This window comes from Leucoraja erinacea, chromosome 10, assembly GCF_028641065.1.
Source record: "Leucoraja erinacea ecotype New England chromosome 10, Leri_hhj_1, whole genome shotgun sequence".
Taxonomy (NCBI): Eukaryota; Metazoa; Chordata; class Chondrichthyes; order Rajiformes; family Rajidae; genus Leucoraja; species Leucoraja erinaceus.
The window spans coordinates 16,119,816-16,403,769 of NC_073386.1; the positions used below are offsets into that span (position 1 = coordinate 16,119,816).

Sequence of the window (283,954 nt, forward strand, 5' to 3'; positions counted from 1 at the left end):
AGATAAACGAAGGAGACAATAGATAAAAGTATATTCTGATCAGGTTAAAAGAAGACACAAGGTTCGAGGTGTGTGACCCTCATGACTCAATGAGGTTGAATGGAACAATTTTTGTGCTGTAAGCATTATGTGGTTATTGAATTGATATTTAGCCATGGACTATTAATAGCCTGGTATTTAATATTCTTGTTCTCATTGTCAATTGGATGAATCCAATTTCAAAATTGGCAAAGTAATGGAAAATGTATTTGCACAAAGATAAAATGAAGTTGTTCCGAAAAAGGTCAACGCTGATCATTTAGTGTCATTGTCAGTTTCCAAGGATACTAATTCCAGCTAAACAACCAAAAACATTTGTAAGAGCTTGTTAAGACTATAGGGGCTTTGCTTTACTGCTTTTTTTCCATCGGATGGCGACACTGCAGTGGCTGCCTCGCCAGCAGCTCGTTAGTCCTTCCGCCTTTTTTTGTTGTTTTTAGTGCGTCTAAATGTATGTTTTAATGTTTCTCAGTATGTCTTATGTGGGAGGTGGTGGGGAATAGGGGGAAACCATTTTTCAGTCACTTACCTGGACAGAGATGCGTCTTTTCTCTGTGTCGCATCTTCGCGCCCCTCCCCCCCCGGCGGCCTACCAACTGGATTGGCGCGGCATTTCCGACCGGTGACCGGCCCAGAGCTTCAGCAGCAGGCGCAGCGCGGAATTACCATCGCAGAGCCTGGGATCCTTGTCGAGAATCGCCAATGTTGGAGCTCCGATTGCGGGGCCTGCTGACTTTAACATCGTGGAGCTGTGATCTGCGGAGCTTCTAGCCGTGGGCGCAGCACTAACATCGGGGAGCCTGGGATCTTTTGCCGAGGATCGCCTGTGTTCTGCCCAGCGGGGCCTGTGGACTACAGAAGTCACGCTCTCCAGTAAGAAGCAGCTGATACGGGAACTCCAAGCCGCAGAATGTGTTCCGATCTGTCCCGGTGGCACGGTGGCACAGCAGTTGAGTTACTGCCTTACAACACCTGAGGCCCAGGTTCAATCCTGACTGCAGGTGCCATCTGTACAGAGTTAATACATTCTCCCTGTGACCACATGGGTTTTCCCCGGGTGCTCCAGTTTCCTCCCACATTCCAAAAACATACAGGTTTGTAGGTTAATTGGCTTTGGTAAAGAATGTACATTGTCCCTAGTGTGTAGGATAGCGCTAGTGTACGATGATTGCTGGTCGGGGTTGACTTGGTGGGCCGAAGGGCCTGATTCCGCGCTGTATCTCTAAACTAAACGAAACCACAACTTAACAATTTGTTGTACTGGGAAATGGGCCTGCCCAAGTAATTGGGGTTTAGTGTGAGAGCATTTTGGGAACAGAGGTTACAACTCCTTATGTTTTCAGATAGTTGTGGATAAGGATAAGACTGCACTTCAGGGGAAAGTTTTAAGTTGGGGGTAGGCAAATTACAACATGTGGGCAGAAGTTGGAGAGAAAAGACTGGGTGCAGCTGTTATTGGGTAAATCCACATCTGACCTGTGAGAGTCAGTTAAAACCCAGCTGATCAGAATACAGAACCAGCAATTTACAGTGAGGAAGAAAGACAAGGATAGCAAGGTTCAGAAACATTAAATGATGAGAGATGTTGTAAATCTAATCGAGAGCCGTCCAGTGCTCGAAACAGGCATGGTAGTGATGCTTTTGCGATGAATACATTAACTGGCAACATTACCTACTGTGAACCTTGTTAAACATGTTCATGTCCTTTACAGTTGCTGATACCTAGGGGACATTGTCACTGGGTCTTGAATAGCATCATAGAAACATAGAAAATAGGTGCAGGAGGAGGCCATTCGCCCTTCGAGCCAGAACCACCATTCATTGTGATCATGGCTGATTGTCCCCTATCAATAACCCATGCCTGCCTTCTCCCCATATCCCTTGACTCCACTAGCACCTAGAGCTCTATCTAATTCTCTCTTAAATCCTGCATCTCGCTTGTCCAGTCCTTTTATAATTTTATATGTTTCTATAAGATTCCCTCATCCTTCTAAACTCCAGTGAATACAAGCCTAGTCTTTGCAATCTTTGCAACGCAGCAACACAGAGGATATCAGCTGTCTATCAGGTGTTAAGTTGAATACATCTTAGGTTGATACCCTGACTAATATCATTGTCAGGGTATCAAGAGGGGGAGGGGGTCTTGTGGGGTGGAGAGAGGGGGGTTGTGGGTGGGGAGAGGGGGGGTTGTGGGGGTGGGGAGATGGGGGGGATGGGGGGGTATGGGGGGGGGGTGGTTGTGGAAGAGAGGGGGTTGTGTGGGAAAGGGGGTGTTGTGGGGAGAGGGGGGGTTGTGGGGAGAGGGGGTGTGTGGCCGGGGGATTGTGGGGGGGCATTGTAGGGGGTGCGTTGTGGGGGTGTGTGGGCAGGGAGGGTTTGTGGGGGTGAGGGGTGAGTGGTTGTGGGGGGAGGGGTTGTGGGGGGAGGGGTTGTGGGAGGGAGGGGGGTGTGTGGGAGGGAGGGGGGTGTGTGGGAGGGAGAGGTGTGTAGGGGGTGTTGGGTTGGGAGGGGTTTGGGGGCAGAGGGGGAGGGAGGGAAGGGGTGTGGGGGCAGGGGGGGGAGACAGCTCAGAGAAATGACGGGGGAAGAGCCATGGGGGGAGAGTGCGGTATTATAGGGGAGGGGGGCAGGAGTCAGAGGGGAAAGGGGATGGGGGTGCGATGGGGACTCACAGCGGATGCTGGGCGCTTCATTGGCCGTTCTCCTCCGCACGGCTCCAGACTTAATCAGCACGGTTTGTGGACTCAGCCCCTCCTCCGGGGCTTTATTCTCCTCGCCCCACCCGGTGATTAACAGCGGGTGCCGGAAGGGGCGTTACCTTCATGGTGACTGACAGGCGAGAAGACCAATCTGCGGATCTCACGATTTTTCAAACCATTATAACTTTTGTAATCTTCCACTGATCGGAACAAAACTTGGTGCGCTTAGAGCAGAGGAGAACGGCAAGTAAAGTGGCGAAAAACTCCTAGCGATATAGGGTACTGTTTTTGCGCAAATTAAAAAAAAACGCAGACCAAAAGAGAACAAGATGAGAGTTTCAGTAATAGTATAGAAGATAGAAGATATAGATAGAAGATAGATATAGAAGATATCTCCCACACATCCCTCCCTCCCTCCCACACCCCCCCCCCCCCCCTCATCCAGTAAAGACGCAACACAAAAATAATTAAAACAATTTGTTATGCTTGGGATGCCTTTTCAAATCATCCAACTAATTGGCCCTAAACCCTTCTCCTTCCCACATAGACATGCAAATGTTCTGTCTATGAGTATCTTCAATTTTCTTTAAAATGTTTGAATCTGATGTCACCTCTGTTTCAGGCAGTGCATTCCAAACTGCTGACTCAAAGACTCACTCCAGTGTACCAACCGTTGAAATTATGCCGACGTTTCCTGGTCTAGACGTGCCTGACACGGTTAGGAATTCTGTCCTGCTTGTGTTGACCTTAAGAAACTATTGGAAGAATTTACCAATGGGTCTATTTGGCCTCTATCCATTTTCCAATGGGAAACCACTCAAAGTAGTCATAGCTGACCATGTATGCACACAGGGTCTGTTAAAGAGTGGATTCCACAAATAACTGTCTGTTTCACACCTTACTTTTTGAAAATAGCCATGATGATCAAGACCAAGAAAGAAGCTCGCATCTTTTTGCCAGCATTAAAACAATTAGCTGTTCTTCAACACCAGTGTCTGAGTAAGACTAACCGCATGAATTCACACTACAATCATTATACTTCATGGTTGACTCAGACAGCTCTTCTTTCCAAATCTCCAGTAGCTTTTCACATTTCAAAAGTACAAACGTTTTGGAACATTAGCGGCAGCGATTTGAAATATTTGGAAAGGTAACCATACTTCCAATATCGGAAGACAGGAACTAATTTTTAGCCGTGTGTGGCAGACAGAACTGGAAATGAACTTTTGGTTATTTACCATGTTATAAATGAATCATTTGAGTCAGAAGATTATGGATTCAAGCTTCACTGCAATGCATAATTTGAGTTGAGACTTTGGATAGTAGCTCAGTTGGAAATACTGTTTCTAGTAGAAATAGGAACAAACAATCCAACCTTTGAGCCATTTCTTACTTTCAACTGCAACAAAGGTGCTCTGTACCTCAACTCAATTTTGACACTTTGATTTAAGACATTTTTCTCCATAGCAAAGGGAGTAATTTAAAGGTAAGGAAAAAGCAGAGGGAATTTGGGAAGTAATTTCTTCACTCAGTGGGTGGTTGGAATCTGAAGGATTGGTGGCGGTAGGGACTCTCACAACCTTAAAGTATTTTGAGTGTCCCTTAAACATGATGGCACAGAAGGCTATGTAACAAGAATTAGAAAATGGCATTATTTTAATCGGTATTTGATGGGCAGCATGGACATGGCGGGCTCAAGGGTTAATTTCCATGTTGTTTAAGAACAACTGTTTAAGAGAACACTGAACCTGTGAAGAAAGAAAAACGGGTGACATTATACCAGCCGGGTTTTGTCACAAACAAGGAAAACTGAAGTTGTTCAACTTAATATTCAGCCCCAAAGGCTACATGTCCAGATGTTGTTCTTCTTACTTTGGACTTCATTGGAACAGTTTAGCAGGTGAAGGACAAAGAGGCTGGAGGGGAAGTGGGCTGGAGAATTAGAGACTGATGACTGGAAGCTCATGGTTATGCTTACAGACTGAGTAAAGATGTACTGCAAAGCTGTCACCCAATCGGTGTTTGGTTTCTTTGACAGAGAGGAAACCACATCGTGAGCAATACACTAGACGGGAACAAATGCCAGTCGATCGTGTGTTTCATTTGGAAGGACTGTTTTTGAGTCCCTGGATAGTGGGAAGGGATGAATCCAAAAAGAATGGTATTACACCTCCTGTTATTAGAAACATAGAAACATAGAAAATAGGTGCAGGAGGAGGCCATTCGGCCCTTCGAGCCAGTACCGCTATTCATTGTGATCATGGCTGATCGTCCCCAATTCCAATTACACGTGCCTGCCTTCTCACCATATCCCTTGATTCCACTAGCCTCTAGAGCTCTATCTAACTCTCTCTTAAGTCCATCCAGTGATTTGCCTTCCACTGCCCTCTGTGGCAGGGAATTCCATAAATTCACAACTCTTTGGGTGAAAAGGTTTTGTCTCACCTCAGTCTTAAATGGCCTCCCCCTTTATTTAGCAATGTTACAAAATTTTGAGATTTAAAAAATCAAGTCTGCAATTTATCCCATCAGATAAAGCATAACAATAAGTTTAATTTGACCTAATTCACTTTCATATCTCAAGTAATAAAAAATGTTATGGCCATTTTCATACTTGGAAATTAGCATCTTGTTCCCTATTGATTTTCTATGGACATAACAAAAAAGCCGTGATCGAGGACAGTCAAAAGCCCATAACCTTCTTAAAAATTAAGAGAACTGAATGAAATTTTCAGTTATCATAGATTGAAGCATTCTGAAACAAATATAAAATAATCTTACTTGGATGACCTGAAAATAAAGCATATAATTAGTTAGTTACCCAATTGTAGCTAATTTCAAACCTCATTTACTAGATCTAAACATCTATCCATTTCTTAATAAATGATTAACATTTTTAAATAGCCCAAGTGTCCAAATAATATTCACAAATAATTCACAATAAAACCTGATTTTTAAATCTCATTTACATCAATTTATAGGCCAAATGGAAGGAATTTAGTGTTCATTTGCTGTAAATTAAAGTCAATTTAAATCGGCTTTCTAGTGAACGCGCTGGTTTAGAACGTTCACATTACGCTGGATTTGTGCCCTCAAGTGCCCAGAAAAGTACTGCGGGATATAAAGAGCCCAAAATGAACTACTCGCTATAGAAAACTTTCTATACATGGTTATAAACAAGCCCCATTTAATGTAAAAATAAGGTACATACCTTTAATTGTTTGCTTTATAAAACCCTGGGGCTGCGAGAGGTTGCGGAGTGAGAGAGTGATTTTTAAACTACTATAAATATTATACAAGGCCATAAAAACTAATAATACCTTTTGCGACGGGGTCTTTCAGCGATTTTCCGTTAATGATTTACTAGGCTGAACATTTTCGATTGGAACAGCCTAGTAAAAATCGCGTTTTAAACCCGCCCCCTCTAAACAGCGCCAAAATCACACACACGTGGTAGGGCAGATGCTCAGCCACGATTCAGGTAGGTTTTGTAACATACCTACTTTATTCTAAGACTTGGTTCTGGACTCGCCCAACATTGGGAACATTTTTCCTGCATCTAGCTTGTCCAGTCCTTTTATAATTTTATATGTTTCTATAAGATGTCCTCTCATCCTTCTAAACTCCAGTGAATACAAGCCTAGTCTTTCCTCATATGACAGTCCCGCCATCCCAGGGACCAATCTCGTGAACCTACACTGCATGCCTCAATCGCAAGGATGTCCGTCCTCAATTTAGGAGACCAAAACTGTACACAATATTCCAGATGTGGTCTTAGCGGAGCTCTATACAACTGCAGAAGAACCTCTTTACTCCTATACTGAAATCCTCTTGTTATGAAGGCCAACATTCCATTAGCTTTCTTCACTGCCTGCTGTACCTGCACACCAACTTTCAGTGACTGGTGTACAAGGACACCCAGGTCTCGCTGCACCTCCCCCTTACCTAACCTAACCCCATTGAGATAAAAATCTGCCCCCTTGTTTTTGCCGCCAAAGTGGATAACCTCACATTTATCTATATTATACTGCATCTGCCATGCATCTGCCCACACACTCAACCTGTCCAGGTCACTCTGCAACCTCCTAACATCCTCTTCACAGTTCACACTGCCACCCAGCTTTGTGTTATCCGCAAACTTGCTAGTGTTGCTCCTAATTCCCTCTTCCAAATCATTAATATATTGTTTGCTAAGGTGCTGTGACGAGTGGTTGATGAGATGGAAGAGTAAACCATGTCATTTCAAAGAGCAAAGTATGTTTGGATATGTTGACAGAGGAGTGGAGGGGAATTGTTTCAGGTTGTGGAATCTCTTTGATGGTGGTGGAAATTATAGAGGATGATCCACTGACCAAGAAGCTGCTGAAGATGAAGATGAAGACGACAAGAGGTCTGTAAAAAATAAATTGCAAAGCTTCAAGAAGACAGCAATGGACAGGGATAGGTAGAGTGCCTAGAAATGCTTAAAGTCCCCTTCATGTGTTTCATTAATTTGGTGCTTTAAAGAAGGTTGAATCTGAGCATGTGTAACTGACACTGCAGTAAGTCAGATTCTATTCTCTGTTGTCAAAGGACAAATGGCAATCGTAAAACAATAATCTAAGGTCGAAAGGACATTTGCATATCTGTAATAGACAATAGACAATAAACAATAGGTGCAGGAGTAGGCCATTCGGTCCTTCGAGCCAGCACCGCCATTCAATTTGATCATGGCTGATCATCCCTAATCAGTACCCCGTTCCTGCCTTTTCCCCATATCCCCTGACTCCGCCATCTTTAAGAGCCCTATTTGGCTCTCTCTTGAAAGTATCCATAGAACTGGTCTCCACCGCCCTCTGAGGCAGAGAATTCCATAGACTCATAACTCTCTGTGTAAAATTGGACTGTGTTTACTCTTCTGTCTTTCAGAGGTGCATGATTTATAAATGTTTTAAGATCATTTGGAAGAAGGAAAAGTGCTTAAGTGCCCACTACAGTAAACAACACATCAAAGGAAAATTCTGTATATAAGATGAATCTTTGTTCGTTGAGCAATCTCCTAGATCGCTCCCAGTGATCACTGTATTTGGCGCTCTTAAATAAAGTCTTGATTGACTCACCCGATCTTTGTGTTGTGCTTTTAAAGTTTTTCTTTAACAGGCCCCCTAGTTTTGTTCAGGCTAGGAGGAAAGGACATGAGAATAGAAATGCAGGAATTAGAGGATTTCTGCATATGATTCTCTTGCATTCTCACATACAGATCAGGCCCTTTCAGCATTCCAAAGGGACTGGTTGCTATTTCCTCTTTTGGCATTAATGTAGCCAGAGAAGAACTCCCATGTGCTATTGTGTAGGCCTACTGGATAAACAGCCTCAGCTCATCCTTTGAATGGTATGCCCTGAGGTCCAGACAGTCCATAACAACTAAGGAATGGTTTAATATGTTTCCTTAGCTAACTTTGTTTCTATATTCTGGTTCTGCTACCCCTCCCCCTCTCATTTGGCCTCCACCATCTCCGTGCCTTCCATCTCAAATTCCTACTCCTTCTTTAAGTCTGAAAACCTACCTCCCTGATGAGACAGGTCCAAGTAAATATCACTTTATTTAGTCCCCATTTTAATTTTGTCAGATTTCACATGTAAAATAATTTGTCGCTTTGCGTTATGCTTTACGACTTTATTACCCCTAATTTTATTAGTTAACTGTTTTTCAAGATTTGGCTTAGTTCTTATTGCTTTACCTATTTATTCTTCCATATTACCTGTTTTAACATTGTGGGATTTTTTTTTCTACGTTTCAAAGTTTGAAGATGGACTCTTTCTGCACAATTGCTGTAGCCAGTTCTTTTCCAAAATCATTTTTTTATTTTCAGTTCAGCAGCCTAATTTTTGTCCTGTCCATGTAATCAACTCATGTTATTGCTTTCTCCCATCTGTTCTACGTCCACATCAGTTATCTGCTCCAATACATATCCCAACAACAAATCACTTTGGACAGGAAACAAACTCATATAGTTAACAGACCTGGATGGAATCTGATAACACACACTTCCTCAGTTCCAGTCTGTCAGAAAAAAATCAAACACTATTTTGGCCAATTCAGAATTCTATACTGTACAAGCCTGTGTCCCATCTGCATTATTTCAAGTCAAGTTTATTGTCTTATGCACAAGTTTGCTTGCCTTTAATGCATTTCAAAAGGAAATTCTATTAGCCTTCCCATTTCCTAACTCCAAACTTCCAGGTTCTGTTTTAACAAAATCCCTGCTATTTTTTTAGTATTGTGCTAGAATTAGCTCCTCAGCCACTGATGATATTTCTCTTTTCTCTCTCTTTCTCTCCTGAAAATGTTAAAGCCAACACTACCACATTTTGGTGTCCAAATTAAAACTGAATTTTCTTGAAAGTTACTGCACTACACCCCCCCACATTTATTAATGTAAAAATTCTCCAAATTTCTTTTGATTGCTTTGTGAAAAAACTTATAAACAAACTTGATTCCTGATATTTTTAAATATGGTCAACAATTTTATTGCCAAGTTCCTTGCTTTTTTGTTTCCACTTGACTACTCAGTACTAATGAATAAATGGGGCACTAGGGGCAATTTACAGAAGCCAATTAACCTATAAACCTATACGTCTTTGGGATGTGAGAGGAATCCAGAGCCTCAGAAAGAAACCCACGTAGTCATATGGAGAACATGCAAACTCCACATAAGCATGGTATGATTAAAATTGGCCATGTACCTGTGCATTATTGTGGTAATAGTTCATGTATGTCCCTCAGAGTTGAACACTTGCATTGCTTATTCACCCTGACCTTGAAAGCATGCATCATCAGACTTAGGAGCAGCTTCTTCCCCTCGGTTATCAGTCTTCTGAACTATGTTTCTGTAAGCTAAGGTACTGTCCAATTAACCTCTACCCTATAGCAGCCATTGGACTTTGGCGTTGGAACAATTGTGCTACAATGCCGAGAACTATATTCTGCATTCTGTATCTTCCCTTTTGATCTACCTATTGTATTTGAGTATGACTTGATTCTATCTAGAGATTGTATTATCACGTGCATGCAATGCATAATAGAATAGAATAGAATACGTTTATTGTCATTGCAGAATACTGTGCAACGAAATTCCATTGCATCTCCTTTGGTTTAAAAAGAACAAACACAACAGCCATTGACTCACATATACACATATCAGTAAAAAAAATAATAAATAGGCATTAAAAATATTTTAAAAGAATATTGCGCATTATCTTGCAGCCCAAATTATATTGTGCTTCCCCAGTGTTCTCTGTTAGTTCTTTTATCGCACATGGGTAGAAACTATTTTTTAGCCTTCAGAGACCTGAATCACCTCCCAGAGGGTAGCAGAGTGAAAAGGTGGTTGGCAGGGTGGGATGTCTCCTGCTTGATGTTTGTGGCCTGGCGCATGCATCGGGCCCTGTACTGTATATGTCATCCAGGGAGGGCAGTTGAGCGTTTGTGATGCTCTGTGCAATATTTATAACCTCTGCAGTGCCCTCCTCTCAGCCACAGTGCAGCTAGCAAACCACACCAGGATGCCATAGGAGAGGATACTTTCCACGGCGCACCGGTAGAAGGACAGCAGCAGTGGCTGTGAAACGTTTGCTCTCCACAGAGACCTCAGGAAATACAGCCGCTGCTGTGACTTCTTCACGAGAGTGATGGTGTTCATTTGCCATTTGAGGTCCTGGGAGATGTATATTCCCAGGAACTTAAAGTCAGTGACTCTCTCCACCATGTCTCCTTTGATGTAGAGAGGAGCAGGTTCCTCTCTCCTCTCTGAAGTCAACAACCAGTTCTTTTGTTTTAGTTGGGTGCAGGTTATTTTTAGCAAACAGTCAGTTTTTGGACTTCATCTCTGTAAGCAGACTCGTTGTTGTTATTTATCAGCCCCACCACAGTCGTGTCATCCGCAAACTTGATGATCCGGTTTGTGCTGTGTGTTGGTGTGCAGTCATCGGTGTATATTGTATATAAGATGGGACTCAGCACACAAACTTGTGGCGCTCCTGTGCTGAGCGTCAGGACTGGGGAGTGATTGGACCCCATCCTGACAGTCTGTGGGCGGTCTGTTAAGAAGTCCTTGATTCATCTGCATATGTTGGCATTAACACCCAGATCCGACAGTTTGTCCACCATTCTGCTGGGGATGATGGTATTAAATGCAGAACTAAAATCTACAAACAACATCCTCATATATGAGCCAGGGCGCTCCAGCTAAGATAGTGCAGAGTGTAGAGCTATGTTGATGGCGTCCTCTGTTGACCTGTTAGCTCTATATGCAAACTGATGCTGATCCAGGGTGGGTGGGAGTGAGGATTTAATGTTGGCCAGGACCAGCCTCTCAAAGCACTTCATCACAGTTGAAGTAAGAGCTACAGGTCTGTAGTCGTTCAAGCTGGTGATTGATGGTTTTTTGGGAACAGGCACGATGGTAGCAGTCTTGAAGCATTTAGGGACAGTGCATGTTGACAGAGAGAGGTTAAAGATGTCGCTAAAAACCTCCGCTAACTGGTCTGCACAGTCCCGCAATACTCTCCCTGGGATGCCATCTGGACCAGCAGCCAAAACAAACAAAACTAGCATGCAAAACAAAACTTTTCACTTCATCATGTGACAAGAATAAACGTACATATATCCTGATCTGTATGTGATTTTTAGTCCAGCAAGCAATTCGATATCACAAACCACCATCTTCCCTTCCCTGTCAGTCACATTATGATGCAGGGAATCAGTTTAAAAAGGACAGTGTTAAAATTCTTCACTGCAGCCGAGTATTCTTCTGCAGCTGTATAGGGCTCTGGTGAGACCACATCTAGAGTATTGTATACAGTTTTGATCTCCTAATTTGAGGAAGGACATCCTTATGATTGAGGCAGTGCAGCGTAGGTTCATGAGATTGATCCCTGGGATGGCGGGACTGTCACATATGAGGAAAAAGATTGGAAACGACTAGGCTTGTATTCTCCTGGATGTTTAGGATGACTGAGGGGGGGGGGGGGTCATTTGAAAAAAGGCTTGTATTCACTGGAGTTTAGGAAGGGGGAGTCTTGGACAATATAAAAGATGCAGGACAAGCTAAGTTTCCCAATGTTGGGTGCGAGTCCAGAACCAGGGGCACAATCTTAGAATAAAGGGGAGGTCACTTAAGACTGAGGTGAGAAAAAACTTTTTTACCCAGAGAGTTGTGAATTTTATGGAATTCCCTGCCACAGAGGGCAGTGGAGGCCAAGTCACTGGATGGATTTAAGAGAGAGAGTTAGATAGAGCTCTAGGGGCTAGTGGAGTCAAGGGATATGGGGAGAAGGCAGGCACGAGTTATTGATAGGGGACGATCAGCCATGATCACAATGAATGGTGGTGCTGGCTCGAAGGGCCGAATGGCCTCCTCCTGCACCTATTTTCTATAATGGAATGTGTATTAGTGTCTCAAGGTTAAACTACTAGAATGCACACGACACTGCTTTATCATACTTCAGTGGTCTGTAACAAAGAATTGAACACAATGCCTAGCTACTGATGTTTCCTTTAAATATTTAGTGGGATTAGCAAGATATAAAAGAGGAAAAGACAATTGTTGGATTGAATAATGTGGTATTACTACTTTCAATAAGCTACTGAGAGAAAAGGCTATTGTAAATGTTCCATCAGCATTACCTCAATCCATCTATCTTGACACATCTTTTTTTAAATATTCAGTCATACAATGCCTAAACAGTACACATTTACTGAAAGAGGCAGATGAATCCATTGTCTCAAACCAATTAATTTTTAGAAATGGGGAATAGACTTTGAGATTGTCGTAGGTTTTATGCTGCAACAGCCCACCGATCATAATTTAACAATACATTCAGGACCGGAATCATATATAAAGGAAATAAGGGCTATAAATGGAGCTCCAAAAAACAACTTCAAATATTACCCTTTATGGTCTCCTTCTTCCAGCTTTTGTGATTTAAGACAAACTTTCTTTTACTCTCCCTTCAACTAATACTCTCCTCCGCCTTGTGGACTTGACAAATACTCTTTGGACTCCGCTCACTTTCTTCATCAAAGGCACAGCCATAGGCACTTGTATGTGGGGTCTCATTTATATCAGCAAGAGCAAGCATAGACCAGGTGACTGTTTCACCAAACACAATAATGTGCTGCTCTATAAGGTGCTGGTCAGGCCACATTTGGGGTATTGTGAGCAATTTTGGGGACCATTTCTGAGGAAGGATGTGCTGGCCCTGGAGAGGTCCAGAGGAGGTTTACAAGAATGAACCCAGGAATGAGTAAGTTAACATATGATGAGCGTTTGACAGCACTGGGCCTCTACTCGCTGGGAATTAGAACAATGAGGGGGGACCTCAATGAAACTTACCGAATAGTGAAAGGCTTGGATAGAGTGGTTGTGGAGTGGATGTTTCCGCTAGTGGGAGAGTCCAGGACTAGAGGTCATAGCCTCAGAATTAAAGGACGTCCTTTAGGAAGGAGATGAGAAGGAATTTTAGTCAGAGGGTGTTGAATCTGAGGAATTCTTTGCCACATAAGGATGTGGAGGCCAAGTCAATGGGTATTTATAAAGCAGAGATAAATAGATTATTGATTAGTACAGGTGTCAGGGGTTATGGGGAGGAGAATGGGGTTAGGAGGGAGAGACGGATCAGTCGTGATTGAATGGTGGAGTAGACTTAATGGGCCAAAGGGCCTAATTCTGCTCCTATCGCTTATGAACTTATGACAAGAGGTAGTGTGCAAGGGGCCGTGACAGATGGAAGAAATAAAAAATTATAAAGATTTGAAATTAGAGCAGTGCTGTCTGATCTACAGTATGTAGCAAGCCCATGAATAACTGCTACTTCTCTCTCTTTACTTGTTTTTACCCTATAATAAATCCGGAAGCACATTACTTTTTCGGTCCGTCCCCGGAAAATGAAATTTCGGTATTGAAATATGAAAGAATAAGCAGATAATGCATCTGACAAAATATATAAACCGCAAGTCTTAAGAGCTGAAGATAAGTGTAAGGTGTGAAAAGAGCCTCCTTGCAACAGTGACAATGTCTATTTCCAGCTCCGTGTCTATTTCACCCAACGTTGCAGCAGAAGCCGCGGCGGAAACGTCACAATGGAAAGCCGGCAGATACAAGTGCGATTGGTCAGAAATTTAAAGCGCCCTGCTTTGATTGGTGTAAATAACGCCGGCAAGTTTGAAATTGCAGCGGACGGGGTGAGCGACTGAAAGATGCATTGGCACCAAAGATACTAAAGCAAGAGCCTTCTGTGATTTTTAATTGTCACGCTGGAAGCTCACAGTCTATGGTCGGGAGGGAGTGAAAATACATTTTTCTTAATTTTCAATGTGCGAATACTTCATTGGCAAGAAAATATCTGCTGCTTGGGATCTGCTGGTTGCCGAGTAAAGTCATTCCGGGACAATCTACATGAGAACGTGAGAGGCAAGAATCTCGACTGAGTACATACAGCCGTGTAAACCCACGGGCTGCAGGTAAACTGGAAATGAGAGTAAGATCTAGGATCTACCAAATTCAGGAAGTACATTTCTGACGGTAAAACGCAGCCCTGAGATTCGTATCTGTCCATAAAGCTTGGAAACTTTGTCATGCTGTCTTTCACGTTAATTACTCCATTCCCTTGCTCGCTTTGTCAAACATTTCATGTGTTAACTTTACTCTAACACACTTTTTAAAATCTTGTCTCTCTTTCTCCGTCACGGTGGCTCAGTGGTAGAGTTGCTGCCTAACCCGGTACGGCGCTGGCTGTACGGAGCAAAGATCCTAGAGTACTTTCTCCCCGTGACCTGCGTGGGTTTTCTCCGAGATCTTTGGTTTCCTCTCATATTCCTAAGACGCACAGGTTTGTAGGTTAATTGGCTTGATTAATGTAAACCATATCCAGTATAAAATTGTCCAACTTCTAGTATTGTCCTCAGTGCTGGAAGTTACAACCGCACCGCCCCGCCTCCCTTATTGTAATAACATTATTGTAATAGTTTCTACTCGTACTAGGTTTAAACTACTACAATACTCCGGGTGCAGTCCTGACATCTGGTGCTCTCTGTGGATTTTTGCATGTTCTTCCTGTGACCAAAGATCCTATAGCGGATCCTATAGGACCTTTGCCTGTGACTGCCCGGGTTTCCTCCCACATTTCAAAGAGGTGTGAATTGGTAGCGTGATCTTAATTTGTTGTATTGCATTTATTTTATTGTATAGTATGATTAGAAATCTTACAAAAATAAATGCATTACAATAAATTAAGATTGCATTAGGTTAAATGGCCTCTGTAAATGTTTTTGTAAGTGCATTGAAGAAAGATGGCTGGGGCAGGGAGTTGATGGGAATATGGGGAGAATAAACCAGGATTGGTGTAGGATTAGAGTAATGAGTGGTTAATGGTGTTGACTCAGTGGGCCAAAGAGCCTGATTCCATGCTATAACTTTCTATGACTGAGGACATCTGGTAACAGTCTGAACTTCAGAGATACAGTGTTGAAACGGGCCCTTCTGCCCACTGAGTCTGTGCTCACCGGAACACTAACACTATCTTACACACCAGGGACTAATTACAATGCTTACCAAAACCAGTCAACCTACAAACCAATACATTTTCGGAATGTGTAAGGAAAGTGGAGCACCCAGAGAAAACCCATGCGGTCACAGGGAGAATATTCAAACTCCGTACAGACAGCACCTGTGGTCAGGATTGAACACAGATCTCTGGTGTTGCAGGGCAGCAAACTACTGTGCTGCCCCTGAAGAAAGGGGTTGACTAGAAATGTCACCTATCGATGTTCTCCAGAGATGTTGCTGGACCTGCTAAGTTACTCCAGCACTTAATGTTCATCTGGTAACTACATTTTATTTCGAATCTCTGCAGCATCTTCAGCTTCTACTGGGAGTAGAATGTTCCCTGCTTCTGGTGTGGAGGTGCAGTGCAGTGTTGCAGTGGAATACCTCAACCAGGCTGGTCAAGCCACCAAACGCAAAAATAGCCGCAATGCCACGGTCACACTTGGGCGCAACGAATTTCGAGAGATTCTGCTCCTTGTACACGATGGGAAGCTGTCACAAAATTTTGTCTTGCGTGAAATCCAGCTTTTTACTCGCTTCACTCGGGATGGGAAAAGTACCATCAAATTGATTCCTGAAAATATTCAGATCCTTATTTCAAACTGCCCACCTGACAAACTGCAAATACTTTTGAAAACACTATCCATTAAGTATGCTGCAGATAAAAAGATCAGCAAACCAGTCAGTGACCGAACACGCCTGGTCTCCACACTTCCACGGATCTTTGATACAATTAGTCCTGTGCAGGCCCAGGATGTGGAAAGAGCGAAACTTCAGATGCAGAGGAATCTGCAGTCACCAACTTCTACTAAAGGATCAAGGAATCAAATGGGTAACAGTCGTCCAAACAAGCAGATCAAGCGATCTCGGACCACCTCATCAGAAAACTGCCTGGTATGTCATCTTTTTGCTTTAATTTTCGCTTCTGGACAAGGTTAGCATCAAAATGCCATTAGGAACATGTAAATAAGTAGTTACTGGCCTCCATCCTTTTGGAGTCTTTCAAACTATCTAGGAGCACCCTCAGTCCATCCTCTCATTATGGCAGCATTTATTCATCAGGCACGAATACACCTTAGTAGCCCTTTAACAGTAGGCTGCTAAGGTTGAAGCTGCTGGTTTAAATTCTGACAGCTGTGAGATTTTACAATGGGTCTGGGGGTAGCACTGCACTGAATCTGACAGTGGCTTCCTGGAAGAAATCAAACGGTGATAGTGGAAGTATGGAGGAAGAAACTGCAGATATTGGTTTAAACTGAAGTTAGACACAAAATGCTGGAGTAATTTTGCGGGACAGGAGAGACGAAATGGGTGACGTTTCAGGTTGAGACCCATCTTCAGATAGTGGAAGGTTGTTTTTACAGACTGGAGGCCTGCGACTAATGTGCCTCAGGGATTAGTGCTTGGCCCATTGGTGTTTGTGGTGTATATTGACGATTTGGATGAGAATGTACAAGGCATTATTAGTAAGACACTAAAGTGGGTAGTATTGTTGATAACGATGATAATTATCAGAAATTACAGCAAGATCGACCACCTGAGCAAGTGGGCTGAGAAATGGTAAAGACACAGCTTTACCACTTTGAGTCTGAAGAAGGGTCTCGACCCGAAATATCACCCAATCCTTCTCTCCAGAGATGCTGCTACTCCAGCATTTTGTCTATCTGAGAAATGGTAAATGTGGTTTAATGCAGATAAGTGTGATGTGTGCATTTTGGCAGTTCAGACCAGGACAGGACATACACAGTGAGTGGCTCAGGCCTGTAGAGCAAAGAGATCTAGGAGTGCAAGCACATCGTTTCTTGAAGGTGGTGTCACAGGTAGATGGGTGGACAAGAAGGCTTGTGGTACATTGTCTTTCATCAGTCAGGGTATTGAGTATAGAATATTGAGTATAGTAAAGTCTGAAGAAGGGTCCCATCCTGCAAAGTTGCCTATCTAGTTTCTCCAGAGATGCTGCCTGACCCACTGAGTCACTCCAGCATTTAGTCCATCTTTGGTATGAACCAGTATTTACAGTTCCTTTTGTGTTATATATTGAGCATAGAGGTTGGGATGTTATGTTTCAATTGTACAAGATGTTCACGAGGCTGTATTTTGGAGTATTGTGTTCAGTTTTGATCGCCTTGCTATAGGAAAGATGTTGTTAGGCTGGAATGATTGCAGAGTCATTTTACGAGAATATTGCCAGGACATGAGCAGCCACGTTATAGTGAGAAGTTGGCTAGGCAAAGACTATATTCCTTGGCACGCAGAAGGATGAGGGGTAATCTATAGAGGTGTATTAGATCGTGAAGGGAATAGACAGGGCGAATGCACAGTCTTTCACCCTGAGTAGGGGACTCAAGAACCAGAGGACATAGGTTTAAGGTGAGGGGAAAAATGTAATTGGAACCTGAGGGACAACTTTTTCCACACAGAGTGGTGGGTATATGGAATGAGCTGCCCGAGAAGGGGAGACTAGTGTAGAAGCTGTTCAGCATGGGCATGTTGGGTTGAAGGGCCTGTTGGGACTCTGTCACACTGAGGAAACTACAGTGTAATCCTGTGAACTGCATGATTTATTTTCACTTAAGGGGGACTTTGGGGGACTGACAATAATACTTTAACATCATTTTAAGGAATTCTTGGCCTAACTTTTTTTTTTATTTTTTTTTTTAATATGGGCAAAACATTGCACCTATCACTTACTTGCTTTTCCCATGGCATATGCACACGTGCAAAATTGCTCCAGGAATAGAAGTTGGTTATTAAGGCTAAATGTTTTGCCATTTTGAAAAGCAGAATTCTGTTTCTGTCATTAGCTAGTAGATAAATATTGTACTTGATGTAAATTTTAAAATAAAACTGACCTCTTTCCTTGTCTAGTGTGGAAGAGCTCAACATTGCTGTTGTAAGGAAAATATTTCATAATTTACCTCTTACAATGGTCCATTCTTTGTCAGTATAGCATCTCTCTTATCAATGCAAACAAAATTATGTATCAATGCCTGTATCTTGAGCTTATTGATATTTTCTGTGAGTATAGAGAAGGTGGAGCTAGAAAGGAATGAAAAGATTTAATCATTTTTGTACACCTATCTGTTGCAGAGTGCAGAGCTGAAACCCTCCAAAAAGCCCACGTTGTCACTGCCAATGGGAAGGAAACTCTCCAAAGAACAGTCACATGTTCTCGCCATGATCCTTAAAGGAAAGAATGTCTTCTTCACTGGAAGTGCTGGTAAGTAGAGGCAGATTGTGGAGCCTTTACCTTTATAAAAAAAAAAAACACTTGACTTGGGGATTAGCTCCAGAGACCCGGGTTCAATCCCGACTACGGGTGCTGGCTGTATGGAGTTTGAACTTTCTTCCCGTGACCGCGTGGGTTTTCTCCGAGATCTTCAGTTTCCTCCCACACGCCTGATGTACAGATTTGTAGGTTGATTGGCTTGGTACAAATGTAAATTTTCCCCAGTGTGTGTAGCATTGTGTTGGCGTGCGGGGATCGTTAGTCAGTGTGGAATCGGTGGGCTGAAGGGCCCAAACCAAGGGTTCCCAAACCGGGGTAACTTTATCCCCAGGGGGTAAATGTTGCCTACCCAGGGGGTAAAATTGTTGATTCTGGATTGGTACATATTTTTTCTCATTGACTGACTGTGTTTGGTTCTGTTATACTGGTATCTGTTCATCATTTGTTGTTCATAAATAAGTGAAAAAACATTGTCACGTGCTATTAAAGTTGCCTGGGGTAAATGGGATGAAAAAGGTTGGGAACCCCTGTTCTAAACCAAGCTAAGCTAAATATTGTCCAATGCATTCATAGGGAAATGTTAGATAATTTTATTCCCCTTTTATTCTCAACTCTTAATTTTTGCTCTAGTTGAATTAGCATTATTCTGAACGAATTTTGTCTCTTGAAGAATTGTGGGGGCTTGGCAGAGAGGCATTTGACTACTTCTATGTGATTGGAAATTCAGATCAGACGTGTTCTTTCAACTTTGGTTCTGAGGAACGTATACAAGAGAAGTTGTAGATTAATCTTGTGGTATATTGTCTCACATTAGTAGTGACCTTGTTTTATCGTGACCGCATGGATTTCCCTCTTGTGCTGCCATTTTCTCCCTTCACGCAAAGATGTATGCATTGAGAGATGCATTGGCTATATTTAAGAGGGAATTAGATGTGGCCCTTGTGGCTAAGGGGATCAGAGGGTATGGAGAGAAGTCAGGTACGGGATACTGAGTTGGATGATCAGCCATGATCATATTGAATGGCGGTGCAGGCTCGAAGGGCCGAATGGCTTACTCCTGCACCTAATTTCTATGTTTCTATGAGAGGTTAATCAGTTAGTATAAATTGTCCCTTATAAGATACATGCTTGGCTAATAAATTATTTGTATCTTGTAAGAACATACAAGGAATTTGATTTGCCATACAGTCATACCAAAAAAGCAGCAAAATGCACAACTACTTAAAAATCACCATAAACATCCACCACAGCGCACTGTGATTGAAGGTATTAATGTATTACCTTCTCCCCTCTTTCCTCCCAAGGTTGGGGCAGTCAAACCATCCGCAGTCGGGGCGATTGAAGTTCCCTCATCGGGGCGGTCGACGCTCCCGGGATCAGGGTGCTCGAAGCTCCTGCATTTGGAGCTCCCGAAGTCGATCCCTAACCAAGGGACTGCAAGCTCCCCAATGTTAAGGCCGCATGCTCCCATGATTGGAGCTCCCGAAGTCAATCCCCAGCAAAGGGACCGCCAGATCCACGATGTTAGGCCGCAGTACGGACGGAGATACGATATGGAAAAGTCACATCTCCTTCGAGGAAAGAGAAAACAGTTTCCCCCACCCACCTTCCCCACATAATAGAAAACTAAAGATGCACTAAAACATACCTTTAACAGACTAAAAACAACAAAAGAAGAAAAGGACGAGACAGACTGTTAGCGAGGCTGCCATTGAGCGGCACCACCTGGTGGTGCACAATACAATTTTGGGGGAATTGCCAGAAATGTGGGGAGAAAAGGTTACTGGAACATTGAAAGGTGTAATGGGATTGTTCTGTGAACTACCACAGACTTGATGGGCCGAATGATGTCCTATCTCATAGAAAGATGAAAGATCAATTAATATGAAATGGTGTGATTACAAATCTATCATCCAAGTCTCTCCAGATATTTGGACATCTGTACTTAATTCAGTATATCACTGTAAACAGAAGGCTGGCATGGAAGGTGGTAATGAAATGGATGATTATAGTGAGATTGGACCTTGGGCAGAATATCGGAACAGAGAAAAGGTGTGCCTGCATCCTGTTTCATGGAACATTTGTTCATGAAGGGACTGCAGATGCTGGAAAATCGAAGGTAGACAAAATTGCTGGAGAAACTCAGCGGGTACGGCAGCATCTATGAAGTGAAGGAAATGGGCAATGTTTCGGGCCAAAACCCTTCTTCAGACTGTCTGAAGAAGGGTTTCGGCCGGAAACGTTGCCTATTTCCTTCGCTCCATAGATGCTGCCGTACCCGCTGAGTTTCTCCAGCAATTTTGTCTACCTTCATGGAACATTTGTTCACTGATGCTTTCCACAGAATGTGTATTCATTTGCACTTTCCCAACCACAAATCGTTATTTTGCTTCAAGGAACTGGTAAGTCTTTCTTACTGAAGAGGATTGTTGGAGCATTGCCACCAAAGAATACATACACCACCGCCAGTACTGGAGTGGCTGCCTGTCATATTGGTGGAACAACCCTGCATGCATTTGCAGGTCAGTTGTGTGCAACGATAAGTGGCAGAAGATCAGGACTGGGGGAAATATTATTTGTTGAAGATTTAGCCCCTTGGACTGCAAATCGTGGGGTGGGGGAGGATGCATTAGGATAAATTATTTAAAACTGAAGAGGTCTGGAAACACATCTCATCAATGTGACTTTTTTGTGAATATTTAACATTTAATGATGACTCTTCCCATCATCCCAGATCTTCCTATGTTTCGAACTTTTCCCTTAAAAATTGGTCCGTTTAATCTCTTCCCTAATGCACGATAACTCAAGTTTTTTTTTCAAAAGTTAACAATTGTGTTCTTCTCCTATTGTACTTCAAAAGTGATAAATGACAGGACTCTCATTGCATGTCAGAGAAATAATTAAGATGGAAAGAGTGCAGAGAAGATTTACTAGGATATTGCCAGGACTTGAGGGCCTGAGCTATAGGGAGAGGTTGGGCAGGCTAGAACTTTATTCCTTGGAATGTTGAGGGGTGAACTTGGAAAGATGTATAAAATCATGAGGGGAAAAGTAAGTTGAATCCACAGAACATTTAACATTCTTTTACTTAGAATCGGGATTCAAAAATTATACTTTAGCTTTAAGGTGAGAGTGACAAAGATTTAAGACCTACAGGGCAACTTTTTTCACATAGAGGGTAGGGTGGTGGGTGTATGGGACAAACTGTCAGAGGAGATAGTTGAGACGGGTACTATAACTGCATTTAAAAGATACTTAGACAGGTACATGGATAGGAAATGTGTCGAGGGATAGGGCAACACGGCAGTGCAGCAGTAGAGTTGCTGCCTTACAGCAGCAGAGACCCAGGTTCAATCCTGACCACAGGTGCTGTCTGTACAGAGTTTGTACCTTCTTCCCCGTGACCTGTGTGGGTTTTCTCTGGGAGCTCCGGTTTCCTCCCAAACTCCCAAGATGTACAGGTTTGTAGGTTAATTGGTTTGGTAAATGTAAATTGACCCTAGTGTATGTAGTGCGTGTAGTGCTAATGTGCGGGGATCGCTGGTCGGCGTGGGCTTAAGGGCCTGCTTCCGCATTGTATCTCTAAACTAAACTAAACGGATAATGCAGGCAGATGGGAATGAGAAGATGAGAAGGGGTGTCTTTGTTGACATGGATGAGTTGGGTTGAAGGACCTGTTTCTGTGTTGTGTGAGTGTGACTATGATAGCTGGCATGTGATTAATGAAATTTAAGAGTTAGATATAGCTCGTAAGCCTGACAGATTCAAGGGATATCGGGAGAAAGCGGGAACGGGGTACTGAATTTGGTTGATCAGCCATATTAAATGGCGGAGCTGGCTTGAAGGGCTGAATGGCCTACTGCTGCACCTATTTTCTATGGTAATGAAAGTATGAAGTGATTTTGCTTCAACAAAGAATAAAGAGTCATCATGAAGAATCTAGTACAATGCTAAAGGAAGGAGAAGGATGTTAATCTTTGAACATGACTGGACAAGATGAGAATCCTGCTTGAAAACACAAGGCTCCTTAACATTATTGAAGATAAAAAGATAGTGTGCTAGTCATAAATAAAACAGAAGTTAAGCTAATCCTTAGGCCATAGCCTGCCCAACCTCTCCCTATCGCTCAGGCCCTCAAGTCCTGGCAATATCCCAGTAAATCCCTGCACTCTTTCCATCTTAATTACTTCTCTGACATGCAATAAGAGTCCTGTCATGTATTACTTTAGTTCTGGGTAACAAATGTTCTGAAAGATGTCCAGGTCTTGGGTTGAATCCTGAAGAGATTTATCATTATTGTACCAGGGATCAGTGACTGCAGTTCTCTGGAGAAGCTTGACACCTCTTCCTTGGGATCGAAGATCAAAGTAAATTATTTAAAGTAGTCTCTGCAGAGAACTGAAAGCCCTCACCCGAGGTGTTCCATCTCCTATTCAAATCATGAATGATTTTGGTAGACTAATTAAAATGAACTATTTTCACTGAAAAAAAGTCAAAACAAAATGACCCCAATTTAAGCTAATTGGCAAAAAAACCAAAGCCAGCACAAACAGAATGTTTCTTCCGTTCTGAATCCTTCATCAGTGTCTAGTGAAGGTAATGAAACAAATCACACTGTAGTCTGCACTTGTGCACATCTTGCCCATCACAAAATGATATATGCTCCTGTATTATTTTTATTGTAAAGCAGAGGCTATTGTTAAGAGCTAGGGTTGTCTAACTCCTGCAGCCCAATTAGCTATGTATGCTTTTCCTTTATTGGCCTTCATTACATTTTTTAAGCTTCCCACTTTATGATAAATTGTGCTTTATAGAACAAGTTTTGATCTTTTTTTTTCTCTTTTAATTAGTTACATATGGCTAATGAAAGACCTATTATGCTCACATTTTACTGATCACCATATTTCATGATAAAGTTTTTTTGAAGCAATGGGAAATGTTATAAATGCTTCAACGAACTTGCACAAAAAGAATCCTGATGAATCAAAATGGTAACAAAAAGATGAAGGTTTGTCATTGATCTGAAACATTAACACTCTCAATGGATTCTAACGCCAACGATTTTAAATATTTCTTGTTTAGATTTCAAAATGGTGCTGCCTTGCCAAAGTGAGAATGGTTTTTGCCATTTTGAGATTGGGGTATTGAAAAGACAGCTGTCAATACTTTGCCTAAGGTTTTTTTAAAACTTTGGATTTATTTTTTCTTTAGGAATTGGATCGGGAAAAGCTCCTCTGCAGCAATGTGTAGAGCTGGCTCAAAGGCCTGGGATCCTCAGCCACTGGCTAAATTGCAGGCACCTTATCATCGATGAAATCTCCATGATAGAAGGAGAATTCTTTGACAAGCTTGAAACTGTGGCCAGGTACGTCGTACTGGTAAAAGGGAGCTACAGTTTCCATATTTGTGATATCTCGACAGACTAGTAAATAGATAGTGCTCTGTAATGGTTGAGGGAACATGTTCTTTGCAGCTGCTCGTTAGGTTTGCAAAAGTTAATTGGAGCATAAGGCTGATAAATTTAATTCCAGCCACTTTTCTAGTGAGAAGGTATCCAGCCTATCTTTGTACTTTCACAATAGCGCAGGATATCAATTTTGTATATCCATTGCGTGTAGGCACCTAATGTTCCCAATTGGACTTGTTTGTATGTCTCACTGGCCACTCATCCCTGCATGCTACTTGTTAAATGTGTAATTTGCTTGCTTTCTGAGTACCATTATGTATTTGCAATGACGTCTGTGCTCTTAAACTTGTAAATGTTGCAGGAGTGTCTACAAGTAAAACTACTGTTGCCAAGTTTAAAATATTAGTTTTTCATCTTGTTTTCTGTGCAGTATGTGATGGTGATGCAAATTACCTACAAACATGATTTAAACTAATTTGGCATTATCAACCAAAATATGGTCGTTTTCCAAATGTACACTGGCAGTTTTGAGCTCTAACTCGACAAGATCTACTAAAGGTCATAAATGGTGGTGAATCTGTGGAATTCTTTGCCACACAAGGCTGTGGAGGCCGTCAATTGATATTTTTAAGGCAGAAATGGATAGATTCATGATTAGTATTGGTGTCAAGGGTTATGGGGGAGAAGGCAGGAGAATGAATTTAGTTAGGAGGGAGAGAGAGATCAGGCATGATTGAATGGCGGGGTAGACTTGATGGGCTGAATGGCCTAATTCTGTTCCTATCACTTAAGACCTAAATACCCATGCTACTGATTTAATTCCAGTCCTTTGCTGTCTGAGATTGAAGAAGATTGTCAATATTTTAGCATTCTGTTTTCCCTGGAAATGAACATTAGATCCCAAGTCCTCGGCATAAGTGTTCATCTCCCCCCAGCTTATCTGCTGTTAAATCTCCAGCACATGCAATTTACCTCTTCAAGAGTTGATTTCTTGCATTGCCCCCCTCCTTGATGTACCACACATTCAAGCTCTGTTTATTCAAAAGTCCCCTCCCTATAGCCTCCCTTGTACAAAGTCTACTTCATCAATCGTTTTTGTGTTTGATAACGTGCATTGATTTCCAATTCTCTAACATTTCCAATCCAAAATGTTCCATCTTGCATGACTTTACCCAGCCCAATCCCACCTTGCTCTGTAACCTATAATTCCATTCTACCCTTCAAGCCCTCCGACTCTCGCTTCTGCTCTTTGGTCTTGTGTTGGTAGCTTCAGCTTCCTGGACTGTGTCCTCCGAAAATCATTCCTTCTATTTCCTATATTCTTTTTTCTCCTTTGCCACTCATTCTGCCTTAATCAACCTAGTTTTGTATACCTACATAATTACAATTTATCCAAGTCTCAACATCCCATGTTAATCTAATCTAATGTTTGTAGATTGCAGTAATGAAGGTTCATCTCTCCGTAAAATATTCTCATGCAGTCGCCCAATAACTTAAACTGTATCAGTGTTCCCCTTTGCTATTGCAGGATTGTTCGAAAATGCAATGAGCCTTTTGGTGGAATCCAGTTGATAGTTTGTGGAGATTTTCTACAGCTTCCTCCTGTGAGCAGGGCCAAAGAAAAGTATAAGTTTTGCTTCCAGGTAAGGGGATGAAAGAGTTAAATTTTTATTTTGGGGAGGCCAACATTTCTTTGGGAGGAATTTACCTTTCATGTTTTCTCTGCAGCTCTCAAAATTAAATGTTTAATGTTGGGCATTAGTCACAGTATGTGTCCCTGATGCAAAACGGATAACATTTCCTGAGGAGATTAATTTCCTTGAATAGCTTGGGCCTAAAGTTATCAATGTGCATTGCAAAATGATCCTTGCTCCTTTACAGTTCAATTAAAAATGCGTCATTGATATTGACATGCTCTAGTCAACCTTTAACGAGACACTATTTTTAAATTTGTCAAAGCTGTCAATAATTCGCCATCAATTTTCAACTAGGCATCAGTTATTCCAGTTTGGGAGAGAGAGTTTGAGAGGATGGGGGATGGGGGTTTCTTGTTTCTTAAGATCTTGAACGAGGTTGGATTGCAGAGTATGGCTACTCACAAACTGGGCCACTCGCATAAAATTCAAAAATATTTTGAATATATGCTTTCTATGGGAAGAAAACAGATGAAGACAAATAGGAGAAATTGATGGATCACACAGAGTACTCTGAAATAAAGGAGAATGTAACAAAATGCAAGATAAATGTGGTAACTGCAACCATAGCAGATTATTTATTTAATACTTGGGGAAGAATTTGGATGAGAGAGTATTCCTAACTCATTCTTTAGGTGCTTGCACTTCAATGTTCAGTAAATGAAATGTTCCTTATGTTTGTTTAAGGCAAAAAGTTGGAGCAAGTGTATGCAGGTGAACATGGAACTAAAAGAGGTGCGAAGACAAACTGATAAAACATTCATTGCAATGCTGCAGGCAGTACGGCTTGGGAGGCGAGTATTATTTTAACATATTACGATAACTTTGCCCAAAAAAAACATCCTTTCATTTTCAGTGAAAAGCTGGTTTTAATGCATATGCATGCATGTCAATTTAATTGTCATATGTACTGACAGCTGGATAATCAAATTATTGTTTGCAGCACTTAACTGGCCTGTTTTCTACTCTGAACTGGGAGAAGGGGATATATTTCTTAGTGATTTGATAACTTTTTAATTGCATTCTTTGGCTTGTGTGGGTGCTGCTATGGCAGCAAAAGGTAAATCTGTCACCAAATCAATGGGTATGGATAATGAATGAGATTGTGCTCATAAATTTGAGAAGCAACTGAGTATCTTTCTGGAGAGGAAGAAGGGTAATGGGTGTAATTGATCTTGACAGTCATTTTTTGCAAATGTACTTTACCTATTCCCAAAATTTTCTATTCCAGTAGTTCTTGCTAAAGAATCCAATAAAAGTTAACGAAGCACTGTAAGAAATAATGCCACTGAGTTTGGCAAATAAAGGATCTGTTTCTTCCAGTCCAAGTAGCAAACAGCAGGCCATGATTTATTTCTGTACTTGTCATTGAAAGAGCAATACCATGGTCACATTTAAAGTGAATGAATAAATAAGAGCAGGTGGAAGCAAGCAGTCCTTGAACTTATTCTGACATTCTCAAATACAATAGCTGACATTCTACCCATGTACTTTCCTATTCAATCACCACATTCTTTTATTTCCTAAAAAATACCAATTTTCAAGCAAACCAAATCCACAGCCCTCTTCTGAGATCCTTCATGGATGCCAAAGACTGCATCATAGTTCTAAATTCTCTGGCCAGAGACGATGATTTCTTGTTGTTTTTTAAACCTGCAAATTATCGACTTTGTACAATTGGAAGCAGCCGTAATGGCTTTTGATATGTAGAGAACAACCTTGCCTCGTTGTTAAAAGGTGTGGGATTAAGAATCACTTTCATTTGTTGATAAATATGGTGATACGAATATCACTGTACCTTAATTGATACACGTGACAATAAAATACATTTGAAATACTCAAATTGGAATGTATTTGCGAGGCACAAATGGTTGTGATTTAATTTTGGAAGAAATAATTATTTTGAAGAGAATTATTTTTTGAAGAAAAATCTAGTATAATGTATTGAGGATTCATTAATAATCTGGTAGTTAAGAGGCCTCCAATAAAGAGTGCATAATATGATAGAATTTCTATAAAAAATAAAGGGCCTGTCCCACTTGCGAGACCTCCACCTCAACCTTTGGCGACCTTAAGTGACTAAAAAAAATCAAGGTCGCGGTGACCTACGATCTTCCTCGACTAGGTTTACGATCTCCTACCTCCTATGACCGGCTTCGACTAGACCTACGATTAAAAAAATATCGTTTTTTCCCACGGCGACCTATTTTTAGTTGCGGTCAATTTTTAACATCATGAAAAATACGCAGCGACCTAGCTGAAGCCTCGACTACGCGGAGACCACTCTCGAACATGAAGGAGAATGACGAAGACCTCCTACGACCTCATGGAGACCTTGCTGCGACTATGGGTCGGGGGCAAACTCGCCAGAGGTCGCTGTGGAGGTCGCCCAAGTGGGACAGGGGCTTAAGCGATTTAATTTGATCTGAAACCAAAATCTTAAATCTAAACAAACCAAACTACAAGGCAAAAGGTGCAAATTGTTTGTAGTTTGGGCGTATGAGCAAAGGCTAACATTTAGACAATAGCTGCATAGTTTACAACAAATATATATCACTTTAAGACACAACATAACAAGAAGTTAAAGATGACATTAAATTAAAGAAAAAAATCCTACAATATGGTTAAAAAGAGTATTGGCTTGACCTAACTTTTTTCGCAAAGAAGGACCAAGAAGTCATGGTTGCTGTGTTTGGGGAGGACCAGATTAAAAATGAGAGGATTAACGTGGCTATTGACAATTTCCCAATTGACTGCTTTCAATGTCAGTGGTGAAAACCTTTCCAATTTGGAGAGATTTTTTTTTCCAGAATGCCCTTAATTTTCATCAGGTGTCCAGAAGAGGTGGCAAACCAATTGATCAACACTGCATCGCGGAAGATAGATCGAGATGGAATTCTAGCTACTCGGCTTTGCACGCATAAAGATGATGTGGAATTCACTAATGAAAAAAGGCTCCAACGATTACCAGGTAACAAGTTAAGATCCAGCGTTGATTTCTATGATTAGTCAAGCTTGCGTCTCTCGTGAATGTCCAAACCCCTTTTCTGTAAACCAACTATTCCACCTAGATTATCCTTCATTTTAAACTATTCAACACTATTTGTAGAAACAAGGAACTGTTTACAAAAAAAGACTGGAGTAGCTAAGCATCTCTGGAGAACATTGAAATGCGATGTTTTGGGTTTGGACCCTTCTTCAGACTGATTGTGTGGAAGGGGAGAAGAAAACTAAGAGATGGGGGGTAGGACAATGCGTGGCAGGTAATAGATGAACACAGGCAAGAGGGGAGGGTTTGACAGGCAGATGGTTGGACAAAGGGGCTAGAGATGAAAAAACAGGTTTGACACAAAAGGATTGATGTTGAAAATTGTGAAGTCCGAGGAGGAACGGAGGTGCAGGGAAGAAATGGGTGCAAGACTCCATGTACCCCACCTGGACTCCCACCTCCAAAGAGGGGGGGGGTGTAGAAGGGAGGGTGTGGGGAAGATAACGGAGGATTTGTTGGAGGTTACCTAAAATTGGAGAATTTAATGTTCATACTGTTGGGTTGGATGCTAGCCAAGCGGAATATGAGAACCTGGCCCTCCAATAGGGTTTGTAGGACCAGAGGGCACAGCCTCGGAATAAAAGGACGTTTTAAAGGCATTTAAAAATGCGATGAGGAAGGATTTCTTCGGAGGGTGATGAATTTGTTGCTACAGACAGGTGTGGAGGCCAAGATATTGAGTATTTTTAAAGCTGAGACCGATTCTTGTGTAATAAGCTGTCAAAGGTTACGGGGGGGGGGGGGGGTGGGAGGGAAAATCGAATGGCAGAGCAGACACGATGGGCCAAATGGCCTGATTCTTCTGCATCATATGATCTTATGAAGACATCTTGGATGTTCTAGAATGGAAAGCCTCATCTTGGGAGCAGGTGTGGCGAAGACAAAGGAATAGAGAGTAGGGATAGTGTCTTTGCAAGAGACAGATTGGAAGGAAACATAATCCAGATAACTGTGGGATCTGGTGGGTTTGTAGTGGACATCAATCGATAGTCTATCCCCTGTGATGGGGACCAAGAGATCAAGGGAGGTGGTGGGAAGGGAGAGAGGGAGAGGGGGTTTGAGGACAGGGTGAAAGATAGTGAAGTTAATGAAATCAACAAGTTCTGCATGGGTGTAGTGGAGAAAGTGGTGTGGGATGGTGCCAGTATATGCCTAGTACAAGGACTGTTTGTTGTAACCAACAAAAAGGCAGGCATAACTGGGGCCTATGCGAGTGCCCATGGCTACACCTTTAACTTGGAGAAAGAGAAGTTGTTGAGTGGAGGACAAGTTCCTCCAGGTGGAGCAGAGTGTTTGTAGAGGGAATTATTTGTACTCTGTAGCATTTTCCTTTTCATAAAACAAGTATACTTTTGGGCACCTCACCGGACCAATAATTTTTCACATAATGGACCATTATGTTTGTATTTGACAAGGGTTAAATTATTCAGTGTATCTCCAATGTGGGTCCTGACGTGTTTTCTCTTACAGCTAGGTTTGTAAATTTGAAGAGGTTTTTTATGCTCTGGAAACCATTAGCAGTAAAGCTCATAACATCTCATTCCTGGATGATTTAACTGTGCGTTGTTCTGTGAACTGAGTTGTGCTCAATATGACGCAAGACTGTTCGGTTTTGAGAGATGTTTTATTTCATTCCTCTGGTCCGATTAAGAGACATTGTAAAATTCTGAACCTGCGGGTAATGCATGACTCGAAGTTCCAGTTCTTATTCTGAGGTTCCGGTAAATTCTTAATGAAATTCAATTGCTTTCAAAATCCAGCCTCCATTTTGTCATCTTTCTCCTTCGAAGGCAGGAATTTCATTTTTAAATAAGTAGAGCATGAATTGTTGTCACCAAGTAGTCCCAGTGTGTAAAGCTCCCATTCATTCTTAACCCAAACCCTTGAGGTAGGCCCCACTACAGTGGCATGATCTATGATTCTCCACTAAATTGGACATATTCAGGCACTCCACGACTTGTGTAATGGTTATGTTCTGTGAACCCTTGTAAATCAGATTTTATGTAAATTAGAATTGCCACCCGCTCCCTGAAATAATGCACTGAGAGTGTTAATGGTCTCAGCGGCATCTGACTGATGCAAGGAGGCTTAAGGAGCTGTCCCACTAGGACAACCTAATTCACGAGTTTAGAAGACCCTAGACGAGTTGAAAAAAATGTCATGTGGACTCACCAAAGTAAAAGACCTCCTACGACGCCCCTCGACCCCATTCGACCCAAGTCTTTCACACCTAAGACCAACTACGACTAGCTACAAGTGGAAATGATCACATGATAAAATGATGTCATGCCAGCTTTTTTTTTTCATCGGGCCAGTTACCGACCTACGACTATCTATGACTACCATCACGGCCTACTACGACCTACCTATGAGTAAAAAAGTATCAATTTTTTCCATGCCGACTTTTTTTATTTTTTACTCGTGGACATTTTTTATCAGGCTGGAAAAAAACAGCGTGACCCACTTGAGGCCACGAGTACGCAGAGACCATTCACGAGCATGAGGAAGAGCGACCTACGACCTCGTGGCGACCATGGTGCGAGTATGAGTCGAGGGCAAACTCGGCAGACGTCGCCAATTAGGTCGTGAAAGTGAGACTGGCTTTAAACAGGATGAACATAGAAGGTTGCACAAAATGTGAGGTTATCGGTGACATGAAAATTGAGGTTTTTTTTTTAAATGTCATAAAATGTAAGAAAGAGGAGCAGGAGTTGGCCATCCAATCCTTTGAGGTAGCTCAGACATTCATCAAGATTATAGCTGGTCTTCCATCACAGCATTGTATCCCTTCACTATCCCCCATCCATTGATTTACTTCTCCACCCCCCCCCAAATACCCATAAAATCTATTGCGCTCTTTTGAATGAATTCAACAATTAAACCACCACAACCCACTGGCAGAGAATTCCATAGATTTGTCAGCGTTAGAATCAGGAGACAGATTCTAAATTATTTGGGTAGAGAAAACATATTTCTTGCATTCAGCTTGTCAAGCTCTGTCAGATCACCTCTCATTCTTCTAAACTCCAGAGCTCCCCTGATAACTGTACCTAATTGTTCTCGTAAAGTATGCCTGTCATCCCTGAAAGCAGTCTGGTGAATCTTTGATGCACTCTCAATATGGCAAGATTCTTGGATTGGGAGAGCAAAACTGTACACAATACTCCAGATGTAGCAGGAAGCAACTGCAGATGTTAGTTTACACAGAAGACGGACACTAAATGTTGGAGTAACTCAGCAGGTCGAGCAGAATCTCTGGTGAAAAGGAATAAGTGACATTTCAGGTCGATGCCTGAAGGCTGAAGAAGGGTTTTGACTCAAATGTCACATGTTACTTTTCTCCAGACCCGCTGAGTTACTCCAGCAATCTTGTAAGATCTTTCTCCCCCTGCTTTCATTTTATTTATTTCCCATTATCCTTTGTTTTTAGCAGAACTGCTCTCCTAACATTTGCCATAAACATTTCTATGTTTTTAATTAATCATTCGGGGTGCATTTACTTTTTAGATGTTCTTTCAAAATGCCTGTATTTTTTACCGGAACAATCTCTTCCCTTTATGTTATCTTGCTTTGCCATTTAGCCTGTAATTGACTTTTATTCTATTTGTGCAAGTTCCCTTCTTAAATCATTGACATTATCTTTATTTATCAAGATAAGCACTTGTAACTTTTTCTATTTTGTGTATTTTTTTCATGATTACTTTTAAATGGAGTTATGTACCAGATAGGGGATTGGTCCCTCCACTCCATTTTTCCTACTTCATTCCTCCGATCCAGACCTATTTTGTTCCTTATCACATTGAAAACTTATTTCTCAAAGACATTCTTGTGCAAACGTGTCGGTATGATGATTTTTCTCATTTAAATCAGAGTAATTGTTCTCCTAATTGTCTTTTTGCATTTTTATGTCTTTGCAATAAGCTGCTCTAACTTCTGCTTGCTCCATATAAGACTCTCAAAGGTGTAACAACTCCTTCTTTGTTCCTCAACAAGAAAATTCAATGTTAGAACCATTAGTATGTCCTCCATATAGTTTAGATAAACAGCGCGGAAAACGGCCTTCGGCCCACCAAGTCCATGCTGGCCAGCGATCCCCGCACACCAACACCACCCTACACGCACTAGGGACAATTTGCATTTATACCAAGCAATTAACCTACAAACCTGTTTGTCTTTGGAGTGTGGGGGGAAACCAAAGATCTCGGGGAAAACCCATGCAGTCACGGAGGAAACGTACAGACAGCATCCGTTGTTGGGATCAAACCTGGGTCTCTGATGCTGAAAGAGCTGTGAGGCAGCAACTCTACCACCCTGCTGCCCATTCACTTGAAAGAAAACACAATTAGGAGGAGAAATAGACCAGACAGTCCCTCGAGTCATAATAAATGGTGCACCGGATCTTGACATTAATTCCAATTTTGTATCTCGCCCTAAAACTCCCCAAATCTGCCTATTCTGTGCAGTTGAACAAGACATCTGTAATTTGTAATTATATTCTTACTCACTGTCACATCTTGCCCTTTTCACAATGACCTGAACTTTCAGCTTTCTGACTGGTGAGAGTGCATCTTTTTCTTTTTTTTTTTTCTTTGTTCCCGTATTCGAAGTTAATTCTTGGTTTTGTTTCAGAAATATTTCCATTTTAGTTCAAGGAATGTCTAATCACACACAACAGTCTGTGCCCTGGAATCAGCAAACTTATTGTTGCCACAACAGACATTGACCTACTCTTGTTTAAGGTTTCCTTTTTTATTTTTGCTACCGATTTGATCCCTGCAATTTGGGGGATCTTGGTAAAAACCAATGTTAACTAACATGTTATTATTTCCCTCTGATCTCATTGTTCCTTTCTGCAGTTTTTAACTACTGAAATAGCTTAAATGCTCCCCCGCCAATTAACTCTAAGGTAGAATGTGGCTTCAATTCTGTTTGGGTGTAACTGTGATTGCTACTTTAGGAGAGTCCTACTTTTATTTAGCTCTTGGATCTCTGCCTGGAAGTTTTCAATTACCTTTTCTATCCATGCCATGGGATTAAGCATTGACCACAACTTCTAGTTATTTTCCTTGCTCTCACTGACAGCATTTGCCTGACATGAAAGCCAAGTACCTGTTGGGAATCATTTAAAAGTGCTAAAATTATATCTCTACCCCCAACTATTGGAAGCCCTTTGACTACTAAATCTCCTGTAACTATGTAATTTGTACTTTGCTTTTCCTGTGTGCCTTATCAATCGATTCTCACATTTCGAGATGCAGTAATGGGCTCTGTCGAATTTGTTAGAGGGGAAGCAATACTTCGTAAACTGTCTTTGTTTTTGGATTACACAATCTGGTGAAAAATCCTGTGAGATGTAGCAAAAATCATTTCCTCTTGTGTTGAAAATGTATCCTAAATTCCAGAGATTCTACCCTAATTTTATGCAATTTCTCCTAGTACCATCACCACTAAGAGTTCAAGTATTCTACTTGTAAATCTGTGGTATATTTTCTCCTTAGCTAACATTACTTTTTGAACAAGTGTTGTTTGGAACTGTTTAATGTGGTCAAACCAGGGTTTTGTATATTTGTAATTACATGTGCTGGAGATTTATTGTTCTATTGCCCTTTTTCCTGCTGCTTGGCATTTGGGCATTTCAAATTGAGCTAGTCTTTGACTCTGAAAGATCTACTGCCTCGAGCAATTAAGTGTTTTCTTGCTGATGGATATATCTGTCTTTACAGGGGAGATGCTCACGTTTGAAGCTGTTGACAGCGATCCTATGTTGGGAGAAATGTTAAACGCACAATGTCCGGCAGGTCAAAAGCTGCAACTGAAGAAAGGGGCACAGGTCAGGAGTGTTTCTGAATTGGATCTCGTTAATCCAATATTTGTAATCTAATATTTTATCCTTTTTTATATTTCTCTCCTTTTTTCAGTATCATGCTGATTCCTTCCTTTGACACCGTGGTCTTGAGACTGCTTAATCAAGCATGTGATTGCAAGGTCCAGAATATCAAATGGATGTTGCTTTCTGCACTCGCTATCACAAATTTCCAGTGAGCGGGGCCCCACATCCATTGACCCATTGACCAAACACTGAGCATGCAAAGTATTTGTCTTTTACTGCGTGCTATAGAGTACCCAAAGGAAAATGGGTATGTGTAGATCTAGGTCACAGGTTGAGATGGGTGGGGGAAGAGGAGGAGGACCAGGATATAAGTTTAGTAGCAGGAGAGCGTGACACCTTGAAGCCTAGGGTCGGAGGTTGGTGATGTTAGTATCAGCTGCTAGCAGCTGTACTGGGGAATAACACAAAGTGCTGGAGTAACTCAGCGGGTCGGGTAGCATCTTGGGAGAACACGGCCAGGTGATGTTTTGGGTCAGAACATCTCTTTAGTTTCCTACTCGAAACATCACCTATCCACATTCTCCAGAAATGCTGCCTGGCCCACTGAGTTACTCCAGCATTTTGTGTTTGTTTTTTTGGTAAACCAGCATCTGCAGTTCCTTGGTGAGCACCAGTGTGAGGGATTGAATACTTTGCATAAACATAGAAACATAGAAAATAGGTGCAGGAGTAGGCCATTCGGCCCTTCGAGCCTGCACCGCCATTCAATATGATCATGGCTGATCATCCAACTCGGTATCCTGTACCTGCCTTCTCTCCATACCCCCTGGTCCCTTTAGCCACAAGAACTACATCTAACTCCCTCTTAAATATAGCCAATGAACTGGCCTCAACTACCCTCTGTGGCAGAGAATTCCAGAGATTCACCACTCTCTGTGTGAAAAAAGTTTTCCTCATCTCGGTCCTAAAAGATTTCCCCCTTATCCTTAAACTGTGACCCCTTGTTCTGGACTTCCCCAACATCGGGAACAATCTTCCTGCATCTAGCCTGTCCAACCCCTTAAGAATTTTGTAAGTTTCTATAAGATCCCCCCTCAATCTTCTAAACTCTAGCGAGTACAAAACGAGTCTATCCAGTCTTTCTTCATATGAAAGTCCTGACATCCCAGGAATCAGTCTGGTGAACCTTCTCTGTACTCCCTCTATGGCAAGAATGTCCTTCCTCAGATTAGGAGACCAAAACTGTACACAATACTCCAGGTGTGGTCTCACCAAGACCCTGTACAACTGCAGTAGAACCCCCCTGCTCCTATACTCAAATCCTTTTGCTATGAATGCTAACATACCATTCGCCTTCTTCACTGCACTAAAGATTACTACCTGAAATGAGTACCTCATGCCGGACCTGACATCCTGGGACCACCACAGACATGTCTCGTGATGAAGCAAGTTTAGCGTGTTGTGAATGTCAGTCTTTGTCTGGGCTACCTGCAGATCTCGCTGAAATATATGTCCAGGGACACTGCACTGTGCATTCTTGGGTCCTTTCACCATTAAAGTATTGCGTGCAAAGAGAGCTAGAAAATAAAATGGTGTATTTTACAACTCAGAGTTTATTTTTCTTTGCTGAAAACACAGATTTTCTCAGACAAAGATTTTGTTTAATTCGATGTCCTCGTTCAGATAGCCAGATGCATCCAGTGGACTATTTTAGATGTCAGTGTCCAAACAGGGAGACCTTAACAGGGGGGAGATGTTGTATGCAGGAATCCCCTGACCCCACACTTGTTTTGCAGGTGATGCTGACCAAAAACCTGGATGTACAACGAGGGATGGTAAATGGTGCTCGAGGTGTCGTCATTGGCTTTGAACCTGGAAACAAACGTAGGTGTTCATTTACATGCAATGAAACATGGATGTAAGGTGGCCAAATATGGGGAATTATTTCAGGAGTAGAGGAATGGGAATGTGTTTCTACCTAGCAGAATGGAGCAATAAGAATTTCATAATCGTTTGAGGGAAAAGGGGGCAAGTAGAAAAGGTGAATATTACTAAATGTTGAAAATAGGAAAGATCTGAGGATGAACATATGGTACACATTCTTGAGAATTATGAGAGATTTACTTTTGAGTAAGTTTATGATCATTTTGGATGGCTGTGGGAAAGAAGCTGTTCCTGAACCTGGATGTTGCAGATTTCAGGCTCCTGTACCTTCTACCTGATGGCAGCGGAGAGATGAGTGAGTGGCCAGGATGGTGTGGGTCCTTGATGATGCTGCCAGTCTTTTTGAGGCAGCGACTGCGATCGATCCTCTCGATGGTAGGGAGGTCGGAGCTGATGATGGACTGGGCAGTGCTTACAACTTTTTGCAGACTTTTCCGCTCCTGGACACTCAAGTTGCTGAACCAAGGCAACCGGTCAGCATGCTCGCTACTATGCACCTGTAGAAGTTCGAGAGAGTCCTCCTTGACATACTGACTCTCCGTAAGCTTCTCAGGAAGTAGAGGCGCTGATGTGTTTTCTTTATAATTGCATCAGTGTGCTGGGACCAGGAAAGATCTTCAGAAATATGCACGCCCAGGAATTTGAAGTTCTTGACCCTTTCCACCATGATATAAAAAGGGACTATGGGTCCCTATCCCACCCCTTCCAAAGTCCACAATCAGTTCCTTGGTTTTGCTGGTGTTGATAGCCAGGTTATTGTGTTGGCAGCATTTGGTCAATCGGTCGATCTCACTTCTATAGTCTGACTCGTCACCATCAGTGATACGTCCCACAACAGTGGTGTCGTCAGCGATCTTGATGATGGAGTTTGCACTATGTCCAGCTACGCAGTCATGAGTATAGAGTGAGTACAGCAGAGGGCTGAGCATTTGAAGAAATTTTATTTTAGTTCTATTGTCCTACACTTTCCTGTTCATGTTACAACAAGTGCATCATGTGCATCCTTAGACATTTTTGTTCTCCATAGTGCTGGGTGTGTTATTGTCTATTGTTGCATATAACGATCCCGTCTTGATAATTAAAATATAATTAATTGAGATTTTTTTTCATTCATTCACAGCAATGCCCCAAGTCCGTTTTATGTGTGGTGTAACAGAGACAATAAAGCCAGAACGGTGGTTGGTGAAAGCCTTGGGCGGAAACTATTTGACCAGACAGCAGCTGCCTCTGAAGCTGGCCTGGGCCATCTCCATTCACAAGAGCCAGGTATGCAATCTCATTTGATTGAGGCCATTGGCCTGAATTGTGTGTTTTTTTTTTTAAATTACTCCATTGTCTTTAAATTGATATTGAGAGGTGAAATCTTGTAATCAATCATACTTGGTAAATCTTCAGTCAATATGTGGGCACCGATCAGGCAGTTTAATTTCTATTTTACTAATTTCTGTAATGTGTTTGTATATTAATTTATTCATTTAAAATCTATTTCAACTGTCTGATTATTGTGGAGGAATCTCTTCCACAGCCTGAACCACTTCGAAGGCAAGGGTGTTGCAAATTGAGGTACTTACAGGAGTTGAGAAGAGACAGTGGAATGGGTCAGTAGAACATGGATAGGTGACATTTTGAATCAGGACCCTTCTTCAACACTTATTTGTGAATGCACCGAGAGCTAATTTGGAATTACGGAGTTTACCAAGGTCCAATGATTCAAATTTTCTCAAATCCCTTCATTTTGGTGCTGTGATAAGTTGTCATTTCAAAGGTTATAGCACGAGGCACCAACCCCTCTCCACACACAATCCCCAAAACTGAATGCAGAAGAATAGAGCAGGCATTATAGAAAATTGTAACTGCTGCTATTTGCATTCTATGGCTTTTAAAGCTCTCTGCCAAAACATTTTGACACAGACTCTGGCTCTTTTTGATAGTGTTTTCCAGCTTTGTCAGTAAAACTGGCATCTAGTGAATGGAGATATTAATAAAGAGAAAGCATTGGCTCCCTGAGATGGTACTGCTGAGAGATACAGTTACTGATAGCTACTGAATTTTGGACACTTTAGGTAAAATGGTTTGTTGTCATACCTTTTGGATTTAACATTCTGTGCCAGTATTTGAAAAATTGAGACAGGAAATGCATTTCTATTGTTGGTTTTCTGCAAGAGTAAATAAACAGATCCCAGTCTCGGTTTAGATTTTTTTTAAAGAGAAACATTTACAAATGCTTCCAAATTGCAATGACTTTGTGCAATGGTTGATATGGAAGTGTTGGCCTATTTGACATTTTCATTTTTAATATATATCTCTATTTTATGGGAATTTGCTTTACTGTGTGTGTGTGTGTGTGTCCAAAAGCTGCTATAACTGTGTCACTAACATTCTATTCTCTCCTTCCCCCTCCTATCTCAGGGTATGACATTGGACTGTGTGGAAATTTCACTAGCACGAGTCTTTGAAAGTGGTCAGGCATATGTGGCTCTTTCTCGTGCACGCAGCTTGGAAGGACTCCGAGTGATGGACTTTGACAGAAAAGTCGTCCATGCCAATCATGACGTGTTGTGCTTTTACAGCAGATTAAAAAAAGAACAGATGCTGATGCAGGTGATTGGAATGCTTTTGTTTTACTTTGGGCCTTGACTACAATCATCTGAATTAGATATTCTACTGCAGAAACCAGCAACATAGGAGAGGATACAAGGAACTGCAGATGCTATTTTTACGAAGAAAGACACAAAAAAACACCGGAGTAATCCAGGTTGTCGGGCAGTATCTCTGGAGAACATGATTAGGTGACATTTTAGGTAGGGATCATTCTTCAGAATGAATTGGTGAGGGAAGGAAGGGGGGGGGGGGGGGGTGGGGGGAGGGAGGATACTGGAAGAGAGATGGGGCAGGATAAAGCCTGGCAAGTGATAGGTTGATACAGGTGTGGGAATTTTTAATTTGCAGATGATTGGATAAAGGCCAGCGATGAAAAGACAAAAGGTGTGAGAAGGAGAAAAGGATTGAAGTGCAAATTGTGAAGCCAAATGCAGGGGGAAGGGAGAAATGGGTGCAAATCCAGGTGGGGTGCAGGGAAGAGAGGAGGGCAAGGGGCGGATTGTTTGTGGGCTAGTTACCTAAAGTTGAAGAATTCAATATTTGTATCATTACACTGTAAGCTACCCAAGTGGAATACGAGGTGCTATTCCTCACGTTTGTTTGCCGTCTCACACTGGTAAATGGAAGATGCCCAGCAGAGGTCAGAATGGGAGTTAAAATGGTTAGTAATTACGAGATCCAGTAGGCCTTGGCAGACCGGATGCAATTATTTGGCAAAATGGTCACCTAGTCTATACTTGGTCTTGTATACTAGGAGGTATATGGCCATAATATCACTATGATAATGCCCAATTTTGGCATTTTATTTGTTATAATTGTTAAATTATCACTGAAACTATATTTTTGTGAAATCCTGGCATATTTTTCCCACGCAACTAATTATTTTTAATGTCCCGGAACCACAGTTCATGATTTACACTTTAAAAAAAAAAAAAAAAAAAAAAGAGTTAATCACGACGATGAAGGCCGAACAAATTTCCACCATTGGAATCTTTAAACAACAATATCCATGCAAAGGGAGTGGGAAATGGAGCGGTTCTGTTTTAAATGGATGTTTGGTCCTTTTCCAACAAACAAGGAGATTATAATTTCCACATTTTATTATCTGTTACTAGGGTTAGTCATTATTGTTTGGCACTTGATCAAATAGATCCGCCTGAAGAATTAGATCCAAACTTTACTTTAATAATGTGCTGCCTTTGCACAATCGTCTTTCCATTTATACATTATATTTTAATAAACTACCGATGTGGATGGTTCTTTCACTTCTGTGGCTTCAATTCAAATCTACGCTGTTATGCTGTAGGATAATGAATTGTACTGTAGGATAAAGAAAATTACAATCATCCTATCCTGTCTAAAGATTACTGTGTTCAATGTGCTACAAAGGGTTGGCAAGGAATCCAGAGGGAGCCTGTTCACAGGGTCAAATTGCCTAAAGTTTAAATTGCCACAAAGCTGGCTACCATAAGAAATGTAAGAAAGTTTCCAGATGGGGATTTTGGTTCTGGGGATTAAATTGGAGGCAGCAGAGAGCAGAATTGTGATTAATGTAACTTGATTTTTCTCTTTGTGGATATTGATTACTCCTACCAGGATTGCTGTGGACTATTGTGTAATTATTCTTGGCTTAATGATTGTATTTTTGAGTTTATCAAAAGGATTTTTAGCTGATGTGTAGATCAACACACCAGTGCAGCATTATTGGAGGCTGCTAATTTTGAGGGAAAGATTAACAAAAACTTTGATCCTACTTGTTCAGGTGGTCATTAATGATCTAGTACTACCATTCAAATGGAGGAGCAGACTTTAAGACATCCAGGCTTGCATTCTGTCTCAGCAGCTAGACCCGATGATACTAACAGCAATACACACATTGCTGAATGCAAATAGCTTAAGAGTCAAGAGTTTTTTATTGTCATGTCCCAGATAGAACAATGAAATTCTTACTTGCTGCAGCACAACCGAATATGTTTGCATGGCTGGTGTTCATTGTACACAAAGCACTAAAGACCTCCTGATAACTTGGTAGTATATTAGGTCCTCTCCAATTCAGAAGCTCTTTGTCATTAGTAGAAAGAATCACGAGTTCTAGAATGAACTGTATCAACTGCAGTATTAATTCTTGCACATTTCTCAATTATTCTGCAACACAGCTACTTTTAATAAAGTCTTAATGGACATAACATTAATATGAGATTTTGCAGCAAAAAAAAAAGTAAAATATTTAACAGCAAGGCATCCTGCTTACCTAAGTAATCAGCTATGAATGCGTTTCTAGTAATTTCGTGATGTATTGAAACTGTGGCTAGTTACGTATTGTCTTCAACTGAGATGTGATGCTTTCTAGAGGATCTGCAATAACGGGAAAATAGGTTGGCCAGAACATGCCAGCCGCTTCATCATTAACTTAATGCTAATATGTATTTTATTAAATGTTCTTCATTTGTAAATTGTGTTCCAAGGACATTTAAACTCATATATTCCCCTTTGCTTTTGTTTCAGTCCTCATTGGATGGCTATTTTGAAATGGAAGATCAAGAAAACTAAAACTACAGCAGAATTTCCTGTGAAGATCTCTCCTTCATCGTTGTCGATTTTAATACTGAATTACTGTAAATTGTGTTAACTATTTAAAATAGATATTTAAAGTTATCTTGACATTTTTATATTTGTGAATTGATAATGGGATGAAACTATGGTATAACAAGAAATCAATTGTCTTGGAATTAGAAAATTTAAAACTTTTAAAATTCCAAACAATATCCTTCTTTGGGCTCTCAAATTAACTTTTAATAAATAATTTAATTAAAGTCTGTATAGTAATTAGAAATATCTTTTCACATGAAATGATAATCCTTTTACTGTCAATTTTTTTGCTCTCCCTGTTGATGGTTTGCCAGGTTATTGTTTTATAGTTTTAGAGTTAACTTTATTTGCTGCTCTGTATATTTGACCCATCACTTGATTACACTGGTTTATCCCATTGAATGGCAGTTCTGCTCCTTTGGATACAAACAGCCTTTATTACTTCCCTGCAGATAATGTCATGGAGCTTGCATTGGGATTGGACATCCTTTTTCATGGCTTAAGTTATTTAATGGTTTCAGCAGCACTGTCATTGAATACTCCGACTACTTTAAAAAAAAAAATAGTTTTCTGCAAAAAGGAATTTCATTCGATTCAAGAACTCAACTACAATAAATGAAATCAAATTAAATTAGAAAAAGACTGAAAGTGCTAAATTATGGTATCAAATGCATGTTGTAATTATATGGTATCATATGCATGTTGTATGTTTTAGTCCACCTCCAATAGAACCACATTTCATAATGGAAACACATACAAGATGTCATTGCTTGGCACTTGTTGGGCACAGATGTTGTCATCAACAATACAGAGTGCACCCACCTCCATTTGACATTATCAATTATCGCGTTTGCTCACTGCATTTCATCAAAACATCAATAATGCCTTAGTTTTGATGAAATGCAGTGAGCAAACGCAATAATTCCCGATATTTTCTATCTTTATATCTGCACGACCAACAACTTCCGCTGTTGTTTTCCCTTCAGCTCTCTCTTCTCTTTACCTTCATTTATCTTAATCTTTGGAACTCTAAAGTAGGATAACTGTGTCTCACGGTCATCCCGACTTGCACAGTTATTTACAGCGCAAAAACAATCCGTTTTCAAGGTTTTTAACAGGTTTGAAACTACGCGTTTCTAGCATTAATAACATGTACTGGAAGTGACGTTTGTACCCCAGTTGGATTTTGTGGCTCCGTGCGTGAAAACCTATGACCCAGTGACGTTTCGTGAAATCACCCTACAGCATTCTTGCAACCTGGAAGGTTGAGCAGATGTGACAAATTCTTAATACAACTTGTATGAATGTCACCAGGTCTATTTTTGCAGTTTCAGGGCATTAATTAAACTATATCACTTAATAGCAGATACTGTCTGCCATCTGCTGGTCCGAAAAAAAATTGGCACCTGACTAAACATAAGATACAAAGGGCGCAAAATACTTCAGCTAAAGAGTTAGAATTTGTGAGCTTGTCCAGCATAAAGTTTGTGTGCAGAACATGACTGCATGAGTGCACCTGTTCCGCCAGCAGCGGCCTCTGCAGTCTGTCCGCGTTTTTATTATTTTCTGTCTGTGTTTTAATGTAGTTTTTGTTATTTTTTTGTTGGGTGTGTGTGTGGGGGGGGGGGGGGTGGGGGTGGGGTGGGAGGGGGGGGGAAACTTTTTAAAATCTCTCCCTGCACTGGAGACCCGACCTTTTTCTCGTCGGGTTTCCGTTGTCGTTGAGGCCGCAACGAGGAGCGGCCTCCAACAGGAAGAAGCCGGGGACTCAGGTGCTACTCACCGTCGCCGTCGCGGGGCTGGCCGAGTCCGGAGCGGTTGGAGCGGTGGAGGAGCGCTGCTGCTGCTGCTGAAGAGAAGTTTTTTTTGGCCTTCCATCACAGCTATGTGATGGATGTTTATGTAAAATGTAATTATGTTGTGTCTGGGTCTATTTGTGTGTAATGTATGGCTGCAGAAACGGCATTTCGTTTGGACCTCTAGGGGTCCAAATGACAATTAAATTGACTCTTGACTCTTGACCTGAGGATGAGGAAAACTGTGCCTCTGGAGGTCACTTTGAGTGCCCAGTGAAGATCATGCCTATCCCCCACTGCCCCATTGCATTCCATGTTGTACTTGTGTACGGCTTGATTGTACTCGTATAGAATGGTCCGTATTGATTGGATGGAATGTAAACAAAAGCTTTCAACTGTACGTAGTGACAATAATGAAGCAATAATAACCAATTTGATTTTTTTTTAAACACTACTTCCATTTAAATGCTGGAATTGGTTGTCTAGCCCCAGCTGTTCACAATCTAAATCAATTATTCAGATTAGGAGATCAGGTATAAATAACGTATCCTGGATGATACAAAGCTAAGTGGCAGAAGATGGATGCAGCAAGGTTCGGAGTGCATAATAAAGCGAAGTTAATGGACAAAGACAAGACTGATGAATGTAATTGGAAAAGAAAGGTATAATAGTCTTTCAAAAATGTAAGATCAAAACTTGCTGGTGTTCGCAGGGACTTTGTCCTTGTACACAATTTACTGAAAGTTAATATGCCAGGTAAGCTGGCGATTGGAACTAAGATATCGTAAGAATTCCAGAACCAGGGGCCACAGTCTTAGAATAAAGGGGAGGTCATTTAAGACTGAGGTGAGAAAAACCTTTTCATCCAGAGAGTTGTGAATTTATGGAATTCCCTGCCACAGAGGGCATTGCAGGCCAAGTCACTGGATGGATTTAAGAGAGAGTTAGATAGAGCTCTAGGGGCTAGTGGAGTCGAGGGATATGGGGAGAAGGCGTAGGTTATTAATAGGGGATGATCAGCCATGATCACAATGAATGGCGTGGCTGGCTCGAAGGGCCGAATGGCCTCCTCCTGCACCTATTTTCTACGTTTCTAAGAGGTAAGGATGCCTTCCTCCAATTATTTAGACTCCTGGTGAAGCCATATCTGGAATAAGGTGTAGAGTTATTCTACGTTAATAAGGAAGAACATGTGATGCAGGAAATGCAGCAGAGTTTTACCATTTTGATTTCTGGCATGGCTAGTTTGTCATGTCAGGAGAGCACACTACTTTCTGAATGAGAGGTGAATTTATGAAAATATCCAAAGTTCTCAGGGACTAGGCTGGGTAAATACAGTATTTATGTTTCCTTGGGCTAGGGTATCCAGAAATGTGTCCGAATAAAGGTCTGACCATTTAGTGAAGCGAAGAGAAAAATAAAATTACTGAAAAGGCTTGAAAATGTCCAGGTTGAAATGGAGGCTCTGTATATTCAAGACTAAGTTATAGATTTTAAAGGTGTATGCAATTAGTGCATGTAAGTGGAGATGATTAGTGGTACTCAGCACACGGTCACATAGAAACATAGAAATTAGGTGCAGGAGTAGGCCATTCGGCCCTTCGAGCCTGCACCGCCATTCAATATGATCATGGCTGATCATCCAACTCAGTATCCTGTACCTGCCTTCTCTCCATACCCCCTGATCCCCTTAGCCACAAGGGCCACATCTAACTCCCTCTTAAATATAGCCAATGAACTGGCCTCAACTACCCTCTGTGGCAGAGAGTTCCAGAGATTCACCACTCTCTGCGTGAAAAATGTTCTTCTCATCTCGGTTTTAAAGGATTTCCCCCTTATCCTTAAGCTGTGACCCCTTGTCCTGGACTTCCCTAACATCGGGAACAATCTTCCTGCATCTAGCCTGTCCAACCCCTTAAGAATTTTGTAAGTTTCTATAAGATCCCCTCTCAATCTTCTAAATTCTAGAAAGTATAAACCAAGTCTATCCAGTCTTTCTTCATAAGACAGTCCTGACATCCCAGGAATCAGTCCTGGTGAACCGTCTCTGCACTCCCTCTATGGCAATAATGTCCTTCCTCAGATTTGGAGACCAAAACTGTACGCAATACTCCAGGTGTGGTCTCACCAAGACCCTGTACAACTGCAGTAGAACCTCTCTGCTCCTATACTCAAATCCTTTTGCAATGAAAGCTAACATACCATTCGTCACCTGGGCGAATTCGGCACAGAGACTCTCACGGCAGAGGTGCAACGCTTCCGACGGCCCGGGACTCTTGCACTGTGGCTGCTCCATGGCCGGGGCTGCAGCGAGTGACTCGCCAGCCTGGCAAACACTTGCCAGCCCCGGCTCCCCGTCTGCATCTGTCCCTGCCACTGCTTCTGCTTCCATCCCTCCCTCAACCCCGGCTCTCCAACACCCGCGACCCATGCAGTTGAAATTAGTTTTGAAATTTTCGTTGATCGCAGAATTTCTCACGACAAGAGCGTGAGAAATTTGTGATCAGTGTGAGAGTGTGAGAATTTGGGGAAATGTGTGATTCTCAATGCATGAGAGTTGGCAGCCCCGTTTTCACAACCTTTACAAAGTTCCTTGATGCCTTCTATCTGGCTTCAGCTTTATTACTGTTTGTCTGAAGAAGGGTCCAGACCCGAAGTGTGGTCCCCTTGGAGATGCTGCCTGACCCACTGAGTTACTCTCGCCAGCACTCTGTGTGTCTCTCTTATTGTTTATTTAGTTCATCAACATTTAAAGAAGTCGATTTTAGCTTGAATGAAAATATCGTACGAATCTCTATTTTTTCTCTAATCATTCTCTAATGTTCTCATTTAGATTCAATTTCACCTCTTCGATTGGATCCACTGAGGGCCTGGATCTGAGTACAGACATAAGATGTGTAGGAAGGAACTGCAGATGCTGGTTTAAACCGAAGATAGACACAAAAAGCTGGAGTAACTCAGTGGGACAGGCAGCATCACTGGATAGAAACAAAGGGTAACGTTTCCAGTCGAGACCCTTCAGAGTTTGATGGTGAGAAGGTTCTCGACCCGAAATATCATCCATTAGTTATCTCCAGAGATGCTGCTTGTCCCACTGAGTTACTCCAGCATTGTGTGTCTCAAGACAGACAACTTGGAGTAACTGGTGTAAAGACACGATCAAAGATCCTAGAGGAGCTCCTCTATAATCTTTGGACACGATGCTGGAGTAACTGGTCTGTCGAAACCAAAGATCATAGATTTCTGTCTTTGGTCTTTGGTCGAAACAACCGACAAACGCGATGCGCCGAGCCTCAGCGGCCCCCGTAGACGCCATGGCGCAGGCGCGCTGCGGGGATCCGGCGACTGGGCGGCAAGTTTAAGCAGAGAAGGAGAGGTGGTGGCGGTGGTGGTGGAGGTGCCCGGGGAGAGGGGAAGGGAGAGATATATAGAGGGAAGAGGCTGGCCGGTGGGGAAAGGTGACAGCGATCGGGAGAGTGACGGTGAGAGAGAGAAAAGGCGAAGAGGGTGACAGTAAACGGGTAAGAGGAGTGAGAGAGACTGAGAGTGAGTGGGAGAGTGGACGGTGAGAGAGAAATATCTGCATTAGAGAGATAACATTAGGCCAGTTGTGAGAGGGGAGGCTGATCAATCATCTAGAGTTGCAGAGGGACGGGACCGGACAGAAATAAGTTGGACAGGGGAGGTGCACACATTCTGTTTCACGCATTCGACAGGTGAAACCTCAAACGGTTGAGTAGGACAGGCTGGTAAATCAATTGGTCCTTATTTGACACACTATCATTTAAGAAATGGGACAAGAACAGGAATAGGTCAGGGAATTGATCAAATTGTGGGTTTTAATCTAATGATACGGTTAGAAGTAATGTAGAAGAATGGTTTATTGAAAAGTGAGGAGTTAGACTTGTATGTAGTGGTGAGGAGTTAGGAAAATATGTAGCAGATTTAATACATTAAAGAAAAACAACGAGAGAGAAAATAAACTAGCACTAGATCACTTTGAAGAATTAAATTATTCAAAGATTTCGAAGGGCATGGTAATTGTTTGGCAAGGTTTTAAGAAATCAGCCAAGCTTATCAGAAAATGTTAACATTATAATAAAAGAAGTCGGCCCAAAAGGAGAAGCTGCACATGGAAACTGAAAAATAATTGTTGGTTGATCATTACCATACAGTAAATTGAACAGTTGTAGGAATGGTCTATAAGGAAATAGAGAATGGAAGCTAAAGTGCCCCATCATTCGACAATTATGGACTGGGATTTGGAAGCGGTAAAGGCATTCATTCTGTTCAAGAATATCATGGAACTTTGATGCAGGAAGAAGACAAAGTTTAAAATTGGTTGAATTCTAGTGAAATTCCAATTTCAAAAAATGGTGAGTAATGTGGAAGGGATATTGAATTAGTAAATTGTATTTATGTATAGTCTTTTCCTTGACTGGATAGCACACAATCAAAAGCATTTCACTGTACTTCAATGCATATGACAATAATAAACTAAACTAAAGAATATGTATTTGGGGTATGTAATTCAACTGTTGGTTTAATTGGTATTCTAACAGCAACAGCTGAGGTGTTTTAGTGAAATATTTGGGAGTTCACTTTTTGAGCTTGAGTGTTGTGGCTTTGTAAAACAGGAGAATGACACATTGCATTTCTGTAGCACTTAACAAGTAAAACCTCCCAAGATACTACACGGTAAAATTATCAAACAAAATTTGACATAGCTCGAAAGGAGACATTAGGACAGAACTAGAAACGAGGAATTGCAGTTGCTGGTTTATTAAAAAAAAAAGACACAAAGTGTTTGGAGTAACTTGGAAGGTCAGGCAGCATTTCTGGGGAACATTGATAGGTGACATTTTGGGTCCGGACCCTTCTTCAGTCTCTCACTTTGAGACATTGGGTCAGGTCAGTAACAGTTGGGTAAATTAAAAATCTGCCACTAAATATTCAGAGTTTTAACTATTTCTCTCTCTGCAGATGCTGTCTAATCTGTTAAGAATTTTCAACACTTTTTTTTACTTCAGATTTCTAGCATACATAATTTTGCTTTACAAACTTGGGAAAAGTTGTAGGTTTAGAGGACAGTGAGTGATGACACATTTATCTCCTCCCGCCTAGATTACTGCAACTCTCTTTACACTGGCATCAGCCAATCTTCCCTGTCCCGCCTGCAACTGGTCCAAAACGCCACAGCGAGACTCCTGATGGGCACCCGAAAAAGGGACCACATCACCCCGATCCTGGCCTCCCCACTGACTCCCTGTGCGGTTCCGTATACATTTCAAGACCCTCCTCTATGTTTACAAAGCCCTCAATGGGCTTGCCCCCCCCTACATTAAAAGTCTTCTTACCCACCACTCCACCTCCAGGTCCCTCAGATCGGCCGACTTGGGGCTGCTGAATATCCCGCAGTCTAGGCATAATCTTAGGGACGACCGCACCTTTGCGGTTGCAGCTCCTAGACTGTGGAACAGCATCCCCCTTCCCATCAGAACTGCCCCCTCCATCGACTCCTTTAAGTCAAGACTAAAAACTTATCTATACTGCCAAGTCTTTCCTGACGTCCACTGAGCAAGGGCTATATGTATGTAGTTTGTTTGTTTATACTATTCTTATAACAAATGTAAAGCACTTTGGCCAACGAGAGTTGTTTTTTAAATGTGCTATATAAATAAATGTGACTTGAAATGTGACATGAGGCAGATAGGTTTAATTTGGTCTTGGTGGCTGAAGTCATGGCGTTCATGAAGTTCATAGAGAAATTAAAATTATCGTGTTCGTGCTTTGAGAATGGAAAGAAACCACATGACTTTGAGAACTGACAAATTTGCAGCAATATAGCAATATTCTATCCATTTCCCCAAATTTGTTATTTTTTTCCATAGAGACGAAGTCTTGCACCAAGTCAGCTTGCAAAGCGAAAGCCAGGAGATTCATCTGACGAAGAGGATGTGGTAATGTAATCCAATTCAAAATTGAAATTACTGATCTATTAATGACTTTTGTTTGTACTTGTATGTATGTTGAATCTATATTCTTTGGATGTCTTTGTAAGAGATTTTATTTTACTTGATTGTTGCTGCACCTCAAGTCAAAAACACTGTGATTTAACAGTTCAATGTGAGTTTTATAATTCATCAGGTTAATTCAAAAGGTTAATCGCAGCAAATGTAAAAATATAACTATCAGTCTTTCAACATCAATGAAATGGCTTGCCAATTGAAATTATCAGTTTTCAAATGAACCAAATTCATGGCCAAATTCTTCAGTTAACTCAACTTCGGAAGGAAGATCTGGCCTGCCTAGACTATGTCGTGTCATTGTCTGTACTAAAGATGCAATATAATGGATTCTACATTTAATAACTTCCTGTATATTAACAGAACTGACCATAGGCCAATGATGGACACAAAAAGCTGGAGTAACTCAGCGAGACAGGCTGAGAGAAGGAATGGGTGACATTTCGGGTCGAGACCCTTCATCAGACTGGTTAGGGATAAGGGAAACGAGAGATATAGACGGTGATGTGGAGAGATAAAGAACAATGATTGAAAGATATGTAAAAAAAGTGACGATGATAAAGGAAACAGGCCATTGCTAGCTGTTTGTAGGGTGAAAATGAGAAGCTAGTACGACTTGGGTTGGGGACGGATACAGAGAGAGGGAATGCCGGGGCTACTTGAAGTGAGTAAAATCAATATTCATACCACTGGGCTGTAAGCTGCCCAAGCGAAATATGAGATGATGTTCCTCCAATTTGTATTTAGCCTCACTCTGACAATGGAGGAGACCTTGGACAGAAATGTCTGTGTAGGAATGGGAAGGAGCCAATGCCTTTTTCTCATCTTCAAATTTATTTTGTTTTTAGGAATATCATAGATAAAAACCTGAGAATGAATGTCTAGCGTTTTTAGAATTACTTCCTGAGCTTTCAAAATAATCTTAAACATTGAAATGTATATAATAAATTAAGGGGTATAAGATTAAATACAATAGATCATACAGAGTTAAGATGTGAACTAAAATTCTTGTCACATTTTGCCATCTGATATTTGGGTGACTGTGAACTGAAATTCATTTAATATTAATTCGGTAAATGTTGTGCTGTTGCCTTCTATAATCTCTTATAGCTTACTTATAGGAGTGGCTGGGAATTGATTTTGGAGATGGGAAGACACTAAATTAAAGAATCTGCATAAAATCTAAGAATAAGTTAACATTCAAAAAAATAGAATTTACTTTTTTTACAGAAGCCAAAGAGACGAAAGCTTGGATCTGAGCGCAATAATACTGAAAGTTTTATTTCTCCATTCCGGAAACCACTAGCACAGCTAACCAATAGGCCGGTCTGCCTTGACAGCAATCAGCATGTGAGTAACCGATCTTTTAAAAATAATTGAGCATGTGGAAAGGACTTGGGAGCTCTGTGTCCTGTAATTTCAGTGAGTAGAACAAAACGTGATTGAATTCTGTATTAAAATTGTAGGTGGCATGAACCCATTCATTTGAAAGGAATCACCAAGTTTGATTGAAAATAATAACTACATGTGCAATTTTTATTCTACTTTACTCTCATTTTCTTTATTAGATTTCTGGTACTTAAATTAAAAGCAAATTATTTACACAATTATAATTTAAATATAACCATTATTTAAATCATATGAACAGTTCAAAACCCAATGATAGCAGCAAGGCTTTCAAAGTGGTGTGGGGTGGGTACTAGGGGTTCACCACCTGACATCTGATGCCCACTTAATGATTTGCATTTGGATTGTTTGTCTCGGGGATACTCCTTTAGAGCTTAATATGCAATTCATTATTTACATGCACACTCGGAAGGGGTGGGTGACGTTTCGGGTGGAGACCCTCCTCCCCAGAGATGCTGCCTGTCCCGCTGAGTTACTCCAGCATTTTGTGCCTACCTTCGATTTAAACCAGCATCTACAGTTCTTTCCTAGACATTTCTCAATGTTCTTTAAGCACAGCTCTGTCAAGCTATTAAGTTGCCACGTGCAATTTAACATCTCATTAGATGATGACCTTATCCCTTGGTACTGCAGTAAAATGTTAGCTTCAATTATGTGCTCAAATGCTGGGATGAGCGCACAAAATAATAATTTCAGTAAGAGAATGACCTTTTGATTTTTTTTAAATCTTATTAAGCTGAGTACTGAATGTATTACTTGCAGCATCACATTGTTAGTCAAGAAGACCTAATGCCAAAATAGTATTGCCTTAACTATGTTGAAAGATGGTTAACTTGCAATCTCCTCATCAGCCCTACTTGGAAATGTGATGCGGCCTAATGCCCCTGTCCCTCTTGGGAAACCTGAACCGAAACCTCTGGAGACTTTGCGCCCCACCCAAGGTTTCCGTGCGGTTCCCGGAGGTTGCAGGAGGTTGCAGGTAGTGGAAGCAGGTAGGGAGACTGACAAAAACCTCTGGGAACCTCCGGGAACCGCACGGGAACCTTAGGTGGGGCACAAAGTCTCCAGAGGTTTCCGTTCAGGTTTCCTAAGTGGGACAGGGGCATTAAGCTATTTATTGTAAAACTCGTGTATCATTAGGTTCTTGTGATTTATTTGTATGTTAAATGTTGATTTGAAGTTAGACAATATCTCCAATCAATTTGTTTTCAAGTTTTGTATTTGTATTCTAATGGGAAAACCTCAAAATCTATGTCAGACCATATGTCTTAATTTCAGAACTTGCCAACGAACATAATTTTTTTGGTTACTATGGGGGGTACATCTCAAAAATCAGCCTTCATTTCAACATGATTCCACCTTAATTTATCTACCTTCATTTCAAGTGTTCATCATCATGTGTCTACCTTCATTTCAACATGATTCATTTGAATGGTAGGAAATGCACTGAAGAAGGGTTCCGACACGAAACGTTACCTATTCCTTTTCTCCCGAGATGCTGCCTGATCCGCTGAGTTACTCCAGATTTTTGTGCCTATCTTCGGTATAAACGAGCATCTGCAGTTCTTTCCTGCACAGTAGAAATGTATGGAACTGTAATGGGCGACTATCCATTTCACTCTTCTCAGTTACTGTGAGAAACTAGTTTCAGAATAAGTAGAAACAAGGAACTACTGTGAGAAACTAGTTTCAGAATAAGTAGAAACAAGGAACTACATAGGCTGGTTTAACAAAGAAAGACACAACATGCTGGAGTAACTAAGTGAGTCAGGCAGCATCCCTGAAGAACATGGATAGGTGACGTTTCTGGTCAGGACCCTTCTTCAGCCCAACCCAAAACGTTACCTATCCATGTTCTCCAGGATGCTGCCTGACCCGCTGAGTTACTTCAACATTTTGTGTGTCTCAAAATAATTGGTTTTGATTGTTTTAGTAAGATCAATGCGTTGCATAATAACTTTTTTCCTGTCCCCCACAGGAGGCTTTCATTAAAAGTATCCTGGCCAAACCTTTCCGAGTGCCTATTCCAAACTACACGGGTGTGTACCAGTTTGTCTGCCAAATACTGCTCTTTAGAATATTATTAATAACTTCTGGTAGAATAGCTATATGATAGTGCGATTAACTTAAAACTGAAATATAGCAACTGCTTTGATAGTTAGAACGTTTAGTTTATCTGGCTTTGAATACCTTAACTGAATTGTTTATAATAATAATAATTGAATTTTGTGGAATTAGCATGTAGCTTTGATAATTATTGCAGTAATTCAAGTCAACAAAATTTAAAGAAAAGGCAAGATTATCCAATTCTCTCAACTTTTAATAAATTATAATTTTGCAATAATTGTCTTGTCTAATATTGTTTACAATATTATAGTTATAGAGTCATATAGCATAGAAACAGGCGCAACAGCCCAACTTGCCCATGCCGAGGAAGATGCCCCACCTACACGAGTCCCACTTGCCTGTGTTGGCCCATATTCCTCTAAACTATTCCTATCCACGAATCTGTCCAAATGTATTTTAAATGTTGTTATGGTACCTGCCTTGGCTATCTCTTCTGGCAGCTCATTTCATATACCCACCACCCTCTGTATGAGTTTTCTTTTACTCAATACCCTGACAGATGAAGGCCAACATCCCAAAAGTCTTCTTGACCACCCTATCTACCTGTGACACCACTTTCAAAGAGCAATTGACATGTAACATTATTTATATATAAATAATTGAATAATATTAAAATATAAAAGGGAGCAATTAATCCTCTCCACACTTTGCTCTCCATTTCAATGTGTACAGTGACTTTTCATTTGGTTTTGGCTTTATAATTAATTTTATTATTTTAAGCAGAATAATACTTTTTGGCCTTAACTAACAGTGTGATTTACATATTCTTAAACTGTGTTAATTGTGATTAAGTTTTAGAGTTTTATAAACACCCTTGTATGGTCGCGGATAAGTATGAGAGAAAGAAGTGTGAGCATTGAAGTTCACATGGATGCATGTAACTAAGTGAAAGAAGGGCGAGGAGCTCACGATGTGAAATTGTACCAAATTATGGCATTAGCAGGAGTTGGGAATTGAAGATGTGAGTGTGTTTGCCCAATGGTTTCTGGAAAGTTTTTGTAGTCAGTGGAAGACTGACTTTTTGAGTTGGGGATTTGAACTGAATCTGAATTGGGAACATAAGGCAGCTAAGATGAGGGTCAGAAGGAAATGGTGTTACTGTGGCTTGAACTCTTGCAGGTTTGATGGGAACCAAAAATTTGAATTTGGGCATTAGCTCTGGAAAATGGTGTAGTTTGTTCACACACACTCGCAATGGATTTGTTGTTTCTCTTGGGCTATATTGTGATGGAAGTTGAGCCTTTCACGCTTGGGAAAGATTCAGAGGGATATGCGCCAAACATGTTAAATGGGTCTAGTTTAAATGGGGCATCTTGGTCAGAATGGACGGGGTGAAGGTTCTGTGTCCTTGCAGTATGACTATACCTGGAAACTTGGACCTGAGTTGTACAATATACTGGATACTGGAGTCTATCAATATGTTGAAATTACAAAAAGATGAGAAGAAACATAAAACCTGTAAATGTCTGAAAGGGAAGCCAATCACAATCGCACTAACCGATTTTTTTGAAGAAACACTACAAATGTTATGTAAATAAGACGTGTTTGATAAACATTTGGCAAGGAAACATGACTATGTTGAAATAATCAATAGATCTGATGTTCTATGTTGATCAGCTTTTGTTTATAATGTATTTCAATGATTTGGACGTTGATTGCAACATATTCTGGGTAATACTCAATCGAGTAAAATACTATGGGATCGAGGGAGAAGCGAGCTGAAGCCCTGTTCAAAGATTTTGCAAGGAGACTATTTATTACCCATTCCAACCGCGATGGATAGCCTGTGTATGACTTAATTGCAGCCTTTCTGGTGAATTGATTCCAACAATGCTGTTGAGTATGGAATTCCTGGGTTTATCAAGATTTAGCAAGAATTAAGGAATGGAGGAGCATGCAGTTGATAATGTTTCATTTTGTTTGCTATTGGTTTCCTGTTGGTAAAGATTGCATATTTTTCAGATGCTATCAGAGTAGCTTGGGCAAGTAACTGCAATACTTTGATATGTAGTAGGCATTGTGCAAATTAATGTTTCACAAATTAAATAATGCAGATACTCAAACAAATGCATGGAATACTTAGTAGGTTAGGCAGAGCCAGTGGAAAGAGAAATAGTTCAGTCAACCAACTTACTAGAATTTGATGCGTGATCTCTTAATATGAACATTTACGCAGGTGGTGTTTTGTATTAAGTCTATTCTTAAGAAGCAGATGTCAGGATATTTCTATTAATCCCTGCACTTCACTACCTTCAGAATAGTTCACACTTGAAACTTGATCCAAGATTAATGTTCTGTTGTGTCCAATTAACGCCGCAGTCCTCTTTATCACACTGGAAGGTGAATCTGCTCTGGGTACCATTTGTCATTGTCAGGGGATAAAAGAGCAAAATCCTGGATGTTCTGTTTGTCAGCAATGATATGTGAACTCTATAAATAACTAACACTTGAACACATTTAAGGGCCTCTTGGATTAAAGTCACTGGGGATTAAACGTGCAGGTGCCAGAAGATCACTTCATGATCCATATGAAGAAGGTGCTTTGGTTCTCTTTGAACCTCCATCTCTTAGTGCACATGACCAACTAAAGGCTGATAAGTGAGTAAAAATATCAACTTTAAGGCATCACTTTTATTTTGCATTTAAATGCTTGCACCAAATTATATGAAGGAAACAAGGAACATAAAATGCTAATATTTTGTTAGATAGGTTTTTAAGTAGATTATACGTATTTATTCAAAATATCTGAACTCTGTTTACTGTCAGTTAATTTGTGAGTTTAGCAATTAAAACATTAGATTGGGGCACATATACAATGAGAAGATTGTTGGTTAATAAAGGCATTGTTTTGGCAATTCAGCACAATAGGATTCCATCAATTGTCTGATTTAAAAAATATGACATTGATTTTTTAAATGAGAATATGAAAAGAGGAATTTAAATAAAGGAAGGCAAAACATGATCAGATAACAGGCAAAGCATATCAATAGCGATTCATGCATTGAACATATTTATGATATTGGGCAGGCGTTAAGGTTGCCTTGGAGACTTTTGGAAAATATAAACATCAATAAGCAGGTCATTGGGAAAAATATTAAGAATAATCCCAAAAAAACAAAATCAGTAATGAGATGATGTTGGGATAAATTTGTAATAAATCCAGGGAGTAAACAGCATTTTCACGCTAAGGCATAATTTGTATTCTTCTGATTTTCAACGTTTGTTTTTCTTTAGAGATAAACTTCCAGTACATGTAGTGGTGGATCCTATCTTGACTTCTGTTCTAAGACCACATCAAAGAGAGGTGGGTTTATTTTTGTGGCTGAGAAAATTATGACAGTTCACTGTGACACCCAGTATAATGGTTGCATTGCCTAAAGAAATATGGATAAATTCTCAAATCAGGCAAACCCAACCGAATTGTAAGGTTGAACTGACCTGCGGCTCCTCCTGCTTTTCACCTCCTTCCCAATCTCTGATATTTTTGTGCAATGGTGGTGATGGGTATGGGAGATAAAAGGTAAATGTTCTTATTTTGAATTGGCAACTGGCTTAAATCTGGTGTAATGTGTAGCTTCTTCAAATTGAGTCCTTTATCCTAGATGCGCCACGATAGGCAGATGTAGAATGGTACTTGCTTCAGTGTGGAGAGAATAATAATTTAAGGACCTGGTGAAGGATAATCTTGGTTGTCTTAGAATCTGGTTATAAAATAAAGAACAGTACAGCACAGAAAAGGTCCCTTCAGATGAATATATCTGTGCTGGTCATGATGCTAAATTAAAATAATAGCTTTTAATTACATGCAATCCATTCCCTGCATATCTACATATCTAAAAGTCGCTTTAACACCACTATCATATCTACTTCCTCCACCACCCCAGGCATCGCATTACAGGCACCAACCACTCTGTGTTTATTTTTTTTTTTTTAAAACACAAAAAATTTGAACATCGCCTTTAAAATTTGCCCTCCAGCATTTGACAATTTCACCTTGGGGAATAAGTTTGACTGTCTACCCTGTCTATGTGCCTCAAATCATTATGTAACATGGTACAAAAAACTAGTACATGTGCCAAATCTTTCCACTTTAGATTTAGGTTTATTATTGTCACATGTACTGAGGCACAGTGAAAAGCTTTTGTTTGTATGCTATTCAATCAAAACAGATAATACGATGTCGGAGCAGAATTGGTCCATCGAGCCTACTCTGCCATTTAATCATGGCTAAACTATCTTATCGTCCCAGCTCAATTCTCTTGTCTGTCCCCGTAACCTTTGACCCCCCCCATACTAATCAAGAACCTATCAATCGCCACTTTAAAATTAGCCAAGGACTTGGCCTCTACAGCCATCTGTGGTAATGAATTCTACTGATTCACCATCCTCTGGAAATAGAAACCTTTCCTCATCTCCTTTCTAAAGGTACATATTTTTATTCAGGTCCTAGATCCTCGGGTCCAATCCTCCCTCATTAGTGAAAACATACTGTCCACGTTCATTTAATGCAGGCCTTTCATTATTTGTGTATCATAATACCATTCTTGAATGCAGTCAAGCCAAACACATGGGGCAAAAGGTAGAGCGAAGAGAAAAATACCAGAGTGCGTAAGTTTCTCAGCAATGTGCATAACAGTTCCAGAAGCAAAGTCCAATTTCTGCAAAGAGGTAGGTTGGAAAATTGGGTCAGTACCCAAGCTAATGGATGGACTATTCAGAAGACTAATAACAGAAGGAAAAAAAATGTTTCTGAGTCTGGTGGTATGCACGATCAAGCTTCTGTATTTTCTGCCCGACGAGAGGGGAGAGAGAAGGAATGATTGAGATGGGATAGGTTCTCGATTATGTTAGCTACTTTCCTGAAGTGTGGATGGCTTCAGAAGATTGGTGAGACAACAACTGGCAAAAAGTTAAAGGGAACGTACCCAGTAAAAAAAACCTCAACCATTTAAATCTGCATTCTCTTCTCTTACTTCATAATGTAAAACACACGCTGGGGTAAGCTTCTCCTAAATTCATGTCAATATAATTTGTGACCTATATAACCATATAACAATTACAGCGCGGAAACAGGCCATCTTGGCCCTACACGTCCGTGCCGAACACTTGTTTTCCCCTAGTCCCATCTACCTGCACTCAGACCATAACCCTCCATTCCTTTCCCATCCATATACCTATCCAATTTATTTTTAAATGATAAAATTGAACCTGCCTCCACCACTTCCATTGGAAGCTCATTCCACACAGCTACCACTCTCTGAGTAAAGAAGTTCCTCCTCATGTTACCCCTAAACTTCTGTCCCTTAATTCCCTTAGACCTGGTATCATTTGGGTCCAGAAAGTATACTGGGAAAAATGCCATATATTTTCACTCCATATGGTGGAAGGACATTGCATCTATTAGTAGACACAAAAAGCTGGAGTAACTCAGCGGGACAGTTAGCATATCTGGAGCTTTGGTTCGCGACCCTTCTTCTGACCGAAAAAGGGTCTCGACCCGTAACGTCACCCATTCCTTCTCTCCAGAGATGCTACCTGTCCCGCTGAGTTACTCTAGCTTTTTATGTCTATCTTTGGTTTAAACCAGCATCTGCAGTTCCTTCCTACACATGGCTTCTATAAGTGTTTCTAATTAAACAATTAAGCTATATTTAAAATCATGAATAAATTATTGTGCCTTTCCATTTGATCTGCATACTTTTTGTCTACAGTAATCTGGAGGATAACTTTTATTTGTCTTTCAGGGTGTGAAGTTTATGTGGGACTGTGTAACAGGCCGGTGTATCACTGAAGGCTATGGCTGTATAATGGCAGATGAGATGGGATTGGGCAAGACTTTGCAGTGTATTTCCTTAGTATGGACCCTCTTGCGACAAAGCCCAGAAGCTAAACCAGAGATTGAGAAAGTGATTGTTGTGACTCCGTCCAGTTTGGTGAAAAACTGGTATAACGAGGTGGAAAAGTGGCTGGCAGGAAGGGTACAATCGCTGGCCATTGATGGAGGAACCAAGGCAGAGATTGACAAGAAACTGGGTAGGTAAATTAAAATTGGTTTGTAAGATTTTCTTTCATTTGCATGGCTTGGGGCATGCTCATCTGTGAGTCAGAATGCTGATTATTTTAAACACTTTCACATTGTTCAAACAGATAATCAGAGTTGACATTCATTCGGTACCGAGAGTTTGCTCTCTTAGATATGAAATATGATGTTTCTGCCAAAATGTTGATGTGTGTATTTTTGCAATGGGGGAATAGTTTTGAAAATTGAGGTCAAAATGGCTATAATTGAAAATGTTATCTTAAATATCAACTTAATTGCAGGCTTGGCATGATTTCAAGATAAAAATAACAGAACTAAATGTGAAGTTCGTCATTGAATTCACTCCTTTATTACAAGTGTCAATATGTTCAGTTTGTTTACAGACAGAGCTTGGGCACTTAAAAAAAAAAATATAGATATCAATTTACACTTGGAGAAGTAGGCAAATAATCTAAGACATGCTTCAGTGCTGGTCGGCAGCAACTGAGAAAGGAATGCTATTGGTCTGGCCGTTTTTCCCATTAAATGTGATATTGGGCCCCCAATCTGTATTCTTGCGTGGAAGTTAATGATCCAATGAATCTTTCTGAAGAGAGCAGGAGAATCTTCCAAATTGTCCGACTGTTATATAATGGTCAAAGGAAAAGAGTGCTCAGAACGACAGTTACCAACCGGAGAACCTGCAGGGATGGTAAGGAGAGAAGCCACTGAGTTAACCAGTGCAAATGTTCAATTTGTGGTGCATGGAGAATCGAGAGCGAGCTGCAGGTATTCAGACCTGACAGGGGTTGGAATGCAGATATGTACCTACTGAAGTTTATGACTGACAACAATGATCAAATATTTGAAGGACATAATATGTTGAAGACAATTTAGTAATAAATCACTTTTGATAATACAAATGAGTTCACAACCTTCTGTTGTAAATTGTTGCTTTAAATAGAAACATCTGATACTGAGATTTGTTTCATTTTTTCTCATTGTCCTCCACAGCCACATTTATGAGCCAACGTGGGTTACGGATTCCAACTCCAATCCTAATAATTTCTTATGAGACGTTTCGATTACATGCTGAGGTGCTTTGCAGAGGTCCAGTTGGTTTAGTCATCTGTGATGAGGTAGACAGCCTTGTATCTTGTTGTAATGTTCATGCACTTGAACCACATTGCTATTCTGTGTGACCAGCTTGCACCTGCTTCATACTTTGCTTTAATTAACTCTCGGCACATTAGCCAGACATAAAAAAAAAGCTTTTTTTTTCACGAGCAGTAGCTCTACTCAACAACCAAAAGTCTGCAGCCTCTTTTTACTCTGGTACTTTATTTTCACATGTTTAAATTATAATGTTTTATTTTGAATTGACTGCTGTATATTGTGTTTTGCGAGCAAAGCACCAAGGCAAATTCCTTGTATGTATACATACTTGGCCAATAACATTTTTATTAATTCATTCATTCAAATCTCCTCTTGAAACAAGATGACAAGATAATTAATGAGTGGGGCTATTTATTTCTTTAAAATTAATCCATCTACAAAGCAGTTTGTTAACATCTCTTCTCCCTCCCTTAGCATTGTTTCATGAATGTTATAATCTACATTGTTATAATCTACATTGCTTGATCCAAATATAATTCCACATATTCTGGCCACTGACAGTTATACATGGCATATGCTATTTTACATTGTGTGTAGCTAAAACTAATGTTCCAATTGGATCTTATATATGTGGATCTCTTGTACTACTGGTTGTGAATAATGTTTTGAATGAAAGATGTGTAGAATGTGTACTTAACATACCAGGAGGGCAGGTGTTTAAAGGAAAAAAAAAACCTAATGGTATTAAAGGTCTTCTAGGGATATGATATAATTAAAAATTAACTAATGTACAGATTATCTGGGTACTTTGCAAAATTAATTTAGCAGCTTCTTTGCTGCAAAGTGTACTGTATCGGTTCGAAATAAATATTTCACCTTTAATCTGAATTAAATTATAATTGGATGTCTTGCATTTTGAAGTGAAAGCTTTCATAAGGTACTCTGCCGCTCTTCTTTTATATCATAGGGTCATAGGCTAAAGAATTCAGACAATCAGACATATCAGGCACTGAACAAACTGAATGCCAAGCGTCGCATATTGATCTCTGGGACTCCAATCCAAAATGACCTACTTGAATATTTCAGCCTTGTTCATTTTGTTAATGCTGGAATACTTGGTACGTTTTTTTAATATTTGTCTTTCGATTTTCACTGGCCTCTCTGCTTAAATTTCAACCCTTGCAGGCATTCAGCAAATCTGCCGACTTCTTCCTATAACTAGTAGTTGGGAATGCATGATTGTTCTCTTTGTAATATTAATTTCCTTATCGTTAACATGGTTAGAGTTAAAAGTTGCAAAGACAATCTAGTATTAAATACTCAGCATTTCCCAGCTTGCACAAAGGTTAATAATTGTTCAATCTTCACCAGGGACTGTACAAGAATTTAAAAAGAGGTTTGAGTTACCCATCTTGAAGGGCCGTGATGCAGATGCAAATGAAAATGAAAGACTGCGTGGAGAGGAGAAACTGAAAGAATTGATCAGCGTTGTGAATAGGTAAAGCAACATTGATCCCTTGGCAAGGGGGTTCATGCTGGAAGATCACCTGCATCTTTTTTGCATTAGGCCTTAGAGTGCAAGGCATGGGCAAATTCCATTTTTTATCCATTCTACCACTTTCAGCGAAGGTGATGGGCAGCACTCGTGATGAAAACGAATTCCAAATGTTTGTCTAATGGTGACGAGGTGACTGAATGTATCCAGATTTGAATTTTGTGTGTTTGAATGTTGTGAGGTCTTTGACATTTTGCCTGCCATAATAACACTCTTTGATATATGGTGCAGAGTATTGCAGCAGTTAGTCCTGCTGTTCCAGCGACCCGGGTTTGAACCTAACGTTGGTCACGGTCTGTGTTGAGTGACACCTTAGGTTTCCTCTGTTTCAGTTTTCTCTCATATGCCCAAAGCATGCTGGTTTGCTATTGTAAATTATCCTTGTGTATGTAGAGTCATAGAGTGATACAGTGTGGAAACCGGCCCTTCGGCCCAACTTGCCCACACCGGCCAACATGTCCCAGCTACACTAGTCCCACCTGCCTACGTTTGGTCCATATTGCTCAAAACATGTCCTATCCATGCGTCTGTCTACCTGTTTCTTAAATATTGGGATAGTCCCAGCCTCAACCACCTCCTCTGGCAACTTGTTCAATACACCCATCACCCTTTGTGTGAAAATAATTCCCTTTAGATTCCTATTTAAATCTTTTCACCTTCACCTTGAACCTATGTTTTCTGGTCCTCGATTCCCCTACTCTGGGCAAGAGATTCTGTGCATCTACCCAATCAACATATGAGTGGAAGGTGGTAGGAGGTTGCAGGTCACCTCGACCTTGATTTTTTTTTTTGGGTGGCGGGCAAGGTCACCGGAGGTTGCTGTTTAGGTCTCCTAAGTGGGACAGGAGCTTAAGATCACCCATCCTCCTGCGATCCAACGAATAGAGACTCGGCCTACTCAACCTCCTGATAGCTCAGACCATCTAGTCCTGGCAACATCCTCGTAAAGCTTCTCTGAACCCTTTTAAGCTTGACGATATCTTTCCTACAACATGGTAATGGCAAGAACCAAAAAGGTGTTGATGGGTAGATACAACAGAAAATAAGTTGCACAGGTATAAGGAAATAAGAAGAGGGGAGGTGAGACCATTGGGATTGTTCCACGGAACTGGCTGACCCAGTGGCGAACTGTTTTACTCCTATATCATTAATGGGTTGCAGTTGAATTTCAATTTATGTATAAAATATATGCTGAACCAGAGAACATATGTACTTAATCTTGTTGTATTTACTTGTCATGGTAGAATCCTTTTTGTCGATTAAAAAGAATGGCTTATTGGCTGCTGTATGCATAACCTGCCCAGAGCTAGCAGAAATAAGATCTCAACGAAATGCTGATTTCGAGAATGGTATTTAATTTGATTTTATTAACTAAATCTTCATTGCAGGTGTTTGATTCGAAGAACATCAAATATCCTCTCGAAATACTTGCCAGTGAAGATTGAACAGATTGTCTGCTGCAGGTACTTTGTGTTTCAGTTTGTCTGACATAAATCTATTAATGGAATGGCTGCCAATGTATGCTGCGTAAGATTATCTCCTCGTTGATTCAGTAGGTCCTTAAATTATGGGAAATCAACCAGATAGCAAGTTAACAAATAGCATGTGGAGGGTAATATGCTTAAACTATAGGGATACAAATATAATAGATATTAAATCTCTGCCTTCAGTTCTTGCCGCTCGATCTCAGTAAAGATATGTTGGTTTTGAAATGATGCAATCATGGAATTGTGGAACGTTACAACAGGGAAGGAGGCCATTTGGCCCAATGTGTCAATTCTCTGGTCCCTCCGTCCCCCTTTGTTTAATCATTCTGTATTTCCTGATTATTCTGTATCTTCTCTCTTTCTATTTTTTTTCTTGTTTTTTCTCTTTATGTACAACTACTACGGACTGACGCAAAACTGCATTTCGTTGTACTGATACTTGTATTTGTGCGATGACATTAAAGTTGAATTGAATTGAATTGAACACTAGTAGGAAAAGTTATCTGATCTTCCATTGTGATCCAAAACCCAGTAAGGTCGACGCTAAATAAATGTCTCACTTTGATGATGGATTTCTGCATGCACCATTCACTTATGTTATTCAATCAAATAATATCAGACCTGTTTCTTTTATGCAGACTCACTCCCCTGCAGTTAGAGTTGTACAAACTGTTCTTAAAGCAAGCCAAACCAGTATTGGAAGTGGAGCAAGCTCACAATGGGAAGATGAGCTTTTCCTCCCTATCTTCCATCACCTCACTAAAAAAGCTTTGTAACCGTAAGTAATAAGATAATTGGAGTTGGAGTCAATACTTTTCTGTTATTACTATCTCACAAAATAGCAATGTTCATACTCTGGTGCTGTACTAATAGGCAAAGCCTCAGTATACTTTACATTGAAGAACAGCATAGGAAAAGTCTGCATTAAAAGTTGGTGGAATTCAATGAGAGGGATGATAAATATAATGTAAAATTGTACAGAAATCCAGATACAATTTGTTTTAAACAATTAATGATCTAAATCAAAAATAATTAGTTAATTGAGAAAGTCTACCATATCTTTTCTCCTTCTTTTCTTTTCTGTCTAGACCCAGCATTGATCTATGAGAAGTGTGTGGAAGGTGAAGGAGGATTTCGCGGAGCACTTGATCTTTTTCCACCACGATATAGTACAAAATCAGTGGAGCCTCAATTATCAGGTAAAGCTTTACATCCATAAGGTTTTACTTGAAAATTCCTTATTCAAAATTAGTTTTCTTACTTCTAATGGTTTCTATTGAGCTTGGTGTAAATTACACATGTTCAACTGGGCTCTACTGTCATTCACTTGTGAGTGGCTGTTTATCACTTATTGTCCAGAAATATCACCAGGTTCAGCTGCAAAACTACATTTGTAGAAGCTATCCATGTATTGTATATTTGGTGTTTACATTGGACAGCAGCATGCAAACCAATACTTACCAGTTGCATTTCACGTTATTTTAGCCCCCCCAAGTTATTGATATATTGTTTATTATTAATTCCACCAAGGTATATTTTGCTATACTATTCATATGAACAAATTTATTAAAAGTCCTTTAATTCCCTCAATTTAGTTTGCTCTAGTGTCTCAACTCAGACCCACTGTTATAAGATGGTCTGCTTAGAGCATATTTGTCAGGTTAAAACTGGATTGACTTTAGGAAGCATGGCTTCACTCATTAAAAGGTTTCAATCTTGGTGCACTGTTTTGAGTCGGATCTGTACTAAACTCCTATACTAAACTGGTTGCAATAATATGCAAACAATTCATTCTTATTACACACAGGTGGCCATTCGGCCCATTTCACCCAGGCTGCATTCAAGCAAAACTGTAAATTATTTAATGTTTGGCAAATTTTGCCAGTATATATTTGAATATCTGGTTTAAAGGGGCTGTCATAATTACTAGCATCATGTGCCTTTGAAGAAAATGTCCTCAACTGTCTTTAGCATGGACCTACATTGTGCATTACACCTTGTTTGTTCTTTGCACTCACCTTAGTCTACCACTAGCCACAAGGAAAGTTAGTTTAAACTTTTACCAGCAAGCATAAGGAATGATGATATCTTTGTATCCAAATGAGAGGTTGTAAAATAGGATTTAATTAAAAAAAAAAAATGATAATCCATCTCTATTTTACTCCAGGCAAAATGCTTATCCTTGACTATATCTTGGCTATGACTCGAAGTACCAGCTCTGATAAGGTGGTTTTAGTATCAAACTACACGCAAACTCTGGATTTATTTGAGAGGCTCTGCAGAGATAGGAGGTGAGTCAAGGCATTACAAGTAAACACGCAATGTTTGAAACAGCTACAGCAGCTAGATATTATGTAAAATATCTTCAATTACAGTTTTGTGACAATTCTACAAATTATTTTGGAAACAAGTAGAACTGTGGATTTGATTATCGGGTATCCTAAAATTGATTTGCAGCTGTAAACGACGATTCATTATTTATTGTGCAATCATGGCATTCATAAGGGGAATTTAAAAAGAGTTTGTGCTTGTTGTGTGATCTTCACTGTCAGTATCACTAATGCAGATTCTGTGCTCAACGTCTCATCTGAACAATGGTAATGCTGAAGAGTTGACCTAGACTGAAAATCTTGATTTGAGATAAATTCTCAGCTGGTCATTTGTGCATCCTCTCTGTGTAAAAACAACTTAATCTTGTTATGTCAACCAGTGGATTTCTGAATGCTAATGCAAATCTTTGTCTGTATCTCAATTCTCGGCAAGTACTAAGCACCTTCTAATGCTTGCTGACCAGTATTGACTCCTGGCTCATCAATGTCCAACTTTAAAAATGTCATCCTTGTTTTCAAAGCCAATTGTGTGCCTCTGTCACCATATGTCTTTAAACTCTCTCCAGTCCTACGTACCTGGTTCCTGAGTTGCTTGCAGCATTCACCCTTGTACTGGTGACCTCCACGTTGTGACCAAAGATCTTCTAGCAGAGCTATAGGATCTTTGGTTGTGACCATTAGGATAACAGATATTCACCCTTACAGAATTTGGAAATTGCGACCCAAAAAATTTGAAATATGGAATCAACTTTGCTGTCATTAAAGTTATGGGAAAAAACACAAATCACAAGTTACGAACGTCAGACGTCTGGACACGCCCACATAAGAATGTGCTCCCGTAGTTTATTATATTCAAAGGTCCAATGTGCATACACATAATTTCTGATGAACAGCAGAACTAGTTTCCTCTCTACTTTTGCTTTTATCAGTCCTATCAGTTATGTGCCTTTAACAGCATTCATTACAACATTGCAGAGATGTGATTACCATATTCAATGATTTATTTGTTTTCTGTAAAAACGCAGACCCTGTTCATTACTGGGGGGGATGCGTGCAAATACATTTTTTTTTTAAATCGATGTTATGGGATTTGCCCTGAAGCTGAACGAGTGACTGATAGCTGCTGAAGTTGCCAGCAATGTAAAAATACCATTTGAATAATTTGTTTTGAGGGTTGCAATAAGCATTGTACAAGTGGTGTGATGTAGAGAGAGCCCAAAGATGTATGGATAATGTGAATCAATGCATCCTTTACTTCTAAATCATTTGTTTTATTGCTGTATTTCTTGTGGGGTATCAAATGTTTGCTCATCCTTGAAAGGACAATATATTTTAACTTTGTTCCCATCTACCAGATACCTATATGTTAGACTGGATGGCACAATGACAGTAAAAAAGAGGGCCAAGATTGTGGAACGTTTCAATAATATATCAGTAAGTGACAAATTTATTGATATACATATGTAGTGATTAGAAATAAATTCTAGAGATATTTGAACTGAGAGTTATTTAGCTGTGGGTCTAACACATTTCACAAAACCAGAACATCTTAAGTCCTGCAGCATAACTCATGATAGGCTATAGTTACATATAATTTCCAGCTACCATTTGGAGGGTCCAGCATGAACCAAGAGATAAGAAGTGTTGTCACAAAAGCCCAACCTCTTAACATGCAGTCCAGATTGTCTGGGCCTTGGTTTGATTCATTGCTGGCTGTCTGGATTTCCTTTGGGTGTATTCTATTGGACCCGTAGCTGTGCACTGAAAAGGATCTTGTCTGGGGACTTGCCTCCTTCCAGTTGCCCCCTAAAACTGGCTGTGGTAATTCTCAGTCCAACTCAGTCACCCGCAACTAGAGAATATGGTGAAAGAGGGCCAGTCAGACCTGAACCTACCTGCTCAGACTTCTCATCCTGATTTCCCTCCCAATGTAATCCAAAATTCTATATGAGCTGAGCAGTAAGCACAATGAGCTCTTTGATAATTGCCCAAATGGTGTCTCATATTGCAATTAAAAAAAATCAGGAATTTGAAAGACAGACGAAGAGGAATTAGTGATTTGTGAGTGGAGGAGGTAGAAGTAAGATGGGGTAATTCTAATGGAGATAAATTTTAAATTGCATCATTATGATGATAAAGTTGCAGCATTTACCATTGGCCCTTTCAAAACTATTAGTACTTCATTATTGTATTTTAACACCAAGATTAAAGTGATTAATCAGATTTTTTTTTTAGTGTGATGAATTACAATTATTTTTAACTTCCTAACATTACCACAGGGTTTCCTCTTGATTCCTTTAATCTGTTTAAAATGGTGCAGATAAGAAATATTTAAAGGAATATGGGTCTAAAACATGTAGGTGGGGTCGATGGGCATCTTGTTCAGCATGGGCAAGTTGGGTCGAAGGGCGGGCTTGTTTCTATGCTGTATGACTTATTTTTTGTAAATATATATTTGTATATCCATCTCATCAGTCATCTCAGACACAATGGAAGTTAGACTACTCCATTTTCATAGTGTTTTCCTTGGTAATTGTTATAGTTCTTAATTAAATATAGCAATTTAAACTATACCAAACAATAAATAACGATCTAACAATGACTATGTTAAATTATATATTAGGCAATTAATTTTGTTTCATGTGGTTACATCTTTAATTTTGCTTATTTAAGTTTTTACCTGAACTTTTAATACACCCTGAACAGATTTGATCAGAGCAACTAACCCTAACCCTAGTGCAAGTACAGTAGAAGTCTTCAGACCCAGAAGGCAATTGTCTTCACTAATCCCACAAATAGGGTAATTGGCTGAAGCCCCGTGCTGTTGAGAAGGTCTTCCAGCCTGGACGGCCTTTCCATAAACTAGGGTACAGTCCTGATTCTCCAACCTACCTCATTGCGGACATTGGACTTATTTTCTGGAACCTGTACACTACAATGCTGAGAACTATATTCATTAGATTGCATCTTTCTCTTCATTCTACCTATTGTATTTGAGTTTGGCTTGATTGTATTCATGTGCAATATCTGATTTGATCGGATGCAATGCAAAATAATGCTTCTCACTGTACTTTGGTAGAGGTGGCAATAATAAACCTAACACAGCCTTAGTTTATTTTCTTGATTATTTTGGAAATCTCTTGATATTTATATAATTATAATTTTGTAAATCTTCAAGATGGAGTGGGGTTTTGCCTGGGTCTCATTATTTATTTATTTCCTCAGAATCCTGAATTTGTCTTCATGTTGAGCAGTAAAGCTGGCGGATGTGGCTTGAATTTAATTGGTGCAAACCGGTTGGTTATGTTTGATCCAGACTGGAATCCAGCTAATGATGAGCAGGCGATGGCTCGTATATGGCGAGATGGACAGAAGAAGACGTGCTACATTTACAGGCTTTTGTCGGTAAGGAGCTGATGATTTGTTATAGTTGTAGTTCTGATATTCTTAAAGTTTTAAATTGCTGTATCTAGATAATTAAGTTGTTAGATCAAATTGAAAACAGTAATCGGACCAAGTCTCAGCAAAGATCAGTTGAGGGAAGTCTGAACAGCTTATGATGTATTTGAATATAGTTCTGTATAATCTTTGTTGCTTTATAAATGACATTTCCAAGACCATGTGTGGCAGATGAGATTAGAATAATTTGACAGCATGATTAGTCATGGGCCAAAGGTATTATTCCAGTTCTATGGAACTGAAAAATCCCAATCCATGTAAACATAATCAGAAAACAATAAATGCCAAATCTGGAGCTGCAAAGACTTTATATACAAAACCATGGATTTTCAGGAGTAATTCAAAGGGTTTTTGTGAAATTATTATTGTTTGGCAATAGGAGCAAAGTGGGATATGAAACGTGTAGCCTATGTTTACATGCTCCGCCTATGAAAATGTCTTAATAATGAACAGTGTTGCATGTTACCATGTAGAATATCCTGGGGTTGCAGTGACATTTACCAAGGCTCAGTTCTCTCTCATTAGTATGCTGATCTCTTCAGGCTTCCATTCATCATTGGTCCCATGTTTGATGATTTAGATTGACTCATCTGAGTTTGAATCATTATATGTTCTTGCATTTTAATGTTTAAGGGCTTGGCCCTGCTGTCTTACACCTCCTTGGTGTTACATCTAAAAACGGCTTTAATTCATTATTATGGCATTAATATCTTGGAGAGATTTTGTACTTGGCTAAATATTTGGGTGGGATGTTATAGTACCCATAGGTAACTATGTTGTATAATGTTTCAGACAGGAACAATCGAGGAGAAGATTTTCCAGCGCCAAACTCACAAGAAGGCACTAAGTAGCTGTGTAGTTGATGAGGAACAAGATGTTGAACGGCACTTCTCTCTTGGAGAGCTCAAGGAGCTCTTTACCCTAAATGAGAGTACAGCAAGTGATACACATGATAGGTAATTATAGCTGGATCAATTTTGCAGCCATTTCTAAGTCTGTAACCTCACAGAAGCATGGTGTCTGGAGCTCACTGTGTTGTTGCCATCTCTTCCTTCTGCAGGTTGAAATGTCATCGATGTGTGAATGGTCACCAGGTGCGCCCTCCTCCTGAAGACTCAGATTGTACATCGGATCTTTCTCGGTGGAATCACTGTGCAAATAAACGTGGACTGCGAGATGCGGTCATTCAATCTGCCTGGGATGCTGCAGTCTCCTTTGTGTTTCATCACCATTCCCATGAGGAACAACGTGGAGTTCTCTGAGATACTACAATGCTTATGCAAAATTTTGCAAAGACACAAGTTAACAGTATCTGAAGCAGATTATTTGCCTTTATGAAAAGTGACTGGATTCTTAGAGGAATCTAAATAAGGATCAGCTCACTGCCTAGTCCACCGTGACTTCATTTATTTGAATATAACATTCTGCTGCCTTGTACACATGGTTAAAAATATTCAACACTTTAGATGTGCTCGAATGGTGTATAAATTATGACTTTCCTATCTATTGTCATGTGAGTGACAGCATATTATGTAAAGATATTTTTTACAATCTATTCAGTGAATAGGTAAGGGCTTGTTCTAAACTAGATTTTGCAAAAGGTATTGGAGAGTTGTGCAGATGAATCAGTACTGCTGAAATGCTAATATAATTTCATGTTCAAACTGAGGAATAACTGATTTAAAATTCATAGCTTAGTGTATTAATACCATCTTCTCTGTTATTATCTTTGGTGTACTAAAAGTTTACAATTTCAAGGATTGGAGACATATTGTCAGCAAACATTTAAGTACTGCTTGACAATTATAGTTAGCTCACTGATCATTTGGCACATCGGTATTAACTATTTCCCACTCGATATTCCCTGAAGATGTAATATGGTATGTTTGACTCCATTCAAACAACCATGTATCTGCTCTCAGTTAAAATACCTCTGCTTGCTTAATAAATTATAGCTATAATAAATGGCTAATTTATGGAAGTCAGTGCTACAACACCTAATGACTTCTGATCTCATCAACTGTCTGCACTTTTAAGTTACCAGAAGAATCCCCTGGATGGAAATTCTCCCTAACTCAGATTTCTGTCCTCCATTAAATCCACAATGTGATCTGTGGTAGCAGATGTACTGTACCGAGACAACAAAAAATAGATTTTTTTTTTGTTTGAATGGAAATCATGGCTGAAAACAGTTTTGTTTAAATTTGTTTTAAAGTTAGAAGGAACAGTGAATTTCAGAGGTGGAATGTATGTGGAATGAACATTGGCTTTTTAGCAAAATGGAAATTCTTTGCCACTGAACTTTATTATGAAACTTTATTACAATAATTCATTGCTTCAAATTACATTATCTTTATAAAACCTGGTAATGTTAAGGCATGAAAAATTAAGTGACAAGATCAGATTTGGTACATTAAGGCTTACTGTACCATCCTTTAACAAAAAAAATCATACTTATAAAACCATATTGCCATTAGTACAAAGTACTCTGAAAACTTGGAGGAAGAAACAACCCCATAATTGTCTGTTGGCCAAATTACATTGGAGTAACTTGGATTTCATGTCTTTTTTTAACTGTTTTCCAATAAAGTAGACAAATAGCTTTGGTCATAAAACAACACGGGTACAGAAAAAATACAATATTGGAAATATTTACATTACACTGGAATAATCAGCAAGTGCTTGTAATGGGTCAGTAAGAGACTGTACTGTGATTACATGACATTTGTTTTTGAAGAGTTCAATTGCCTCTTTGGTAAGTGCAGGATCTCTGAAGAATAGGTTCTCACTTACGTTCAGTTCTTTCAGCTTTAGCCGGCCAGGCCGTTCCAAGTCAGCTTTCGTAAGGACCATTGCAAACTCAAGTAGTCCATCCCCACGAATACAATTAGCACTAAAACAAAATTATATGCTATAAAATCTGATTTAAATTAAGCTTGTACAATAAGTTGTTTATTACAACTGCAACGTATAAAACTGATGCATTGGTAATATTAAACTTATCGTAGCGTCAAACAAATTTGCATTTTTTCCCCCCCAACATAATCTCTTAGTTGCATCACAACCATCTTATGATTTCTGCTGATTTTGCAACTCTACTGCTCCAGTGATGTATTGGATGTCTTCGTATGCCTAAAGGAGGATTTAACCCCCTTGGTCTAGTGAGGTTCTTGGTTCCCCGGCTAATATGGGAGGCAGAGAGGAGATTGCTGGATCCCTGGCAGATTTTTAAATCTTTGCTGTCCACAGGTTAGGTGCTGAACAACAGGAGGACAGTAAATAAGGTACCTTTATTTAAGAAGGGCAGCAAGGAGAAGCCAGGTAATTACAGGCTAGTTAATCTAACAATAATGGTAGATAAGTCAGTGGATAAAATGAGGGACAGGATTAATATACTCTTGGCAAGTCATGGATTGACCAGGGACATTCAGTATTGGTGAAAATGCCTATCTGACTGAGCAGTTTTAGAAGTAGCAACAATATGTTCAGTTAATGTAGTCCACAAGGACTTCAATAAAGGTTTCAATGAAGGTTCATCCAAAAGGTTGAAGATCAAGGGCAAATTGGATAAACATTTTAGTCAGTGGAAAGAGGGAAGTGTGGAGAGACACTTTTGTGGTTAGAAGCCTGGTAGACCACAAGGATCTGTACAGGAATCCTTTCCCTTGTACATTAATTAATTATGTGTGAATGAACATTGCCCTCCATAATGTTTGGGACAAAGACCCATCATATTTATTTGCCTCTGTACCCCACAATTTGAGATGTGTAATAGAAAAAAAAATATCACATGTGGTTAAAGTGCACATTGTCAGATTTTATTAAAGGCCATTTTTATATATTTTGGTTTCATCGTGTAGAAATTACAGCTGTGTTTATACATAGTCCCTCCATTTCAGGGCACCATAGTGTTTGGGACACATGGCTTCACAGGTGTTTGTAATTGCTCAGGTGTGTTTAATTGCCTCCTTAATGCAGCTACAAGAGCACATAGTCTTTCCTGCACTCTTTCCATCACATTTGGAAACTTTTATTGCTGTTTATCAACATGAGGACTAAAGTTGTGCCAATGAAAGTCAAAGACGCCATTATGAGAAAGAGAAACAAGAATAAAACTGTTAGAAACATCAGCCAAACACTAGGCTTCCCAAAATCAACTATTTGGAACATCATTAAGAAGAAACAGCACTGGTGAGCTTACTAATCGCAAAGGGACAGGCAGGCCAAGGAAGACCTCCACAGCTGATGACAGAAGAATTCTCTATCATAAAGAAAAATCCCCAAACACCTGTCCGACAGATTAGAAACTCTTCAGGAGTCAGATGCGGATTTGTCAATGATCACGGTCCGCAGAAGATTTCATGAACAGAAATACAGAGGCAACACTGCAAGATGCAAACCACTGGTTAGCTGCAAAAATAGATGGCCAGGTTAGTTTGCCAAGAAGTAATTAAAAGAGTAACCACAGTTATGGAAAAAGGTCTTGTGGACAGATGAGACAAAGATTAACTTATATCAGAATGATGGCAAGAGCAAACTATGGAGGAGAGAAGGAACTGCCCAAGATCCAAAGCATTCCATCTCATCTGTGAATGGTGGGGGTGTTATGGCCTGGGCATGTATGGCTGCTGAAGGTACTGGCTCATTTATCTTCATTGATGATACAACTGCTGATGGTAGTAGCTTAATGAATTCTGAAGTGTATAGACACATCCTATCTGCTCAAGTTCAAACAAATGCATCAAAACTCATTGACCGGCAGTTCATTCTACAGAAAGACAATGATCCCAAGCATACTGCTAAAGCAACAAAAGAGTTCTTCAACGCTAAAAAATTCTTGTGTGGCCAAGTAAATCACCCGATCTGAACCCAATTGAGCATGCCTTTTATAAGCTGAAGAGAAAACTGATGTGGACTAGCCCCCAAAACAAGCATAAGCCAAAGATGGCTGCAATACTGGCCTGGCAGAGCATCACCAGAGAAGACACTCAGCAACTGGCGATGTCCATGAATCGCAGACTTCAAGCAGTCATTGCATGCAAAGGATATGCAACAAAATACTAAACATGACTATTTTCATTTACACTACATTGATGTGTCCCAAACAATATGGTGCCCTGAAATGTGGGGGGACTATGTATAAACACTGCTGTAATTTCTACAAGGTGGAACCAAAGTGTATAAAAATGGCCTTTATTAAAATCTGACAATGTGCACTATAGCTACATGTGATTTTGTCTGTTATAAATCTCAAATTGTGGAATACAGAGGCAAATAAATAAATGGGTTTCTGTCCCAAACATTATGGAGGGCACTAAGTGGTACGATTAAGTATGCAGATTACATTAAAATTGGTGCAATATTGATGAGAAGCAGTCTGGGCTACGGGAAAAATATTGATCAGCTGGAAAATTAAACGAAGCAATGGCAGATGGAATATAATCCTAATTAAGAACAGGATCAGAGGTACCTTAGTGTATAAGTCTAGAGATCCCGAAAGATGGCAGCAGAGCTAGAGAGCTAGAGATGCTGCAGAATGACAATTAAAATTGAATCTGAATCTGAATGTGATGCCTAATGCAGGCTTTCATTAGTCAAGGCATAGAATACATGAAAATCAAAAATATAAACTGCAGATGATGAAAATCTGAAATTATGACAAATGTTAAAAGAGAAATGGGTCTGGCCGCATCAATGAGAAGAGAAACCTAACATTTCAAGTCCAGAATATTTCATTATCTAGGAAAGAGGACAAGCAAGATCTAATAATCACCCAATCAGGGATATTCCTTTCTTGCACCCATCCACTTATCTTACCTTTGCTACCTGAACAAACACATTTTCTCACTTGTGGAAGCAAGGGACTACAGATGGAAGTTTTAACAAAAGGACACAAAATGCTGGAGTAACTCAGCGGGTCAGTCAGCATATCTGGAGAACATGGATGGATGACGTTGCAGGTTGTGAACCTTCTTCAGACTGAAGAAGAGTCCCAACCCGAAATGTCACATATCCATGTCATCCAGAGATGCTGCCTGACCCATTGAGTTACTCCAAGCATTTTGTGATGTTTTGTTTCTTTTCTAGTTCTGATGAAGGATCACGGACCCAAAATGTTGTTTCTTTTATCAGATGTTGCCTCGCCTGTTGAGTGTTTCCAACATTTTCTGTTTTTATCATAGAGTGCAAGGGGGTAGGCGTAATGATACAACCCTATAAAACTTCAGTATGGTGCACAACTGGAATATTTCATGCAGTTCTGATTGGCACACTACAAAAAGGACGTAATTGCTTTGGAGAGCGTCCAAAGGAGATCTGACAAGACATAGCTTGGATTTAAATGTTTTATTTGTGGGGCGTGTGCATAGGGCATATTTGTTTTCCTCTGACCAGAGAGAAAATAGATATACTACAGAGGGCATAGATAGCATGAATAGTAGGAATATTTTCCTCATTACAGAAGCAACTATAACCAGAGGGCGCAGCCTTGGTGTAAGGTGCAAAAGGTTTATGGGAATCTAAAGGTAGAATTTCTTTCCGAGAGGGAGGTTGCTAGCTTGAACACGCTACTTGAGGCTGGTCATACACCAAAATGGAACAATGACATTCTCACTTCCAGCAGCACAATAGGTTTGTAAACACAATATTCAATAGATAATATAAATAAACAAACATTTTAAAAAGTTCAATAAGTTAACAAAATGAACAATATATAACCCCAAAAAGTAAAATAAAGCGCAAGTCCCTAGTGCAACCAAGGCAGTTCACAGTGTTCAATAGCCCAATGGTCATTGGGATAGCACAGCATTAAAAAAAAATCCAGTCAAGCACTTGAATTTCACAGGACCTGCTCCAGTACATCGAGCAAGCAGGCTAACCAGACTTTGGATTTTGAATAATGGTGGCGCCTGCATGGGTAACATATGGAAAAAGAATTTCACTGTGCAATTGTACATGACAAATAAAGCACTACTGAACTAGTAATTGTGTCAATCTGAGGAAGCTGGATCTGGAATGAAGAAATTTAAAAATATTACCTCACATTCAGGCAGGAGATACAAGACAAAGAATCCTCAGTAAAGAGCTTTGACAGTGACAGCAGACCTTTGTTTCCTAATTACAAAAAGAATCATAATGTGTTATACATTTATGAATTGTTTCAACTTTTGCCCTTTAAACGATACATTTCCACATTGACACAAGATATATCAACAGACTCGGAGAATTGGGACAATATTGATAAAACAAGATTATCCCACCAAAAAATAAACAAAGCTCAATTGCATTTATTGATAGTTGAACATCTCAGTCATTGTTTTGGGAAGGTCCAAGCACTCCACTTCTGGAATGTAAAAATATTTTCCCCCAATAGCCGTAAGAGTAATAGAATGTACCAACCCAATCGATTTGCAGGCAGAGACAAGGATTTGAGGGATTGATTTTGTTTTAGAGCAGTGACAATTTCAGACACTGTTTCTATGTGGTTTTCAAACAGATGGCAGTTATCCATAGTTAAACCTGTGAATAAGAAAATGAAAGATGTTTAGCTTTAGGCTTATCTTGAGGAATCATACTGCTTTGCAATTCTTGAAATAATTAATATGTAAATTACTTGCACTAATATGCACCTATCATAATCTCAAGGTATTCCAAGGTTTTTAAAAGAGAGTGTGCAGATAAATAGATAGGATGGGTTTGGGGAGGTATGGTCAAATTGAGGAAAGTGGAACGAGCCCAATATGCCAACTTGCTCGGCATCGACAAGGATTTGAAATGCTTTAAAGACGGATAATTTTTTTGAAATATGGGTCAAAGGAGAACATACAAACTACACAGACGGCACCTGAGGTCAGGAACAAACTCAGGACTCTGGTGCTGTGATGCAGCAGCTTTACCAACTGCACCGTGCCACCCTTATTCAGTATTCATCATTCAGATTAGTATGACACTATTAGTGATCACTCGTTACTGACATATTCGTTACACTATAAAAATGATACACCATCATTGCTTTTTCTCACCTTTGAGAGGTGCATTGCGCAGAAGATCTAAAACTTCCTTAAAGCAAACAGCAAGGTTAACATCTTGTATGGTGATCCATTCTAATGAAGGGAGAGAGACTAGGACCAAAATTATACATTATTAGGTTATATATTGCTTTACAAATGAAGACAACATTTGACATGGGGTTTTACACTCACAGATCAGCAGACCTGCTCTTTTTGAATGCTTCCGGCAATAAAACAAGAACACACAGTGAGAACCTGGAAACCTGTTTGAGTTTCAAACAATTGATCATACCAGGTAATAGGAGTGTGAGATTAGCAAACTGCACGTTCACACGTTTCATTGTCAATGTATAAACATGGGGTTACATGCTGTAAAAGGGACCAATTGCTCGATATAATGTTCTTTTATTTTCTTGGAGGCAAATCGCAAATTTGTGATTCAGATACAAGAGTCTTGACCCAAAGCATCACCTCTGCTGCCTAACCTGATGAGTTACTCCAGCACTGTGTGTTCTGAGCGAATGAGTAATGTTCATTTCAAAGAGAGATATACACATTCAATACATGCCAACAATAAAATACTTTTGACAAACTTCAAGGTACATTACCACGCACATGTAGCTGCATGCAGCAATTTGCCAAGTGCATCAGGTGGACTAAATGATGCCTTGTGCAGATTTAGGTATTTAAGGACTTTCAATTCCTTTAAAACTGTCAGTAGCATGTCAACCTGTAGCGGCATGTTTGTACAACTCAGACTCAAATTCTCCAGGCAACTACCTGCAGTAACAGAAATGAACAATTAGAAAACATGTCAAAGGAAACATCCGAATCATTGTCTTGCTGATTAGAAGTTAAAGAATGGTTTTATAATGCTCGTGTCCGCAGTTAACTGACGTTCTATCACCATTAAACTATACGATTATTTAAAAAAAATTAAGAGCTGGAATTGTTCAGTGCATAAGCGTACTAACATTATACAATGACTGATCTAACCATAACCTAAACTCTGCATTTCCACCTCCCTGAAGTATCATTTGCTTATCATGAATCTTCCTACCATTCTTAAAAAATATTCAAAACCCCGTTTCATTCACCCTTCGATAAAAAGAGTTTCAAAGACTCATCACCCTGAAAGATAAAACATAGTCTAATTCTAGATTATCTCATAAGAGGAAACTCCTCTCTACATCCACTATATATAGCATCAATTTAGGATTTGAGTGTTTCAATCAAGTCGTCATTAACTCTTCAAAACTTCAGAGGGTATAAGCCAAGTCTTATCAGTCTTTCTTCAAAACGCAACCTGTCCATTCCAGGTCTGTTAATCTCTTCTGCCTTCATCCAATTGAGAGCTTTTTTCTCCTTTTCTCCTCTGTAATTGACTATGACTGTTGTCTAAATTAATCGAGAGATTGATGTGTTCCTCTTTACCTTCCCAGTTAACACTGCTGCTACTGTAGGCAATCTTCTGAACCCCAAATACTATTTCACATGGAGCTTTTGGAACAAATGGAAAGACCATAGTTTTCTCCCAACCATCCTGATAATAATACAAAGCAAATTAATACAATGGAAATGTATTACCAACCTCTTATTTCTGGAGTACCCGTCAACAACTTGTTTTCTAATGATTCACTTTGGATTTCCAGCAGGAATCCCAAATGGAATGTTTGAAGGTGGGGGAAGATGCCAATTATGATTTCAATAAGTTTTACTAGGGGAAGGTGTAAGATATCATCTTTTAATACTAGAGTGGAAAGACAACTGCTGCGACAAGAAAGTACGTAGAGCCCCTTAAGGACCAGAAAAATGGCAGGACCCAGGCCTAGAAGAAAAGGAAACAACAAAATGTAGCTACGGGATCCTTTTAAGAGCTTGTAGTATGTAAATAAGCATAAATGTTACAATTACATTTTTGTGTGAACCTGTGACTGAATCAACCCCAATCTGTCATAGTTACAAGGTTGATTGAGTCCTCCTTGCAGACGAATTACTTGACTCATTAGAGGAATGGTGAAGAACTAAAATTATGTCGATGTCTATTCCTCAAATACAATAGGTTTACTAAAACAGCAACATTGCTTAATGAGATTACATGAAAATTAATATTGCTCTAAATTAAAGTGAAAAATAGACAGTGATATTCAAACACTAATTTGATAACGTTTCTAACAAGATAAAAAGTACATGGCAAAACAAATGCTTTTTGTTAATCTGTTGGTGAAACTTTCAGTGGTGTTCAAAACTTTAAATACCTGATTTTTTGGAGGTAAGGGTTAGGGAGAGAAGGTGTTAAAAAGTCTTTGGTGTAGTGAATATTGCACTTACAAACCAAAAATTAAAACTTTTATCGGTTTTCTCAGATGCATCATGCACCCAAATAAAGATACTTAATCAGGTTCAAGTTTTCTGCTTCTCCCATCTGAAACTTCGGATTAACTGCAGTTCCAAATCATGTAATGCTTTTATTTCTTAATAAAATCTTGCAAACTAACCATTGTACTCCAAGACCAGTTTCTGGAGGGAAACCCATGAACTGAGCAACTTGGATAGCATCACAGCAGATTTGTAGGACAATGCGACTGACGTAATTTCCAGCACCGACACACTCCTCGCAAACAGTTCTGGAGAAGATGAAAATGTTGTGTCAGCTTGCTCTTCCCCAGTAAGAGCATCATCACTCAGGTCTTCTAATAGGCTGTCATTGGTTTCATCACTGTCTGATGTGTTTTGAACAGATTTTGTTTTACTTTTACCAATCATAAATATATAGTCATAGATGTCCCCTTGTTTCTCAATCTCTTCAGATAACCTTTGATTTGTCTTTGATTTTTCTTCTGACTTGAAGTTACACACATCAGTGAGTCGTGGCTTCTTACACATTCTATTGTAAGCATAGCATGGAGTCAAATCTTCTGATGAACAAGTGCTTGGATGGCAAACATAAGATTCATCTAAAGTTCTGCTGTGTGCATTTGTTCCAAATTCACCAAACACCATCCTTGGACATCCTAGCTCTTCTGAAAAGGCAACTTCTTCCACAATAGCAGAGTTGTGCTTCTGAAAACCATTTGCACATTTATGAGACACCAGCCTTTCGGAAGTCCTTGCGGCAGCATGGGGAGAGCGTGGCTCCGTAAAAGTCCTGCTGCTAGCTTCATGGGAATAGCTTGTTATTTCTTCAGAAGTACTGTGTTGTTGTTCAGAATACTCCATTTCTTTCATAACTCTGCCAGGTGCAGAATACAACTGCCCTTTAATAATCTGCTGCTCACTACAACAATTGCTTTCACAAGTCTTGTTGGAAAGATAAGTTGGTTCAAACAGATCATGGCTTGAATAAGTATGTGGTTCTGCTGAAGCTCTGCCATTGCCTTCCGAAAAAAGCTTCACATCTAAAACGACACTGCGTGCATCACGACTTCTCGATGGATTCTGCATCCCGAGACAGGATTTGCACTTTTTTGGATGAATCTTACGTGTACTACAATTACTAGCCTCAGATATTATTCCAAGTTCTCCACATGATATTTCTTCACAGGTTGCATGATATGTACTGGGAGATATCAGATCATCAGAAGTCATGCCGGCAGTTGCAGACATAACTGTCTTAGTTGCATTGTCTTCAGCAGTGGTGAATCTCCTAACAGCCTCCTGCTGGCAACAATCCAATATATTTTTCTGAACTGTTGAATCCCTTGCTTTAATGTTCATCTTCAATCTATCCTCATCACAACATTCATTACACTGAGATTCCTTCTTTCTTGCATGCCACAGTCCTGCACTTGTCCTCAGTAGGAGGGCCAATAATTCAGGGTGGGGCTCATTCCAATGTGACAGTGCCACCTCTTTCACAACTCCATGGTGAATGAGACCATGAAGCAACGTTAACAGTGAATCTTGCAATGTGTGATCCACAGAACGTAAATGTTGAAACACCAGCTTGTGCACGGTGCTCGCTAAACGGCTACAAATGGTTGGATTATCAGCCAGTTCCTTCACTCCTTGAAGCTTGTTGCGAATTACAAGTTTGCTAACATGTCGAGAAGCGAGAATTAACGCAGAAGAACGAGAATTATTTAGTTGCCTGACGCTCAAAATATCCAATGTTCCCCAAAGAACACCATGAAAGAATGTTTGCAAAAACTTTTGCCTCCAGTTAATATGTTCCTGTAGAAATAAAGGAAAGGCAGGTTAAAACACAGAAGCAATATCACACTGTGACATTTACAAAATTATCTTATACATTTGTGAGAACCACCTTTAATATTACTTTATGTATTCTTCACCAGCAACAAGTGTAAATGTCCACAACTATCATATTGCGAAGGTACACCAAACCATCCTTTCATCATCTGTGGGAGAACTAGACTTTTTGTCCACCATGTGGATCTCGAACAAGGTTTTTACACTCCAAGGAAACAGCTCCAGTCAGCTAACTTTAAAAGCACCAGCACCATGAGCACAAACTATAAGATACAAGAAATCTATATGGACTCAGGTTAATGTTTGCCAATATTAACAACTTCAGGCTAAGATATACTTTACCCAAAAACAGCTCAGTTTGCATCCAGGAACACCCACTGGGACCTTCAAACGGGCCCATCAGCGACTGCACTTCCTGAGGAAACTAAAACAGGCCTCACTCCCCACCAACATCCTCAGGACTTTCTACAGGGGCACGGTGGAGTACTCACTAGACTTTTTGTCCACCCACTGTTGGAGGCTCTGCGAAGCAAGGATCATTGGGCCTCCCTACCCTTACAAGAACTCCAGAGCCGCTGTCTGAAGAAAACAGAGCTGCCAAGGACAAAGTCAGCTAACTCCTTCAAAGCGAACATCAAAGCCCGGACCGAGGCTGAGCACCACAGGCTGTGAGGCTGCTAAACAGTCACTCTGCACCCACAGTCACTTGACTTGACTCTGCGGCTGGCACGGACACTTTAATATGGCATGGACTCTCAGGTTAATGTGTTTTTTTACCTGCTTTTTAACTATTTATATTTCCATCAGGGACTGGATTGTTTTTAGTGTTATTATGTGTGAAGTGTTTAAATTTCATGTGCGATGCTCCGCTATTCACTGGGAAACGTCTTTTCATTTTGCACTGTAACAACTGTTGCTTGCAAGATGACAATAAAGGTTGATTGATTGATTGATTGATCAAATGATTAATAGGCCCATAAGCACACTTTCAAATAAGATAAACTAGCAACAAATATGGATCATATTTTTAATGTTTCTTTTGGCATAAAAAATTACCATTACACAGCTAGGTGAGGCCCTAGTAAGAAACTAAATTATTATTTTTTTTAATATTTAATTCTGCAACTTCAGGTAACTTGCTTTTGGTCTGTAGCATTTGGCCACTTGTGACATCGGTTCAACTGGTCTGTCTTTTTCCCCCTTTTTTTCTTCCTCTGCAAGTGGAGGACATGCCCAACCTAACTCCCTGGGTATATACAATACAATACAATACCATTTATTTGTCATTTGAACCTCACATGAAGTTCAAACGAAATTTAGTTTCTGCAGTCATACAAGAAAAGAACTAAGACACACACCAACACAATTTACACAAACATCCATCACATTGAATCTCCTCCTCACTGTGATGGAAGGCAAAGTCTTGTCTCTCCCCTGCTCTCCATTCCTCACCCGAAGTCAAAGTCAAAGCCCCCGGCGAGCGCTAGCAAGTCCCACGGCCACTCAAAGCCGCGCCGGGCGATGTAAGGCCCTGCTCCGGGTCCCGATGTCGGAGCCCCCGGCAGGCACTAGCAAGTCCGCGGCCATTTAAAGCCGCGCCGGGCGATGTAAGGCCCCACTCCAGGTCACGTTCAACCCCGCAATTCGAGCGGGAGAAGTCGCCGTTGCCGGTGCCCCGCAAAGCAGTCTCCCACCGGGGACCCGCGAGCTCCCGGTGTCGCCATCCACCGGAGTCGGGTCGCAACAGCGCGCCACCGCAGCTCTCCACGCTCCGAAGCCGGCCAGCTCCACGATGGTAGGTCCGCAGCTCCGTGACTTGAGCCCCCAGGTCGTTCCGGTTGGAGACCGCTCCACGGTGCTAGGCCCCAACGGCAACGGAGACCCGACAGGGAAAAGGTCGGGTCCCCGTACAGGGAAGAGATCTAAAAGTTTCCCCCACCCACCCGCCGCCTCCCACACATACACAGTCAAAAACCCACCACAAACTGTACCCTCAACAGGACAATAAAATTTAAAAAAGACAGACGGTCTGCAGAGGCCGCTGCGACGTCGGTCGCGCCGCCAACCCTGCTCCCCCCTGCTCTGCATTTTGTCTATGTTTTCACTCTAACTGCTCCTATTCACTCACTAACCAGAAAACCTTATTTACAAGGTATCCCTATAGTCACCCTAGTACTACCCTACGAGAGACATTCCAACCACCCCACCCCCCACACACACTTCCTCCAGCCTAATAAATTCTACTTGCGTCCTTTCCAGTTCCAACAAAATGTCTTCAACCAGAAATGTTAATTCTGAATTTCTACCTACAGATGTGGTGTGATCTGCTGAGTGGGGTATTTCAAGTATTTTTTGTCTTTATTTCCTTTTTGTTTTAAACAATGTTTTGTTTCTTTATATTCTGGTGAATGCAAAATAATACCCTGCTAGGGGTTTACATCAATAAAACAATTTGTGCAGTAGCCTTTTTTTTTTGGGCATTTACAAAATTTGCAACAATAGCAACAATATTAGCCGTGTTAAATTTCTTATTTTTGCTTCAAAAATATTAACAAATGTAAAGAATTACCATAAAAATTACAAAAGGGATCCAGGGTGGATAAACTTACTGTCTTAGCTTTAGGATTTGTTCCTATCACATCTTTCCAAATCTGATGCCAAAAAGCTTGAGTAGAAATACCTGGAACACACCAAAAATAAATGCAGTACAAAATATTAATATGGAAAGTTGGAGTATAACCACTAGTCCACAATGGTTGATTGCAGGGCTAGATTGCAGCAAAGACCTAGACTCCCAAAACGGGGGAAAGAGTAGAAAACAGACATGCATGTGTGTTGACAATATATAATAGGAAGAATATTAGTATTCAATATTTTGTTTTACTTTTAGCAGCATCAGAGTTGTAGAACATGGAACCACCTACCCCTTACCCCGACTGCCTCGTCGTTACATTTTCTCCCCTTCCCACTCTCCTGTCCCCACCCACCTATATTTCTTCCTCTAGCTTCACGATTCATACCTCTTATATCCTTATCTTACACTTTCCATCCCTTCATCCTTCTTCAACCTTCTACCTATCAAATATGTCCCTCACCCATGCACACACACACCACCACAATCAGTCTGAAGAAGGGTCACCTATCAATGTTCTCCAAAGATGCTACCTGACCCGCTGAGTTAGACCAGCCCTTTGCGTCCTTTAAAAAAAAATGGAAACAGGCTCTTTGGAACTAAGATACTTATTTATATCCCATATACCTACATTTGACTTGTATCCCTCTAAAATTTTCCTATCCATGTACCCATCCAAATGCATTTTAAATATTCTAATTGTACCTACCTGAATGATCCTATCAACAACCAGAGAGCAGTCTTTAATCAGTCTTCACCTTGCACTAAACATTATTCCATTTATGATGTATCTGTACACTATGGATGGCTTGATTGTCATCATGTATAGTCTTTCCGCTAACATGTTAGCATGCAACTAAACGGTTTACACTGTACCTCAGTACACGTCACATTAAATTAAACTAAATCTCTACTACCTCTTGTTGCAGGTAGCTTCATATACACTCCACCCTCTGTGAAAAAATTGTCATTCAGATCCCCTTTAAATCCACGCTTCTAGTTTTAGGCTCCCTTGAAAGAGCTAATAATCAAATCTAAAATGGAGTCGTTCTTCTACAAAAGCATAGACTAGTAAAACAAAAGAATAGCTTGGTGCCAAGTCTGAATGACTTTGCAAATTATATGGAACACAATATTGAGGACAGATTGTCTTTTCAATAAAGACATTAAGATGGCAGCCTGCAGTAATAACATGTGCTTCTTTTCAAGGCCATAAAGAAGACAAGATTGAAAAAAAAAGCTGACGCTCCAGAGATAAGTAATAACTTGTTATTGGATGAGCTTGATTTGGACCCAGCTTTCCTATATTGCAAAAGGCTATAGAATATTTCAGTCATGCCATATTCAGACTTGGTAGGTGTACTGATAAGAAAAATGTATAATTGTGCTAACTCGCTTTTGTTCTGAGAGTGGGAGCCCGAGAAGCACTGAGCGACGTTTGCGCCACTCCCGTCTGATGAATCAATTAAAGATTGCCATGGTTTTTGACCTTTAACAGTTTTTGTTGCTATCTACATTTAAGAAACAAACTTTGACACCCTCACCCTGAGAAGAAGATTGTGAATATCTATCCCTAAGTATACTCCAATTTTGAGAATAATTCAATTATCAAAATTCTACAATTTCTCCAAAGGACAGTTTACAAAACGTAGAACTTTAACCTTACCTTTCCTTACCGCGACCTCTTCGATCTTCTCCAGGTCATAAATGTTAAGAAATTGCAGCAGCTCTTGAAAGACCACTGCTGGCAAATCTACGTGAGAAATACAACATTGAAAATGATTATGAATCTATCAAGGAATCACCTACAAATACTTCCCTTTTCTATGTCTTCAGTTTCTTTTCCAGTCTCCCATGGATCTATACTTGATTCTCTACTGTTGCTAATTCTCATGTTTCTCCTCAGCATCATCCAAAAATCACAAGTACACTGGCATCATCCACCGTTCTTTCCTGCCACTTTCTGTATAGACTGCCAGAAATGTTCAAAAGTGCAGAAACTGCTTCCAATTAAAGAATTCCCATACAAGTTGTAGCTTTCTGTTCTCCCCGATCTGAAGAAGGGTCCCAACCCAAAACATCACATACACATGGCTCTGGAGATGCTGCCTGATCCAGCACTTTTTTTGTAAACCAGCATCTGCAATTTTTTGTGTCAACTTTGATCTTATCTTCATTATTAAATACTTTGACGCTCTCACTCATCATTGTCTCTGTCACACCCTCTACACATAATGAGCTTTCCTCAATTTTGGCCTCAAATAGCATGTGCCAATCTATGACTCAATGGCTCATTTGATCTGTCCTGGACCCAACACATTGATGCAATCACAAAGAGAGCCTCTACTTTCTAAGAAGATTGAGGACATTCCATATGTTATCAAATATTAACAGGTCAAAGGTAGAAAGTTGATTGGTTGTATCATAAAAGCATATTGACCTGGTTCAGCAACATTGAACACCTAGGAACAATGGAGACTACAGAGTTGTAGACATTGCCCAGTCAATCACATACATTGATCTCTCCATCATTGAAGAGATCTATATAAAGGTTCACCTCAAGAAGGCAACCAATATCAGACCCACATCACCCTGGCTATGCTCTCATTTCACTATCACCTCAACAAATATGATCTTCTATGGACCATGTCTTTGCTTGCACTACAAACTTCAGTTTTATGCTATTATGGTTACCTAGTATTAGCTATTCATTTATTGCATGATGATTATTACACAGTTATCTGTGTTAGTGAGTTTACGGGTCTGTTAAGCTGCAGCAAGTAAGAATTTCACAGTTCCGTTGCTGACAATAACATATAACAATTAAATTATCTTGACTCTTGCTTAAACCACCGTGACAATAGAAGAGGAAGTGCTCGTCAATGGCGGCAGTGTTTGTAAACCAATCGCATCACAAGTTTGTTTTTAATATTGTGATTTAGATTTGAATGTTTCTCGGACCAAAGAAAAAAAAGAACGAAGTCCACCTGCACGTTGCACCAAAGAAGTTGCACGGGCTTCGGACACGGTGCTGCAGTAATTATTATAGTTTCGTGTCTCTTACCACATATCCCCTGCTCCAGCCGGGACACGTTCTCACTGATGGTCCGAGCACAGAAGGTGAATAAAGAGAGCACCTCGCTACTCGTCTCCTCACAGCCACTCGACCCCATCATCTGCCTATAACTGGGGCTGTCGTTACCGCGCCGCCATCTTGGTGAGGTCGAGGTCAACGTCACGCCGACCTTCTTCTTTGACTGGGCGCAGGGTCCAGCATCTCAATTGGTTCCGTCAATTGACATGGTATCAATTTATAAAAGCGTCGGCAACTAAATACAGTGATCGGTGCAAATAAAAGTTATATTTATAAGGTCATTTAATCTAGCAAAATGATTTCAAAGAGACATTAATTCTCTATTGTTTTTACTATGCTCTAAATTAGTGTTTGGGGCGGAACTGTTTCCCTGAGACGCTGCCTCTGTGGTGCAGCGTTATGTGCGCGGAGCCGGACAAGATGGCAGCGGCCAGGGAGCTCTGGTCCTTCTCCAACCGGGTTCTGGCTGTCAGAACTCGCTGTCAACTCCCTCTGGGGCTCGGTGTGGTTTCCAACCACCTACGCACTTTCTCCCTATCCGGTCATTTAAACCGGGCCGAGAAGGAGCAAGATTTGCAGGCGAATCCCTTTTATGACAAGTACCAGAGTCAGATCCAGCAGCTGCGGAGGTGAGAGAAGCGACGCCCAGACGGAGTTTAAAATTAATCTCAGTCTGTATCCAGGCTTGATTCCACTAATTATGATAGTACAATGAATAATGGTCATTATCGTGGTCAAACTGGACCCCCTCTCTGAGCAGAGGCAAAGGAAAGCAGAAGAATGCGACGGTGCCAGAAGTGAATCGTGACTCTCTTAAAACTATGGTAAATTAGCGAAATCTTTAAGAGAGTGTCGAAAGTGTTTATTTGGGCAACAACTGGAGTAATGACATCCTTGCTTGCTGCAGCTTTGCAGCCACATCAGCTGCAAGAACAATAAGTTATTCTATTTAACCTAGTCCATGATAGTCCAAAAAACAAAATATAGAATAATCACAGTGGTGCAGAGTAGTAGTGGTTTGGTGTTGAGGTTGGGTTGTGACTAGCGTTATGCAGGGTGGTTCAAGAGTCATGAATACACTTCCATGCTGACCAAGATACCACATATAAGCTTGTGCTCCATTTGCTTATGTTTGGTCCATATCCCTCCCAAGAGCTTGATACTTGATAGGGAGAAGCTGTTCTTGTACCTGGAAGTAAGTGTTCTCAGACTCCTATAACTCCTTTCTGATGGGAGCAGTAAGAAGAGAGTGTGGTCAGGGTCGTTCTTTGATGATATCTGCTGCCTCCTTGACGCAGTGGTTCATGTAGATCCTTTCGATGCTGGGGAGATCAATACCTGTGGAGCACACCACTTTTTTCAGCTTTCTTCCTTTTTGAGTGTTTGAATTTCTGAACTAGGCCTGGATGCCACCAGTCTGTAGGATGTCCACCATACATCTATAAACGTTAGATAGGGTATTCCGCGACATGCCAGATCTCCTCAAATTTTGAACTTGCAGCATGGAAGAAACCCATTCATTCCATCGTCCTTGCTGAGTCTGTCCAAAGATCCTTATCTCAGGGATCAGTACCAAATCTTTTCTGTATGCTCTCTTAAAATGTTATTAAATTTGCTAAAATATGGTGCCCAGTCTAAAATTGGTATTCCCAGTTCTATTTAAATCAGTGTCTGATCAAGATTCTATTGATCAGACACTGATTTAAATAGAACTGGGAATACCAATCTCTTATACATTTTGTCTCTATTGATAAATACCATCCTGTATGCTTTTAACTGCTTTCTTAACGTTCTGTGCCACATTAAATGATGTATGTGTATATATATATACTTCTAACTCTCTTTATTCCCATACTCATTTGAGAATTGTGCACTGTGGTTTGTTTTCCCTTTCCTTCTTTCTACTGAAATGTAATACTTGTTTTTTTTAAATCAAATTTTCTCCTGGAATGTGACTACAAACTCCAGCACAAGAATGTTGAGACATAAGAAAAAGCAGTTAGAGTAGATCAATCAGCCCCTTGAGTTTGTTCTGCCATTCAATAAAATCATGATGCATATTATACCGATAGCAGCAATATGCATTTATATCGTTTATTGCCTCTTTAGAATACTTCATAATAACATTAGGTTGTTTTCCCCCTAATCCAGTTTTGATAGATTATTACATGGGTACACTGAGTTTATGATAGATAGAAGGTGCTTGACCAACCTTTGTTCAAACACCTTCAAGGTATTTTAGTTTATCTTTCATTTACAGAGTCTTAGAGTGATACAGTGTGGAAACAGACCTTCGATCATTCAATATGATCATGGCTGATCATCCAACTCAGTATCCCGTACCTGCCTTCTCTCCATACCCTCTGATCCCCTTAGCCACAAGGGCCACATCTAACTCCCTCTTAAATATAGCCAATGAACTGGCCTCGACTACCCTCTGCGGCAGAGAGTTCCAGAGATTCACCACTCTCTGTGTGAAAAAAGTTCTTCTCATCTCGGTTTTAAAGGATTTCCCCCTTATCCTTAAGCTGTGACCCCTTGTCCTGGACTTCCCCAACATCGGGAGCAATCTTCCTGCATCTAGCCTGTCCAACCCCTTAAGAATTTTGTAAGTTTCTATAAGATCCCCTCTCAATCTCCTAAATTCTAGAGAGTATAAACCAAGTCTATCCAGTCTTTCTTCATAAGACAGTCCTGACATCCCAGGAATCAGTCTGGTGAACCTTCTCTGCACTCCCTCTATGGCAATAATGTCCTTCCTCAGATTTGGAGACCAAAACTGTACGCAATACTCCAGGTGTGGTCTCACCAAGACCCTGTACAACTGCAGTAGAACCTCCCTGCTCCTATACTCAAATCCTTTTGCTATGAAAGCTAACATACCATTCGCTTTCTTCACTGCCTGCTGCACCTGCATGCCTACTTTCAATGACTGGTGTACCATGACACCCAGGTCTCGCTGCATCTCCCCTTTTCCTAGTCGGCCACCATTTAGATAATAGTCTGCTTTCCTGTTTTTGCCACCAAAATGGATAACCTCACATTTATCCACATTATACTCCATCTGCCAAACATTTGCCCACTCACCCAGCCTATCCAAGTCACCTTGCAGTCTCCTAGCATCCTCCTCACAGCTAACACTGCCCCACAGCTTGGTGTCATCCGCAAACTTGGAGATATTGCCTTCAATTCCCTCATCCAGATCATTAATATATATTGTAAATAGCTGGGGTCCCAGCACTGAGCCTTGCGGTACCCCACTAGTCACTGCCTGCCATTGTGAAAAGGACCCGTTTACTCCTACTTTTTGCTTCCTGTTTGCCAGCCAGTTCTCTATCCACATCAATACTGAACCCCCAATGCCGTGTACTTTAAGTTTGTATACTAATCTCTTATGTGGGACCTTGTCGAAAGCCTTCTGGAAGTCCAGATACACCACATCCACTGGTTCTCCCCTATCCATACTACTAGTTACATCCTCGAAAAATTCTATTAGATTCGTCACACATGATTTACCTTTCGTAAATCCATGCTGACTTTGTCCAATGACAAACCTGTTTTATCTATGTACCTGTCCACTGTTTCTTAAACGTTGGGATAGTCCCAGCCTCAACTACCTCCTCTGGCAGCTTGTTCAATACACCCACCGCACTTCGTGTGAAAAAGTTACCCCTCAGATTCCTAATAAATATTTTCTCCGTCACCTTAAACCTATGTCCTCTGGTCTTTACCGCCGGCCTGCGGCCTATAACATACTGAAGCCGTGGTCTGCGGAGCTTCTAGCCGCGGGCGTGGCGTGGACTTTAAGAGCTCCAACCACCGGCCTGCAGCCTATAACATTGTGAAGCCCCGGCCTCTGGTAGGAAGTGGCTGATTCGGGACCTCCAAGCCGCGGAGTGTCCATCCGTCCAGTCGTTGGAGTTTCGAGCATCACAGCGAGAGGGCCTGTACATTGTGCCATCCGGAGCGGCGATTGCGGAGGGTTCACGGCCCGGACCGGATGAGCAAAGGAGGAGGACTGACAAAGTTATTGCCTTCCACCACAGTGAAGAAGTTGATTCCACTGTGGTGAATGTTCATGTTATATTCTATTGTGTATTGTGCTCTTTTGTTTGTATGGCTGCATGTTCCACCATACCTTTATTGATGCATGTGGCAATAAATGTGAACTTGAACTTGAACTTTAATTTATCTTTATAGATACTTTAGTTTATCTTTCGTAGGTGCCTTCTTCCAATCTTTAGACTTATTACTTCCCATTTTCTTTGTGCAATTAGTTAATTTTTTTTTTTTAAATTGTAGCACAAAACCAGATGAATATGAGGCCCGTATGACAAAGAAAGAACAAGTTAAGAGGCAGCCGCTGGGATGTTCAAATCAGGGTGAATTTGTCAAACATATGGAAGAGAAGGTGAGCATCTGTATGGCAGTATTAACATGTGCAGGTTTATTATTTATGCCAAGGTATTTTGCTGACATTCTATATGGCTTTGAAGAGGCAATATCTATAGTATCGAGTTGCAAGAATGATTATCAATATTTAGTGAATGGTGAGATGCTCTATGAGAAGTCCTGTAGAATATACTTCTCACAGGAGTTCAGAAGAATGAGGTGCTTGGCTTCATTGTAGAATCCAATATCTTCCAATGCCAATCTGTCTTGAGAATCTGGATCACAACAGGCATTATTCCAGGATAGGTGGTTGGGCTGTTAGGACTGGAGGGAATAGTTCCTAACTGCAAATCTTCCTCTGAAATGCTCAGTTGTTGCGTACATTCAAAAATCTGAACTTTTGGATACTAATAGAATGAGGTTATATGCTGATTGTTATTTAAACCCTAACTTTATTAAATGGCAAATGATACAGTCTGCAAAGGTAATTTTAATATATATGAGCTAGCCGTGATCTTGTGGAATGGCATGACAGACTTAACCATATAACCATATAACAATTACAGCACGGAAACAGGCCATCTCAGTTTCTGTTTCTTATGTTCTATAATGCTGTTGTTTTATTGGCACTAACCTATAGAAAGAAAGATACTTCTCTGCATTTTCTAAGAATTCTCAAGAACTGATGAAATCATCTACAAAATCGGTTGGAAACATTGGTTTGGATTTACCAGTTATAATGTTGTTGATACGCTGACTGTCCATTGACGTTAAGCTGCAAAACTTTCAACAATTTCTGGAAAGTACAAATGCATGGTCCAAGACATAAATCCAAAAATTACTGTCAGTAATTTCCTTCCCTCCACAGCTTTCCCTGTTTGAGAATGTGTAAGCTGAAAAGAAAGGATTTTTCCAAACTGTAGATACAAGGATGCATTGAAGCTGGTTCCCACCAAAGATAGACACAAAGTGCTGGAGTAACTTCTTGAAGAAGGGTCATGACCCAAAATGTTACCCATCCTATTTCTCCAGAGATGCTGCCTGACCTGCTGAGTTACTCCAGCATTTGTGTTGGAAGGAACTGCAGATGCTGGTTTAAACCAAAGATAGACACAAAATGCTGGAATAACTCAGTGGGACTGGCAGCATCTCTGGAAAATAGGAATGGGTGACTTTTCAGGTCGAGACTCCAGCACTGTGTCTATCTTTGGTATTTCCATACTATTCTCACCACTTAAGAAATAAATCCTGAACATTCTGTTACAGGAGTTGAGAATCAACTTTTGATTTGTTTATACTTTTATGATCTCAAAATGTCTTCAATTTTTTTTATGATTGATGCTTTTAAAATGTTCATTAGTTTTTAAAATGCATTTATTATTTGAGTTTCTAACTTAATTTCATGTGTTTTTATTTTACACATTCCAATATATATATATATATACAGGTGCACAACCTTTTATCCGAAGATCCAAATAACGAAAACCTCCGAATAGCGACATTTTTTCAGTCCTTGAAAAAAGGTCCTTGAAAACGTTCACGGAGGGCGGCCTGCAGAGGTGACAGAGGAACCTCCGGTCAGTCCTCGAAGAAAGGGGAACTAAATCCCCATCCATAAAAGAGAACGTGAGGGTATATTGCGCGGGAGGGTTAATAATTGACAATATGCTGCAGTCTGCCCGCTGAGTTAAAAAAGTTCCCACGGTAGACTCACGATACACAGTGTATCATGAGTCTTGCGTGGGAACTTTTTTAACTCAGCGGGCAGGGAGCTGCAGATTGTCGCTCCCTTCAGTTTCACCCCACCTACACCCCTCTGCTTCCCGGCCATGTGTGTGACCCCTTCCCTCCCCTCTCCAGCTCCCCGCCCATTGCACCGGCGCGGGGGCTTTGCACTGTCTTCACGTCGGCAATGCCAGTCACCGGAGACGTCAGGACCAACGGGACACCGACCCCCAGGCCCACTGTAAGCACGGAGATCCCAGAGACCCACAGCCAGCAGCAGCCCAGCCCCGTTCCAACTCCAGAGGAAAACTGCAAACTAGCGGGAGACATCGGGACCACCAGGAGCCGCTCCCCGATGGGCCGCTACGGCGACAAGTGGCAGTTCGCCCACAGCCCGAGCTGTGCCCCCTCATCGGGACACCGACCCCCAGGCCCACTGCAAGCACGGAGATCCCAGATCAGCAACTCCAGCCCAGCCCCGCTCCAACTCCAGAGGGGCAGAAACTGATGGTGCGCAAGGTGCGTCTTGTTCTTGAGGTCGCGCAGCTCGGGCTGTGGGCGAACTGCCACTTGTCGCCGTAGCGGCCCATCGGGGAGCGGATTCCTCTGGAGTTGGGGGTGGGGAGGGGGAGGGGGGTATTGTGCTGTTTGATCGCCCCCTGCTATCCCAGGGACAGGGAGACAGGACGTTCACCGAGGGCGGCCCGCAGAGGTGACAGCGGAACCTCCGGTCGGTCCTCGACGAAAGGGGAACTAAATCCCCATTCATAAAAGAGAAGGTGAGGGTACATTGACCGGGAGAGTAGGAATCCCAAGACAAAGTTGAGTGAGCGTTCACCGAGGGTGGCCCGCAGAGGTGACAGCGGAACCTCGGGTCGGTCCTGGAAGAAAGGGGAACTAAAAAGAGAAGTGGAGGGTATATTGCACGGGAGGGTATATCGCCTACCTGGAAGAAACCAGACATTTTTTCCAGGATGTCGTCTGCACACCAAAGCTCACGTTTGGCGCCTCTGCTGCACACGGATATAAGAGTGTGAAAATGTCACCTTAGGCCGCCTTAGGGCATGTAGCCCCGCTAGGGTGACATGAGTGCGGGAGGTGATTCAATGCTGCGGTCACATTTACAAATTCAGGAACTCATTCAACACACTGCATTTCATACAGACATTTATTCTGCAAGAAAAAAACTACACTGAAGACTCAAACTCGCGACCGAGGAACTGCCGGGATCAAGGCGCAAACTCGCGACATTGCGGATATGAGCCGGGCACTCTACCACTGAGCCAGCCATTAAAATCTACGCTAAAAAATTTCCATTCCGAAGACCGACAAATTCCAAATTACGAAAAGTGTCTGGTCCCAAGGCTGTCGGATAAAAGGTTGTGCACCTGTATATATATATTTTATTTTGCTCACAATGCGGGTATCCATTGCAATTGATTGCTAAGCCAAACTGATGACATAATTGCCACCCGAGACCAGGGATCCCCAGAGCTGATGTCACGAATGGTGAACTCCACGTCCAGAGATTGCAAGGGTCATTGTACGCAGCTACCTTCAAGGTCAGGGTTAATGCCACACCTGCAATCCTGCCCACTAAATCCAGACCATAGTTTATACCTCTCAGTCTGAAGAAGGGTTTCGGCCCGAAACGTCACCTATTTTCTTCGCTCCATAGATGAGTTTCTCCAGCAATTTTGTGTACCATAGTTTATACCTCTCTCCTTATTTGTCTGTCAATTGGAGCCCTCTGCTGGCAGCAACTGAACTTACAAACTAAGTTTTAGCAAGGTTACTTATTTTTGGATTCTACATGTTCGTTTTTTAGAATCCTTTTTACTAATAACAATTTGTTGTTGGGTTTTACGCCGATTAAAATTGTGTAGCAAGGAACTGCAGATACTGGTTTAAACTGAAGATAGACTCAAAAAGCTGGAGTAACTCAGCGGGTGAGACTGCATCTCTGGAAAAAAGGGATAGTTGTCGTTCTGGTGAGAGTCACGGGAAAGGGAAACAAGATAAATAGACGGTGATATGGAAAGATAAAGAACAAATGAATAAAAGATATGCAAAAAAGTAGAGGAAGAATCACAGATGGGGTGCAGTGAGAGAGGATGTTGCAGAACTCATCGGAGCTAGAACTTCTTCAAAGTAAGTATACCTTGAAGAGATTTTGCAGTGGAGCAAACAGAATATGTAGGGAAAATATGCAGATCCTGTTTATAACCCGAGATAGACATAAAAAGCTGGATTATCTCAGTGGGTCAGGCAATATCTGTGTAGAAAAAGGATAGGTGACATTTCGGGTCGAGACCCTTCTTCAACCTGAGAGAGAGTAAGGGAAACCATAGATATAGACAGCAATACAGCGATATATAGAACAAACGAATGAAAGATGCAAAAAAGTAGCAGGAAGAATCACAGAGGGGGGTGCAGCGAGAGAGGATGTTGCAGAACTCTCATCAGAGAAAGGAGGAGAACTTTTTCAACGTAGGCATACCTTGAGGAGATTTTGCAGTGATTGGGCTGAGCCAACCACTCACTGCAGCCTTTTGTGTTCCAGTGCTCTGGAATTGCCATACTTGACCATGATGCAACTAGTCAGGATAATGTTACCATCATCTCACAGTGGCATCCGTTCAGGGCTTTAATAATGCAATATGGGGTTTCATTTATGAAATACATTTTTCGGAATAATGTTGTGTTCCTAGACTTTAAATCCCTTTTGTAGAATTAAAATTGCAAACAATAGGTATATGTATCAGAGGTATATCGAAAATCCAATTAATTAGAATACAATTTACTTGACTATTTATGGGATCTTTGTAAATGTCTTCAAGACTTGAATGTTTAGTGGGTAAGTGATTCTGGATCAGTTGGTTAGGAATTGTTGTTGCATTTTATTTTTATTCAGTCAAAACAACTCGGTGAAAGAGCATCTGGGAAGAGAAATGGTTTCGCTGAAGATAAGGTAGAAAATGTTTGACACACTGTTCCATGTAGAATTGCAGATCATTGGCAATTGTAAATAAAGCTAGAGATGGTAATAGCTCAGTCTTGTTGCTTCAACCATGAGATTTAGTCGCAACATTTCAATCTGTTTGCAATTTAAACCATGATTGTTGCAATTTGCCCTTTAAGTACCCTGCAACTGTTTTGATTTTGTTGTGAAATTATGCAAGATTTCATTAGTTGGTACGTTGGTGTTCATCTTGGAGTTGTAAAATTGAACTGGATTGCTGCTATATTGATATTTATAATTCAATTGTAAGTTTAAACCTCTCAAGCATTTGTATATGCTTGGTAACAATAATAATAATAATAATAATAATAATAACTTTATTTGTTAAGCACCTTAAAAACAACCAAAGCTGACCAAAGTGCTGTACAGAAAAAAGAAAACAAGCAAGACATCATAAAACAGGCAGAACAACAGAACATACAACTAACACGAGGCGCATAAATTACATACAAAAATCCAAACAATAAATTAAAAAACATAAAACACAAGTACAAACAACGCAGCAAAACCAAGCAAATAAAGTTAATAAACAATTCGACACCTCACTGGTCTACAAAGGCCATGGAGAATAGATATGTCTTCAGGAGTGATTTAAAAACAGCTAGAGAAGGGGCCTGTTTAACGTGCAGAGGCAATTCATTCCACAATCTCGGAGCCGACACAGCAAAGGCACGGTCCCCTCTGAGCTTCCGCTTAGTCTTTGGCTCAATCAGGAGCAGCTGATCATCTGACCTGAGAGAGCGGGAGGGTGAATAAGGGTGAAGAAGCTCAGATAGGTAGGACGGGGCAAGACCACTTAGGGATTTAAAAGTAAATAAAATAATTTTAAAACGAATCCTATACTGAATAGGCAGCCAGTGGAGAGAGGCCAAAAGGTGAGAAACATGATCATGCTTTCGTGTGCCTGTCAAGAGACGAACAGCTGCATTCTGTACCATCTGGAGACGGGCGATGGAGGACCGACTAACCCCCAGATACAGTGCATTGCAGTAATCCAGCCGGGTGGTAACAAAGGCATGGATTACCGTCTCAAAGTGCTTCCTTGACAAAATCGGCTTTATTTTTGCCAGCTGCCTCAGATGGAAAAAAACAGATTTAACAACAGCCCTTACCTGACAGTCAAATCTAAGCTCAGGGTCCACTTTAATCCCCAGGTTCGTGATGTTAGGTTTGAGATATGCAGACAAAGAGCCTAGATCAACAGGGGGGGGCCCAGAGGTGCCACCAAAGATCATTACCTCTGTCTTGTCATCATTAAATTTTAAAAAGTTCAGTGACATCCAGGCCTTTATGTCACTGAGACACTCAAGCAAGAGCCCGACAGAGTGTACACCCCCCTTTCCCAGAGGCACGTAAAGCTGACTGTCATCAGCATAAAAGTGGAATGAAATCCCGTGCTTCCTAAGGATGGAACCGAGTGGGAGCAAATAGAGTGAAAAGAGGAGAGGGCCAAGAACTGAGCCCTGTGGGACCCCACACGACAGAGGAGCAGAGGAGGATACAGAGTCCCCAAGGCTGACACAAAAAGTTCGATCAGCCAAGTACGACCTGAACCACTCCAGTGCTATGCCCCTGATACCCACCCACTGCTCCAAACGGGAGATCAAAATTTCATGATCCACTGTGTCAAAGGCAGCTGACAAATCTAAAAGCACGAGGACAACACAGTCACCTTGATCAGTAGCCAAAAAAATATCATTAAAAATGTGGGGATTTGAATTTTCCTCATTCCATAATGAGTAGAAATGCATTGTTTTCCAAAGCAACACTGAAAAATTCTCTAGGCTCTTTCATAGATTAGTAGATATTTATGTTTAAGTCACGGATACTACGTAGAAAATTGCAATTAAAAAAATGCCTTGTTGTTAAATTTGAAAATAGATTTTTTGTTGCAGTTAGATTGTTTTTATATCGATGCTTCGTACAAGATCTCCTTTACTAAATTATTCCAAAACCTGTTAGCACGAAGTGTGAAGTAATTGCTCTTGATTACTATGTGCAAATATTGCTCAACATTTCCAGCTTCAGTAGTATCCTTTATTTTGCCTTTGAGCTGATTTGACCAAGGTTTATTGAGTTATTTTCCTTTGTGCTACAGACGCTACAATCAATAATCAATCTGAGTATGGTGAAAGATAAAAATCCAGATGAAATAGCGCAGGTGAGTATTTAAGAAGGAAATCATTTGTTAAAATTAAAGCTACAATCACTTTCTTGTCTGCCAATCACTAATGAGCATTATTTATTATATCATTGAAACAATAACAATAAACAAACATTGTGCTTATATTTTAACTACACTCCCGGTACACAATTCTGATCCTGGTGTAGAATCCTGATGCAAAAGGGGATGCATTTTCTGTAAATTCTGTAAATTCAACGTAAATAGAATCTAATGTACCTAATGGAATCACCATTTGTGAATTGGTGGGGATAAGAATACAATAAATAGGAGGAAGGGTTTTTCTGAACTGTGCTTGTATCTCTCAATTTGTTTAATATCTAGAAATCAATAACTCTTGATTTGAGTGAGCCACAACTGAGCCTTTGAAAAAGTCAAGAAACGTCTCTTCATTTCCGTCCTAATCAAGGAGTAAGGGGTCACAATCAGGGGGATTGTTTTCTCTGTAACCAGTCTGCCAAGCTGAGTAAGAAATTAATGAATGAATACGTTTATTGGCCAAGTATGTACACATACAAGGAATTTGCCTTGATGCTCCGCTCGCAAGTAACAACACGACATACAATAAACAATTAAGAATAAAACATAAAACATTAAGAATAAAACATTATAGTTTAAACATGTGAATGAAATGAAATACCAGAGCAAAATGAGGCTACAGACTTTTAGTTATTGAGTACAGCTATTACTTGAGGGGAAAAAAACATTTCATGTCTGGCTGTGGAGGCTTTGACAGTCCGCAGTCGCCTACCAGAGGGAAGTGCTTCAAAGAGTTTGTGGCCACGGTGAGTGGGGTCAGAGATTATCTTACCCGCTTGCTTCCTGGCTCTTGCAGTGTACAGTTCGTCAATGGGGGAAGGTTGCAGCCAACAACCTTCTCAGCTGATCAAATGATTCGCTGAGCCAAACCAGACCATGATGGAGAAGATGACGACAGACTCTACGATGGCCGTATAGAATTGGACCAATCTTGCCTGTGGCAAATTGTACTTCCTCAGCTACCGCAGGAAGTACATCCTCTGTTGGGCCTTTTTGACTGTGGAGTCGATGGTGGCCCCCCATTTAAGGTCCTTGGAGAAGATGATTCCAAGGAACTTAAAATACTCCACAGATGTGGCCATCGCGTTGTTGATGGTGAGTGGGGTGAGGGGAGGGGGATCTCTCCTAAAGTCTACTATCAATTCCACTGTCTTAAGACCATTGAGCTTCAGGTTGTTACGAAGGCACCAGGATGCCAGCTGTGTCACTTCCTGTCTGTAGGCAGATTCCTCCCCATCCTGGATCAGTCCAATCAGGGTTGTGTCATCCGCAAACTTGAGAAGCTTGACAGATGAGTCTGTGGAGGTGCAGTCGTTGGTGCAGAGAGAGTAAAGGAGAGGGGAGAGTACGCAGCCTTGCGGTGCTCCTATGCTGAGGGTCTGCGGGTCCGAGATGTGCTTTCCCAGCCTGACATGCTGCTTCCTGTCTGTCAGGAAGTTGGTGATAGGAATTAGACCTGTTTGGTTAGCTTGAGGTGCTGAAAGATCTACAGCTCTGCCTATTTCTCCCATTCCTCTTATAGAGGGAGAGGATTTGCTAGTCAAGAAAATAACAAGGTCAATCCAACTTACCTTTTGATGTTATAATAGTCCTGTGGTTATGAATTTGTTAACCAGTTATACACCCTAACATAGTTTGAGGGAAAATACTGATGGGGGATAGCTTTGAGATTCAAGTTTAATGATCATAATAAAAAACACAAAGTGCTGGAGTAACTCAGCACATCATGCAACATCACTGGAGAACATGGATCAGTGACGTTTTGGGTCGGAGTTTCCATACTGTTGGTAGAAACTAATGTGACTCTGAAGTAAGTATTTCCTTGGCCCCCACTAGTCTCTTTTTACTTAATGGAATAATTTCTTGATGGCATAATTATTAGGCACTAATCTCATTCTGTGTTCATGTCTCATGGCTTATTCTCACATGCAAATTTAGCTAGTGTGTGTTTTGAGTTGTTCCATTAACAGCTAATTAATTCCTTTGCCTAAATCTAAATTCACTATTTTCATTGAGGATTAGTAGATAGCAATTGTATGCTTTCTCACATTTCAGACATTTTACAGGCAAAAAAACTTTCTTTGCCTGTAAAATGTAATGTTTCAAGGCCATAGCACGTTCTATCTGCCCAGAGAGTTCACCTCCACTGTTGTGACTGCAGCCTATATCCCTCCTGATGTTAATGCCAAGCTTGCAATGAAAGAGCTGCATACTGCCACTAGCAAACAACAGACGCACAACCCCGAGGCAGCCTTCATTGTTGTGGGTGACTTCAATCACTCCAACCTGAAGACTGTACTCCCCAAATTCCACCAACATGTATCCTCCCCCACTAGAGCAGACAAGACACTAACGTCGCAGCGGCCTCTGCAGTCTGTTTGGCTTTTTGTTATTTTTTTTGTCCCTTTTTAATGTAGTTTTTATTTTTTTTTTGATGGGGTATGTGTGTGTGGGGGCGGGGGGGGAAACTTTTAAAATCTTTTCCCTGCACGGAGAACCCGACCTTTTCCCTGTTGGGTCTCCGTTGTCGTTGGGGCTGCAACGTGGAGCAGCCTCCAGCAGGAACGTCCTGGGGCTCCAGTCACGGAGCTGCGGAGCTACTCACCATCATGGAGCTGGCCGAGTCCGGAGCGGGAGGAGCGGTGGTGGCGCGCTGCTGTGACCCGACCCCCGGAGATTGGGAGGCTTACCGCAGGTCTGGCAGACAGTAATATCGGGAGCCTGCGGGTCCCTGGTGGGAGACTGCTTTTCGAGGCTTCTGCAACGGCGACTTTACCCGCCCGAGTCGCGGGGTCGAGGAGTACCTGGAGCGGGGCCTTACATCATCGCCCGGCATGGCTTCAACGGCTGCGGGGCTTTGCTAGCGCCCGCCGGGGGCTCCAACACCAAGACCAGCGAGGAGGAGATGCGCTGTGATGGATGTCTGTGTAAATTGTGTTGTGTCTTGGGTCTTTTTTTATTTGTGTATGACTGCAGAAACAACATTTCATTTGAGCCTCTATGAGGTTCAAGTGACAAATAAATTGTATTGTGTATTGTGTGACACTGGACAAAGTCTACACCAACATGGCTGAAGCTTACAAAGCCGTCCCCCTCCCCCACCGTGGTCAGTCTGATCACCTCTCGTTGTTCCTGCTCCCTAAGTACTCCCCACTCATCAGACAGGTTAAACCCACTGTTAAAGTCTGGTCAGAGGAAGCAGACTCTACACTTCAGCAGTGTTTTGGAAACACTGACTGGAAGGCGTTTGCAGCCCAGGCCACCCTTGACTCCCACACGGACATTGATTCCTACATATCCTCTGTTCTGGACTTTATAAACTCCACTATCAATAGTGTCACCTCCCTCAAACGGGTGACCATATTCCCGAATCAGAAGCCATGGATGAACAGCGAGGTCAGGCTACTGCTGAAAGCACGGGAGACCGCTTTCAGGTCAGGCGATGCTCGAGCCTACAGTTCATCCAGGGCTAACCTGAAGAGGGGCATCAAGAAGGCCAAGCACTGCCATAAGCTCACGATTGAGGAGCACTTCAACAACAACTCCGACGTGTACGTGGCACTGAGTAGGACTAGTGCACGTATGGCTGCTGGCCCTGACGGCATCCCCGGGTGCGTCCTCAGGGCCTGTGCTGCGCAGCTGACAGACGTCTGGACTGACATCTTCAACCTGTCACTTGCCCAAGCAGTTGTCCCCATGTGCCTTAAAACCACCTCTATCATGCCGGTGCCAAAACACTCCACTGCGGCAAGCCTCAACGACTTCCGCCCAGTTGCACTTACCCCCATCATCACCAAGTGCTTCGAGAGGCTGGCCCTGGCACACCTCAAAGGCTGCCTACCCCCCACATTGGATCCCTATCAGTTTGCCTACCGCAAGAATAGGAGTACGGAGGATGCTATCTCAACGGCACTTCACTCCGCCCTCTCCCACCTCGACAACAAAGACACTTATGTAAGAATGCTGTTCATCGATTACAGCTCAGCATTCAACACCATTATACCCTCTAAACTGAACACCAAACTCGGTAACCTGGGCATCGGCCCCTCCCTCTGCAACTGGATACTGGACTTTTTAACCAACAGACCCCCCCAGTCTGTGAGGTTAGACAAGCACACCTCTTCAACCCTCACCCTGAACACTGGCGTTCTACAGGGCTGTGTGCTGAGACCCCTCCTCTACTCCCTCTTCACCTACGACTGCACACCTGTACATGGTACTAACACCATTGTCAAGTATGCAGATGATACAACGGTGATTGGCCTCATCAGTAACAACGATGAGTCGGCCTATAGGGAGGAGGTCCAGCTCCTAGTAGCATGGTGCGCTGACAACAACCTGGCCCTTAACTCCAAGAAGACCAAGGAGCTCATTGTAGACTTCAGGAAGTCTAGGGGCGGCACGCACACCCCCATCCACACCCCTTCAGGTTCCTGGGGGTCAACATCTCCGATGACCTCTCTTGGACCCACAATACCTCAACTCTGGTCAAGAAGGCTCACCAGCGTCTCTTCTTCCTGAGGAGACTGAAGAAGGTCCATCTGTCTCCTCAGATCCTGGTGAACTTCTACTGCTGCACCATCGAGAGCATCCTTACCAACTGCATCACAGTATGGTATGGCAACTGCTCTGTCTCCGACCGAAAAGCACTGCAGAGGGTGGTGAAAATTGCCCAATGCATCACCGTTTCCTCGCTCCCCTCCATTGAGTCTGTCCAAAGCAAGCGTTGCCTGCGGTGGGCGCTCAGCATCGCCAAGGACTGCTCTCACCCCAACCATGGACTGTTTACCCTCCTACCATCCGGGAGGCGCTACAGGTCTCTCCGTTGCCGAACCAGCAGGTCCAGGAACAGCTTCTTCCCTGCGGTGTCACACTACTCAACACTGTACCTCGGTGACTGCCAATCACCCCCCCCCGGACACTCCTCCCACAGGAAAAAAAAAGTCTATGACTATGCATGTGAATAGATTTATTTATTGAAATCATATTCTATGTCGCTCTTCCAGGGAGATGCTAACTGCATTTTGTTGTCTCTGTACTGTACACTGACAATGACAATTAAAGTTGAATCTGAATCTGAATCTGAGAAAGCATTGATAATCTGCAATATCTTGACCAGAGCGTGTATCTGGTTCCCTCTCTGCCATTTTCTTTCACTTTGAAAATGTAATCAATTGTGCAGGTAGAGAGTATGCACATTGGGCCAATTTATTACAAAGCATGTGAATGTGTGTTGACTGAAAAAAGGGTTGGAAAGTTGTGTGTATGTTGGTTTGAATGTTGAAGCAAGATTTTCTGCTCCTTTCAAATGTTATATAAACCTTGAGTTGTCCTTGATTTGCACCGTTCACATTTATGTTTTCAGATCTGGAATATGTATTTTGCTTCAAAGAATACAATCTCAGCAGTGGTTCCTGTGAGTATGACCTTGATATAAGGATTAAGGGATAAATAATTAATGTTATCTTTTAAAATTACCATATTTTGTAATAGACGTTTTTTTCTTGAAAGGGTGCAACGTTTGAGCTGATGCGCAGCAGGTCCCAGAAATGTCCCACGGTGAGTAAACACTGCAGTTCAATGTCAGCATAATAGGATCTCTGAATATTGCTGTAAAATATAACCAAGTATTTGAATTGTAGAAAGATTATTTAACTCACATATTCAGTTATGGTTTCGATAGAAGTCTTAGGTTTTTGTTTCTTGTGGTCAATTTGTAAAATGATTCCAAAAATTGAAGAAATCGATGCCCAACACAAAGACCTGACAATTATGTTTAAAGACCTGGATTTGGCAAGAGAGAAGGACAAACATACATTTGCACCTGAGTAAGAACAGATAAACAATATTTTAAACCAAACTCCATTTTAACTCGGTTCAGGAGAGTGATATCAGCTGGAATGATACAAGAGGGAGAAAGGGGAGTTGGGGGGGGAGGGCTGTATTTTAAATATGTGTCTGAGACCATATATCAAAGATTCATTTTGTATCCCCACTAGTTGTGCAGATTCTCATCTAATATGGCAATGTATTTAAGCCTAAGCAATATTGTGCTTTTTATATCAACTAATGGAGCAGTTGGTGAGCCTAATTCATATTCAGAAGCAATCCTTTAATCAGGATGCACTTTTCCATTGGTCTCATTATCTAGTGTTCTGTGATGCAACCCATTTTCAAAGGTTTGTTCAGTCTGGGTCTACAGATTAGTCTTGAACCCCAGACTCCTCAGCACTTTAGAGCAAAACATGACAAAAAATATGTAGCAAGGAATTACAGATTTACAGTTTACACTAAAGATGGACACAAAATACTGGAGTAACTCAGCGGGTCAGGTAGCATCTCTGGAGAAAAGAGATGGGTGTCGTGGGTCTCAAACTGAAATGTCACCTATTCCCTTTTCTCCAGAGATGCTGCTTGACCCACTGAATTACTCCAGTTTATGACAAATATCCTTCCAGCTAACTTGCAGAAGCAGCCTTGATGGCACGATTTGCCCTCTCAAATTATTCAGGCTAATTTGTTTGTGTTCAAATATGTTCCATGCCACAAAATAGATATATCTGCAGAATATTTCTAATTTAGTTGCTATTTATAATCAAACTGTTCTCGTTGCAGTTCCTTTATGCTTTGCCGAGAGAAACGGGCTATGAGTTCTTTGTGGGTCAGTGGTCTGCAACTGAGCTTCATTTTTCCTCATTAATAAATGTTCAGGTATGTGACTGAATGTTTAAGACACACTTCAGAGTATTAAACTGAAGTTAGAGAAAGCACGTTATTGTGCACTGTTCGTGTGTTAACAATCTGTTAATGATAAAGCTTGTTTCCATGTAACATGGTCTATTACAGTTACTCGCAACAACCTGCCCTTTTAGAACATTAATAGAATGGGAATCTGGTACCATTAAGATATTTTCCTGAACCTTGGCTCTCTCTTCCATTGTAGACAACATCAAGGCTCTCACCCCTTTTCCTCCCTCCAGGACAGAGTAAGAATAGACTTCACATGGTCCTCACCTTCAACCCCACCAGCCTGTGCTCTTGCTCTTTCCACCCGCTCCAACAAGATTCCACCACAATCACCTCTATTCCCCTCCTCATTAAGCTTTTGGAAGTGATCAATCCTTTAGCCATTCATAGAAACATAGAAAATAGGTGCAGGAGTAGGCCATTCGGCCCTTCGAGCCTGCACCGCCATTCAATATGATCATGGCTGATCATCCAACTCAGTATCCTGTACCTGCTTTCTCTCCATACCCCCTGATCCCTTTAGCCACAAGGGCCACATCTAACTCCCTCTTAAATATAGCCAATGAACTGGCCTCAACTACATTCTGTGGCAGAGAATTCCAGAGATTCACAACTCTCTGTGTAAAAATGTTTTTCTCATCTCAGTCCTAAAAGATTTCCCCTTTATCCTTAAACTGTGACCCCCTTGTTCTGGACTTCCCCAACATCGGGAACAATCTTCCTGGTGTACTCTTCCAACTTCTATTATTCTTCTTTGAAAGGCATTTTCCCACGAAAATGCAGGAGCTGCAGTATCCGCCCTTTCACGCTTTCCCTTCCTATCATCCAAGGACCCAAGCTGTCCTTCAGATAAGGAAACGATCCACTTGAACTTCTTCCAATCCAATAGTACTGCATACGTGCAGTAAATTAATTAATTTAGTCAGAGGGTGGTGAATCTGTGAAATTGTTTGCCACAGAAGGCTGTGCAGGCCGAGTCAGTGGATATATTTAAGGCAGAGATAGATAGATTCTTGATTGGTACGGGTGTCAGAGATTATGAGGAGAAGGCGGGAGAATGGGGTTAGATTGATCAGAATCTACTCCTAGATTGATCAGCCATGATTGAATGGCAGAGTAGACTTGATGGGGTGAATGGCCTAATTCTGCTCCTATCACATGATCTTATGATCTAGTGTTCACAAATGTTCTGCGCTACAGCACAGAGACCAAACAATAATTGGCAGAGTGCTTTGTAGAGCATCTATGCCCTGTGCTCAAGAGCAATGCTGAGCTTCCGGTTGCCTGTATTCTAATTCCCCATCCCGTTCCCACTCTGACTTTGGGGCCAATGGCCTCCTACATTACTACAATGAGGGCAATATAGGCAGGAGGAGCAGCATCTCATTTTTCATCTGGGAATATGCTGGAGCCTGCAGGATACTGTTGATTTCTCCAACATCAAATAACGTGTTTCTCACGACCAGCCATTTAAGATTACCCTCTTCTCCCTCCCTCCCACTTCTTCCCCAGCCCCCATTTTGTTTTGTTTTTCATTTGCATATTTCATCCTGCTGAATGCATGTCAACCGGCCAACCTATACAGCGTCACCCACTCATCACAACTTTAGCATCACAGCATACAGATGTAGTTCACTCAATGGCTATGCCATTTCATACTTTTACAGTTTTTTTTTAAACCAGATACAGGAAATCTAAAATAAAAACAGAAAGTGCTGGAAATACTCGGGCTAAATCTGTGGGATGAGAAACAGAAACAAAGTTTTACATATAAAACTTCCCTACAGAACAGGCTAACCTGCTAGGTATTTCCAGCATTTTCTGTTCTTATTAATGCACTACCCCTTATTGCACGACCCCCATCTTCACTGCCACTTGGACTAACTTGTATTGAAAGGGATATATACTCACTGTTATACTGGGAATCTGATGTAATGCCCTGTCCTGCACTGGTGTTCCCGCAGTAATGAAATGGTGATCTCAACACTGCATGTCTGTGTGGAATGATCTCGGAAGATCATTTGCAGAAGTGCCGCGGCCATTGGTCCTGGATTATCCCTGACGGATTGTGTTGAGATGTGAAATTTGAGGCTGCTCCGTGGTCGACACCCTGAAAGAAACATTACTGGGGTTTGGCAGCAGCAGGCAATGCTTGCCCAGAAGGACTGGTGTTCGTGGCAGTCTGGGACATCACTCGGCTTCCCATTGCTGAAATGTGGACTCTGGGCTACACCCGGGCCATGACATAGAAGCCAGATTGGATCAGGACCAAAAGTGACTTCCTGTGGTCTTACATCTCATCATTTGGCTGTGTAGCTCTCCACAGCCCAGTGATTACACAAGCACAATGGTGGTCACAGGCCCCAGCAGCTTCCAAGAGGTGATAAGAGAGACTGTAGGATCCAACAATTTGTTTGCCCAATGATGCAGCTGCTGCCAGTCTCAGCAATAGTGCGCAATCTCCGTGCTTGTCTGGGTAGAACTCCGTGACCCCAACTCAGTATTGAGCAGCTATCCCGCCCAATTTTAGCCCTCGCAGGCAGCCATAGCATGTTGCCTTGGTAGCTCGCTCCACACATGAGCCATGAAGTGATGAGATCTCTTTAATCGTTCCACTGTTGTGGTAGCAACATTGGGGGGCTGAGTCCTCGACTAGGTTTCTGGCACAGCAGCAAAACACTTCTCTCCCTTTTATAATGACCCCTTCTAGTGCCGATTCCATTAGTGCTGCTGGCAATGTATTATGAGGGCTACAAGAGGCACTGCTGTATTTTCTATTCATCTGTGACCTGTCTGTGTATAGATTGTGCATCTATTGTTCAAGGTGTGAAAAGAACCTCTTGGTTCTCTGCCCCATGTTTGCCTTTTTGCATTGCAGTCTTTGGGCGAGAATTCACCAAGCCAGCTTGTAATATATCATTACCCTGATCTTCAGAAGGAAAAGGGCATTGTGCTTCTTACTGCAGAAATTGACAGAACCTTTCTGGTAAGATTTATGTTTTTTTTTCCCTATGTGTTATTAAATATTTAGCATGTCATTCTCCAACATTGTGGTTGCTAAGGCAATTATTTTATGAATTTCTGGTTGTGAGTGGAATTGATAGTTATCTGGTTAAGACTAGATAGGGATAAAATTGTATAGAACTAATAATCCCTGGGGTTTTCATTTGAGTATTAGGGGAATTATCACATTTGCGGTTTTACTATATAATGTGGAGCCTGCCACATGGAGATATGTGTCTAAAAATGTGAGAATCAGATAGTGAACAGAATTCATTTTGCAGAGAATTTTGAAACTAGGGCTATGGGGCATAGAGAGATAAAAACAAAATGCTGGAGTAAGTCAGCGGACCAGGCAGCATCTCAGGAGAGGAATGGGTGACGTTTATGTTCCAGACCCTTCTTTCCTCGACTTGAAACGTCACCCATACCTTCTCCAGAGATGCTGCCTGTCCCGCTGAGTTACTCCAGCATTTTGTGTCTATCTTCGGTGTAAACCAGCATCTGCAGTTCCTTCCTACACATAGAGAGATGCAGCATGGAAACAAGCCTTTCAGTCCTTCAAGGCCATGACAACTAAATCCTAGATTAATCCCTTTTTTAAAATGTTCATTAGATTCTCATCAAACACTTCAATTCACCCACACGCAGAGGGCAACTTACAGTGATCAGTTAACCCACTAACCCGCACACCTATGGGACGTGGGGGGAGATCTGAGCACCTGAGGGAAACCCGGGTGGTCACGAAAAGAATGTGCAAAACATTCAGCAACTGAGGTCAGGATTGAACCTGGACCTCTGGCACTGTGAGGCAGTGACTCTGAGCTGTGCCATTGCAGGTGTGAATTAATTACGGTAATAATCTGAAAGGGAATAGAGATGGATTGAGGAAACATTATTTTAAAACTATTGAATTGCAGGTGTGTGGCACTCAAAATGAATAGCAGTGGTAGAAAGTCTCATTGCATTGAAATGTACATTGATGAACTCCTGAGGTGCTGCAACTTGCAGGGATATAATGACAGCTAGGTGGTGATATTTGCCTGGCTTCCTCTTACTGGCCAGCATGGGTATGGTGGAATGAATTATATCCCTCTTGACTGTAAACTTCTGTTTTCTGTGATAGTGCATGTGATGTGTTGGTGGAAAAAAGGCCTATTCTTGACCCATATGCATTAGTAATGACCAGAGTTTTATTTTTTTTTAATTGTTCCTACTTCCACTGTAGTCAGTACATCTTCACGGTGCTAGTAAACAGATCCTGAGGAATGAGTAAATGTTGCAGTAATCTCCCACAGATGGCGCTGCTGGATACTTTTCAGTCCCATTTAGTATCCAACCTAGTTTTATTTTTTACCCCCCCCCCAAAAAAAAAGCTGCAAAGGACTGTCTTTCCAAAATGGGGATCAAATTAAAAAAGCCACAAGGGCAACACTTTTGTTTGCGGTTTACTACAGCTGAGATTGGGTAGACTTTGTACAAGTTGTGTGGAACAGACAGTATGCAAACTGCGCTGTTATACAGCAAATCAAAGAGAAATTGGACTTATAAAAGGGATAATGTTGTATTGACATCAAAATTATATCTTCAGAAGTTACAAAGATTGCTATTTTTGAATGTTATACATTTTTTTACCAATCTAAACAATGGTGTGGTTTGGTTAGTGTCCTAAGATTTTTATTTTATTTCTTTTTAAGTATGGTGGCATCATTGGCAAAGCAGTATTTATTGCCTATGGCTAATTTCCCCTGGGAAGTGGGTGGTGAGCTGTCTTCTTAAATTGTTTTTAATATTGTTCCTCCACTGTGGTGAAGAGATTTGAAATCTACCATCACGTCATGAGAAAATGAGCATTAATTATAAATTTTATAAATATTACTCCATGCCAAAATGTCATTGAGGTCTCGTTGCATGCCGCCATGCAGTTTAATTTTGTAAGAAAATCACAGCCACTAATGTTACAAATTAAGAAAGATCATTAAAGCAGCTGAAGGTGGATGGGCCCAGGCGACTGTCCTGAGAAACTTGTGCAATTATAGCCTGGGTAATATTCAAAGAATGGGAACTACATTATGATGCTTAAATAACACAATTTGCTCAACCTTGTATTTCTGACTTAGAGTGCACAAGACGCACAGTGTCTGGCCAATGAAGCACAGCTATTCTACGCCACAGACTGCCAAAGGATCATCAATCTGGTGGAGGCATTCAACCATAAACCCAGCGATTTCAAACACATGTCGGTCATTGCCGAGATTGAGCAGCATGGCATTGGAGGCCAGTTGATGAGAGATGGGAGCAAACAGACCTAGACGTGTATGAATGGCAAGACGTTTATTAAATAAACCCAAACGGACATTCTAATGGAGCTAAACCATTGACATTTTTCAAAGAAACATATTGCATGTGAAATTTTCTGATGGACATTTTCTGAGAATCACAGACTAGAACTAGGTTGGAATTTGTTCAAATTTGCTCAAAACTGGCACCCTTTCAGTGGAATATATGCGGAGTTAATCTTTGATAAATGAGATATTACTTGAACAAGATAAAGGATCACTTCACGAGGCAGAGTTCCAGCTGAAGCTGGAGAACTGTTACCACGAGCAGGCCACAGGTTTTTGAGGATTTTTTTTCCAAAGAGCCAGTGAAATCTTAAATGAATAAACAATTGTCTACAGCTGATGTTCAGTGGAAATGTAACTTTCTAAAACCAAGCCCAAACCATACAGTCCATTTACTGCACAGATGACCTATATCACTCTGTCCGAGGCAACCATTCTGTATTTTGATGCAAAAAAGTCTCAGAAAGTAACGGGCCTGTCCCACTTAGGCGCTTTTTTTAGGCGACTAGGCTGTCACCACATGGTCGCCGGGGTGTCGCCTGTATGGTCGTGAATAGTCTCCTCAGTCACCTAAAGTGTTGTGGAGTGTTTCTGGACGCCGCTGGATTTTCAACATGTTGAAAATTTTTTGGAGACAGTCGGCAACAGTGGTTTGGCGCCAATGAGCGTAGCTTGACTTCTCCTGACATCGGTGCTGGCATAGTTGTCACCAGGTTAAAGTAGGTTGTCACCAGGTGATGTACGTTGTCGCCAGGTGATGTAGGTTGTCCCTGGTGCTGTCTTCATTTTTGTTGTTGTTGTTAAAGTAATGATTCTATTTCAAATGTTATGTCGAAGGGGGGTTCAGTCGCCGGTTTTTCAGCGACCTGCTACGACTATGAGAGTCGCCGGCAATCGCCTTAAAATAGCCTAAGTAGGACAGGCCCATAAAGTGTTGGTGTGATATTTTTTATCCCATTATCTTCCAGAAGCAAAGCACCTCAATGAGGCAATGCAAGAATGATCTTCCATTCAGCCATTCCATAACATCTTAATGTGCTGAGTTATACATCCCTCTGTTTTCAGATAAACACAATATATATATTCTATTCTCATGTGATGTTTATAATGTGCATTTAACAATATTTAAACATGCACAAATCAGCCTTACACTTGCAATTATATTTTGAATTAAAAGTGGTCATTAGTGGAACACCATTTGACATATTTTATTAAAGAAGTCTTGGTTGATGCACATTTGTGGTAATACAGGGAGGGCTAAATATATCATGCCTCGAAACTGAAAGGCAAATGTTGTCACTAGCTACATTTTTTCTTTGGCTTCAAAGAATGAGGTCCTGGCCCATGCAATAATGATATTTCTTGTCTGTAATACAGCAAAACCTAACAAGCTGCGCAGAAGTATTATCAAACAAATTCCGAACCAATTCACTGGAGGAGGTATGGAGGCATCTACTTGATCAAAGGGAGAGGTTTTAATGAGGAATTCTTAGAGCTTTTGAAAGATAAACGTGTGGCTCTTGGTGGTGGATTGATTAAAATCAATAATGCTAAAAAGTCAGTATTGCAGCATAACCAAGATGACTTATTTCCACCTCTAACATTGGTGACTTGGTGATGCTACAATGTGTGTTTCCAACCCTCTGTGATACTGAGTTCGCAAACAGTCTTGTACAGTCACATTATGGTTACCTAGGAGAAGGATAGAGCTAGTGACTGCCGAGCTGTCTTTGTGTGTCTGTATTTAGTGGTTTTGTGTTTCCTTTAAAAAAAAAAATTTTTATTAGAAGCCGTGTACAAAAGTGGTTTCGTGTTTCCAAAGAGAAAAAAGCTACAGGTATTGGAAATCCAGAAATGCTAGAAACGTTCAGCTGGTTGGGCAATTTTGCTTTCCAAGATGTTGTCTGACCTGTAGTTTCCAGTATTATCATTTTTTATTCCAATTTTCCTAATTGCAAATTGAATGCAGATTGGACAGAGGTTCAGGTGACACTGCTTAATTTCTTAATGGAGACAAACTAAAATGAACATATCTCTTGTAAAGATATAATACAAACATTTTGTTAAAGATAAATGCATGCAATCTTCCATTTAGTATTTATATTTGACAACAGGTTTAAAATATGCACAATTCATGGTTAGATATGTGCAGACTATGATGGCTAACTAAGAGTGATAGCATCTGACCTCTAGCTTGTTTCTGACTTCTTTGAAATGCACTGGTGTGGAAATGAGAAATGAGCTGACCTGCGTCAGTATCTGACCTCCAACTCAACTTACTTTGCACTGCACCGATACTGATGCCAATCTACAGACAATAGATAACCATTGATCTTCACTGTCAGCACTTTCTTATCCCTCGTACCTAGGTTCTTATTACTCGTACCTAGTGAGATTCTTTAATTTTGCATATATAGTACACAAAAGAGTTGCCACAAAGGCACTGACAAAGTTACAAAATGTACTCATCCTTTCTTCATCCCTTCTTCATCCTCCAACCCAACCGTCCACCACGGCCCCGATCATGGCCCAACTCTGACCTCGCGACTCCGACAGCCCGACATGCTCTGACATCGCTAAATAGTGATCCGATTCAATGAATATGTGTAAACTCAACAACACTTTGACCCAATGCTTTTGCCCCGTTGCATTTATTTTAATATTCACTTTCAGTGTCTCATGAAACCATCATGGAATTTTAGTGCAAATATGTTTTTTCTAAATCAAGTGTGTGTTATCTTTGGGCTGGAAGTGAGACCCACTACGAACTGGCCATAAATGAATGGTGATATCTGGGTATTTTCGAAAGCTGTGCTTTTTCACATATCTGTGAGATGCTTTCAGAAATTAACATGGAACTTTTAGGGAAAATAAATCAACCTGAATATTACTAGGGGACTAGGGGCGCTGCACTGGCAGCAGCCTCTACCTACAGCCTGTCTGTTACTTCTATTTTTTTTTTATTTTTAGTTAGTCTAAAGTCGTGTGTTGGGGGAAACTTTTACATTTCTATGTGGGGGAGGGGGGCAGGGTAAGGGGGAAACCGTTTTCCCAGTCTCTTCCTGGCGGGGACGCGACTATTTCTCCGAGTCGCGTCCTTGCCCCCCACCTCGCGGCCTACCAGCTGGATTGGAGCGGCCTTTCCTGCCGGGGACCAGGATTGCTATAGCGGCGGTGCAGCGCTGGAGTCACCGCGGAGCGGGCGATGCCTACCTGGGTCGCCGTTTGGAGCACCGAAGCGTTGAGCCGTTGCTCCAACATCGTGGAGCTCTGGTGCGGAGAGCTTCCAACGCGGGCGGCGCTGACTGTCATCGTGGAGTCCTGGGGCGCCTTGCAGAGGGTCTCCAGCAGCAGTCTCCACCCGGCGCGGCCTGCGGACTTTGGAAGCCGCCGACTCCGGTAGGAGGGGGCCGACTCTGGTGTCCACGCCGCTGAGGACGTCCTGCAGCCCCGACGTCGGACTTACAACGCCCTGGCGAGTGGTCCTGAACATCGGGCCGCCCGTAGCGGCAACTGCGGAGGGCATGGGGAGGCCCTGACCACGGGGAACAGTGGAGGAAGAGACTGACTTTGGTGCCTTCCCACACAGTGGGAAACTTTGATTCTGCTGTGTGGGGATGTTTTATGTCAAACCCTATAGTGTGTTGTGTCCCTTTTTTTATTGTATGGCTGTATGGGAATTTCATTTCACTGTGCCATCTGGCACATGTGATGAATAAATCTATCTTGTATCTTGTATTTTGCAAAGTTTTGAATGATTTTATATTTAAATTATGGAGGAATTAAAAATCATACCATAAACAAATGAGAAAACCGTTTTATCTTTCAATGTCATTTGCAATAAGTTAAATATTGGCATGAAAGAATGCTAACAGACAGCAGTGGGAAAGACTATAATACATCCAAACTATAGTGTATACCTGAAGACCTATGAATTATTTTTCTAGGTTGACTTCACAGAAGACTTTGTGCAATACTTGATGATGTTAGAATGGTACATGGCCTTCAGCTTTCACAGTGTTGACATCCTTCTATGTCAATCTCCTTCATAAATGGTCAATGAAGAATGTGGTCATGCGATTTGTTCGACCACTAGTTGACAACCACTGTCACCATATGCACACGAGAATAGCAAAGCAAAAATATAAAAACCTACGAAAGTACTGCCAAAAGGGCGACAGGATAAACTACATGCTGGAATTTTGAACAAAACACAAAGTGCTGGAGGAACAGCGGGTGTGGCAGCATCTAGGGAGGAAATGGACAGACAACCAGTTGGGTTGGGACCCTCCTCCAGTCTGAAGAAGAAAGCTGGAAGGATAATATGGGTAAGTGGGGTTTGATGGGCAGAAAGGTGTGTATGTGACAAAGAGGTGAAATTGCGGAGTAGACTTGATGGGCCGAATGGCCTAATTCTACTATTCCTTATGGAAAGGTGATTTAAGGGTGGAGAGGAGGAGGGAAATGTAAAGCCACAGTGAGGGAAGTAGGTGGAAGGGGACAGAGGAGAGTAATGGGGGGATGGAGGGGGGATTGGAGTATCCAGGGATGGAATATGCGTGAGCAAAGGAAGGGAAAGAAGCAGGGTGATAGGAAGGGGGGGGGGGGGGTGTTGACGATGGCAGTGCAACATGGTGGGAGTGGGAAGCAAAAATGTGGTGTTTATTGATATTGAGGAAACTATAGGCAAATGTTATAACATTTACTTGCTTTTCAAAGCTCATTAATATAAGTAAAACAACTTAACATTGTTTTATTCAAATGTATAATGACAAATATTCAGTAAGTTTATTTCTGTGATAACTTATTTTCAATGGTATAATCAAACTAGCAAGTGCTATGTCAAGATGTAACGAAAATTGGTCAAAATATGGAGATTTTTGCTTTTTACAACCGATAAGCAACAGTTTGATTCATATGATGGCCCCCAAAAAGTCCATCCCTCTCATTCCCTACCAAAACTTCTTGAAATATTACACTGTTTTTCCAGCTTTTAATAAATAACCTTTTCCTCCTGATTAAAACGGATATTGCCTGAGGTTCTTTTGTTCTTAAGGAGTGGATTTTTAAATTACACTTGCTAATGATTGCAAAGCCTCCTCAAGAAATTTTGAGTGCTAGTATCTATTACAGCTATGGCAGTTTGGGTTTACACTTATTTTCAATTAATTATAAATTTGTAAGGAGTATTGCAGTTTCGGTAGAATACCCTGGTGAATATTTAATCAGATGCTACCTCTATGTTTCTCCTTCCAGTAAGGCAATAAATTACCTAAAAGAATATCCTCCCTTTAGCAATATTACTGCTGTATTAGCTGATAAAAGGAGTACAGTAATGGATTTGGAGTGACATGCCTGTCAGTTATCCTTTCTCTGTCAGAGAAACATCTGTCATGGAGCCGGGAGAAATATATAGAAATGCATGAAATCTCATGCAAATTAAACTCATCAGTTCATTTTTAGCAATCAGCAAGTGGACATTTGCCAATAGAAAAGTCATGTGTTTTATTATTATTAAAAAAAAACTATTATGAAAGTTATTTAATTCAGTAAAAGACTATTAATGTCATTTTGCTCTATATTCATTTTGGCTAACTGCTAGCACTGAAGCCAGGGATGAAAGTGGCTGGTCAAATTGAAAGTCAAAATAATTTGAACACATTATCCTCACATCGGGTTTAAAAGAGTGGCAGGCCCATAAAACATTCAGATATGTTTCATTCGGAAACTCATATCTTGCAAATATCATTTTAGGTAACATAGAACTATACAGCACAGAAATAGGCCCTTTGGTCCACTGAATCCTTGCAGGCCATTCTATACTAATTCAATTTCTCAGCACTCAATGTGTAGCCTTTTTTGTTACAGCATGTCAAGAGTTCATCTAAGTACTTGAATCTCACAATTCTCATCTGCTTTCATCAATCCCTCAGTGTGTTCCAGATTTCAAACACACTGGGTGAAAATAAATTCCTCTCAAAACCTCAACAAATCTTCTACCCTTTATCTTATTAAAGCTATGCCTCTGGATTATATGAATCTCTTTCATTGTCTACCCAATCCATATGGCTCTAAAGAGGTTGCCTCCTTGGCCCCCATCATTTGAAGGAAAACAAACCAAGTCTTTCCAGTCTCTCTCTTCTGCTGAAATGTTCCATCCCAGGGAATATCCTGGTGGACCTTAACTACTTAAGTTGCTGTCTTCAAGGATGCTTGGACATGAATACCACCTGGTACTTCCTCGGGTGTTCTATCATGCATAATGTATATCCTCCCAAACATACATCATCCCAACATCTCTGAATTAAATTGCATGTGCCATTTCACTGCCAATTTATCAATATAATTTTCTAGTTGGTGACTGCTCTCCCCTATTTAGATGAGGTATCATTTATATTATTTTGAAGTGTAGATGTTTCTAGGTATTTGTGCAGTCATCTCATTTTATTTTCAAAAACAGAAACTACACTACGGTCTGATGAAAACAATGTTCATGTTTTTAAACCGGGGGGGGTGCAATTTCTCTGCTAGAGATTTTTTAACAATGCACCGTATTTCCTGAAAGTAACATCAAACTCGCACCTTGTATTTAGGGTGCAACAGATACAGTTCTAACTGATCTCTGTGATATGGGCAAGTAAATTTGCACTGGATACCACTAGGTGGGGGCGCAGTCGACCTCCACTGCATGTGTACAGGTTGTGACAATAATCAAGTCAAGAATGTTTTATTGTCATATGTCCCAGATAGAGCAATGAAATTCTTACTTGCTGCAGCACAGCAGAATATGTAAACACAGTACACATACGAGAGAAAAAAAAAGTTCAGTATGGTCTATATATACATACACACGTATACTCAAAAAATTTTTATAGTGCAATAATAATAGTCTGTTGTAGTTCAGAGCTTATTTGTTGTCATGTTTAATAGCCTGATGGCTGAAGGGAAGAAGCTGTTTCTGAACCTGGACGTTACAGTTTTCAGGCTCCTGTACCTTCTTCGCTATGGCAATGGTGAAATGAATGTGTGGCCAGGATGGTGTGGGTCTGTAATGCTGGCTGCTTTTTTGAGGCAGCGACTCCGATAAATCCCTTCGATGGTGGGGAGGTCAGAGCCGGTGATGGACTGGGCATTGCATCTCTTATCCAAGAACAATGAATGGAGAATGCATGGGGCTTTGCCTGTACATAATTATTTACATGGTGCATTTGGATCTGTAGAAATTTGCCGTGCATCAAGATTTGAGCCACTATGACAAAAACATGGCTGATATTCTAGTGGGTCAAGATATGTGGGACGAATGCATACAATGAACCTATGGATGGTGCCACGAAATATTAATGAGCAAACCATTGCCAGGAATGGCCTGATTGACCACCACAGTAGCTGGGTAGGTGGCCATATTTGTGGTGGGCTTAATATTAAACAACCTTGGCAGCTGCTACATGGCACGCGAGTGGCCAGCTGGAGGAAAGGAGAAAGCAACCTGAACATACCACTACTGTTCATGTTTTTCATGAATAGCTCCTCCAACAGCAATACCAGTAAACCCAACCCCACTTCCCCATTCCCACATCAGACTCTCAGGCTGAGCGTGTAGTTACCCACTTCCTTAGTTGCCAGGGTCATCGATGCCCTTCAAGCTTTGTACGAGGTTAATGCTTTACTCTTTTACACCACTTGATATTGCATGAAGCCTGACTGGTAGGCCCATTGATACACCAAGAATTATCTGGAACTTACACATGCATAGCCTGACATATCTAGGTTCTCATTGTGTCCTTGTCTGTAACCCTTTATACCCTCTACACCCTCCCTTGGCTGCAAACCACTCATGGCCACCGGTGGGGAAGCTAAATGCTGCAGCTCACTGCCTAAAGGTTAGAGCTAAGCTTCTCCAGAAAGCAGATAGTGTGGTCAAACACTGGTAAAAGTTTGAAGTTCTGCAATTGTTTTGCAAGTTTGAAACAGCAACTGTGCTTAGGTTAATGGTTAATTTAAAACCTGCGACTGAGAGAGTTATTTGACAACCACTTATTAAGACCTAGGGGAGAAATGCCACAAGATAAGTTACAATCCTGATTTAATTGAATCACTGATCAGCCTCGAGAGGCATAATAACCCACTCCAGTTCCTAGTGCTCATGTGCCTGAGCGTGAGCTGATCTCTTTTGTAAGATCTAGAGAGGATCCACAGTCTCGGATGATTGCAGTGAAATTTAGTGATGATATTTCTTCATTTTCAGTCTTGCTCTTGTAATCACTTGACTAGATGGCAACTCTTGGCCAATTGAAAAGAGAAATGCATATGCTTGGACTTATAATGACTGGTGGCTCGATGGAGAATGAAGAAATGCATCAACGATTTCTAGAGCCACCTCCTTGAGTACCCTGGGATGCAGACCATCAGGCCCTGGGGATTTATCAGCCTTCAGTCCCATCAGTCTACCCAATACTACTTCTCGCGTGCTTACATCAGGTTTGCTAAATTTTAGGGATAGAAAGATTCCAAGGGAAGTTAGGGATGGAATAAAACTAAAAGAAAAGGTGTATAACATAGCAAAGAGTAGCGGGAAGCCAGAGGATTGGGGAACATTCAAAGGACATTCAAAGAAGGCAACAAAAAGGGCAATATGGGCTGAAAAGATGAAGTACGAAGATAAGCTGGCCAAGAATATATAGAGGGAAAGTAAAAGCTTCCTTAGGTATGTTAAGAGAACAATATTAGTAAAGACAAATGTGGGTCCTCAAAGGCAGAAACAGGTGAAACTATTATGGGGAACAAGGAAAGGGCAGAAGAATTGAACAGGTACTTTGGTTCTGTCTTCACAAAGGATGACACAAACAATCTCCCAGATGTACTAGAGGACAGAGGATCTAGGGAGACAGGAACTGAAGTAAATTTGCTTTAGACAAGAAATAGTATTGAGTAGACTTATGGGACTGAAGGCTGATAAATCCCCAGGGCCTGATGGTCTGCATCTCAGGGTACTCGAGGAGGTGGCTCTAGAAATTGTTGACGCATTGGTGATCATTTTCCAACGTTCTATAGATTCAGGATCAGTTCCTGTGGATTGGAAGATAGCTAATGTTATCCCACTTTTCAAGAAAGGAGCGAGAGAGAAAACGTGAAATTATAGACCAGTTAGCCTGACATCGGTGGTGGGGAAGATGCTGGAGTCAATTATTAAAGAAGTAATAACACGCATTTGGATAGCAGTAAAAGGTTGGTCCAAGTCAGCATGGATTTATGAAGGGGAAATCCTGCTTGACTAACCTTCTGGAATTTTTTGAGGATGTGACAAGTAAAATGGATGAAAGCCAGTGGATGTAGTGTATCTGGACTTTCAGAACGCCTTTGATAAGGTCCACACAGGAGATTAGTTGGCAAAATTAGAGCACAGGCTATTGGTGGTAGGGTATTGACATGGATAGGGAATTGGTTGGCAGACAGGAAATAAAGAGTAGGAATAAACGGGTCCCTATCAGAATGGCAGGCAAAGGAGTGCAGTGCCGCAAGGCTCGGCGCTGGAGCCGCAACAATTTACAATGTACATTAATGATTTAGATGATGGAATTAAAAGTAACAGACTTAGACAGGTTGAGTGAGTGGGCAGATGCATGGCAGATGCAGTATAATGTAGATAAATGTGAGGTTATCGACTTTGGTGGCAAGAACAAGGAGGCAGATTATTATCTCAATGGTGTCCGATTAGGAAAAAGGGAAGTGCAACGAGACCTGGGCGTCCTTGTAGACCGGTCGCTGAAAGTAAACATGCAGGTACAGCAGGCAGTGAAGAAAGCTAATGGCATGTTGGCCTTCATAACGAGAGGATTTGAGTATAGGAGTATAGAGGTCCTTCTGTAGTTGTACAGGGCCCTGGTGAGACCTCATATGGAATATTGTGTCCAGTTTTGGTCTCCTAATTTGAGGAAGGACATCCTTGCTATTGAAAAAATGCAGCGTGGGTTCACGAGGTTAATCCCCGGGACGGCTGGACTGTCATATGAGGAAAGATTGGAAAGACTGGGCTTGTATTCACTGGAATTTAGAAGGATAAGAGGGAGTCTTATAGACATGTATAAAATTATAAAAGGACTGGACAAGCTAGATGCAGGAAAAATGTTCCCAACGTTGGGGGAAGTCCAGAACCAGGGGCCACAGTCTAAGAATAAAGAAAAGGCCATTTAAAACTGAGATGAGAAAAAACTTTTTCACCCAGAGAGTTGTGAATTTGTGGAATTCTCTGCCACAGAAGGCAGTGGAGGCCAATTCACTGGATGAATTTAAAAGAGAGTTAGATAGAGCTCTAAGGGCTAGCGGAATCAAGGGGGTATGGGGAGAAGGCAAGCATGGGTTACTGATTGTGGATGATCAGCCATGATCACAATGAATGGCGGTGCTGGCTCGAAGGGCCAAATGGTCTCCTCCTGTACCTATTTTCTATGTTTCTATCATTTGCTTGTGGGAGGCGGGGGAAATTATGGGAGGTCCGGGTTCTGAGCACCAGGAATGCATTTGAATAGTTTCTGTCATAAATCAATTGTTTCACTATCAGCATTGTGTATGAGGTTATGCAGCTGTGCCTTGAGCCCATGAGCTGCTGCTGTCTCAGCTGTTCTGTGGTGATGAGAGAAGTGTGTACTGTGCAATGATTTTGAGCGATCTGCCTGTCGTAGTTAAATCATTGGCAGTTTTTACAAGCTGTGAAATGCGTGTGTGAAGTTTGCGGAAATGCCAAGTGTGAAGATGAGATAAAGTATATGAATTGGGTATGAGTACTGTTTTTGTGACTGAGGAAGACTAGTAGGCTGTGGTGAAGCGATTGAGAAGTGGGTGAGGAATCAGTGGTGCAGCTGCAACATTGGGATTTGAAGATAGATTCAGAATTGGCCATAGCATATTCTCCACACTGACTCTCTGCACTGGTGCCCCTCAGGGTTGTGTGCCTCATCCCTTGCTCTACTCTCTGTAGACGTGTGACTATGGCCAAGACTATGGCCAGCTTGATCTTTAACTTTGCCAATGATGTCACTGTTGTTGGCCATATCTACGACAACGATGAAACAGAGTAAAGGCAAGAGATCAAGACCTAGTGTTGTGATGTCAGGCCAATAACCTAGCCCTGAACGTCAGCAAGACGAAAGAGGTGATTGACCTAAGGAAGCGAGAGGGTGAACACATCTTTGAGGTTAGGAGGCAAGGGAGGAGGTGTAGGGACAGGTGCTACATTTCCTGCCCAGAGTTAAATACCCAGGGAGAGGTGGTTTGGGTGGGAAGGGATGAGTGAACCAAGGAGTTGTGAAAAAAGCGGTCTCTGTTGAAGGCGGAAAAGGGTGGAGATGGGAAGGTGTGACTGGTGGTGGGATCATGTGTCCTTTGTCCTGCTCCTCCTATCTTCCAGCTTTCTTCCCGCACTTCCCGTGACTTGTGTAGTTCTCCCTTTTCTCCTGTCTCCAGGATCAAGGCTTCCAATGGAAAGGAAAAACACACACAGAAATGGTCCAAACCCACAGACATTGCCCGAATTGCGGAGTTCCTCCAGCACTTTGTATTTTGCACAGAATGTATTCTTCAATGTTTACAGGTCACAATGGTTTGTTTAATGTACCCCTATTTAAGAACTCCTGGCTCCTGTTAAGTTGTGTAGTATGCTAAACACTCACTGGTGAGGCATACAATAACTGAATGGGTATAGTTAACACTGAATGCAAGGTGCAATCACATAAATTAGAATAAAGCCATCTGCCCCAGGTTGTGATCTTTGTGTATGTCTTCATGAGCTGTCCAGTTTATCACCCTTCTACTTAATTTATTTGCCTGAAGATTTCTTGCGTGCTTGTTCCAGATAAAAGGAAATGACCAGAGAGATTTAATGATGTTTTGAATAGTGTTTGCCACGCTGATTGCCCTACTTTATATTCCCAGAATGTTCTGTTTTTTGTCTATAGCCGTGTGGGCAATAGACAAAAAACTGAAAATTCTAGGAATATAAATTAGGGCAATCAGCATGGCAAACACTAATCAAAACATCATGAAATATATCTGGTATCTTAACAAGAGGATACAGATACCAGCTCGATGGAGAGAAGGTGAACAGATCCTTTAATGGTAAATATTGATACAAATTGCCTGTGGAAACAGTGGGAAATGATAAAATCAGCAATATCTGCAGAGAAATGTACATCCATAAGACAGACAAAGTGATTGAGGGAAATGAGAAATAAAACAGTCAACAGCAAAGGGCTATATTTCAACTTCCATTGGCTGAATATTACCCTGGTTTGGCATAGAATACTTCAATCTCCTTTTACGATGAAGAGTTCTCAAAGTGTTCATATGAATCAATCTAGTGATTCACTTTTAGAATTTACCTCCTAAATAAAGCAATGGTTTTAAAAAACAACCTTTTAAAAACTTCCAAATCCAAGGATGAAAATTAAGTAGTTAAGTAGAAACACAATATGATGTGTTGAAAGCATTGAAATAATCCATTTGGCGTAATGGAAACTTGCCAAATTTCATGCTGTGCAATAGCCTGCTCCCACATCTTCGCATGAGCCCAGAAACACATTCTTCCATTATTTATGCCTCATGTACTTATCCTGAATGAATCAATGCTAATTGCCTGTTTATCAAATAAAATATTTGTTCTTGGAATATGGATGCCACTGATGAGGCCAGTGTTTGTTGCCCATCCATAACCACTCACTGAACTGATTGGCTTGCTGGCTCATTTCCCATAGCAATTATACCTAAACCATTGCCCTGTATCTCCAGCACTTTTGTCGCACCCGCTGAGTTTTTCCAGCACTTTTGTCACCATAGATGCTGCTGCACCCGCTGAGTTTCTCCAGCACGTTGATTGCCCTGTATCTGGATCTGCTTGTGGAAAAGATGATGATTTATGATGCCAGATTTCCTTCCCTGGCGGATAGTAGTGAATCCGAGCAACCATCCAGCAATTTCTTGGTCACTGACTTCCTCCAGCAGTTGTTTTACGATTATTAAAGGTTTTTTTAGAATCCAAATATATTAGGTCTATTCCACCATTCTAGTCTATCTCTCCTGTTACGATTTCAGAAGATTCAATTCGGGGCCAAGCATGGTCTCATTCTTTTTTTATATTTTTTTTTTATCCCTCCCTTTATGAATTTGTTTTTGCTATATATACTGTTTCTGGATGTTTAAGGGCCTGTCCCCCCATACGAGTTTACCAAAGAGCTCTCCCGAGTTTAAAACAAAAATCAAACTCGTGGTAAGTACGTAGAATGAACGTTGCGGGTACGACGGAGCACGGAATGTCTCTTAGCGGCTTGTAATGCTAACGGCAGGTACTCAGGAAACGCAGTAAGCACATGAAGTTTTTTCAACATGTTGAAAAATGTCTACGAGAGCCCCGAGTACCTACGAGCGGCTATTACCGTAAAGGGCCTGCCCCACTGTAGGAGCTAATTCAAGTGTTCTCCCGAGTTTCCCCTCATTCGAACTCGGAGAATTACGGTAATAGCCGCTCGTAGATACTTGGGGCTCTCGTGGACAAATTTCAACATGTTGAAAAATCTTCACTAGTCTTCACGAGCTTACCGCGTTTCCCCAGTACCTGCCGTTAGCGTTACAAGCCGCTAAGAGATGTCCCGAGCTCCGATGTACCTGCTACGTACATTCTACGTGCTTACCACGAGTTTGATTTTTTTTTACACTCGGGAGAGCCCTTGAATTACCTCGTAGAGTGGGACAGGCACTTTATCTATTAAATATTTGATTTAGAATTACATTATCTTTCCCTTGCCTATCATTAAGCTAATTGGTTTCTAATTCTCTGAACTAGTTCTTTCCTCATTTTGTATATGAATTGTATTTTATGTCTACAAAAACCCAAATGTTGTTTATTTCTCCAATTAGTTTTTTGGAATTTTATTATGTCCTTGTTATATTTTTAACTTTTTTACTATGTATGGGTCCATCCATTTCGACCATGAGTTTTACCGTTCCTAATTTGAAGTGCTTTATGAGTTATTTCACCCTACCCATTTTCAGTATATTTATATGTTTTCTTTGATTGCTGCTTCTATTATCATATTCACCATGTTATTCACTGGTATAACATCGAGATTATCTCTGTATATCATAAGCAACTAAGGTCGCAGTGCTGACCCTTACAGAACAACACTGGCCACAGACCTCCATTCAAAGAAGCAGTCTCCACACTATCCTCTGTCTTCTGTGGTCAATCAAATTTTAAATATCCAATTGCTGTTTTAGTTCTTTGTTCATCAGGAAATATTTTCAATTTATTTTCCCTTGTGCCAGCCTTAACATCAACTATTTCTTTACTTTATCATTTTGTTTTTTATTGGGCTGATCTTGTTTTCATCTTACCTAAAATTAATTGTGTTGTGCTTGCTATTACAAAGTTGTTTTCGTGCAACTGGGCAATTCAAAGGCATTTCAATGTCCTTTAGATTGGGTAGACCATTTGTTGGATGATAAAAGAGATATCTTAAATTATAACTAAATAACTGATCATTCCAAAACTCCTCTTGTCTTTGCATTTTCCATTTTCTGTCAACCTTCAACACTCTGTCCCACATGACCTGACATCCCATGTACTCTGTAATTTATAATCACAGAAATGCCACTGCATTAACTACTGAAAAAGGGTCCTGACCCAAAACGTCACCTGTCCATTTTCTCCAAAAATGCTGCTGCCTGACCTGCCGAGTTACTCCAGCATTTTGTGTCTATCTTTGGTATAAACCAGCATCTGCAGTTCCTTGTTTGAAGTACGTATAAGTTTGTCATATATATGTTAAAATATTTTCATGGTCTTATCCCCACTTCCGCTAACATTCTCCAGGCCTCCAGTCTTCTGTAAATTTTACATTATTCCACACATGGCCTCTTGTCTATTGCCTATTACTACAGCCATATCTTCAGTGACAATGTCTTCGAGTAGCTAACCCTTAAGCATCTGAAATTAGTTTAGAGAGTTTACTTCAGAAATACAGCATGGAAACCGGCCCTTTGGCCCACCGAGTGCATGCCAATCATCGACCACCGTTTCAAACTAGTTCCATGTTACCCGACTTTCGCGTCCACTCCCCTCACACGGGGCAATTTGCAGAGGCGTATAACCCTGCACACCTTTGGGATATGGGAGAAAACCGGAGCACCCGGAGGAAACTGTGCAAACGCCACACAGACAACATCTGAGGTCAGGATCGAACCCGGGTCTCTGCTGCTGTGAGGCAGTACCTCTACCAGCTGTGCTGTTGTGCTGCCCCATTCTTCTCAGTATCATCTTATAACCTTTTTCTTTGACATATTTAATCACATGTGCTTTCTGTGGCTTTGGGGGAAAACTTGTCTAATTAAGCTGTGGAGCATGTGGGTCACTTCACAACGTTACAGGTGCTATATGAAAACAGCTATTTGCTGTACTGCTGTAAGACTTACATCAGCATTTTTTCCCATTTTTATCCATGTTGATATAGTTAGTTTCACATTTACCACATTAGCATGCAATGAGTTAGCAAAAATATTGGCAAAAATACATTTGTAATTTCAATGATTATTTGAATTTAACAAGTCTGCGGTTAATAGTTTAGCTTAGATGCCAGGGTCACTGCATAATTCATATATCCTCAGGAAAGATTTTCCAATTTGATTGTGAATTCATTCAAAGGTTCAAAAGAGCTGTGAATTGGTAAATGTGCAATTCTCAAACCAGACCCAACACAGGAAGGAAACACGTTGCAGCGGGAAGCATTCATGATAAGCAATTTTAAATCAATGAAACAATCCATCTGAACATCCGGTCACAGCGTAATGCAAGCTATAATTAGCCTCAAATTAGCCCAGAACTGTGCTCAAGCTACTGCGGAAACAAGTATTTCATTATATTTGTATTAATTCCGGCCCTTGACGCCTCGTCATTGTTGAGGGTTTGACAGAAGCAGGTGCACCGCGAAGAAGAATAAAAAATGAAGAATTTGCAGTGAGGCTTTTATTGAGGAGGATGGCTGCATTGTTAAAGCAACAAATGATTATTAGGGCAGCACAGTGGTGTTACGGTACGGTTGCTGTCTTACAGCGCCAGCCACCCGGGTCTGAATCTGACCATGATGCTGTCTGTACGGATTTTTTACGTTCGCCCTGTGGCCGCATGAGTTACCTCCGGGAGCTCTGGTTTCCTCCCACACAACAAGGACGTGCAGGTTTATAGGTTTATTGGCTTCAGCAAGTTGTAAAATTGTCCTCAGTGTGTGTAGGTTAGTGTTAGTGCACAGGGGAATCGCTGGTCAGTGCAGATTCAGTGGGCCGAAGGACCTGTTTCCACACTGTATCTCTAAAGTAAAGTCTAAAGTATTATTCATGACAATTCCACCAAGAAAAGCAAAGGATGTGGTCTAAACATTTTAACATTGAACAGCACTGGAACTGGATCTTCAGACCACGATGTCCATGCCAAATATGATGTCAGGTTAAACTAATCTCCTTCCCCACAGACGATCTATATCCCTTTAATTCCTGCTAATCTATGTGCCTCTGAAACGCCACCATTGTATCTGCCTCTAGCGCTAGCCCTGGCAGAGCATTCTAGCCACTCACCATCCTCTGTGTAAAAAAACTTTCCCTACACAAATTCAGAAGTGTATAAAATCATGAGATAAATAGATTGGGTAGATACACAGAGTCTCTTACCCAGAGTAGGGGAATTAAGGACCTGAGGACATAAGTTTAAGATGAAGGAGAAAAAAATGTAATAGGAATCTGAGGGGTAGCTTTTTCACACAAAGGGTGGTGGGTGTGTGGAACAAGCTGCCAGAGGAGGTAGTTGAGGCTGGGACTATCCCAATGTTTAAGAAACAGTTAGACAGGTACATGGATAGGACGGTGTGAACCAAACGCAGGCAGGTGGGACTAGCGTAGCTGGGCTGAAGGGTCTGTTTCCACATGATATCACTCTATGACTATGACAAATCCTTCAAATATTGCCTCCATAACCTTAAAGATATGATCTCTAGTCTTTAGCATTTTCACCCTGGAAAAAGGTTCTGAATGTATACCCTATCTATACCTCTCATAATTTTATATACTGCTATCAGGCCTCCCCTCAGCCTCCGATGCTCCAGAGAAAACAATCCAAGTTTGTTCAGCCTTTCCTCATACCTAATGCCTTCTAAACTAGGTAGCATGCTGATAAAAGTAGAACCAAGGAACTTAAGATTCCGGTTTTAAAAATAGGCACAAAGTGGAGTAACTCAGTGAGTTGGGCAGCATCGCTGGAGAACATGGTGTTGTTACAGGTTGGGACCTCTGAAATGCCACCATCATATCTGCCTCTACCACCACTCGTGGCAGAGCATTCCAGGCACCCACCATCCTCTGGGCCCCGCGTGTAATATCACCTATCCATGTTCTCTGGAGGTGCTGCCTGACCCACTGAGTTATGTCAACACTTTGTTTCATTATTTAGCATTCTGATAAAACGCTTCTGCTCCCTCTCAAAGCCCCCACATCCTTCCTAACTCTTATAATCCCCGACCAATGAAGGCTGGAGCACCAAACACCACATTTGCCATTCTTTCTGCTTGCTATGCCGCAATCAGAGCATTTTTAAGCCATCTATTCTAAAAATAATATCAGGAATGTCAACTGAGATCTTAGATCTGCATGGTACGCATTTTGGAATAGGAATTAGGTTGTAAGTGTTTGATGAGCTGTGGGTGAAGAGTTACTCAGAGACTGGAGCAGCCTTTATTAGAAGCCTTTAGACACAACATGTTGGAGCAACTCGGGTCGGGCAGCATCTCTGAAGAAAAGGATTAAGTGATGGAACCCTTCTCAGATAGAAAGATGGATAAGGGCACAACAAAACAAGGCCGACAACAGATGACCTCTGGAAGGGCGGAATCCATAATGGCCCAAATGCTGGCTGGGGAAGATGTGCTAACGATAGCGATACAAGGATGCGAACAGTGGAACTAGTAGGTTGACTACAGTGAGGGTGTGGGGTGTGAGGGGTTGGGGTATGTGGGGGGGGGGGGGGGGGGGGAGTTGGGAGAGAGATGGGGGGAGGGAAAGGAATGCAGGAGTAACTTGAAATTAGAGAAATAAATATTCATATTGATGTTGTAAGTTGCCGAAGCAAAATATGAGGTGCTGCTCCTCCAATTTGTGTGTGACCTCACTCTGACAGTGGATGAGGCCCAGGACAGAAAGGTCAGTATGGGAATGGGAAGCCTTGGTTAGATTTCAATGTTAGCATATACGCAGGGAAGATCATGCGGAAGGATCTCAAGAATCAGAATATGTTTCAAACATATTGAATTCATTAATAAGGTGTGACAGCACATCAGATGTGGCAATGGCAATTTTGGTGCAAAAAAGGGAACATGAAGCTGCCTGCAACCTTCTGAAGCCTTAAGCATAACTTTGAAACAGGAGGCCCTTCTTGTTGCTTCCATATCACATTTATGCTGGGTATCTTGATTCATAAACATTGTTTGGCCATAGTGAAATTATTGTTCTTACATACAGTCCAGTGCAGTATTACCATACCCAAACACATCCTCAACTAGCATGTGTACAGAAACAGTCTTTGCTTTCCATTGATTTTGATACATTGTCACCCGTTACATTGCACAGTCACATGCAGTGCATTCATCTATTGTTCCCCATATCCTTATCTCCTCAGTGTTTCCTGGCTTAGAGTTTTGAAGTGTTTTTAAAAGGTATTGATGTGGTTTCCTGTTACCTCAACCTTTCATTTCATACACAGTTCCTTGTTTCTACATCACATTGGTCTCAATGTGACCTTCAATGTTCCCTGTACATTTGGACAAGCATCCCAGAACAAATCATTGTCATGTCACAGCTGATGTCTGAATATACTGAATGTACTGAATAAATAGATATCTACAGTATATTCACGTTGAACACTGTGACTGTTCTTGCTATAATTTCATTGTAATCTGTTTGTATGGATTCGGCAATTAGTTCAGGGACTAATTATGTCCAGTGAGTGTAAACATCACAATTTCCATGTAATCAATAGCAGCCTCTTTTGAAACAGATGTGTTCAATTACTAAATATTGCTTTTAGTATCAATGAAATATTAGTGCCTCTGTGATATCAATACAGGATATAATACAAATACATCAAAAATAGTGTTTGCTTGGAACAAGGAGCTGCAGGTGCTGGTTTACAAAAAAAAGACACAAAGTGCCGGAGTACTTCAGTGGGTCAGGCAGCTTCTTTGGAAAACAAGGTTAGGTGATGTTTCGGGTTGGGATCCTTCCTCAGTGTTTGCTTGTTGCCATTAATTTCTGTTAACTATATCCCCTGACAAACGGTCTGTCTGCCTCTATCTGTCTCTTTCTATCTCTGTTACTCAGCAGGTGAATATTAAAATTTATAAATGGAAAAGGAATAAAGCCATAGTACAGCATGGAAACGAATCCCTTGGCCCAACTCGCCTATGCTAGACATTATGCATAGGCGAGTTGGGCCTATGCATAATATAATATGCTAATCCCACTTGCCTACATTAATTTCATATCCTCTATGCCTTTCTCATTTATGTACCTAGCCAGGTGCCTCTGAAATGTTGTTCTTGTTCCAGCCTTGTACAGCATTCAGGTAAACCATGTTTGACTACCCAGATTGGGTTCTTTGACAAAGTAATGAAGAAAATTAATGAGACTAGTAACTCAACAATGCTGACCCTCCAGGGCTTGTGTCAGGACAGTAACCTAACCCTTAATGTCAGCAAGAAGAGTAAATTAATTGCTGATCTAAGGAAGTCAGTGGGTGAACACAACACTGTCCTCATCAGCAGAGGTGCTGCAGAGATGGTTGGTGGCTTCAACTTCTTAGGCATCCATGTCACCAGCGACCCAACTTGGTCCCTTCACACTGATGTGGTGATCAAGGATGCCTTTCATTTTATTTATTTCCTTAGGCGTCTGAGAGGATTCGGAACGCACCCTCAGACTTCTACAGATCCTCTATAGGAAGTATTCTGATGGGAGCTGTCTCAGCTTGGTATGGCAATTGCTCTGGTCTAGACTGTCTGACCCTGTGAAAAGTGGTGAACACAGCCCAGTCCATCAGAGGCTTGTCACATCCTTCTATCCAGTCCACTTTCATGGTATATAGTCTCAGGAAGGCCGGCAGAATCATTAAGAGTACCTTTCATCCTGGCTATTCTATTTTCTCCCATTTACTTGTTGTATTTATTGTTGTGATTATCATTACTGTTTGCATACTTTTGGTTTGTGAGCTTTATGAGAACAAGGAATTGCATTGCACCCTGGTGTGTGTGACAACAAACTAATCTAACAAGGAAGGATGCCTTAGCAAATGTTCCAAGTGGATTTATGGCCATATCCCACCATACATGGACACTCTTTAATTTGTTCGAAAATCTCCCGGAATTTGTGAAAACGATCAAAGCAAACTTTGGATCGGGGGGGGCTGAATGGCAACATCATCGTGTTCATTCCCCCCTTTCCAGTCCAGAGATCATGCTCTAATTAACGCAAATACACTTGGTTTTAAGATGCTGCCTGCATGCCATTTAAAGTTTATGAACTAAAGGTTGCAGCCTGAAATGGCTTAGTGTTGGCTCACTTTATGAGTTTGCAGATATGGTACAGGAAGGCAGAATTCTAAGATGATAACAAAAGAAATGAGGTCAACAAAAGGGAAAGATATTTATGTAATGAATTGCCTGAAAGTTTGCAGAAACAGATTCAATATTAACTTTCAAATTGTAATTGGATAAATAATGAATGGGGAAAGGTTACCAGGCTCGGACTCAGACTGATTAAATAGCTCTTTCAAACACCTGGCAGAACACGGTGGGCTAATTGTATCATTCCTTGATTAAACTTTCATCGCATTTTGGAAATGGAGTTGGAGATTATTTCCTGCCCCCATTATTCTGGACTGACAATGTATGGGTTTTGATCCTGACTGTACGGAGTCTGTACGTTCTCTTTGTGACGCCGTTGGTTTTCTCCGGGTGCTCCAATTTTCTCCCACATCCCAGAAGACGTGCAGGTTTGTGGGTTAATTGGCTTCTGCAAATTGCCCCATGTGTAGGATAGAATGAGTGGTCGATGCTCAAAACATACTCAGTGGGCCAAAAGGCATTGTCATCCACACAATTTTTCTTAAACTAAAACTAAAGCTGAAGAAGAGATTCTCTCTATTTGCCCTAGCAATTTAGTAAGCAATAAATTTGGCACTTTACACCATTACGAAATCATCCAGACCTTGCCAAACAAAGTATATATTTTGGAGTGTTTTACAATGAGATTAGTTTATAAGTGCCTGACATTTATTTTTAATCATCAAGAAATTTCCCTTGAGAAGGACAATACTCCAGAACAGTGCAGCTAGTGGAGAAGAGCTAAATGACACGCAAAGTTTTATAAGTTCCTCATTACGCTTTTCATTGGCAGAGATCCCAAAGTGACTGTCAGTTCCACAAGCAATCTTCAATGGTTTCTGGGCCAGTTATTATTGCAAAATAGATATTTTTAGACGTTTTACATGTTATTTAAATCTATCATTTGAATAGCAAAGTAGACACAATTGTCTTAGAAAAAAATTTGCGTGATTGCATTAGAAACAGTATTCAGTCAATATGATCTCATTGATGAGCGTACAAGGGCAAAATCTGCTATGGACATTTGGAGGGAAAGAAACAGTCACTTAGGGATCGCTCAGTGGCGCAACTGGTAAGAGTAAAGCCGCTAGTAGAGGCTGCACATTGGCGCTACTGGTAAAGCCGCTGCCACACAGTGCCAGAGATCTGGGTTCAATCCTGACTTTGGGTGCTGTCCGTGAGAAGTTTGCACATTCTCACTGTGACCTCTGTTTCCTGTGGGTGCTCCGGTTTCCTCCCACATTCTAAAGAAGTGTAAGTTTGTTAGTTAATTGGTCTCTGTAAAGAAAGTTCCCTTAAAGTATGATTACATAGAACTAGCCTGAATGCATGATTGAAGGTCGATGCGGAAGGATCTGTTTCTTTACTTCTGTAAATAAATCCCCCTTAATGTGTCCCATTAATTTAGTAAAATTCCTCTAAAATCCCCCTTAGTGTAATAACATAGAACTAGTCTGAATGCGTTATCGAAGGTCGGCGTGGTGTCAGTGGACTGAAGGGTCTGTTTCCATGCTGTATCTCTAAACTAAACTAAAGCGTTCCATTTGCCACTATAGTTTCTGACAGATTGATCTGTTTAGTGTCTGATTATGTATGAGGTTCCAAGTGCTGACTATTCTGTACAACAAATGAGAAAACTAGACTTGCAATGGGTGTGGTTCCTAACCCACCATTGCTCTGACATGCCTGTTCTGACACATTGCATTTAAAGTGGATGGAAATGACTTTAATTTTAAGAACAGTTGTTATTTCAAATATAAAATACTTAGACTGACATACTTAATGAAACAACACCATTCCTCCTAATTCTTTGACATTCATTTCCTATCGACGGAAATGTGCAAAACCAGGAAACAACCCTTTTAAAGAAATTTTTATTTCAAAGAAAAGAAAGTTCACGCAAAGAAGATCAACAGATGTGAAGAGGGGGCTGTCTCAGGATGTGACATCATAGACAGGAAAGCAGGAGAGTAACCAAGCCAGTTCATATGTAATCCTCTCTTGTCCCGGCACCGTGTAAAATAGTAGAGGCTGCAGAGGGGGAAAGCACCAAACTGTGTGGCTGTGTTAAATCGACTTCTTAACAATGTAAATCCCTCACATCTGCAGATTCCTACAGCAACCGAAGATCCGTGTGCAGCAGAGAAACCAATACTCCTTTGAGGGTGAGTTTAAAAAGTTACAATTCTTTTCAGAAACATCTCATGGTGAGCTTTCATTCTCACTTTCATTTCAAAAATAAACTTTAACAAATAACTTGTGTTCTTTTCCCAACAATTGCTCTGCAGATTGCTGTTCGCTGAATGTCAGCTGCTGGGAATCAACTGTCCAGTGACTTGTGGAATGTAAAGACTGAATGCAAAGGCAGCTGTTTCAGTAAGTTCCTGACTGCAGTGGAATTTTAACGACATTTGTTTTTCACGCAAAGAGAATAGGGGAAAAATTATAATCGGATTTAAACAATGCCAAGCAGAATACTGTTTAATTCGGGTTTATTTTTAAATTGTGGAACATTTTTCCAGGATAACACAAACTATTAAAATTGGCTTGCCTCCCAAGGGCAATTCATAGACAAAACACACAGGGGAAATTGAATAGATAGGACGTAGTTTCACATAAAACAATCCCTGACCTTCCATTACAGCTAGGTACTGTGATTATATTGCAAATGTTTTTAAAATATTTAACAAGTTTCTTGCCAAGGAATTTCACTGCACCCTAAAGGATTGTCTGGAATGACATGGGAACAGTGGGACAATAGACAATAGGTGCAGGAGTAGGCCATTTGGCCCTTCGGGCCAGCACCGCCATTCAATGTGATCATGGCTGATCATCCCCAATTAGTACCCCGTTCCTGCCTTCTCCCCATATCCCCTGATTCCGCTATCTTGTAGAGCCCTATCTAGCTCTCTCTTGAAAGTATCCAGAGAACTGGCCTTCACTGCCCTCTGAGGCAGAGAATTCCAAAGACTCACAACTCTCTGTGTGATAGTGTTTCCTCGTCTCTGTTCTAAATGGCTTACCCCTTATTCTTAAACAGTGACCCCAGGTTCTGGACTCCCCCAACATCGGGAACATGTTTCCTGCCTCTAGCATGTCCAAACCCTTAATAATCTTATATGTTTCAATAAGATCCCCTCTCATCCTTCTAAACTCCAGAGTAAACAAGCCCAGCTGCTCCATTCTCTCAGCATATGACAGTCCTGCCATCTCGGGAATTAACCTTGTAAACATACGCTGCACTACCTCAATAGCAAGAATGTCCTTCCATAAATGAGGGGACCAAAACTGCACACAATACTCCAGGTGTGGTCTCACTGGGGCCCTATACAACTGCAACTGCTATTTGCTCCTATACTCAACTCCTTTTGTTATGAAGGCCAACATGCCATTTGCTTATTTCACTGCCTGCTGTACCTGCATGCTTACTTTCATTGACTGATGAACAAGGACCGCCAGATCCCATTGTACTTCCCCTTTTCCCAACTTGACACAATTTTCCTGTTTTTGCTATCAAAGTGGATAACCTCACATTTATCCACATTGAACTGCATCTGCCATGCATCTTCCCACTCACGCAACCTGTCCAAGTCACCCTGCATTCTCATAGCATCCTCCTCACAGTTCACGCTGCCACTCAGCTTTGTGTCATCTGCAAATTTGCTAATGTTACTTTGAATCCATTCATCTAAATCATTGATGTATATTGTAATGATTACTATGTTGGGTTATTGACTGACTGCATCAAATTGAGCTGCATAGGTTGCAAGGGACCCAGTATTGCGGGTTTTCACACTTGAAAACGTACTGCCTGATCCTTCTCTTCCAAGATAGACACAAAATGCTACATCTGCTTCTCCTTCCAATACTAGCATCTGCTTCTCCTTCCAATCCTGTGCCTTCTCTTGCAAGGCCGGGTTCAGGAGATCAGGCCTGTATGTATGAAAGTCGGGGGGTGGGTATGGCCTTGGTTTAGGGCAAGCTCAGGCACAGGCTGGCATGCACAATGTGGTGCTTGGTAGTAGCTGCAAAGCTGGTGAGCTCAGTGGCTCACGCAGGTGAGGGTCAGGAGTACCTGGGGTTAGGAAGTTTTGCAGGGGAATTGGTCTGGTGTGAGGGTGGAAAGGAATACTAAAGATGTACTAATAATTTACTTAGTAAGTCTTGAAGATTGGCACTGAATTTTGTAAGATCACGATATCTCACGAGTACCTAATGTTAGTCCAAATTTCCCTCCAATGCTCGGAAAAGCAGGCTATGGGATACTCGAAGGGCCGAATGGCCTACTCCTGCACCTATTTTCTATATTTCTATCACGTGTGCCTCTGATATGAAAATACCATTGTGCTCACTAAAGGCCCTGTCCCACTTGGGCCGTCATTTACGTGACAGGCTGGTAGTGACTGACGTGCGACGGTGTGTCATCATGCCTCTGCACAGCCGTCTGGAGTGCGTGATGTCATTTGAAGATAGACACAAAATGCAGGAGTAACTCAGCGTCTCTGGAGAGAAGGAATGGATGATGTTTCGGGTCGAGACTCTTCTTCAGTCCTTGTTGATTTTGATTAATGTTTGAGGGAAGATCAAATCACTCAATTTAACATTGTTAATGAAATGGAGCAGTTAAAACAAATAGTTCTGCTATTCAACCAATCTGTTAGGTCATAGTCTATTTACAGTTAATGTACCAGAAAGACTATATGTAAATATATAATTCACACAATAGTCCTCCTAAGAATGCTCAAACATCAAACACAGACCACAAAAACAAGTTGGTTTATTTTAGAAACAAGGAACTGCAATTGCTGATTTACAAAAAAGAACACTACGTGCTGGAGTAATTCAGCAGTCAGGCAGCAACTCTGGAGCACATGGATTGGTGACTTTTTAGGTCCGGATTCTTTATTCTGTTAGGTTTAAATCTATTAGGTGTTGTACAGAGAGCTTTCCAAACTCTGTGTTCATTTAAAGCAGATGTGTAGGTTTATATTTTACATTTCATTGATTTATAACTCAAAATCATGATGGCCCTGAGGGTTAAAAATACTTTTTTTAAGTTGATTTTGATGCCTTGAGAAGAGCCTTCTGAGACTCCATCCCAGCCAGTAAGTAAGCTCTATGTGGATCAGAGCAGACCAAACTGATAATAATGAGAATGGAGTCATGCTATGAACACTGGAACTCGGAGAAACCAAGGAACAAAGTGCCAAGAAACTAATGTAGAGCAGGCTGAATTGATAGCCTTTCTGCTGGCACAGAGTTGTGCTGAATATATTGTACTGGGAATAACCAAGGAATTAATTCAACCTGTCGCTGAATGAAGTAATCATACTGTTGAATGAGAGTCATTGCCGCAATTCTGGATGGGCACCATTCAACCCAGAAGTGGTCGTAATTGTTTTCTATTCTGGAAGTAAACTATTTTAAGACACCTTAAACTATTTTAAGGACAGCAAGGGACGCATCAGTAAAGTTTCTGCCTCACAGCACCAGAGAACCAGGTTCAATCCTGACTACGGGTACTGTCTTTATAAAGTTTGTACGTTCTCTCCTTGGCCACGTGGGTTTTCTCCTGGTGCTCTGGTTTCCTCCCATCCTCCCACAACGTACTGGTTTAAAGGTCAATTTGGCTTAGGTAAGAATTGTAAATTGCCCCATATGTGTTGGATAGTGCTAGTTTCTGCAAATTGTTGGTCGGTGCGGACTCGTCGGGTCGTTTCCGCGCTGTATCTCTAAACTAAACTAAATTAAATTAAACACTCAATGCTGAGGATCATTCTTGGGTAGCTATTTCCTTTTTTGGGATATGTCTTTTTGACAGTCTTGTGATCAGTTCCTTTGTGTTTGCAATATAAACCTCAATCCCCTCATTCCTGTGTAACTCCAGTTCATGCAAAGGGAGTGTTCTCATCTGAGGCACAACTGGATTCTCTTGTTAGAGTTATTTGATTATTATCTTTGTGTCAGTTCCTGGCCAATATTCTGGCTTTGTAAATATTCAATGGAATGGAAAATTAAGCTACCTCCCCCTCCCTGCGTAAAAACCAAAGGGTGGTTGGCTCTGATTCAGCTAGGTTGTTTACAGGCTATGCAGGTGATGTATTGATTGTAAAGTAACTAGCTCATCTTTTGCGGTAATTATGACTGATTTGCAGGATGAAAAGTAGGGTGGGGTGTTGACGGGTAAGTTCAGTGTAAAAGCAAACTAAAGGATACACATTTTTCATTTTCATGAAGGAAAGGGGATTGGATTTTGCATGCTCTCATGGGACTCGTTCCAAAAAGTTGTAATGCCTAATTGAATTGAAAATCCTACAACTGCTGATGTTGGAGATCTGAAATAAAAACAAAATTGCTGGGAACTCTCAGCAGGTTAAGCAATGATTGCGGAAAGAGAAACCAAGTTAATGTTTCAGGTTGAAACCCCTTCAACAGCGTTTCCATGTCCTTGGTTAATTTGAAGTCCAATGGGCCGTGGTACATTCAGTGTGTTTACTTGCTTTTCTCATGGCTTAAATGCTGAAGAATTTGGGGTTTTATTTTTATTTCCCTCAATTATTTGGCTTCCTTAACCATTTATCATATACACATTACCCTCCTTCAACTGCTGATCTTGTATCTGTGTGATTTTTTTCCCCCTTTAGTTTTCAGTCTATATGAATTATTTTAACAAAGAATTGCACTATTAGCAACAATCATTATATAAGAGGAACTTTAATGTAAGGTGGATTGACATTTAGTTGGTTACTTAAATTTAAAAAAACCCAATTAACAAATATAACTTTCACTTTCTTACAGAAAATTCAGTTTGCCACATCAAGCTGTGGAGAATGAACTGAGTGGGCTATCTATGCATCTACCTGTCAACATTATCAGGACAAGTAAATTGCTTCTATGTTGAATTGTTTTTAAGAGAGAAACGTTCCTTTCTACACCTCGTTGAAGATGGCTCTTTGCCTGAAACAAGTCTTCAATAAAGATAGGACATTTCGACCCCGGAAGAGGTTCGAACCAGGAACCCAACGGTTTGAGTTGTATAAGAAAGCTCAGGCTTCACTTAAATCTGGGGTTGATCTCAAGACGGTAGTCCAACTTCCTGCAGGGGAAAACCTCAACGATTGGATTGCAGTGAACACTGTAGACTTCTTCAATCGAATCAATCTCATCTATGGTACTATTTGTGACTTTTGCACAGCAAGGACCTGTCCCATCATGTCAGGAGGGCTGAAATACGAATACAGGTGGCAGGACGAACACAAGTATAAGCGGCCAACCAAAGTGACTGCTCCACAGTATATGCATTTGCTCATGGACTGGATTGAGACACTGATCAATGATGAGATGAACTTCCCCACCAGAGTTGGTAAGATTTTTGACAGTAAAAACTAAAAGTTTGAATACGTTGAAGGTAGTGATGAGCTTTAAATTAATATTGGCAGAATCAGATAAGTTCTGAATTTAAATATTTTAAGGCAATTGAAACAGTCGTCGGAATTTGCAACATCAAAGGATGTACATTGACCTAAGATTTGGTTGTTGGTTGCCTATAGTTCAATCAAAAATCAATCTATAGGCACAGATAAAGTATTGCAAATTCTGGCAACAGTTGGTGAGTTTTATTTTGCTTATTAACTTTTTTGAGGCTCAAGCAGCGGAGCATAATGTCAGAAAGTTGTTTCTGGTCTTCTATTAAGCAGCCCAGGTTAAATCAATCTGAATATTGTATTACTGATGTGGTTTAAAATGCATGAAAACATCTAAAGCTGTGGAATTCCACATTGGGGGATTTGTGCTTTAACTTTCTGGTGTGCCTATACTTTTAGTCCTTGAGTATTAATTACTTGTTTATAATAATTCTTACTGAAGCAGTGGCACATATTTCAACCATTTATAAATTAAAAAATAATTATTATAACTTTTAAGAATTCACACATGAGGGTACTTTGGAATATTGCACACCAATTTTGGATATCAATCCACTTTCAGGCAGTCTTGAAGTAAATCTGGGATTAAATTGGGGCAGCACATTTACCAGGCAACCCTTCTTTCAAGGAGAAATGGTGAAGCATGTGGAGAGCATGAAAAAACTCACCAGAAATCCTTAAGGGATGACTGGTAGCCTCTTCCCAATATGTACATTTTTAAAAGGCTGCATTGTTATCCAGAAAAAAGGGTGTACAAAATCATGAGAGGAATAGATAGGGTAAATGCACAGAGCAGAGGAATCGAGAACCAGAGGACATAGGTTTAAGGTGAGGAGGGAAAGATTAAATAGGAACCTGAGTGGTAACTTTTTTACTCAAAGGGTGGTGGGTGCATGGAACGAGCTGCCAGAGGAGGTAGTTGAGGCAGGTACTATTGCGACGTTTAAGAAACATTAAAACAGGTACATGGATAGGATAGGTTTAGAGGGATATGGACCAAATGAGGGCAGGTGGGACAAGTGTAGATGGGGCATGACATGGGCAAGTTTGGCCAAAGGGCCTGTTTCCACATTGTATGATTCTCTGACTAAAAACAAAATTGTGGCCAAAAGAAACATATTCCCCCCAAAAAGTTTTAGTCTGATACCAAACTATACATGTTCTCTGGCATTTCCTTGACCTTAGGTCACTATAAACTCTTGCAGAACCCAGATGATTGTCCTCAGCAGACCAGCAAGCTGTTACGGACATCTGTTTGATATCTCCATCTTGAAGAGAAGATATTAATGAGCTTATACCTGGAAGCAGTTTGGCTGTCCAATTGCCATGTTGGGCATGTTTTTTAGAGATACAACGTGAAAACAGGCCCTTCGGCCCATTGAACTCACGTTGACCAACGATCACTCGCTCTATGTTATCCCAGTTTTGCATCCTACACACTAGTGGCAATTTATAGAAGCTAATCAACCTACAAACCTGCACGCGTTTGGAATGTGGGAGGAAACCAGAGCACATGAAGAAAACCCACGCGGTCACAGGGTGAATGTGCAATCTCCATACAGACAGCACCCGTAGTCAGGATCGAACCCCGGTCTCTGGCGTTGTAAGGTAGTAGCTCTACCAGTGTACCATTGTGATGCCCGTCATTCTTTGGACAGAATGGAAGCTTTACTTATGGTTGTTCAGATGCTTATAGTAAATCATTCTATGCATTTGTTCCTTCGGTGAAAGAACGTGTTACCCGAATTGCCTTTGCTTGTTCTTTACTTAATGTCTAGATCTAAACTGAGCAACTACAAACCAGATCAGATGAAATAATGCAAAACCTCCACCACTGCTAGACTTGCCTCTTATATTCCAGTAGAACATCTTAACTCTTTTTGTGTATGAAACTGTGGGTGTAACTTTGCGACTAGAGCACTCGTTATAAAGGATACTGCAGATGCTGCAATCTGGAGGCAAAAATCAAACAGCCAGACAAACTCAGTGAGTCAAGCAGCATTTGTGGAGGCAACATGTCGATATTTCATGTGGAGACCTGATGTACGGTCTTGCCCTGAAGCCTTGACCATCCCTTTGCCTTTGTAGATGCTGCTCAACCCACAAAGTTCTCCCAGCAGTTTTCTTTTCACTCGTTAGAAAGAATTGCTGCAAAGTAGGCTAGATGCAGGGAGGATAATCGGTGATCTGACTTTATTCTGCTGTGTAAGTATTCCTAGATTTATTTTAATACTGACCTTTGACAAGCTGATGTCGCACAGCCAGGAGCAGCCCTAAAGCAAATTTCTGGATTGGCTAACAGCCAAGGCTAGAGAAAATAACATAGAAATGTCAGTACAGCAGAATTAAGCAGCTGGTTTCCGTAGAATCGTAGAAAAAGGTTGCATGTGAGAAAACTGTTATCTGGAAAATGGCATCGTTAATACATGGGAATTTGATCAATTTCCATCATTATCGCATTATCAGTAGATGCAGAAGTCAAACAATGCAATTTACTTGGTGATGGATTTAGAAAAACAATCTAGAGTTTGATGATAGGAAATAGCTGTGCTCATTGTTTTAGGGACCACAAATATGCTTGCTGGAACAGAATTATTTGAGGAAAATGTTAGCCGATCTGTTTTTTGAGAGGAAGAACGGAGTCCCAGATGTTGAGTATGTAGAACTGAGCTATATCAGATTTTTTTTCTATAGACAGATTTTTAATAGCTAAAAATCTTATCCCCTAGCAACCATTTCCAACTGTTGATTAAATTCATGGCAGTTTAACAGAGAAACAATCGAAAAATCATCTACGTTTAATCCTGGGTGATCACCAAACAAATCAGCCAACTAAGAAGGTTTGAGACCATAATTAAGAAAATAATAAATCTTCTGTTTAAAAGAAATGGTCGAAGCAATGGTCTGGCATCATTGGTGGACAAGTTATTGGAAAGACTTGGAGAGACAGTAGATAACCAAAGAAAGTCAATGTGGATAGGAAGTTCAAAATTCAAAAGTTATAGGAGCAGAATTAGGCCATTGTGGACATTAGGCCATTAGGTGGTAGTGGAGGCAGATACGATAGTGGTGCCTAATGAGATAAGATCAGCTCAGCTGGCATCATGCTACACATCATAGGTCTGAAGAAGGGTCTCGACCCGAAACGTCACCCATTCCTTCTTTCCAGAGGTGCTGCCTGTCCCACTGAGTTACTCCAGCACTTTGTATCTATCTTTAATTAAAACCAGCATCTGCAGTTCTTTCCTACACAGCTAAGCATCATGTTTGGCACAAACCTGTACCACTCCTGTACCATTCAGTGCTGCACTATTATACATTCTCTGAATTGTGCACAATCCAGTTTCCGTAGGGACAGGTCTGCCAACTAAAACAGTGGCTGTTAAACCAAAATATGATGATAAAATGCTCAGTAATGTTCTGCATTGTGAATGGTGTTATGTAGATGCACATCTTTCTTATTTATCTAGCTTGCAAACAAAATGGCATTCCTCTGAGAGAGAATTTAGTTTCAACAGCACGTGCTTTCCAGTGTGATACTGTAAGTGATAGAATTCCAGGAGCTTGGCAGAATTCATTTTCAGTGCCTCATTCCATTATTGCATGACAACCATGAACATTTCCTCTCATAAGTAGATTAATAAAGCCATGCCAATCAACATTAATGACTGTCACAGAGATTTGAAGCATTTTTTTGTGTGATTGAAAATGGCATCTGTAATTTTGTTCCAGATGTTCCAGAATTCAGCAAGGAATTAAATACAATCCAACTCTTGAACCCAAATGGATTTTTTAATTCTAATTTTCTCCGTGCAATTTTAATAAATTAGGAGAATTCTGTGATGATACAAACTGAACATTTTTCCTTCGGAGGTCATCTAGATATCCCGAATGGCCCTTGTTTTGCTTGGCATATTTGGATTTTAATTCCTTGCTATGTGAGAATTACTCAAGGGTGCACATTTCAGGATGTTCAAAGCTAACACCCAACACAAGTTGCTCTCTTCGCTTTTATACCTGGTCTTCCTCTGCAAAAGATCACGAACTTCTCACTCTGCTTCTGCAACTTTATTCTTATCCCTTATGAAGGATTTATTAACTGGTAAACTACACTTAACTATTTGCTCTTTAGTGTTACTGGCTCACAGCTGCTGTTATGTGAACATATCTGATTCCTTTCATTTTCCAAAACAAATTAATATACCTGGTATTAATCTAATCATACAACTTCAATTTTAAAAAGTCCTAAAGGGTAGGAAAGTAACCAAAGCATGATTTGAGGGATGATCCAAGCCTATCTTGTTTTCTCAGATATTAATTATTAGTGTCCACAGAAGCTACAATTTTATTGAATCGATTCGATTCCTTTATTTGTCATTCAGACCTTTCGGTCTGAACGAAATTTCGTTGCCTGCAGTCATACATACAATAATAAATAACAAAACACACAATAAACACAAATTAACATCCACCACAGTGAGTTCACCAGGCACCTCCTCACTGTGATGGAGGCAAAAGTCTTAAAGTCACTGTCTCTTCCCTCCTTATTCTCCCACTGCGCTGAGGCGATCCAGGCTTCCGATGTTGTTACCCCACCAGGCGATGGTAAGTCAATCCCGCGGCTCAACCGAGCTCCGCGAACGGGCCGGGTTCAAACTCCGCGGCCCGAGGTGGTCGAATTTTAATTAATAAACAGGTCGCCAACCTGTGACCTGCGAGCTCCCGATGATGTCCTCCACTGCATGCGAGCCGCAGCTGTTCAACAGCGCCGCCACTTCCGGTATTGCTGATGGGACATACCAAAGACATGTGGGTTTGTAGGTTCATTGGCATCTGTAAATTGTCCCTGCTGCGTAGGGAGTGAATCGATGATTGGCATGGACTCGATAGGCTGTAGAAATCCAGTTTCTATGCTGTATCTTTAAAACAAAAGTTCAGCGGAAGGAGGTCTGATCCACAACCTAATCTTGCTGACAAAATACTATCCCATTGGACCCTTTGGATCTGATTTTGAACAATACACATTCTGGTGAATGATTAGGTCATATGGGAATAAGAGTAGAATTAGGCCATAAAGTCTACTCCGCCATTCAATCATGGCTGATCTATCTCTCCCTCCTAACCCCATTCTCCTGCCTTCTCCCCATAAACTCACCTGTACTAATCAAGAATCTGTCTATCTCAGCCATAAAAATATCGACTGCCTTGGCCTCTACAGCCTTCTGTGGCAAAAAAATACACAGAATCACCACCGAGTAAAGGCATTTCTACTCATCTCCTTCCTAAAAGAAAGTCCTTTACTTCTGAGGCTATGACCTCTAGTTCTAGACTCTCTCACTAATGGAAACATCCTCTCCACATCCACTCTATCTAAGCCTTTCACTATTCTGTATGTTTCAATGAGGTCCCCCTCATTCTTCTAAGTACAGGCCCAGTGCCGACAAACGCTCATCATAGGTTAATCTACTTATTCCTGGGATCATTCTTGTAAATTTCCTCTGGCCCATCTCCAGATCCAGCACATCCTTCCTCAGATATGGTGCCCATGGTTCCTCAGATATGATTTAAAGCCTCCCCTCTCACTGCAAGGTCACCGTTCATTCAAGTTCCCACCTGATACAGAGCTGAAGGCAGGCTTCCAGTAATGTGATTGTCTTTATTACAAAATGGATTTGCAATTGAAGATTTATTCTGATTCGGTTTCAGTGTTTAAAAATGTTGGCCTGATGAGCATCTTTCCACATACAGGACAAGCTAAGATCCTCTTTGTTGTTATGAATCCTGTGTAGTCTGTGATTGAAGAGTAAAGTTAAACTTTCCTCATGATGAAATGGGGATATTCCAGGGTAAAATTAGCACAGAAACCTTCCAAGGACTGAATGATTACACAACACTTATTTGTTCACATTGAGATCATGCTATACACATCACTGCAGAAGCAGAACTGATGAACATGATGCTGACATACATACAATTCTGACCACTCCACAATATGAATGAGCAGTAAATATGTGAATTTCCTTCATTTTATAGAATGCTTCAACCCATAAATTTTAATCTACTGTATGTTCCCAGTTAATGACCTTGAATTACTCCTAATAGGTATCACTGTTTAGGCCTCTCAGCATTTTATATGCATCAACTCTCTCTCCCTTCAGTCTTGTGCACTGATGAATGTTGTTGGGGTACACAGATGATGTTGAGCACAAGGCGTGAGCAGTCAACAGGACATGTTCTTTGTACCTCCATCTAGCCTCTCATACCGATTGCGAACTCCTTTCCCGCACCACCACCAATCTCCTGCCCACACTTCACTTGATTGTTGTTGTTGTTGTTGCCATTCTTTAATCCCATGACTTCTCTACCCCATCTCCAACCTCTTCTAATCTGATAGCCTGTCATCTCCTTCCTCCAATCTTTTCCACTTCAAACTCCTTACTTCCTCCAATACCCTGGTCTCTTCTCTCTCCTATCTCCCACCCTCTTCCTCCATTATCCATATGAATTCCATTTTGGATCTCCAAGCTCCTGCCACCACTTCCCTTCCTATAAAATCTGCAAGCTGGTATGAAATGGCTGAGAGGGGGGTTGGTGGATGCGCAGCCATAAACAAGAGAGATTCAGGGCTGTGGGGGTGATGCAAGCCCTCCACAAGGAGATTTGCATTAAGGAAAGTGCTTCCTATTTATGACATGGAGTTGAACTGCTGAATGGCCAGGGATGTAAACCATGTCTCTTCTGAGTCTCTTCCTGGATAATTACAACATATTAACTTCCCTTATCTATACTAATCAGTGCAATTATGGGAAGTCCAATCAGTCAGCAGCGAGAAAAATAAAGCACAATCCAGAAATAATCTATGTGCTGTTAACAGGACAGATAATGTCTTGCAACTGGATGGGTGGAGTTCTTGGAACAGTCAATAGAGTTGATAGCAAGAGATAGAAGTTTCTTTAAGCAGTGCACATTTCACTGGTTCTTTATCCATTCCCGCTGTCGCTGGGACACAACAACTGTGCTATGTATCTGATGGATGATGGATGCAGTGCAGCCACTCACTTTCTTCAATAACTCTTCATCCTTGTTTCATAAGGGATCCAAAAAAATAAAACGTTGTGAGAGCAAGTAACCTATATGAGAAAATGATCTGTAAAAGTCTCCAGCTTGAAAATGATATTCTTCTTTTTTTTTCCAACGGCAGTGTGTAATGAATTGCTAGCTATGAAAGAAAATAAATCTTGTTGACAACTTAGAATTCACTGCAGGCAGTAATATTGAATGGATGCAGAATACATTGTTTCATATTGCATTCTATGAGTTGGTGATAGACCGTTAATTGGTTTTAACTTATTGAAATACATAACACATCTTATTCTGGTTTAAATGCCTGTAACCCATCCAGGAGACATTAAATATTTGACTTTCAAGATGGTATTTCAGCAGAATCCAAACTGGTAGAAAATAGACAGAGTAAAGAACTTGAAATTGAAAACCTGCTCAGTCTGTCCTCAGATCACTGTTCTTGCCAATCCTCTGTATTTCACATTGGGTGTGGTCGAGGGGAGGGGTGCGTGGGTAGGGGGGAGAGAGCTCGGAGAAAAGATGGGGGAAGTGTGCGGTATTACAGGGGAGGGGGCAGGAGCCAACGAGGGGGACTAGAGGGGAAGAGGCTGCGATGGGGACTCACAGTGGGCGCTGTTCTTTCTCCTCCGCACGGCTTATGGACTCAGCCCCGCTTTAGGGGATTTATTCTCCAGTGGGGCCAGAAGGGGCATGATGACAGACAGGCGAGAAGACCAATCTGCTGATCTCACGATTTTTTCAAACCTTCATAACTTTTTCACCGATCGGAACAAAACCTGGTGCTCTTGGAGCAGTGGAGAACGGTGAGTAAAGTGGCGAGTAATCTTAGCGATATAGGGTAGCGTTTTTGCGCAATTTTAAAATAACCCCAATATAGACCAGAAGTGGTTAAGTTGAGAATTTTAGTAACAGTAGAGATAGATAGATAGATAGATAGATAGATAGATAGATAGATAGATAGATAGATAGATAGATAGAGATAGAGATAGATAGATACAAGATAGATAGTCCAAACGAAATGCCGTTTCTAGATACATTACAAACACATAGACCCAAGATAAACAGATAGAGGCCTAATAAACTTAGATCCCCCCCCCCCCGATAGATAGTCATAGCTGGCGATATTGTCCCGCGGCCATAAAGCCACGCCGGGTGGTGCGAGGTCGCACACCGGTCTTTGGTGTTAGAGCCCCCGGCGTGCGCTCGCAGAGTCCCCGCGGCCATTCCAATACTCGACCCCGCAACTCGGGCGGGGGAAGCAGATAGATAGAACCACTGAAACCACCCAATCTGCCTTTTCACCACCCATAATTCCCAGGCCCTTAGTTGATCTTTGCACACTGAAGGTGGAAATGAGTGTTGACTGGACTACTTGCAGAGAAGAAATACCAACCTGCCCAATATATTAGCAACTGAGCTCAGTTGTAGGAAAATGTGCGTGTAAATATGACATCTACACAACACGTAACTTAAGATCATCTTTAATCCACATACAGACTTAACAGCATGTTAGTAGTCACTGCCTCCTGTCTGCTACTGAACTGCGTAGCATAGGAAATAGGTGTTAATATAAATGATACAGTAAGGTGGGGTTAGTGATGTTAACCTATATATGATTGGTTGCATGCATAAACCAATCTACATCCTTCCCCCTTAAAGAGTGAGTATAGTGAGCATCCATGCCATTAAAGTTAAACAAATTCTCCATATCTATCAGGCAGTCTACTGATGCGGCCCGAACGCGTACGGACCAAGTCCTCCCCTCCTTCACCGGAAAGATTAGAGGGAGGCGGTGAACCCGGAAGCGAGAAAGCCGCGGGAGAGGCTTGTGGTGACTGAAAGGGGAAGTGTGCAGGAGGGGTAACCCCGCGGTTAGCCACAGCCGCGCCTCGTGGAGGAGTATGGAACATGCAAGGGGTGTGGGGCATGCGGGGATCGGTAGAAGGTTCGGCAGCGAATGGCTGGAACTGAAGCGGTGGAGCATAGGGTCCTGCCGGCGGTGGGCGGGGTTCTCGCACAGCAAGCAGATGTTGATGACTTCTGTGGTAGACTGTTCCCTCATAGTCCACAAGGTAAGATCGAGGTGTGTCAGCTGTGCCGACAACAATAGCCAGACGGGAATGTCCACTGGTAGTTTGTAAACAAACAACCTGTCCCGGCAGTAGAGGCAGGAGGGGTTTGCATGATTTGTCGTGCAACCGTTTCTGAATATCGTGTTTCTCCTGAATACGCTTTTGGATTGAAGCAGGCTTCAGCTCTTGAGGTATCAGCTTCTGCTGAGCAATCGGAATCAGAGGTCTTGTTGTCCTGGACTTCAGGTGCTGGGCTGGTGATCCCAGGGTCCCATATCTGGTAATATTTCTGAGGTTCAGGAGATCAAGGTAAAAATCTGAATTGGCCAGGCGCGATTGCTCCAGTTGTTAAGCGCTTCTGACAGCCCGTTCGGCAAGACCGTTACTCTGTGGGTACTCAGGGCTGCTTGCGACGTGGTGGAAATTCCACCGGTCGGCAAAGAGCTTGAACTCATGGCTGGTAAACTGTCTTCCGTTGTCGGTCTGCAAACGGACTGGTGAGCCGAATGTGGAGAAGTGTTTCTTTAATTTTCGGATGACCATCTCAGATGTGATGGAGGTCAGGAGGTCGAGTTCAAACCAGTTTGAAAACAAGTCGACGAGGACGAGGTAGTGCTCACCGCGCCATTCGAAGATGTCTGCCACCACCGATGTCCAGGCCAGGGCTGGTGCAGGTCGTTGCAGTAGGGGCTGCCTCTGCTGGTGCGGTGCAAGACTGTTGCAGGTGGGGCAAGAGGATATACGGTCCCGTATGTATTTGGCCATCCCAGGCCAGTAGAACAGGTGCTGTGCATGGGTCAGTGTAGCATCGACTCCCGGGTGATCGATGTGTGCCTCATTGTAGTATTTATCATGCAATGATGAGGGGATCACGACTTTGTGGCCCTTGACTATGACACCGTCCTGTAGGACCAGGAAATAATGAGCTCCTGATTGCGGACAGCTCCACTTTGCATGCTTATGGGGGTGAAGTGCTGGTACCACTGGGAAGAGCCACTTTTGAAAAAAACCACAAAGGATTTGACCTTCTACATCTTGAACTCTAACTCTGTGACTCTGTTGGGCAACCATGCATGCCAAGATTTAGGACTGATTTTGTTCGACTAAACGGTCCACAAGCTGCTGATATCAATGGACCCGATAAAATAATACCCTGATCTGTTTGATGACAAACTAGGCAAGCTGCCTGTGACCTACAAGATATCCACCGACCCCAAGGTGGTACCTGTTGTTCGTGCACCACACCGTGTGTCACACGCCATGAGGGACAGGGTTGAGTCCATGTTAAATAATATGGTCTCCATGGGCGTGCTAGAAGCAGTCAGCAAGCCCACCGATTGGGTGTCCACCATGGTTGCTACTCTCAAAAAGGATAAAAATGAAATCCGTGTGTGCATCAATCCAAAATACTCGAACCATGCCATCAGGCGTCCCCACTATCCCACTTCTGACACCATGTAAATATGACATCTACACAACAAGTAACTTAAGATAATCTTTAATCCACATACAGACTTAACAGCATGTTAGTAGTCACTGCCTCCTGTCTTCTACCGAACTGCGTAGCAAAGGATGTAGGTGTTAATATAAATGATACAGTAAGGCGGGGTTAGTGATGCTAACCTATATATGATTGGTTGCATGCATAAACCAATCTACAGTGCTGATTCTAAAACTCGTACAATGAAGGACAGGGTAAAGTTTCAACCTTCACTGGTGAGAGTGTTCTTTTGATTGATACTTGCGATTGATGCTGTTAAATCAAAAGTCTGTGTTTGGATGGGGTTCAATTTCTCTGACCCAGTGGTAGGAGAGTACCTTCGCAAATTGGTGGGAAAGCTTTACTTTAGACTCGGAGGTACAGCATGTAAACAGGCTCTTCAGCCCATTGAGTCCGTGCTGACCAGCAATCATCCCAAACACTAGCATTATTCTTCACACGAGAAACAATTTTGAATTTGTACAAGCCAATTAACCTATAAACCTCTACGTCATTGGAGTGTGGGAGGAAACTGGAGCATGTGGAGAAAACCCATGTGGTCACAGGGAGAACGTACAAACTCTGTACATACAGTACCCGTGGCCAGAATCGAACCCGGGTCTCTTGCGCTGTGAGGCAGCAACTCTACCCCTGTACTACTTTGATTATTGACCGCAACTCAACTTGCCTGCCTAATTGCCATAAACTTCGATTGTATAACCAAAGAAATGGATGTTAGAGAATGGTCTATTTAAAAAAAATCCAAATGTTACTCTAATTTTCCTCTTATATTAGATTTACTAATGTAAAGAACAAAAAGCACTTATATTTAAGCAGAAGCCATTCATTTGAAAGTATGCACTAAAATTACCACTTGACAATTAAGGTGTTAATGGATTATCTCTGTCATGCTTTGATTGAGAATTAATTAAAACACACACATGCTGTTTTCCATGTGAATAACAGTTGCATAATAAATAACCTGAATCCACATTCATAATATAGAGCATATTTAATTTGAGAGTAAAAGCAGTTGTAAAAGTACAGCTCTCCATCAGCTCTGCATAAGTGCTTATTTTACAAAGCAGATGATTGAAGATTTTATAATATTTTGACTGAGTGAGGGTTTGGTTTCATTGACTTTGCAAAGTGATTTAAAGTGACCAATGGATATTGTTCATCATCATCTTCTGCTTTTGCCTTCTTGTCACAAACTTATAGCTTGCATTTTGTCCTGAGTATTTCAGATTAATCTTCCAGTTTCTATCCCTCTTTAAACCTGCCAATTTTCATCTTGTGATGAGAATTTCGCTCTGTCAGTAATATGCTCTCTCCCAGTCTCTTTCAACTCGCACATCAAATTCTTGTGGACTCTCAAGATATTACCTTCTCCTTCAATCTCTACAGAACATGTCCATTCATTTGATAAACAAGTTGATTGGTTCTTGAGCTCAGTCATTCACCATGTACCTCCAGCCAAAGCACCAACAATGTTCAGTTTAGTTTAGTTTATTGTCATGTGTACCGAGGTACAGTGAAAAGCTTTTGTTGTGCGATAAGCAGTCAGCAAAAAGACAATACATGATTTTAATCGAGCCATCCACAGTGTACAGATTCATGATAAAGGGAATAATGTTTAGTGCAAGATAAAGTCCAGTAAAGTCCGATTAAAGATGATCCGATGATCTCCAGTGAGATAGATGGTAGTTCAGGACCCTTCTCTAGTTATTGATAGGGTGGTTCAGTTGCCTAATAACAACTGGGAAGAAGTTGGCCCTGAATCTGGAAGAGTGTTTTCACACTTCTGTACCTCTTGACTGATGGGAGAGGGGAGAAAAGGGGGTGACTGGGGTGAGACACATCCTTGATTATGCTAGTGGCCTTGCTAAGTCATTGTGAAGTGTAAAATGAGCCAATGGAAGGTAGGTTGGTTTGTGTGCTGGTCTGGACTGCGTCCACAATTCTCTTCAAATTATTGTGGTCTTGGATGGAGCTGTTCCCAAACCATGTTGTGATTCATCCCGATAAAATGCTTTCTGTGGTGGTGGGAGAAGTTGGTGAGAGTTGTTAAGGTCATGTCGAACTTCCTGAGCCTTCATTATCTCACTTCTATTCAGTGCTTGTGTGAACTGGAGTACTTGCCAGTAGCATACAGGAAGGAAATGTCAGCATAGATCATTACTGCTATTCCCTGCCTATGTGACATGTTCTACTGTGCTTGGTAGAAGTGAAGCTTTGAGCCAAAGAGTTCAATATGTGTGGGTATAAGAAGCAGGCTGCCTTGCACATTATAACCAGCTATCTGTATAGGAAGAAACTGCAGATGCTGGTTTACACCGAAGATAGACACAAAAAGCTTGGGAAACTCAGCGAATTAGGCAACATGTCTGGAGAAAAATAATAGGTGGCATTTTGGCTCTGAAGAAGGGTCTCGACCCGTAACGTCACCTATTCCTTTTCTACAGAGATGTTGCCTGACCTGCTGAGTTACTCCAGCTTTTTGTGTCTACAACCTGTTCCTCACAGAAGTGCCAGCTCACAATTGACACAATCTCCCACATATGTCTTAATATTCCTCAGAAAACTTAGAAATCTAGATTTTGTTTAGAAAACATGAATTAACTGCTCATTTACAATTATTACATTTATTGGCATTTAGGGTTTTGTTATTACCCAAGATTTCACCTTCCAAAAATATAACCAAATTTCCTGTTTCTTTTTTGTGTGTGGGGGGGGGGGAGGAACAACAAAATAAGTTCACCTTATCCGGCAGTTAGAAGGCATGGGCTCAGATTTTAAAATCACATGATGTCTCCCAATAAAATGGAGAAAAACACAGAACTACAGATGCTGGTTTAAAAAAAAGCCAAAGTGCTGGAGTAACTCAGCGGGTCAGGCAGCATCACTGGAGAAAATGGATAGATGATCTTTTGGGTTGGGATCCTTCTTCAGACTGCATTTCAGGTCAGGACCCTTATTCAGACTGGTGGAGTCAGAAGAAGGGTCCTGACCCAAAATCTCACCCATGTTCTCCAGAGATGCTGAGTTACTCCAGCACACCAACGGTATCAAGGGTTATGGGGAGAAGGCCGGAAAATGGGATTAGGATGCAGAGATCAGCCATGATTGGATGGCAGAGGAGACTTGATGGGCCGAATGGCCCAATTCTACTCCTATAACTTGTAAACTTTGTGTCTTTTAAAATATTTTCCAGTGTGGTTTTGGGTACCTGGCTCATTAGATCTTCTGGTAGACACAAAATGCTGGAGTAACTCAGCGGGACAGGCAGCGGATCAGGGACTCCTTCTCTGGAGAGAAGGAATGGGTGACGTTTCGGGTCGAGACCCTTCATCAGACTGATGTCAGGGGAGTATGTGGTGCAGAGATAAAATTGAGTCAGAGACAGTAAGACTGGTGGGAGAACTGGGAAGGGGAGGGGGGGAATGGAGAGAGTGGGAAAGCAAGGGCTACTTGAAGTTAGAGAAGTCAATGTTCATACCGATGGGGTGTAAGCTACCCAAGCGAAATATGAGGTGCTGTTTCTCTAATTTGTGCTGGGCCTCATTGACAATGGAGGAGGCCCAGAGATTAATAACCATATAACAATTACAGCACGGAAACAGGCCATCTCGGCCCTACAAGTCCGTGCCGAACAACTTTTTTCCCTTAGTCCCACCTGCCTGCACTCATACCATAACCCTCCATTCCCTTCTCATCCATATGCCTATCCAATTTATTTTTAAATTATACCAAAGAACCTGCCTCCACCACTTCCACTGGAAGCTCATTCCACACCGCTACCACTCTCTGAGTAAAGAAGTTCCCCCTCATGTTACCCCTAAACTTCTGTCCCTTAATTCTGAAGTAATGTCCTCTTGTTTGAATCTTCCCTATTCTCAAAGGGAAAAGCTTGTCCACATCAACTCTGTCTATCCCTCTCATCATTTTAAAGACCTCTATCAAGTGCCCCCTTAACCTTCTGCGCTCCAGAGAATAAAGACCTAACTTATTCAACCTTTCTCTGGAACTTAGTTGTTGAAACCCAGGCAACATTCTAGTAAATCTCCTCTGTACTCTCTCTATTTTGTTGACATCCTTCCTATAATTGGGCGACCAAAATTGTACACCATATTCCAGATTTGGTCTCACCAATGCCTTGTACAATTTTAACATTACATCCCAGCTTCTATACTCAATGCTCTGATTTATAAAGGCTAGCTTACCAAAAGCTTTCTTTACCACCCTGGCTTCTTGGCTATCCTATTGGAGGATGCCTCTCCTGCCACATGCATTTGTACAACTCATGATTCAGTGATAACAAGTGGGTTAAAGGACCACTCCAGAGTACATAATCTGGCAACCTCGAGCAATGGTGAGATTCGAGTCCTGGAGGTGGTTGCATTTAATTGAAATGTTGAACCAAGGTTCTGTCTACTTTCTCGGGTGGACTTAAAATATACCATGTGCTGGTTTGAAAAAAAAACCAGGGTGTTACCTTGATGAGCTAGACAATAGTTATTCTTCAACCAATCTTACTAGAACAGATTATCTGTTGTGTGGAAACATTTTGAAATAGATTAACACAAAATAAAGAACATGGAAACCTTCCAACAAATAGTTTGACAAAGCTAAACACAAAATACTGGAGTAACTCAGTGGGCCAGGCAGCAACCCTGAAGAACATGGATGAGCAACATTTCAGTTCACCTAAGGTAGACATAAATGCTGGAGAAATTCAGCGGGTGAGGCAACATCTATGGAGCAAAGGAAAAAGGCAATGTTTCGGGTCGAGACCCTTCTTCAGACTTTCAGTTCACCTATTGATGTTCTCCAGGGTTGCTGCCTAACTCACTGAGTTACTCCAACAATTTGATCTATCTTTGGTATAAATCCCTGCAACTGCAATTCCGTAGTATTACAAAAGTTTGACCGATCAGTTTGATTTGTGTCCATGGGCTGAAAGGCTTCCTTTTCAGGAACATAAAATCTACCATTCTACTGTTTTAAATAATTCTGCAAAATTTAGCATTAGGGCAGCTGTCCAGCTATTATTGAAGAATTGATAGTGGGAGAACTGTGTTTATTATTTTGGTTTGTTCAATACACATTTTATTTCTTAAATGTTAACTTTGAGGAACCATTGGGAATAGACTGTATGATTTTTCTGTTCTATAATTGTAGCAAATAATACTGCATTTCCTTTTGCAATTTTGAAGACCATGAAAGGTCCTTGTAACTAGAAAATATGGATCCGGTTGAGGAGCCAAGCAGATTAGTTGGGTCATAAATATGTCAAAGAATAAAACAGGATTTTTGTTCAAGAGGGAATTGAAATATAAGGAAATCATGCTAAATCTGCATCAAACCTTGGATAGATCACTTGATGCATGTTATTTGCGATGCCTTATTATAAAAACAATGTGGAGGCACTGAGATGGTGAACAGAATTGTACCGGAAATGCATGAGTCTACATATCAGCAAAAGATAACCAATCTGAGCTTTTATCTCTTTAAAAAAGAAGGCAAACAGGTGACTTAAAGGAGTCCTTCAAAATGATGAAGGACTTTGATAGAGTGGATTCAGAGAGAATGTTTTCACTTACGAGAAAGAACAAAACGAGAGGCTTCAATATAAGATAGTCTCTGCGAAATCCAAAAGGAAATTCTGAAAAAAAAAATTCTACTGCCTTAGAGGAGGAATAAAAGAACTCTTAAAATATTGGAGGATATCTTGTATGTACAAGGGTTTCTTTTTCTTACTATTTTTAATTTTCCTGTGTCCTTTTTGTTAGGTGTTCCTTTTCCAAGAAACTTCATGCAACTCTGTAAGAAAATACTCACTCGGCTTTTCCGAGTCTTTGTTCATGTTTACATCCACCACTTTGATCGGATTACCACGATGGGAGCCGAAGCACACGTCAATACGTGCTACAAACATTTCTACTACTTTGTGACTGAGTTTGACCTGATTGATGAGCGGGAGCTGGAGCCTCTGGTATGTTTATTTATATTTATTGTTGGGAGAAGGTAAAAACTCTATACAGACAACCCCCGTAGTCAGGATCAAACCTGTGTCTCCGGCATTGTAAGGCAGCAACTCTACCGCTCCCGCTACGGATGTTCGAATATGGGAGATGGGAGAATGAAATACTGTGATAAAATATTCCTCCATTCACGTGGCTATTTAAAAGCCTCCTAAATGCCACTGTTGCTTTTTCCCCCCAGCAACTCCTTTGGCAATGCGTTCCAGGCACCCACCCCTCTGTGTGTAAAAATAAAATGTCCTGTACATCCCCTTTAAATTTTGTTCCTCACCTTAAACCTATGGCCTCTAGCCTTTGAAATTTCCACCCTGGATAAAAGGTTCTGATTGTCTACCCCATCTATGCATCTCATATTAACATTATCATTCATTGGGATCCTGTCTGTTGCATAATGTTAAACGGTGTCTTGGATTAATTTTTGTTTTGTGCTAATGCACAGCCAACCCTTTGCAGTGTTGCATCTTTTCTGTTGCGTATGACCTATTATTGATCATCGATCCCCCATTATTGCAGAATAATTACATTATTAGGCCATTTTCTTTGTCGTCTTCTGGATTGGTTGATGCCAGCTTCCATTCATCTGATGGCCTTGTGTCTTCTAACCTTTAATGGCTCCTGGTTAAGAAAACCAATATCTCCTAATTTAACAAATATAACAACTGCTCTTGTGTGGCACTTTGGATGTTTTGTTGCATTGCAGGTTCTTCATGATGAAAATTATTTTTACTTTCTTCATTTGTTGGGCATTTTCTTGGTGGAAATAAACATTCTTAAATTTGCATCATTGGAGCCAATGGAAATATTTTATTTTGGGTTGGAGAATATGTACCATTGTGAAAATGAGAAGGGGCCATCGCAAAAGCACATGTCTTAATTAACACGAAGATAAATTGCAAGATGATTGCTCTATCATTGTCGTTGTCATCTTTGAAAGGTCAGATTTGCAAACATATTATATACTGGGAGCAGAAAGTTATAATGTATTTAGGAGAATTTTTAATCAATAAAAGAATGATACTGCAAATTAACATGGGGGCTACTTCAGGATATATATTTCTGCAAGTGAGTAGTTTTTACCATGAAATTCTACATTGCGTATGTGGCTTTCTCTTTGCTAAAATAATGGATAAGCTGAACATGGCTCCCCTTTGAGGTTGATTTCAAAGCTATTGAAGTCATTGAAGGTAGGCATGCAGGTGCAGCAGGCAGTAAAGAAAGCGAATGGTATGTTAGCTTTCATTGCAAAAGGATTTGAGTATAGGAGCAGGGAGGTTCTACTGCAGTTGTACAGGGTCTTGGTGAGACCACACCTGGAGTATTGCGTACAGTTTTGGTCTCCAAATCTGAGGAAGGACATTATTGCCATAGAGGGAGTGCAGAGACGGTTCACCAGACTGATTCCTGGGATGTCAGGACTGTCTTATGAAGAAAGACTGGATAGACTTGGTTTATACTCTCTAGAATTTAGGAGATTGAGAGGGGATCTTATAGAAACTTACAAAATTCTTAAGGGGTTGGACAGGCTAGATGCAGGAAGATTGTTCCCGATGTTAGGGAAGTCCAGGACAAGGGGTCACAGCTTAAGGATAAGGGGGAAATCCTTTAAAACCGAGATGAGAAGAACTTTTTTCACACAGAGAGTGGTGAATCTCTGGAACTCTCTGCCACAGAGGGTATTTGACGCCAGTTCATTGGCTATATTTAAGAGGGAGTTAGATGTGGCCTTTGTGGCTAAGGGGATCAGGGGGTATGGAGAGAAGGCAGGTACGGGATACTGAGTTGGATGATCAGCCATGATCATATTGAATGGCGGTGCAGGCTCGAAGGGCCGAATGGCCTACTCCTGCACATAATTTCTATGTTTCTATGTTTCTATGGTGAAATCCAAAACAAAAAGAAAATGATTAGTGCTGTAGTTTTTACATTGTTCAAATATTTATTTTCCCTTTAATTCCTTTATAGACCTGAATTTCACAACAACTAACAACGGGCTTTATTTTTGGAATGGAAATAGCCCTTGATAATAAAATACTTTTTGCTTCAATATCTCTCCAACACTAGGCTTATTAATTTTCAGATGTTGTCAATGCTTTCTAGATTTTACCAGTTTTAAATTACCCCCAAGGAATGGCTTGGGTAAAGTCCTCTCGTGAGGCATAGACTGCATGAACACATGAAAAACTAAAATAATCAGCTTGATTCATTGATGACTCGCACATTAAAACCGCAGGAGGTAACTATGACTTTGGATGATAGTATAATACAACGTTATTTCCCTGTGTGGGTGTTGTTTAACCACTGGGGAAAAAATTAGAACTGTAGTAACCATTCTGGCAGGCACTAGTGTAATTTGGAGTACAACAGTAGAAACTGCACAGTCATTAAAATCAGCGGTGCTCCAAGTTGTAAAGTTACAGCAGGCGATTAACAGTGGGAAATTCAGAGTTGGCATATCAAGGTCACATCTTTAAATTTTTAATATTCCATCTCTTTCACCCTGTGGCTCTAATTGTCAGCAGCTTGGGAATAACTCAGTTCTGCAGGGTTCCAAGACACTGGATATTTCCTCTGTTGTCAATGAAGTGTTCTGTAATACAGAACTAAAGCAGTGCAGACATTATTAAATCCTCTTAATGCATATGTGAACTCAATGTGCACTGAAGCAGTCCCTCACATAATATTCTGTTTTTTTGTGTGCTTTATTCATCATTTGAAGAAGAGGCAAAAATGCAGCTGTTGGAAGCTTGGGCAAAAAGCAATGGGTCAGGCAGCATCTGTGGAAGGAATGGACAGATCTATTGCTTTCACAGATCCTGTCTGTTACTGAGTTCCTCAAGCAGTTTGCTCTTTTTTAAGGAGGCCAGTCTCTCTTGGTAGGTAGTGGAAAGGATGCTTTGTTGTTATATCTGTTTGTTCCATTCTAATCAGAAAAAAGATTTTAACCTGGCCCGGAGCATCGCAAGTGGGTTACTGGCATGATCCCCAACCACCTCCTTCTCAACACTCCTGTCCTCCCCTCAACTTTACCCCGGGCCACACCCCACATGCTGCAAAAGGAACTCTTCCCATCCCGGGAAATACGGTATTTAAAAACATATAGCACCAAGAAATGTACTTACCACATCATTTGTACACAAACTCAATTTCTCTCTATTTGTTTCCAAAGATACATTTAAGATAATGGCAATCCATATTTGAAAAACCCGCCAAGAAACTTGTGCTGTGCATGCGCAGGAGGCTGCTGCACATGTGCAGTACTGCAAAGGCAGAATTTCAGCAGCCTTCAGCTCCCCTTGGCATAGACAGCTTGAAGCAGGGCCGATGGCACCTGGGCTGCACAGACCTTTGCGTGTTACAAGTACTTCGGATGAGAGGCAGCTTCGGTAGCTTCGACCACCCCGGGCCGCGGAGTTGAACCAGCCCGTTCGCGGAGCTCAGATTCAGCCGCGGGACTGACATTACTTACCATCGCCCAGCGGGATCACAACATCGGGAGCCTGGATCACTTCGGCGCAGAGGGAGAATAAGAAGGGAAGAGACTAAGACTTAAGACTTTTGCCTTCCATCACAGTGAGGAGGTGCCTGGTGAACTCACTGTGGTGGATGTTAATTTGTGTTTATTGTGTGTTTTTTTCATTTTTACTATATATAGGACTGCAAGGCAACAAAATTTCGTTCAGACCGCAAGGTCTGAATGACAGTAAAGGCTACTTTGACTTTTGACTTTGAATTATGCCTACGTGAGAGATCGATCGATTTTATAATTTTAGTCAGGGTAGGCAGAGCCTACCTTGCCTACCGTGACGGCACATGCCGGCTTGTCAAATCCCATTTGCAATAGGAGAGAATATAAACCAGAACACTAAATCATAATTGACTAAGTGAAATCCTCATCTCTAATCCTGTTATAATGATTTGAGACTGGGACAATCATGGCAATTACGTTGGTAGTGGTTGCCAGAGGAACAGAATAGGACAGGCTTGGGAATACAGAAAATGTAAGGGAAAACATTTATCAAAGGAAAGCAAATTTAAATATATTACTCTTGAGAATTATTATCACTGAAGCTGTATTTTTAAATGTTAAATTAATTCAATATTCCTTGATTTTTAACATTAATGTAATAATCTATTTTCTTCAATAGCAAATTAATTGCTCAAATCTTTACTTTTTCAACATGCTTCAAAGACAGGAATTCCCAGTTTAATTAGTTGGTTGTTGATTGCAGAGAAAACAGTCATTCCATTTTTAATGAGCAATTCCATACCCTGCAATATGCTGGTAAGTTATCTTGCGGAGAAAGAAGACTTGTAGCTTATAGCTGAAACATAAATGAACTGTATCACTTTAAAAAAGTAATTTGTGCCAACGACACTGACTTGAAATATAAAAATAATTTACAATAAAATATGCAATATTACACTAGATTGGTGTAGACTCAAATAAGCTTCATAGTTGATTATTTTTCTTCAAATAGCAATAAAAGCAAATTACTGCCTGATTCAATTACTGCAAAAAAACAAATGGAGGAACATTTGTGTCTCCATCGTTTAGTTGCTATCTGGTGAGATAAAATGGAGCGCAAATCAAGTCATTAATGTTTAAAAGATTTTATTGATGAGGTGATTGATAAAGTGAAGAGTGCATTAATCCATGGTTAGTTCTTAAGTAAGGTAAGATATATATCAAACATAGATTACCTTTTTAAGAGACCTAATTAACAAGGAAAAATGTATAAAGAAGGGAACCATCTGCAGGACTGCTCTCACCCCAACCATGGACTGTTTACTTTCCTACCATCCGGGAGGCGCTACAGGTCTCTCCGTTGCCGGACCAGCTGGTCCAGGAACAGCTTCTTCCCTGCGGCTGTCACACTACTCAACAATGTACCTCGGTGACTGCCAATCACTCCTCCCACAGGAAAAACACTATGACTGTATGCATGTAAATAGATTTATTTATTGAAATCATATTCTATGTCGCTCTTCCAGGGAGATGCTAACTGCATTTCATTGTCTCTGTACTGTACACTGACAATGACAATTAAAGTTGAATCTGAATCCGAATCAAATCAAACAGATCTAATATCTCTTGGTATCAACCATTGCCTTAAATGCAAATCTGCTGCAAAAGATCTCAAAGGTACCAATTCCTTCTCCAGGATCAATAAATGTGGTCATGAAGAATTGAACTAAATATTTATTTTTACTACATAATTGAATTGCTTCCATTGATGCAGTTTAGAAAAGCTTGTTTGGACTAAATTGTTTTTTTTTTAAATATCTAGTGCTTTATAATTTTCTCCTTTATATTGTGAAATGGTAATGGACCACCAAACTTATCCACTCTTTCTTATTTATGGATTGATAAAGTTTTCACTGATTTTTAACATTGTTCAATCTAAAATCCAAAGGGATGGAATAATCAGCTTGTGATCATTAATCACATTGGGAAATATAACTACATTAATGACGTTATTTAAATGAAAGATGTTGCTGTGAATGTTGCCTGTGTCATGATAACCTTCGTTTTAGAATCTCCTGTTACTCAATTCTACATTCTGGATGGCCAAGAAAATTACTGTGATGTGAAAAATTACTGAAATCTAATAACATTCCTTTCCATTTGAGGAAACGTAACACTTTGTTCTTTTTCTTTCTAACAGAAAATCATGACAGAGAAAATTTGCCACTAATTCCAGCCACACTCACTCTCTCGTGACATCTAACCCAGAATTTGAACTCATACGTTATCCATGACAAAAGAGATTATCGGAAAATGACCATCTACAATTTGGATCCCTGTAAATCTTGAGCAAGCAGATCCTTTTAATGTCATGTCAAGAATCAGACCAATGTTTATTCAATCTTCAAGTTTTCTCTTGGCAACAGAGTGGCAGTGATAGATAATGTATGCTGATCAATTGGCACTGACTTCAGATTAAGCACCATTGTAAACCCTACTTCGCGTTCTCTAAACTGATTTAATTCAGTCATCTGACATCAATTCAGAATTCCTGTGATTCTTAATTAGTTTCATGAAAGAAAATACAATCAAATTAAACGTCGCCGAAAAGCTTCCACCCTGATTACCTGGTCAGTAAACTGAAAAATTTGGTTCAAGTAATGCTATTTGTTCACTTAAGAAGAACTGCAGCAAATGTTGAACGCCAATGAGACCATGATCTACTGCCCAAAGATTGTGTGGCTGAAACACTGGCAGTGGATGCAGTACATTCATTATAACACCTTCCATTCCACAGTTATAATAATGCAACTCAGCAGCAGATTCAGACAGAAACTACACCAACATCAGCCCCAGGGTTGTCAGATACGTATTATGCCAAAAAGGATCAGGTTTTGCCAATATTATGTGAAACAAAGCAAGCTAGAAATTGTGGCGGAATGCCAGCAATTCTCTACCAATATGCCAGAAATATATTTTTTATATGTCACCACGTTCGTGATTCCTGCAAGATCAAGAAGTCCTGGACAGAAGTCATCAGCTGCTCTTCCCTTGAGGTCTGATGTTGGCTTTCCCATGGTCAGTGACAGAATGTGAATCAACACAACACTGGCACTGGCAAATCTACTCATTGAACCTGAACCAGGTTAAATACCGGCTCAGGAATACCATGTCATTTATTTTAATACAGATGGATAAATATGAGGGAACTAAGTAAGAATTTGGTAATTTGCATTATTTTAAATTTGCAATTATAATTGCAATTGTAGATATTTGAATGTTTTGTTTAAAATTGTTCTTGATTATTTTGAAATGTGCTTATGTTTTTTTAGTTGCTTTGAATATTTTTGAAGATGCATGCATAGTCCTTGACAGGTTTGGCTTCTGGCTAACATTAGGGATGTCAGGCTTAGCTGACGATCACAATCCCTTTAAGTATTGGGTAGATAGAGTTTATTCTGATCTGCCCTGTGATTACATTACGTTCATCTGCCACCTACCTAAAGCTTAGGTATTTCTCCCATCCTTATACCATGACATTGGTCAGTGCCAAAGGCAGGTACTTTGCCACTTGGTGATAGTTCTACTTCAATATCAATTTCCACATGTAGATTGACAACATCCAGGTCTACCTCAGCACCACCTCTCTTGATTCATCTAGTATCTCTAAATGATGAAACAGACTGACATCGAAGACTGGAGGATCAGAAATTTATCCAGCTAAACATTAGACAAATTATCGCCATTGTACTCGATGTCTGCCACAGATCTATTTCCTAGCAACTATTTGAGATTAAACCCCAGATAGTTAGCAATCCTCATGTTATATTTCATCATGAGATGAGCTTCGGATAACATATTCACAGTAAAAGTTTAATCATCCATTTCTATCTTTGTAAAATTGCCCAACCACACCCACTCTGTTGAGGTTTGATCCAATGTCTGTGCTGAACATGATGCCAAGATAATGAATCTCATCTGCCTGCACATGAACCACATTCCTCCGTTTCCTGCATATTCATGTGCCCGTCTAAAAGCCACTTACACCCCACTTTTGTATCTGCCTCTACCACCATTACTCCTGCCAACACGCTCTCGGTGCCCACCACTCTTCTGTAAAAAAGAAACTTGGCCCAAACATCTCCTTTAAAATGCGTCCCTCTCACCTTAAATCTATGCTCTCTAGTCTTTGAATTTCATTAACTCTAGATCTATTTTCCAACATTCCCAGCTGGACTCCCTCATCTCACTCTATGTAAACACCAAGTCACACAAAACTTGGCTGTCTGTGTTATAACTCTCACCATTTTTTTCTATCACTGTAAGTGGCTGCTAACCATCATTCACCCCTGGTTAAGCAATGCCTCAGTTTTTTAAATTCCTATCCTTGTTTTCAAATCCCCCAATAATCTTAGCTATCCTTCTAAGATTTACCCACTTTTCTAATTATCATTATTATCAAACCTGAAGTTTCAACTAACAGTCATGCCTTCAGTTCCTAAAGACCTTAGTTCATGAATTATTTCCCTAAGCCTCTCCATCTTCCTACTTCACTTTTCCCCCATTAAGGAGTTCCTTAAAACTTAGCACTTTGATGAAGGTTGAAACTAGCTGCTCTAAGATAGCAGCTTATCTTTATGGCTCAATAACAAAGTTTATTTGAGACTCATTCGGTGAAATTCCTTGGCATTTTGCCACATTTTAAATATTATATAAGTTGTGGATGTTGATTAAACATGTAGCATCATTCCATTTGGATTAGATCTCATACCACCACTTGACCAGCAAGTGTGAGATCTAGACAACCCCAACCATGAGACCTTCAAGGTATTTCATCCCAACCACGCATGAAAAGAGATCAACCTCAGCCATTTACAGGCACATATATCCATCTACCCCAATGATAGAACACCAGTGATCACATATGACATGAGAGGGCTATGATATCGGTGCTTCGTTTTTTCCCCTCTGTTTAATGTGATAATTCCAAAAAAAAATTTGAATTTGTTCATATTATTAATTAATTCTGCTAATCTCGCATGCAATGAACAGGCTAATGCAATAACATCACAAATGGCATGCTGACCGTTCAACGACCTTGTTTTAAAAAAAGAACTGGCACATAGGAAAGGGACAGATCAGCTTTGCAATGTTCAATCAAGGAGAAAAAACACTCATCTCTGATACATTAAGAACAGACAGCATGATGTATGCAAAAGCAATAAGACTGTACAGAAATAAATTGTTTGTCTTTATTCAGAATGTACTGTTCTTTTACAGGATCTTAAATTTGAACTAATTTGGATGACAATCTAGATGCGAGTCAGGTTTTGCCATTTCTAAATCTAGCAATCACTCAGCCCAAAACTAAAAATACTGATGTAATCATTTATCAATGACGGATTTAGATGGAATTGTGCTTTTAAAAACCCTTATTTTAAATTAATGCATCTTATTGGGCTGTATAGCGCCTCAAATCCTTCACTTAATTTAACTACAGGACCTGTATTGTCTCAGAATCATACCGTTAGGTACCTGGTAGCCAACACAACCCCACATTTTAAAGAACTAAATAATGTTATTTTGGAATTGTACACAAGTAGGAAATAAAACAATTTGAGAATTTCAGTCATCGTAGAATATTTAATCAAATTGTTAAATCTATTGGATAGATTTACAATGCAGTTCAATTAATTCTCAATTCATATCAAATGGACAAGCAACTGTTTAGAATGAAGTTTGTACACAAAATGTAACGCAAAATGATATTGAAATTAAGCTCCATTCATTCAAAGTAGTATAAATACTACACTATCGGTCAGTTGGCTTGTTCACCTTCAATTCCATATGATTTAACCTTTTGGTCCAGTATATTATGTGGGACTTTGTCAAAAGCTGTGCTAAAGTTAATGCTGACAATGTTCACCACCCTGCCCTTATCAATCTGCTTGTTGACCTTCTCAAAAAATTATAAATCTGTGGACCATGATTTCCAATGCACAAAACCACGTTGACCATCCCTATCAGTCCTTACCTGTCCAAATGCTGGTAGATCCTGTCCTTCAGAATCCCCTCCAATAACCTAACCATCACTGATGTCAGGCTCATTAGCTTGTAGTTCCCTGTCTTGTCTTTGCAACTTGTCTTAAAGAAGGTAAAACATTAGCCATGCTCCAGATCTCTGGTATAATTCCCTTGGTAAAAATAATAGTTTTACTAGGGCCCTGACAATTTCTTCCCTAATGCCCGAGGGAACACTTGGTCAGGCCCTGGCGATTTATCCACCTTAAGATAATCTACTGCCAGTTCCTCTTTTGTAATGAGTCCAATGCAATTCCATCAATTCCTTTATTCCATGACCTTCTCAGTAAATATGGATGAGAAGTATTCATAGTCCATCTTCTGTGGCTTGACAAATAGATGACCACATTGATCCTTAAGGGAGCCTTTTTTCTCCATTGCTGCACTTTTGTTTTTAATATATCTGTAGAATCTCTTATTATTATCCTTTATCTTTGATGGCCAGACTTATCTCATGCCCTCTTTCTACTCTCCAGATAGCAAGCACATAATAGCAACAGAATGCCTTCAAATTACCTTTTGCAAACAGTTTGGTGGAGAATCCATCCAATAATTGCTTTCATTTTAAAAGGTAACTGAGTAAAATCCTAACGGCCTAACATCAACCGTCCCGCAATAAATACAATGCTTCACAATGGTGGGAGTTCACATGTAGTTGAAGTGTCAGTTGCTCAGTTAGTTCATAAAGTTTAACTTTAATAGCCACTTACAGTTTAAGAACTGTATAAACTGAATACCACTTTCCATCTTAGATATATTGACTCCAAGAAAGAGTCTGATTCATGGTCATAGTACCATCATTCAGTTCATATCTAATCTAATGACTGAGCCATAGTGATTGAGTAAATATTATTATAAAGAAAAATAATTTATCTTGCAACTTTGTGTAGCATTAAAAAATATTTTTCACGTTTTAGACATTTATATGAATAAATACTTTGTAATAATTTCTTACATCTCAACTATTAATAGTTGCTTGATTTAATGTATTACTCTGTCAGTTGTTGCTTTTATATACTATTGTTATAATAAACCATGTATCGTTCATTTTTGACATTTTTGAATACCTCTCAGAAATTTGTCGACTGTTTGATGGATGACAGGTGTCTTCTGAAAACTTACAGACGTGCAAGGACTGACATTGAATATCAGCAGGTTATTCAACAATATCCAGGTACTCAGAGCAGAAATCAGGGTCTGCTTGCAGAATAGGGAACCTGTCAGAAATCAACATCAGTTGACATAACAGACTGGGAACTTCACTGGTGTGAATAGCTTAAATATCTATGGGATGAACTTACTGAAATATTGGGATGATCCCTCTACCTCAATATTAAATTACCAATTGAAGACAAGTCAGATGGATTATTTTAATTAACTAAAAGATTATTACTTAGTTCAAGCGTATACAGTGGAAGAACATGAAGTATACAGCATCATGTGAAGTCTGAAGAAGGGTCTCGACCTGACCCGAAACGTCACCCATTCCTTCGCTCCAATGATGCTGCCTGGCCCGCTGAGTTACTCCAGCATTTTGTGTCTACCTTCGATTTAAACCAGCGTCTGCAGTTTTTTCCTACACATCATGTGAAGTGTTGTCTTTTTATTTGATTGAATGGAATATGCAGGGAATTTTCAGTTCGTTAAAAGGCTGCATGTTAAGGGATGATATTACAAGAGGAATCGAATATAGGAGCAAAGAGGTCCTTCTGCAGTATAACAAGAGGAATCCAATACAGGAGCAAAGAGGTCCTTCTGGAGTTGTACAGAGCTCTAGTGAGACCACACCTGGAATATTGTGTGCAGTTTTGGTCCCCTAATTTGAGGAAGGATATTCTTGCTATTGAGGGAGTGCAGCATAGGTTTACAAGGTTAATTCCCGGGATGGCGGGACTGTCGTATGCTGAGAGAATGGAGCAGCTGGGCTTGTACACTCTGGAGTTTAGAAGGATGAGAGGGTATCTCATTGAAACATATAAGATTGTTAAGGGCTTGGACACGCTAGAGGCAGGAAACATGTTCCCGATGTTGGGGGAGTCCAGAACCAGGGGCCACAGTTTAAGAATAAGGAGTAAGCCATTTAGAACGGAGACGAGGAAACACTTTTTCTCACAGAGAGAGTGGTGAGTCTGGAATTCTCTGCGTCAGAGGGTAGTGGAGACAGGTTCTCTGGATGCTTTCAAGAGAGAGCTAGATAGGGCTCTTAAAAATAGCGGAGTCAGGGGATATGGGGAGAACGCAGGAACGGGGCACTGATTGGGGATGATCAGCCATGATCACATTGAAATTGTTGCTGGCTCGAGGGGCCAAATGGCCTACTCCTGCACCTATTGTCTATTGTCTATTGAGAGCTAATTATAACATTGTTTTTGCACAGCAGCTGAAATTGGGAACCTTGACTCGGTCAAAAAAGTATTTTTGAATGAACAATGATCTTGAGAGCTTCAGAGTTAATTTTCTACAAGAACTTGTGCTGGAGTGAAAACGAATGGACTTTGTGATAAATAATTGCAAGGAACTGAAATGCGCAAAGGCACAAATCAAATAAAACACCTCCAGCTAGAGTATTGAAGTTGATTACATTCTTTCTGTTAGATTTACTATGAACCTTTCCTGCTTTTGGTCTGTTTTATGCTATTTGCCAGGAAATACAATGATTAGTTACTTTTGCTTGCAAATCATTTTAAAGTGTGAATTTCATTTTAATGAGAATTGCTGAGTTCAGTATAATAGTTATAAATGTTCTGAGGAGTAATGTATTATGTTCTTTATAGGTTAACGTTTTCAAATACTAGGAATCATGTATGCTTTCAATAATTATATTTAAATTGTCATTAGTGCAGATAGGATTAGAAATTATGGAACTGAAACACTTACATTGAATTGTCCAACCACTGCAAAATGACCATCAGCCAACCCAAAGTTTCTCCAGCATTTTTGTCTACCTTTGATTTTCCAGCATCTACAGTTCCTTCTTAAACATCATCCAACCCAAAGATGGTTGAATTGCAATGGCAGAAAACAAAAATCCAATGAAGAAATTATCAAACTGCATCTGTTTCTGATTGTACCACACGTCTAAACAATGAAAACATAAAAGGACATAAGGGATTTCAGAAAAAAATGATACATCTAAATCAACTTTGATCGATCTTAACCAAAGATTATGATCTTTGGTCCTAACTATGAGGAAGGTCTGCTAGTCTGTAGCAATAAAAAACATGGCATTTGACACTGGGTTTGGGCCATCAATACTGACCAGGATCAACTGTGGCTCTTTTGTCTGATTCAGAATGCTTTTGGATTCACATTCCAGCACAGGTTTGATGGTTCTCTGAGCAATATCAGAGAGTGCTACAATGCCGGTGGTGCGGTTTCTTGGCTGAAATGTTAAATCTAGGTCCTGTTCACTCTTATAGGTTATTGTAAAATATCCTGCAGCTCTTTCTCAGCAGACAGCTATCCATAGATTCCTGGGACCAAAATGTATCTCCCAGTAAATATCTGTAATAGATTATCTAATGGTTATGATGTTGCCTTTTATGGAAGCATGCCCTGCACACCTGGCTATAAAGTATTTTTAAATATAACTAATTGGCTCTAAAGCACTTGGTACATTCAGAAAGAAGAATGTAAGATGATACTGAAATGCATCCCCTTTTCTTCCGATGGGGACGACAATAGAATGCATTATAGGCACAGTGAGTCATAATATGTTTCCCTTGGTTCCATGTATCACTTGGATTCTATTATTTTATATATATATATATATTTTAATGGGACAACTTTATAATTTGATTTCTGATTGCTGATATCTGGATCATATAAATTAGCAAATCAGAATTGTACAAAACAAAAGGCAAAGCATGGAATGATTCACATAATTCATCACATCACGCCACAGCTAGTTAAGGAGAGATATTGATCTTTTGGACATGATATTGGTACCAAAGAGCCGATGAAGTTCACAGTGTGCACCCACAATTTATGAGAGCAATCCAAAAACAAATTGTGTTGGCCACATAGTTTTGGTGTATGAAAGTGGCTACGGTTTATTGGATCAGTAACTCACAGTGGTCACGGCCATACACTCAAACACATGTGCCAAAACAAAAAAAATAATGTTTAGTCCTCTAAAAAAGCAAGTAGGTTGGGGGAGGGGAGATGAGGAAGAATTGGAAAATTGTAAAAATCACAAACACACCTGTGTTCAACAAGGCTGGCAACTAAATGTCTCCTCCTTTAACTCCAATGTTTAAATCTTTCAGTGAGGCAGAATAAACCTCTCTTTCGGGTTTAACTAGGCTGGCTGGGTTTTGCTCAGAAAATCTGGCTACTCAGATGATGTGAAGACTGTTTTGCGTGTGTTGCAACACAGATAAGGTGTAAGGCGTCCTTCATCACCATGCCCTTACATCAATCTCATATGTCCCTGTCTCCAAAGTTGACCTCATTACAAGATATTGGAAAGCACAGATCACACACTTATCCCACCACTGGATCTCATTCTCTCCTAAAATAATGGTCCTTCCACCAACTGGTCGGTGGGGGCGCTGCACTGGCGGCAGCCCTGTCAGCAGCGCGTTAGTTTTTTCAACTTTTTTTATTTTTTTGGTATGTTTTGAAGTATGTTTTTAATGTTCCTTCGTGTGTTTTGTGTGGGGGGTGGTGTGGGGGGGTGAGGGGGAAACCGTTTCGGTCGTCTCCTCCAAGGAGAGGCGACTTTTTCCAGGTCGCCTCCCCCGTGGCCTAACAGCGAGGATCGGCGCGGCCTTTCCCGGAGACGCGCCCGGGGCTCGGGGCTCCGGCGGCGGGTGCAGCGTGGACTGTCAGCACGGAGCTGGGGCTCGCTGGAGGGGAGCGCTCCGTTCCGTTGGCCCGCAGCAGACGGCAGCCTGAAGCCGCGGTCTGCACAGCTCCAGCTGGCGCGGCGTCTACAGCCCGGGATCCCTCGTGGGGGACCCGGGGGGAAGAAGAAGCTTCCACCGCCGGCCCGCGGCCAACTTCTACCGCGGGTCCGGTATGGACTTAACATCACCCCTGGAGGGGAGCTTCGACCGCCGGCCCTGCTGACTGCGGTGCTTATGGCTGCGACGTGGAGGGAACTTTAAATCTTCGGCCGCCGGCCTATACCAACTAAAAGCTGCAGTCTCCGGTGGGGAGGAGCCGACTCTGGACTTACCTGGACTTGTACCTTGTCCTTACCTTCTGGACGCCCGCAGCGACTGCTGCGGAGGGTTGAGGTCCCGACCACGGGGGAAAATGGAGGAGGACTGGCCAAATTGTGTGCCTTCCACCACAGTGATGAATGCTGTGGTGGATGTTTATATTAAAATTTTATTGTGTTTTTGTGTGTGCCCTTTATCATTGTATCGCTGCTGACATATCATTTCACTTGCACTTTTTGTGCAATGTGACAAATAAACCGTTGTATTGTTGAAAAAAAAAAAAAACTGGCCCCTCTCAGATGAGACTTCCACCGTACCTCCATTTGGGGATGAAGAAACCTTACTTGATACCTGTACAACTGAATGCTCGCAGTAGGCTGGCAGACTAGGTTATTATGCTTAAAGACCTTGCTTAAAAAAAACTGGAATTAAAACATGAATGAAAGGAAATCCAAAGGTTGTTGGAAACCAGAATCTGTCCCTCACTGGGCCCATGTTCTTCGTGACGTCTCCTTTGTTAGCAATGAATTAATGAACTCTTTTCACAATTCTTCCAGCAAGAAAACAACCAGTCTTTCTCGTTCTCCATACGTCCAGATTCAGGGACAGTTTCTTCCCAGCTGTTATCAGGCAACTGACCTTTCCTCTCATCAGCTAGATTACGATCCTGACCTCCCATCATCCACATTGAAGACCTTTGAACTATCTTTAATCATACTTTATTGGGACTTTATATTGCACTAAATGTTGTACCCTTTATCCTTTATCTGTACACTGTGGATGGCTTGATTGTAATAATGTATAGTATTTTCTTTGACTGGATAGTACGCATCAAAAGCTTTTCATGTACCTAATGCGCGTGATAATAATAAACAAAACTAAAATTTTACTGATTATTCTAACCTTCTAACATTAAAGTAATCTGTTTTACTCCATGGAGGAGTTATTTTCGTTCAGACAGATGATATAAGCAGGTAATTCAAAATAATGTGCCTTGATTACCACTTGTTTTTTGGTCATTTGAAAGAAGAATTTTCAAATAGTATATACATGATTCAGTTGAATATCTATTTCACTAATACCTGTATATGCAAAGATCGCAACACAATTTACTTTCTTGATTACTGTTGCAAACGTTGTTGTTACTTTGATCTGCAGTTGTAAGAGTTAATCAAAGAATAAACTATAATGTCAACTTTCTAAACCAGACACATTTCAATTTAAAATAATTTTTGGAACAAAATTCCTAATGGGCAAATCCGATTACACTAGTCCAAGTACGTTTTTTTATTTGTTGCAGATGACAAAAACATAGCAGAGCGATCAATAGTGGAGAAATTATTTTGACATTGCTGATCTAAAGCTATTTTTTCAGATTATCACTTTTTCATCATCAGCCATGAAGATTGATTTTAGCTTCACAAAAAAGTGGAAAGGGTGCAGAAAATGTTCACATGGATGCTGCCAGGATTGCAGGGCTGCCAACTCTCACGCATTGAACGTGAGACTCATGCATTTGACGAATGCTGCTAACATAAGCTGCACAAAAAAACATTTGTACAGGTTTATGGACAGACTTTCTAAATTGAAGAAATGTGTATTAGGTGAAGACAACCAATTGGCATTTAAGTGAAGGCACATCCAATTTACAACAATGCTTCAGGGTTTAGTTTAATTTCTTTAGAACATAATAGGGTGATTTCACTAAAGGTCACTGGAGCGTAGATCCGCACCCACGTGACCAAAATTCTCAAGTGGAGGACACTCGAGGGTTCGGTACATGTTAGTGGATGGGAAAAAACGAATTTTCCCACCCGTTAAATACATACAAAACGGCGAGGTTGTGAGCTGCAATTTACTGTGCCAGTCGGTGTGACCGTGAGGCACAGCTACCTAGATTTACAGGGAAAAAAAAAGATAGCAAGTAAGGTAAATTCAAGAGGGAACTAAAGGTGCCAAACCGGCGGAAATGAACAGCCGACATTTGCCATGGATATTTAAAGGTCCAAAATATCGGGAATTATCGCGTTTGCTCGCTGAATTTTATCAAAAGTAAGGCATTATTAACTTACTTTTGATAAATTCAGCAAGCAAACGCGATAATTCCACTAACATGTACCGAACCCTCGAGTGTCCTCCACTTGAGAATTTTGGTCACGTGGGTGCGGATCTACGCTCCAGTGACCTTTAGTGAAATCACCCTATACAGATTTAATTCCTGAGCTATCTGTCTATCTTAGGTGTAAACAAGTATGTGCAGCTCCTTCCCACACATAACTATAGTTTCATTTGTTTGGACTGCCGACTTGGATAAGTGCAACTGAGGATTTCTTAGAACTTTTTCCCACAGATGCCAAGATCCAGTGGACCTTCACATCATGGCTGCTTCACGCAGTCTATTGCCCGCTTGACCTCTCCGTTATGGCGGCGCTGTGGAGGCTTGTGGGTGATGCCTCTGCTCCTGAGCCCAGGGGTGGGAAGTGGAAGATGGCGGAAGCTGTGAAAGCGGAATTTGCCCCTTGCAGTCGGAGTTCACAGGTATTTGAAAAAGTGGCGCCACTAGTTTTCTGCCCATGTCTTTGGACTGCTGAGCGGGTCAGGTCTGTGTTGAGTTTTGGGCGGGGCAGGGAAGAGTTCATGTGCCCCCGGAGACCGGCACCATGACAACCGCCTGCCGGCTCGTCTCAGCTCCGCACTGGAGAATGGGTTTGTTGTAAATGTGTGAAACTTCGTGCTTTCTCCGCGAGCCCGAGTTGTTGGACAGATGTACATTTTGCAGACACTTTTTTATTTTATTTTGCTGGATTGTGCCGAGTCAATCTCCAACTCAAAAAGCCGTGGCCACAAACAGACCGAGGCACAGCCACTGGGGCCTTCACAGCAAACCAAAGATCTTCCAAAGGATCTTTGCTGCAAATCATGATACCTAACCCATTGATCTGCATTTATTGCTTCAGTTTGTAGGTGGGAGGGAGGAACCAAATATCCTATAGCGATATAGGATCTTTGGGCGGAATTATACTCCTCCCATCACTGACTGACGTGGCAAGAACATCTGTGTTCTTTTACCCTTTTTTATTTTAAAGAAATACGCCAGCTGTAATACCGAGTGACGCCAACAGTCCGATCTATTATATGGAATAGTTAATTCATATCAGTGTTGGCAGTGGGAAAAGGTTAAAGTTCTTTAGCCTCTTGACTTTAGCCTCTTGCATCAGTCTGACAAGTTGCATTATTTAGGTCTTGACATCTGGGAAAAAAATGTGCATTTGATCACGGCCGGTGGATCTAGTATTCAAAAAAATACTATCAAAGTTTCAATCACTGCTTTTGAAACTTTAACCAAAGTTTCTTGGTAGTAAAGCTGCCACATTCTAATCTGCAGCTCTAAATTTATATTTTTCATGCCCTTCATATAAGTTTTATTACTGCTTTTGCTGCTGTGAGTTCCAAGGTGCCTAGACTGATGGAAAAAGGCAAGGTAGTTGAAGATGATTTCAAGGTATGATTCTACTATTGGTATGATAAAAACTAAAGTAAAATCTATTTAGGGTCTGCTGTTTGTCTTGAATTTGTGTTACTGGGCTGTATTGAAATAAAAGATCAGCAGATCCATCAAAAACACCACTGAAAGAATATTAAAAAAAAATCAAAAATAATTAGTACAAACAGTGTTAAAGGGAGGAAAACGTGTTAATGCATAGTACCGAACATGGGGAGATTCAAAATACAGTTCGGCTGGGCTTTATCGAACTGCAAAATTGTTTATTACATGCGCCTAGGCAATATTGCAACTATTCAAAGTTTTTTGATGAGGTGAGAAAGGTGTAGGACAGTGGATTTGGCTGCAGGGATTTTAGTAAGACATTTGATGATGTCCCCCATAGTAGGCTGACCCAGAAGATTTAGATGCCTGAGACATAGTTGTATGGAGTCAGAACTGGCTTACTGATAGAAGACGAATGGTTGTGATGGAAGGACAATATGCAGGCTGTGACAAGTAGATTTCCTCAGGTATCTGTTCTGGAATCTATGCTGTTCATGATTATATATTAATGACTTGGACGTGATTGTGGATGGGTTGGTTAGTGAGTTCGTAGATTACACCAAGTTTGCTGGGGTCGTGTACTGTGAGGAAGCTTTACCGCAGGATATAGATCAGCTGCAGAAATTGGGGCTGTTATTCCAAGCAATATGGATATGTAGGGATTGGAAGGATTATGTTTTGGCAGATAAGAGACGATCTTGGCATTATGTTCGGCACAGACATTGTGGGCCGGAGCGCTTGTTCTTGTGCTGTACAGTTCTATGACTAAGTGTATTTGACTCCACTTAATAAACGAGTTCGGTATTCTGAAAAACGCAAAGAATCATGGGATTTGTCAAAGGTCATTCACCATAAAGAAAAAGCGAAAGAAGCGCTGACTGTATAAACAGTGTATAAATTATTATCTTTATTCATGATTTACTTGTAAAAATATATTTAATCTGAGGAATGGGGATGCCAGGTAGTGGGACAGCAGGGTGTAACGTGAGATAGAGGGGGCAGATGCGAGTGGGAGACGGGGGATACTGGACCGGCGGAGAGACATTCTCGGCAGTTGCACGCACACAGACCCGCGCCTCATTTGCAGCCAGGATCGAACCCGGGTCCCTGGCGTCACAAGCGCTGCAGAACAGCCACTGGACTGTTCCCCCCCCCCCCCCCCCCGACTTCCCTCCCAGACCCCCCCCCCCCCCCCCCCCCCCCCCCCCCCCCCCCCATGAGTGTCCCATCCCCACCCAAAGGACGGCCGGAGAAGAAGTGCCAACCCTAGCCGGACTGTCGAGTGCAGAGGAAATTAAAATATCTGAAATTTTACAACCACCTTCTGTAATCAAGCATCTGAAATATATTAGGTTTCTGAAATGTTGGCAGATAATTAGATGGTAGGATTCCACAACTGACTTGCTTGATCCAGCAGGGGTTTATTGGAGTCTTACCATCATTGAGAATCCTGATTGTTTTTCTCGCCCCCCTCCTCCAAATTACATTTTAACTAACGGCACGCTTGCATTAAATAAATACTTTCATGAAATGTTGTTTAATCCTTGTGTTATTGTTGAGTGGAGCTGAGAAGACAATTTTGTAACTGAATGCAAATACAAGGTAAAAGAAAGGTTTTGATATGGTGATCAATTGTAGATTTGTTCTATTTCTTTAATAGTATTTGTTAATAGGAAAATGTTTCCACGTTTGATGATTCCACTTTGATGCAGAGCCATTAATTCCTCTTATGACTCTCTAATCTAATCAATAGGAGAAGGCAGGCACGGCTGATTGATTTTGGATGATCAGCCATGATCACAATGAATGGCGGTGCAGGCTCGAAGGGCCAAATGACCTCCTCCTGCACCTATTTTCTATATTTCTATTATAAATATTATATCTAAAAATGTGTTGTCGAAACAGATGTAAGATGAAGTTGACTTGTTATTCAAAATTCTAATCGCTGTCGGAGAAATTCCCAATGTAAGGTTATGAATACCTTGGGATGAATGATTATGGAATCTAAGGTTGTTCAACCTCTCCCTCAATGACAGCACTACAAAAGAGATTGTGATTAACTTCAGGAAACAAAGCAGTACACATCCCAGTCTATATTGATGGTGCCGAAGAAGAGATGGTCAAAAGCTTCAATTTCCGAGGAATAAATCTCCAGCAATTTATCTTGGACCAGCCACACTGAAGCTATGGCCAAGAGAGCACACCAACGCTTCTACTTCTTTAGAAGGCTTAGGAAACCTGACAAACTTCTACAGATGCAGAAATCGGGGGGGGGGGGGGGGGGCAGGGGCAGGGTCCTCCTCTGTTTTGAGACGTGGGGGACGATCACCCCCCATTTTTTGTAATCCGGATTTTAAAACCCGGTGAAATCTCCGCTTTCCGTGAGACAGTGGAGGTGGGACTGCTGATCGAGGGCGTGATTGGATGAGAAAGACGTCGGTCAGCAGGCAATGGGGGCGGGACATGATGATTCAGCGGGATGATTGGAGGAGTGAGGTGTCAGTCAGAGGCAGAAGTAGGGGGGGAGGGTGGGACTGAGGATAGAGTGCAGTGATTGGAGGAGGGAGACGTGCCCAGGTCATAGGGTCACAACCGCAGCCCTGGGCACAGATCTGCGCCTCATCCTCATCGAGGATCGATCCCGGCCGGCCCGCCGGCGCTGCAATCACTGCTGAACCGCCACTGGACCGTTCCCGTCTCCACCCGATGATCCACGCCCGGGGGTGGCCAGAGACATAGAAACATAGAAATTAGGTGCAGGAGTAGGCCATTCGGCCCTTCGAGCCTGCACCGCCATTCAATATGATCATGGCTGATCATCCAACTCAGTATCCCATACCTGCCTTCTCTCCATACCCTCTGATCCCCTTAGCCACAAGGGCCACATCTAACTCCCTCTTAAATATAGCCAATGTACTGGCCTCGACCACCCTCTGTGGCAGAGAGTTCCAGAGATTCACCACTCTCTGTGTGAAAAAAGTTCTTCTCATCTCGGTTTTAAACGATTTCCCCCTTATCCTTAAGCTGTGACCCCTTGTCCTGGACTTCCCTAACATCGGGAACAATCTTCCTGCATCTAGCCTGTCCAACCCCTTAAGAATTTTGTAAGTTTCTATAAGATCCCCTCTCAATCTTCTAAATTCTAGAGAGTATAAACCAAGTCTATCCAGTCTTTCTTCATAAGACATAGGAGCCTCATGAAGACGTCAGGAGTCAGACGGGCGCGGTGCCCCCAGGCCCACAGCCAGCACAGAGAAGCAGGGCTAAACCCAGCTCAACTCTGCTTCTCCCGCCGGGTTAACCTATAGCCCTGCCTGGACTTAAGGGAAATATGGCCCAGGCTTCCAGCCAGTGCAGAGAAGCAGCGCTAGCTCCACGGCTCCGGACCGGTATTCCGTCAGTCCATGCAGGGCTGTAGGCTAACCCGGCGAGACTGGCAGAGTTGATCTGCATTTAGCGCTGGATTGAGCTGTAATTACCGCTCACAGGGCCCACGGCAGAAGCCTTCGATGCCTCGCGTGTGTGTGTGCGTGAATGCGTATGCACGAGCGGCCGCCAAGAAATTGTGTCCCCTCGTCTGCCGGTCCCCTCCATATTTTGATAGCGATTTCCGTCACTGGATGCGCCGTAGAAAGCATCCTATCGGGATGGATCACAGCGTGGTTTATAGCTCCTTTGAAGATTGCAAGAAATTGCACAAACGAGCCTTTGTGAAGCCACTGCTGAATTTACTGTTTTAGTGATTTTGTTTGTTCCATCGCAGGTAAAGGGGCTGTCCCACTACGATGACCTAATTCGCGAGTTTAGAAGAGTTTAGGAGAGTTTGAAAAAAATGTCATGCAGAAGACCTCCTTCGACTATGTTGAAGACTAGCTTCGGCTAGCTTCGGGAAAATTGGACTCCGAATAGTGGAGTATGAAGATGACCTCCTTCGACCTACCTTCGACTACCTTTGATTACCTTCGACTACCCTCGATTACCTACGAATAACATGCCAACCTACTACGACCTACTTCGACTAAACCTATGAGTAAAAAAAGTATTGTTTTATTCCATGGCGACCTTTTTTTACTCGCGGTCCTTTTTCAACATGCTAAAAAATACGCCGCGACCTAGCTGAGGCCTCGAATACATGGGAGCTATCCTCGAGCATGAAGGAGTTACAAAGACCTTCTAGGGCCTCGTGTCGACCATGCTGCGAGTATGAGTCGAGGGCAAACTCGCCAGAACTTGCGGATTAGGTCACCGCTGTGGGACAGCCCCTTTAAGAATTTGACGTTCAGTTTGAACTGTTCCTCACCAAAACAAAACAAAGGTAATGGGAACTGATGCTTGGGAAGCTGTTTGGAAGCAAAAGCTGAAATTTCAAACTGCAAAAAGGAAGAAAAACATTTTTTTGAAGTGATGAATTATGAATTTTGGTTATGAAATAAGCAATGCACATTGCAACAAGTTTCAAGGACAAGAAGACCATTGTGTTGCAATCTCATTTTGTGTGGACAATTCCTGTGTCCCTGTAAAATAAAACAGTTTGAGGATATATATTTTGACACTTTCTGTTTGTGTGCCTGAACTGATGTGCTGACAATTCAATTCAATTCAATTCAATTCAAACTAATGGTACATTATATGCACCAGGATAATATAACACCAGGGTTTAAATGAATATGCTACAGGAACACTTCTGGGTGTTGCGATAATTTTATCAGATTAGTTTGTTTGTATCCTTTGACGTAATTGATATGCAGCTTCAAATAAAGTGAGGCAGTTTCATTTGGTTGATGCATAGATAATATGATACTGCAAAGACAGACTGCCCCAATTGCTGCACTTGAATGTGTCATTAGTTGATGTAGAGTGAACTATGGTTCTGTGGAGTTGCTTATGATTCAGGTATTTGTCAAGGAGGCTTGAAACCATTAGTTGTCATGGTGGCGCACACCGATCCAGAGCCAATGTCAATCGGATTGAATACTTCATGTGAGCATGGTATTTTTGAAAATGATTGGTACACAATACTTCTTATTTATATTTGGGGGTGGGGGGGGGAGATTAATCTTTTAGCTGCTGAAGTTCATTTTCTCACTAACAAATAAGGCAATAATCTTTTTGTTGCCTTTTGTGTAATTGGTTCTTGGAGTCTTTTCTGCTTCAAAACTTCATTTTTGAAAAGGAAGTTAGTGTAAATTCAGATAAACATGATGGATTTCTTATGCAGAATTAGTGATTTTAAATATAAATAAATATGCGACTGATTTTGTCCATTGTTTCCTGTTATTTGTGTACTCCAATTGATTACATAGTTATGTCATATAGGTATACCTGTACCATGTTTACTTTACAGCATGTTAAACACTGCCATAAGTGAAGAACTGGTTAGAATATAGGAATTATAGATGCTGATTGGTACCAGATGACATTGTCTCGTTGGTCCCGGAAATTATATATTCTATGTCTAGAGCAAATTAGATCATGACAAAAATAAAAAAAAATACCAGAAATGCTCGTAATACTCAGCATCTGTGGATAGAGATACCGTTAATAATGAGAAGGGTCCTGGACTTGAAATTTTACCTATTACTCCTTCTACAGTATCACCTGACTTGCTGAATATTTGCAGCACTTTGTTTTTATTTTAGATTTACAGCATCTGCCATCTGATTCCCCCCCCCCCTGATTATCTTGACTATTATAGAAAATATAAAAAATGACGGAGATCTAGAATTTACCAAAAAAAAAATTGTAACAACACTTATTAGCATATTAAAACAAAATATAAAGGTGTTTCCTTACAACTAGCCAGTCCCTTCACTTCCATTATATGATTAATAATTTTACTTGGTTCTAAAACTGGAAATGCCAGGATATTTGTGGATATTAATCCTGAAATTATGAATAGTTCTGAATTCCATCCTTTTCTACATTTAAGCTGGTTTAATGTCTAATTGATTATATCAATGTCATCACTGAGTTGACCATGTCCTTTGGCAAATTGGAAAACTTGCAAAATGGCAATGCAGGTTAAAATTTTATATAAATAAAAAAGGACAATATATAAATAAAAAAGGACACAAAGTGCTGGAGTAGGTCAGCAGGTCAGGCAGCATCTCTGGAAACCATGGATAGGTGATGTTTTGGGTCAATACCCTTCTTCAGACTCTTCAGACTGATCGTGTGGGGGGCAAAGAAGAAGAAAGCTGGAAAAGGGAAGAGGCAGTGTGGCAGGTAATAAATCAGCACAGATTGGGAGGGGGTGGGGGGGGGGGGTCGGGGGTTGACAGGCAGATGGAACAAATGCCAGAGATAAGAACTGAAGGTGTGGAACAGGTTTCAAGAGTTGCTGATTGTGAAGCCGGGGGAGGAAAGTAGCTGCGAGGGGGGGGGTGGTGGGCGAAGGGAGAAATAGGTGGTAGTCCAGGTGAGGCACAGGAGAGAGCAGCGAGGGAAGGTATGGGGAAGAAATGGGGCATGGTTTTTGGGAGGAGGGGGGGGTTAGTTAGAATTCAATGTTCATACCGTTGGATTGTAGGATACTCGGTTGAAATACGAGGTGCTGTTCCTCCAGTTTGCATGTGTCATCACTCTAGCAATGGAGTGCACGAGCAGTAGCTCTCTTCAGCCTCCTTTTGCTGTGGTATTTTATTTCATTCTTCACATGTTTAAATTATAATGTTTTATTCTTAATTGTTTACCGTATATATCGTGTTGTTACTTGCGAGCAAAGTGCCAAGGCAAATTCCTTGTATGTATACATACTTGGCTAATAAAATGTTCAATTCAATTCACACAAGAAAAAAAATAATATTGCATTACTGTAATGCAATCTTTACTGAAAATGTTCACTTATGAAGTTACTAATTAAGACAAACGTTCATCTTGTATGAAAGAAAGTTAAGGTTTTCATTCCTATCCAACTGCTGGAGGCCCTGCAGCAGGCTGGGGGCTCAACTGGATCGGGCATTGCTACATAAGACCTAGCACGTAGGTCTTATGGAAATGGCGCCAAAGCTGGCAAATCAAAAAAGAATTTCACTGTGTTTTTGCACATGTGATAATAAAGCACCATTGACCTTGGTATTGTGAGAACTACAGATTTACTCCTGATTCTCAATTTCACATTTATTTCTGTGGGCCTTTTTAGTTTTTCCTTGAAGACAGGCCTACCTTGTGCCATTCCAACACCACCCTTCTTCACCATTAATAATCTGACTATCTTTCACCTCTTATACTGTTTCATCTGAGGTCAAAGAATATTCTTTGTATACATTTATTTTTGCATACAGTTCAGTGACATTCCTACTATGCATTAGGCACAATCATACTAAGTACAAACCTGTTAGACAGTAGTCCAAACTGGGTCTATACACGTCATATTTTAGGTGATATCTTGTACCCTTCAAGTTCAAATTTATTAAAAAATATTTGTCTTAACGTTGCCATAAAGGCTCATTGTCATGGTGGCAGTACTGGGTCGGAGTTGCAGGAGTCTTCCTGGCTTGGAGATGTCTCAATGTCTTCTACCGCTGCTCTGTGCCGCTGCAGGCTACATCTGTACCGCTCACTTGGCACTTGGAGAGGCAGCTGATCTATTTGAGCAGGAAAGAACTGCAGATGCTGGTTTAATTCGAGGTAGACACAAAATGCTAGAGTAACTCAGCGGGTCAGGCAGCATCTCTGGAGAGAAGGAATGTGTGACGTTTCGGGTTGAGACCATTCTTCAGACTGATTTGAACCCCAAGCTGCTACAGGGCCTCCAGCGGCCCACTCCACCAACTCCACCCGACTTCTATGTCTCCTCAACATTGGCCCGTTAACGCTCCGTCCCACACCTCCAATGGTCGTTGTTCAGACTCCCTGCCCAGGCGCCTCCCAAAGTCGGCCCAGAGCGTTTATGAGGGTGTGGGAGGTAAACCCCCAGCCCACTCACTGGCGTCGATCTTTCCTTCCGTCCGTTGCTGCCTCCATCTTTTGCTGAAAAATCTAGAAATAATCTCAAGTTAAAGGGTTGGCTGTTTACATTTGTTTTCATTGAGGCTTGTGAGTGTTAACATTCTGATTCTCAGTAGGTTTGGGATGGTCAACCACTGAGTATAACTAAGGTAGAGATTGATAGTAATGCGGAAATGAGAGGACTGAGCAAGGAGGACCTGAAAAGCAGGACCAATTATTGAACTGCTTGCCAAGCAGGTTTCAGCAGTCATATGACCCCATCCGACTTTATGTTCTCTGTTGTTAGAACACTTAACACTGTAATTTAGTACAATTTTGTGCTTGAGTAATTGATGGCTGTTTTGTTACAGAGCGCACGATTTACCCCAATCCCTGTAGGTGAGTTGGAGAACAACGGCTGCCCTATTCAACTAATAACCGACTGTTCTGATGTAATGACCCAGAATCTTCAGAAAAGACCAGGTATCAAAAACATACACCACTTATTTTCTTCTTTAGAAGCATTTTCACATTTGAAATAAAGCAAAGCATGGGATACACTGGAAATTTGAAATAAAACTGAAGAAATCTGGCAACATTATTGGGTCATGCAGCAACCATGGACATAGCTAATGGAGGAAACTAATTTTCAGTTCCATGTGGATTTAAAAGTTGGTTTGCAGGGTTAAATCTGGCAGCATGACGAGAAAATGTCCTGCACAGCAACTTGTTTTTGTTAGTGAGGTGGAACGAATGAGTAGGCAGTAAGAGGTTGGCATTTTAAGTTTGTTAACAGGACAAATTCATGCATGACCTCGCAGTAAGGCAGACAGCAGTATGAATTCAACATTCATACTGCTGGTCTGTAAGCCATCCAAGAGAAATTTGAGGTGCTGTTTCTCCAGTTTGCGTGTGGCCTCACTCTGGCAATGGAGGAGGCCTAGTACAGAAATGTCAGTGTGGGTATGGGAATGGGAGTTAACATGGTTTTCAACCAGGAGATCCCATCGTCCTCTGCAGACTGAGCGTAAGTGTTCAGCGAAAAGGTCGCCAAGGCTATTTTCGGGAACACCGAATGCAGTAGATGAAGTTGGACGTACATGTGAACCTTTTTCTCACCTGAAAGGATGTTGGGGTCCCTGGATGGAGTAGAAGGCCCAGTGTTGCATCTCCTGTGGTTGCAGAGGAAGGTACCTGGGGAGGCATTGGTTTGGGCTGGGAATGGATGAGTGCACCAAGGAATTGCGGAGGGAGCTGTCTCCGGTAAAGGCTGGAGATGGGAAGATGTGATTACTAGTGAGATCACGCAGGAGGTGACGTAAATGTTGAAGGATAATATATTGGATGCGAAGGCTGGTGGGGTGAAAGCTGATGATCAGGAGAACTCTGCTAGTTGCATCTGGGGGGAGAGATGGAGCAAGAGCATAACTATGGGGCACAGAGGAGACGTGTGAGGGCCACATCTATGACAGAAGGGGGGGAATCCACGTTCCCTGAAAAATGAGGAACATTCCGGATGTCCTCGTATGGAAAATGGAGACTTTATTTAATGTCTTGTTCTAGAAATAATCTCAAGTTAAAGGGTTGGCTGTTTACATTTGTTTTCATTGAGGCTTATGAGTGTTAACATTCTGATTCTCAGTAGGCTTGGGATGGTCAACCACTGAGTATAACTAAGGTAGAGATTGATAGTAATGCGGAAATGAGAGGACTGAGCAAGGAGGACCTGAAAAGCAGGACCAATTATTGAACTGCTTGCCAAGCAGGTTTCAGCAGTCATATGACCCCATCCGACTTTATGTTCTCTGTTGTTAGAACACTTAACACTGTAATTTACTACAATTTTGTGCTTGAGTAATTGATGGCTGTTTTGTTGCAGAGCGCACGATTTACCCCAATCCCTGTAGGTGAGTTGGAGAACAACGGCTGCCCTATTCAACTAATAACCGACTGTTCTGATGTAATGACCCAGAATCTTCAGAAAAGACCAGGTATCAAAAACATACACTACTTATTTTCTTCTTTAGAAGCATTTTCACATTTGAAATAAAGCAAAGCATTGGATACACTGGAAATTTGAAATAAAACTGAAGAAATCTGGCAACATTATTGGGTCATGCAGCAACCATGGACAGAGCTAATGGAGGAAACTAATTTTCAGTTCCATGTGGATTTAAAAGTTGGTTTGCAGGGTTAAATCTGGCAGCATGACGAGAAAATGTCCTGCACAGCAACTTGTTTTTGTTACTGAGGTGGAACGAATGAGTAGGCAGTAAGAGGTTGGCATTTTAAGTTTGTTAACAGGACAAATTCATGCATGACCTCGCAGTAAGGCAGACAGCAGTATGAATTCAACATTCATACTGCTGGTCTGTAAACCATCCAAGAGAAATTTGAGGTGCTGTTTCTCCAGTTTGCGTGTGGCCTCACTCTGGCAATGGAGGAGGCCTAGTACAGAAATGTCAGTGTGGGTATGGGAATGGGAGTTAACATGGTTTTCAACCAGGAGATCCCATCGTCCTCTGCAGACTGAGCATCATCAAGTATGCAGATGATACAACGGTGATTGGCCTCATCAGCAACAACGATGAGCTGGCCTACAGGGAGGAGGTCCAGCACTTAGCAGCATGGTGCGCTGACAACAACCTGGCCCTTAACTCCAAGAAGACCAAGGAGCTCATTGTAGACTTCAGGAAGTCCAGAGGCGGCACGCACACCCCCATCCACATTAACGGGACGGAGGGGGGGAACGTGTTTCTAGCTTCAGGTTCCTGGGAGTCAACATCTCCGATGACCTCTCTTGGACCCACAATACCTCTACTCTGATCAAGAAGGCTCATCAGCGTCTCTTCTTCCTGAGGAGACTGAAGAAGGTCCATCTGTCTCCTCAGATCCTGGTGAACTTCTACCGCTGCACCATCGAGAGCATCCTTACCAACTGCATCACAGTATGGTATGGCAACTGCTCTGTCTCCGACCGGAAGGCATTGCAGAGGGTGGTGAAAATTGCCCAACGCATCACCGGTTCCACGCTCCCCTCCATTGAGTCTGTCCAAAGCAAGCGCTGTCTGCGGAGGGTGCTCAGCATCGCCAAGGACTACTCTCACCCCAACCATGGACTGTTTACCCTCCTACCATCCGGGAGGCGCTACAGATCTCTCCGTTGCCGAACCAGCAGGTCGAGGAACAGCTTCTTTCCGGCGGCTGTCACTCTACTCAACAACGCACCTCGGTGACTGCCAATCTCTACCACTCCTGAACCTTTTTATTTTTTTTTTTAATTCAAATCGTTTGCTATGTCACTCTGCAAGGGAGATGCTAAATGCATTTCGTTGTCTCTGTACTGTACACTGACAATGACAATTAAAATTGAATCTGAATCTGAATCTGAGCGTAAGTGTTCAACGAAAAGGTCGCCAAGGCTATTTTCGGCCTTGCCGATGTACAGTAGTCTATATCGGGAACACCGAATGCAGTAGATGAAGTTGGACGTACATGTGAACCTTTTTCTCATCTGAAAGGATGTTGGGGTCCCTGGATGGAGTAGAAGGCCCAGTGTTGCATCTCCTGTGGTTGCAGAGGAAGGTACCTGGGGAGACATTGGTTTGGGCTGGGAATGGATGAGTGCACCAAGGAATTGCGGAGGGAGCTGTCTCCGGTAAAGGCTGGAGATGGGAAGATGTGATTACTAGTGAGATCACGCAGGAGGTGATGTTAATGTTGAAGGATAATATATTGGATGTGAAGGCTGGTGGGGTGAAAGCTGATGATCAGGAGAACTCTGCTAGTTGCATCTGGGGGGAGAGATGGAGCAAGAGCATAACTATGGGGCACAGAGGAGACGTGTGAGGGCCACATCTATGACAGAAGGGGGGGAATCCACGTTCCCTGAAAAATGAGGAACATTCCGGATGTCCTCGTATGGAAAATGGAGACTTTATTTAATGTCTTGTCTGATGGATTGCTTTTCCCATAATGAACCAATCATTCAGTACTGCATTGAAATATTGGCATAGTACTTTTCTGACAAATGGGTTGTTCTCTATTTCTGTACCCTCACCTGTCTGCCTTACTGCGAGGTCATGTGTGATTTATGAACTGGTCTGATTTGTCTCCGCATTTTTTTCCTCCACCATCTGATATGAAAATTTGCTTCATCCTCAGGTGCTGGTCTATCCTTCAATGCTCTTCCACCCTGTTGATGTTCCTTTGATTTGTGGACACTGTGCTTTTTCTTCCATTACACCCCACTTGCCCACTACATGCAACTGCCTGTCTGTTTAAAAAAAAAAAGCATCTGCACTTTTTGGTTAACAAGTTTTATTTTGTATTTTGTATTATGATAGAAATGGTGTCAAGTCAGCCAGTCAATATTGTTGATAGTGGCAAACGCAACAAGAAAAAGAGAAGAACCGGAGCACTGGACAGTTTCACTGGGAGGTTTGAAGGTTTGTGCATTTGGGTTCTAATATTTGATCTGCAGAGATGGTATTGCATGCCTTTTGGATGTTCAAAAATGTTGTTGATAATGTGGAAATTTGAGTAGGCACTTCAGCTTGTGATTAATGCAAATGTGGATCTGAAATATTCCACATCAGGCATGCAATGCTCCACATATTCCACATCAGGCATGTCGTTCCCCTGTATCATTCTTTCAGTTGCTGCTGGGGAAACTGTCTCACATTACCTTGCTTCTCAATCAGCACACTGAGAACAGCAAGGTTTCAACAGCAGAGATTTAAAAGGGGCTTCCATTATCAGCTCCCAGTCACCTCGTCTCTGGTGCAGGTCATCATCAATTTATTTATCTACAACTACCCAGTTTGTAGTGACCACTATCTTATACTTCAGTTTGTTCATCGCTCCACATCCAGGCCTTGGTCCACGCCCCTAGTTATCTCCTCAGGCCTGGAGCCCATGACAAAATCCCAAATTGTTGTGCCTCTCTCTCCTCACTACGCTAGACCCGGACACACTTCAAGAATTTGCTTTATACACTGCATGGTTGAAAGTGTGCAAGCTTTTTTCAACGGTGATCTCAGATGCTACTGAATTTATAAGAGGTATTATCACCAAGGTATACCATATAATGCATCCAACTGTCCCTGATGAATTTCTATGCCAAGATATTTATTTTGAGATTTTTAGACAGTTTGCAGGCTTTGTAATGGATGACTGAACATCTTCAGTGATGCTTCACATTATGCTGCAGTTTACTAACTGGAAATAATCTGATGTTTGGTGAAAAGTGAACACGTGTTGTGTCACAGTGATTCATTTTTTTTAAAGCTTTGCTTATCTGACAACGGGGAGAAAATCTAAACTATTACCATCAAATTGCAATGTTTACTCTCCAGCAAGTAGACTGAATGTGCCTGGCTCTCTTTTGATACAATTCTTCCCACTGCATGTACTTTGGTGACATCCTTGATGCCTCAGATAGGATTCCATAATGTAAATAAGTTTTGAAGATTATAAATAGATGCCTCTTTTCTAACCTTTTGTAATAATGCATTGGCCATTCATTTGCATTCGGGTATGCTTTACCTTTCAAATATGATCATACAATTTCAGGTCTTTGTTGAGAACCACTTTCAACAGTACATAAAGAAGTATTAAGATGTTGACATCTAAATAGATAACTCCTACCATCTCAGTCTCCAAGCCAATCATTTTGACTCTCATTAAAATTTTTCGTATAATAATTAAATCCTAGAGGGAAATGTTGGACAAAATACATTGTTATTTAAAAAAATTATTTATTTGCCATTTTAATTTTTCTAGCAGTCATTTTTTAATTTACATAAACCTTTGCCCTATAACTACAACCTTGAGACTTTTTCCTTCTGCCTATCATTAGTTAAGTCCAAATCTGAGAAGTAACATTGTAGTAGACACCCTTGAAAATAATTGCTGTAGATTCTTACTAATAAGTAAGTAAGTAAGTTTTATTTATATAGCACGTTTTAAGTCAACTCGCATTGACACCAAAGTGCTTTACATAAAATGAATAATAAGTTTCCATACAATAGAAAATGTTTAAAAAATGTCAGGTACTCTATAGTTGAGTAATTATATATCCTATTTGAATGTTATTTGAAGAAACTGCAAGAAACTTTTGCAAGAAACTTTCTGCTGGCCTATCATTTATTGTTTGTGGATGCCACCTCAGTTCCAGTCCAAATCAAGTACATATTATCAAAATGTTCAAATTTCATTTAACTTTACTTTTTTTCGAATTTCCACATCCATTATGTTTTTAGGTAATTCCAAAAAGGAATATTGGATTCAGTTTTCTGCCATCTCTGCCACTTTTCTAAAATATTACTGATTTTTGTTTTTATCAGATACAGGTACTGGCATTTTAGAGTTTGAAACAAAATCAAACTAAAGTTATTTAAATTCCAATCAAATGTTATCAGTTTGTTGTTTAATTATATTATATTTAATTCACTTGTGGTTATATAAAACATAGTTGGGAATAACACAACAATCCAGTTTTGGATTTCAGGTGACATTACTTTTTTTTTAAAGATCACGAGGTAAATACAATTAATGAATTTGGCCATTTTGCCTTTCTTCGTGTTTAACATGTCTGCTTGGAACGTATGGTTTTCTAACCACATTTGATTGCACTACCACAGCTGTTACTGTAACTGCATGTAAGAAAAAGCCAAAGGTAATTTTTGAAATTCCATACTGGCCATAAATGTGTTTTATTTGGCATGATCTAAGTTATTTCTTTAATATACAATTGCCTGTGTAGATTTGTCCTGACCTTGATTTATTATTTCAATGTGGGTTCCTTTGATGGCGAACTGAAAATATTGTTACTCTTTGGAAATAATTGCTTTCTGAATCTCTCAATGCTTCGGAAGATTTATACAGGTTGACTGATGAACAATTAGGAGAAGGAACCTATGCAAAGGTCCATGGCTGTGTTAACCTGCACAGTGGAAAAGAATATGCTGTAAAGGTAAGAAGAGTGCTTCATTGTGTGAGTGCCGATGGAGGACGTTGCTCCAGAAAATTCTCATATATTGGAGTTAGATCTTGTGACAAAATAGGAGTTGTTATTTGTTAATTATTTACAGTAGTTATATCATATCACAAGGGCTATATATGCTTTATTTATAGTATGGGATGTTTATCCTGTAGTTTAGGAGTTTTATCCTGGATTCTTCTGACATTAAGGGCTGACCCAAAGGGTCATGGTACAGATTCTGAATACAGTTCTGAGAAAATCAAGAGGGGTAAAAATGGAAACATTGCCCAAAGATGTCAACAGTACTGACTGAGTTCAGGCAAATAAATTCTGCTCACCTGATGCGTTTTATTTTACTGTGCTTATTTACTGATTGAACTGTTTGATCTAGGATAGATGTCAAATGTTGTGGTATGGTAGTATAGTAAAGCTACTGCAGAGGCTATGAACTTTAAGTTCAAGTTCCAGCATGGCAGCTGAGGCATTTACATTTAGTTAATAGAATAAATCTGAAATTACTAAATTAGTATAGGTAAGAGTGACTACATTGTTGATAAAATCCATCTGATTTACCTAGGGTGGGAAATGTGCCAGACCTGCCTCGTCTGGCTTAAATGTGACATTAATGCTTAACTAATCCCTGAAAGTGATGATCTTGTCAATGATGCCCACCTCGTTTGAATAAGTGTCCAACAACAAACCTTCCCCGTTTATGTGCTTTGTGGTCTTTTGCCTGGCTAGCTTCCCAGGGTATTGTAGCTATTTGGAAATGTCTGTATGAAAGATTAGAATGTGATAACAAGGAACTGCTGATGTATAAAAACATTAGTTTGGCCTCTCTGATTGACCTTGTGAAGCATGTTGATTTTCTGTCCTTCATATTTTTTGCATTTGACTTTATAATTGTACTACCATATTAATCTAATTAAGCATTAGGTAATTTTAGTACAGGTGCACAACCTTTTATCCGACAGCCTTGGGACCAGACACTTTTCGTAATTCAGAATTTGTCGGTCTTCGGAATGGAAATTTTTTAGCGTAGATTTTAATGGCTGGCTCAGTGGTAGAGTGCTCGGCTCATATCCGCAAGGTCGCGAGTTTGCGCCTTGATCGCGGCAGTTACTCGGTCGTGAGTTTGAGTCTTCAATGTAGGTTTTTTTTTGCAGAATAAATGTTTGTATGAAATGCAATGTGTTGAATGAATTCCTCAATTTGTAAATGTGCCCGCAGCATTGAATCGTCTCCCGCACTCATGTCACCCTAGCTGGGCTACATGCCCTTAGGCGATCTAAGGTCGCGAGTTTGCGCCTTGATCCCGGCAGTTACTCGGTCGCGAGTTTGAGTCTTCAATGTAGTTTTTTCTTGCAGAATAAATGTTTGTATGAAATGCAGTGTAGGAGAGGTGTACTGACTGTGTGGGCAGAACTTTGGAAGTGATTGCCCACCAGTCTAAAAAGCCGCTGTGTCTCCCTGTCCCTGGGATAGCAGGGGGCGATCAAACAGCACAATACCCCCCTCCCCCTCCAACTTCAGAGGAATCCGCTCCCCGATGGGCCGCTACGGCGACAAGTGGCAGTTTACCCACAGCCCGAGCTGCGCCTCCTCATCCGCCACCCCAAGACTTACCTTGCACACCATCAGGTTCTGCCCCTACGTGTTCCTCTGGAGTTGGAGCGGGGCTGGGCTGGAGTTGCTGCTGGCTGTGGGTCTCTGGGATCTCCGTCCTTGCAGTGGGCCTGGGGGGTCGCTGTCCCGTTGGTCCTGACGTCTCCGGCCACCCCCATGGACAGGAGCTGAGACTGGGAACTGTACCGCCCTTGCCCCCTCCCTCTGCAACTGCAAACAACCCCACTCTCCTGCAAGGGCGGTACAGTTCCCGGAGGATGGCAGGTGGCCGGAGACGTCAGGACCAACAGGAACCCGCTCCCCGATGGGCCCCTACGACGCCCCGAGCTGCGCCCCGTCATCCGCAACCCAGGTTCCTAAGTAGTTGGAGCGGGGCTGGGCTGGGCTGCTGTTGGCTGTGGGTCTCTGGGATCTCCGTGCTTGCGGTGGGCCTGGTGCTCGACGTCCAATTGGTCCTGACGTCTCCGGTGACTCGCACCGATCTGCTGCCATCGCCGACGTGAAGACAGTACAAAGCCCCCGCGCCGGTGCAATGAGCGGGGAGCTGGAGAGGGGAGGGATGGGGTCACACACATGGCCGGGAAGCAAAGGGGTGTAGATGGGGGTGGTGACAGATGGGGCCAACAATGAGTGGAGAAAGACAGAAACACCGACGTGCAAAGGAGACCTACAACAGTGCATGATCTCTCTCCCGTGGCAGGTGACTGTCGCTGGGAAACTGAAGGGAGCGACTATCTGCTGCTGCCTCCCTGAGTTAAAGAGTTCCCACGGTAGACTCACGATACATAGGCGGCCTAGCTCGGGGATTCTTGAATCCCCCGAATAAATAATAAAGACGAGATAAACGTTAAGTAAAACTTTAAACATAAACTGGTGAGCTTTGGTGTGCAGACGACATCCTGGAAAAAATGTCCGGTTTCTTCCAGGTAGGCGATATACCCTCCCGGGCAATATACCCTCCACTTCTCTTTTATGAAGGGGATTTAGTTCCCCTTTTTTCGAGGACCGACCGGAGGTTCCGCTGTCACCTCTGCGGGCCGCCCTCGGTGAACGTCCTGTCTCCCTGTCCCTGGGATAGCAGGGGGCCATCAAACAGCACAATACCCCACTCCCCCTCCAACTCCAGAGGAATCCGCTCCCCGATGGGCCGCTACGGCGACAAGTGGCAGTTCGCCCACAGCCCGAGCTGCGCGACCCCAAAAACACGACGGCCCTTGCACACCATCAGCTTCTGTCCATACGGGGAGCGTGTTCCTCTGGAGTTGGAGCGGGGCTGGGCTGGAGTTGCTGATCTGGGATCTCCGTGCTTGCAGTGGGCCTGGGGGTCGGTGTCCCGATGAGGGGGCGCAGCTCGGGGAGCGGCTTCTGGTGGTCCTGACGTCTCCGGCCAGTTTGCAGTTTTCCTCTGTAGTTGGTACGGGGCTGGGCTGCTGCTGGCTGTGGGTCTCTGGGATCTCGGACAGGCAGCAGCATATTGTCAATTATTAACCCTCCCGCGCAATATACCCTCACCTTTTCTTTTATGAATGGGGATTTAGTTCCCCTTTCTTCGAGGACCGGGACCGACCGGAGGTTCCGCTGTCACCTCTGCGGGCCGCCCTCGGTGAACGTTTTCAAGGACCTTTCTTCAAGGACCAAAATTTTTTTCGCTATTCGGAGGTTTTCGTTATTTGGATCGTCGGATAAAAGGTTGTGCACCTGTATACACAATATAAACAAACCCCCATCACTAATGCTTTACTTTTGAATATGTTAGATTTTCCATGCATAGGGTGAAATTATGTGGTGCTTCGTCAGTTATAGTCATGATGGTTGTGTTAGCAATTATCACCTAGCCCAGTTAAAGTCTAAATGTAATATATCTGATCTAATTTAATGGTGGAGTTTACTCAATGGGTCAAATGGCCTATTTTACTTCTTAATATGTATGTTCATATGTATATACTAGGATTCTAACGTCAGTCAGATTACACCCTGCGCAATATCCTGCTTCATAGTGTATTGCTTTTTTTTTGTAATTTAGGTGAGTGTCAACATTTGTATTTCTAACTTGTTAAAGAAAATATTTACTTACCTGATGATTGACAAATAGATATTGTATCTTTAGTTGGTGTGATTTTCTTAAGCTTGTATCATCCAATGTCATCTGAGCATGGTTACTAGGACTTTAGATTAATTCGTCATCTTATTGTGATGGGGATATTCAATAACTGGGAGGATTGGTTCTGTCCCAACATGAGAAAATGCAGAACAGCCATTTTTTTTTGTTTCTTTCGTAAAGCTTGGAAAGGTTCAAAGCACATTGTGTTCTTCCCTGCAGGTAATTGAGAAGAAGTCCGATTTGAGCCGAAGTAGGGTGTTCCGTGAAGTTGAGACTTTATATCAATGTCAGGGAAACCAGTAAGTTTCTAGTCTTCCCGTATGGGATTGTTGGTCATCTCTTACCACAATCTTAAATAATATTGACAGATTGCTTTGTTTCAGCTGAAAGTTAAAAAAACTAAAATAAAAGGGGAATGAGAATAACTTTAAGGAGGTATTATGTTACATGAGCTGCCGTGGGAATCAATGCTGGGCCCTCTGTAATCATGAATGTAAATTAATGCCTTTGAGTGAAGGGAGAGTCGATAGTACATCTGCTGATATCTCAAGGAAGGGCTAATAATGAGCAGTGTGGAAGCCGCAAAAGAAAAAAATCTGTTGACGATGGGCAAGGGACTCCCACAGTTCAATGGGAATGTTATTATTCAGCAGGGACCCGTTGAGAACCCTTTGAATCGTTTTCCTGTTCTGCCTTGCAACTTTAGCAAGGCAGAACAGGAAGATTGGAGCAGACAGAGATTGGAAGAGATTGTCTCCTTAGGGAGTCTGGTGTGTGCCTCGTGAATGATATGCCATGAATGAAATCACTTCAATTTTTACTTATGACAGTCTTCTTAGACTTTAGTGAGATCAAGATATGAGAAATCACAGATGCTGGAATATTGAGCATAACATTTGCTGGAGGAACACACTAGGCCAGGTAGCATTTTTGGAGGGAAATGAACAGATGACATTTCGGGTCAGGAAATTTATTTCCCATTTTTTTTAATAGGAACATTCTAGAGCTGATTGAATTTTTTGAGGACGAAGCAAAGTTTTACCTGGTGTTTGAAAAAATGCATGGAGGTAGGTACTTTTTTTCACCAAAACATAGTGCAAGATGAAATGTTATTCTATTTTGCTTGGAAGCAATGTGAGAGGATTAGTCGGACTCGTAATGAAGCCAATTCTTATTTTGTGACCTTAACCAAAGGCTCGGTTTTAGCTTTGATTTGTGGGCCTCTTTGGAAAGAATGGTTAAACATAAAGTAGTGACTGGTGCTCTTTTACATGAAAGAATGGGGAGATCCATTTATTCTGCCCTCTTCCCATTTACTTGTTCGGTGATATTGTGATTGCCAGGCAATAACGAAAGAAGTTCGAATTTTCTTTGATCTTATGTCTTTCCTTGGGCAAAACTAAAAAGTGGCTTGTTTATGAAATTTTCTGCATCAATTAATTCTGCTCGCTATGTGTAAGATAAAATATTCGTCCTTTTGATTGTTATCTGTGTCCGAATATGTTTAGTAATTAAGGCATCTAAACTTTTATATTCCTCTTTTTACCACCTTTTTTCGTCGAGTACTCTGTCTGGTTGATCGCAATTGAGGAATCCACGGGGCACAGTTTTCATCACTTTTGCCGAGATCGGAGCTTTTTCATTTAGCGCTGCTGCTCTTCTTCTGCTTATTATGCTGCTGGTTTACTGCGGGTCACCGACGGGAGCCCGCGGAATCAGTGACCGCTTTTTGTCTCGGCATTTGTCTTGCGGGTTCGAAGAGCTCCTGGAAATGCCCCGCGGGTGAATATTTGTGGTTCAACAAAACGGTGTTTATAGCAAATTGCTTGGCTTCAATGGCCGCGGTTCAAATGAAAACCGGGGGCTTTGACTTTGAATCTGACATCGGGGGGGGGGGGGGGGGGGGGCCGGGGGAGGAATAAGTTTTTTTGGCCTTCCATCACAGCTATGTGATGGATGTTTATGTAAAATGTAATATGTTGTGTTGGGGTCTATGTGTAATGTATCAGTCGGGTTTGGATCAGGGGTCCAATGATCTATAAATCTTTCAAACGTGCAACAGCAGCTTGTTTAAAATGATCTTCTGTCCCTCTCTCCTTGTCAGATAAAAACGTGCATTATCTTTCTGATTAGTAATTACATAAATTTCAGGTTTTCCACTTACCATTAGTAAAGCTTTTTTTAAAGTTTTCAGACTTTTGTCTGACCCACTTTTCTCAATTGAAAGGATTAATAATGAAATAATCAAATGAATCAGTGAATTTTAGAAAATTGTAATAAATAGGGTGATATTTTTTGCAAAACTGATTTTCTCATTGCTACTTTTGAAATCATGGGGTTGATTCTTTTCTGTTCCCATAAAATGTTTATCACACATTCTTTCATACTTCACATCTTTTTTTTTCCTGGCTCAATCCAAGTCTATGTATTTTTATTTCTTTAGTTTTTGCATTCACAATTATAATTATGATACAATACCATTCAACCCATTAGTCAATCAAAGCACGTAACGTTGCACAGTAGACAGTTAAGCAGATAACAGAGGAAGCTTCAAGAACTTCCATAGCCTCAACGGTCCTCGTATGTGAGTACTAAAGACATGGCATGTTCAGGCAGAATGCCCAAGTGGATGATCACCATCACTGAATCCTATTTTCAGCCAATTCAACTCACTCAGTGTAAAAGAAGGAAGAACATAGGTAGGGAGGGATTTAACCAAGGGTGATAGGGTGGAGTCAAGGTATGGAGGGCAATGTCCTCCATAGGTACTCAGTGTAATGTCTGGAATAATCTAATCCTGGTCAGAAAATGACGAAAAACCAAAAGTGATACATCTAAGTGCCCTTGATATCAATGTAGTATTTCATGGACTGTGAGATCAAGAGGCCAGAGTATAACTGAAGCTAATAGACGTCATGGGGAAAAACAATGCTTGGAGTTGTACCATTTTGGGAGGGAGGAATGGTTGTGGTTAGAAGCATAGAAACATAGGAAATAGGCGCTGGAGTAGGCCATTCGGACCTTCGAGCCAGCACCGCCATTCAATACGATCATGGCCGATCATCCCAAATCAGTACCCTGTTCTTGCTTTCTCCCCATATCCCTTGATTCCATTCCCTTGATTCCGATGGTTGTTGGAAGTCCGTCATTCCTGCCCAGCGACACCACTGTGAGCCTAATCACTCTCCTTCATAAATCTTAGAAGTGGAAGTCTTTGCTGACAACTGCACAATATTCAATGTTAGTTGTAATTGCTCAGCACGTGAATAAAACCACATTTGCAGGCCAGCAAAATCAAGAGCAAGGGGATGGGCTATTAAGTAACATCATGTCACAAAAGTGTCAGTCAATGACCATTTGCCATGGGAAAGAATCTAAAGTGTTCCCTTGATATTCAGCTGCATTAGAGAGAGAGAGAGAGTTTATTGTCATGTGTCCCTGATAGGACAATGAAATTCTTGCTTTGCTTCAGCACAACAGAACGCCATAGGCATTATAACATTGAGTCCCCCTCCCATAAGAGTCCAGTGGTTGGGGGGGGGGGGGTCACTAGAAATTCAACTGGACCAAACTTGTAAATAGTGTGATTATTAGAGACTTGACTCCCGGCAGTCCAAGACTTTTCCACCATTTCCAAAATCCCAATTAGGAACATGATGGAATATTCTCCACTTGTCTGGTTGACTATAATTCCAAAATCTCTCAAGAATCTCAACACTACCCAGGTCAAATGTCTTACCTATTGGTATCCTATATGTTTGTTACTTCCACCACTGTGGCTGTAGTATGTAGCATCTACAAAATGAACTTCTGTGAGTTCACTTGACTATTCCGATAGAACCTCTCAAACCTGTAAAAGAGGAAAGATGAGGGCTGCAGACATATGGGAATATCGCCATCTGCTGGTTTCGCTCCAGGTTGCACACGATCTTGGGTTAGTGTCATTCTTTCATCGTTGACTCCAAGTCGTAGAACTGGCTACCCAACATTGTGGTGGAAATACCTACACTAGAAGGATTCAAAATGCTGGCTTTTCAACAACTCCTTAGTTGTTTTCTTTATTTGCCCATCCAACACATCAACAATTTGCACATTTCTCCCTAATAGTCTCTGCCTCATTGAGAATAACCTCAGGATCTCCAGACCAGTGTGTTTAGTTTAGTTAAGAGATGCAGTGTTGAAACAAGCCTTTCGACGCATCAAGCTGACCCACGCTTTCACAGGGAAAATATACAAGCTCCGTACAGACAGCACCCATAGTCATGATCGAACCTGGATCCCTGGCGCTATGCGAAAGCATCTCTACTACTGCACCACTGTGCTGCCCTGTGTTCATTGCAAAGTTGATGAGCTAGTAATGGCTCATTGTGTGTGGATGAAGCATGGCCTTCAAATGGACTGCATGTCATAGAGTGATACAGTATGGAAGCAGGCCCTTCAGCACAACTTGCCCAAAATGGTCAACATGTCCCAGCTACACAGGTCCCACCTCCCGCATTTGGCCTGTATATCTCCAAACCTGTCCTATCCATGTACCTGTCTAACTGTTTCTTAAATGTTAGGATAGTCCCTGCCTTAACTACCACCTTTGGCAACTCCATACCCCCACCACACTTTGTGTGAAAAAGGTCCCCCTCAGATTTCTAGTAAATCTTTTCTCCTTCACCTTAAACCTCTGTACTCTTGTCCTCGATTCGCCTACTCTGGGCAAGAGACTGGGCATCTACCCGATCTATTCCTCTCATGATTTTATACACCTCTATTAGATTACCCATCATCCTCTTGCGCTCTAAGGATTAGAGTCCCAGCCTACTCAACTTCTCCGTATAGCTCAAACTGCATGACACCCCTTATCCCTTGCTTCTCTCCTGCACACTAAGCACCACAGATACACATCTCCTTGTTTTTAAATCTACAATCTTTGGGCCTCACAATATTGATCTTTGATCTGTATTGGTGGCGATTTATTAACTGTTCTTAGACTTCTGCTTTAAATACTTCTTTTGTGCTGGATTCCACAATTTTTTTGGGCAAGGAATTCATAGGATTCACCACCCACTGTTAGGAAAAAAAAACGATAAGTGGGAACGAGTAAAAGTATTCTGACTGGATATTGACTGGTTGCTCCATGTTCTAGTATGCAATTCCAATGGATAGGAATGCAAGAGCCTCAGAGTGGTGGACTCCGCCTGGTCCACCACAGGCACAGCCCTCTCTTCCATCGAAAGCATCTACATGAAGCGCTGTCTCAAGAAGGCAGCAGCATCAAGGATCCCTACCATCTGGCCCATGGCCTCTTCTCACTTCTACCACCAGGATACTAGGCCGCAACTGCAACTCTCTGTAATTTCTAGTAGTTTTGCAGAGGAGTTGCCAACCTAAGCAGTGACACATGCTGATAAAGAGGATGTTATGAAGAATGTGAGGGGGGGGTGAGGGGGTGTTTAGCTTCTGGGCATTGGGGGCTGAAGTTTGGGCTGGGAAGTTAGTGATACACAAATGAAAACTGAAGTGCAATCCATTGCTTTTTTGAAAAGTGCATTAATCCAAAATGAATCTTTAAAAAATTAACTCTGGCTCCTAGGTTCGATCCTGACTCACATTCAGAGAAGAAAGCATTTCAATGAGAGAGAAGCAAGTATTGTTGTGAAAGACATTGCATCTGCCTTAAATTTTCTACATACCAAAGGTAAGAAATGTTAGCACCAAAATAAATAATCCTATAGTTCTGAGATCAAAGTGTTTTGGCAGGGTAGAAGTTTTTGTGCTGGTTTTGTAGTTGTACAGTTGAGATCTGTATTTTAAAACTTGGGGCTAATAATTACTTTCACCATACTGTGAAATATTGGGATTTTGATATTAAGGCTCACTTCAATGATGCAAAACTAACTTCTGCCCAATCCCAGTCGGATTGTTCTAAATACCAGTAGATGGAGGTGAATTTTGGATGACTGGAAGATTCTGCTGATAACACTAAGGAAAATGTCATTGGTGGGCAGAGGTGTCCAAAGACAACCACAAATGGAAGATGTATGCGGCAAGGGCAATGATTTACTACGAAATGTATAGGGGTAGACCTTCTTCTTTCTGGTGCTCAAGGAAACTTTAATAAAAAATTAAGTTTGGCTTTACGATGATCTTTTCTGACCATGTACTTGTCTGCCACTGGGTTTCATTAGTAGCTTCCCCGTTTTCTGTCACGGAAGAGTGGGTAGCTATGTTTGTAAGAGTTTTAAATGAATCATGATATGATATTTAAATATTGATGTTGGTGCAGGTCAGCTGCAGTCCACCCCTAACGCAGCCAGTAAAACCTACATTTTAAAATGAAGATGTCAGGAGTTCAGAGTGCTGTGTGTGATTTGTATTTTAACAAGCCATCTGAACAGTTTCTACTTATAGGCAGAATTATTCACCATATGGATCATCTTTTTGTTCTGAGTATTTTGGAATGCTTCATAATTTGCTTGTCATTGATGGGATTCTGAACAAAGACTGTGTCCTAACTAAATTGCTATTTTTATTTTGCCTTGTGAAGGGAAATGGGAAATCATTGTAATTAAATTTGTTGAACATTGAGCATGGATAAGAATTATACAAAAGTTTTGAGCATAAAATATGAGGTTTAAATTAATGACTTGGGAAAACAGCTCACATATTGAACCTTATGATTGCTCAGGGGCAGCAGGATTTGCTGTTAATTTGCAGTGTAACAAGTATATTTGAAGTGACCCTGATCTAGCTGAGAAAGTTTTCAACTTTTAAATTGAGTTGGTTGAAGTTTGTGTTAATTAGCACAATGACCACAGTGCATGCTCCTTCAAATTGTGTACAATGTTTGCCTGAGAAATGTTATTCTTTTTTTCTAGTAGAATTGCAGTAGAAAGAAAATGCAGTAAAATCAAGCAAAAAAGTTGCAGTGAGGAAAATAAATGCATGAGCAAATGTTCCCCCTGAGAGTTCACAGTGAGGAAGGCACACAAAAATGCTGGAAAACTCAGCAGGTGCAGCATGCCAAAGGAAATAATTTCGGACCAAAACCCTTCTCCCCCTGAGGGGGGGACAAACAAGGAGACAGCTACTTGGCACAACTAGCAAAATGGGCTGGAGAAACTCAGCTGTTCCTCCAATTTCCGGTGTTGCTCACTCTGGCAATGGAGGAGACCCAGGACAGAGAGGTCGGATTGGGAATGGGAGGGGGAGTTGAAGTGCTGAGCCACCGGGAGTTCAGGTAGGTTCTTGCGGACTGAGCGGAGGTGTTCGTCGAAACGATCGCCCAACCTCCGCATAGTCTCACCGATGTGAATCAGCTGGCATCCAGAGCAGCGGATACAGTAGATGAGGTTGGCGGAGATACAGGTGAACCTTTGCCACACCTGGAACGACTGGGTCTCCTCCATTGCCAGAGTGAGCAACACCGGAAATTGGAGGAACAGCACCTCATATTCCGCCTGGGTAGCCTGCGTCCGGCGGGCATGAACATTGAATTCTCCCAGTTTTTTGCTAGCCCTTGCTGTCTCCTCCCCTTCCTTAACCGTCGAGCTGTCTCCTCCCATCCCCCCGCCCTTGGGCTCCTCCTCCTCCCTTTTTCCTTCCTTCCCCCCCCCCCCCCCATCCCCTATCAGTCTGAAGAAGGGTTTCGGCCAGAAACGTCACCTATTTCCTTCGTTGCATAGATGCTGCTGCACCCGCTGAGTTTCTCCAGCATTTTTGTGTACCTTCGATTTTCCAGCATCTGCAGTTCCTTCTTGAACACAAGCCTACTTGGCAGATGGAGAATACAGCTTAATCTGTTTCCTGGCGTATTTGCAGGTATCAGCTTAGTTTGTCTGGTTACGACAGACTGGTTGTGAGCAGGTTGTCAGTGTAATTGCTGAATCGCTTGAGATCCTGCATGACCGTATCATAGTGTGAAAGCTTTAGCAAACAGTATTCCTATGTTGGCAGTGGAGACAGCTAGTCCAGAGGCATGCAGGGGCATGTCTGTCTCAGCTAACGAACCATAGCTTGTTGACAAGTGAGCTGGTAAGAGTTGAGATAGTGAATGTGATTCACATTGTCTGATGCTTATCAAAAATACAGATATTGGGGAAAGATGAAGTGTAAACATTTATTTATACTGATTGCAATACCACACAATGTTTGTAAAGGAGAACTTGTTCATCATTATCTTCAGCTTATGTGGTGAATGGGGGATGTCATCTACAAAAGAAAACTGAGTTGGAATAGGGAGATGTGTGACATGACTTTTGCTCTGAAGCCATTTGATGTTGATAATGCTTTCGTCATCTCTTTGACACCAGATTGAATGTTTTGAAAAAAGTACTTGCGAGAAAATATGCTAATGCATGTGCAAAAGCCAAATGAGACTAAGATGTGGATGCAAAGAACTGCAGATGCTGGTTTACAAAAAAAGACTCTTAACTGCTGGAGTAATTCAGCTGGTCAGGCAGCATCTCTAGAGAACATGGATAGGTGATGTTTCAGATCAGGACCTTTCAGACAAATTGTGTGTGGGTGGCGGGAGGGAGGGTGGTGGTTGGTGAGAATGAAAACAAAAGTGGAAGAGTGGAGGGGCAGGACAAAGTCTGGCAGGAAATATGTTGATACAGGTGCGGGGGTTGGGGGAGAGGGGGGTGGTTGAATGGCATATGGTGAAAAAGGCCAGAGGTGTGTAACAAAAGGTTTGAAGAGTTCTGAATTGTGAACCAAGAGGAAGGAATCTAGGTGGAAGGGGAGGGTAGAAATGGGTGCATACTTAACTACTGCCTTAGTTCATTGGCATATAGGAATGAGCAATAAATGCTGTCTTGTCAGTGGTATCCACTTCCCATAAATAAATAATACCCTCTCGTATTATGCGCGATGTTCTCTTCTGGTTCTGGTGACCATTCTTGGGCCAAGTACCTTACTGTTTTTTCCAAACACTTTGTTTTATCCACCCACCCCAATTCCTTTATTGTTCACACCAGGTTTGATGATGCCTGTATATAAACATATTAATTGCTTTGTTTTTCCACAGCACACAGAATTATTTAAAATTATGCAATACCGGAGGTAAATCCAAAATATTGATGAATTTAATTGTAATAATGCAGATTGGTAGCGAATTGCAAGGTTAAGGCCAGATCAGTGCAACATTTAAGATTTCTTAAGTGGGTTCCTGAGGTCATATTTTTCTTATATCATCCACTTTTTGTTTATTCTTGTGAAGGTATTGCACACAGAGATCTGAAGCCAGAGAACATCCTGTGCGAATTTGCAGAACAGGTAAAATGTCTGTTGTACCCGTTTTAAATGTATGACATGGCATCATACTGGATGCATTTCAAAAAGGTCCATGCTGCACGTTTGGTTTCATCACTGAAAGCTGCTGGAAAGCTGAGCCAACTGCTTGTGCAGTATTCTCAAATTGATCAATATTCCGCTCCTTGTGACTCATTTTCACAACTGATGTATGCTGAAGATATTGATTAAAGCAAACTGCTTGACCCAATGAGTATCTCCATCCATTTGAGTTTTGCATGTACAGAATACGTTTTGGGGGGTGATGTATTCTGTGGTCTCTTCATTTTTGTCAACCTTGTTTGCTCTGAAGCCAGAGGTAGGAATATGTAAACTTTCATCGATTCACTTATTTTTTTATAATGTGACTGAAAGATCTTCAACGATAGATTTTTATATGCACTGTGGGGATCCAAGATCACTCTTTTTCTAATTGAATGAGTACTTGGCCTAATTCTGCTTCTATGTCTTATGGTCTTAAACTGTCTGTTTGGCCTCATGGCTCTCTATGGTAACAAGCTCATTCCTGGGATCATTCTTCTATACTTCTTCTGGACCCTCTCCAGAGCCAGCACACCCTTCCTCAGATATGGTGCCCAAAATTGCTCACGATAGTCCAAATGCAGCATGACCAGAGCCCTATAGTGCCTCAGCATTACATCCCTGCTTTTGTTTACAAGCCCTCTCAAAATAAATGCTAGCATTGCGTTTGCTTTCTGTACTACCGATTCGACTTGCAGATTAACTTTTTGGAAATCCTGCATCAACACTTCCAAGTCCCTTTGCACATCTGATTTCTGTATTCTCTCCCCATTTAGAAAATAATCTATGCCTTTATTCCTACCACCAAAATGGATGACTCCACACTTTACTATGCTATATTCCATCTGCCACTCTCCCAATTTATCCAAGTCCTTCTGCAGAGTCCCTGCTTTCTCTACACTACCTGCCCCTCCACCTATTTTCGTATCATCTGCAAACATTGTCACTAAGCCTTCAATCCCCTCGTCCAATTCACTAATATACGTGGAGAGCAGCGGCCCCAGCACTGAGGCCTGCGGAACTCCGCTCGTCACCGGCAGCCAACCAGAAAAAGTCTCCTTTATAGCCAGTCTTTGCCTTCTGCCATCCAGCCAACCTAATATCCATGTTAGTATCTGCCCATTGATACCATGGGCTCTCATCTTCCTTAGCAGCCTCCTGCGTGGCATCTTATCAAAGGCTTTCTCTTTGGACCCATTCCTGACCATAGTAATTTTTAAAGATCATTATGAATGCCTCTACAATCACAACAGCTACTCTTTCAAAACCTTGGGGTGTAATCCATCTGGTCCAGGTGACTCATCCACCCTCAAACCCTTCAGCTTCCCAGCTTCTATCACTGATTACAACGTCAATTGGATTCGACCATCTGCAAGCATGTGGCAGCCATCCAAAGTCCTCACAAATGCCTGTACTCGCTGTGCCGGCCAGGATGCAGCCTGATCCGCATGTACAATTGATGACTATTCCCACTGTTTGCTCCAGATAGCAGATAGCCAATAAACAATACTTTGGTGATGCACTCTACAAGGAGCCATGCGATGATGAGACCAGTTTAACCGTTTCATGGTTGTGGGAGCATCAGTGGAGGGGTGAACCCTCAACCAGGTTCCTGTTGCAGAATGGGGAGGGTAGTGGTGCTGGTGCGAGATCTCCCTTTTCAGTACGCTGCGCTGATCTGAGCTGACATTTGCATCTTTCCTGCTGCTTGAATTAAAAAAAACAAGTCATTCTCAATTCCTTCTAAGAGCGATACCAATTTGACAATTAGATTTGAAGCAGTAAACTGAAATTCTCCTTTTCTCTGCATATTCACAGATATCCCCGGTGAAGATTTGTGACTTTGATCTTGGTAGTGGTGTGAAGTTAAGCAGTGCATGTACGCCTATAACCACTCCTGAGTTGATGACTCCGGTAAGTAAATATGATTACACTTTCTGCTTATAATCTGGCCCTCAGTCTAGAGAGTTTATTGATATTTCTACAGTCATCGTGGCACATTCTCTATAACCTTATAAATGATTGCAGCATTTTTAAAATAATGTCAAATATTTCCTTGTAAAAGCACTCAAGACTCATTCACATTTGAAACTGGGGAAATGTGTAACATGTATATGCTGTCATCTATTATTAACAATTTGGATGAACATATTAAGTTAGTCATTTTTGGATGAGCAGAGTTAGTCAGTTTATAAATAACACTAACATAGGTGGTATCGTAGACTGCGAAGAAGGTTATCAAGAATTAGAGTGGGATCTTGATCAGCAAGGTAGATGAGCCGGGAAATGGCAAATGAGTTTCAATTCGGATAAATGGCATTTTGCCAAAACGAGCGTAGGAATTTCACATGGATGGGCCTTTGGGAGTGCTGTAGAAAAGTGCTGGGGAACAAGTACATAATTCCATGATAATGGTGCCGCAGGTGAACAGAGTAGTGAAGAAGGCTTGTGGCATGTTGACCTTCAACAGTGAGGGCATTGAGTAGAGCATTTTGCATGTTATGTTGCAGTTATGCAAAGCATTGGTGCGGCTGCACCTGGAGTATTGTGCTCAGTTTTGGTCACCCTGCTATGGGAAAGATGCCATTAAAACGGGAGAGAGTGCAGAAAAAATTTATGACCATGTTTTTCCAGAACTGGAGGGACTAAGCTATAGGGAGAGGTTGGGAAAGCTGGGACTTTATTCTTAGGAGTGTTGGAGATGTAGTGGTGATCTTATAAGGGGTATAAAATCATGAGAGGCATAGGGTGAATGCACACTGCTTTTTTCCCAGGTTGGGGAATTGAGAAGGCATAGGTTTAAGGAGAAAGAATGAATAGGAACGTCCAACAACTTTTTCCATTCTGAGGGTTGACAAAAATATGGAACACACTGGCAAAAGGAGGCTAGTACAATAACAACATTAAAAGACATTTGAACAAATGCGTCAGTGGGATAGGTATGGGTCACATGCAGGCAAATGGGACTTGCATAGATGGGTATCTTAATCAGCAGGGATGAGTTGGGGTGAAGAGCCTGTTTCTGTGATGTATGACTGACTCGGATTGTATGATTAAATGATGTCTAATGACTAAGACGAATGATTCTACCACCACACTGAAAATGTTACTATACTCGCTGTCAGACATGAGACGTGTTCAAGACTTGATGGTAAAACAAATGGTGTCTGTGGCCTCATAGTGAAAAGTAAATGAGACAATGACTTTCAGCAGGGATATGTGTATGTGGAATTGTTATCTGACTGCCCGTCACTGAGAGAAACTTTGCTAGAACAGTATATCAACAAGCGAGTTGCCCTTGAATCGTTGGAATAGTGTGAAATTGCTATCCTAACCAATAAATATGCCAAATATTCGATTCTTGTTCCTTTGAGAACAAATATAATTTCAATATACTGATTGTTAATTCGTTCCAAACAGTTGGTCTTGCTCTGTATGTTTTATACGTGGCATCTCTTTCCTTCACACATAATTAAGAGATGTTTAGAATTGCCTAGGCTGCTTTACTTTTCTGTTCACTTTAATCTTTTTAAATCAGCAGTTTCTCTCTTTTTAACTTTTCATACATATTTTGACATTAAATTAACTATTTTAGCTTGCAATTTCTTCTTGGCATCTGGTGAGGATTCTTCTGTTTAATCGATTAAATCCATTCATCACTGTTCACATGGATCTTAGATTCTCTTTTGAAACGATAAATCTGCTTTGGGTCTTTCGCAATCTCCACCTGAAACGCTCATAGGATGTGTCTAGGTAGAGGTGTGATGAACAAGTAACACCTTTCATTCACCCACTGATGACTAAACTTAGTTTTGTCATCAGTGGTATATTTTTCTCAGCTCCTAATCTAAGAGCTTCCAGTAGAAGAATCAGCTTTTTGCCTTGCAGTGGTATTTGGTAAATAGTTCTAAAGTTCATTGAAACAAGGCTATATTTATACTGTTTTCTTTTGAATGCAAAACACATTTTTCTCTCTGAATCCATTCTGTTGAAATGCCCTGCGGTGCTGATTCATGCATGATTGAATTATATTTGCCAAATCTGGGAGAAATTGTATTATTTTGATAAATCAAATATAGCTCTGTTAAGATATTGGTTTTGCAAACTTTGTTTACAAGATATATTATAAAGTATTAAACAACTTTATATATGATCCTACTTATCCATATGACAAGTGTTTTGGTATTTAAAAAAATATATATATATACATATAGTTTCCAGCAGGCAAAATACAAATGTAGTTTGGTTACTGATATTATAAAAATTGATGCTTAATTATTTTGTTGTTTAACTTTCAATGACTACTAATATGTCCCTAGTGTGGTTCTGTGGAATACATGGCTCCTGAAGTGGTTGAGACATTTACAGAGGAAGCATCATTTTATGATAAGCGTTGCGATTTGTGGAGTCTTGGGGTAATTTTGTACATCATGCTGAGTGGAAACCCACCCTTTGTGGGGAATTGTGGAACCGACTGCGGTTGGGACAGAGGAGAGGCCTGTAGGGCTTGTCAGGTAAGGCCATAAATTAGATCTGTACGTGATCATTTGTCAAGTTTGTTAAGAGCAAGGTTTTTTTGTAAAAGAAAAAAAAAATGTTGATGAAGATTGAACCAGGCCATTATTACAGAAAGGGGCTAAAACTGATATTAATGTTTTCCGTTTGGGTTGAATAGTGCAGATATCACTGTGTTCCAGTAAGCAATCCCAATGATGGTTATTAAATTAATACCATCATTTAATTATAGTATTTTGTGTTCCAGGAGTTGACCATGATTGAGCTGCATGATGACAGGATATTGTGGCAAATGTCTTTCATTCCCTAAGTTTCCTCATCTTTAGTTAATTCAACAACAACTCTGTACACTCGAGGGCTTTTCCTCGCACCTTCCCCTTGTTGGATACCTCAAAACTATCTTCCTCTCTCCATTTTCTGTTGGCTTGGTTAGAACTGCAGTCTCCTTTCTTCTAATGATACGAGTCCTTGTTTTAACAACACAAAGTTCACAATAGGCTATATTTCCCACCATGTTCTTCACTAGTTTGGAACCTGAGATTCTTGAACAGAGCTCATGTGCAAAGCCAAAATATTTCTTGTTATAAATTCATTGGATTGCCCCTATGATTTTCTCAAAGTATATGCTCACTCAATGCTTTAACCTATCAGTGCTTCCGTCTATTCGGTTTTCAAATTTTGGATGTTTAATCAAAGAAAAAACAAAACAATATCCCAAGAAAGCATATAAGAAATACATTGAACAGATTCTCTGAAATTATGAACATTACAGCAACAATATCAGAAATAGTAACAGTTTTAGTAAAATAAAAAATTTAAATCAAACAGATTAAATTCTTTGGATGTAGATTATTGGGTGTTCAAACTTTAAATTATAGCTGGTAGCATATATAATATATATAATACTGAGATCATAATGACGTTCCTTCCCACCAGAATATATTATTTGAGAGTATACAGGAAGGCAAATATGACTTCCCAGAAAAGGACTGGGCACACATTTCTAATGACGCCAAGGATTTGATTTGCAAGTTGTTGGTTCGTGATGCGAAGGATAGACTCGGTGCAGCACAAGTTCTTCAACATTCATGGGTGCAAGGGGTGAGTATAAAGGAAAAAAAAACATTGTGTTGAAAAGAGTTTGCTGACGCTGCATTTAACTTTTGCAATCTGGTCAGTAAAATATGCATCGGAGGATTGCATAGTGTTTGATTTCATTGTGATTTTTAGTAACATCACAGTTAAAGACAACTAAAAAGCTAGTAAATTAACAAATAACCAAGATTTAATGTTTACTATTTCACAAAATGCAAAACTTTTTAATATGTGGGCGATTGTTTGTTGCTGAATGAACACAACACCCTGATCTCGCATAGAAACCACACTTTTCTATAACTTGTAATTTGACATTTAAGAAAGTATGAGTGGTGAGATAATAGTTATACAAGATACCATTGCATGATTTCAACGCAAATAAAAGATCCCCAGTCTTTGGACTAATAATATCCCTCAGTCAACATTACTAGGACAGATGATATGCTGTTTCTGAGACTCAATATGCATTTTGGTTGTCGGCTGTTCTACAGCACTGCAGTAATTTTACTTCGGAGTCACGTGAGTGATTCCGTGAAGAACCCAGCAGGTACTGCGCATGCGGCATTACGCACAGCTGTGCAGAACGCGGCCAGCGGGAGTCGGGCTAGCTCCCGCATCCAAGGAACGAGAGGTAAGTACTTACCTTAATCGGGCCTTGTGGTTTTTGCTCCAGGGGGAGCAAAGTAGAGAGGCATGGTGAGCGGCCCCGTTTCGACTCCAGCGTGGAGCCGACAGTGGACGGGGAAAAAGCGCTACCCGGACCGCAAACGCTGCGGACCGCTGCAAGGAGCTGCGCTATACCGGTCCGCTGAACAGCTGTTTGGTAACAGCAGCGGACCGGCGGGAAATTTAAAAACCCGACCGGCAGCCCTGCAGACTCCTGACTAGGAGAATCGCCGCCCGGGAACCGCCACAATGCCGCCTGGAAAACGGCAGGCAGCCTCTACATGCAGGTAAGAGAAAAATCTTCCCAATTTACAGGTTCTACAGGAGCCAACTTCCTCCAAAACTGGAACAGGTTGGAGAAGGCAAAAATAAGTATGTCTGTCTCCCCAAGCCAGAGGAGGTCATGGAGTTCACCTCCAGGAGAAAAGGGGCACTGGCTGAATGCCAAGGGAGCTGACTCCTACCCCAGTGCTATTGCACTAGCCATCTCCCTTGTCGAGGGATTGATGCAACAGCGGAGTTTGAGCTATGCCTCCTCCAATTTAGCACACCCTTTTGCTCCCTCTTTTGAGGCTAGCTAAGGAGGCCAGGGCTGGGCTGGCTTAAACGCTGGGCAGGCGGACGAGAACAGCAGTATGCCAGGGGAGCAGGATCAGGAAGAGCTACTGGGTGTCGTGGGCCACTACATGGCTCCTCCACGCGACCATCTTCCCAACAAAAGTCCTGCAGGAGCAGGCCTTTCCAGAGGCAAATCCGCAGGCAGCTGGGTCAGCAGACAAGCAGCGAATTCTACAGAAGGGTCAAGATGTTACCGCCTTTGCTCGCCTTTTCCACGGATTATACTCTCCCAGGATGAGACTATCCCATTGCACTACCAGGGTGCTGACGCCTAAGATGTTCCCAAATTTGGGATACTCGACTGAACAATGGTGCATATAGACCTGCCCGCAACCCCAAATATATGGGGCTATGCAAACCGCTGCTGCGGGAAGAGAGGCAGATAAACCTGTGCGCCTCATGAAGGCAGGCCATGGAACGAGCAGGACATCGCATCCAACACCCAGCTGGCAGCACCCCTCGGCATCCACCAGTGATATCAAACAAGGACTGGTGAAAGCCTGGCGACCGCTTCACATTACCCCCAAAGTTCTTTTTAGACGGGGCCCAGAGCGGAGCCGTGGGAAGATGCGCCGCCCCACCGACAGCACCAGCATACCAGCAAACTACGCCTTCATGAAAAAACATGGAGGTAGGTAGTCTGGTTCCTCCCGTTTACACTAAACAAGGGTGTTCTACTAACTGCGTGGGGGGGCATTTACACTTGTGGATAAAGCATGGGATGCTGTCACAAATAACTAAAATATACTCAACAGTCTTAGAGGATAAAAACGAATTCAAATTGGGCATATTACCGCCAGTTCAGCAATGCGCCCAAAGGGCATTTTCTCCCTCTAAGAAAAGAGAAGTGAGAAGGTCAAGCTGAACTAGAAAGGCTCATTACTAAACGGATCATGGGAGTAAACATGAGCCATTGGAATTTGTATCGAATATATTCACCAAAACTACAAAAGATGGTGAATGTAGCATCATCATTGATCTAATATCACTAAATAAATCTGTTGAGTATATACACTTTAAGATGGAGACGGGTTCTTGTCACTGCCAGACATCTGATCTCCCTAGGATACCTATGGGGAGCATTGATATGGAAGATGCTAACTATCTTATACCCATACACTAGGATCATTATAGATACCTAAAAAATTTTACCTGGATAATGGATATCCCGGTTAGGGCAACCATGGGAGCATATAGCATTCCCTATGGTCTAACCTCAGCCCTAAACTATTATAAATGGCCATGAAAATATTAAGAAAACAAGCATAATCATGGCATATATTGGATGATATCCTCATATTAGGGGAAACAAAGGAATTAGCTGTGGCAGCAGTTCTAGCTACGAAACAGCTCCCTAAGCTGAGGTTTATCCCACGCCCAGATAAACCAGAATTGAAGCGTTAACTACCAAGGATTATCTGGGCTTCAATAATAATTCCGTCCATATGACTGTTACTTTGCCAAGGTACTTGGGTCACTATAATCAAATCATGAATGTACCCACTGAAGCTATATCACAATTAAGGTGGTGGGCAGACATATATTTGGCATAGTTTTCAGCCCTATTATCATCACCAATCCCAACTTGGTTATTAAAAACCGATGCCAGTACTTTAGGCTGGGGAGCAACTAAACTCCATATCCAGCACAGGTAACAGATGGACCAATTCACAAACATCGTTACTACACATACCGGGCATCAACTACTTGGGATTGGTGATCGCCTATTGGGCTAAAAAGCATATGCATTTCAAATGCAGCACGTACATATGTGGTTACGGATTGATAATACTATGGTGGTGGCTTATATCAACCATATGGGGAGCATAATAATCATTATTGTGCAACAAATTGGTCAAACAAATCTGGCAATGGTGTGTCAAAAGACATTTTAACTATCAGCTGCCTATGTCCTAGGAAGCTAGAACACAGTGGGAGACACCATGTCACGGGGTAAAATCTATGATTACATTGAATAGATGTCAAACCCAAAATATCTGCTAAAGTTATTAAGCAGTTTGAAAGCCAGATATCAATTTGGTTGCACAAGACGGAATCACCAGTAACCCATGTATGTGACTTAGGAACCAGATTAGAGGCAGCAGCGATAGATGCCTATACGCTGGAAGGGGGAATTTCTGCTTTGCCTTCCTCCCTTCTGCCTCATCAGACGGGCACTTCGCAATACAGATGGGATCTGTCTCCGAGATATTGAACGTGCCCGACCGGCCTACACAGCCATGGTTCCCAGTTCATCACGACACGGTGGGCGAGTCACCTATGGATTTCCCTAGTGGACCATGGTTGCTGACTCAACCCAGTATCAGGCACAAGCCACCCATGCCAGGGAAACATCAAACTCCTGGGTGCAGGTTTTGAATAGACCTTACCAGGGACTGGGATTATCCAAAGGAACCATTACCACCATGTCGGCATCCCTGCGAACAGTCACTAAAAGCTAACATGGGTAAAATACTGCCACGACGCAGGGACAACGAACTATTCAACCACTGACGTATTGGAGTTCCTGGAACATCTACACCATGACTAAAAGGTGAGTTACAGTGCCGTAAATACAGCATGGAGCGCCTTATCTGCTTATCTAAAACAGCATGTCAGCAGAGCATGGGATCCCATCCACTGAAGGTAAACTTATGAAGGGCAACTATAATATAAGCCCCAAACACCCAGGTATATACCCATGTATGGGATATTGGTGTGATATTGACATGTCTCAGAGATGGCACCAGCCAGATCCCTCAGCTTGCTTAATCTATGTTTTAAAAAAACGCTCATGCTTATGGCTCTCGTACACGCTCACAGAGTCCGGTCACTCCATAAACCAGACTGGATAACATGGTGATTACCCCAGACGCATCACGTTCATATTTAGGTCTGGTAAAATCTAACTCGCAGGTATATGGGACTAGGCGAGATTATGAGTTCGGCACGAACTAGTAGGGTCGAGATCGCCTGTGTTTTCCGTGCTGTAGTCGTTATATGGCTATATGGACCAGGAACGCCCAATTCACTGACGGGATTCCGGGCCTACCCACCAGAGTCCAGGTTGAGTGTGGTGACCCATCTACTACTATATATAGACACAACCCACAATCTTAGAGGGAGAGGAAAGCCTATGGGTCAACCACAGTAACCCAAGACGGGGTACGAGCCAAACCACTCCAAGGTGGCTCAAACAGGTACCGAAAGCTGCCGGAATAGATAATAATACATTTAATCCCATTCCACTAGGGCAGCATTGGTATCAGCGGCTGAACGAATGGACATCCCGGTTGACCACATTTTCAATACAGCAGAATGGTCAAGGGAACGGCGTTCAGAACATTTTTTATTATAAACCGTTGATAAACCTGATTTAATTGCAGGAGAATATTACAAACTGCAATATTAATTTAAGCTCAGAGGAGCTCTTTTATGTTGTTATTGTTAACAAATACCTTTCTGTTTCTTTTGAAAGCAGATCCACTGGTTGATTACGATAACACTTCCTCCCTCATAAACTTCGGCAGTGAGTGAAATAAAAACTGTTACACGGTTTGAAATCACAGACCTTTGAAGTCTTCACGGAATCACTCACGTGACTCCGAAGTAAAATAGTTAGATTAAACGAGTACTTACCAGTATGAAGTTTGATCTGTATTTTATGAGGAGTTACGGTGAGGGATTAAGTGCCCGCCGCTCCCACCCTCATTATATAGATCAAACTAATAAACTGATGTCTCGTGATCTTTACTATCTTACTTCAAATATTGTGTCTATTCTGTGATTTCACACCGCTGCTTCGAAGTATGCCGCATGCGCAGTACCTGCTGGGTTCTTCACTTAATCCCTCACCGTAACTCCTCATAAAATACAGATCAAACTTCATACTGGTAAGTACTCGTTTAATCTAACTATTAATGGTGGCAAATCACTTTGGCATGTCCTGAGCTTGCGGCAGCTAATACATAAATTCTAGTCTTTTCATCTTTTAGCCATTCCTGTAGTGAAACCAAAAGTCCATTGCCATTAAAAAGCGTTTAATTAAAAAAAAATCATTTAGTCGTTTTACAATTAAAACATTTGTTGATGTCAGAAAATATTAATGATCATGCGACTACTTTTGATTGCTGTGATCATCAATTAATTACTATATTTGTGTTCTACTGTACTTACCCATAAGCTTTTTAAAAAATATATATATTTTTATTAGAAGTACGGTAAACTACAATACTACACAACACATATATCTTAATACATTTTTTGTACCGCTTCATTTTTTTTGAGCTTTAAGAAAAAGATAGAAGTAAAGAAAGTAAAGAAAGTGCACAAGAGTCGTGAAGTGCAAGAGTGTTGGGAAAAGAAAGCCCCTTAGAAAAGAAGTTAGAGAAGGAAGTAAAGTGAGAAATTAGACCCTAGAAAAGAAAGAAAAAGAAAATAGGAACAATCGCTCTATTATAACATTAAACTCTGCAGAAAGGGGACTACCAACCAAGTCTGTTTTTGTTGTTTTACCTCCCGTTACCAGGTCCTGATACCATTTATTTATTTTTTAAAATTACTATTGCACCTCATACTTGTAATAGGTCCAGAAACATAGACCACGTCTTTTGGAATTGGTCTGCTTTACCTGCTAAGAGGAATCTCATCTCTTCCAGATGTAATGTTTCAAACATATTTGATATCCACATTTTTATTGTTGGTGTGGGTGCATTTTTCCAGAATTTATGTATAAGCTTTTTTCCCATTATTAGCCCGTAATTAAATAAATTCTTCTGAAACAAGTTTAGTTCAGGGTTACCTTCCGATATTCCAAAAATAATCCATTCTGGTTTTGGTACCAGTTTTATTTTGATTAATTTTGAAAAAATATCAAATATTTCATACCAGAATTTTTGGATTTTTGTACAAAAAACAAAAGAGTGCGCTATGGTAGCTTCTTGACACAGGCATTTATCACAGATTGGTGAAACATTAGGGAAGATTTTATTTAATTTAGTTTTTGAATAATATAATCTATGTAATGTTTTGAATTGGATGAGCGTATGTCGTACGTTGATCGAACATTTATGCACCTGTAGTAAATGATTATCCCAGCTCTCTTTTGAAATTTTTATAGCTAATTCTTGTTCCCAATCTCTTCTAATTCCATCTGTTGTGGGTATTTCTATGTTTAAAATGATATTATATAGGTACGATATTAGATTAGCTGATTCCGCCTTTGTCTTCATTGCTTCATCCAATAAGTCGGAAGGTATATTATGATAGTCTTTTGTGTGTTTTTTCAGATAATCACGAATTTGAAGATACCTATATATCTCCCAAAAACGTTTTTCAAAAAATTGGACTCAGACATTACAAATTTTATATGGGATTATAAATCCCATAGAATACAAATAGCACACCTTAATAAACGAAAAGAGTTGGGGGGTCTAGCGCTCCCTAATTTTATGTATTATAATTAGGCAGTAAATATTAAAAATATGATTCACCTGCTGGACAATTCTGCCCAGCAGGCGGACTGGATGGTAATGGAAAAAGGGGACTGCTCCCCGAGTAATATAGGAGCGACTATCCTCTCACAAATAAATTTGAATAATAAAAATTATAATAAAAATCCAATTATACATAACACAATTAGAACATGGAAACAAATAAAACAGAATTTAAAATTAAGAAACCTATCTCTTTTAATACCAGTAGTCAATAATCCATCGTTTAAACCATCAATCATAGGCAAATCATTTATACAATGGGAAAGAATGGGAACCAAAACGCTCGAAGATCTGTATGAATTGGGGAATTTACTATCATTTCAACATCTACAACTGAAATATAATTTGAAAAATAACCAATATTTTAAATATCTTCAAATTCGTGATTATCTTACCCATAAGCTTAACAGAATTTGAGAAACCATCTCAGGCTGTTTTTGGAAGTGTATCTTTTTCATTATTCAGTAGATAAATATACCAAATCTAATATATTTTACCTGTATGATACTAAAATTCTGCACTCAAAAGTTCGTCTTATTTGTTTTTAAGCTATTTTGATGAAAGATTTTGTAAGGAAAACAAATTATTCATCCTCGTTTTATGTATTTCATTGTAGAATGCCCCAGAAAGACGCCTGCCCACACCACAACTTCTGCAGAGGCAAGTAGTGATCTATTCACTCATTAAATCCTCATAGTGCTTTGCACTGCTTCTATCACTTGAACCCACGTCCATGGATTCAAAATGAGACCATCATTCAAGTCCGAAAAGGCCAGAACACCGTAAAGTTTCATATAATGTTCTCAGACACAGAGTTTATATAGTTCTATATTGTTAGACGATATGGGATTAAACTACTATTTCATTGCAAACCAAACATTAATGCAGCATTCAATCTACTATTTGAGAAAGATGGAAGCACGGAAGGGGTTACTCCGGTTTCCCAGCAGATGGAGTATTATATCGTAGGCATCGTGCATCAAGCATTCTTGATGGTGTCTTTAACTATACTAATTCCGTTCATGTATATGTTTGTCTTACAATTTAGCTTGCATGCTTTACTTTATTTATATATTTTATCAAGTGATTTTGCATTTTCTCAGCCCTCTTATTTAAATGTATCTGTACATATTTCACATAGCATGTAAGCAAAATTACAGTTGTAGTTGTTTGTAGTAATTTTGTCAGTCTTTGTGTTTTTTTTGGTAAACTAGCATCTGCAGTTCCTTGTGTTTACATCCTGCATGGTTGCTCGTTTTCACAAAGTGCTGAAGTAACTCGACATTTCAGGCAGCATCTCTGAAGAACATGAATAGGTGACGATTCAGATTGGGACCATTCCATCCAGGGACGCAGCCTGACCCACTGAGTTACTCCAGCACTTTATGTCTTTTTTGGTAAACCACCATCCAAGGCTCCTTGTGTCTACATTTTACTGCTCCACTGCAAAATTTCCTCAAGATATGCCTACTTTGAAGAAGTTCTCCTCCTCTTTCTGACAGGTGTTCTTTGAGAGCCTCTCACTACTCCCTCTCTGTAATTCCTGCTGCTCTCTTGCTCTTCAACCTTATTCTGACCTGCACTTGTGTTTACTCAGTTCAGTTTCAGTTCAGTTTAGTTTATTGTGACGTGTACATTGAAAAGCTTTTTGTTGCATGCTAACCAGTCAGCAGATAGACAATACATGATTACAATCAATCCATTTACATTATAATGGAATAACGTTTAGTGCAAGGTAAAGCCAGCTAAGTCCGGTCAAGGATAGTAATGAGGGACATCAAAGAGGTCATTGTGGTTGGTTTTCCGGTGCCGGGAGTCGAAGTAAGGACAGATCTAAAAGGCGTTTAAGAAGATCATAGTTAAAGTAAGAAATGTTGCTGTAGGAATACAGATTTAAGAGTGTGGAGCGATGGTAATGCGAGTCTGTAGATCTGCTTCTGTGGCGGGGCGCCATCTCGCAGTAAGCACTGGCCTTGTGCCATGTGACTTCCAACTAATTTCAAGACCTCCCAGTTCAGGCCCAACTTGGGTCTTGGGTACCAGCACACCATCCACTGTTTCTTGCAATAGTTCTCCCTCTGTGCACTGCATTCTCCGCCATACACTGATACCTGCTGACCGGGACAGTGCGTCATTTCATCCTCTACCAGATCCGCACCTTCAATCATTGCTTTATCACTTATCTGACCACCACCAAGGATCACAAACTTGCCTGCCTCCTGACCAGACCCTCCACCGACTCTCCTTGACCCAGTCGTGTTCCCGAGGCTTCACCGCTGGACTGCTCCGAAGGCTGTTCCATCACAAGGCCGAGATCTGTGACGCCCTTGCCATCGGAAGAGACAGCGCCAATGTCAGTATGAAGAAGGGACCTAACCCAAACCGACGCTTATCCATGTTCTCCGGAGATGCTACCTGACCCGCTGAGTTATACCACCACTTTGTATCTTTGTTGGCAACCGTTTACTGCTTCTAATTTACTGAAACATCCTGGTGTTTAGCACTTCTTCTTTGAAAAATAGCTTGTTTAGTTTGAAGATTTTTCATTGTTGGCAGCCTTTTTCATCAGTCGAAACCTTATATTTAATTCAACTTGGTGTTTAATTCTGCTTGGTTTATCTCCGTACAGCAAGAGGATGTTTTTCATGTCTGGCTTTCATAGGGTACCCCAGCACAATAGCTAAATTGTCGTGCTAGCAACCTGGGTTGTTGGTCGAGTGACATGGGTTTGAATACCCTCTGCCATAGAGGGTAGTTGAGGCCAGTTCATTGGCTATATTTAAGAGGGAGTTAGATGTGGCCCTTGTGGCTAAGGGGATCAGAGGGTATGGAGAGAAGGCAGGTACGGGATACTGAGTTGGATGATCAGCCATGATCATATTGAATGGCGGTGCAGGCTCGAAGGGCCAAATGGCCTACTCCTGCACCTAATTTCTATGTTTCTATGAATCTCCAGAACAGTTGAGAATTTGAATACGTTTGGAATTAATAGCTTGCCAGTATTGGGTTGTTAAAAAAAATTGTATCTGGTTCATCAATACCCTTCAAAGCAGCAGCCTATATGTAATTGACTGATAAGAAAGTAGCTATTTGAAATACCAATGATCTTTTTGGTTTTGCATCATCTTTACCTCAAACTTGCATCTTTTATGGAACTTGTATTTTCTCTGACTCCACATTCATTGGAGCAGATTTCTGATTTTCTGATTGCATAATTGCATAAATGAAAATTGACAGGGCCGTGTAAAAATATTTTATGATGGTAGAACTAATAGGACTTGATGTTTCAATCCCTGTAGTAAGTCGGCACTCTTGATATTTGTAGTGGGATTGGAGCGGTGAAAGGTAGGGTAGGTACGTCATCGGGGTCATCAGGTGGGCACCCTCCTTCTTTAACGTTTCATTGATAAGCGCACAAAATTTCCAAAGGGCTCAAATGTGATACCTGGCGTCCCAGTTACATCCCCCTCAATCCCATACCCTCCTGTCTTCATCTTGCAGTCCAATTGTGGTCTCTCCTTTCGATCCAAATCCAATTGCTGCATTTTTCTGTAGAATTTGATAATGATTTGATTGCTTGTTGGAGGGAGCGAACCCTCACCCCCATTTTCTTTAATAGCCTGGTCATAGATATAGCAACAAATCCCCTGCATCCCACTTCAACAGGGAAAGTCTTGGTCTTCCAGCCATTCTGGGAAGCTTCAGTTGCCAGTTCAGAGTACTTGGTCTTTTTCCTCTCATAAGCTTCTTCAACACCATCTTCCCATGGAACTGTCAATTTCACAACGTATGCCAACTTGGCTGTTGTGGACCACAGGACCATGTCTGGCGCAATGTCTGGGGGAAACACAAGCCTCTAAATCCACTTCCATTTTCCAATCCCGAGCAGGCTGCAGAATGCTTGCACCCATTGATGTTATCTGGTGCTCTGGAGGTTGGCCTGCTGGTACAAATGTTATGAAGTGGACATTTCCTGCCAATGTTGGTGGGGAAGCATTTGTGATCGTTCGCCTCTGTTCAAGGATTGATGCCAGCTGTCTGAGAACTCGGTTATGCCGCCAAGTGTAACGCACTTGGCCGAGGCTCATAGTGCATCCTGTTAAAATGTGCCTTAGTGATGCAGGTGCTTGGCAAAGGGAGCAAGCGGGGTCTTCTCCGAACCACTGCTTCAGGTTCTGGGGTGATGGTAGAACATCATAAGTGGCTCTGATAACAAAACTTAGCCGAGATCCTTCCATTTGCCAGATGTCACGCCAACTGAGTTTCCTCTTTTCCAGGCTCTCCCAGTTAGTCCATTGGCCCTGCTTGACCATTGAGACAGCCTTGGCATGTCGCTCTGCCTCCTCCCGTCTTCTCACCTCCTCCACTGCCAGCTGTCTTTTCTGCACTGATGTTGCCTTGTGCCATTGAGGAGCTTTTGGGACAAGCCCAAGCCCGGCTCTCCCATGTTGGACTTGGCCAACCACATCCCTGAAATGAAGTGCAGACTTAGCACTTTGAATGGCTTCAGATGGGGTCCACTTCCTCCCCGTTGCTACACGGGGGGCCGTTGTTCGAATAACAGTATCTTCAGATTCAGTGAGGGTCATGACTAACCTTGCTTTAGTGCATTTGAACTCTTCCATAAGTCCTGCAATGGGTAATTCCAATTTGCCACTCCCATACAGTCCGACAGCACTTAAGCATCGTGGAAGTCCAAGCCACTGCTTCACATGTCTGCTGATCTTTCTTTCCAGATTTTCCACTTTGTTGATAGGGATTTCATACATAGTTAAAGGCCACATGATTCTTGGTAGTATGCCAAATTGGAAGCACCACAGCTTGAGTTTTCTGGTAGCAAGGTCTTGTTGATGAGAACTATGTGCATAATGGTATCCTTTTTCAGTTGTTCAAACTGCTCGGTGTCCTTGAGCTTTGCATCATACCATCGGCCCAAACTCTTCACTGGCATTTCTGAAAAAGTTGGAACAGGTATTCCATCAATGTGAAATCTTTGATCCTTGACTTGACCTTTAACAATGGAGATGCTTCTGCACTTGCTGGGTTTAATCGTCATCCTTGCCCATGTGATGTTTTGATGAAGTTTTTCCAGAAGTCTCTTGGTGCAGGGGATAGTTGTTGTTAGTGTTGTTATATCGTCCATATAGGCTCGTAAAAATATCTTATGATAGGATAATATTCCTAACATCATTTGTGTAGTAATATCCTTTAATCCATAAAGCTTTTACTTGCGTGTGTTAAGATCACATAGTGCAACTGTGACAGTATCGTGCAATAATCTATGGACAGTTTTAAGTGACTGGCTTGTTTCTTCCCTAGGAATAACAGCACAAAGGACCTGACTCATTTTGCTGCAGAAGCCATTGCCTTCAACAGGCAACTCTCACAGCAGGATGAGGAGATGCAAGGAGAGCAGGAAGTCATCATCAAGACTGTTTGTTCCATGCGACTTTCTCCACCCTCCAGTTCCAGACTTGCTAAACGCAGGGCCAAGACACAGGCTGCAAAATCTCCCCCATAAGTTATCCGCAAGAGGAATAAGTGTCAGTGATGGTGTTTCTTAACGGATATGAATTATTTTTAATCTAATATAAAGCTGGCATATACTTGCGTACCTCGTACAGGAATCAAAATCATGCTTGTGTTAGAATGGGATTTCATCCAGGGATTGTTGTACTTCATTTTGTGAAAATGTTTATTTAAGCAGAACAATAATGCACAGTCTGTAACACTTCAGTTAATTTTAATATTTGTATATGAAGTACCCTTGTGTGAATATATTTTTAAACTGCATGCAGAGTCTTACAAAAGAGGATTATAATATATTTATTTTTTATCTTGGCATTTGCATCACTTTGAAATATTTTGTATTTTAAGAGTTTGCATAATATGTATACATATACATGCCAATTCAGAAAGAAGGAGTGAAGTATGTACATTATCACAAAGAAGAAGTCAACTCTTCAGTTTAGTGTGAAGGCACACTTGCATTATTGAAGCTCATCACATTTAACTGAACAAAATACTTCAGGTTAATAGATCCAATAATGTGATTACAATTTAATAACTTACCTTTGTTGTGAGGGATTGGAAATATTGCTGAGATAGCACAAGGATTTTATGATACTTTATTTTGAGTTAAACGAGCAGTTCCGGTTTGTAAAGGTTGTACAGGCCTTTTTGATGCTGTGTAGATTTGCAAGGTTGATTTTCATGATGAGGAGATTGACCTATGAAAATAGATTTGATAAGAAAGCCCTATATACACAAAGGATTTGGAAGAATGGGAGATGGCCTCAGTTAAGACATGCTAGATCATGAGCGGGATTGGGATTCTGCGAGACCGTTTAGTATAGCAGTAGGATTCAGAACAAGGGTGCAGAATCTCAGGCTAATTGGTCTGCCTTCAATGGATGGAAAATTTATTTTGGTCAGATGGTCATGAATCTCTAAAATTCTCTACCTCATGGAGCTGTGCATGCTCAGTCACGTGAGTATTTTCAAGGCTGATAGCAATAGAAGTTTAGACAGGAATTATTGTTATGGAGAATGAGTAGCAAAGTAGCTGGAAGCATGTAATCTTAAGAACAAGCTTCTTCTTGCGTATGGCGTGCACAGCCTAAAGTTGTAGGACAACTTGTTCTATTTGATCTTACTTGATTGTGCACGCCAGGTTGATTGCATTCGTCGAAACAGGGCGGACCACGTGAAGGTTGCAATCTCCCACCCCAGGAAGAACAAGCTGCTTCTGTTTCTTGTATCAGGAATTCCTCACACCTTTCTTTCATCCCATCCCTAGTGAAATAAATAACAGCATGGCTGAAATCACAATTTGGGCGTAGAAGCCAATGAGTTACTATTTTGAAGCAACCCTCTCACACTTGATTGGTCTGATGAACAAAAGTGTAAGGATCGCCACAAAATCGCCTATTGAGATTAAAGACTAAAAGCATCTTTTGTATTAAAATGTACCTAATGCTTTTCTAATAAAATATCAATTCAAACTTTTTTAAATAGAGAAATTAATTCAGTAATATTGGAAGAATAGCTCTCAGTCCTGCATTTAGAGTTATTTTTCTTTCTAAATGCTAAGGGATATGGGATGCCTGAGCTCTTGCCAACTGAGTAGGTTTGGAGAATAGGTCCTTTAACATATCTTGTACCTACAGCAAAACATTTTTCTGCAGATATTCCTGTAGAAATGCACCCCACAAATCATACTTTAAGGCAGACATACTGACTGGAAGTGCTTGGATACATTTCCCAAACTGTATGATTGTGAAAGGAAACCTGCATTTTTTCAATTTAATCTAAGAAACATAATTTTCCATTGTAAACTTCCAAACAGGAATATTGCATAATCCAATTTCTCAACATTCAGTGTAGGAAAGAACTGCAGATGCTGGTTTATATCAAAGAGGGTCTGAAGAAGGGTCTCGACCCGAAACGTCACCCATTCCTTCTCTCCAGAGATGCTGCCTGGCCCGCTGAGTTATTTTGTGTCTATCTTCTCAACATTCATACCTTCAAAAGACAAAGTTAATTTCCTATAAAAGCAGCATCAAAATTCTTATTTTACTCTGTTATGGTTGCATGTCTATGCTTCACAATTCCTAATTTCTCTCTCCATAAATTATAGTCCACCTCTGACTTTCTGTTGAAGCCTCGCTTATAGTTCAGTGCCAAAGAATGACTTTTACAGCACATGCTTCATCAAAGTAGTGTGAGGAGATCTTCCAGGAATAGAATGCAGGGAAGGATGCCTTTCATTGATATTTGGCATTGATTGATCTTCATCTGAGTGCTGGATGATTTACATAACCCTCTTCACACTTCCATCTCATTCAAGTTGTTGATGGGAAACCTGCCTTAATATTTCACAACTAATCAAATCAAAGATTTAATTACATGGCCTGATTGCTTTCAAGTATATTCAACAAATAAAATGGCAATAAAGATTCCAGAAAAGAGGATTCATCTAATAAAACCTTCCCAGTCATTTCAATTCCAATTTTCATGGAAAGTTATCTTCTTGAATGCTTGAAATAAAAGATTCCACTGGAGAAATACTGTCATCGTGAGATATGTATTTATGTCTGTATTGATGTCCAAAGGTGTGTGATTGTCCAGTTGAGGCACAAGTGTTCCAATCATAATTAATTTGTTGACACAAGGAACTGCGGTATTGGAGGAACTCAACAATTCAGGCAGCGTCTCTGGAGGACATGGATGGGCTATATTTGAGTTGGGACCCCTCTTCAGACTGATTGTCGTGCGAGAGAAAAAACAGGAAAAGATGGGGGCAATACAAAATAGAACACAAAGTGCCGCGGTACTTTTCCTCACCTGTATCCACCTTGCCAGGCTCTGCCCAGAATCCATCTCTTTTCCAGCATTTTCTCCCCCACTACAATCTGAGGAAAGGTCCCGACGCAAAACGTCACCTATCCATATCCTCCAGAGATGCTGTCTGACCTGCTGAGTTCCTCCAGCACTTTGTGGCTCATCATGATTCATTTGTCAGGTCATAGAATTACTGCACTTTTTCTGGGTAGAGGGTGAGCTCACTGATGAAGAGAGTTCATCTGATACCTGTAAATATTTTGTCTGCCTCTGGTGACTTCCCAGTAGCTTCTGGCTCAGAGGGCTTGCTTTCTCTGCTCCACTGATCTAGAAGGACCATCTGTCACGGTTATTGAAATGGATGCATGCGCCCTATTCACTGCCTCTCTTCTGGCCATTTGAATGTAGTTTAGTCAATAGCATCAATGTTGGCAATAGTTCTGTGGTGTAGCCCTTTAAAAGGTTGGTATCTTTCCATGAACTGATACTAGAGAGTGTGAAAATTTCACTAAATTAAAAGAGTAATTGGGATGTGCTCAGTTTCCCACTTAAGGAATCATTGGACACTGCATTGGACTTTTTCATCACAATTGCAATTCAAAACCTTATCTGAGCTGCACTGACATGAATGGTTATGGGTTAACCAGACTATGAGACTTGTGCTCCCATTTTAGAGCAATCCAATATCTAGGCAAGGGTATTTAAGATGCTATTTTCAGTGCCCCAGTATGTTCAAGAAAATTGCTTGTGTTTTCATGTTTCCATTGTGTCCAATTTCGTGCCTCATCCATCATTGTGTCTTTCTGTTTAGTACTTTACTGTTCTATAGATCTCTCCCATTTGTACCACATAGTCCTTGCACCACTGAGCCAATTTATTTTGCTTCCACACTCTCCAGTATCAGTTCTTGTAAAATATGCAGATGTCCCCACCTTGAGCTGCTCACATTTGTCAGATCCTTTACATATAATTTTCTTTGATTTTATTGAGTTTGTTTAAATGTTAATGTCTTATCACTTGGCTTCTTCACAGCCATTCTTCTCCAATGAAATGAACAGAGGCAATGCTCCTGAAGCAGGCCCTTTAATGTTGCTTCCTCAGTGTTGGGGAACTTGCTGCAGCCTTGTTTATTATAACAGGCAGACCTGTTGCGAGAGAGAGTGGGAGAGAGACTGAATTGCCATTATAGTATAATACAATTAAAGAATCAAGCCAGCACCTGCACACTTTTTTTCTGTCCTCGCATGTTGTTCTAAAGCTGGAGAAAGAAAGCATTGTCATTTTCAAAAGGAGGAAGTTTTATATTATGATGATACCACCATAATCTCATGTCTTTAACATAAAAGGAATCCCAAGTGGCATTTTTTTTTAACTTTCAGAACTGGGAGAACTACTGATGAGGCATCTTGGGTAAAGGCCAAGAGACAAGCTCATAGATTCATTTAGGCTTTGATGCCTAATACGATTGGTTTGCTCAGAGGTAAGCAATTGTGGCTGAAGTTTCACCTCTTCATTGCTACAACCAGTTTGATGAGGTGTTACAAGTAGCCAAATCATATTCAGCCGGATGATATCACTGAAGGTAACATTCAGTGATGAATTATTCTGCTCATATAAATGGAAATTATCTGCTTTTCAGGGATCCTGTTTTTAAAGTCATAGGGCACGGAACATGCCCTTTGACCAACCATCTTGCTGACCATTAAGTGCCTATCTATACCAGTCCCATATAACAGCACTTGGTTTGTAAGATTGCAGGTGAACTTTGCCTTTCACCTCAGGGTCCAACCTGTAAACGTTTAAAGTGTTTCAGACTGCTGGTTGCTCTGGGCAAGAATGGGTAGCAGATTGAATAGAAGAGGTCCGATTAAGAGATTCCGAAACGGGACCATTGATTTAGCATCTGTCATTAGAGATGGTTTTAAAAACAATCCGATTTTTTTTGTACCCTCAGCAATATATTTATCAAACTGTGGTGGGACATCTTGTTGTAACAATGGGAATATATGGCTCATTTTCAGGTTGACAGATTGACCTATGGGGTAAAACGAATTGGTGTTTGGGACCCAGCTATTCCCAATCTATAATAACAATTTAGTTGAGGAACACATGTTATATTTGTAAATTTGCTAACGAAATAAAACTAGGCGAGATTGTGAATAGGGAGGAGGATGTAGGGAGGCTTCATGGCAGCCAGTTTGATTTGGCTCAATAAGGCCTCCAGTAATTATCTAAATTAACTACAAGAAAATTGCAGGAATTCACTAAACCAATTAATTGAAGTTACAAAATGAAGTGTATTAATCCCTCGTGGCATCAGATTAATGATAAAGCTACTAAGATAACTACTCTGCCCCCATTTCAATGTGTGCCATTAGCATTCTCCATTTATCCTTTCCATCATTCTGATTAAACTTTAGAAAAATGCTTTTTATTTCAGTTTAGCTTTGAGGGATGTGTGCCCTGCCACATGAGAGCTGACACAAACAACAATATCAGCTGACCTCAATGTGTTATTGAAAGGCTTTGAGAGATTTTTCAATTTTTTGAAAACTCAGTTTTGAAACTCTCAGAACTATGAAATTTAGCATATACAGATCAAAGACCGATGAAGCCATTTTTCTGTAGTGTCCAGTTTTTGAAGTTATATGCAGATCTTCTGTAAGCAAAAAGTGACATCATAAAGTGCAAGCCTGCATAAAAACAGTTGCATCCAGATAACCATATAACAATTACAGCACGGAAACAGGCCATCTCGGCCCTACAAGTCCGTGCCGACACAACTTTTTTTCCCTTAGTCCCACCTGCCTGCACTCATACCTTAACCCTCCATTCCCTTCTCATCAATATGCCTATCCAATTTATTTTTAAATGATACCAACGAACCTGCCTCCACCACTTCCACTGGAAGCTCAATCCACACCGCTACCACTATCTGAGTTAAGAAGTTCCCCCTCATGTTACCCCTAAACTTCTGTCCCTTAATTCTCAAATCATGTCCTCTTGTTTGAATCTTCCCTACTCTCAATGGAAAGAGCTTGTCCACGACAACTCTGTCTATCCCTCTCATCATTTTAAAGACCTCTATCAAGTCCCCCCTTACCTTCTGCGCTCCAGAGAATAAAAACCTAACTTATTCAACCTATCTCTGTAACTTAGTTGTTGAAACCCATGTAACATTCTAGTAAATCTCCTCTGTACTCTCTCTATTTTGTTGACATCCTTCCTATAATTGGGCGACCAAAATTGTACACCATACTCCAGATTTGGTCTCACCAATGCCTTGTACAATTTTAACATTACACCCCAGCTTCTATACTCAATGCACTGATTTATAAAGGCTAGCATACCAAAAGCTTTCTTTACCACCCTATCTATATGAGATTCCACCTTCAAGGAACTATGCACGGTTATTCCCAGATCCCTCTGTTCAACTGTATTCTTCAATTCCCTACCATTTACCATGTACGTCCTATTTTGATTTGGCCTGCCAAGGTGTAGCACCTCACATTTATCACCATTAAACTCCATCTGCCATCTTTCAGCCCATTTTTCCAAATGGCCTAAATCACTCTGTAGACTTTGGAAATCCTCTTCATTATCCACAACACCCCCTATCTTGGTATCATCTGCATACTTACTAATCCAATTTACCACACCTTCATCCAGATCATTGATGTACATGACAAACAACAAAGGACCCAACACCGATCCCTGAGGTACCCCACTAGTCACCTGCCTCCAACCCGATAAACAGCCATCCACCATTACCCTCTGGCTTCTCCCATTCAGCCACTGTTGAATCCATCTTGTTATTCCTGCATTTATACCCAACAGTTGAACCTTCTTAACCAACCTTCCATGAGGAACCTTGTCAAAGGCCTTACTAAAGTCCATATAGACAACATCCACTGCTTTACCCTCGTCAATTTCCCTAGCAACCTCTTCAAAAAATTCAAGAAGATTAGTCAAACATGACCTTCCAGGCACAAATCCATGTTGACTGTTCCTAATCAGACCCTGTTTATCCAGATGCTTTTATATATATTATCTCTAATTATCTTTTCCATTAATTTGCCCACCACTGATGTCAAACTAACAGGTCTATAATTGCTAGGTTTACTCTTAGAACCCTTTTTAAACAATGGAACAACATGCGCAGTACGCCAATCCTCGGGGACTATTCCCGTTTCTAATGACATTTGAAATATTTCTGTCATAGCCCCGGCTATTTCTACACTAACTTCCCTCAATGTCCTAGGGAATATCCTGTCAGGACCTGGAGACTTATCCACTTTTATATTTTTCAAAAGTGTCAGTACTTCTTTTACTTTGAACCTCATAGTATCCATAGCTACTCTACTAGTTTCCCTTACCTCACATAATTCAATATCCTTCTCCTTGGTGAATACCGAAGAAAAATATCCTTATAATATTTTGTTCTTCCCCAAAGTTTGAATGTCTTGGTGGTGGCACAGTGGTGTAGCGGTAGAGCTAATGCCTTGCAGCGCCAGATACCCGGGTCGATCCTGACATAGACTGGCGTGTACATAGTTTGCACGTTCTGCCTGTGACTGCGTGGGTTTTCACCGGTTGCTCCGGTTTCCTCCCACACTCCAAAGATGTACAGGTTAATTGGCTTGGGGAAATTGACCCTTGTGTGTCAGATGGTGTTAGTGTACGGGCTGAATAGTTAACTCTGGAATCCCCAAGGGGCTGTCCTTCACTGTATGTTAGTTGTCTTGTTTATGTAAACACAGGCCCTTAGAGACACCTTTTGTAGATGTGAAAAATGTCACAGATATGTGTAATTCTGTGCTTCTACCTCTATTAACTCCAACACTGTTTTTGGGTCAGCAGATGGCTTGCCCAATATCCTTACTGAATGATCTGGAATCTCTTTCAATTAAACATTAAAATAACAAAAGCCAATCATAGAATTTTAAAAATTTGTGGCATAGAAGGCGATCATTCAGGACACAATCCATACCAAGCAAAAACAAACATGAATGCTATCCCAGCCTATCCTCTCTTTTTCCAACGACAATTCTCCAAATCTATCTAATCTCACAAATCTCCTCTGCAATCACAATATCCTTGCCTCAGTGTGGTGACAAGAGCCATACACAGTTTTAGGCCATGACCAAAGTACTATCACATACAGTCCTTGCATGACATCCCTACTCTTGTATTCCATGCCTTGGCCAATAAAGGTATGTATCCAGTTAGCCTTAACCAATGTGTCTACCTGTTTTTCTGCCATCAATCATCTTTGCTGTCAGATCCCTCTGTTCGTCTATACTTGTTAATGTCTTGCCATTTACTGTGTATCTATGGCACTGCAAAAGGAAATAATCTATACTGCCCCTCAAAATACCTAAAATTCATCGGAACAATTAGTGAATCATTACCAGTCTCTTACTGATGGCTCTCATTTGCCACTTTCTAGGCCAATTGTTCCATCCCACCATACCTGCTTTCTTAGTCTGAACCAGACTATTCGCAACCTAAAGGTTGAGATATTCAATCTCATTGTGCTGTTTTGCAGCACTGTGCAATTTAAAATTACTTTTCATATAATGCCTTGAGATCTTTCCTTACTTTACCACGATGTGAGTAGAACATTCTGAAAGGTAAGTTGAAGCAGCCCCTATTTGGTATACAGGGAATCGTTAAAGTCGGTGGAATGGAATTCACATCCAAGCAGTGGATTTGGAGACAGCTATCTCTGCGCACAAAAGATGAGAAGTCAGTGTTCAACTCTACGTAATGTACTTTGGTGAGCAAGGCAAAGTATAGCAGTAAGTGTAGAGTATTTCACATTTTTAGTTAAGTGTTTTATTTTACATATTCATCTTTCTGCATCACAGTGAAGCCAGGATTTATTGTTCACTTTCAATTGTCCTCAGGAAGTGGTTGTGAACTGTATTCTTGAATTTCAGCTGTCCTTTTGAAGCTGTTGTGTAGGGAATTCAGGCTTTGAACATGATGACAAAGAAGGAAAGCAATCTATATTCTAAGCCAGGGCATTGTATGACTTGGAGAGGAAGATCAATGTGGTGGTGCTGCTTAAAAGAACCCGTGCCTCCATTGATGCTACTTGACCCACTGAGTTCTTCAAGCAGTTTTTTTCCTTGCTCCAGATTCCAGCATTGGCAGTCTCTTGTGATTCCATGAATATGATGATGTTGCCAAGTGCCAGAATCCCTTGTGTTTCTCAGTGATAGAGGTTGTGGGTTTGGGAGGGAGCCTGAGGAAGTAGTTCTAGCACATTTTGTAGATGATGCACCTTGCAGCCATGCTGTGCCAGTGGGGGAGATAATTAATCTTTAAGATGGTGGATAAGGTGCAAACCACTTTGCACGGATTCATATCAAGCTTTTTGATTATTGGTGGAATTGCACTATTTTGGCAAAATGGGGAGAATTTTAATGCTCTTGATTTGTACCTTATAGATACTGGAAAGGCTTCAGAGTGTTAAGCGAGTTACTTCCCACAGAAAACCCAACCTCTTCTCTCTGTTGTCATGTTATTTCATCAAAGTTGAAGATGTGTGGATGAACTCTAGTGACTCTTTTATGGTTCAAATGTTACCCACTGTTTGTCAGGCTGTGATTGGATGTGTCTGGATCTTGCTGCTTCATTTGCTGATGAGTTTTAAGTGGGATCAGATATGTTCCAATTGCAGCAAATATTTCCACTTCTGAACCTTATGATGGAAGGAAGTAGCTGAAAGTGATTGGGGCTCCTGGAGTTTATATCCTAGCATTGGGATCATTGACCTACAATGTCCGCAGCCATTTGTTTTGTCCAATTGAAGACTTCAACCATTGGTATGTTTAAGAAGGAACTGCAGATGCTGGAAACATACTATTGGTATGTTTTGTTTGTGATGCCCATTGGATCTTCATTTTACCAGGACATTTTGATATCTCAAGCATTATTTATAACTCTTTTATCAATTATTTTGTATAATTTCTAATACATCGAAACATCCAGCAACTAATAGATTTGTAGATAACTAGAAGTTATCTGCCTTGATTCAAACACAGTCAATCTCACCTTGGCTCTGGAATCCATCTCTGGTTGATGTTTGCAGCAAGGCTGTAATGAGGGCTGGATCTGAGTGGTTCTGATGAAATATAAACTGGACCGCAGTGATCAGATTACCAGTGAGTAAGTGTTTCTTCATAGCATATAATTGCGTAAACCTTTCAATTTGGAAGTCAACAAGTTTGTTTTTAATGAGCAATGATAAATGTGTGGTCAGTTATTGAACGGAGAATACAGGTTTAACCCAAGGCATTAGCAATATCACGGATTAACCATTTTTAATGGCAAAAGAAAGGTAGAATACCTTTGATTTTATTCATGCAGGCTCTCATATGGATAATATTATAAATTAGTGGAATTGTTCCCTTTTACTCTTTTTCCCTTTGGACATTTGGAGAAATTGGTAAAATGTTTCAAAAGGCATGCCCCTGTTTATTTGCAGGACAATACAATCTTCCTGATGGTCTGCTCTGTTGATCGCTATGGTAACCCATTGTCATGGTAACCAATTGCAGTAACTATTCTATGAGCACACTGTACATCACACAATATATGGCACTGGAGTTATTACCTGTGCCTTTTGGAAGCTTAAACAAAAAAATATATAGAATTTAAACATTGTGGCTAGTGCAAAAGCAAAGATTAATTTGAAAATAAAACAATAAACGTGGTTTCAGAAATCAATCAAAATAGGGAAGTGCTTAGTTATTCCGTGGTCACCCCCTCCGCAGTTTGATTTAAATTTGTAAGATGAGAAATAATGACTTTCCAGAAAAAGTGTTTGTGATGATGCTTTTAATTGAAATAAATTAGCGATATGGAGTTTAGGAATTGAGGCAGATTTTTCACACAGTACGGTTTTATTACATCAACATATCTTCTCGATACAGTTCATTGCTCAATGCATTGAGAATTCCATTTATCCACTGACCTCTGCTGTAAAATTGCTGGGGAAATGTGTCAGCATAGGAGATTAAAATTTAAAAGAAGAACTGATAGAACTTCTAGTTATACTCTACAAATCTATTAGTTGCTGGATGTTTTGAATGATACAAAATAATTGATAAGAGTTATAAATAATGTTTGAGGTATATTATAATGTCAGACAGATGTCAGGAAATATGTTTCCAATATTTGCTCTATCAGTTACTTGGTGGTCAAGGTCCCACATAAGAGATTAGTATACAAACTTAAAGCACACGGCATTGGGGGTTCTGTATTGATGTGGATAGAGAACTGGCTGGCAAACAGGAAGCAAAGAGTAGGAGTAAACGGGTCCTTTTCACAATGGCAGGCAGTGACTAGTGGGGTACCGCAAGGCTCAGTGCTGGGACCCCAGTTATTTACAATATATATTAATGATCTGGATGAGGGAATTGAAGGCAATATCTCCAAGTTTGCGGATGACACTAAGCTGGGGGGCAGTATTAGCTGTTAGGAGGATGCTAGGAGACTGCAAGGTGACTTGGATAGGCTGGGTGAGTGGGCAAATGTTTGGCAGATGCAGTATAATGTGGATAAATGTGAGGTTAACCATTTTGGTGGCAAAAACGGGAAAGAAGACTATTATCTAAATGGTGGCAGATTGGGAAAGGGGGAGATGCAGCGAGATCTGGGTGTCATGGTACACCAGTCATTGAAGGTAGGCATGCAGGTGCAGCAGGCAGTAAAGAAAGTGAATGGTATGTTAGCTTTCATTGCAAAAGGATTTGAGTATAGGAGCAGGGAGGTTCTACTGCAGTTGTACAGGGTCTTGGTGAGACCACAGCTGGAGTATTGCGTACAGTTTTGGTCTCCAATCTGAGGAAGGACATTATTGCCATAGAGGGAGTGCAGAGAAGGTTCACCAGACTGATTCCTGGGATGTCAGGACTGTCTTATGAAGAAAGACTGGATAGACTTGGTTTATACTCTCTAGAATTTAGGAAATTGAGAGGGGATCTTATAGAAACTTACAAAATTCTTAAGGGGTTGGACAGGCTAGATGCAGGAAGATTGTTCCCGATGTTGGGGAAGTCCAGGACAAGGGGTCACAGCTTACGGATAAGGGGGAAATCCTTTACAACCGAGATGAGAAAAACTTTTTTCACACAGAGAGTGGTGAATCTCTGGAACTCTCTGCCACAGAGGGTAGTTGAGGCCAGTTCATTGGCTATATTTAAGAGGGAGTTAGATGTGGCTCTTGTGGCTAAGGGGATCAGGGGGTATGGAGAGAAGGCAGGTACGGGATACTGAGTTGGATGATCAGCCATGATCATATTGAATGGCGGTGCAGGCTCGAAGGGCCGAATGGCCTACTCCTGCACCTAATTTCTATGTTTCTATGTTTCTATGTGGTCAGGCCAGATGAACAGCAACATGGATATAAATTTTATAAAGAACATATGAAATAGAAGTAGCAGAAGACCATTTGATTACGATTGCCTGCTCCACCATTCAATAAGATCAATTACCTTGGGTCTGGGTTCATATACCTTGATTTAAAAAAAAGAAATCTAGTGTATTGATCCTTGTCCCTGAATACAATTCCTGACTGAGTCTTTATAGCCCTCTTTAGTTTAGTTTAGAGATACCAACGTGAAAACAGGCCATTCAGCCCACGAGTCTGCGCCGACCAGCGATTACTGTACACTAGTTCTATCATACACACCAGGGACAATTAACAGAAGCCAATTAACGTACATACCTGCATGCCTTTGGAATGCGGGAGGAAACCTTAAGTCTGGGTCCCACTAGATGATTTTCTAGGAGACAGCTGGCGTTATTCACTGTCGCGGTGTGATGCCGGCAAAATGTTTTTTTTAATACATTCTACAATGTCCACGACAAGCTACCACCCAGTCTATAACAAGCTACGTCAACCGGCGACACAATTCCTCGCGACTTGGGAATGTCCACTTATGATAACATCTACGACAACCTTCGACCACACAGGCAACAACCTACGACGCCCAAAGTTAACCTACCTTCACCAGCGACAAGCTACGACCCTGTCGGCGACAAATGAAGAACACAGAAGACTTGTCGCCGGGTGACTTAGGTTGACGTAGGCTGTCGCCAATGAAATTCACCGAGGTCATGACCCGGTGACAGCCGACGTCACCTGGTGTCACCCTGGCGACAACCTACTCTGCCCTTGTTATGAGTGGGGGGATGGGGAGTGAAAGCAGAGTTACGGGGTATAGAAGAGACCCTGGTGGGAGCCTCATCTATAGTAGAAGAGGGGAACCCCCAGTCCCAAAAGAATATGGACATCTCCAATACCCTGGTGTGGAACACCTCATCTAGAGTGCAGATGCGGTGTAGACGGAGGAATTGGGAGTAGGGGATGGAAGCAGGGTGGAAGAAGTGTAGTCCAGATAGCCATGGGAATCAGTGGGTTTATAGTAGATGTCGGTCAGTAGTCTGTCACCTGCGATGGAGATAGTGAGGTCTAGAAACTGTAGGGAGATGTCGGAAATTGCCCAGGTGTATTTGAGTGCCGGATGGAAGTTAGTGGTGAAATGGACAAAGTTAGTGACTTCTGTATGGGTGCAGGAGGTAGCACCAATGCAGTCGTCGATGTAGTGGAGGTAGAGTTCGGGGATAGAGCTGTGGAATGTCTCGAGCGAGGATTGTTCGATGTGCCCTACAAAGAGGCAGGGAGAGCTTGGGCCCATGTACATGCCCATATCTATGCCTTGGATTTGGAGGAAATGGGAGGAGTCATACGAAAAGTTGTTAAGGGTAAAGACCAGCTCCGCTGGGCGGAGGAAAGTATCAGTGGACGGGGATTGGTTAGTTTGCTAGCTGAGGAGCTCAACCACTTTTTCGCCCGTTTTGAGCTGAATGAGGCGGAGCCTGCACCTGCAGCCGCACCCAGCACTGACGACCTGGCACTCACTGTGAGTACGGAGGACGTCAGAAGAGCACTCCACAGGGTCAACCCCAGGAAGGCTGCTGGCCCAGATGGCATCCCAGGGAGAGTATTGCGGGACTGTGCAGACCAGTTAGCGGAGGTTTTTAGCGACATCTTTAACCTCTCTCTGTCAACGTGCACTGTCCCTAAATGTTTCAAGACTGCTACTATCGTGCCTGTACCCATAAAAACATCTATTACCAGCTTGAATGACTATAGACTTGTTGCTCTCACTTCAACGGTGATGAAATGTTTTGAACGGCTGGTCCTGGCCCACATTAAGTCCTCACTCCCATCCACCCTGGATCAGCATCAGTTTGCATATAGAGCTAATAGGTCAACGGAGGATGCCATCAACATAGCTCTACATTCTGCACTGGCACATCTGGAGCGCCCTGGCTCATATGTGAGGATGTTATTTGTAGATTTTAGTTCTGCATTTAATACCATCATCCCCAGCAGAATGGTGGACAAACTGTCTGATCTGGGTGTTAATGCAAACACATGCGGATGGATTAAGGACTTCCTAACAGACCGCCCACAGACTGTCGGGATGGGGTCCAATTACTCCCCAGTCCTGACGCTCAGCACAGGAGCGCCACAAGGTTGTGTGCTGAGTCCCATCTTGTATACAATATACACTTATGACTGCACACCAACACACGGCACAAACAGGATCATCAAGTTTGCGGACGACACGACTGTGGTGGGACTGATAAACAACAACGACGAGTCTGCCTACAGAGATGAAGTCCAAAAACTGACTGTCTGGTGTACCAAAGACAACCTGGTACTCAACCCATCTAAGACAAAAGAACTGGTCGTTGACTTCAGGAGGAAGAAGAGAGAGGAACCTGCTCCTTTATACATCATAGGAGACATGGTGGAGAGAGTCACTGGCTTTAAGTACCTGGGAATAAACATCTCCCAGGACCTCAAATGGCAAATGAACACCGTCACTCTCGTGAAGAAGTCACAGCAGCGACTGTATTTCCTGAGGTCTCTGCGGAGAGCAAACGTCTCACAGCCGCTGCTACTGTCCTTCTACCGATGTGCCGTGGAAAGTATCCTCTCCTATGGCATCCTGGTGTGGTTTGCTAGCTGCACTGTGGCTGAGAGGAGGGCGCTGCAGAGAGTTATAAAAACTGCACAGAGCATTACAAACGCTCAACGGCCCTCCCTGGATGACATATACAGTACAGGGCCCGATGCTTGCGCCAGGCCACAAACATCAAGCAGGACACATCCCACCCTGCCAACCACCTTTTCACTCTGCTACCCTCTGGGAGGCGATTTAGGTCTCTGAAGGCTCGCACCGGTAGACTAAAAAATAGTTTCTACCCATGTGCGATAAAAGAACTTAATTCCAACAGAGAACACTGGGGAAGCAAAATGTAATTCCAAGAAATGCAACATTCTTTTAAAATTCTTTTTAAATACTTATTTATTATTTTTACTAATAAGTGTACGTATGTGTCAATGGTTGTCGTGTTTGTATTTTTTAACCGGAGGAGATGCAATGGAATTTTGTTGCACAGTATTGTCCAATGACAATAAACGTATTCATTCATTCATTCATTTTGCGGTCGAGAAAGAAACGGTGGGCTTTAAGACCCCCCCTGGTGGGGGATGGAGGTGTAGAATGACTGGACATCTATGGTGAAGATGAGGGAATCGTGGCCTAGAAAACGGAAGTCATGGAGGAGACAAAGATCGTGTGAAGTGTCTTGAACATAGGTAAGGAGGGATTTAACCAGGGGGGATAGAATGGAGTCGAGGTATGTGGAAATAAGTTCGGTGGGGCACGAACAAGCAGGTTTGTGGAAGAAACCATAACATCACCTTAACAACTCAAACATCAGCCATTTCCTTCCGTTTTCTCTTTGTAAAAATATGTGGAAATATCATTTCTAAACATTTGAAAATACAAAGATGTTAATCTAAACAGCTAATAATCATTTGGATTATCTATCTGATTTTTCTAAAACTGCGGATTACAATTGCCACTCTGTATTCTCCTGGGACGTAGTACCTTTCAGCAGAACCATTAAACATCATTGCAGGGTCTTTGACATTTCTAGAATATATTCTGCAACTCTGAAATTGTGTATCATTTTGGCCCTACAAAATAAAGTAAAATGTTCAATTTAGTCATAATTCTACACATCTCACTTTTAACTGGGTCTGAAGAAGGGTTTCGGCCCGAAACGTTGCCTATTTCCTTCGCTCCATAGATGCTGCTGCACCCGCTGAGTTTCTCCAGCTTTTTTGTGTAACCTTCACTTTTAACTACTTCTGACATTTTTTAGTAAAAATGCAATAAATTCCTTTGGTATTCTTTGATCATAGTGCACGTTGATAATTATTTCCTCTCACTGGTCCCAACTTAATTTTGATTGACGACAGCTATTTTTATTTTTATTGACGTATTCATCTTTTTCTCTCCCTGTGTAATTTACTATAGTGCTAAACTAGAATGTTCCATGCCTAATACCTGGCTATAGTTTTGTTGGGTGCTACATGTCAAGCCCAGTTAACTTTATTGTCATTTGCATAAGTACTGTGATGTACAGATACAATGAAAATCTTCATCCGCATTGCAGCAGCATCATAGGCACGTGGACTCAGACAAGCACACACAAACATAAATTATGCATAAATTACAGATAGCATTACATATAAAATGTTCCAAACAAACAAGATTGTAAAACGAAAAGCAAGTCATTAGCGCAAAACACAATTAGAATAAATCCAAGTCCATGGCAGTGCGAGAGGGAGTGCATAGTGTTCTATGATTGAGGTAGGATTAGGTAGTGCACATTGGTTCAAAACCTGGTGGTTAGAGAAAAATAGCCATTCCTGAACCTGGTGTATGACTTCAACCTCCTGCCTGATGATAACAGTGAGAAGAGGGCATGGCCTGAATGGTGTTGATCCTTGATGATAGATGCAATCTTCTGCCATTTTCTGTGGTGCACTGATGCCATCTTCTTAAGGCTGTGGCTTATGTAGATGCTTTTGATGGAGGAGAGAGCTGTGCCCATAATGGACCGGGCTGAGTCTACTACTCTTTGCAGCCTCTTGCGTTTCTGTGGGTTGGAATTGCCATACCACAACATGATGCAACCAGTCAGGATACGTTCTGCAGTACATCTATGGAAGTTTGTTGGAGTATTCCATGGCATGCTGAAACTCTTTATACTTCTAAGAAAGGAGAGGTGCTGGTGCAACTTCGTCACAATTGCATCTATGTGTTGGGCCCAAGAGGGGGGTCATCTAAAATGTTCGCACCCAGGAATTTGAAGCTGCTAACTCTTTCCACCACTCACCCACCAATGATATTGATGTGTGATCTCCCAACAGTTTGTTTCTAAAGTCAACAGTTAGTTCCTTGAATAGACACAAAAAACTGGCGTAGCTCAGCGGGACAGGCAGCATCTCTGGAGAGAAGAAATGGGTGTTGTTTCGGGTCGAGACCCTTATTCAGACTGAAGTTCGAAGAAGGGTCTTGACACAAAACATCACCCATTCCTCCTCTCCAGATGATGCCTATCCCGCTGAGTTACTCAAGTTTGTTGTGCCTATCTGGTTTAAACCAGCATTTGCAGTTCTTTCCTGCACGGTTAGTTCCTTGGTCTTGCTGAAGTTGAGCAAGAGGTTATTGTTACTGTATTCATTGCCACAGACAGCAATGGAGGCAAGTCATTGGGTATTTTTAAAGTGGAGATTGACAGATGCTTGATATGTAAAGGTGTCGATGGTTATGGTAGAAGGCAGGAGAATGGGGTTGAGAGGGAAAGATAGATCAGCCATGATTGAATGGCGGATGGGCCGAATGACCTACTTCTGCTCCTATGAGTAATGAACTTATGCACCACTCAATCATTCTTTTGCACATTGAATCATCACCACCAGTGATTCAGTCAACCACAGTGGTGTCATCGACAAATTTATAAATGGCAATGGAGCTATGCATAACCACACTGTCATGGTTGTATATAGTCGAACAGAGGGCTAAGCATGCAGTCTTGAGGTGCATTTGTGTTGATGGTCAGTGAGCAGGAGATGTTGTTACTGATCCACGCCGATTGAGGTCTGCCGATGAGTAAGTCAAGGATCCAGTTGTAAAGGGAGGTACTGATAAGCAAATTATACTGGATAAAAATGAGGTAGAATATTAACATGACTCTCCACAGTGCATATCTGGCACTCACTGGGAGTGAAATTGTTCAGGATTGATCATTGAAGTGTTGACATTAGATACTCATAGTTTTAGTGTGGCAATTATAAACTAAAACGTTTTAATATGTGCTCTGCACCCTGAATTGCTTTCCAACTAGCAAAATGTCATGAGTATTAAGGTTTTAAAAAAAACAAAACAGATCAAAGTGCAAAAAGATCCACAAACGCCATTGAAATAAATGACCAGGTTGACCCTACAGTGATGTTCAAAAGAAAAATTCAAACAGTAATTATATTACAAGAAGGAACTACAGATGCTGGTTTACACCGAAGATAGACACAAAATGCTGGAGTAGCTCAGCGGGACAGGCAGCATTACTGGAGAGAAGGAATGGGTGACGTTTTGGGTTGAGATGCTTCTTCATACATCAGTAATTATATTGTAATGTACTCTGAAAATACCTGAAGATAGTTTACTGGTGCTCTCCTTGGTAGTGTACTCTGGGAGGACTGGAAAGGGAGGTCAAGCTAAATATTGCCCAAACATTGCACCTGCACTGCCTAACCCCATCTATTCTCTCTCAATTATTGGGAAAGTGATGGAGAGGGTCAACTAGAGTGCAATCAAACATCACTATCTACCAAAAATCTGGTCACCAATTAGTTGTGGCAGGATCACACACACTTAGTCCAAATATTGATGGATTCCAAAAGAGGGATGAGATTGATCATCCTTGCTATCAAAGCAGAACTGCTTTGTAGCATCAGAGGGCCTTTGTGCAATGGGAATCAAGGGAAAAACTCCCCACTGGCTGGAGTCATATCTCATATAAAGAAAGATGTTTGTTGGAGCACAAGCATCTGAGTCCCAGAATATCATTGCTGTAGTATCTCAGAGCGGTGTCCTAGGCCCCACCATCTTCAGCTGCTTCATCAGTGACATTTCCCTTGTCATATGGTCAGATGTTGGAGGTTTTGCTGTCTAAGGTGGTTCATTAGCTCTTCTGTTAAAGAAGCAATTCATGTCTGCATTTATGTAGAGATAGACATAAAAAGCTGGTGTAACGCAATAGGTCAGGCAGCATCTCTGGGGAACAGGGTTGAAACCCTTTATTCTGAGTGTCAAGGGAGAGGGAAATGAGAGATATGAAAAGGTGCAAAGAACGAACGAATAAAAGGTGTGCAAAAGGGAAAAACAACGCCAGCAATGATGTTAATCTGGGTTGTGTCCAAATTGTCTGCAACCAGAGTTGGAATCCCCGAGGCAGAAGATGGAGGCGCAGGCAATGACCGAGAAAGCATACGTTGTGTAGTGAGTCTGGGTTAACATGTGGTCATAGAGCCGGAGAGCATCAGGAATCGCAGAGGAGGGTTCAGCGAGAGAGGGTGTCACAGAGGCTCCGGCTCTGGCTCTGCCACCATATTTTAACCCAGACACGAATGACAAGGATGAAAATAGACCTTGAATACATTGGCTGCTTTCCAGAAGCAACATAACGTGTAGATAGAGTTGAAGGGGAGGAGGCTTGTTTGTTTGTATGATGTACAACTGTAATTCCTTGCATTCTTGGGCAGAGCTGTTGCCAAACCAAGCTGTGATACATCCCAATAGGATCCTTAATACCATGCACCTTTGGAAGTTGCTAATAGTCATTGGAGGCATGCCACATGTCTGAGGAAGTAAAGTCATTGATGTGCTTTCTTGGCTGTAGCTTCAATTTTGTTGTTCCAGGATAAATTTTTGTTGATCAGTAAGAAACTGAATAATTTAACAGAGATGGTAGACGTACACATGGTTTGTCATGACATATTGTTTTTTTTTTATAGAGACTTGTTCATCTGTGATTGGAATGAAGAATGGTCTGGCTAATTCCATTGATTAATGATTCTTCTCTCACTGCAGAGTCAGGATATGAGACACAACACAGTCTATTAAAAAAAAACACGTTAACACTACCATTAAAAGCAGACAGAGAGGCATCTTGCAAATACATTAAGCGTTCATCTGCTAATATAACGGGCTGCATTCCAGGCTTCAATAGTTATGCAGCCTGAGACAAATGTTCAGTGAAATGCTCAGTCAAATGTGCATTGGTTACTTAGATGTAACTGTTAATTCATATGAAAAACAAATTCTATAAAAGAATGTAAACTGGACTCCATAATGCATTGGATGGCACAGTGACGTACTCATAGAGATGTTGCCTCACAATGCCAGAAACATGGATTCAATCCTGATTACAGGTGCTGTCTGTGCAGAGTTTGGACGTTCTACCTGTAACCGCATGGGTTTTCTCCTGCTGCTCCAGTTTCTTCCCACATTCCAAAGACATGAGGGTTGGAGGTTAATTGGCCTGTGTAAATTGCCCCTAGTGTGTAGGATATGGTGTAGGGGTGATCAATAGTCAGCATGTATTTGGTGAGCCTATTTCCATTCTACAACTAAACTGAATCCAATCACAGCAAGTACTATTTTAGAAACATAGAAACATAGGTGCAGGAGGAGGCCATTCGGCCCTTCGAGCCAGCACCGGCATTCATTGTGATCATGGCTGATTGTCCCCTATCAATAACCACTGCCTGCCTTCTCCCCAGATCCGTTGACTCCACTAGCCCCTAGAGTATCTAATTCTCTCTTAAATCCATCCAGTGACTTGGCCTCCACTGCCCTCTGTGGCAGGGAATTCCATAAATTTACAACTCTCTGGGTGAAAAAGCTTTTTCTCACCTCAGTCTTAAATGACCTTATTTATTATGACCTTATAAATGACCTCCCCTTTATTTAAAGACTATGGCCCCTGGTTCTGGACTTGCCCAACATTGAGAACATTTTTCCTGCATCTAGCTTGTCCAGTGCTTTTATAATTTTATATGTTTCTATAAGGTATCCCCTCATCCTTCTAAGCTCCAGTGAATACAAGCCTAGTCTTTTCAATCTTTCCTCATATGACAGTCCCGCCATCCCAGGGATCAATCTTGTGAACCTATGCTGCTCTGCCTCAATCACAAGGATATCCTTCCTCAAATTAGGAGACCAAAACTGTACACAATACTCTAGATGTGGTCTCACCAGAGCTCTATACAATTTTCAATATCAAAGTTATTGCAGCTGTTTTAAAGCAACTCTAAAGAGTGACTTACCTTGAGTTACGCCAGCGTTTAGTGTCTAAATAGTGACTACAGATATTACTCTGGTGCAGACTATTGTGCGCTCTCATAAATGGGGATTGTTCTGAAATGTTACAAATGGGCAAATTGATTTAATAGAGTATATATTTTTATTCATCTTTGGCACGAGGACATTGCCCAAAAGGCTAGCATTTATTTCCGACTCTTGTCACCCCTCAGGTGATAAGGTTGCCTCTTGGACTCCTGCCACTTATAAATTAAAATTACTCCCAAAATGTGATAATGTTGATGCATGTTTAGATTACAAAGATGTTTAATTGTACTTTGTCGGAACTGTTGTCCTTGTGCTTTTGGGTTTTGAGGTTGTGGGCTTGTGTAGTGTTCTTAAAAAGATTTGTTTTCATTGTGACAGTACACCAGCATTGAGTTCATACTGCAGCCAAGATGTAGCTGGCTGTGGTTGAAAAACATTGCTTGTCTATGGAGTAGAGAAGATACCAACTAAATATGTTGTTTTGCCCTGGATAGAAACATAGAAACATAGAAAATAGTGCAGGAGTAGGCCATTCGGCCCTTCAAGCCTGCACCGCCATTCAATATGATCATGGCTGATCATCCAACTTAGTATCCTGTGCCTGCCTTCTCTCAATACCCCCTACAAGAGCCATAAAGGCCACATCTAACTCCCTCTTAAATATAGCCAATGAACTGGCGTCAACTACCTTCTGTGGCAGGGATTTCCACAGATTCACCACTCTCTGTGTGAAAAATGTTTTTCTCATCTCTGTCCAAAAGATTTCCCCCTTATCGTTAAACTGTGACCCCTTGTTCTGGACTTCCCCAACATTGGGAACAATATTCCTGCATCTAGCCTGTCCAACCCCTTAAGAATTTTGTAAGTTTCTATAAGATCCCCCCTCAATCTTCTAATTTCTAGCGAGTACAAGCCGAGTCTATCCAGTCTTTCTTCATATGAAAGTCCTGACATCCCAGGAATCAGTCTGGTGAACCTTCTCTGTACTCCCTCTATGATGTCAACCATCTTCAATGTTTTGCCACTACACCGATCCAGACAAGTGTAGATAATTACATTATGATTTAGATTTGTACCTTACAGCTGGTGGAGTCTGAGTTGTCAATTAGTCAGTATGATTTATGGCTGGTCCAGCCAAGTTTACAGGCAATTGTGACCAATTTGCACTATTAAAGAGTTAATGCCAGTTTCAGGTCCTGTGCAATTAAGATTTCTGTCCAGCAATCAGGCCCGAGTGCATAGTAACATTGTTCTTAAGTTGCTGGCTAATAATCCATGGCACAAATTAATAATGTAAAGAAATAGCCAAATCCCACAGCAACTGTAAGGAAATATAAATTATTGATTAAATGGTTATGAGGTATTATTCATGAAGTGGTTAAATTATTACAAATGCATCTCCTGTGAGTTACATGGAGATTGAAGCTGAATATGTCGTAGGTCTTTCATCACCACAGGCAGGTATTCAGGACAAATTGTGAAGATTCCTCTGGGAGAATCTCTTGGTAGTATCTCTCTGAACTCAAAGTACTCTGAGATTTTCTATTCTTTAAGAATCATGACAGCAGCAGGTGATTTAATATAATTTCAATATTTGCAGTTACACAGTTTACTTTGATATTTTGGGTCCAGACAAATGATTCATTTGATTTGCCCATGTACCAAAGGAGCACATCTTTACTGACAAGAACATCAAACACCTTTGTTAGGACAAAATTGTTTATATTAATAATCTAAAAGCTTCTGAAGCCAGAAACCCCAGAGACTCAAACTTGGTGTTGGGTGGGCTGACTCTCCGAGTACGCAAATTCCCCAGTTAATGATCAAGAGAACAAGTGTGCCCTAATGACTACCTTTGATGTTCTCAGTGAAAAATTACCAATCGGGACAGTTCCTTGATCTCTGTCACAAATATGTTCGCAGAAGATGCCTGGTTTGCGTAGGCCAGTTAACATAGCTGCATTGTCTGAAGTAGAAACAAGGATTTGCAGATGCTGGCTTACAAAAAAAGACGCAAAGTGCTGGAGTAACTCAGCGGGTCAGGCAGCATCTCTGGAGAAGTAGGATAGGTGATGTTTTGGGTTGGGATCTTTTCAGTTTGATGGCAAATGGTGAAGATTTCCATGGAGGAATTTCTTGGTCAAATCTCTCTGAACTCAAAATATTCTGAGGTTTTCTACTCATTAAGAATAAAGATAACAGCAGGTAATTTAATCTAATTTAAATATTTGCAGTCGCAAGAAGGGTCAGTAAGAAGAAGTGTCCCAGGTTTTAACTTGAAACGTCATCTGTTTATTCTCTCCACAGATGCTGCCTGCCCCGCTGACTTCCACCAGAACTTTGTGTTGTGTTCGAGATCCTAGCATCTGCAGTTTTGAGGCCCTATGGCCCACGGAGTCCGTGCAACCATCGATCACCTGTTCACTCTAGTTCCATGTTATTCCACTATCATATACACTCCTTACACACGAAGGGTAATTTAAGCGTCAATTAATCTACAGATCCACATGAATATGGGATGTGGTGGGAAACCGGAGCATCCTCCGTGGACCTCTTGTGGAAATAGGCAAATTGCATTGGGTTGAGGTTCGTGGTGAAGTAGCAGTTGATATGCGGTATAACCAACCTCTCAAAGCACTTAATTACCATGGAAGGTAGACAAAAATGCTGGAGAAACTCAGCGGGTGAGACAGCATCTATGGAGTGAAGGAATAGGTGATGTTTCGGGTCGAGACCCTTCTTCAGACTGATTTCCTGGGAGTCATTTGCTACTGGCTACGTGAATACCTTAGTATTACTGGTAGCGCAGATTCGCAGGAATTGACAGGTTCATAGAAAAATAAGAGCCATTTAATAATTAGTGCAATTACTTTGCTGCAGCCATTTTCAATATGAGATTGGATCAAGCTGTTCTACTGTTTGCAAGTTATTTTGCACCTATTATCTGCTCACACATTCATACACGTTTCACAGAAATCTCGTACGTATGTTACCAATAGACAATAGATGCAGGAGTAGGCCATTTGGCCCTTTGAGCCAACACCGTCATTCACTGTGATCATGGCTGATCATCCACAATCAGTACCCCGTTCCTGCCTTCTCCCCATATCCCCTGACTCCGCTATCTTTAAGAGCTCTAATCTAGTGGGTCTGTCCCACTTAGGCGATTTTTTTAGGCGACTGCCGGCAACTGTCATAGTCGTAGCAGTTCGCCGAAAAACTGGCGACTGGACTCCCCCTACGACAATGTCTACGACAAGGTACAACAACCTACCACCTAGTCGACGTCAAGCTGCGGCAAGCTGCCGACAACCGGTGACCACAATCTTCGCGACTAGGACATTCGCCTACGACCACACCTACGACAACCTTCAACGACAACCTACAACTTACGACAACTGAAGTCAACCTACGCCCTCTCGCAACAAGCTACGACAAGCTAAGACCCTGTCGGCGACAACTGAAGCTTCTAAAACAATGGAGCCACAGTTTTCCTATACTTTTCAATGCTTGTTTGTGTTTTTATTGATGAAAATATATGAAAATAGTTTGCTTTTCAATGCAGTGCATTGCTTGTTTTTGTGTTTGGTTTATTGATTAAAAAAATATGAGAAAGTAATGTCATGAGACACCAATCTGAAATATAATATCTTCATACATCAATTTGCCATCAAAATGTCAAGCGTTTCCTTTGTTGATATTGAAACAAACAAAAGTTTTAACAACAAAAAAAGGTTGAAAAGAACATACGACAGTCCATATAAAAATATTATAATCACATTAAAATTGAAATTATCTATAATAAATCTAGGAAGAATCATAACTAACAACAAAGAAAGTTTGATTTATTATTAGAAAGGTAGGGTAGGTACATCATCGGGGTCATCAGGTGGGCACCCTCCTTCTTTGGCGTTTGATTGATAAGCCCACAACATCTCCAGAGAGTTCAACGGTGATACCTGGTGTCCCAGTTACATCCCCCTCAATTCCATACCCTCCTGTCTTCATCTTGCAGCCCAATTGTGGTCTCTCCTTTCGATCCAAATCCAATTGCTGCTTTTTTCTGCAGAATTTGATAACGATTTGATTGCTTGTTGGAGGGAGCGAACCCTCACCCCCATTTTCCTTAATAGCCTGGTCATAGATGTAGCAACAAATCCCCTGCATCCCACTTCGACAGGGAAAATCTTGGTCTTCCAGCCATTCTGGGAAGCTTCAGTTGCCAGTTCAGAGTACTTGGTCTTTTTCCTCTCATAAGCTTCTTCAACACCATCTTCCCATGGAACTGTCAATTCCACAACGTATGCCAACTTGGCTGTTGTGGACCACAGGACCATGTCTGGCCAGAGTGTTGTAGCCACAATGTCTGGGGGAAACACAAGCCTTTTTTCTAAGTCCACTTCCATTTTCCAATCCCGAGCAGGCTGCAGAATGCTTGCATCCATTGATGTTATCTGGTGCTCTGGAGGTTGGCCTGCTGGTACAAATGTTGTGAAGTGGACATTTCCTGCCGATGTTGGTGGGGAAGCATTTGTGATCGTTCACCTCTGTTCAAGGATTGATGCCAGCTGTCTGAGAACTTGGTTATGCCGCCAAGTGTAACGCCCTTGGCCGAGGCTCATAGTGCATCCTGTTAAAATGTGCCTTAGTGATGCAGGTGCTTGGCAAAGGGAGCAAGCGGGGTCTTCTCCGAACCACTGCTTCAGGTTCTGGGGTGATGGTAGAACATCATAAGTGGCTCTGATGACAAAACTTAGCCGAGAGCCTTCCATTTGTCAGATGTCATGCTAGCTGAGTTTCCTCTTTTCCAGGCTCTCCCAGTTAGTCCATTGGCCCCGCTTGACCATTGAGACGGTCTTGGCATGTCGCTCTGCCTCCTCCCGTCTTCTCACCTCCTCCACCACCAGCTGCCTTTTCTGCACTGATGTTGCCTTGTGCCATTGAGGAGCTTTTGGGACAAGCCCAAGCCCGGCTCTCCCATGTTGGACTTGGCCAACCACATCCCTGAAATGAAGTGCAGACTTAGCACTCTGAATGGCTTCAGATGGGGTCCACTTCCTCCCCGTTGCTACACGGGGGGCCGTTGTTCGAATAACAGTATCTTCAGATTCAGTGAGGGTCATGACCAACCTTGCTTTAGTACATTTGAACTCTTCCATAAGTGCCTGCAATGGGTAATTCCAATTTGCCACTCCCATACAGTCCGACAGCACTTAAGCATCGCGGAAGTCCAAGCCACTGCTTCACATGTCTGCTGATCTTTCTTTCCAGATTTTCCACTTTGTTGATGGGGATATCATACATCATTAAAGACCACATGATTCTTGATAGTATGCCAAATTGGAAGCACCACAGCCTGAGTTTTCTGGTAGCAAGGTCTTGTTGATGCGAGCTATGTGCATGATGGTATCCTTTTTGAGTTGTTCAAACTGCTCGGTGTCCTTGAGCTTTGCATCATACCATCGGTCCAAGCTCTTCACTGGCATTTCTGAAACAGTTGGAACAGGCATTCCATCAATATGAAATCTTTGATCCTTGACTTGATCTTTAACAATGGACTTGCTGGGTTTAATCTTCATCCTTGCCCATGTGATGTTTTGATGACATTTTTCCAGAAGTCTCTTGGTGCAGGGGATAGTTGTTGTTAGTGTTGTTATATCGTCCATATAGGCTCGAATAGGTGGCATTCGCTGACCACGCTGTAGCTGTTTTCCTCCCACAACCCATTTTGATGCTCTGATAATGAGCTCCATTGCCCTAGTGAAGGTCAATGGGGAGATGGTGCACCCCGCCATGATGCCTACTTCCAGTGGTAGTCACGCTGTGGTTGAGTCTGATGTTGTGAGACAAAATTGCAGATCCTGGAAGTAGTTTTTTACCAGGTTTGCTATTATTGCAGGCACCTGAAAGAATTCAAAAGCAGCCCACAGCAGTGAATGAGGACCTGATCTATAGGCGTTGGCCAGATCGAGGAACAAGTCATGCAGATTATTTTGTTCTTTCTCAGCAGTCTGGATTTGATGCCATATGATGCTGGTATGTTCAAGGCATCCCGAGAAGCCTGCTATGCCAGCCTTTTGGAATGACGTATCAATGAAATGGTTTGGTTTCAGATACCTTGTAAGTCTTTTCGCCAACACACTGAAATAGATCTTCCCCTCTAACTTAAGAAGGTTTATTTGCCAAAACTGTTCGATTGTGGACAATTTTTTTTCCTTTGGGATCAGCACTCCCCCTGCTCTTCGCCAGGCTTTGGGAATGACTTGCTTTTCACACGCAACCCTCATGTTCATCCAGAGGAATATCTGGGGCATTCTTGTAGGCACAATACGGAACACCATTAGGGCCTGGTGCAGAGGCCATTCTTGCCTTCCTCATTACTTCATTTACCTCACTCAGCTTGGGACGGCTGATGTCAAATTGATGTTGTGTGGGTGAGATTGGTGGGATCTCAGCGGGGACAAAAATTGGTTCATCTTTTAATTCATCAGTGTGGATGGTTCTGATGTGTCCTTCAACCTCTTTTTGTGATGCTTTCAGGGATCCGCTTTTCTCTTTTGTGAAAATGCCTTTCACAAACTTAAAGGGTTCTTTGTAGAAGGAAACATACTGCACCAATATGCCTGCCCTTTCTTCAGTGGAAAAAAATCACAAATTTTGATCAAGTGCAGTCTCCTTTCTTCAGCCTCCTTGCTGAAGACTCTTGAGCCAAGGACTCGCACTTTAATCTCAAGACTCTTGAGCCAAAGACTCACACGTTACTCACAAGGCCGCTCCCCGACAGGAACCTCCCCTAGAGCAAACCTTGCTTATATTGGCTGATTAATTGCCTAATTCGCCAATTTACCAATTCAGTGACTTAAGTGCCTGGCCTTGTCACGTGTTTTTGTACGATATTGCTTTAATCAATTGCTAGTTCATTTGTGTCAAAGCATTTAACACCTCCTGTACATTGTGGGTAACAGAATGGATGCAATTCCACTGAAGGTTTGTCTGTGGATGTCAATAGCAGATGGCTGTTTAAAATGTTAGTGAGACATTTGAACAATACAAACCTTTCAGTTTGATGAAGTATAGGAAAATAATGATGGGCAGAAGACTGACAAAATTCCGGGCATAAACAGGTGCATGATGTTACTGGTAGCTTGCTTTTCCCACTCCCTCCCCCCCCCCCCCCCCCCCCCCCCCCCCCCCCCCCCCCCTTGGAGCCCTGGCTGTCTTGCACCCATGTCTCCCCTCCCTCTCCAACTACATTCCTACACAATTTGCCTCTTATTAATCCTCTAGTTTCCCAATTCGCAGCTCTATTCTTTTTGTCTCGCACCTTGTGCGTGTTCTTCCGGCCTTTGTCCAACCATCTGCCTATTTTTTCTCATAACCAAGAAAACATCATTCCATTTTGTGGAAGTAATCGGGCTGTTTGAATCATAAATCTTGGTTTTCATGTTTTTATTGGAAGCATTTGTGCAACAAAATTGACAATTTTACAGCTTTGTGAACAGCTTCAATTTTAACACTTTCCAAAAAGGGGACTAAATTAAAAACAGAGAGAAAGAAGAAGAGAGAGAAAAAAGAAGAGGGGAGATATACCCATTGGCCCACCCATACACCCACTCACCCAGCCCTACGAGTAATTTTGAATTTGTGGTCAAATATTGTGTTGTTCGAGAAAATCAATAAAAGGTGGCCATATTTTTTTTAAATGCTTCCGTTTATCATTCAAGATAAACCTAATTCTCTCTAGAAGTAATGTGTCCTTCATTTCTGTAATCCACATCTTCACTGGAGGAACTTCAGCCTTTTTGCAGATTTTAAGTATGAGTTTTTTTGCGCCGATATTTGTTGATATTTGTTCTTCCATTGGGTGAAAACACCATCCAAAGTAGAGGGTTTAATAGAGGGGTTGTTTTCAATAGGAAGAAGGAGAGACATGTCTCTCAATTTGAGACAACCTCAACTGTTTCCAGATACGAATAGTACCATGTATTATAAGGTTATGATTGTACATTGACTTATTCAGGGGTATTGGAGACAAGACAATTGAGTCTATGGAGAAAGGCAAACAATCTTCTCTTTCCATTTTCAGCCAGTTGGCCTGTTTGTGTGAATCATCCAACCAGAAGATTATGGTTTTAATATTTGTTGCCTTGTAGTAAGAGAGGAAATTGGGTAAGGCTAGTCCTCCATTCTCTTTGGATTTGCACAGGTGTCGTTTATTTATTTGGGAAGATATATCGGTACTGTCCGAAATAAATATAAAAGCTGCAGGAGAAAGATCATCTTTAAGGCATTCAATCTGCCGAGGAGGAATATAGGCAGTGTTTTCTAAAATTGAATATACGTATGAAGTTTTGTGATTAATGGGGGGAAATTTGTTTTGAACAGGAGGGAATATTTCCTGGTAACAATTCTAAACGGGAACTGTTGGAGCCTGGTGACGTCTTGTTCGTTTATTGGCATAATTTCGCTTTCATTCCAATTAATTCTGTAGCCTGAGAAGGTGCCAAATTTGTCTATAATGGATAGTAAATTTGGGATACTAGTTCGGGGGTTAGTAATGTATAATAGCACATCGTCTGCATATAGGGAAATTTTGTTCATAGTATGTCTAATATTGTATTCAGATATGCCTGGGTGGGACCTGATACTCTCATCAAGTGGTTCTATAGCTAATGCAAATAGCATCGGGGAGAGAGCACATCCTTGTCTATTGCCCCTGAATTTAGATGAAAGTATTTGATTGGTTAATATTCTGGCGCTCGAGTTCGTATACAGAAGCTTCAACCATGAAATGAAGTTTTCACCTAATTGGAATTTTCCAGCGCTGTGAAAAGATAATCTGTACTCCCTCTATGGCAAGAATGTCTTTCCTCAGATTTGGGGACCAAAACTGTACGCAATACTTCAGGTGTGGTCTCACCAAGACCCTGTACAACTGCAGTAGAACCTCCCTGCTCCTATACTTAAATCCTTTTGCTGTGAATGCTAACATACCATTCGCCTTCTTCACTGCCTGCTGCACCTGCATGCCTACTTTTAATGACTGGTGTACCATGACACCCAGGTCTCGTTGCATTTCCCCCTTTCCTAATCGGCCACCATTCAGATAATATTCTACTTTCCTTTTTTGCCACCAAAGTGGATAACCTCACATTTATCCACATTATACTGCATCTGTCATGCATTTCAAACAGTTCCGTGAGTTGGGTCACAAACCTGAACGGAAAAGCTCCTCGGCCCACAGCCTATGTAGTGAGAAACCCCCCACCCCACTCCCCCGCCCCCCATAGATATCTCCAAGGAAAGTGCACATTAGTGCAAGATACTAAGATATGTATTACAAAGAGAGTGGGGGGAAGAAAAAGGAACAAAATATAGAAACGGCGCTAACAAACACCTCACAATGGCCGTAGAGTTAAAGCAACCTTCCTTACAATTAACTTCTAATACTAGTATTAGGTAGCCGTGCACCTTTAACATGTTAAAGAACTAAACAGAACAAAAAGTGAAGATCTTTTAGAGGCTCAACATTCCACTCTAATTAAAGTTCTATAGGATGGCATGTTATGGGAAAGAAGTCAAAGCCCATCCTATTTGTGTTTCAGTAGATAATTAAGAAAAACGCTTTGAATGTTGGAGTATATAAAATATCTCCGGAGGCCTGTAACAAAAATTAAGGAGTCAAAGTAAGTAGGAATGGATAATTAACCGACATGAGATTCGTAATAATTATCTTTCAGTCAGGACCATTTCTACCATATTACAAAGCAGAGAGTCAGTAACAACCTGTGATATAGACTCTATAGGCCAGTACTTATCACCTGTCAGCTCCGGCGATGCTCTGGGTAAACAGTAATGCTTTGTTCGGGTCGGTGAAGAGGGATTCAGCGCCGTCATGTGTGACACGGACCTTGGCCCGGTATAATAATCCAAATCGAACTCCTGGTATATCCCTCAGTATTCCTCTTGTCTTGGAAAAGAGTGTTCTTTGTTTAACGCCTTCAGGGGGATAGTCCCTGAAAATCTGTAATGGGTGTCCTTGGAATGATAGATTCCTATCCTTGGCCATTTTACAAAGTATTTCCTCCAGGGCGTGGCAGTGGTGCACCCGCAGGATCAGATGACGTGGTGGCGCGTTGTGGTCTGGTCGGGTTCTCAGAGCTCTGTGTGCTCAGTCGAGCATGGACTTCTCATCCAGAGCGAGTGTGTCTTTGCGTAGTTGTGCTGTAAAGTCACGGACATCTTGACCGTGTTCTTTACCTTCTTTCACTCCATTCTCAAACCTTGACGCTTGGAACGCCCCTCCAGATCTAGGCATTTTTCTGATAATTTTGACACCAAGCCCGAGATGCACTCCACTTCAACTTTCAACTCGTCCGTAGCATCAGAGCGAGCTGTAGCCGCTAGTTCCAGCTCACGGATAGTCTTGCTATGGGCGAGTGAAGTAGCCCGAGTAGTTTCCAGCTTACGGCTGATGTCAGTTTCCCGACGCAGAATTTCCCCTCTCAGGTTCGCGGTTACCTCTTCAATGCAAGAGTCTATTTTGGCACAAATTTCATGTTTCACTGCTGAGAATTCTCGGCGAAGGATTTCAATGGCTTGCAGGACTGGCGTTTGGTTTGCAATCTATTCACGGGACTTTCTTCCTGCCTTTTTTCGGCCTTAGTTTGGGTGGCATTGTGGTCTGTTTACCGGTCTACTATGTAAAAGTGCTTATCAACAATGAGCTGTTTAACCTTGCTTCGCAGAAGGAAAAAAAATTGTAACAGATAATTTAACCACTTGGCCTTTTGCCAGCGGATGAGTTGAGTAATGAACTGTTTTGTTCTTTTATTAACGCAATTTGTTCGGCAAGGTGCAGAGCTACTGAGACGTGCATCCTACCTATCCATAGCGCCACTGGAAGTCTCATTTGAATCATAAATCTTTTCATCATGTTCAAGTTCAAGTCTTTCTATGGTTTGTTTGTGCGGCAAGGCAATATCTGTTCTGTACATAGACCATTCCACCGAGCATTGAAAAACCCAAATGCATGAGAATGCAAATATAGAATGCAAATGCAAGAGCAAAGTGAAGGAACAGTGACTGAATACATGACATTCACTGCTGTTAGAACACATTGTCCTCATACAATGTTCCATAAGATAAAATTGAAGCAATTTACCTGCTTGACAAGATGATTTATAGCGCATGGATTAAGACAGAGCCTAGTTTCTGCTATGCCCTACCATGGTTGAACAATTTATATTCATTTTTACAATCAAACCGGCAATTTGTTTGACTGTTCAGGAGCATGTGTGTATCCCTCACACTCCATCTCTCTCACAAACCATTTCAGTCTCCTTCCCCCACCCCCAAATATTCTTCTTAAACCTCACTTTTCTCGGACCTCATCGCTCTTTACAATCTCATCCTTTGCCTTGACTATACCATCTTTTCTGATCCTCCATTTTGTTCAACTATCCATCAATGGGTCTAGCACCCCTTCATTTGCCTCAATAAACTCCTTTATTGTTTAGGTACCTCCATTGAATCTCTCCATGGCAACACCTAAACAGAAATCTAATGCCTTATTTGATTTTTTGGCAAAACCCGGATGATACAAAAGATTTAGAAAAACGTCGGCTCAAAAAAATAACAGCATCAAAGAGTCAACAAATCAACTGCAATCAAGACACCGCGATCTTAGGAATTAAAACAGAAGATCAAAGAGAAACAGCACCAAATAATGAAGTATCTTTATTCAAGGTAAATACCTAATTTTATTCATTTAATTGAACTGCGAAGCAACCTAGTTTACTAACCACTGAACATAACCAAGATCATCTTTCACCTCTTTGTGGCTTCTTTAGACTATGTATAAATATTTAATTGGTTGCCATCTACTTACCTGAACATGATCATCTACCTTTCTTTCATTAATGAGTTCTGCAGCCTGTGTTAATTTTGAAATTTAATACTGCAATATTCACCTTTGCTTTTGGAATAATATGTAAACAAGCTTTCAAAAAGTGCAGCTGGTAGACAATAGAAACTAAAAAGATCTTAAACAACTTTGTGAGAATGATGCAGTTTATTCATACTGTAAAAGTGGCATTGCTTTGAAAATGATGAGTTGTTCCTGCATTTTGTAGACCCGCAGAGAATTTCTGACCTTGAATTTAATTGTTTTGGTGATATTACAAAATAACTTACTTCCAGGGTGCACTGTCAACCAGTGCTTGAAATTATGTTTGCCCGGCGAGTTGTTTTTATGAAAATTAAAACTGGTTAAAAAAAAGCTATACACAATCCATGGCTTTATCCCAATGACTTGTATGCTGTGGCAGCGTTCCGGTGGCAGCGGCGACACGACCCCGGAGCTGTGGCAGCGTTCCGGCCGCAGACGCGACTTCGGAGGACGACATTGTCGGGAGCTCGCAGGTTACAGGTTGGTGACCTGTTTTTCCGGAACTCCCGCAACAACAGCTTTGTCCGCTGGACTCGAGGGTGGCAGCTTCGAACACCCCGGGCCGCGGAGTTTGAACCGGCCCGTTTGCGGAGCACGGTTCAGCCGCGGGACTTACTTACCATCACCCGGCGGGGTCACAACATCCGAAGCCTGGATCGCCTCGGCGCAGAGAGAGAACTAGGAGGGAAGAGACAGCGACTTTAAGACTTTTGCCTTCCATCACAGTGAGGAGGTGCCGGGTGAACTCACTGCGGTGGATGTTAAATTTGTGTTTATTGTGTGTTTTTGTCATTTTTATTATATGTATGACTGCAAGGCACGAAATTTTGTTCAGACCAATAAAGGACACTTTACTTTACTTTACTTTACTTATTACACATACACCCTTTTCCTACTCTCTTCTTCTACATTATAATGCCACCTGATGAAATATAGACATTTTCATCAATGTTTTATTGAAAAATTGTATTCAAGAGAGTTCGAGGGTAGCAATTTTTGATAAAAGGGACAGTTTTCCTTTTTTTTGCCACTGAGATTTAACATCCAAATATGGATAGACTGAGGTTGTGTAACATATTGCAAAAACTCTTGAACACATTTGGTTCTATTGGAAGTAGAATGAAGGATAGACAATCAACCAATTCACTTGAAATGGACTGGACGTTTAAATGTTAAAGTAAGGCTTCAGGTGCAAACTACTACAGGTATTGGAAAGAATGAAATGCAAATGAGAAAATGAAGAAAAATGTTAACAGGTCAAACTGCATTTTTATTTCAGATCAATGACCTTTCATCAGAATTGAAAAGTTATTGATCTGTAACTTTAACTCTGTTTCTCTCTCCACAGATGCTGCTTTACCTGTTGATTGTTTCTGGCATTTCCTGTTATTTTTTAATAATTAAATTATGTTCCCAGGTGCATTTTAAGGCTGGGTTTATATTTACTTACTTTTTATTACAGACTAACGGTCCAGAGAAAAGACAAGACATTATATTGAATAAATTACATACAAAAGCACAGTAAATTACTTACACAAGCACAATAAATTACATACAAAAGCACAATACATGATTTAAGGTCAAGAATAAAGAAAACTTCCAGCCAGTAGATTTTGACAGGCAGCAAAAAGTAGAGGGAAAAGATTTGAGTTCTTGAGATGGCAATCTGTAGGTCAACAGGCATACTCCCTCTGAGCCAACAAACATATCAATAAACTTATATCTCTGTTTTCCTTTCTGACCATCAGAGCCTCTAATCATTACCTGTTCGCACCCGATCACTACCTGCTAACCACTTCTCTTGACACAATCAAGTCAAATGCCAGCCATGAGAGACTTTTTGCCTTTACCAGTTCACCTCCCCACTCTGCACAGAAATCCCTGATTACCACGAGATTCATGATCTGAACTTCTGCCATTCCAACTCTATCTTGCGTTCGGGGGCCACTACTTTTCTTTGCTCCTTCCATTATCTTTCTACCTTAAGTAAACTATTCATCTGAAAGCCCATTCAGCTTAATGCGTATCCTTGGCGAAATATTACTTTAAATGGCCCTACAATTCAATGGCAAGACTTTAGGAAAACACTTTACTGAATTTACAACCTTTCATCTGTCTTCCATATTATAATTCAAGCTATATATAGTGTTCACTTTGAGCATTATGTTCATTATGTTACTGAGTTGATTTAGAGGGGAGTTTCCTCTTAAAGAATTTAGATGGAATGTATGCAAAATGTCCTCTAATTATAATTGTATCTAGTGGCAAGTATATAATGAATCATGAAGAGATATGCCTGAGCTAGCGCATCTTGTTCATTGCATTCTGTAGTGTATCCTGAACATGGGCATCTTGGTCTGTCTGTATCCGTGCGTATCTTCACATTGTAATCCTGAATGGATAGGAGATTCATCTGGTGTGCAGCAATATAACATCATTGTAGATATTTAGTTTCTAGTTTAATGCCTCAACATGTAAATAATTTAGAGACACAAGGAACTGCAGATGCTGATTACAAAACAAAAAACAAAGTGCTGGTGTATCCCAGTGGGTCAGGCAGCCTCTCTGGCGATCATGGATAGGTGACATTTCAGATGAGGAACCTTCTTCAGACTGATTGTGGTGGGCAGGAGAAAGTTGAAAGAGAGCTGGGGGCAGGACAAAGCTTGGCAAGTAACAGGCGGATACAGGCGAGGGAAGTTTCAGATAGGCAGAATGTTGGATAAAGGCCAGAGATGAAAATAGAAAAAGTGTGAGTCAAGGATATAAATGTGAATTGTAAAGTCAGAGGAAGAAATATAGTTGGAAGGGGATGGTGGCATACTTAAATATGCTCCCTTCAAATGAAACTTACAACTGTGGATAAATATATTCTGTGACTTAATGCCTCTGTGATGTCATTACAAACTGGCAGCAAGGATGGTGTTTCTCTTCAGGACTGTTAAAAAATATTAATAATTTTGGCTTGACAAATTTTAGATGGCTTTGCAACACGTTATTTTTTTGCAGTCTTTTTCCAAGAGCGCTCTTAAGGAATCTTAATTGTCCAAGGTTCCTGTGTGAACTGGTGAGTGTGTAAACATAGAAACATAGAAAATAGGTGCAGAAGTAGGCCATTCATCCCTTCGAGCCAGCACCACCATTTAATATCATGGCTGATCATCCAGAATCAGTACCCAGCTCCTGCTTTTTCCCCTTATCCCTTGATTCCGTTAGCCTTAAGAGCGACTAGACTAAGTGGGACACGTTGGGTCCCAGTCACATGGTAGGTCTGGTCCCCCAACGCAACCCATTCCCCAACGCAATATTCCACCACTCACCAATAGCCCCTAACTGCGCCGGTGCGGTTCATTTACCCTCATCTCCGAGCACTCTCTCCCTCTTCTCTTCATGTGAGGAGGGGGGGGGGGGGGGGGGGGGGGGGGTGTGGGGGGGCATGGAGGGGTGTGTATGTGTGTGGGCGGTTTGTGTGTGTGTCTGTGGACGGGGCATATGTGTGTGTGTGTGTGTGTGTGTGTGTGCATGTGTGTGGGTATGTGTGTGTGTGTGTGTGTGGGTGTGTGTGTGTGTGTGGACGGGGCATATATGTGTGTGTGTGTAGGCGGGGGGTGTGTGGCAGGGGGGCTTGTGAGGGGGAGGGACGTGTGGGCGGGGGGTTGTGTGGGGGAGAGGGGATTGTGGGCGGGGGGGAGTGAGCTCAGAGAAAAGATGGGGGAAGAGCCATGGGGGAGAGGGGGGCATCACGGGGAAGGGGGGGAGGAGCTAGCGAGGGGCACCAGTGGGGTAGTGGGTGGAATTGGTGCAATGGGGACTCACAGCGGTCGCTGGTCGTTCTCCTCCACCGGGATCAGAGTCTCCGCTTTCCGTTTGGCGACATTGGTGACATCTCCAACTCCGGGCTAGGCTGGGTCAGGTCTCCGACATTGGGCTGCTGCTTGGGGTGGGGCTGCTGCTTGGGGCTGGGCTGGGCTGCTTCGGGTCTCCAAGTCTCCGCTCACTCCGGTTGTTGTCGCCACTTCACTGACACACACACACACACTGGCACACACAAGGTTTAAAGGGATATGGGCCAAATGCGGATAAATGGGACTAGTTTAGTTGGGGCATCTTAATCTGCATGGACAAGTTGGGATGAAGGGCCCGTTTCCATGCTGTCAGACTATGACACATTGTAGAAAGGGTGCAATTGCTCTGGAGAGGATCCTGGGGCGATTTATGAAGATGTTGGCAGGGCTGGAATTTTTTTTTCACTTTGAAGAAATATTTGATAACTGGGATTGTATTCTCTGCAGCAACGGAAGTGAAGAAAATACTTAGTTGAGGTGAATAATATTATGAGAATAGGACCTGTTTCGCTTAACAAAGAGTATAGGAAGGAACTGCAGATGCTGGTTTAAACTGAAGATAGACACTAAAAACTGGAATAACTCAGCAGGACAGGCAGCATCTATGGAGAGAAAGAATGGGTGATGTTTCGAGTCGAGACCTTCAGACTGAAGAGGTTGAAAACCAGCCATAAAACACAATGACTGGAGATGTGTGTTATCCAACTAAGGGCAGAAATCAGAATCATGTGTTCATCTTTACTGACGTGACATCATAATAAATATATTACAGAAAAAATAATTTAATGAGATAGCACATTGGCGCAGCAGTAGAGTTGCTGCCTTACAGCACCACAGACCCAGATTTGATCCTGACTACAGGTGCTGCCTGTACAGTATTTGTACATGCTCATTATGACCACATAGGTTTTCTCTGGATATATTCCCCCACATCCGAAAGAAGTGCAGGTTTGTAGGTTAATTGGCTTTTGTAAATTGTCCCTGGCATGTAGGATAGAACTGGTGTATGGTAGATTGCTGGTCGGTGTGGAGTTGATGGGCCGAAGGGCCTGTTTCCATATAAATGTTTTACATACATCTTAATTTCATTGAACAATATACTTGGTTGAATATGTGGCATTATTTTTGTCTTGTTTCTATAGTCAAAGGGTAAGGTTGATTGATTTATTTGTGCAGAACAGTGATGGAAGTCTTGCTTTGTTTCTCTGTTTTTTTTCTCTTATGCATAACAGCTTGGTCAGAGCTTGGCTCTACTATGGAATGTAATTGGGAATGTAAACTTATTCATACCTAATCTAATTTAAAGCATAAATGTTGCATTCAAGTGTAAGTTAAAAGATTCGCTACAGCATGCACCAGATTGCACAATATCAAGCTGAAAAATGCAAAAGCTCACTATCGTGGGAGGAGGGTGTGTCCCCCCTCAGTCGCTACACTCCGTCGCAATTTCTTACTCTCAACTCTTACTCAATGTTGGCAGCCCTGAGATATGCTCTTTGAAGATGCTGAAATCTTGCAGATGAAAGTGAAATCAATATCTTCAGGACATAAATACTGTAGCTGTGATCAGAACAAATTAGCAGCAATCACCAATCTTCACCCTGACTTTCCTCCACCTGGCTGCAGCAGCCAATTTTCTCTTGTCTGCTTTCGACTATCACCCACTTGCCTCAGCCTCCCAACCACACGCCTTCCCCTCCCTCACCTGGCACCATTGATCTATTACGCTTCATCCCTCCTTGATCTACTCATCACCTACTGGTTCTGGTCTCTCCCCTACCGATTTCCTCTTTATAGTGGCTATCTTTCATCTCCACTCTCAGTCCTGATGCTGGGTCTCGTCCTGAAATGTTGACAATTCTTTTCCCTCCAAAGATGCTGAGTTTCTTCAGCGGTCTATTTTTTGCTCCAGATTCCAGCATCCTGCAGGCTTTCTGGTGGGTGTTGTGTTCAGTTTTGGTAGCCCTGCTTTAGAAATGATGCCATTATTTTGGAAAGAGTGTAGAAAAGAAGCCACGACTCAAAGACCTGAGCAAAAGGAAGAGGCTGATCAGGCTAGGACTTTACTCCTCGGAGTTCAGGAGGCTGAGGGTGATCTTTTAGAGGTGTATAAAATCAAGTCAAGATAGTTTATTGTCATGTGTCTCAGATAGGACAATGAAATCCTTGCTTACTGCAGTACAACAGAATATTGTAGGCATAAAATACAGATCAGAACAGTGTGTCCATAGACCATAGAATATATATATATATATATATATATATATATATATATATATATATATACACACACACATAAATAAACAGATAAAGTGCAATAGGCTGTTATAGTTCAGGGTTTGTTTGAAGTTGAGTTTAATAGTCTGATGGCTGTGGGGAAAAAGCTGTTCCTGAACCTGGATGTTGCAGATTTCAGGCTACTGTACCTTCTACCTGATGGCAGTGGAGAGATGAGTGTGTGGCCAGGATGGTGTGGGTCCTTGATGATGCTGGCAGCCTTTTTGAGGCAGAGCCTGCGATAGATCCTCTCGATGTTAGGGAGGTCAGAGTCGATGATGGACTGGGCAGTGTTTACAAATTGTTGCAGCCTTTTCTGCTCCTCAACGCTCAGGTTGCTATACCAAGCCACGATGCAACCGGTCAGCTTGCTCTCTACTGTGCACCTGTAGAAATCATTAGGGGAATAGATAGGATGAATGCGCAGAGTCTTTTTGCTAGGAATCAAGAAATAGGGGATTTAGATTTAAGGTAAGAGGGGAAAGATTTAATAGAAACCTGAGGGAAACCTTTTCACACAGAGGGTGGGGGGAATATGAAATGGGTTGCTAGAGGAAGTAGTTGAGACAAGTACAATAATGACATTTAAAGACATTTGGACATGGATAGGAAAGTTGTAGAGGGATATGGGCCAAACTTGGGTAAATGGGACTAATTTAGATGGGGCATCTGGCTGACAAGGGTAGGTTGGGCCAAAGGGCCTATTTCCATGCAAACATCTAGGGTTAGAGATGACTCTATAACAGCTCAAATACATTGCTTAGAAAGGATGAACATCCTTCCAGCTTGTACTTCACTTCAATGGCTAATGCACATTTGAATAAAACCATTACTTGGCTATCAATGTAATATAAAGTGACATAGCCCATGATTATAGTTTGCAGAATGTTGCATACTGTGAATGGGACAATGTGTGGAAGCCTGAATATAATGCACAAGGGCAATTAAGTCAATTTATGTCAATTCACAGCCCTCCTCACAATGCAATTACACCACATGAGTAAAATATATTCCATGATCATCTATAATAGATGCTACACTAGTAAATGCTGTGAATCTTGAACATTTTCCTGTTTCGCAGCTATCTAATTTGAAAAGCCTCATTTCCTCATTGCTGTACTCACCTTTCTAAAGATTGTTCTTGTGAAGAATTATTGCTGTCAGCGCCATTTATGTTGTACATCACTGCAACAATAAGGCCTAGCACCTGCTGCTTTGGCAGCACTGTGAAATCTTTCAGTGATCTACTTCATGTAATCAGAGTATGACTGCCAGACTCAGTTCACCTTTGACCACATCTTATAACGGATATAGGGGATATACCAAGATCATGTCTACTACCCTTTTCATGTTTACGGAAAAAGTTGTTTGGTTGGGAATAGACACAACCTGACAGTGGAGGCGCTGCCCAAGCAGCTGTGGCGCCTCGCCTGCAGTCCATCTGTCTTTCTTTTTGTTTCTTCTTTTTATTTAATTAAAAAAACAATTTTTTTTTATTAGAAGTACAATAATATGGTACCTTTTTAGGTACCTAGTATATATTGGCATGTTACAATTCATGTACAGCTTCTTATTATTTTTATTTTAACAATAAAAAGAAGACAGAGAAAGAATAGAAAAGAAATAGAAACGTGTGTGATATTTTCTTCTTTTTGTCTCGTTAAAGATATGTTTTACTCTATTTTTAGTTGTGTATATGTAGGGGGTGGGGTGGGGCACCCTTTTAACTTTTTAAGCTCACAGGTCCCTGGTTGGTGACCAATTTTCGGGAGCTCCCGCAACAGCAGCTTTGTCCGCCCCGAATAGCGGGTTTTGAATCGGCCCGTTCGCGGGGCCTTTCATCGCCTGGGGCGGCGTAAAATCGGCCACGGGATCTACCATCGCCCGGCGGGGACTTCAACATCCAGAGCCTCGATCGCCTCGACGCAGCAGTTTGACTGCCTGACCACAGTAGAAGAAGCAGCGAAGAGATAAGACTTTTTGCCTTCCGTCACAGTGAGGAGGTGCCTGGAAATTCACTGTGATGGATGTTTGTGTTAATTGTGTGTTTTGTTGCTTTTTATTGCATGGTACGAAATTTCTTTCAAACTTGTTTGAATGACAATAAAGGAAATTCAATCAATTCAATTCAAAAAGCTGGATTAACACAGCGGGACAGACAGCATCTCTGTAGAAAAGGAATAGGTGACGTTCCGGGTCGAGAACCTTTTCAGACAAGAGGTCTGTGTGCCTAAAGTTCCTTCCTGCGCATTGTGTTGAGGAACAGGTACCAAAACATCACGCAACTTTGTTGAGGGTGAATCCTTGAAAAAAATACTCCTGCCTTTTTGGCATAGGCACCGAGGCTTCCCTTGGTTTATCTAGTCCTTTCTCCTAACCATGATTTGGTTTCCAGCTTTGGGCCAACCAAATTCTCATCTGGGGAAAGTGATAAAACAGAGTTCAGGATATCTAAAATTATAACTTTAATCATTCTATATTTTGGATCATTACTTTAGGCGGTGGAATGCCCCAGTACACCAATGCAGCGAAACAATCTTAGAAAATGTGTTGGAAAATAAGAGACCAGTAATCAAGAAAATATTTTGATAAAGTGACTCCAATTTCTCTTTATCCAGCTTTATAATGAGAAAGCTGAATGTCACATGACTTGCTGAGTAGGTATCCTATAGGAATGAGATATCACATTTTAAATAATAAAAGCCTTTAAGTACAAAACCTTGACATAGGGCGGATTAATTTCCACCTTAAGCATGGGTATAAATGTGACCCGTAAACAAGAAGCTGGGTGAATCCTTGAGTGGTAAGGTAATACTTACTGAAAGTAAAACTTTTATAAGGACCTGTCTTCCACAATGCAGGAGTCTTGTTGTCCGAAACCACATGGGGAACGCGCAACTGAAGACATTTGAATGAAATTTCAGTGCTTGAATTAGGGATGGCATGGAATTGAATTGAGAAGTGGATGAACGGAGTGAGTCTCAACCAGTTCTACTGCCTACGGGTGTCGTGCTCAGCCATTTCAATCGTGGCGGGCTGCATCATTTTAGGAGTCTCCAGTTATTGTGGGGCTGATGCAGTGGGTGGTGTCTTTCTCGGTGCAGGTGCATTAGGTAGGTGCAATAATTTTCAATCTGATTTCTAAAGACCTTTGAATCAATTGTTCAACTCTCTTCTGAGACAAGTTCTCGGATCAATATTAATACGTTTTAGGATAGCTTAGCAATCTCCCTTAAAGTGAGTAGCTGTGAAGTAGCTATACTCAAACTTCTCGCATTATCTCTTCAGTTTAAAAAGTCCTAACCTTTAAAAGAAACTCTGAAGAGATATTTGTCTAGAAATTGGATTTGAAAGAATGCATGTGTGCTCGTGCTTCATGTGAAAGTATCTCTCAGTATCTGTACACGGCATATTTTGCAGCATTTACACACATTTCCTGGTGAATTTCAGCCCATCTAGAAATTGGACCAGGCACCTGATGCTGTGATTCACCGTACCATTATCATTAACCCCATCACATTCTGTGAGTATTAATACATCATCAATGAGCACAGCATATCTTCGAACAGGAAAATAGAAAACTTACAACAGAGAGGGAGGCCATTCAGTGTATCATCTCTGCAATAGTCTAAAAAGAGCCATACGACCTAATTGCACCTTGCAGTGCTGGGGCTGGAAACCTATCAATCACGGTTCTCTAAGGACACATCCAAGTACTATTTAAATGTGCCCTACCTCCACTTCCACTTCAGGCTGCCAAACTTCTACTCTACAAGTGAAAATATCTTTCCCCACTCACCCCTCCGATCCTTCCAACCATTACTTTAAATTGATTATAAAAGCAATCTGAAGGAGGATCCCAACCCAAATCATCGCCTATCTATGTCCTCCAGAGATGCTCCACTGAGTTACTCCAGCACTCTGTGTTCTATGCAAGATTCTAGCAGCTACTGTTCCTTGTGTCTAATTTAAATTTGTGCTGCCTGATTTTTTTAGTGCATTCAACACTCTATACACGTCACATTTAGTCTCCCCTCCTGTGTTCCAAGGTGAATGCCTGAACCTATCCAAACCTCCCTCAAAGCTACAATTTCTCAAACTTGGCAAAAAACTGGATCCAACAGTAGTGATTTATGTTTCAGAAAGAACTGCAGATGCTGGAAAAATCGAAGGTAGACAAAAAATGCTGGAGCAACTCAGCGGGTGAGGAATGATTTATGGAGAGAAGGAATAGGCGAAGTTTTGGGTCGAGACCCTTCTTCAGACTGATGTCGGGGGTGGGGGGGGGGGGGGAAAGAAAGGAAGTAGGTGGAGACATTGGGACGTGGGAGGACTGGGAAGCGGGAGGGGAAGGAGGGAAAAAGCAAGGGCTATCTAAAATTAGAGAATTCAATGTTCATACCGCTGGGGTATGAACCTGTGGAGTCAACACATTTCAACACGGATTACAAAAAGGGACTTTGCTGGGACTTCATTTTTATTTGTATAATCACTAGTCACCTCCTCTTTGATTTAAATCTCAATGTAAACAATGCAATTGCAGCATCTAGCCAGTCCTGGCCCATTTGCAGACATCAGCACAACATGGCCCTAGGTCTACCCAAAGCATGATTCCCATCCCCAGCTCATGCCCAGCCTAGTTGCAGCCCCAGGCTCCCCCAACCCCAATCTTTGCCCACAAATGCCAACAGCCCCAAGCTCATTGTTGGCTCAATCATGGTGCCTACCGCAAATAATCAACACCTCCCCCCCCCCCCCCCCCACCCACTCTTCGCTTAGTCCAAGAGCCTGTGCCGTCCCTGATTTTATCTCAGCCCAAACATTCCTGGCCTAAGCCCAGTCCCAGACTCCTTGCTAGCCAGATCTCAGCTCCAGGCTCATCCCTGGCTTGTACACAATTCCAACCTCATGCCTTGAGCCAGCACCAGCCCCATCTTTAGTCCCAATCTGGTCCAGAGGCATCTCAGCCCAGGCTCCCCTCCAGTCTGATCCGACTCCCAGCCTCATTTGTTTAGTACACAACACAAACATTGTGTAATCATCTGCAAACGCATCTACTCCTAACCTTATAATGGAGATGTTGGCACAATGGAAGGAAGATGACTGATGAAGTAGCTGAAGGTGGATAGATCAGCATTCTGTCTTGAGGGTCTCTTGCAGATCGCCACTCACTCAGTTCAGCACTCTGAAGAATAAAGTCCTAGTCTGCTCAACTCTCCCTATAGCTCTGACCCTCGAGTCTTGGCAACATTCTCATAAATCTTCTTTACAGCCTTTCCAGCTTAATGGCATCTTTCCTATAGCAGGGTGACCAAAACTGAACACAGTACTGCAAGTGTGGCTTTATCAATGCCTTGTACAACTGTAACATAATGTCCCAAATTCCAAGCTCAATTCCCTGACTGTTAAAGGCCAGCATGCCAAAAGACTTCCTCTCTACCCTATCTACCCGTCGCAACACTTTCAAGGAACTGTGTATTTGTACTCCCAGATCCCTCTGCTCTGCAACATTCCACAGACCCCTACCATTCAATTTGATGATTCTGCCCAGGTTTGATTATGGCAGCACCTCATATTCCGTTTGGGGAGTCTGCACCCCGGGGGCATGAACATCGAATTCTCCCTATTTTGTTAGTCCTTGCTGTCTCCTCCCCTTCCTCAGCCCCCCTGCTGTCTCCTCCCATCCCCCAGCCTTCTGGCTACTCCTCCTTTTCCCTTTCTTGTCCCCGCCCACCCCCGCCCCCGATCAGTCTGAAGAAGGGTTTTGGCCCGAAACTTTGCCTATTTCCTTCGCTCCATAGATGCTGCTGCACCCGCTGAGTTTCTCCAGCTTTTTTGTGTAACCTTTGATTATGGTTTAGTTTAGTTTAGAGATAAAGCTCGGAAACAGGCCATTCAACCCACCGAGCAATGTGCGCCGACCAGCAATCCCCGCACATTAACACTATCCTACACAAACTAGGGACAATTTACACTTATATCAAGCTAATTAACCTACATATCTGTACATTTTTGGAGTATGGGAGGAAACCGAAGATCTCGGAGAAAACCCACGCAGTCCCGGGGAGAACATACAAACTCCATACGGACAGCACCGTAGTCGGGATCAAACCCAGGTCTCCGGTGCTGCAAGCGCTGTAAGGCAGCAACTCTACCGCTGTGCCGCCAGCTTTAGTTCACAGCTTTTTCCTTGCAACCTTTCTGAAATATTTGTCACAACAAAATTAAACACAGTAGGACACAGTCTGGAATAAAATGAAAAAAGTTTCTGGCTGAAAACTATTAATGAGAAATTGTAACAATTTTTTCTTCCTCCACATTTGCTGGTTGACCTACCAAGCATTTCAATGTTTTCTGTTAATATTTAATAGAATAACTTTAGCTTATTTTAACATGTTGATTGTGAACTATTCATGAAAGAAAAATCTGATATGAGCAATTTACACAGGCTTAGCAATCCCCTGAGTTTGAGGATTCATTTCTCATTCAATCAGCAAAAAGTTGAAAAATAAATGCTGCTTTTGTTTGCATAAATACATGTGTATTCATATGTACTGTTCCCCAATGAATTAGTATCTTGTGTTTCGTTATGTAACTAAAGCTGTCTAGCGTTCCTTGCTTTATATTTGGAGTAGTAAATTGAATAAAATAGTGATTTATTCATTGGTGATTTTACGTTGATATATTAAGCAATTTTGCCTATTAATTCTGCACCTTGTTGTATGCTTCTCTGGGAATATGCAATAGTTTGCCTCAAAGATATTTCGCTTAATAGTCACTTGCAATTTAAATTGTCTGTATGTGAACTGGATTCAAAGCCCGTTCATCGTTTACAGAATAAGTAGATAGATGGCTTTTCTCTGGCAAAAAGGTCAGTGACCAAAAGCCAAAGATTTGAAATAATTGAGAACTAGAGGGAAATAAAGGATTCAATACTTCACATGGTGAATTGATTAAAGTCAGATATGGAATATCTAAATAAGTTGAGGTCTCCAATTACACAGGAAGGCAATTGCACATGCATTTGAAAGTGAATTTGAGAATTTGTAGCATAGTTTAAATTACTGGACTCATAATCAAAGACCTAGTTCAAATCCTACCATGGCTTCTGGAATTTAAACTCAATGATACATTGCTTTTTTTTAAGAAAGGTAGTTTCAGTAACAGTAACTGTAAAACCTTTTTGGCATTCATTTTGTATATGTTATTATTGTCAAATGTTCTGAGATATCAAGGCGAATCATATTATACTTGAGTACAAGATGCAAAGCAAGAGTTGTGAGCAAAGAAGAAAATAATCAGTACAGAATATAGTGAAATGGCTACAGAGAATGTGCAAATAAAAAAGTGTAAGGCCAGCAATGGGGTAGATTGGAAGATTGGGAATTTATAGTACGGATAGTACTATAGTATGGAATACAATTTCCTGATAGTACGGAATAAGGTGTTCTCAAATTTGGTGATGCAAGCTTTCAAGCTTTAGTATATTCTGCCAAATTTCAACATCACTTGAACTAATATATTAAATAAAATATTCAGGGTTTTGAGGTAATATGTTGACACTAGATTTCTGAATTTCTGATCAACGTTCCAGAAGTGAGCAGGTAGGTCTATGACAGTAGACATTTTTTTTTAATGTTTACACAGCAGCGTTTCAGCTTTCCATAAAACTTGAGATGTGAAAGGACTCAAAGTGCTGGAGTAAATCAGCAAGTCAGGCAGCATCTCTGAAGAACGTGGATAAATGACATTTTGGGTCTGAGTTACTTCAGCACTTTGTGTCTTTTTGCGTACTAACCAGCATCTGGAGTTCCTTGTTTCTAAACTTGAGATCGAATCAGAGTGCAAAATCAATGTTCACCCTTCCTGACATAAGCCAAACTTGCTCATGGCAATCCCTCACTCCAGAATGCAATATTTAAATATCAGGTACAACTTCAAGATACTGCCGTAGCCTAAGGATCTCTCAAAACATGTTAAGAGCAGAGGTAATAGAAGAACTTGACTCAAGTTTATTTTGTCAGTTAATACGTTCATGACTGATATTTCACTTCACCATAATTTTCCTGAAACAAATCCATCGACTCAATGTAGAAACATAGAAACATAGAAAATAGGTGCAGGCCATTCGGCTCTTCGAGACAGCACCGCCATTCATTGTAATCATGGCTGATCGTCCCCTATCAATAACCCATGCCTGCCTTCTCCCCATATCCCTTGACTCCACTAGCCCCTAGAGCTCTATCTAACTCTCTCTTAAATCCATCCAGTGACTTGGCCTCCACTGCCCTCTGGGGCAGGGAATTCCATAAATTCACAACTCCCTGGGTGAAAAAGTTTTTTCTCACCTCAGTCTTAAATGACCTTCCCTTTATTCTAAGACTGTGGCCCCTGGTTCTGGACTCGCCCAACATTGGGACCATTTTTCCTGCATCTAGCTTGTCCAGCCCTTTTATAATTTTAGATGTTTCCATAAGTTCCCCTCATTCTTCTAAACTCCAGTGAATACAAGCCTAGTCTTTTCAATCTTTTCTCATATGACAGTCCCGCCATCCTAGGGATCAATCTCGTGAACCTACGATGCACTGCCTCAATCACAAGGATGTCATTCCTCAAATTAGGAGACCAAAACTGTACACAATACTCCAGATGTGGTCTCACCAGAGCCCTGTACAACTGCAGAAGAAACAATGTAGAAACAAAGAACTGCAGATGCTGGTTAATACACAAGTGCTGGAGTAACTCAGCGGGTCAGGCAGCAACTCTGGAGAGCATGGACAGATGACGTTTCAGGTTGGGACCAATATGGAAAGGTAACGCTTCAGGTCGGGAAAACGCATGCAATCGCGTGCAAGTGGGACAGGCCCTTTACTCTTGTAAGTTACGTCCCATGGACTCAATGGTTTGAATCTCCTTTTATTTATTTGTATTAAAAATATCCTTAACTCCCTATGTGTAGGAAGGAACTGCAAATGCTGTTTTACACCGAAGACAGACACAAAATGCTAGAGTAACTGAGTAGGACAGGCAGCATCTCTGGGTAGAAGGAATGGGTGACGTTTCGGGTCACAACTGAAGAAGGGTCTCGACCCAAAACGTTACCCATTCCTTCTATCCAAAGATGCTGCCTGTCCCGCTGAGTTACTCCAGTACTTTGTGTCTATCATCCTTAACTCCCCAAATAGCTGAAACCTATTGTTTTGTGTTTTGAATATAGTCAGCAATTGGGCCTCTTTTAGAGGGAATTCCAAAGATTTATCACTGCATGGGGGTGGGATGGAGGTTGGAGGTGAAGAAATGTAATCTCATCACAGCCCTGAATGGCCCAGCTAATGTTACAGCCAATTAGTTACTTTTTAAATGTAGACTCTGTTATGTGGAAGAATTTTAATGTGCTGATGTGCAATGAGCCCATGTATTAGATTATGTTCTGTGAATCTGCTCTTTGCATCGGGATATATAAAGTCAGCATACACTTTTAATTAAGACCGTCCACTTGTGTTATATTCAATTAGTCAAACTTGTAGAGCACCTGAACAACAGAGGAAACACTTTTTCTTTTTTAATTTTTTGAGGCAGGTACTCCTTTAGTGGTGTTTTACACAAAATCCAGTTGCATAATTTGAGGTAGGATGATACTGTTAGTAACCAGCAACCTTTTTGTTGATCTGTCTCTATCTCATAAACTTCAATGGGCGGCACTTCGCGGCAGTGGCCCCTGCAGTCCGTCTGTCGTTTAAAATTTTTTTTTTGTTGTCTCGTTCAATGTGTAGTTTGCTATGGTTTCTATATTGGTTTTAACTATGTATGTATGGGGGGGGGGGAACTTTTAATCTCTTCCCTGCATGGGAGACCCGACCTTTCCCTGTCGGGTCTCCATTGTCGTTGGGGCCTAGCACCGTGGAGCGCCCTCCAGCTGGAACGACCTGGGGGCTCCAGTCGAGGACTTACCATCGTGGGGCTGGCCGGCCTCGGAGTGTGGGGAGCTGTGGCGGCGCACGGCTGCGACCAAACTTCGGGGCTCGGAGGCTCCAGCTGCAGGCCTGTGGACGGTGACATCGGGAGCTCGCAGGTCCCTGGTGGGAGACCGCTTTTCGGAGCTCCCGCGGCGGCAGCTTCTCCCGCCCGAGTTGCGGGGCTGAAAATGACCTGACATCGGCCGGCCCGGCTTTAACGGCCGCGGGACTTATCATCACCCGCCGGGGGCTTTAACATCGGGAGGATGGAGAGCAGGGGAGAGACAAGACTTTGCCTTTCATCACAGTGAGGAGGGGATTCACTGTGATGGATGTCTGTGCGAATTGAGTTGGTTGTGTGTCTTGTAAAACTGTTTCTTCTTGTTGTATGGCTGTAGAAACCAAAGTTCCTAACGGAAAAATAAAGTTAATTGTATTGTATTGTATTGTAATTGTACATATTAACGTTGTTGAATGTGGGCAGGTTTTGCATTTTTACAGAGAGAGTGATGGATATTCCTCTGTCTGCCAGGCAGCACCTGCGGCAAAGGAAACTGGGTTAATGTGTTGGATCAGTGGCATCTCATTGGAGTTGCAGATTGAGACATAAGAGACTGCAGTGGCTGAAAGCGACAAAATAAAATGCTGGAAGAACTCGATTGGTCAAGCAGCATCAGTGGAGGCAAAGGGATAGTCACTGATGTTGGTGAAGACCCTGCATCAGGGCAGAGAGTACAGCGGGGAGATTGGCAGTCAAGAGAAGTTAGGGTAAGCTTAGACAGAGGATGGTAGGCAATAGGTGGAACCAGATGAGGGGGAGTGCGTGAAATGATGGGCAAAAGGAGAAAGATGGGGGGAGGGAGAGGGGGAAATGTTGATTCAGAGACTAGTAGGTGATGTGGAACTAAACAAGGGAGGGTTGATGAGGCAAATGAAACCAGGTACGGGTGGGCAAACAGGAGAGGTAAAGTGAACCAAGGGGGAAGGAACCCAGATAGATTGGTGTGTAGGTGATGGGCAGATGGAAACAGGTGGGAGAGGGTGAGGAATCTCAGTAATGAGGGCGGGAGGCGGATGGAAAAAACCGAATGAAGGGAAAGAAACTCTGGATGGTGTGAAAGGACACAGGGGGTGTGGGCTACCTGAAATTTGAAAGTTCAATGTCCACTACATTGGGTTGTAGCTTACCCATGTGGAGCAGTGTAGGTTGTAGATAAAAATAAGAACAGATACATCCATTAGGATATTGGAAGGGATGCAATTATATGCAACTAGTCTGTGCTTGGTTCAAGAATTACCTGTCTAGAAATGCAAGCGTTATATTATGCCTTATTTTTGATATATATATATGAAGAACTTACAAAATTCTTAAGGGGTTGGACAGGCTAGATGCAGGAAGATTGTTCCCGATGTTGGGGAAGTCCAGGACAAGGGGTCACAGTTTAAGGATAAAGTGGAAATCCTTTAGGACCGAGATGAGAAAAACTTTTTTCACACAGAGGGTGGTGAATCTCTGGAACTCTCTGCCACAGAAGATAGTTGAGGCCAGTTTATTGGCTATATTTAAGAGGGAGTTAGATGTGGCCCTTGTGGCTAAAGGGATCAGGGGGTATGGAGAGAAGGCAGGTACAGGATACTGAGTTAGATGATCAGCCATGATCATATTGAATGGCCGAATGGCCTACTCCTGCACCTATTTTCTATGTTTCTATGTTTCTATGTTTCTAAGATGCTTTCAAGAGGCATGAAGAAAAAGTGAGCTGTACTTATAACATTCTTTGGGCTGCCATCTTTATAAAGCCATTGACTCACTGAATATAGAGAACATTCATATGCACAGGATAACTGCATGTACAGTCCTCTCTGCAACCAACTGTGTGACATTAACTGGTATTCAAAAGATCCGGTTTACTAATTGCAGCACCGTTGAGTAGGGATGCTGTTTTGAATGACAAGTGGACTGGAGCTATTAATTACTGGAGGTTGGCACTACATTTGCAGATTAGTGTAGATGAGATGGAGTTGCTAAATAATATACGGTAAGTTGGTCCTGGATTTCCAATTGGAATGGATGATTGAGCGGGTGATACAGTGTGATAGCTGATTAGAGTGGTGAGGCAGAGGCTCCACACATTAGAGTAATGGGTGGGGCTGTATTGTTTTAATTGGTAGTAGTAAAAATTCAATGGAAAAGCCTCTTTGGTAAAAATGTTGCATTATTTAAAAGGTACAGATTAAATAGCTCTGCCATTTGAGTAAAGGAGCAGGGAGGTTCTACTGCAGTTGTACAGCGTCTTGGTGAGACCACACCTGGAGTATTGCGTACAGTTTTGGTCTCCTAATCTGAGGAAAGACATTCTTGCCATAGAGGGAGTACAGAGAAGGTTCACCAGACTGATTCCTGGGATGTCAGGACTTTCATATGAAGAAAGACTGGATAGACTCGGTTTGTACTCGCTAGAATTTGGAAGATTGAGGGGGGATCTTATAGAAACTTACAAAATTCTTAAGGGGTTGGACAGGCTAGATGCAGGAAGATTGTTCCCGATGTTGGGGAAGTCCAGAACAAGGGGTCATAGTTTAAGGATAAGGGGGAAATCTTTTAAGACCGAGATGAGGAAAACCTTTTTCACACAGAGAGTGGTGAATCTCTGGAATTCTCTGCCGCAGAAGGTAGTTGAGGCCAGTTCATTGGCTATATTTAAGAGGGAGTTAGATATGGCCCTTGTGGCTAAAGGGATCAGGGGGTATGGAGAGAAGGCAGGAACAGGATACTGAGTTGGATGATCAGCCATGATCATATTGAATGGTGGTGCAGGCTCGTAGGGCCGAATGGCCTACTCCTGCACCTATTTTCTATGTTTCTATGTTTCTATGTTTCTAAGATGCTTTCAAGAGGCATGAAGAAAAAGTGAGCTGTACATAACATTCTTTGGGCTGTCATCTTTATAAAGCCATTGACTCACTGAATATAGAGAACATTCATATGCACAGGATAACTACATGTACAATCCTCTCTGCAACAAACTGTGTGACATTAACTGGTATTCAAAAGATCCGGTTTACTAATTGCAGCACCGTTGAGTAGGGATGTTGTTTTGAATGACAAGTGGACTGGAGCTATTAATTACTGGAGGTTGGCACTACATTTGCAGATCAGTGTAGATGAGATGGAGTTGCTAAATAATATACGGTAAGTTGGTCCTGGATTTCCAATTGGAATGGATGATTGAGCGGGTGATACAGTGTGATAGCTGATTAGAGTGGTGAGGCAGAGGCTCCACACATTAGAGTAATGGGTGGGGCTGTATTGTTTTAATTGGTAGTAGTAAAAATTCAATGGAAAAGCCTCTTTGGTAAAAATGTTGCATTATTTAAAAGGTACAGATTAAATAGCTCTGCCATTTGTTTGGATGAAACAAACAAGTGCTGTCACACTAGCTATGCTTCACATCAATACATTTCCAGAGGAATAAATTTGCACCAACTTTTTTAATCTTTAAGAATATTGAAGTGATTCATTAACAAACCCTTCCTATTTGTGTTGTGAAGTCAGTATCCATTCGTTTTCTCAGAGGTTAGTTTAGATTAGTGATACAGCACGGAAACAAACCGAGACCGCACAGACCAGCGATCGCAGCACATTAACACACGCCTACACACGCTGGGGACAATTTACAATTTTACCGAATTCACCCACAAACCTGTACATCTTTGGAGTGTGGGAGGAAACCGAAAATCTCGGTGAAAACCCACGCAGGTCACGGGGGGAACATTCAAACTCCATACAGGCAGCACCCGTAGTCGGGATCGAACCCGGGTGTACTGGAGTTGTAAGCACTGTGCTGCCCAGTGGAGGAAGCTTTCTAATTAATTGCTTTACAAAGGAAAAAGAAAATTAGGTTTTTTTATAGTATTTTTAACAAGCATGGAGCAACCAAATCACTTTATAGCCGGCAACACTTTTTGAAGTAAAGTCACTTCTTCTTCTTCTTGTGTATGGCGTGCACAGCCTAAAGTTGTAGGACAACTTGTTCTATTTGGTCTTATTTGATTGTGCACGCCGGGTTGATTGCATTCGTCGAAACAGGACGGACCACAGTAAAGTCACTGTTCTAAAGAAAGAAACTTGACTGTAAAAGTTTGCATAGCAAATTCCCATTAATAGTGTTGCGACAATGAACAGATAAGCTTTTATAAGCGAGGTCACTGGGGTTAACTCTTCTGCTTGTCTTTGATAGAATATCTTGGAATCTTTTATTGCCACCTTGATAAAGCAAACATGCTGCATTGGCTGTCTAGTCAATTCAAAAGGATCTTTGGTGTCCGAAAATGGTCAAAATACCATGGATTCTGCAGGGATCCCACATTTCTTTGTGTAGGATGGAACTGCAGATCTGTGGGGGCCACGTCAATTGCCACAGAAGGATGTGGAGGCCAAGTCAATTGATATTTTTTAAGCAGAGATCGATAGATTCTTGATTAGTACGGATGTCAGGGGTTATGGGGAGAAGGCAGGAGAATGGGGTTAGGAAGGAGAGTTGGATCACCCATGATTGAATGGCGGCATACACTTGATGGGCCGAATTACCTAATTCTGTTCCTATTACATATGACCTTATGATCCATATCGCTCTGTTCCCTGTACTTCCATGCTCCAATCTAAAAGCCTCTTAAACGCCAGGGCAGGTAAATGATTTGTCAAGCTTGTCAAAAGCAGATTTAGCATTTAATGTGTAATAACTCCAGTAAATTGACTGATCTAACTGTTTCAAAAAGAAATCCAAGCATATACTCCATGAGAAATGAAATAGCAGCATTGATGTGGCAGAGATATTGAGGGAACAAGAGACCAGAGTCAAAGAGAGGGAAAAAGGATCCTGGATAGATTCGCTCAGTCCGCCTGGACCTACCTTGTATTGTATTGTATTCAAATTTATTGTCATTGTCTCAATTAGAGACAACAAAATGAATTTCCCTTTACAGTCAGTATCATAAAAATAAATAAATAATAAATATTAAAACATATTAAAAAAATAAAATAGAATTTAAAAAAAAAGCACAAACACAGAAAGTCCACGACACAACACAACACAGTGGCACCAAGGTGAGGAAGGCACCATTGTCCAGCCAGCCTCCCCTCCGATCTTCCCAGATGTTCATCCGTGGTCGGGGCCTTCCGAGCACCCGCAGTCGCCAACCGGGTGGCCCGATGTTCAGGCCCTCACGCCGGGCTGGTGGAACGCCGATGCCGATCCCCGACGGTGAACATCCTCCTCCTCAGCGGCCCGGACCTCCCGATCAGCCGCCTCCCGCAGCCGGAGTCCGCAGCTCCCGAGTCTGCAGGTCGAGCCGGGCAGAGTCGCAGGACCCCGCGTTGTTGATCAGCGCCGCCCGCGTTGGGAGCTCCGCAAACCGCAGCTCCATGATGTCGGTGCAGCAGGTCCAGCACTCCGGGCTCCAGACGGCGACCCCCGGTAAGGCATCGCCAGCCCCGCGATGTTTCAGCGCTGTCCTGCCGCTGCTGGAGCTCTGGTCGATCCCGGCAGGAAAGGCCGCGCCAATCCAGGTAGGCCGCTGGAGGGGGGGGGGGGGGGCGAGGACGCGACTCGAATAATAGTCGCGTCCTCACCAGGAAGCGGCTGAAGGACGGTATCCCCCGCACCGTGCCCTCTTCCCCCACATAAAGACATTAAAAAAATCATAAAAAACACACATCAACATAACTAAAAAAACAAAAAAACAAAAAGATACCCGGCTGAAGGTGGAGGCTGCTGGCACCAGCGCCACCGGAAGTACAATGCCTGATCTCCCGGTTGCTAAACACTTTAAATCTCCCTCCCATTCCCACACTGACCTTTCTGTCCTAGGTCTCCTCCATTGTCAGAGTGAGGCTAAACGCAAACTGGAGGAACAGCATCTCATATTTCGCTTGGGCTTGAGCCCAGTGGTATGAATCTAGATTTCTCTAACTTCAAGTAACCCCGGCATTCCCTCTCTCCATTCCTCCCCCACCCAAGTCTCACCAGATTCTTGTTTTCACCCAAACAAACAGCTAACAATGGCCTGCTTCCTTTATCATAATTATTTTGTGCATATCTTTCATTCATTGTTATTTATCTCTCCACATCATCGTCTATATCTCTCGTTCCCCTCTCCCATGACTAATTGGAAGAAGGGTCTCAAGCAATACATCACACATTCCTTCTCTCCAGAGATGCCGCCTGTCCCGCTGAGTTACTCCAGATTTTTAGCTAGATATAGCTCTTAGGGCCAATGGAAGAGTTAGATATAGCTGTTGGGGCGAACGGAAGAGTTATATATAGCTCTTAGGGCTAACGGAATCAAGGGATATGGGGAGAAAGCAGGAACGGGCGAATGATTTTGGATGATCAGCCATGATCATATTGAATGGCAGTGCTGGCTCGAAGGGCCAAATGTCCTACTCCTGCACCTATTTTCTATGTTTCTATATTTATGTGTCTATCTTAGAATTCATGTGTTCCTGCAGTTAAATAAAATGATATTCTCTGCAATGCTCTTCGCCATTTTAGTTCCAAATTAAGTAAAATTCAAACTTATGAACAAAAGGCAATGTTTCAAGGACATGTGTTAGATTGACAAGACATGCTCAAGCTAATCACAAGATCACGCTTTTTATCGTCATTAACTCAATCTGACAATGTCCTTATTCTCCAGGTCTGATCATTTCAATATTTCCCTTTATACGAACATGGCTGGAATACAATCGCGTTCTACCGTTTCTAGGTAAGAACTGTAGAACCGCTGCAGCATTATATTCTTGTTGCCATTCATGCTCATTCTTTATTCCACTGACAGTGAATGCATTGTAACAAAAACATTTATTTATTTTTGGTATAAGGTTATGTTATTGGTGTTAAAGCACCGTGTGTTACATATAAGGATTGAAAATCAAACTCATTGATATGATCATATATGTTCCAAAACAATTCATTTTGTTTAACAATGTACTTGATTGTAAAGGATGAATTCATTATAAATAGCTGTACTTCACTTGATATGAGAATACGTTAGTTTACACAAAATTGTAATTCTCAAACTAATGTGATTCATTTCAATATTAAATGAACCGCTTGAGACTGACTTTAATTGATGTCCATGAGAGGAAGCTCATTTACTATTGAGCAATGCATGCTTTGAATTTGCTATTGAAGGTAGAAATAATATTAGACTAGACTAAGTGGGACCCGTTGGGTCCCTGTCACATGGGAGGCCTGGTCCCCCAATGCAATATTCCACCACTCACCTGTTCCCTCAATGCAACCCGTCCCCCCCAACACATTATCCAACCACTCACGCACAGCCCCCAACTGCGCAGGCATGGCTCATTTCGCCTCATCCCGCAGCACTCCCTCCCCCTCCTCTTCACCCTCCCTCTTCTTTCCCCTCCCCAATCCCTCCCTCACCTCCCTCCCTCTCCTTTCCCCTACCCTCAGTCACTGCCTCCCTCCTGCCACAACTCCTCTCCCCTCCCTACCCCCTCCTATCCCTCTATCGCCCACTCCTCACCTCCCCATATCCCACCCATTATCTCTCCTGAACTTTCCCAATGCCCTCCTCTGCCTCTATTCCCCCTCCTCCCCCACTCTCCTCACCTCCCCCACTTTCCCCCTCTCCCTCACTACCCCTTCCTCTCCCTCAATACTCCCAACCTCCCTCCTCATCTTCCCAGGATTGTTCTTCTCTCCTCTTCCCCTCCCCCCATCCCTCCCTCACCTCTCCCTCACTCTTTTTCCTCACACTCCCTCCCTCCATCCATAAAAAGCAGCATCTGCAGTTCCTTCCTCCACAGGTCATTCATTGTTAGCTGTGGTTTAGATCCGTTGACTTGACAATTGGACCAGTTTGGATTGTGTGTGTGTGAGTGTGTGTGTGTGAGTTACTCAAACTCCACGCAAATTGCTCGACCACCCTGCCACCCGACTCTCTCTCTCTCCCTCCCTCTGCCCACTCCAGTTCAGCCGCCGCCCAGCCTGCCCCCCCGCTGGTGCCGCTCCGTCCGTCCTCGCCCTGCCCACCCTCCTACCTGCCAGCCTGCTCGCTGTCGCCGCCGCCACAGGTGAGGTAGGAAGGCCGTGGCATTAACTGACAGGAGATGAGACCAATCTGCATGGCGCTTGACTGAAGGAAACTGCGCACGGGCGATTTTTTAAGATTTAAAAACTTTGATAACTTTTACAAAATACCACCGATCGGAATTAAACTTGCACTCGCAGCATAGGTGAGTAACCTGGTGAAAAATCGCAGCGCTATCACGTACCGTTTTTGCGCAAATAGAAAAATCCCGCAAACCGGAAGAGTACAAGATCAGAATTTTAGTTATTTTAGATAGATAGATAGATAGATAGATAGATAGATAGATAGATAGATAGATAGATAGATAGATAGATAGATTCACATCTGCTCACTAACCATCCTAGAAACCTCCATGAATCTTCTACACTGAGAGGATCAGGCCGCACTGAAATTTCCCCCAAAGCAGAACTGTTGCATAATTCATCCAATAACCAACATTTATAATTCACTCTCTATTTTCCTAGTCATAGGTTAATCCGTACAAGACCAGAGATGAGCAATGTCCTCCAACTTTTATCTCTTTTTTCAGTTGTGGTACAAGTCCCAATATTTGTCACCTTGTGCAACCCTCATCTGTATCAAGCTTTGTCCCACCCCCTCGCCTCTTTTCCAGCTTCCTCCCCCTCCCCCACCTAAAATCAGTTTGCAAAATTGTCCCAATCCGAAATGTCGCCTATCCATTCCCTCCACAGATACTACCTGTCCTGCTGAGTTCCTCCAGCACTTTGTGTGTTACTCAAGATTCCAGCATCTGCAGATCCTTATGTCCCCATGGTTTTTGTTCATAGTTAAATGGCTCATCCTATAGACATGGTAACTAAGGACAAAGGCAACTGTCAAGAAATCTTTGCCGAAATATTGTTCCTTTCATTAATTCAAATACAAGAAAAAATATAACACTATTCCACAAAGTCCATTGCTAATATGTATTCTGCCAAAGATTATTAAAAGTAATTAAAACCTGACAAAATTGTAATAATTAAATGGGGATCCAGAGAATACGAGATAACTGATTTCATGCCCGTTTTCCTCTTTATATTTGCATGGACAGGTAATTCATAAATGTTAAACCTTGCAATAGGTGAGGTTATAAACAGCTTATTTATTGAATATATTTCTGAGCCCATGTATCCTTCCAGGTAGAATAAATAACAATGAAAATCCACTGATTGCAGAAACAACATTTTAAACTACAAAAACATTATTTTTGTGGTTATAACTTTTTATAACTCAATGCCCTTCCAAATATGGACAATCCATGTAATTGTTGGCAGAAAATAGTCGTTCAATATGCTAGCACTTCCAAGGACAAATGCATTGCTGATTTGTGAAATATCCTGGGTCTGTCTAAATTCTTTCAATTAGTGTTTTGGCTACATTAATAACTGCATGTGCAGGAATTCAAACTTTAAAATTCTGAATGTATTAAGGGCCTGTCCCACTTTCACGAGGTAATTCATGAATTCTCCTGAGTTTTCCCCTGATTCAAACCCGCAGAATGTTCGTAACGAGTCCGTAGTAGGCCGTAGGAGTTCGTAGATATATCGTAGCGGCTCGTTATGCCAACCGTAGGTACTCGGTGCATCAGGTAAGTCGGGACGTTTTTTCCAGCCCGATGAAAAATGTCCAGGAGTAAAAAAATAGTCGGGATGAAAAAAATTGCGACTTTTTACTCGTAGTTAGTTCGTGGGCAGACCGTAGTAGGCCGTGAGGTAGTCGTGGGTACGCGTAGATATTCGTGGGCATTCGTAGCTCGGCAGCTGGACAGAGAAAAAAAAGTGAGTGAAAGACAAGCTTAAGTCAACATCAGCACGTGACCTATGTCACTCCAGATCGTTAGCATATTCGTGGATGGTCATAGGAATTCGTAGATTACCAAAATCGTGATTGTTTTTTTAGGTCCTTTAAACTCGGCAGAGGTTTTGGATTAAGTTGTGAAAGTGGGACAGGCCCTTTAGCTGTAGTTATGAGTTTTATTTGCAATCACTTTTCAAAACATGCATTCACTTTCAGAATTCAATCCCTCGGCCTTAAGTTACATTCTGGAGTCTTATCTCGCTGGCCACATGATGCCAGAAGTTTCAGATACCTTTCATGTAATTGAAGTTGTGACCTGAGCTCTAAACATTTTTTATTATTTTAGGAAACCTGAGAATCCATCCACAGCAAACCAGCAATAATCCAGAGTTGGCATCTGTCGCTTATGTAAGAGAAGGTGATGTTACTATAGTAAATCTTATTAGACCTTTTTAATCTCTGTGTAGCTGCTGTTAACAATGCTCCTGAACATACATTTGTAAACGGGACAATTCTTTGTCTTGGTTTTTGCAAAAGGTTTCATAAATCTATGCGGTGAAGATTTCTTTTGTTCACTGTTTTTAATGTTACTTTTGAACATATTTATTTTCATTAGGCATAATGCTTAGGGACACATTTACAAATTGCTTCATTTATCTATGATAGGAAGTTAAGTGGTGCATGAAATATTGTGGAGTTTAGGATGTTACGCTGTTTGGTGAAGTGAAGCTAGACAGCTGACACAATTAATAATGGCAGATGGTCTCATGTCTACTGAATGTAAACCATTTACATCTGACTCAGTGAGGTGCTTCAAACAAAACGTGCCAGAGAATACAATTTGGAGGAGGTTAAGGAATGGAAGACGCGAGTGTCCTTCATACGAGTCCCTAAATGGAGGTGATAATTTAACAAAGTGGGTAATAAAACATACTTTTATCCCATATAAATAAAGGGCATTCAAGTGAGGCAGTAATGTTCAATATTTTAAGAAATACTGGATTGACCCCATACAGAATAATGTGTCCACACTTGCCAACACCCTTTCAGAAGGACTGGGGGTTGAGGGGAGACTGAATGAGGTTTACCAAATGACGAGGAGCATATACAAAGTAGTTAGTAGGAAAGTACTCCCTCGACAGAGGTATCTAAAACAAAACTAGAGGAATTATTTGCCACAGAAGGCTGTGGAGGCCAAGTCAGTGGATATTTTTAAGGCAGAGATAGATAGATTCTTGATTAGTACGGGTGTCAAAAGTAATGGTGAGAAGGCAGGAGAATGGGATTAGGAGGGAAAGATAGATCAGCCATGATTGAATGGCGGAGTAGACCTGATGGCCTAATTCTACTCCTATTCCTTATGACCTTAAAAGGCGTAGGTTTAGGGTAAGGGATAAGAGGTTCATAGAATCTAAAGACGATTTTGTTTACCCTGATGGTGGGTGAAGGCCCTGACAGCGGATGTTATGGAGACATTGCAGTTCAGGTTAACTGGGGAGTATGGCATGGGCATGGGCTGCACAGAAGGTGGCTCGGTGTCACACTAGTAGAGTTGCTGCCTTACACTGCTGGAGACCCAGATCACAGGCACATAGATTTGGGCAGCACACCATACAAATTTGTTAACTAGCTTCACAGTTCGAACTTTGACTTCAAGGGAAAATGGGCAATTTGAAGTTCGTACTGTAGCATAGCTTCCTTAGAGCGCTGGAGACCTGGGTTCAACCCTGACGACGGGTGCTGTCTTGTACAGAGATTGTATGTTCTCTATGTGATCGTGTGGGTTTCCCTGGGTGCTCTAGTTTCCTCCCACACTCCAGAGACGTACAGGTTTGTAGGTTGATTGGCTTTAGTAAAAATTGTAAATTGTCCCTAGTGTGTAGGATAATGCTAGCGAACAGGGTAATCGCTGATCGGTGGGCCAAAGGGCCTGTTTCCATGCTGTATCTCTAAACTCTAAACTTCCCAGCAAGGTTTCTTCAGTCAGTTCATAGAAATATGTTAGATGGCTTCACACAGAGCATCTGACATCCAGAAGTGACTCTTGATGCCTCCACATAGTTAAAATCTCAAGGTAACAAAAGAACATTCTGATAGAAACATAAAAAAAGAACATTCTAATGGCAGCAAGTGCAAGGACACAACAGTGTTCACATGGGGTGAACTATGGGGTCAGTAAGCTGGACAATCTCTCACAGATGACAGTGGAGAGAAACATGAAGTGGCAATGAATGTGAACACTGCCGTCATTATCTTTCAAATATACAGAAGAATATTTATTAATCTGCAGAGGATAGACAGGCTTAACTTTGAAGAAATGCGTGTGATATTCTGTGGCAATGATACGAGCAAACTTTATAAAGTCAATGGCAAATGGGATTCCTGGGACCATATACTGACAATGTAAGTACATTTATTTGACTGAGATCCATGCATTTTGTGTCCTCAGATACTTCGAAACAAAACCTGTCAAAAAAACTCAAGCATCCAGAGAAGAAGATGGCTGACACCAATTCTCCACATGAAGGGTAATCAAGGATTTGTCTTTTTAATGTGACAACATAAGAATGTTTTAGGTATCAGTTTCATTGGTCCATTGTGGTTATGCTTCCAGACACCCTGTTTGGTTCTGTCTTGCGATTCAACACCAATGGGGAAGATTTTTTCTTTGCCATGTGGCAAACAACCTGGTACATGGCTGGTAGTTCAACTGGAAAGCACCACTGGTGTTAGTAGCCAGGCCTCACTTGAATGCTGCAGACTAACCTGGTGTTGAAGGAAGATGAATGTTTATTACAGACATGGAGAGAGCAGAAGGATATGAAAATGGTGTGCCAGCCAAAACTGGTGCTTTGCATGTGACAGTCAGTGGAAGCATTACTCTTCTGCTGCCAACCATATACTGACAACGTAAGCAGAGTTATTTGACTGATAACCATGCATTTTGTGTAAAATAGATCCAATTCTATCATATTCCTGCTCTGAGCCCACTGCACTACTTTAATAAAGTTCAAGCAACAACCGTCTCCCCTTCAATTTGGGGCTTTTCACCCATCAGGGCTAAGCATTAACCATATAACAATTACAGCACGGAAACAGGCCATCTCGGCCCTACAAGTCCGTTCAACAATTTCAGAATGTCATCAATTCTTCCTTTTTTTTCCTGAGAGAAGGGGTTGATGATGTCATTGTTGTCATTGACACCTTCTCAAATCCCATTTAGGTTTCTCTTTTATCCCATTTACTGTTATTTTTGCCTTGCAGGCTCAAAGCCTTTTATTGTTCAATATCTCTTGCTCTCTTCTGGTCACAGTCATAGTTTTCATTCTTTTTTCTCCTTTGAAACACATTATATCTCAGCCTTTTCTCTCTCCATAAATGCTACATGACCTTCTGAGTATATCCATCAATTTATTTGCTTAAATGTGAATTAAGAGTGTATGCTCATTCTGTTTCCAAGGGTAGAGAAATAAACAAGCAGATGACATAGTCGGCACGATTTAATAGGAACCGCAGGAGCAATACTTCACTCAGGTGGTGAAAGATATCTGGCCAAACTGCCAGCGGAGATGGTTGAGGCAGCCTAATATAACAGCATTTAAAAGGCAATTGAACAGATGCATGGATGGGGAGGGTTGAGAGGGATATGGGCCAAACAAGGAAAACGAGACAAGCTTAGATGGGGCATCTTGGTTGGCATGGATGAGTTGGGCTGAGAGCCCTGTTTCTGTGTTGTTTGACTGTCTGACTATGAAATGTAAATAACCTGAGTAGCCTCCGATTTCTTTGACTCACAGGGAAAGGTTCAGGTGTTTTCACATGCAGACCAATGATAACTTGTCAGTCTTAACGGCCTGTCCCACGAGCATGCGACTCCATGCGGCAAGAGCGACCTAATGTGGCTGCTTGAGGCGTACGGATCGCGGGGCCGGTCCCACTTCGATCGCAGGAGCCGTATGGAGTTGTGCGGAGCTCCGAACATCGCGCGTGGCTCCGAAAATCTGACCGTGTTCAACGGCCTGCCGGCCCGCAGCCGCCTCGACGCCGTACGCACCACCTCGACGCCGTACGTCACGTGCGAACTTCCCACGGACTTCGCTCGAACTTCATGTCACTCACTAGACCTCTGTACGGCCCCTGCTTCTGGTTTGGTCACGCTTGCCGCATGGAGTCGCATGCATGTGGGACCAGCCCTTCACTGCTGATCGTTTCTTTAGAAACTGATCCACATGGTTAATAAAGCAGCCATGATTTTAGTTCCCATCCTTTATGCCTGACATTCAAAATTACAATTGGCAGAATTGAGCAAGGCAATAGATTTCTTCCACGGTGGAGCAGCAGGAGGGTTGCTGTCTTACAGCGTCAGAGACCTGGGTTCGATCCTGACTACGGGTGCCGTCTGTACGGAGTTTGTACGTTCTCCCTGTGACCGTATGGGTTTTGTTCGGACGTTCTGATTTCCTCTCTCATTCCAGAGGTTTGTAGGTTAATTGACTTTTGTAAATTGTCCCTAGTGTTTAGGATAAAATTAGTGTGCGGGTGATCGTTGGTTAGATCGATGGGCGAAAGGGCTGATTCCACATTATATCTCCAAACTAAAGTAAACCACCAGATTCCCTTCAGATGGAGTGGTTGAAATTCCATCCGAAATCCTGAATTTTGTTTGTTATTAAACTTAATTTAGCTGTTATGTTAAACAAATGATGCCTCACCATCCACTTCTGTTTCTAATAATCAGTTCTATAACTCAACCATTCTTTTACTAACAGACTTTCCACATTTCGATTTAACATCCGTGACCACAAACCTAATTTCCTCAGTTCCTGTCCCCAAGAGAGTAAGATCATAAGACACAGGAGCAGAATGAAGCCATTTAGCCCATCAATTCTGCTCTGCCATTTGATCGTGGCAGATCTAATTTTCTCTCTCAACCCCATTCTCCTGCCCTTTCCCCATAATTTTTGACACCCTTACAAATCAAGAACCTATTAATCTCCGCTTTAAAAATACCCAATGACTTGGCCTCCTATGCCGTCTGTGGCAATGCATTCCATAGATTCACCAACCTCTGGCTAAAGAAATTGTTCCTCATCTCTATTCTAAAGGTACGTTCTTTTATTCTGAGACCGTGCCCTCTGGTCCTAGACTCTCCCACGACTGGAAACATCCTCTCCACATCCACACTATCTAGGGCTTACATAAGGAGGTTTAGATAAATTATGGATCTAATATATTTATCTCCTTGAAAATCTTAAAGAACACCAAAGTTCATGTTTTGAGAATATTTATTTTTTTGTTCAGATGTCTAAATTCAATAAAACCTGCTTTGGATCTTCTCCAAAGATTCTGAAGGTTTTCTAGAACACAATATTCCACCTCGGGTTTTCCCAGGCCTGTTCAACTTCAAACTTCAATATACCCTTACCCTTGTCTGAATATCCTAACTTTTCCTGTTCTTTTTTAGCTGCCTTACATAAACTCAGGATTTAAGATTAACTTGAAATTGGCTGCATTGTCCAGAAATGTTTTTCTATGCATACATTTCTTGTGGTTAAATGAAGAGATATGATATAAGAATGT

General features: G+C 41.5%; 6 protein-coding genes across 11 annotated transcripts; 5 read left to right on the forward strand and 1 right to left on the reverse strand.

Annotated features, from left to right (window-relative positions):
- Positions 1-13,811: 13,811 nt before the first annotated feature.
- pif1 (PIF1 5'-to-3' DNA helicase homolog (S. cerevisiae)) lies at positions 13,812-42,304 on the forward strand. 2 transcript variants are annotated; one of them, XM_055641547.1, is made up of 13 exons: positions 13,812-14,241; positions 15,633-16,219; positions 18,416-18,545; positions 20,951-21,076; positions 23,766-23,919; positions 25,490-25,604; positions 26,343-26,449; positions 28,466-28,626; positions 34,428-34,534; positions 36,331-36,418; positions 37,599-37,744; positions 38,888-39,079; positions 41,585-42,304. In XM_055641547.1, exons 2-13 carry the CDS (start codon positions 15,659-15,661, stop codon positions 41,627-41,629), a joined length of 1,932 nt encoding a protein of 643 aa, XP_055497522.1. In that variant the 5' UTR covers positions 13,812-14,241; positions 15,633-15,658; the 3' UTR covers positions 41,630-42,304. The 2 variants fall into 2 exon arrangements, with proteins under 2 accessions (XP_055497522.1, XP_055497523.1); XM_055641548.1 differs by having other exon boundaries at positions 13,840-14,241; positions 28,487-28,626; positions 41,585-42,303.
- Positions 42,305-46,851: 4,547 nt separating this feature from the next.
- Positions 46,852-71,545, forward strand: rad54l (RAD54 like). Of its 2 annotated transcripts, XM_055641545.1 has the most exons (18): positions 46,852-47,840; positions 49,356-49,424; positions 50,721-50,840; positions 52,876-52,936; positions 55,487-55,622; positions 56,259-56,328; positions 58,769-59,057; positions 60,058-60,182; positions 61,127-61,277; positions 61,531-61,657; positions 63,103-63,177; positions 63,840-63,979; positions 64,290-64,400; positions 65,369-65,492; positions 66,887-66,965; positions 68,757-68,936; positions 69,783-69,946; positions 70,051-71,545. In XM_055641545.1, exons 1-18 carry the CDS (start codon positions 47,838-47,840, stop codon positions 70,250-70,252), a joined length of 2,226 nt encoding a protein of 741 aa, XP_055497520.1. In that variant the 5' UTR covers positions 46,852-47,837; the 3' UTR covers positions 70,253-71,545. The 2 variants fall into 2 exon arrangements, with proteins under 2 accessions (XP_055497520.1, XP_055497521.1); XM_055641546.1 differs by lacking the exon at positions 55,487-55,622 and having other exon boundaries at positions 49,356-49,429.
- Positions 71,277-87,097, reverse strand: lrrc41 (leucine rich repeat containing 41). Its single transcript, XM_055641543.1, has 10 exons — positions 86,905-87,097; positions 85,507-85,593; positions 83,818-83,888; positions 79,498-81,172; positions 78,591-78,827; positions 77,615-77,779; positions 77,012-77,110; positions 76,389-76,508; positions 76,028-76,103; positions 71,277-71,883 (listed from the first exon to the last, which is right to left on the reverse strand). Exons 1-10 carry the CDS (start codon positions 87,014-87,016, stop codon positions 71,643-71,645), a joined length of 2,883 nt encoding a protein of 960 aa, XP_055497518.1. The 5' UTR covers positions 87,017-87,097; the 3' UTR covers positions 71,277-71,642.
- Positions 87,098-87,300: 203 nt separating this feature from the next.
- On the forward strand, positions 87,301-113,291 carry atpaf1 (ATP synthase mitochondrial F1 complex assembly factor 1). 2 transcript variants are annotated; one of them, XM_055641549.1, is made up of 9 exons: positions 87,301-87,563; positions 91,237-91,345; positions 95,966-96,022; positions 98,172-98,234; positions 103,660-103,710; positions 103,806-103,853; positions 104,910-105,005; positions 107,920-108,027; positions 110,162-113,291. In XM_055641549.1, exons 1-9 carry the CDS (start codon positions 87,334-87,336, stop codon positions 110,351-110,353), a joined length of 954 nt encoding a protein of 317 aa, XP_055497524.1. In that variant the 5' UTR covers positions 87,301-87,333; the 3' UTR covers positions 110,354-113,291. The 2 variants fall into 2 exon arrangements, with proteins under 2 accessions (XP_055497524.1, XP_055497525.1); XM_055641550.1 differs by lacking the exon at positions 87,301-87,563 and adding an exon at positions 87,610-87,758.
- Positions 113,292-132,528: 19,237 nt separating this feature from the next.
- LOC129700823 (MOB kinase activator 3C-like) lies at positions 132,529-165,776 on the forward strand. Of its 3 annotated transcripts, none has more exons than XM_055641552.1 (5): positions 132,529-133,235; positions 133,359-133,446; positions 137,869-138,433; positions 154,922-155,124; positions 158,340-159,529. In XM_055641552.1, exons 3-5 carry the CDS (start codon positions 138,016-138,018, stop codon positions 158,352-158,354), a joined length of 636 nt encoding a protein of 211 aa, XP_055497527.1. In that variant the 5' UTR covers positions 132,529-133,235; positions 133,359-133,446; positions 137,869-138,015; the 3' UTR covers positions 158,355-159,529. The 3 variants fall into 3 exon arrangements, with proteins under 3 accessions (XP_055497527.1, XP_055497528.1, XP_055497526.1); XM_055641553.1 differs by lacking the exon at positions 158,340-159,529 and adding an exon at positions 157,136-157,214; XM_055641551.1 differs by lacking the exon at positions 158,340-159,529 and adding an exon at positions 160,840-165,776 and having other exon boundaries at positions 132,531-133,235.
- A 17,461-nt stretch (positions 165,777-183,237) lies between these two features.
- Positions 183,238-221,861, forward strand: LOC129700825 (MAP kinase-interacting serine/threonine-protein kinase 1-like). Its single transcript, XM_055641554.1, has 12 exons — positions 183,238-183,355; positions 185,711-185,812; positions 188,243-188,340; positions 192,296-192,375; positions 193,070-193,143; positions 197,661-197,765; positions 201,291-201,346; positions 203,222-203,317; positions 205,723-205,917; positions 206,855-207,019; positions 214,409-214,452; positions 219,112-221,861. Exons 1-12 carry the CDS (start codon positions 183,328-183,330, stop codon positions 219,311-219,313), a joined length of 1,245 nt encoding a protein of 414 aa, XP_055497529.1. The 5' UTR covers positions 183,238-183,327; the 3' UTR covers positions 219,314-221,861.
- Positions 221,862-283,954: the final 62,093 nt, after the last annotated feature.

Coding starts and splice junctions, on each gene's coding strand:
- pif1 (XM_055641547.1), top strand. CDS start 15,659: ATGTTCCCTGCTTCTGGTGTGGAGGTGCAGTGCAGTGTTGCAGTGGAA. Junction 16,220..18,415: donor CCTCATCAGAAAACTGCCTG/GTATGTCATCTT, acceptor TATCTGTTGCAG/AGTGCAGAGCTGAAACCCTC. Junction 37,745..38,887: donor TCTCCATTCACAAGAGCCAG/GTATGCAATCTC, acceptor CTCCTATCTCAG/GGTATGACATTGGACTGTGT.
- rad54l (XM_055641545.1), top strand. Junction 55,623..56,258: donor GACCAACTAAAGGCTGATAA/GTGAGTAAAAAT, acceptor GTTTTTCTTTAG/AGATAAACTTCCAGTACATG. Junction 64,401..65,368: donor AGTGGAGCCTCAATTATCAG/GTAAAGCTTTAC, acceptor ATTTTACTCCAG/GCAAAATGCTTATCCTTGAC.
- lrrc41 (XM_055641543.1), bottom strand. CDS start 87,016: ATGATGGGGTCGAGTGGCTGTGAGGAGACGAGTAGCGAGGTGCTCTCT. Junction 85,594..86,904: donor GCTGGAGCAGGGGATATGTG/GTAAGAGACACG, acceptor TTTCTCACGTAG/ATTTGCCAGCAGTGGTCTTT. Junction 76,509..77,011: donor GCGCAATGCACCTCTCAAAG/GTGAGAAAAAGC, acceptor TCTTATTCACAG/GTTTAACTATGGATAACTGC.
- atpaf1 (XM_055641549.1), top strand. CDS start 87,334: ATGTGCGCGGAGCCGGACAAGATGGCAGCGGCCAGGGAGCTCTGGTCC. Junction 103,711..103,805: donor CAATCTCAGCAGTGGTTCCT/GTGAGTATGACC, acceptor TTTTCTTGAAAG/GGTGCAACGTTTGAGCTGAT. Junction 105,006..107,919: donor CCTCATTAATAAATGTTCAG/GTATGTGACTGA, acceptor TTTGCATTGCAG/TCTTTGGGCGAGAATTCACC.
- LOC129700823 (XM_055641551.1), top strand. CDS start 138,016: ATGGCTCTTTGCCTGAAACAAGTCTTCAATAAAGATAGGACATTTCGA. Junction 138,434..154,921: donor GAACTTCCCCACCAGAGTTG/GTAAGATTTTTG, acceptor CCTTTTTGTTAG/GTGTTCCTTTTCCAAGAAAC. Junction 155,125..160,839: donor AGCGGGAGCTGGAGCCTCTG/GTATGTTTATTT, acceptor TCTTTCTAACAG/AAAATCATGACAGAGAAAAT.
- LOC129700825 (XM_055641554.1), top strand. CDS start 183,328: ATGACCCAGAATCTTCAGAAAAGACCAG. Junction 183,356..185,710: donor GAATCTTCAGAAAAGACCAG/GTATCAAAAACA, acceptor GTATTATGATAG/AAATGGTGTCAAGTCAGCCA. Junction 214,453..219,111: donor ACACCACAACTTCTGCAGAG/GCAAGTAGTGAT, acceptor TTTCTTCCCTAG/GAATAACAGCACAAAGGACC.